At 41.3% G+C, this 288358-nt stretch overlaps 1 protein-coding gene across 5 annotated transcripts; it reads left to right on the plus strand.

Annotated features, from left to right (window-relative positions):
* The first annotated feature begins 1706 nt into the window (after window positions 1-1706).
* On the plus strand, window positions 1707-178115 carry C5H8orf34 (chromosome 5 C8orf34 homolog). 5 transcript variants are annotated; one of them, XR_011855689.1, is made up of 16 exons: window positions 1710-1994; window positions 39568-39709; window positions 44968-45099; window positions 50194-50322; window positions 50520-50548; window positions 54036-54208; window positions 61064-61230; window positions 84711-84846; window positions 95217-95302; window positions 100681-100754; window positions 138469-138589; window positions 148452-148951; window positions 157038-157131; window positions 157343-157402; window positions 159270-159365; window positions 175076-178112. XR_011855689.1 is itself a non-coding variant. In XM_072151746.1 (15 exons), exons 1-14 carry the CDS (start codon window positions 1926-1928, stop codon window positions 157378-157380), a joined length of 1881 nt encoding a protein of 626 aa, XP_072007847.1. In that variant the 5' UTR covers window positions 1710-1925; the 3' UTR covers window positions 157381-157402; window positions 175076-178111. The 5 variants fall into 5 exon arrangements, 4 of the variants coding, with proteins under 4 accessions (XP_072007850.1, XP_072007847.1, XP_072007848.1 ...); XM_072151746.1 differs by lacking the exon at window positions 159270-159365 and having other exon boundaries at window positions 84711-84837; window positions 175076-178111; XM_072151748.1 differs by lacking the exon at window positions 159270-159365 and having other exon boundaries at window positions 1723-1994; window positions 175076-178111.
* Window positions 178116-288358: the final 110243 nt, after the last annotated feature.

Genomic DNA, 288358 nt, shown 5'->3' on the forward strand with positions numbered 1-288358 from the left:
TGAGAACCCGAAAACAGACGTATAATAATGACCCCCACAGAGCAGATGTATAATACTGGAGACCCCCGTAGAAGACCTAAAATAATGGAGATCCCCAGAGCAAATGTGTAATACTGAAGACCCTCAGAGCATCTGTACAATACTGAAGAACCCAGAGCAGACACTTATACTGGAAAACCCCAATGTAGATGTATAATACTGAAGACCCCAGAGCAGACATATAATAGTGGAGACCCCCCAATGTAGATGTATAATACTGGAGACCCCAGAGCAGACATATAATAGTGGAGACCCCAGAGCAGATGTATATATACTGGAGGCCCCCAGACGTATATTAGTGGAGACCCCCAGAGCAGACATGTAATAGTGGAGACCCCCAGAGCAGATGTATAATACTGGAGAACCCAGAGCAGACATATAATAGTGGAGACCCCAGAGCAGATGTATATATACTGGAGGCCCCCAGACGTATATTAGTGGAGACCCCCAGAACAGATGTATAATACTGGAGGCCCCCAGACATATATTAGTAGAGATCCCAAGAGTCAGACAAAAATTTTTTAAAAAACAAATACTTACCTCTCCAAACTCCTCTTCTCCTTCCTGCAGCTCTGGCTTCTGACATTGGCTGTATGTGGTGGGGTTATGATCCAGGTCAGTGTAGCCTCCGGAGCAGGAGAGGAGCAGAGCGGTGAGGACATGTCACCTGTTCTGTACTCACCACTCGGGTCCGCTCTTGCTCCGGTTCTGCACTACCTTGGACCCTGACTCTGGCACATACAATGGGGCTCATTTACTAAGGGTTCGCGAACCACACTTTCGTAGGGTTTCCCGACGATTTCCGTGTTGTGCTGCATTTAATTGGGGTTTTTGGTGCACATGGTCGGATTTTGGCGCATCGGCGCCGGCTTTCATTCGACACAAATTGGGGGGGATTCGGACAACGCTCGATTTAACATTGCAAATTGTGTCGCAGGACATGCACACACATACACCTGGAAGAAGAAGGTGAACTGCGGTGGACCTCAGCGGGGAAGCGACACATGCACTATCTTGGGTGTACGATGTTGGTGAATCGCGCCGGACTTCATCTTCGTCGGACCGTCCGGGGATCACGACAGGACCAGGTAAGTAAATGTGTTGCATTGTGTGCCAGAGCGGTTATCAGTCATACTCACCACTACCGAGCCTCCTGCAATAATAACCCATCAATGATTGAGTGTCTACTCTAAGGCTTTATTCACACGAACGTATGGGGGATGTATATACGGCGTATATACGTCCCCCATAACCCCATAAATGGCAATGGACGCACGGCGCGGTATGGGAATGGTACACGTGCGGCACTGTACTGCTCCCTAGCCGGGAGAAAGTTAGGACATGTCCTATCTATACGTGGAATATGGCGCCGTACGCCATATATCACTATCCTCTCCTCAGCTCCGCCGTGCTACGGTACAGAGGGCACACATGGTGTGAATGTAGCCAAAGGCTGTGCTCACGCGCAGTGTTTGTTTGCGCATCGTTAATGCAATCCAACTGCATTTACATTAACGTAATGTCGGAGCAATGTAAACGCCATGTGTGAACACCTCCTGACTCTGCACTGCTCTGCGATACCTGCAGGTGCCATTACACTCCTGTGTCACCCATGCCAGGGAGGATGGCACCCCGCAGCACCCTGCTGTGTGAGGTGAAGTTGTGCCTCAGGGAGGGGCAGGAGCTGCTGTTGTTCTTGTAGCCAGGCACCTCCATACAATGAGGAGAGGCGGGAAGGAGGAGGCGGCTGTCTCCATGCACTTTCCCTCATCCTCCCGGCACTGACACTACTACTCCTCCATTCACCCGCTCAGGACACAGCACACAGGGGGGGACACCCTGCACCCCTCCAGCTGGAGATTTGGATATATAAGGGGGGGATTCTCATGGCGTCTCGACAGCAAAATCGGATCCAGATCTACCTGGAGACTAATAAGATCGGTCCTCTGTTTGAGGTGAGTGGCAGCAGTGGAGGGGTTAATGCATGTGCCCCCTGTGCAGGGCTCTGTGCCAGGCGGGTGTATAGTGCATGATACGTGTGTGCCCGGGCACAGGCAGCTATTGTCAGGCACAGCCATTGTGTGCAGCAAAATGCTGACTCTGAAGCGTCCTGTGTGTTACCATAGCGAGCAGCCAGGTGTGTGCAGCGCCCCTAGCGGCCATGTGTCCTCACTACAGCCTCAGCTCCTGTGCTTTCTGTTATCAGCCAATTCAACAGTCCATAAGGAATTCATTACCCCACCATGATCACCACTTTATTCCTCATTCACCAGCAACAGATTAGAGATCACTCCCTCCACTCATTGTACCACCTCCGCAATATATTTCTACACTGTGACCACAGATTTATGAAAAAAACTTTAAAAATTGTTTTATTTTTCTTGTCATTCCAATGACTCTTATGTTAAATTTGTCAGACATTAGCTTAAAAGGTGGATAAACCAGTCATTGGTCTAATCAGACTATAGATCATATAGATTTAACCGTATGTCCCTGTTCTATAAGCAAATACATTTTTTCCCAAATTGCTAAGTGTTCCTTTAAATGTCTCCGTACTGATTGCCTTCTACTCAGCTGCTGGAAATACCGTACAGAATCATTAAGCTGAAACAATGTATAAATAATTCTTATTATACATCAGGTTATATACACAGTTCATGGGGGACATTGCTGGAGGTCCAGAAGCTTATTCCCTAACGGCTCATAGATTGTAAGCTCTTGTGAGCCATTGTCTCGTCTGACCATGTTATTACTCTGTAATGTCTTATGTTGTCTGTATGTTTCCCCCATGATCTGTACAGCGCTGCGGAATATGTTGCTGATCTATCTATCTATCTATCTATCAATGTATATGTAGATTTACTTCTTTATTTAAGACAAGAGCTGTGATGATGCCACGTGGAGATTTCTAGCAGTGTATCTGGATTTTATTGGTGTGTATAGGGTCGTAGAGCTTTTACTATCTACAGCGATATATGTTATGTACTGAGAAGAAACAATTAATTTAGTGTCTCTGATTTCCATCATGTTCTATACTAAGAACACTAATAAATGGGTATCACTAATGATACACCCTTCTATACATAACTGTGTTTTATGACTATATATATTATATATATATATATATATATATATATATATATGTATATATATTCTTAGAAGATGACATATATCACTATAGATAGTAAAAGACCCTATCCTCACCAATAAAATCCAGATACACTGCTAGAAATCTCCACGTGGTACCTAAAGAATTCAGGGGCTCTACATCATCACAGCTCGTGTCTTAAATAAAGAAGTAAATCTGCATATACATCTATAGATAGATGGATACATAATACCAGGCTGTATACATATATATGATTAAACAGGACTGTATATATATATATATATATATATATAGATTATACCAGACTGTATGTAATATATATATACATTATACAGCCTGATATAATACCTGCCACGCACATGGGGATGGATATTGCCTTGAGGCCTACACCCTGGTGTGATCTACATCAATTGTGCATAGGATTCTAATTTCTTCTTACAGAACATAACTTGATACATTTGTTACATTTGGTAAAGTTCTAGTCATAACATTGAGTGGATAACAATATGATACCTATCCCTTGTATACACCTCAATTCTTATACATTGCTTACCACTAACCTGGATCATGTGTCACAATGTTGAAGATTAGACTTTATTTGCAGGAAATGGAATTATCCATCTGCTTTGCGATTATTAACAAGCTCCAGGTTTCTACTAAACTGACTTTTACAATTGAAGTCCTGAACAGTAGACCCCCGGGTTAGACCTCTTTTATGTTCTGTGAGCGGGACGCTGATGGGGTTAATTTATAAAGCTGAGGACATTTTTCTATAAGACAAATATGTCGTATAAGAAGAGTTACAAGGGAATGTTCTTGTTGGTGTTGATCCACCAGACAACACCATTGTATGAATGTTACCACAAGTGTTCTTTTAAAGGACATCTGCCACCAGGATGAAGGATTGTAAACCAAGCACACTGCCATACTGGTTTGTGTCTCCTATGGCAAGATCCACTCTTCTTTTAGATTCTAATATCCTTGTTTTCACCAAAAAAAGTCTTTAAAAATTATGCAAATGCACCCAAGCGGCTTCGGGCTCCATAGCTGTTAAAGTACATCTACCACCAGGATGACGTATTGTAAAGCAAGCACACTGACATACTGGTGTGTGCCCCCTCTGGTAGGATCCGCTCTTCTTTTAGATTTTTATTCCCTGTTTGTTGCATAAAAAGGATTTTAAAATTATGCAGATGAACCTGAGGGGCTCCAGGCTCCATTGGTTTTAATGGAGCCTGGAGCCCCTCAGGCTCATTTGTATAATTTTCCAAGCCTTTTATTCTTAAAGAGGGGGTACACGCCTGTAGGTCAGTGTGCTTGATTTACAATCCTTCATCCTGGTGGTAGATGTCCTTTAATTGTCCCTGGAGCCCCTCTGGCTCATGGGCATAATTTTTCAAACCTTTTTTTTGGTAAAATCGAGGGCATAGGTAGCTAAAAGAAAAGCAGAACCTGCCAGAGGATGAGGATGCCAGCATGTGACTGTGCTTAGTTTACAATCCTTCATCCTGGTGGTAGATGTCCTTTAACAAAGGGATCTACTTTCTGGAAGCTCCTGTCATTGTTTCAGCCTCCATAACTCTTGAATTAGTAAAAAGTGAGTTAATTTAAAGGTGAGATACTGTAGGATGAAACTGCTGCTGAATCTTTACATCATTTGCTTTCAAGGAACAAAGCAAATCATACTGAGAAGGGACCTAAAAAAAGATTTATATTACTGGGCAACAGCCTTGTCTCGTCTCCTGACATGTCTATTTTATTAAATGCTTGTATTCACAATCTAATAATAATTCTTATGCACCTTTTCTTATAAATGTGTCTTATGTAGTTCTGTTATTCCTCTAGAAATTTAGGAATACATCGACAATATACTGTTAGCATTCTTCGTGTCAAAGGGGTGGGACTGGACTAGCGGCACTGATTGTACAGAGTTAGAAATTCAGGGACACCCCCTCCTCCAATGGGTAACACCCAGCTGTCAATTTATTCATATGTTTCTAGAAAGAATATCAGAGGAGCCACATGATGTAAGGATGTTCCAGACCAGTAAAGTATCAGAAATAGAATTATTTCATAAAACATACGTGTTATAGGGGAGACAGATATTTCTTACTGTTATAGTCCTATTTGTTCACCACTGCAGTTCCCTTTCTTATGGAGGATTTGCTTTATTACTATAAGAAGACCGGATAGGGATTCTGCCCAATAGTCTTGGAGATCTTGAAAGACATCTTATGTGAGATCTGAGCTAGGGGAGATTTATCAGAGGTGCCTGATGTATTTGTAGTTGTTGTGGGGCAGATTTATCATTAGGCAGGATCTACTCTAGTGGCTTATGGGGGGGGGGGGCAGGGAATGTACTTGCACCACAAACACTGTCAAAAATTCCTAAGTGGGTGTGGCTGTTTGAAAGTGGGTGTGGTTTATGGGAAATCATCCCTGATCCCAAAATTCTGCCGCAAAGTTTAGACCAACTAAAAGTAGTTATAAAGTAGGAACCGACAGTCTTGTACTGCACCAGAATTCATGATCACAGTGATAAATCTGGAGCAGCAAAAGACAAGTGGTTTCCAGCTAGAAACTGGCAGCACCTGAGACACATTGTTAAATCCTTCCCCCTTCGGGCTCTTTAGAGGTCTTCTGAATTTTGTCAGATTTATCATAGTGGCTTAGACAACATGATAATGGAGCAGACATGAACACCTCATGTGCCGAAAAGTGAATAATTGCTCAAAAGTTGCAAATTTTGGCACAACCAGTTCCTTCGTTTTCACTTCACCACAGAGGGACTGCAGTGGATTATAACACCTGCAGTGCAAAAATGCCTCTCTGCCTTTTCTAAGCATTTGCATTACAATATAATTGTGTGTTATAACTTAGCTTGCACCTTGACAAAATCCTGGGGTCACAGGGGTTGGGCTTTGGTTTGGATGCATTTCAAAAAATAACATGTGACTTGTCTGTGTTACTCACTCCTCAGCTCTTGGCCCCCACATTTGTGCTCCCGTACAGCTCCTCCTCTTGCTCCTTCATAGAGGTCACAGCCTGGTCAGATGACATCAGTGGGGGGGGGAGCTGTACAGGAGCACAAAGATGGGGGCTAAGATCTGAGGAGTGAGTAGCACAGACAAGTCACATGTTGTTTTTTGAAATGCATCCGAACCAAAGCCCAGCCCCTGTGACTACTCCATGATTTTGTCAGGCTGCATGGTAACTTATAACACACAATTATATTGTAATGCAAATGCATATAAAAGGCAGAGATACATATTTGCACTGCAGGTGTAATACGCTTCTGCAGCCTTTGTTTAGTGAAAATGAGGTCCCTGGTGATAGGTTCCCTTTAAATTACTGTAAAACAGACATTTTTTTAGTGATCAAGCTTCTTAAAGGAAATCTACCATCAAAATCTACCATGATAAAGCAGAGACACTTACTCATAGATCCATGCATGGTGACTGTGGTAATCCTCTTATATTTGTTATACTTCTCAAATATAATGTTAAAATTATGCTCATAAGGGCTCTGGGGGTGTTACCAGAGCCCCTCTATGCTGCAAATTCACAGGCTGTTACACTGTACTAGAGCACTGCCCTTCTCCCACTGTGTGAGATTATAGCAGGCAGTGGGAGGGAGAAGTGCTGAGGGAGCAGGGGTGAGGTGGAGACAGAATAACTGGTAACAGTTCTGGTAACAGCCTCAGAGCCTTTCAGGCTCATCAGTTTAATTTTAACAGTTGATTTTAGAAGATTAAGAAGATTACCACAGTCACGGTGCCTGAGTAAGTGTCCCTTAATCATAGTAAATGGGATAAATGTCTTAATGTGGGGTTGGGGGGGGGGGGCTGTGACCACTAAACCTGGCCCGTACTCCATTGATTCCTATGGGGCTTCTGAAAGTCCTATTTTGTATAGGGCGATCAGGGGAACTTGTGCACCCCCAATCTGCCAAATATAGAAGTCTCAGCTGTTTTACCTGCAGCCCTACGCCTGCAATTACACATTTATATCCTATTCCCCCATTTTAATTTATCATGCACATAAGATAGTAAGATAGTGGTATTGTAAGTCAGCTATCTCCTCCTACTTCTCTATAATCATGCTCATCTACCCCACCCAAAATCTAGGAGCCCCTACATACACGTTAGATCTCTACATTACTGTAACAGCTATACAAGAAGTAACAATTGTATTCGGCATAAATGTTGTTTGTAGACTCTGTGATTCTGTTTTGCTCTATTGTCCTTCGCTATTGTCCTGTGTATTGGTAAGATGCATCATATTAGTTGCAGTATATTACTGCAGAATTTTTTCCCCTCATTAAATTATCTTTTCAGGAGCAAACTTCATTCCGCCTTCCTTATTGATTTGGCTTTGGAAAATAATTACAGTTTGGTATTCTACAAATTAAATCACCGGGTATTTTGGCTGGGACTTACCTCAATCAAACTTCATTATGAATTTCATTGGGATTCATTTGCCTTTTGAATATTAAGCAGGGAGTGTTGGCAGCGGATACTGACAGAACATAGGAGTTAATGGGCGCAGCGTTCAGGTTAGTTAATGAATGATACATTTGTTTGCTCGGTGATATTGATACTTGTACTGCATATTGTATGAATGCAAATGAGAAAATCCAGATGTAACAGAAGTTACAACTTATCCAGATGCCAAGGAACAGATAAGTTGCCAAGCAAGGAATGATGGAAGCCACAACCCCCTTACGCTGTGGATACATACAGAGGATTAGTTCTTCTGATTAGAGATTCCTTTTTAAGTTTGGGTGCTTCCCGCAGGACCTGGACATATTGCTGAATTGGTGGCCATGCAGCCAATTCGGCAAATTGACACCCCTAGCTACTAACCATAGCTGTGATTGACCAGAGGTACCCTCTGGAAGCAGCTGAGCCTCGGATCTGAACTCAAGGGGCATATTTATCAGGACCTGAAATAACCGCAAATGTTAGCACTTGTGATTATTTTCCAAAATCCACCACCTTCACACCAGTGAAAACGGGCCAGAGCGGGGCGTAACTATCCCCACGCGACTTTTCACATGTCCAGATCCACTTATCTCTACTGCTGACGTATCTGGCAGGTGGCCAGCCAACACTATGCCAGGCCCAGCTTGGTGTAGTTCTGTGTGAAAAACCTTCAGAGAATGGACAGGGGCAGGGCAGGAATACCCTTTACCTGCCCACTATGCTGTCGGCCATGCCTGCCATTTTAATGGTAATCAGGACTTGTAGGCCAAAAAAATGGTAAATTTCCCACATAGAGTTTTACTTCTACTTTTGGAGAGGATCTTAAATGGACTACAATTCCTCAGACCAAATGATTTTGGTCCTATCTTGTACATTATATGGACTCACCTATGTCTTACCTAGGTTCATAAATGTGATGTGGTGGACCCTGTGCTGCTACCTCCTGGAGTCTTCTTTAATATAAGTTCTGGCACAGCGGAATAGGTAAAAGGGATCACATTTGGTCACTAGTGGCCCAATAAATACCACCAATAGCTCCACTTTCCATCATCATAGTCATCTGGTCCGCCAGGATTTTTCCCTGTTGAGTCACCTTGGATAAATATGCGGATGGAAGGATGCAAATTAAACAACCATTGTAATAGTTACTTATAGAAAGGAGAAATAATAATTTGTGTCTTGTACTTCGCATGTTGTGTGATGGGGCTCTCCATTAGGTCTCATGCACACAAACATCTTTTAGGACTGTGTTCTAGCCATTTTTTCAGTGGCGAGTACCCGACCCTATTACTTTTTATTGGCTGAAGCCTTGGATTCTACGGCCTTGTGTGTGAGCGAACTGACCGGGTCACAAAAGATTTAGAAGGTCCTATTACTGCTCGTCTTTACGGCCAATGCAATGTTTGTCCTGATGACAAATGTGCTATAAATAAGGGCTGAAGTCTCAATGGATTAAGCCTAATTCTGGTCCATGGAGGACTGGATAGCAGTTTTGACTTACAGACTTGAATAGGATCAATGATGATCTAAGTTGGATTTTGTAGACTTGTTTAGGACCCAGTTATAGTGAAATGGATGAGGATCTTTGGGCATTAGAGCAAATGCTATGACTCCGGCAATGAATAATATAGTCTTTATATGTTTCCTCTGCTGGCACAGGTTTTCTGAAATGGAAATGCTCACAGAGATTGAGGAGTTTGTGAGCAGCACGTGCCATGGCCTCCTGCCGTCCTCCTAGTCTTCACTAATTCCTGTGTCACCCACCATGCACTTAGGTTTGGGCACACGGCCAGACACATCTCTGTTGTCACAGCGGTGATAGAGGCATTTTGAATAATTCCACCATCATTTCATTCCATGTTCTCCTCTTCAGCACTAAAGATATTATGTGTCTGTTCACATTCTTTGCTCAGAGACCTAAAGTGATTAATCTGTACAAGAACATTAGGGAAAAGGTCTCCCTTTATAGAATATGTAAGGGAAATGCGTATCAAATGCCGTGTACTTGCCTGGAGTCTGGACTACAATTGACTCAGGGGCAAATAGGGTTTTATAGATAAGCAAGGAGTCATAAAGGGAACCTGTCAGGGGGATTTGGGGCACTAAACCAACTATAGTGCCTGTGACTTAGCGTCCCAAATCACTGTGTTACATTCCTGGCTGTGGACACATTAAAAAAACAAACCAAAAACTATTACATTTCTCTTTAGATGAGTCAGTTAAGCCAAATTTGACTCATCTCTGTGATACATAGATATACGTAGATGCATTTTTTTATACTGTGGGCATGGAGGGAAAAATACAGGGAAATTAGGGACAATCAAACACTGGTCCGTAAGGATCTCTGGGGGGTTTAGTGTCCCAAATTTCAATCACAGGTTCCCTTTAAGTCTGTATATGGCAGCCTGTATTCTGTAGGGGTAGGTTCACATATAACAGGCTGCAGGTTCGTGCCATGGCTGGACAAAACGAAAGACCTTATGGTGAAACGGATGCGCCCAAAGGGATTGTATAACAAGAGCCACAAACGCTGCATTTATCCAATGCAGAGGGGAAACTAATGCCTCCTCAGGGTATTAAATATCCTTTCTACAATTCCTTCTCTTATGTTAAAAACTCACCCCTTTACCTATAAAAAAAGATAATCAAAGTCCTATGCAAGTCTGGAAGAGTCTGACATGAGTCACTTTTGGAGGCTGCAAGAGGCCTGTCTGAAGAAGGAGGAACCTCCTCCAAAACATCACGCGCGGCTTGGGCGTTCGCGGTCTCTGTGAAACCACTGTGGCTGTGTGGACACTGCTTGTAACTATGCTGCTGCGTGCAATACAAGAGAAGATTGCTGATGTACCAAACATGTTTCTTATGGCTACACAGTATATTTATATATAAGAAAAGAGTTTTTGGCTTAAGAAGGTCTCAGTGATTGTGTGTAGGTAAAGTAAGAGCAGGGGCGTAACTTGAGGGGATGCAGAGGGTGCGGTCGCAACAGGACCCAAGAGGCTTAGGGGGCCCACAAGCTGTTACTTTCCCATATGAGGAGACCAGTATTATAAACAATGGGGGTCATTTACGAAGGGCCCGAATTGCGTTTTTCCGTCGCATTACCCGAATATTTCCAATTTGCGCCAATTTTCCCTTAATTGCCTCAGGGAATTTGGTGCACGCGATCGGATTGTGCCGTATCAGGGGACGTGGCCATAAGAAAACCCGACGGATTCGGAAAAAACGCCGTATTTAAAAAAAAAAAAGTGTCACCTGACACGCGCTTACCTGCACCCAGGGTAGGACGGTGAACTTCAGTGAACTCCGACGGAATTCAGCGCAGCAGCGACACCTGGTGGACATCGGGCACACTACCTTAGTGAATCGCCGGAAGACCCGAATCCTTCACTGAGAACGCGCCGCTGGATCGCGACTGTTAAGTAAATTTGCCCCATTAGATAATCTTAGGGGGCCTGGTACAGACTTTGCACTGGGGCCTGTCAACTTCAAGTTACATCACTGAGTAAGAGACTAATACCAGGCAATGGCACCTTACAACAGGACACCAGGGGGCTGAGTTTAGCACCTGCTGGGGGGCTCAAGAAACTTGTGGTTAACCAGTATCCTATAAATTACTGTATAGAAGAAATAAACATTACTCTGTTTGATCCCTCTACTGTGACATCACTGTATGTAAGATTTCTATATTGTGACTTCGCTGTGTGTATTTTATTTGTACTGTGACATTGCAGGTTTTTATGTCACATATTATAGGTTTGACTGGTGGACCTATACCTTTTTCCAACCTTATCTACTATATACTATGATGTGCTCATTATCTAAATGATGTGCTGCCATAGGTCATATTGTAGTGTGGGGCTGGTTCTAGACTTTGCTATGCAGCGGTGCACCGGCCATCCTTTTATGTGGATGGGGGGGGGGGGGGCGGCGCGTTCTTCCACAATGACAAATGTTGAGAGAAATAGGGATCGAGATGTTGTAATTCAACTTTTACTTCAGGGAGATGAGAGACTGCCAGACACGTCATTTGGGATATGTGTAATATATATATATATATATATATATATACATACATACATACATACATACATACATACATAGAGCTCAGTATTAAAAGGTCCCAAATTTAGGGAGGGGTGCAAAGCCTTACACTACAGACAGGGAGTGGTAGTAATATATAGGTGGCCCCCTACTTAAGGACACCTGACTTACAGACGACCCCTAGTTACAGATGGACCTTTCTGCCCCCTGTGAGCTCTTGTGAGGCTCTCTGGATGCTTTATTTTAGTCTCAGGCTGCAATGATCAGCTGTAAGATTTCTCTAATGAATTTTTATTGATAATCTTTGGTCCTTTACAGCTAACATTTTTAATTTTGAAACTATACAGTTCCTACTTGCATACAAATCCAACTTAAGAAGAAACCTAAAGAACCTATCCTGTACATAACCCGATGGCTGACTGTATGTAGAAAAAATGAGACCGCATATACCAATCCATAAAATTCCATGCCCGATGTTTCGGTGGATAAGGTGGGACAGGTGGTTTTCCACCGAAACGTCGTGCATGGAGTAAACTCATCACTTTTTGGGTAAGATATTTGTCACTCCAATTAACCTTCCACCAACGGCCATGTAATGTGCATGGTCAGACATCATCACGTTGGTAGCGGGTTTACATTTCTCCTCTATTACTATGTATTATAAAAGTAGAGATAAGGAAGTTTATAAAACTCCTTGGTATTGCTAAGTGGTTAAATCTGTCTGTATGCAATTTGTAGACAAGGATGTTCCTTGCAAGGATCAGGCATTTCTACCTCCTACTCCTAGTGAAATATTGGCCCTAATGTATTTGGAGGCCTAGAGGGGATCATTTGTTTTCCGTTCTTCTGAAAGAGATGGAAAAACTGCAAACATGTGCTATAATGTGACTTGTGATGAAGGTGAATTCATCACATACGTGTCATTACATCTAAATAAATTAAACAAACGTCTTGTGGCAATTTCCGGATCGTTGTGCCTCTATGACCAAGAAAGTAAAAGTGAAAATTAAAAACTTACTTACGGAACAACTCATAATTGGAGTATATGCCAAAAAACTGATTTTCTAGGAAATAACTGTGCCAGCTATTGTGTAAAATAAAAGTAATAAGAATGACGGTATAGTTTTGTTTTTGCAAGATGTGGAGCACCTATCAGTTGTAGGGATCAGTATATAATGACATTTTCTGATAATGAGCTTAGAAATTCTCAATGTATCCTTACAACGGAGGGCTAGCATGTATCCCACTGTATGCTTATAACCCCTGTAAGTGGGTGATTGGCTGCTCCCGATATACAGGGTGCCTCCCCCAGTGATGTCACTGTCCTTATATAGATAATAACATCACTGGGAACCTTCCAGAGTGTACACTCAGTGGAGGCCACAGATGGTTGCAATACTTTGGCATTTGTATACATCGCTCAGCAAGAGAAAGCAGGATGTAAAGGTGAAGCTAGCTATGTCTTTCCAAATTGTGTTTCCTGCAAGACCCAATGTACCATATATACTTGTGTATAAGCCGAGTTTTTCAGAACAAAAAATGGGCTTATACACGAGTCAATAAAAAAAATAAACTTACATACTCGCCTTCCGGCGCCCCTGATGCTTGGCACGGCTCCTCTTCTGTCTTCTCCGCGATGCTCCAGTCCCCGCGGCTCCTCTTCTTTCTTCTCTGCGATGCTCCAGTCTCCACGGCTCCTCTTCTGTCTTCTCCGCAATGCTCCAGTCCCCGCGGCTCCTCTTCTGTCTTCTCCGCGATGCTCCACTCCCCACGGCTCCTCTTCTGTCTTCTCCGTGATGCTCCAGTCCCCGCGGCTCCTCTTCTGTCTTCTCCGCGATGCTCCAGTCCCCGCGGCTCCTCTTCTTTCTTCTCTGCAATGCTCCAGTCTCCACGGCTCCTCTTCTGTCTTCTCCGCAATGCTCCAGTCCCCGCGGCTCCTCTTCTGTCTTCTCCGCGATGCTCCAGTCCCCACGGCTCCTCTTCTGTCTTCTCCGTGATGCTCCAGTCCCCACGGCTCCTCTTCTGTCTTCTCCGTGATGCTCCAGTCCCCACGGCTCCTCTTCTGTCTTCTCCGTGATGCCCCAGTCCCCACGGATCCACTTCGAACTTCTCCGCGATGCTCCAGTCTCCGCGGCTCCTCTTCTGTCTTCTCCGCGATGCTCTAGTCCCCGCGGCTCCTCTTCTGTCTTCTCCGTGATGCTCTAGTCCCCGCGGCTCCTCTTCTGTCTTCTCCGTGATGCTCCAGTCCCCGCGGCTCCTCTTCTGTCTTCTCTGTGATGCTCCAGTCCCCACGGCTCCTCTTCTGTCTTCTCTGTGATGCTCCAGTCCCCACGGCTCCTCTTCTGTCTTCTCCGTGATGCTCCAGTCCCCACGGCTCCTCTTCTGTCTTCTCCATGATGCTCCAGTCCCCACGGCTCTATTTTTGACCTTATAAATCTGTAAAGAAAGTGTAATGTTGCAGCCCTGGAGATGTGTGTGTATGTGTGTTGTTAGTAGTGGCAGGAGATTGATGCAGCAGGGGGAGAAGGTGTGCAGCAGTACAATAAAGCAGTACAACTATAAACCTGGAATATAAATGGGTTTTTCACGCTCCTGCTGCTACTAACAACACATACACATAGCTCTCAACCGTCCCGGATTTGGCAGGACAGTCCCGGTTTCTCACCTCTGTCCCACCGTCATGAGCAGCTGGAAGATTGTCCCACATATTCCCTCTAGGTCCCGGACTGGCTGGGGATGTCCCGGCTCTGTATTCCGCCAAGTATATACTTTCCAAGCCAGAACTCGCTGTGCTGAATGACTTCTACAGCCATCTGGTAGGGAATCTTTTTGAGAGATGTGTCGGGTTAGCGTTGAGCAGACACATCACCATCTGTCCATACATGGTCTCTACATCTCCCAGGGCTTCTCCAGACACAAGGGGGGAGATTTATCATTAGTCCTATGTAGCTTCTTGGCGTATAATTGTTGCAAATTTTAGTAAGAAAAAAATGCAACACTAAAGTCACACAATGGCGGAAAAAATACAGCACAGAGTGTGCAACACCACATTTATCGACTGAGAATTTTCAAAACAACGCAAAACTACACAACATAGGAGGTGGTGTATGTGGGTCCATTGCTACTACAGGCGGGATATCTCAAACTTGCACACTTTTAACATTTTTGCTCAATTGTATGTTTGAGGTTTCGGAGAATTTCCTGTGCAAAAACATAGCAAAAAGGCAGAGATTGATGTTAAACATACGTGTGACTGGTGCAGTCTATTCTCATGGAGCACACACAGCTGATGGTCACATCAGAAGGCATTTAAAGGAAACCTACCACTTCCAATAGGGCTTCTAAACAGCAAATACCGTGCACCAGCTCAGGATGAGCTGGTGCTGGAGCATATCCTCGTTATGTTCTTAAACAGTTTTAAAGCGTTTAAACGCTTTAGTAAACTTTATATACGAAGTAGGGTCACCGCACGGTGGTACGCGCTTGGCGCACCATGCGCGCGACCACTTCATATTCAGGTGCACACACGGTTATGGTAACCGTGCATGGTGCACCGAGCGCGTACCCAGCGCGTAGACAACTGCTCAAAATCCTGCCTAATGATAAATCTCCCCCAAGGTCTATTCTTAATTAAATAAAATTTTTGCGCAGCCTGGGATCTGAACCCAAAACCTCTTCACTCCACCTGCCTTAGAGACACAGAGCCTCTATCCACTAGGCTATGGGCTTGGTGGTTGTCTATAAATGGATTTTCTGTAACTAAGAGCTTTATAGAGAGGGATCTTCTCAGAGATCATTATTGTAATTATTGAGACAATTATTAATATTATTATTTTTATTATTAATAATCGTCTCAATAATTACAATAATAATCTCTGAGAAGATGTTTCTCTATGTACCAGTGCAAGGAGCCTGTGTCACAGTGTAACAGTAAAGCTCTAAGTTACATAAAATCCTCCCATAAACAATCACTAAGCCTATAGCCCTGTGTATAGAGGCTCTCTATCTCCATTGCAGGTGGATTGTGGAGGTTCTGGGTTCAATCCCAGCTTGGGCATAACTTTATTTATCATTATTGAGATGATGATGATGATTATTATGATATTATGGTAAAAAATTGAGGCAGTGCCAGGGTGTGATTGGGGATGTGGCTTAGGGGCGTGCCGCCATTTTGTCCCTCTTTCTCTTACAGAAATGTTGGTAGGTATTCATACACAAAGCTATAGTTACACAGATTTCCAAGTCTGCCACCGAACACTATCTGCAGCTTTGTATGGTCAAAACTGCCGACAAAAAAAATACTTTGCCTCAAGTTACACTGTCCCAACTTACATACAAATTAAACATAAGTACAAACAAAAAGAGCCCAGGGGACTACCTGTATAGTGAAGAAAGAGGATTGTGCAGCTAATGTGAGTCTTCACAGCACTCTCTATGAACATATTCAGTACTCGATCATTAAAGTGTTGTGATTTGTGCTTTTTACAACATTTACTGAACTATAAAGGGGAAGTTCCATATTTCTGCCTGAGATATGGCAGGAACTGGAAATTTCCATGTTTGTGGTATGTGAACTGCATGTAACCGGTGATGGGTGTTGTGTATATGTACATTGTATGCATTATATTGCACCACTTGTTGGTAAATTACATGTACCGTACATATTAGTATAATTGTTCTTCATGCCTTGGCATTTGATCTCTCGCAGTCTCACTATTCTGCTAGGGCTCAGCGAGGGATGTTCCATGCGGTTTTCTCATGAGGCTCAGCATCCAGCCTCTATTACCATGTTTATTACTGTGCTTGGCGCTGGCAGTTAATTAAAGTTTTCGTCTTGCATGCAGAAATGTCAGATTCACTCTCGCTGGGACTGACTTGAAAATATCCTCACGTCTATGAGTCAAGACCCAAAAAGTACAACATGGGTTTATTTTTAAGATGTCTATAATCAATTACATATTTCTAAAACTACAGTGTATGACTAGTATGCTGTCACTTTTCTTCTATTATAGTTTGATTACATTATTGTTACTATAAGAGTACAATTTATAGGTTATTTTATAAGTGTAATGTATCTCACTGGATGTCAAAGTCAAAATTCTGACATAAAAGCTACTTTTTTATTGTGAGAACGAGTGCTACCATACAGTACAGTACATGGATGACCACCAAGGGATACAACACCTGAAGCTTTCTACTGAGCTCATGTGAGTTATATAACCAAGGCTCTTGTTTGGCTTTCATCTTGTTATTTTGTAGGGACTGTCAGTGGGTCGGCTATTAAAGCTAAAGAGGATTAATAATGTTCATATAATTCTTCCCTGGAAGCAATTCTGTCCAATAGAGGCGGTCCCTGGGTTACATGCAAATAGGTTCTTAAAGGAATCCTGCCACTTCAAAATGGTCATTTCGACCTAAACATACCTTTACCTTGGGGTATGTAAGCTGATGCTGGAGGTGGTCTTGTTAAGGCAGATAAATGCGCACTTTCGCCAGAAAATCTATTTTTCCACTATTCAAATGACCCCCATTCGGCGCACCAGGACGCTCGGCGCTTCTAGGGGCACTTACTCATAGACCCAAGCACCGTGACTGTGGTAATCTTCTTATATTTATTATCCATGGCCTCCTTCCTTCTAACTTTTAAAATTATGCTAATGAACGACAAGGGCTCGCCGAACCCCATTCCGGTTCACAGGCTGTCAGCACCCCCCTCCCTCTGCCTGATATAATCCCACATTGGGAGGGGAAGTGCTCCTGCACATTGTTACAGCCTATGAAGCTACAACATGGAGGGGCTCCATAGCACTTCTGGTTGTTTGCATCATTTTAAAAGTTGATTTTAGAAGGAAGTAGGCCATGGATACTACATTAAAAAAAGATTACCACAGTCACAGTGCCTGAGTCTATAAGTAAGTGCCCTCGTTTATCATGATGGATTGTGATGGTAGATTTCCTTTAACATCCCCTTTTTTGTTTGTGTTTTCGACATGACTGTTCTACAAACCAGACAAGATTTTGGGATATTCCTATTCAAATGGGATGTTTAAAGTTTTGTACAATTTAATATAAAGATATTGGGATGAATGGGATTTGCAGGGAAGACTAACATTCGCCTCTGTTCAGGGCAAATTTTTTCAAAAAAGTGACTTGAATGCAATATATGAAAAAAACCTTCATAAAATACCTTCAAATAAATGCAAAAACAGTTAAGCAGAATAATATGGTTGTATTTCAGCTCATCTCTTTGTCCCTTCACTCTAGATGTACAGTCTGGGAGTGACAAGCTACTAGGCGGTGATTATTCATTTGTTACTCTATAGAACTTCATTATAAGCAGGAAGGCGAGTCTGACCTCATGTGGTTGTGGTTCTTGACAGCTGAATTAGTGCACTTTACCAGAAAACTGATGTGTATGTCATGTTTTCTAGAGATGTAAAAGAGTCACTTTCTTCCCTGGAAACTAAGAGCAGAGAATAATAGTATATAATAGAGATGGACTTCATCATTGTGATGGGCGAGAGATAAAATTACTATGATAAAACCCTTTCTACGCGATTAGTAAATCAATTTAGCAAGAAACCGCTGCTGCCCCTTGTTTTGTGAATTATAGAGGAGCGTTCAATGACCCAGTATCATGGCCACTGAGCCTGAAAATAACAAGTTCATAGAGTACAACATTAGCAGATATCCTGTCATCTGAAAACATTTTATGTAGCATTAGAGGCATGGAAAACCTGGCAAGCTACAGTATACAGCTACAGTATACAGCTACAGTATACAGCTACAGTTCAGCGCATGCTATGTGTGATCATAGCATTATCTCACTACATTCTGCTATGTATTGAATAGCATAGAGAGAGCCGGAGCTATGTCTATTACATGCCCCCAGTAGCCCTACGGAAACACCCCCTTGTGCGTTGTCTCAGAAGCGGGGGGCACTGCCTAGGCATACCTCCCTTAGGCATGCCATGGGAACACATCTTTCCTGCCAGGGGTGCAACAGGAGTCGCTGCACAAAGGGGCATATCTACGGGGATACTGAGTTGTGTAATAGTTACAGACCCCACAACAGAGTATCTCAGAGACTGCCATCATTAGAGGGCAGTCTGCGGTAAAAACCAAAGTCACAACTAGAAGGCAATGCAGGACAAATTTAGGAGACAAAAATCAAGGCATGGTGAAAAAAAGTAGAAGTTGGGCAACAGCCGAACAAATACAAAGGTATGGAAACAAATCACTGGCAGGGAATCCCAGCCCCACGAAGGCTTCATCTTTTGCAAATGAGGGATGGAGGGATAGGTCAGTAAAACTACTTAAGATTTTTACCCCAGTACTGCCAACAGAAGACATGACACGCAAGGGACATTTGATTTTGGCTTTAAAGACTACACAAATATAATTGAACATCTTTACTCCTACAGTGATTTTAGGGAGCATACTGTTAGCCTATAGAATTAAATTATAAGCTCCTTTGCTCTAAACAATCAACACTTCCCTGGGCTTCAATCTTTGTGATTCCTATTCCAGTGAAGACATGTCATATTTCTGCTCTTGCCATCATTAACCTCAGTCACGTCAACAGGTCATCACTTGATTCATCACATTAATCAGGTGAGAATTACTCCTTGTATATTATATTGTAAGTTGGGAAAGATTATTCATGGGGTTTAGAAACCCTAAGCTGATATGACTATGGGGAAATCTAATCTAATTTTATATGAAAATCCTGAATAATAATAATATGAAATATTTATTCACATGGATGTGTGCGCCTTTAAATCTGGAAAGAAATACATTATTCTGCATTACAACACATTCACATTTACTGCGGAAATAGCTTATTTCTATCAGCGCTTTGTTCCTGGGATTGTGATTATATCTTGCACCTTTTGTATCTTATTTGTGCAGCTTGTGAATTCAGGATCGGCATGGTCGGAATAGCTTACCTTCTTTTGTTCCTTGATGATTTGTTGCATAACAATCTTTTTATATGATCGGGCTGTGCAAAAACCAGCCTGCTAGATAACAGTCTGGGCACATCAATTTACTTTTCTATCTAGTGTATTGTGTTAGATTTCCATAAAAATACAAGTAAGAGATAGTAAGGGAAGCAGATTTATACCTGTGTTCAGGAATAGAGCGACATTCTACATAGATCCAAAGACAAAGGGATTTACACATAATACATTGCATGTTACTTTGTGAGGTCTTGGGGGCACGGGGGTTTCTACACAGTTGTGAAATGAAAGTCCAATCAAGAGCCGGTTCTGGGAACTAAGCAGAAGGGACACAACTCTCTTCCCCCTTTCAGCTATGCTTCTTTCCCCTTCGGCTACTGCTGAGATTTCTATTGGTGGCTGGAGGGGAAGAAACTAGACCAAGCGGTGCCGGGCACAACCCCTTGACACTACAGGGTAGAGTTTAGCATTAGGGAGGCCCCAGGACACAACTTTTTGCTTTTTCCCCAAAAAAAGACAAATTAGCATGTCTATGTACAGTATTCTATCATTTCTTTAAGGCTATATTCACATGACAGTATGGGGGACGTATATATGGCGGACGTATATACGGCGTATACACATCCCCCATTGACGGCAATTGGTTCATGGCGCCGTATGGGAGCGGTACACATGCGGCACCATAACGCTCCGTAGCCGGGAGAAAGAGAGCAAATGTCCTATCTTTCCACCTAATTTGGCATTGTGTACCATATATCGCTATGGAGAGGGGCGGGGAGAACAGCTCTCACCCCCTCCTCCTCCCCAGGCACCGACGTGTGCCTGCCGTGCTACGGTACGTCATGCACACATTGTGCGAATGTAGCCTAACTCTGATTCCTTCATGGGTCTAAAGAACAGAAATATTGCTAAAATATCTCTTGGAACTGATGAAGAGATTCTGCCCTATAACACGCAGGCCCAAAATGCAGGAACTGTGTGCACCAGATTTTTTCTGGTGCACTCTGTTTAAGAGGCGTAAACCACATTTCTGTTGGACTCGGCGACATAAATCTTGGGGGGGGGGGGCGACTACGCACCGAAATGCCCCTTTCTGTGCATAGTGGCATAGTATAGCCCCGACACAATACTAGCGCAAACACTTCATAATGTGGATCAAACTAGTTGCACACGTATTTACGAACTATTCCTGATGGATTCCTGGTGGAAATTCTCATTTATGAATGGTGGGATAATTTGCTCTGCAGAATCCAGTGAAAAATGTTTTTTTTTGGCTTTCTTCGGGCAGATAATTTTGTGGCACAGTTACACACAAGTTGTAGTTCAAAGGGACAGAAATTGGTAACCTCAGTTTAAATGTAAGATTTGGTTTGTGGCATCTGATCATGAAAATCCACTTGTTATTTTACTGCTTCTGCAGGATCTTGAGCGTTGCTTCTGTTGTATTCATGTTAATTAATTGGAGTGAATGTGCGTTAGGAAATGTCACATGAGATGGTTGATACACACTTTGTAGTCTTCAGATTCTTTTTTACTCTTTTCTATACCATAAACATGCGATACTCATATAGGTGTCAAATGAGTGTTTGGCTGCTAGTTTTCACTCTTAAAGGGCATCTACCACCAGAATGAAGGATTGTAAACCAATCACACTTGCATACTAATGTGTGCCATTTGTGGCAGGATCTGCTCTTCTTTTAGCTACTTATATCCTGTTTTTTTTTAAAAAAACTTTTAAAACTATGCAAACAAGTCTGAAGGGCTCCATAGCTGTTAATGGAGCCTGGAGCCCCTCGGGCTCATTTGCATAGTCTTTAAAGCCTTTTTTTCTTAAAAACCAGGGCATATCAAGCTAAAAGAAGAGCAGATCCTGCCAGACAGGGTACACACCAGTATGTCAGTGTGCTTGGTTTACAATCCTTCATCCTGATGGTAGATGTCCTTTAATCTGTTCTAGAATTATGACCATGAGTAGATCTACAAGTACTGGAGTTCAATACCAAGGACACAGCCAAGGTGAGAATCGGGATCAATGCTAAAGACAACAGTAAGGCCACATTCATACGACCGCAATGGGGGCCATATCTCACGCAACTGTGACTCAGCTGGGCGTCTATGCTGCAAAATATAGGACGTGTTTTATATTTGGGCGGATTTGAGGCATGGCAGTTCCTCTTTTAATTGAGAGGGGAGGGGTGAGAAGCGCTGTGAATGTAACCTATTACACATGCATAAGAGTCAGAAAAGAATGATACACTAGGCAATGCACGGTAGGATGATCCCCTTCTATACAGGCATCCGATGTACCGCAATTGGACCCCTGTTTGCACTCAGAGATGACTGGAGCAGCCAGTCGAGCATGGTTGGACTATCCCATTGATCTCTATGGTGTGGCGCTCTTTGTCAGCTAGAGATGAACAGGAGAGTCCAGTCTGCTCCAGTCATCTGGGGGAGCGACAAGGTAGGTCCTTTACTCAGGATAGGGTACATATTGCTGATTGGAGGGGTCTCAGTAGAGGGATTCCCACAGATCACGAGAAAGAGGGTCCCTTTACTGCGACCCCTCCAATCAGCAATGTATACCCTATCCCAGTGATAGCAAACCTTTTAGACACCGAGTGCCCAAACTACAACCAAAACCCACGTATTTTTCGCAAAGTGCCAATGTGACAATTTAAGTAACTTATTACCCCTGCTCTTTCACAGGTTTAAATTATATAGGCACCTGAGGACTTCAATACAGTAGAAAGAAGGAGAAGAAGTTTGTATTATCATTGTAGCTTCCTTCTAGGGTCCTGGGTTGCCTGCGACTGCAAGAGGCCTTGTGTCCTGTTTGGCAAACTCTACCCTGGGGTGATGGCAAGGGTGCCCATATAGAGGGCTCTGAGTGCCACCTCTGGTACCCGTGCCATAGGTTCGCCACCACTGCCCGATCATGTGTAAAGGACCTAACTTGTTTTGTAGGAAAACGCGTTTAAAGACACAAACGGTGTCGGGGTGTTTCTGAGCGATGGCTTGGAAGCTAAAGTAATGTCCTGAGGGAACCTACTTCTTCTGAGTCAATTGACTACAAAATTAGAGGTAGGAATCTGTGTAAGAGGGGCTAAGTAATGCTCTGACATTGGTTATCGGTGGAGGTGGTGGTAGAGCTTTCAGATGTCCATAAATTACAGAGCACCAGTTTACCCACAGTCCTGTGATGGTCTATTGCTCACTTACGACGGGGCTGGATGACATTTATGTAATCCATTAACATAACCTGCTCAACTACTGTAATGGATATCAGAAAAGTGTCAATAATGAATTAGTCTTAATCAATGTACTGTTGCTGTGAGAGCACCAGACTGATAATAAACCCTTGGTGTGGGGGAACGTGGTAAGGTCTACATCCAATTAATAAAAACCTATCATTTATCTTAAAAGCGACAGGTTTACCACACTCTGTTTAGTCTAGTATATCAATTTTCTGCAATGGGAGAACACTACCCTACTGGAAACATCAATATTTCATGGTCCTCAAGTGCTTTTTTATGCTCCACGTAATATGAATTTAAATTGCGGACCTTAGGGAGCATCGCGGATGGGCTGATGAGCGGCTCACCAAGGTTTTCTTCTCTCCTTTTGTTTATGGCCACAACAATTCAACTCCCAATTTCTCGGCTTTTAGTTAGTAGCTCTCAATTTCTTCAGTTTTTATTGTAAGTCATGTAATTATGCTTAAATATCATCTGTACGATCTTCGATAGTCAGCAGGTTTGTGTTTCTAATCCATCATATGCAGGTTGACTCGCCACATGTCTACTCAGCGGAAATAGACTGGGCAGGTACTCTCTCTTTATATGTTTCTGATACTAGCAGCGGCAAGTCTATTGTTCTCCATTTAACATCAAAGGATGAGTTTATCCTATTTTCATTGACTGAAGCATAAATAAAGTGTCTAAAACGCAAGCCAAATGTGGTGTGAACCAAGTTCTCTAGTGTTTGTAGCCCATTAGGCCAGAATTCTGGCACATTTAACTGAGAAAATTTAGCAGAATTATATATATAATGGTCAGAGGTATAATCACTTACCATCAATTATGAGCTAACTGCGCCCTGTAATATATAAAGTGTCTGTGATCAAAATGTTTCCATATTCGCTCTAATTTATTATAAGAATCTTGCCTACTAAGATTATAAACTATTCCATCTAGATGTGCCTGTGCCTATATCCTCGCTACTAACCTGGATGAGCTATTACTGTTTTGGTTTATGATCCGGTTATTTAATAACATTTCATCTGCTCTCAGATTCAGTCCATTACATATATTGTTTTTTGGAAGCATCTGATGACCATCCAGGCGTCTAATAAAATGTGCAGCTTAGTCGCAGGCCATTAATCACAAGTTCAATTACAAGGAAGCTTTAATTAGCTGTGTCTAAGTGTACCTTTAAGGTGTAATAGTAATTAATGGCTACTCCATTCTCTTCATAATTGATAAACATGACGAAACATGCATTCAGCAGTCGGTGAAGCTCTATCTTTAGACTGCAGGTTTTTATTGAGGCAACAGCTTATTTACATGGAAGATTTCAAGCAATAAGCAATTGTATGAGAAGTCAATAGGTGATAGTTTAATCCCTTTTTGAAGAACGATTTACATTTGTAATTGTGGAGTTCCCTGTAAATTCTGGGGCACCGGGGAATGACAATGATGCCTCATGCACACAAGGACAAGGCTGGACACATGTAGGAGAAAGTGTTCCCCTGCTTGTAGCCCATCTGACATGGGTGGGTGAGCACCCTACACCCTGCCGATGTCAATAGGTAAAGACCAACCTGAAGCGAATCCGGGCAGGAATAGGACCTGTTCTATAATCTGCAGTCAGTTGGCCCGGTCAGGATGTGGTGAGGCACGGTGGATACATGACTGGCTCACGGCACTCGTATACGGTCTATAATTTGCAACTGGTTGGATCGGTCACGATGTGGTGAGGCACGGTGGATACATGGCTAGCTCACGGCACTTGTATATGGTCTAGAATTTCCAGCCGGTCTGCTCGGTCAGGATGTGGTGAGGCATTGTGGCTACGTGACTAGCTCCTGGCACTCCTATACAGTCTATAATTTGCAGCCGGTCTTCTCGGTCAGGATGTGGTGAGGCACTGTGGATACATGGCTAGCTCATGGCACTCATATAGGGTCTATAATTTCCAGCCAGTCCACTCGGTCAGGATGTGGTGAGGCACTGTGGCTACGTGTCTAGCTCATGGCACTCGTATACAGTCTATAATTTGCAGCCGATCTGCTCGGTCAGGATGTGGTGAGGCACTGTGGATAGGTGGCTAGCTCACAAAAAACATATAAGGTTGTTTTGCGTGAAGCCTCACTTGCAACCTCCAGTGTATGAGCTGGAATCTGAACCTACTTGGATAAAGGAGTTGTCAAGATTTATGATTAAAAACAGCATAGGTTATCAAAATCAGATGGGATCCAACTGTCCATCACTGATCAGTATATTCTGCCTGTATCCAGTGTTGGAATTAAGACTGGGAATGGAACCGGAAGTGTAGTATAGAAGTGTCCTTGTGATGGCTGATCCCAGAAACTTTAGCTCAATTTCTAATCACTTAGAATAACGTGGACCCCATTAATCTTGTACTGATGACCTATCCTAATCTGATTTGAGGATTATGAACAACGATAGAGAATACTGTCATATAACCTAAACCTAACCTAAATCATTTGTAATGTTCATCAAAGCGATTCTTAGATGATCTGCCCATCTCTAACCATAATTAGTAACTTCTGCTTGTTTCACAGATGGATATTCTGGATCCAAATATGTATATTAATTGTATACTATATTACTGCATGGCTATACCCAAAGTTAACTTCTAAAGTTCTTCTTTCTCCTCAATAATGAAGATGAAAACTTCTTGTAAACAGTGGTCATTATCTCCCGCACAAGGTTAGAGATGAATTTGAGCATCTGTATCAATATCATTTCTGTTTATGGCGTTCTTGAAAACAATTTTCTTTCAAATCGACAAATAAAATGACTTTATTCACTGTGGCGGAAACAATCTGCAGCTTCCAGACGTGTTGGTGGATTTTTAGGAAACGGTGTTACATTATCTACACTTAGAAGTAATTTATACTCTTATGGCTTGTTTTGTGTGAAGGTAAAATATTCTTGTGTGATGATTTTTTTTTATGACTTGAAAGTTATTTTTTATAGTATTTGAAGAAAATAAATTGTGTTCTGTGATGGAATGACATAGCTGGAATGGTAGTAATAATGTCAAGGGAGAGAAAAGGATGCCCTGAACTCACCCACAACCGTAATTCCCTACCTAATAACCTTGTAAACCCTAGTTGTATGTGCTCAAGACAGATGTAAGATGAACAGAGAGACAGACAGATAAATATAGAAACAAGAGAGAATCAGGGAACAGGGTTCAGGGTACATTTAGGCTGAAGTATGGTTCAGGGTTCATACTAGACTCAGACTCTGGATTTCGATTGGGGTTCCAAGATGAGGCTGAAATTTGGGTTACCGGATCAGACAGGATTCAGGCTTATGTACAGGTTCAGGGTTTCAGATCAGGATGTGGTTCAGAGTACTGGATCAGGCAGGATTCAGTACAGATTCTGATTCCTGATCAGGCTGGGGTTCAGACTCTGTTACAGATACGGGTTTCTTGATCAGGATAGGATTCAGAGTATCGGATCAGACATCATTCAGGCACAGGTGAAGGGTTCCAGATGCAGTTTTCAGGAAACAGGTCCAGCAAAGCACAGACAAACAGACAGTAATACTGCAAATCACAGGAGAAAGTATAACCAGCCCTGATGGAACTAAGGATTGGATATTTAAGGAGTCTCTGGACTCTGCCCTCGCATCTGACTAGGTTTATCAGTCATCACTCATTCATCACAGAAGCAAAGTGAAACCACAAAACTTTCCACAAAACAAACCCTCCACTCCCATGTAATAAACTCTGCAAGGTAGCTGTAAATTACAGCTTCAGCAGAGAAGTCCTGAATGTGGTTAACAAGCTCAGAACACTACAGGGGGATTAAGACAAATAACTTGTAAATATGTATGGATGGATAATTCTTGTGTTATTTAACCCCTTATCACCGACACTAGTTTTCAGCTCAATGACCAGACTCGATTTTTCAAATCTGACATGTCTCACGATAATTGGTTATAACTTCGGAACGCTTTAACATATCCTGGTGATTTTGAGAATGTTTTCTCGTGATACATTATACTTCATGTTAGTTATAAAATTTAAGTGATACGTTTTGCGATTTGTTCTGAAAAAAAGTGAAAATTTGGCAAAAGTTTGTAAAAATTCTTCATTTTCCTAGTTTGAAATGTTCTGGTTCCCAGACAGGAAGTAAAACTACCCAAAAAGCTTGATAAATTACATTTACGGAATGTCTGTTTTATGTTGGGATGATATTTTATGCATCCTCTCACTTTTCTAGGATGTTATGAGGCGCAGAACTTTAGGTGCGATTTTTCTCATTTTCATGAAAATTGCCAAAACTCACATTTTGAGGGAAAACTCAGCTTCCAAGTGACTTTGTAAGGCCTAAATAATAGTAAAACCCCATAAATTACCCCACTATAGAAACTTCACCCCTCAACGTATGTAAAACAACTTCTATTAAGTCCATTAACCCTTTAAGTGTTTCACATGGGTTAAAACAATATGGACCTGCGATTTAGAAACTATGGAATTTTTTTGGAACATACATTCATTTAGGCCAAACTGACATTTTCAGAATAAATTAAATGATGAAACGCACTGCAACGTTTGATGCCCAATTCCTCCCGAGTGTACTGATACCCCATATGTGGTGGTAAACTTCTGTACGGGCGCACGGCCGAGTATAGAATGAATGGAGGCGCCATTCACAGCACATTTGTATTGTCACATTGTACGACCTATACATTTTTATTTTTTTTTGGTAATGCAAACATATGAGGGCTTAATTTTTACGGGATGAGATACAATCTATAGATAATTCATTTTGGGAGTCTAAAGCTTATTCATGAGATTTTATTAACTATTTCAAGGGGGACACAAACAAAATCATCAATTTTTATTTTGGATTTTTAGCATTTTTTTCCCCCCGTTCACCGTAATGTAAAAATAATATTTTATCTTTATTCTCTGGTTCACTACGATTGCGGTGATACCTCATTTATATAGATTTTCTTATCTTTGCTCAATTTTCCTGAGCAAAACCAATATTGGAGAATATCGCATTGTTTTTACTATTGACAACTTTTTAGGGCCATAACTTCTGTATTTTTCTGTTGTCAGATCTGGTTGAGGGCTTATTTTTTGCGAAAAGAGTTGTTCTTTTCAGTCATATCATATTAGGGAATGTAGCTTTTTTTGATCATTTTTTAGAACATTTTTTGTGATAGTGTTTGATGAAAAATTGTATATTACGGGAAGTTTTTTGTGGTTATTTTTTTCATCGTTCCCCGAGCGGGTTCAATATTGATTTAGATTTATTGTACAGATTAATACGGACGCGGTGATACCAAATATGTACATTTTTTGTGTGTTTTTGTGTTTTATATACTGTATTTGCATTATATGTGTAACTGGGGAGATTATGGGACTTTATTTTATTTATTTAATTATTATTATAAAACAATTTAATCTTTTTTTTTTTTACTTTCACTTATTTTCAACCTTTTGGCTTGAATAAGCGATCATCCGATCGCTTATTCAAGCCTCTACACTGCAATACACTTTTATTGCAGTGTATAGTGTAAGTAACTGAGCATGCCGCGCATGCTCAGTTACTTACAGCCGGGTCCTGCCAGGAAGGCAGAACCCGGCGAGGAGAGGAGCCGACAGCCCCGGGTCACTCGTCGGGACCCGGGGCAGCGGCAGGAGGGATCGGATCCCCCGGTAAGCACACCGGAGGGGTCCGATCCACGGGGGACACACTTGCACGCCGCGGTCATGCTTGACCGCGGCGTGTAAGGGGTTAAACACCCGGGATCAGAGTTTTTCCGATCCCGGGTGTTAGTGCCGGGTCTGGGCTGTGATATCACAGCCCGACACCGGCATTATAATAACCCGATGTCCCGAAATCTTCTTCTGATGCGGCGCCGTAGAAAGGCGTCGCATCAGAAGAAGTACCCTTAATGACCGACGTAGATTCCCGATAGGGCGGTCATTAAGGGGTTAAAGGACATCTACCACCAGGATTACGTTTTGTAAACCAAGCACGCTTACATGCTGGGGTGCGCCCCCTCCGGCAGGATCTGCTCTTCTTTTAGTTTTTGAAACCCTTGTTTTTACAAAAAAAAGATTTGGAAATTATTCAAATGGAGCTCCTCTGGCTCATTTGCATAATTAGAATTTTTCCATAAAAGGGCTAAGAAGCTAAAAGAAAAGCAGATCCTGACAGAGGGGGCGCACACCAGCATGTTAGTGTTCTTGGTTTACAAACCTTATTCCTGGTGGTACATGTCCTTTAACTGTAACATTTTATTATTTATGATTAAGTTCATGTACTCTGCTTGTAGGACATGTTATGGGGATATGCATTTTTGTATGATGTGATATGGTGTTGCACCATGCAGGTGCACTGATCTACTGGAGCTGTCATACAGGAGGGAGCCAATATGTACAGCACAGATGCACTCAACAGAAGGAGAACCAAGAGATGATATTTGTTCCCTACTGGTGACCAAGTAAAGTATCATTTACTTAACTTAATTAAATACATATTGTAGCACATTTAGAAAAATTGTCACTCTGACTGCAAATCCCATATGGCATCAGTTTCATAGATTGTGACCATTGTCATAAAACATGGTATACAAGGTAGACAATGTGCTACAACTTTGTTTCCGGTCAGGTTGTCTTATTTACTTTTGGAAGTTCTTCTTCCCCAACTTATAGAAACCCTAATTTGCTTTTGTGGTAAGATAACTGGTACTTATAGTATCTTATTCTTAAGACCTTTAAAAAATGAATAGGCATTTCCCTTGCATGCCAACAGCGTAGAATATTAGAATTAATTAAATAGGTTTTCCAGAGTGGGAAACTATGTCTAAATGCTACCTTAAATAAGCTGCCTTATTAAAAGGGTATTCCCATGAAGACACGATTATTAAATATACTCAGGATAACAAGATAACACATTATCTAATAAACTATTTACAAATATACAGCATTTCACAGATGTAATTCCAACATCTCTCTAACAATACTGGTGGTTACAATTTTGGTTGACCCTGGATCCCACCGTTAATCTTCTGACAATGGTCAGATTCTTCTCATGCATAGCTTCTCTTGTCTGTACACTGCTGTGATCTCTGCCACCTACCCCTCCCACTGCATTTCAAGACCAGCTCAGACACAGGCACTTCCTGACAGCAAACAGAAATGTGCAGAGACTTACACTACTAGCTACAGACAAATAAAGTCTTTATCTGAGAGGTAGATATATAGCAGGGCTGACTGTGTGTAAGTTATAGGTGAGTTAGCAGAGCTGAGAGTGTCATTGAGTTTTGTATCCATCTCAGAAATCTCATCATCTCTCATCTGTCTCATCTCTCCTTTTCTATGTGTCAGATACTAGTAGAATGTTCAAAAGTTAAAAGTGTAGGTAAACCATGTAACCTGATAATCTAAGCACATTTACAGCACACAGTACAGTTGAATCATGAAGTGTCTGCTTAGAGAGTCCTCGTCCACACTCTGGAATATTACACTGACCATCACTGAGTTATAGGAGCTAAAACAGCAAAAAAAAAAACCCTGAGTAACATTGTAAAGTAAGTGGGTTAAAAATATCACTTACCCGAATCCTCAGTGGAGCATACACAGCCTTTAAAACCCTATACGTCTGAAAAGTAGGCCTGCAAAGGCATTCTTTATGAGGAGAATTAATTCCTTCCTGGAAGGAATATGTAGATAGAAACAGTTCTGTCTACAGTTGGGAGTCCATTCCTTTTGGAAAATATTTAATGGTTTGGCTATTAACCCACATCATGTCACTGGGCTTTTTGAAAGTCAAACATTGGAGGAAGGATAGTTTTTCATTTCCCATACCTAGAATACCTAGATTGGTAATAATTACTAGTGGACTAGTGCTATGGGGGCTGCTTTTGTACCCTTTTATAGTAGAAAATGTACATTATGTGTAAATAATATTAAAATGTAGCTAGAACTAACCAGACTTTGACCATGACACATGGCCTTATTATAGAGCGGGCACATCATCACATTCTGATTTTGATGCTTTGTGATTTGGGATGCAGCTAAGATTACTTGCTCTACATGTGGAGCACACAGGGTGTTATTCGGCTGTACTACCTCCTATATCTGAGGCTGATATAGTCATGTATTCCTAGTCTAATTAATTAGGTTTGAAGGTTTTGGTCTCTTTATTACACAAACCTCAAGATAGGCCATCAATATCTGATCAGTTGGGGAAGGGGTCCATCCAATGAGCTGTTCAATTGGGTTTCAACATAGATCTCAGAACCAGAAGGGATTAGGCTCTGTGAAGTATCCTTAAGGGTACATTCATACAACGTATGTTCACCCCAGCCGTAGCCCAGGCGAACATACAGCCACGTGCTGGAGAGGAAGAAAAATGTGCGCGGCTCACCCCTCTCTGTAGAGAAGCCAGCGGTTGGTGCCGTAACACGGCGAAATATAGGACATGTCCTATATTCCACTGTGCACTGTCACCGTGCGTTAAGATGACTGCACGGTGACCGGACGCCAAAGACGTCAGTGGGGACCATTTGCGGCCCCATGTACGTCCGTCCCCATTACCTTCGTGTGAATGAGGCTTTAACTTGGTGGAGTACATGAAATAAACAAATTCCTATCACTTGCCTATGAATTCCAAATTTTCTCATAAATGAATTTTAGTGATGTAGAATTTTAATACAATAAGTAGGTCCGTATTGTAGAATGACAGTCGTGTGATGAGTAATGATGTGTGAAGAAGTGATGGCCTCCAGCAATTACAGACCGTTACCTCCATGTTCTACACAATTAAGCTGTCATTATGGTTGATGTGGGGTGCACGGCTCCGTCACCTGGGCGCATAGTAAAAAGCTCTTCTTTCCTCTCCGTCCATATTCTTTACTTCTGCATGGATGCAGTAACATTTATAATGTATAATCTGCCGTAGTTAAGGCTTTAGGGAAATATTTTATCTATTGTCAGATAGAAGGCGTGTGCCATTTTTTTCTGCTAATAATAGGCCTGCACAAGAGGATTATAATATTTAATGTATGAGGAAGTGAGCTCATTTTCTGGCAATAGCTAATGAAATGTACTCTTGAATATTGCTTTAGAAATATATTAAAATTCCAAAATATAGAATGAATATGTGGAGAAACCTGAGCTTACATATAGAAAAAGGTTACTGGGGTGCTCCAATGTGAGGTTTGAATGTGTTCTGTTATATTTTAGAACCCCTTTCTAAATGGGCAGTAAATTTCTTAAGTAACATGGGTCACTTAAAGCCTCGCTCTGTATACCTCCTGTAACTAAGGTGTCAGAAGAAGGGCCTTGCCAATTGTCGCTCTTGTGGTGCATCAGAGATCCTGCAAATCCATGACTGTGACGCTCCTCTAATCTGGGCTTTATTGCTTGTGTAACACTCATGAACCCCTCCTCGAGTTAGCAAGAAAAGCACCTAAAGGACTTTAAGATTGTGATGAACATGATTATATGATTGGATAAATCCAAGGTTGAACTTTTTGCCCTGAATCACCTCTTTGGTTTCCGCCCTTTTCTGGGATGACCACTGCTTGTGCCCATCCAACCTTAAAGAGCTTGAGATGAGAAATTACAAGATCCATGACAAGACAGGGAAAAAGTTAAATCCATTAACTTCTAGCTAACTCTGTCCCTGACTACTTGCCAGCCCTGCTCTAAAGTGCTGACAACTGGGCAAAATTCCCTTCTTTGGCTGTGTGCACAGAACAGTAGAAGGACTACTAGGCAAAGTCAGGGTCTAATTTTCTGTCTTCACTTTGTTATAATGGAGTATTGAGTGCAGAATGATGAGGGGAGACAACTTATTTTTTTTATATTTTAGCATAAAATGTTACACAAGTTGAAAAGGTTTAAAGACTTTCTGAGCATATGAATGAGTTGAACTATGTTTTAGTTCCTTAAAGGGACTCCCTCTTTTTATATTAAAATTCATCTGCTTAGCTATCACAAAAAAACTTCTCTAAAGATATATTAAAACTGAACTGAGAATAGTCAATTTTGCCTGAGATGAAGTTAAAGACATGATGGAAATGTGGAAGTTAAAGGAAGTCAACCATCAAAATCAAGCATGATAAACTAGGGATACTTACTCATATTATACATGTTATCCATGGCCTCCTTCCTTTTAAAATCAAATTTTAAAATTATGTTAATGAGTCTGAAAGCCTCTGAGGGGTGTTACCAGAGCCCCTCCGTGGTCTAGCTTCACAGGGATTTACACTGTGCAGTTGCATGTCTCACCCTGCCCCCTCAGCACCCCCTCCTTGCTCTTCCTGCTGTAATGTCACACACTGGGAGCAGATAAGTGCTCCTGCACAGTGTAACAGCATGTGAATTTATACCATGATGGACTCGGAAATCATAATTTTAAAAGTTTAGAAGGAAGGAGGTGATGAATAACGAATGTAAGAGGATTACCACAGTCACAGTGCCTGCATCTATGAGTAAGTGTCACTGTCTTTTTAGACTCCCTAGGGTACTTGAACCATAGGGGTCTTATCATTGCTACCATAGATTGCAATATTACTGTATTGCAGTATATGGCAGACTGCTGGTGAATTTGAATGCTCTGTCAAGGACAGACTGTTAAATATTTGTCAGAATGACAGGCCCTGGAGTCTTGGAGACTCAGACTATCATGGGGATGGGTCATTGACCCAATGCTGTCATTGGGGGGAAGGGCGATCCCATGCTTGATGGCGACACCCACGCTCCCGGACTAATTTAAATGGTCAACACCTGTGATTGGTGCCGATCTTGGGAGTAAGTGATGGATGTGGCACAGATGAGAAACTAGCCGAAAGGTGTTCACAGGCAGTAAAATATTAGGAAATTGGAAAGTTGCACAAGGAACTAAAAATCAGTGCTGTGGTGTCCAAAAGCTGCACAGTCATATTGTAGTACGGCTGATGTCGTCTCAGTATCGGGTAATGATTCTTAGCCACTTGACCACTGCTTGTTTTTTCATTTGCACACTTAAACATTCATTGCATCTATGTCAGCTTTAATCCGAAAATGTCTAAGTTTTGCTGTGAAAAGCGGTGAAATGTTATTCAGCACATCCCACCTCTGTACACATTGTGCTACAGCCAGGTTTGATTTTGTTGTATAGGAATGAAAGTGTTTTTCTAACCTATAGACTGTGGAATGTTATTCCATTAGTTTCCATACTCAAGGACATGTGACGGCCACACATTCATAACCTGAGATAATGGATGAGACTGCTGAAAATGCAATAACTTAATAATATATATCATATATTTTATTTCTACTAGTTTAAATGGAAGCATATGACAAAATAGTGTAGTATTGCTTCATACCGTAACAGGACTGGGCTGCCCTCATTCTATGTTGAGATTAAAGACTGCTGAATGCAGCTCTGCTCCGGCGGCCATGTTTGTTTACATGGCGCCCGGACCGGAGCGACAGCAGCGCTGTATATCAGATGGGCACCAGAAGGTAAGTACAGCTTTATTGTTTTAGGCAGCCCGCTCCCGGCCACATATATTTTTTTTTCAAAACTCGGACAACCCCTTTAATTATTTTTTATGCTTCCCCACACCATTAATTATTTACTATGCTGCCCCTCATAATTATTTCCTAAGCTGCCCCTCATAATTATTTCCTAAGCTGCCCCTCATAATTAATTATTCCCTATACTGGCCCTCATAATTCATTATTTCCTATCCTGCCCCTCATAACTAATTATTTCCTATACTGCCCCTCATAATTAATTATTTCCTATGCTGCCCCTTATAATTAATTATTTCCTATACTGCCCCTCATAATTCATTATTTCCTATGCTGCCCCTCATAATTCATTATTTCCTATGCTGCCCCTAATAAGTATTTCCTATGCTGCCCCTTATAATTAATTATTTCCTATACTGCCCCTCATAATTAATTATTTCCTATGCTGCCCCTAATAATTATTTCCTAAGCTGCCCCTCATAATTAATTATTCCCTATACTGGCCCTCATAATTCATTATTTCCTATCCTGCCCCTCATGACTAATTATTTCCTATACTGCCCCTCATAACTAATTATTTCCTAAGCTGCCCCTCATAATTAATTATTTCCTATGCTGCCCCTTATAATTAATTATTTCCTATACTGCCCCTCATAATTCATTATTTCCTATGCTGCCCCTCATAATTAATTATTTCCTATGCTGCCCCTAATAATTATTTCCTATGCTGCCCCTTATAATTCATTATTTCCTATACTGCCCCTCATAATTATTTCCTATGCTGCCCCTTATAATTAATTATTTCCTATACTGCCCCTCATAATTATTTCCTATGCTGCCCCTTATAATTAATTATTTCCTATACTGCCCCTCATAATTAATTATTTCCTATGCTGCCCCTAATAATTATTTCCTATGCTGCCCCTCATAATTAATTATTTCCTATACTGGCCCTAATAATTAATTATTTCCTATGCTGCCCCTCATAATTCATTATTTCCTATGCTGCCCCTAATAATTATTTCCTATGCTGCCCCTTATAATTAATTATTTCCTATGCTGCCCCTCATAATTAATTATTTCCTATGCTGCTCCTAATAATTAATTACTTCCTATACCTCCCCCATAATTAATTATTTCCTAAGCTGCCCCTAATAATTAATTATTTCCTAAGCTGCCCCTTATAATTAATTATTTCCTATACTGCCCTTCATAATTAATTATTTACTATACCCCCACCATTAATTATTTCCTATGCTGCCCCCCACCATTAATTATTTACTATGCTTCCCCCTCATAATTATTTCCTAAGCTGCCCCTCATAATTAATTATTCCCTATACTGGCCCTCATAATTATTTACTATGCTTCCCCCCACCATCAATTATTTCCTATCCTGCTCCTCATAATGGGACACATTTATCAAAAGTAGTGCAAACTCCACTGCAGTTTGCCTGTGACTGTGCAGATTGCACCAGATTCATCAATAGTGCCGCACCAACTTTTCTAATGAAGAGCGTGCGGCACTGTAATAAATGTGGCGCACTGTCTGACTCTGCACCATAATGCCCCTTTATGTGCAGAATTTTGTGGCGCAGCACTTGTCGCACAAAACTGGCGCTGGCACATCATCAATACATGTACTAGAAGTTTTCACATTCTTTTCAGTGCAAAGTGAGACAGAAAACTGGTGCAAGCACTTTTATAAATGTGGCCCAATGTGGTCTCTCCCTGACCGCTCAGATGTAGTTTTGTGTAATTTTACCTTACAATGAAGGTAGATTACAGAATTTCACTTTAGCAAATCCAGCATTCAGTCTTGTCATTCACGATTGATTGAATATATATGCAGATCTGTAGGATCAGGGTCTCGTTTTCCTGCTGCACCTTAAGCCTTTTAATGGTCTGTTCTTATTATGTAACGGTCAGTAATGAGGGATTTAGCCTAAAGATTTCTCTGCAGTTTGATTTAATACACAGTTATATAGAGACAATTTATAATGCTTTAATTGGTCTTCTCACTAAACAAATATAATGAAAATAATATGTAGGCTGCCATTTTAGTGCCTCTTACATTGGGACAAATTCACAGTACTAATTAAAGGGCCAGTAGCATTGTAATTCTTCATTATAGTCCACTTCATTTTTCAGCCTAAGGGAGAAATTTAAAATAAGAATTAATTACATATTATCTTAATTACAATAATAATATTCATTTATATAGCACCATCATATCCCATAGCGCTTTACAAATCAAAGGGGACATATACAAATATGATATTACATTACATAGTACAAACAGTCGTATGGAATAATCGGAGTGAGCCCCTGATCACAAGAGCTTACAGTCTATGAGGATGAGGGGGTGACACAAGAGCTTACAGTCTATGAGGATGAGGGGGTGACACAAGAGCTTACAGTCTATGAGGATGAGGGGGTGACACAAGAGCTTACAGTCTATGAGGGGTGACACAAGAGCTTACAGTCTTTGAGGATGAAGGGGGACACATGAGCTTACAGTCCATGAGGATGAGGGGGTGACACAAGAGCTTACAGTCTATGAGGATGAGGGGGTGACACAAGAGCTTACAGTCTATGAGGATGAGCGGGTGACACAAGAGCTTACAGTCTATGAGGATGAGGGGTGACACAAGAGCTTACAGTCTATGAGGATGAGGCGGTGACACAAGAGCTTACAGTCTATGAGGATGAGGCGGTGACACAAGGGCTTACAGTCTATGAGGATGAGGGGGTGACACAAGAGCTTACAGTCTATGAGGATGAGGGGTGACACAAGAGCTTACAGTCTATGAGGATGAGGGGGTGACACAAGAGCTTACAGTCTATGAGGATGAGGGGGTGACACAAGAGCTTACAGTCTATGAGGGGTGACACAAGAGCTTACAGTCTATGAGGGGTGACACAAGAGCTTACAGTCTATGAGGATGAGGGGGACACAAGAGCTTACAGTCCATGAGGATGAGGGGGTGACACAAGAGCTTACAGTCTATGAGGATGAGGGGGTGACACAAGAGCATACAGTCTATGAGGATGAGGGGGTGACACAAGAGCTTATAGTCTATGAGGCTGAGGGTTGACACAAGAGCTTACAGTCTATGAGGATGAAGGGGGTGACACAAGAGCTTACAGTCTATGAGGATGAGCGGGTGACACAAGAGCTTACAGTCTATGAGGATGAGGGGTGACACAAGAGCTTACAGTCTATGAGGATGAGGCGGTGACACAAGAGCTCACAGTCTATGAGGATGAGGGGGTGACACAAGAGCTTACAGTCTATGAGGATGAGGGGTGACACAAGAGCTTACAGTCTATGAGGATGAGGGGGTGACACAAGAGCTTACAGTCTATGAGGATGAGCGGGTGACACAAGAGCTTACAGTCTATGAGGATGAGGGGTGACACAAGAGCTTACAGTCTATGAGGATGAGGCGGTGACACAAGAGCTTACAGTCTATGAGCGGTGACACAAGAGCTTACAGTCTATGAGGATGAGGGGGTGACACAAGAGCTTACAGTCTATGAGGATGAGGGGGTGACACAAGAGCTTACAGTCTATGAGGATGAGGGGATGACACAAGAGCTTACAGTCTATGAGGATGAGGGGGTGACACAAGAGCTTACAGTCTATGAGGGGTGACACAAGAGCTTACAGTCTATGAGGGGTGACACAAGAGCTTACAGTCTATGAGGGGTGACACAAGAGCTTACAGTCTATGAGGATGAGGGGGACACAAGAGCTTACAGTCTATGAGGATGAGGGGGTGACACAAGAGCTTACAGTCTATGAGGATGAGGGGGTGACACAAGAGCTTACAGTCTATGAGGATGAGGGGGTGACACAAGAGCTTACAGTCTATGAGGATGAAGGGGGTGACACAAGAGCTTACAGTCTATGAGGATGAGCGGGTGACACAAGAGCTTATAGTCTATGAGGCTGAGGGGTGACACAAGATCTTACAGTCTATGAGGGGTGACACAAGAGCTTACAGTCTATGAGGATGAGGGGGACACAAGAGCTTACAGTCCATGAGGCTGAGGGGTGACACAAGAGCTTACAGTCTATGAGGATGAAGGGGGTGACACAAGAGCTTACAGTCTATGAGGATGAGCGGGTGACACAAGAGCTTACAGTCTATGAGGATGAGGGGTGACACAAGAGCTTACAGTCTATGAGGATGAGGCGGTGACACAAGAGCTCACAGTCTATGAGGATGAGGGGGTGACACAAGAGCTTACAGTCTATGAGGATGAGGGGGGTGACACAAGAGCTTACAGTCTATGAGGATGAGGGGTGACACAAGAGCTTACAGTCTATGAGGATGAGCGGGTGACACAAGAGCTTACAGTCTATGAGGATGAGGGGTGACACAAGAGCTTACAGTCTATGAGGATGAGGCGGTGACACAAGAGCTTACAGTCTATGAGCGGTGACACAAGAGCTTACAGTCTATGAGGATGAGGGGGTGACACAAGAGCCTGGAAAGCCTGGTGTTTGGTATCTGGAGTTTGCCAGATAACAGACGGGAGGAGGACACAGGATCGGTTAGTACAGAGAGGGTTGACATTTCATGCGGTTAGTGAGTGTGATCGGATGCCTAAAGAGATGGGTTTTAAGAGCCTGTTTGAAACTTTGGAGGTTGGGTATTAATCTGATAGACCGGGGTAGAGCATTCCAGAGAATTGGTACAGCCTGGGAGAATAGGTTACGCGCAGATGTATATAGTTGGGTATTATCGGTATAGAGATGATACTTGAAACCAAGTCTGCTGATGGATTGTCCAATAGGGGCAATATAGAGGGGATAAAGAAGAGGACATAAGACTGAGCTCTGATGATATTTAATGACACATCTGAATATTAATTATGCTTATTCTTGGAAGCTTTAAGCAATAGGAACAGTGGAGCAGTTTAATGCAGAGAGCTTAGTGCATTGGATGGTTGTGATGGTTTATGCTGTATATCTGTATGATACTGTTGAATGCATCTCTCTTGCAGGGGCAAGGGGTCCACCTAGCTCAAGTGCCAATGGGTGGATCAAACTGCTCATTGCAGGATGGTTCAATAGTGATTGTGTATTACTACGGAACATCTTCCATAGAAATTCAGATCTTATATAATTCTTACATAGCTTTTCCATTCTAATTTTGGTTCTTCTTTTGCCTCTAGGAATTAATGACTAAGCTGATCACAGAGACACCAGACCAGCCAATTCCATTTTTAATTAATCATCTCCAATCAAAACTGGGAAATGTTGGCCCGCTTCCTAGGACATTGTCTGGATCAGCTGCTCTGTGGGCAGAGAGTGAAGGTGAGTTACTGGCTCTTATTCTAACAATTAGCACAAACAATTAAATTGTTTTAATACTTTTAAGAACTTTCATTTCATAGACATACAACAGAGATGGCATGTGGGTTTTATTAAGAATGTACACGGTGAAGATGGGGAAATGACCAAAAAGGATCGATTTTTTTTTTTCTTAATTAACATCTGTTCAGTACGCAATTTAAATGGATTCTGGAAGATCCCTTGTCACATATGAACTATACATAAGGCCTTAGTAAATTTAAAGGGGTTTTCTCACCAAAAAAAGTAAGACCCTATCGATGGGACAGATCACGAAAATGAGAGGTCAGATGGGGTCCCACGTACATCCGTCGGACTCTTTGTCGCTCCGTCAGACTAATGGAGCAGATGGCCGAGCATGACCTTTCTGTTCCACTAATCTCTATGGGGCTGACGGAAATTGGTGCTCACCGATCTCCGTCATAGAGGTTAGTGGAGCAAAACGGTCTTGCGTGGCCGTCTGCTCCATCTGATGGATCAACAGAGGTACGTGGGACCCCATCGGACCACTCATTTTTGTGATCTTTGGGGTATCATCCCATGGATAGGGCCTAACTTTTGTTTGTGGGAAAATCCCTTTAACCTAAATCATAAGCATGGGGTATAACTTTATTTGTCCCAAATAGTCAACTTTATTTAAAGTCAACCTACAGCTTTAGTAATACAGACATAAAAAGATAAAGATTTTGTCTTCAAAAGGAGACCACTGTGGATTGTGTAGGTGGCTGCTGGAGCAGCACTCATTGCTGGAAACGTAAATTTCCCACTCAGGAAATGCTGGGTAGTTTCCGCTAGAACTCAGGTAGTGAGGAGAAATTACTACATAAGTAACTGGTGGAGACTGTCTCCACCCTGGGGAAGAGAGAGGTCATGCCAAAGGCATGTGGAGCTGTGGCAGTGAACTGATATACTGTGAGGTTTTTGTGGTGCCTGGCAGTAGGCTTGCGCATTCATGGGCAACTCTTCATTAAACCGGGTCAAAGCTGACCCATATTATAAATATAGAGTTAATGCTTCAATTTAAACTTCTAGCAGTCACCAGCAGAGGGAGCTATGAAATTTAGTGAATCCTCTTCTGAGCATCCATTTGTTGTGATTGGCAAGTGCAGCTGCTGGACCTCTGTGATAACCAGTTACCCAAATGTTACATCCTTATATCCACCGACATCAGCTTTTTGTGCAGAACCAGGAGTTCCCCATATACAGCTGGTCTAGTCTGCATATGTGAATGGTAAAACAATGATGCAGCAAATCAATCAGTTTCTTGGGTACCAGTGACTGAATTCCTCTATTGGCCAGGCTCTGAATTGCTCTTAAAAGGGTTGGCCAAGGTTCTGGCAGGGCAATTGCTCACAGAAAGTTAGAGATCACATGACCCTCCATCTGTGGCCTTTTGAGGACAGGAATGTCTGGCTGATGAGGTAAAAGACGGGGGGCTTCACTTATATCAAGAAAGCAGAGCAGAACTTTTAATAGATGTATATTGGTAAATTACCTGATATCCTGTCCCCACCCATCACAAACATTACAAAATACATGAGGCAATGTGGCCCGTTAAATGGTTGAGCACCGGTAATTGAATTGCCCTTTATTGGTCATGTATTGGACGGAATTGCCCTCTAATGGTCAGGTATCAGTGATTGAAGTGTCCTCTATTGGTTTGGCATTAGTGATTGAATTTCCCTCTATTGGTCGGACACTGATGACTGAATTGCCTACTATTTGTTGGGCATAAGTGATTGAATTTACCTCTAATGGTTGATCCCTGGTTACTGACTTGCCTCTATCGGTCAGGGGCCAGTGACTGACTTGCCCTCTATCGGTCAGGGGCCAGTGACTGACTTGCCCTCTATCGGTCAGGGGCCAGTGACTGACTTGCCCTCTATTGGTCAAGGGCCAGTGACTGACTTGCCCTCTATTGGTCAAGGGCCAGTGACTGACTTGCCCTCTATTGGTCAGGGGCCAGTTACTGACTTGCCCTCTATTGGTCAGGGGCCAGTGACTGAATTGCCGTCTATTGGTCAGGGGCCAGTGACTGAATTGCCCTTTAATGGTGGGGCCCTGGTTACTGAATTTCCCTCTATTGGTCGGGGGCCAGTGACTGAATTGCGCTCTAATGGTTGGGCCCTGGTTACTGAATTTCCCTCTATTGGTCGGGGGCCAGTGACTGAATTGCCCTCTAATGGTTGGGCCCTGGTTACTGAATTGCCCTCTATTGGTCGGGGGCCAGTGACTGAATTGCCCTCTATTGGTCGGGGGCCAGTGACTGAATTGCCCTCTAATGGTTGGGCCCTGGTTACTGAATTGCCCTCTATTGGTCGGGGGCCAGTGACTGAATTGCCCTCTATCGGTCGGGGGCCGGTGACTTAATTGCCCTCTATTGGTTGGGCACTGGTGACTGAATTGCCCTCTATTGGTCGGGGGCCAGTAACTGAATTGCCCTCTATTGGTCGGGGGCCAGTGACTGAATTGCCCTCTATTGGTTGGGCACTGGTGACTGAATTGCCCTCTATTGGTCGGGGGCCAGTAACTGAATTGCCCTCTATTGGTTGGGGTCCGGTGACTGAACTGCCCTCCATTGTTGTTCCTGAGGGGTCATACATTGTAATAAATCCGCAGTTCTCCCATCCAGGTGCACTGTAAATGTTCACTTTAGAAAATCAATTAAGTAGAAGCAGAGAATCAATGACGGCAGTGGTACATGGTCATGGTCAGTTTACATCTATTCATGCTGCATTGCCGGCATTCACTATGCAAATTGAATTTTGTAAATTAAATAACCTGAATGTGCTTACATAGCCGGCTGAAGACTGTGGGTTAAGCAATTACACAAACTGAATTTCCTTACATGAGAAAATGATGTTTATAAGAAACGTACATTGTCCATAGTAACACGAGTGCAGTAATGACCCATTTCATGTATATTTAATGCAAAGCTCAGCCTCTGATTCCTACTGTACTTACAGGAGATGTATTCAGCCTGTGGATATTAGAATAAAATCATCATTTATTGTATGTTCTTTAGGCATTAGGCCATTTCCAAGACTTGTGCATAGCAGGTTACATCCATAGAATCACATGGAAGAAAAAGGGAAATTGAGTGTAATACTGTATGTGTATGTGATAGTAAAGTGTAATACTGTGTGTGTATGTGATAGTAAAGTGTAATACTGTGTGTGTATGTGATAGTAAAGTGTACACCATATTCACATCCACAAGATGTATCTTCTGTAATATGCAGATACTGAACTGCTGAAGAAGGCATTGAAGATTACAGTCCAGTTATGCTGTTCAGCCTCTTGAGCTGTGGTGACAGATCAACAACTTTTATTGAAAAAAAACATGATTTTGCAGCAATCCCATATATCTTATAATTCACCTATGGCAGTGGTGGCGAACCTATGGCACGGGTGCCAGACGTGGCACTCGAAGCCCTCTTTATGGGCACCTGCACAATCACCCCATGGTAGAGTTTGCCAAACAGGACTTGCAGGCTCTTGCAGTCCCAGGCAGCCCAGGACCCTGGACGGAAGCTACAATGATAATCCAAACTTCTTCTCCTTTTATACTGGGAGTAATAAGTTACTGCTTAAATTGTCGCATTGGCACTTTGAGAAAAATATGCAGGTTTTGGTTGTAGTTTGGGCACTCTGTGGCTAAAAGGTTTGCCATCACTGACCTATGGCATTTGCTACATATAAAGTAGGAGATTTCCTATGCTGGTTCTGATATTCTCTATGCTGATGGCGAATGAGCTGGACTGAATGTAGTGTCACACCCTTTGTCCTGCCCTTAACCCCTCCCCCTAGCACTCCCACACAGTATAATACTTTAGTGGCTCCCATACTGTATAATCCCCCTCTAAGTGGCCCCAACATAGTATAATTCCACCTTCCTGTGAACCCCCAACCTGTATAATCTGCCCTTCCTGTAGACCATTCACATGGTATAATGCCTCTTGTCCTGTGGCCCCTTCCCAAATCTTATAATGCCCCTCTAATCAGCCCTACCAACATTTTAGTAGCCCTCTCACAAACAACCCCCCTTCATTTTAGCCCGTGATTCCCATTGCGATTACCAGCCTGAGCCTCACACAGTAGAGGCCTAATGGTGGTGCTGGGAGCAGGAAGCTGCCTGTTTCACCATTAAAGGTGTTGTCCAACCACTTGAAGTTTTCCCCCATGAACAGTGTTAGCTTGCTGATCAATGGGGTCACAAAAACAGGTGGTATGCTGTACCCCTAGTTGCACAGCCCCCTGCTGCCCTATTTATCTCTACAGTACTGATGGAGATCCTCAGTACTCAGCTACTTCTTACAGCAGCAGCGGGAATGCTGGACTGGCCACTCCATTCTTTGTGTTACGAAGCTCACATATTTGTGATCTGTGGGGGTCCAAAGATCAGCAAGTTGTATTCAACTTATTGTGAATGGACACCCCCTTTAAATTCAATTCATTCTACAGATTCAGGGATCTTAAGTGATCTTCAAAGAAATTCGAACTAATTCTGTTGCAGCACCTCCACAGGGGAGAGAAAGTATTACACCATTCCCATCTATCTCAGATTTTTGTTTCAGCTAATAGTAGGGGGTCCTCAATAGAACATGAATTGTATTCACTGATAGCAATATTAAAAGTGGATATTCTTTTTACCCTAAAAGGATCATTTACTTAAATCTGGCTAATTAAACTGTTTAATTCAATCATAAAATATGCTCTCTTAATGCAAAATTAAAGAATAGGTCATCAATATCAGAACAGTGGGGGTCTAAGAGCCTGTTTCCCCAATTATCAACTGTTCTTGGCTGCCTAACATAGAGAACAGGACCAGGACCACAGCGTCATCCTCTGTGTAGTGGCTGAGTAGGGTTACTACACAGGTTACAAGTGCTTCCAGGTCCATTTGCTGCGTTAGTCCCATTGTGGAAAGAACAGAGGGGTTGGTGGTGCCAAGTGTGGAGCCCCTGGGTCCGATGGGTCATCAAGAATAGTACAGAACAAGGTGTGAACATACTATGAAATGTTGCATTGTACAGTATGTCACATTTAAGCACTTGTTTTAGCCATCAGTGGATCTCTATCCCCTCATTATTTATAGAAAAATGACTACATCTTACGAGAATATCGATTCTGATGACAAATACTGTAAAGATCTTCTCTTCTTCTTTCTACTACTTCCACTTCTATCACTATCTCTGACACAGATGTGCTTTATCCCCACAGAATACAAAGGGATGAGGAGGGATTTCAGAAGCTACGACAAACCCTGGCAAGTGAACGCCAAAAAGCCCAAAAAGTCAAAGAGCGATCTTGCAGTTTGCAATATTTCCCCGCCGTCTCCTGAATCCAAATCATGTAAGTCTAAACTAAACTAAAATGAATGATGCTAGGACTGTTGTTTGTTTTATTACTGTCATTAACTTTACTATTATCGTTTTTAGAATTCCGTCTTTTATGTTAAATCTCCTCCAAAGTAATATATAAAGATGATAAAAAATTATTATTGTTATTAATATGCAATAGCAAGAGAAGAGTCACTTTTTGCTAGAGACAAGTCACCTACATAGACTTGAAGAGGAGCTTCAATTCAGACTCTTCTATCTCTGACTCATTAGCACCTAGAATATCTAAGTGAAGAATATCATCTTTGAAATTCAAGCTGCACTATAGAACAGGAGATACAGACAGGATCTAGACAATAATGTTTAACTGCCATGTCCCTGGTTCTGTAGCACACAGAACCACAAGCGAGCCATACACAAATTTAGATTCAAAGAGATTCTTCGCTTTTTATATCAAAAGTAAGACCCTTGGTCCCATGGAGCCCGAGATAGAGGCATCTCAAGAGACCTCCCCTTTAGTCTCTAAAAGTGACTCTTTTCAGATAATTTGCATATGAATGTGGAGATTTTTTTATAGGTAAAAGGTAGAACTCTAGAAAGTATATTTTATACCCTACCTGAGGGTTCATAATTCAAAACACATCAAAAGACCTTACAATTACATTTCATATACAGGCTGTTCCCTACTTAAGGGCACCTGACTTACAGAAGGACCTGTGTCCACTGTAACCTCTGGTGAAGCTCTCTGGATGCTTTACTTTTGTCCCTGGCAATAATCAGCTTTAAGGTGTCTGTTTTATTTATAATCCTTTTTCTCATTACAGCAAAAAATTTTGAAAATCACTGTCACTGAGACAAAATTTTTTTTTAACTGTAGCTACAATTATTAAGTATATGGTTCCGACTTACGTACAAATTTAACCTAAGAACAAACCTACTGAGCCTACCCTGTATGTAACCCGGGGACTGCCTGTATATACACACATATAAACACGTATGAGGACATTTACGGAGTATGGTTTGCTTTTTTTTTGGTATACAAGCCCTAATATAATTGTGCACTTCCTAGAATTGTGATTATTCCCACTTTACACCATCTCCATTTCAAGTAGGTGTAGAGGGATGTATGGGGATGAATGTAGAGGGATGAATGGGTCCTGCCTGGTGGGGGGAATGGGTGAGCGCAGGTTATAGCACAATTCTACGTCAGAAAACTCTATATTGTGTTATTCCCTTGTCGTTCTTCCTGGAAATGTAAAGGAATAACATCTATGCAGAATTCTAAGAAAATATCTGCCTTTTACTTTATAAAGAATACAAGTATTTTCTAAAAATGGAGTTGTCGCATAATAATGCTATTTATACACCGGTAATATTAGCAACGCTACAGTGTAATATATATATATATTCCAGGCAGTCCCCGGGTTACATACAAAATAGGTTTTTTTGGTCTCTGTAACAATTGGATTTTAAAAATGTTGGATTGTCGTAAGAACCAGGATTAACACTAAAGCTTCATTGCAGACACCTGTGATAACTGCTGGTTATAGCTGGTTATTGTAGCCTAGGGCTAAAGTACAGTAAATTACCAACATCCAGAGGTCCGTTTGTAACTAGGGGTCGTCTGTAAGTCAGGTGTTCTTAAGTAGGGGCCCGCCTGTATATGTATTTCATAATTTTATAGAATTTTCACCTACAGAGAATTTTTTTCTTCTTCCACTTAATGAATAATTTATGTGGGGTCTGTACTAATGAAAGAATAATGACATAAACTTATACAGTGATAATTCATGTGGGAGAACAATAGGGTTTCTTAGCGGAGCCCTGTAATAATAGTCGCTATCATGTTCTCATCACTTATTATGTCATGAAATATCCTGGCGGTGATCATTACTTCTCTGTACATTGTGGAAAGTGAGACATGATGGCACTTGACACTTGTAATCTAGGTGACTGCTGTTCCTTTTGACTCTGGATACGGCCCTAAATATGACAACCCAATAAAGGAAGCTGTCAGTTTCAGATGGAGGAGATGGGCGCTGTGATTGCTTGTGAAGAAATGAGCCGTGCTCTGTGTTATTACTATTATTGTGCCATACTTTCTACTCGGAACAGAGATCTGGATTAACTGCTCATACAGATACTGTATACGGGGGTATAGCAATAATAACATGAAGTTCTGGGGTGTAAAGAACAAGATGACGGATATTAATCCATATGACCAGTCGTGGTGATGTATTGGGTCACCTAGGGCTGATGCGTGTCACATAAGGGACCAGCGGTCCTCAGGAATAATGAGTTATCTTACTGTGTGGATCAGTAGATAAGTGATCATATGTTTATAGTTGATACACGTCACTCTTTGTTTTGTTGTCTTGTCCGGGTGCTCAAGTAGGTTACAAAACCATCAATAGATATTTAAGAAGACTTGGCACTCCTATTGGTTGCGTTTGAAAATTAGTGAGTTTTATTTCACAAGTGTATAAGCGTGGCAATCCAAAAACTTTTTATACAACGTTTCGGTCTGCTCCTTTATATACCACAGCGATCGCCCCAGAACGCCAGCGCTTTTCTCCACAGCGGACCTCCGCTACCTCCTCTCCAGCGCTGCAGCGGCCACAGTGCCGCAAGCCTAGCCTATCTACTTTCTTCCTAAACGTATACCATGCAATCCGGTAAGTATAGAGAGCCTGAGCCTTATTGTCCTAGTGAGTATAGAGTACCTGAGCCTAATTGTTCTAGTGAGTATAGAGTACCTGAGCCTAATTGTTCTAGTGAAATGCATATATATCACTGCATACCATTATATACCGCTGTACCCGTTGTAACCTGTATCTTCCAGTATACTGTTCTGTGTATATATCACATGATGTGCATACCTCCCTAACCACCTATGCACATACTACGACTGCCCGCATACCCCTAGGTCTTTACTCGTAGTCTTATGAGGATTATTTCATATATCCAGGAGCTGTGATTCAAGCTCGCTGATCTTGGCAACAAAACTCCAGGAGACCACAATTTTGATGAGATCCACTTCGACCACGTGCCAGGTGGCAACAACGCATCATTATCGTCCTATACGTGTCTTCTACTTTCGTGTACATTCATGTATATTATGTATATACTATTACTTCACCATTATTGATTTGTATTCACTTTTTTTTCTGTATATAGTGCCTGACGAAGGTCCGTATGTAGACCAAAACGTTGTATAAAAAGTTTTTGGATTGCCACGCTTATACACATGTGAAATAAAACTCACTAATTTTCAAACGCAAGCAATAGGAGTGCCAAGTCTTCTTAAATATCGATAAGTGATCATATGACTGGGAGCTGAGCTGCAGTCATCTCCTTAGATCAATGGTGGCGAACCTATGGCACGGGTGCCAGAGGTGGCACTCAGAGCCCTCTCTATGGGCACCCACGCCATCACCCGAGCACAGAGTTCGCCAGACAGGACTCAAGGCTTCTTGCAGTCCCAGGACCCTGGAAGCAAGCTACAATGATAATTGGAAACTTCTTCTCCTTCTTTCTACTGTATTGGTGTCCTCAGGTGCCAATACAATTTTAACCTGTGAAAGAGCAGGGAGCTATAAGTTACTGCTTAAATTTTCGCATTGGCACTTTGTGAGAAAAATGTGGGTTTATGTTGTTGTTTGGGCACTCGGTGTCTAAAAGGTTTGCCATCACTGCCTTAGATGATCATTGCCTACAGTGTATAAAATGCTGTGAATTTTCTGGTTCATGCATAACATCATGTCTGACAAAGAGATCTAGTATTTTCCAAAGCTCACCATCAAATATACTCTGCCTCAAAAAGGTATCACCCGATTTCTTCACTCTTCTTCTGCTCTCAATGGCTAACACGGTATAAAGCTACACTACTAGTGACTCCTCTCAGGCAGGCTACATTCACATGTCTGCTTAAGGTGGCTGTGAGCTACCCGCAAAAGCGCCAGCTAGCTCGTGGATGCCATATAGGTGTATTATCCACGTCGCGGTGAGCATACCAGGTCTCACCGTACCGTGTTTGAGCCATGTGGCCGGGCCACAAAAGATCGAGCAGGTCCCTATGTGGTTTGCGGTATCACACACGGAGCCTCACTACCTGTCCTGTTCCACTCCTATGTATGTTCCCTATTCCGTTCTTTATATATTAACACAACCAGCGGCTCTCACAGATCAGCTTATAAGACCCCCACATATCTGAAATTGATTTACATCCTTATGATAGGTCATAGATATTTTCAGCCTGGAAATGCCCTCTAAGCTTTGTCGTGACCACATGTAATGTTCTCCCAGTTGGTACATGCTGGCAGCTTCCAGTATATGAATTAGCTGAGATTATCATGTTCCTGGTGATGCCATTAATATATTTATACCAGAGAACTGTTTGTTGTGTAACTGAATGCGCCGACTGATAGGAGCACCGATGTGTATTTTGGAAGATGTTCCACCAAAAACCAACATTTTTTTTTATCCACAGAATAGGGGATAAAACGATTCATTAAGGGTTCCACTGCTGGAACCCCAACAGATCCAGGAATAGGACCCCGGAAATCTACATAAAGGGGGTTCTATTTACAGTAGTTGATGAAGTGGCAGGTTGAGCATGTATCAATACTATGGGGTTGTCAGAAAGTGCTGAGCATAGCGCTCATGTTTCTCCCGCACTCCATTAGACAGCTAGTATAGGTATATTCTAATGAGCCATATAAAGCTTTTCTGCTGTATTCTGTACAGATCCATCTAAAATTGCAAGCCATATATATGGAGTGATATTCTCTAGACACAGCATTTCCAGAGGATAAAATCTCCTGCCATGTGGATAGGCCTGAGGCTGTGTTCACATTTCATGGTTTGTTAAGCAAAATTGACTTCACTTTTTAAAACTGCTGCTGATTTTACAAAAGTCTCTGTAAACTAATGCGAAAATCCCAGATAAATCTCTAAAAATGAAAAGTTATATATGAACATTTTCTAAGATATCATAGTTGTAGAGTATTAAATAATGTGTATGATTTACATTTATTGTCACATTGATTTTTATGATTTTTGGATCTAGCACTCTTCCTTTTAATGGGATTTTTTTTTTTATTTTCAGTGCCCAGATCTATTGAACACCCTAAATGGGACTGGCGGACAAAGCCAGAAAGTCGAGATTTTGATGAGTTAAACCACATCCTTCAAGAAAGCAAAAAACTGGGGAAAGCGCTGGAGAATCTGTCGCGAAGTAAGTTCAGAAACAGCCATTGATTTGTGACCAAGTTTTTAACCCCTATCCCCAGAAATTAAGGATAAAGACCATACACTTGATTATCAGACATTAACATGAAAATGATCAACCTGTGTATATTTATTCTAGAACAATTGGTTTTAATTTTCCAAATTTTAGAATGTTTGAGTTCATGATTATTATTTTTTTTACAGGTATTGCGGTTTCAGAGGAATTGGAACAGGTAATGTTGGATTATATAAGTATTTTTGAAATTTCTTTTTGTTTTGTAAAAAGCTTAGAAATAAAGGTGTTCTCTATGCGCATAATAGTCTTGGGGTATGTGCATAGGTGTCCTCTGCTACATCCAAATTTCAGTCACTTTGCTTATGGTTTCAATAAGAAGATTTCTCATGCAGAAGGAATAAAGGTGCCTCCCTAGGGCCACCTATTGAAGGTAGCTGAAGTATAAGTCATAGTCCAAACCTCCATCCAGCCTTGCAATACAACGTAGATCATAACCCAAACGGCAGTCTTATCCATGTAAAAAACCATCAGCAGACAGCAGTACAGGAAATCATTTACTGATTTGCAGAAAAACCCGAATGGAGGCAGGAGTGATGGCGCTTAGAAAATCCTCGATAGGTAAGTATAAATGGCTCAAAAAGAGTACTTTTTTATTTTACAAAATAAAAGATATTTCTTTTAAAAGATTGTTAAAACAATAAAATGCTACGCGTTTCTGCTCCGTACCGGAGCCTTCGTCAGGCATGGCCTGTACCAGTGGAGAGCTTCTTTATATAGTGGAGTCTTTGCAGGCATGCCTGGTGTGACCCAGGAAGCTAAAGGATTCCATTCATTGTTAAAAAGAGTATTTTTCACTAAAACTTAAAAATTAATTATAATAATCTTAGTACATAGTAAATACAACATTCTAAATATTGGCAACCTGGTTAATAGATATATGAGCAGAATTAGTAAATAGAGGATGTGGAAGCCGGGACCCGGGGGACCCGGAAGTGAATAGATGTTTCATAACGGGAGGATTTTTGTGAATGGCTGGCGGGGGCCGGCTTTCGGTGTTTGCATAACAGCATAGTAGGTGTAAGTTTGCTAGGAGATGGAATGATGCTTGTTAGACTACGGAAGCCTGGAAGGGACACATTTAAGGCAAAGCTGCTTAGCTAGCGGGCTTTCGGTGTTTGCATAACAGCATAGTCAGTGTAAGGTTGCTAGGAGATGGAATGACGCTTGTTGGACTACGGAAGCATCCTCTATTTACTAATTCTGCTCATATATCTATTAACCAGGTTGCCAATATTTAGAATGTTGTATTTACTATGTACTAAGATTATTATAATAAATTTTTAAATTTAGTGAAAAATACTCTTTTTAACAATGAATGGAATCCTTTAGCTTCCTGGGTCACACCAGGCATGCCTGCAAAGACACCACTATATAAAGAAGCTCTCCACTGGTACAGGCAATGCCTGACGAAGGCTCCGGTGCGGAGCAGAAACGCGTAGCATTTTATTGTTTTAACAATCTTTTAAAAGAAATATCTTTTATTTTGTAAAATAAAAAAGTACTCTTTTTGAGCCATTTATACTTACCTATCGAGGATTTTCTAAGCGCCAACACTCCTGCCTTCATTCAGGTTTTTCTACAATGATCCTCTTCAGCCTCGGAGCCTGGTCCGAGTGCTGCTGATCTACAGGAGACCACCGGCTGCTGGTATTACACTTTACATATGCATTATGCCTATGTAAATAGGTGAGTGACCAATTTACCCATCCATCCTTCCCCTTGTGCATTACTGTCTTCACGAGATTGCGCTTTCTCTTTTTCTTCTTTCCTCTATTACACACCGATTGGATATCTTCTGACGAGGTGTATATAGAAATCCCAGTCTCTAGCAATTTACTGATTTGCGTAATGATAATTATGATGTTTTTAAACTTTAAAGAAAAAAGAAAAACAGTTTCCTTTATCTTCTAGTTTGGGCTGGCCGGTTTAAGGTTTAAGGTCATATGGTTTGTTTGAATGATTAGACTTGAAACCGATCAGTCTCTTTCTGACCAAAGGCTTTTCATTTTGCCAGCCGTTATTCTACTCTGCACTGACTATCGAAAAAACTCCAAAACTGCTGTGTACAGAAGCTTTTTCTTATGCATAATTAATTAGGTCATAACATAAGTCATGCTGCAAGGCCAGATAGTAGATCAGACATTGACTAATAGGGTAGCAACCTCCAATAGGTGGCCCTTTTGGATGAATGTTTTATAACCTGTCATGAGGATCACACATTTTAACACATTTTACAACCCACAGACTATAAAAGTAATTCCCTAATTATAATATTAATTATAAATCTGCTTTTGTAATTTACATTGACGTTCCACTGACCTTTTTGAACAATATATAAGTATACCTGGCTCCCTGCCAGCAAACTGCAAAGTGCAGGGGGGAAGGGGCCTCTGTTACATTGCTGTATCATCATCATAATCTGCTCTCTGCTCTTCCTCCTTCATCCCTCCCTTCTCTCTCCTGCTCCTTTCCCCTCCCTAATATAGCTGTGCTCCAAGCAAATCTCTGCCAGCTGATGTCTGCAGGAGGGGGAGAGAGAGAGAAGAGGAAGATTTAGCAGAGCAGAGAGGAGATGATGATGATGAAACAGAGACCCTATAGCCCCCCATGACTTGATGTAGTTTGCTGGCAGTGAGCCAGGTGTATGTTTATCAACTTTTAAAAGTCAGTGAAACCAGTAATGTTAATTATAAAAGCAGAAATAGTAATAAAAAAGCTATGGGAACCTGTCATTAGGTTAAAGTGTGTGTCCTGACGACAGGTTCCCTTTAAAGGGGTATTCTCATCTGGGCATTCACATTCTGTTTCATTAATCTGCCATATTTAAACATTTCTTCAATAAGTTGTTATTAAAAAAATGTTGCTGAGTAAAGATAATTTCTCATTAATGTAGTGATTTTGTCCCTTAGAAACGAGATAGCTTCCTTGGATACGGCCACCTCTGCTGGAGTGATTGCACAAAGAAACAAAAGGTTTTTGTATATGACATGTCCTGGAGTTACTGAATTGTCCTACAGCCGTCCTGTGGTAATGAACACTGAATCCAGGAGGTCAGGCAGAGCTCAGTAGCGCATGTCTGGCCACCGCTGCCAAAATCTGAGGTGGTCGTATCCGAGGAAGCTATCTTGTTTCTAAGGGACAAAAGTACTACATTTATGAGAAATTATCTTCACACAGGAACATTTTTGTAAATAACATCCAATTGAAGAAATGTTTACATATGGCAAATGAATTCAATTAAATGTACATGTCCAGATGAGAATATCCCATTAATCCCTTATGGATTTCATTTAATATGGAATGATTTGGTGATTTTATTTTTGTCGCCTTCAGTTGATAGCTCTCATTTAATATTGATAAGACCATCCTGAAAATCTAATACTTATTGACCTAATGTCTTTTCATGTGCTTGATAAAGGGCCCACCTGACTTACCATAGATCTCAGAAGTGTATTGATGTTTATCAATGATCTGTAACCTCCGTCACATGCTACTATGAATGGTGTGAGGACCGGGTAGTCTTCTGAGATTGTGTTTTCTATAGAATCCCCTCTGCCATATAGATTTGTGGACCTCAGTTTTGTGGTATTGAAAAGATATCTCTCCTTTTTTACATTTCACTTTTTCATTTATGGTAACTTCAGGACACAAGAGCATTTAACTCTTCACTTCTGAGACCCTGCGTGATTGGAGAATGGGTGGGACGTGAAGACAATGACATCGACCCTTTAGCTTCAGAAATGATACAACCTCCTGTACCAAGAAATAAAAATGAACAACGTGAAGAGGATGAAGGAAGCGGCAGTCCTGTAGGGAGGTAAGGATCGGAGCAAAAAGCTTATAGCTAGAACGTTTTGTCTGACACTTTTACCAGATATTGAAGACAATGGGGGAGATGCATCAAACAAGCATAAGCAACTTACACGGGCTATTGGGCGGTTCCCAGAGCCCCTCCATGCTGCAGATTCACAGGTTGTTACAGTGTGCTGGAACTTCCTCTGTTGTAGTGAGATTACATTAGGCAGAGAGAGTCGAAAGTGCTGAAGGATCAGAGAGACAGTCTAACATCCTGTGAATTGTCAGCATGTAGGGGCTCAGGAAACCGCCTCAGTAGCCCTTCAGACTCATTAGCAAAATTTTAAAAGTTGATTTTAGAAGGAAGGAGGCCATGGATAAAAAATATAAGAAGAGTAGCACAGTCACAGTGCCTGGGTCTATGAGTAAGTGTCCCTGGTTTATCATGATGGATTATGATAGTAGATTTCCTTTAATGTGCGGCACATTAGATAAGTGAAGAGCTGACAGTTCTCTCTTGCGGCAGATTAATCATTGTGTCAGATGCTGGATGTTTTATCTTTTATAAGAGTCGTACTTTGTACCTCCTTTCAGTTGGTCTAGTTTGTTACACAACATTATTTCATTTTTTTTTTTTTTTGCCCCAGCTAAATTTTCAAGCGCCCATACTTTTTTACGAGAAGCTATGCCCTCTCTTTCTGGGACCATGCCCCTTTCTGTATAAATTTGTAAAGTGTCTAAAAATGGTCTAAAACCATTCATAAATGTGGCACAAAGGCAATTCAGAAAGTTTTTTAAAACAGAATTCTGGCTTAGACTGCTTGATACATCTCGTAAGAAATGGGGGTTACTTTTTGTAGTGGATTATACTTGAATATGTTAAAGGGGTATTCCCACAAAGGCAAAATGCTTAAAAAGACTCATTATGACTAAATAACATGTTTCATAATTTGATGTAATTAACAAAAATGCAGCCCAGTGACGATCCACTGGTCACACAGTCAATGTCCTCTCCTTCACTCTGCCCGCTGTGCCTAGGATCTGTCTCTTGTTCTCACTCACATTGTCCAGATCTGTCCAGGCCTTGATCCCCTACTGCACTGATGGTGAACCTTTTAGAGACAGGATGCCCAAACTATAACCAAAATCCACTTATTTACTGTGAAGTTCCAACATTGCATTTTAAGCAGTAACTAATTGCTCCCTGTTCTTCAACATCTTTCAATCGTATTGGGCGCCTGAGGCCATCAATACAGTTAAAAGAAGGAGGGCAAATTCAGATTATTATTGTAGCTTCTCACCAGGGTTTCTCTGTACAATTAGAATGGTGGGCCCAGTAGAACGATGAATAGCACTGAGAGCAGCATATCTTAAATTGCCTGTGCCATAGGTACGCCACCAATGCCCTACTGGGAGCTTGTGTTGTGTTGCAGCACAAGCTCTGTGTGCCCTGCTTCCTGTACACTCTGATCTGCACGATGCTCTCAGTGAGCTTGGGGAACCAACTCCCGTCATTCACACAGAAGAGCCGGCTCTTCCTGCCGGCTCGTTCACGAATGACCCATCCCTACGATACACCTCTAGGCTGGCCAGCTGAAGATGAGACCAAACTCATCCAGCAATGTGCTGGTGAGATGCTCTGCAGTGTGTATTCTGGTGGTGATGTGTGGGTGAGATGCTCTGCAGTGTGCATGCTTCAGCTGGAATTGATGTGTGGGTGAGATGCTCTGCATAGAGTATGTTGTAGTAGTGGTGGTGGTGATGTGTGGGTGAGATGCTCTGCAGAGCGGTGGCGGCGATTTGCTGATGTGTCAGCAGGAACAGGTGATATCAGGAGGATGAATTGGACTTGCAATTGACATAGCTTTATCATGACATAATGGCCATGGGGTGTCAAGCAGAAAGACTTATCGGTGTACACAGAAACAATATAGATGATGTTGTGCGTAGGATCAAGCTCACACATCACAGCCAATGCAGGTACAGGAGCAGAAGCAGGCAGTAGAGAGAAACCGGTAGTGCAGGGGAACCTCCATTTTTTGTGTTAAAGGAAACCTACCACTTGTAGTGGCAGGTTTCAGATGGAAATACCGGGCACCAGCTCAGGGTGAGCTGGTGCCGGAGCTTATTTTTGTTAGTGTTTTAAACCGCGGTATCGCGGTTTAAAACACTTTTTAAACTTTATAGCCGGCGCAGGGAGGTACGGGCTCGGCACTTACCATGCACGCGACCGTGCGCGCGGCTACATAGGAAATGAAGGAGAGCCATGCGCATGGTAAGCGCCGAGCGCGTACCTCCCGGCGCCGGCTATAAAGTCTAAAAAGTGTTTTAAACCGCGATACCGCGGTTTAAAACACTAACAAAAATAAGCTCCGGCACCAGCTCACCCTGAGCTGGTGCCCGGTATTTCCATCTGAAACCTGCCACTTCAAGCGGTAGGTTTCCTTTAAAGGGAATCTTTCCCTACAAGACCCAACCAGACTGAGAATAACTGTTTGCAGATCATAAATTCACTAAAGTAGTTTATATTCCTGGCTTTGCCAGGGAAAAAAAAATTCAACACCTTCCAAAGCACTCTAGATCCACCCATCGATTCATCCACCCTGCCTATTCTTTTTCCATTCAGATGCTGGGCCATCGCAGTCCACCTATGACACTGGCAAAGCAACTCTGAAGATGCCGGGATCGTAGTTGAACTGTGCACTGTGAACTTTTTGGAAGAACAGGCAGGCCACTGTATGAGATGGGCAGATCTGAAGTGCTTTGGGGGGCGTTGACTTTGTCCTAGAGGATCTCTGTTATCGTCTCACCCAAAGCACTTTGGATACATTTGCATATTTTTAAATCACTTTTTTACCCTGGTCAAACCTGCAAAAAGGTCATCTCAGTTCGGTCGCATGTGTTTTAGTGATAGATTTCCTTTAAGTAGATAATTTAAGTCATGAAACAGTATTACATCTATATACCCAACACATATTTGTAGTCCCTGATACTAGTGCCGGGCTCATTCGTTTGTGTAGAAAACAATAAAATGAAATTGGTATCTGGACTTGTCTTTGTTGGAATATTTAATAATGTATCTAAGCTTCTTGAGACACAACACAAATATTGTAGTCTGGCTTTAATGGAAGGATCGGTAGACACAATTTAAAATGAATATTTTCTGAAGCTTATTAATACAAGTAGATGGCGGAGTAAGCACATAACAAACAACAACAAATGACTTCATTTCATGAAATATTCATATATTTACGCTGTAAATGATAATTCTGAAGAATTGTACATATGCTTACTGTCCTCATAGCTCTAAGTCCATTGCACACACAGTTCATTATCTCATGGAGTTTATTTTCCTGTAAAGATAAATGAGAATCTTTTCAGCAGTGACAGGATGCACAATGTTATGCTACACAGGCAGCGGGGAGAAAGGGATTTTACATAACCACTTCGGGATCATCCTGCTTTAGTGATGTCTTTTTTATTTTTCTGCCAATGTACAGTAATTGAATATAGACTATACAAAAATGTGTTTTATTTACAAGAAAAATTGTAGTGTAGTGGAGATAAGCTGTGACATCATTTATTGTCAAAAGTGATGTAATAACAGTGTTTTCTATTGAGGGGTTATCTTCTTCTAATCCTATGGGGACATTTACTAAGGGTCCGCAGTCCGCATTTCCTTCAGGGTTCCTGACTATTTCCGATTTGCGCCGCATTTAACAGGGGATTTTGGTGCACATGATCGGATTTTGGCGCAATCGCGCCGACTTTCATGTGACACAAATCAGGGGCCGTGGCCGTCGGACGACCCGACTGATTCGGACTGAGCGTGGGATTTAAAATTCAAATTGTGTCACAAGCCATGCAGTTACATACAACGGGAAGAAGATGGTGAACTCCGGCGGACCTCAGTGGGGAAGCGACACATGCAGGATATCGGGAGCACGATCTTGGTGAATCGCGCGGACAGCGCACCTCGGGGATCGCGACAGGACCGGGTAAGTAAATGTGCCCCTATGTGTCTTTCCTTTGATGTAAAAGAAGTGACTGCTGCAAAAATATCCCTACGGTTTAATCAATTGTCAGTCAATTATTAGGGTGATTTGCCCAGAGGAAAATTGTAGGCTCTAAAATATTTGTATAAAATATAGATTGTTACTTGAAAATATTTTTATACATGATAAAATTTTACTTTAACATAATAGCTTAGGTCAAAAGTATAGATGTTTTTCTGTTAACAAACGCCCATTAACAACATCCTACATGTGCTCCTGATGGTAAGTCTTCCCTCTTTTGTTGGCTCATATGGACAATGAGCTGCATGATGGGAAATCTGCATAATAAATATCAAGGAAAATCTGGAAAATGTAACAAGTTTTCCAACAAAATGGGGCACATTTACTTACCCATCCCGTTGCGATCCCCGCCGTGCGTTGTCCAACGAGGATTCCGGTCTGCCGCGATTCACCTTCTTCTTCCTAGTGCATGTGAGTGCTGATCTTGGGACACAATTAGCTTTTTAAATTCTGCGGTTTGTCCGAATCAGTCGGGTTGTCCGACCTCCACGCCCCCTGATTTGCCGGTGCCGATGCGCCAAAAACCCAAGGCAATTGAGGGCAAAGCGGAAAAAAATAGCGAAAATGCGGCGTTCGGACCCTTAGTAAATGTGCCCCATTGTGTTAGTTGGTCATACAGATATGTTTATAATCCCATGAACATCTCTTCTTTCTTATCCTTCTTTCTGGCATCTCATCATGGAATAAACCCTGATTGTCGTGAAAATACTGATTATTTGAAACCTTATACACCTTAAAAGACTTTTATTCGGCATAGCATTGCTCTCTAAGATGTGTAACATGCAGAATGTTATTTAGGTCCTTCTTCAGATTCGCCATCGTTGAATATTTATACTGGAAGCAGATGGCTTGTCTTCACACATCTTGCAAGATTTTATGAGATTTAGTGCATGAGCCCATCTGTTCAGACTATGTACAAGGTAGAAGAGAGGCCCCTACAGCACAGAAGACATAGGTGTCTTCTAAGAATGACAAAATGTGTGTTAAAAATATATCTGCCGATAAAACAAATGAATAATATATGAGATAAGATAACAGCTTCAGCAACAGGTTCAGTAGTTGTAGAAATGCATACACATCACAAAGCTGTAGGATAAATTCTCAGATTCCTAGAAGTGAGACATTATCTTAGCTATTGCATCCTTTTAAAGAGTAAAACTAGTATCACGCAAAGTCAAAAATAAAGTATAACCAACTGTGGGACATCTAGTATGTGCCACCTAACCGACTGGGCTTCAGACTACATCCAAGAGCATTTTCCCAATGACCCTATTGGTTTTTATCTGTACAGGGATCGGGACAAGGCCCAGCGCCAGCATCTGGATTACCCGGGCAAGTGCCGGGGCCCTGGGGTACTGGATGGGACCACTCGGGCCCCCAGATCAATTGTACCAGTGTCGCTTTAGGACACTGGTACAAATGATCCCTTCCCGGCTGGTGTTGGTTTCTGCCTCTATGATGCGCTCGTTGGGAGCACAGCATAGAAGCAGAATCCGAAACTCACCTGTCCACGTTTCCCTGAAGCAGCGCTCCCCACTGTATGTGATGGTGGAGCACATGATGACATCATCGGATCACGTGTACTGGCTTCAGAGCCCGAGCGAACAGCGGGCGCATGCTGAAGTAAGGTGGCGGCTGTTCCTGCGCTGCTTCAGGGGAATGAGGAAAGGTGAGGTTTTTTTCTTTCCCGGAGGTGGATGGGGGGGGGGGCAATGTAGCTGGATGGGGAAAGGGGTAGTGTGTTTACAGGGGGTGGGGAAGCAGTGTAGATAGAGGGGGGCAGTATAGCTGGAGGGGGGATACAGTGTGTGTGTGTACAGGGGGTGGGGGGGCAGTGTAGATGGCGTTGGGGGGCAGTGTAGCTGGAATGGGGGGATACAGTGTGTGTACAGGGGAGGGGGGCAGTGTAGCTGGAGGGGGGATACAGTGTGTTACAGGGGTGGGGGGCAGTGTAGCTGGCGGGGGGATACAGTGTGTGTACAGGGGTGGGGGGCAGTGTATCTGGAGTGGGGGGCAGTGTAGCTGGAGTGGGGGGATACAGTGTCTGTACAGGGGAAGGAGGAGCAGTGTAGCTGGAGGGGGCATACAGTGTGTCTACAGGGGGAGAGGGGCAGTGTGGCTACTTCTTGGGGGCGGCCCATGAAGGGGCCCACTGAGGCTCTATCGTCTATCGTCGCTCTATTGACCTCTTGAAGTTGCCCTGGTTTAGGTGGCAGATGATCAAGTGATTTAAGAGTAATAAATAAACAGTAAAAATCATAAATATTTTAGATATTACTGCATCCCAAAATGTCCAAACGGTCAAATTTTAATAACACCACTTTTCGCCATTTTGCAACATAGAAAAAATGAAATACAGTAAAAAGTGATGGAAAGGTCTTAAAAAAAGTCCCCAATATAGTAGCAAAAAAAAAGTCAGCTCACCCTGGAAAATATAACTCCTCACGCAGCTACGTAGGTGGATGAATGAAAAAGTTATAAGCGCTAGAAGATGGCGAAACAAAGAATTTTTTGTACAGAAGGTTTTTATTTTTTAAACTTATTAAAACATAATAAAACCTATATAAATTTAGTATTCCCTTGATCTTACCAAACCAAAAAATAAATTAGAGGTGTTATTTGGAGTGTACAGTTAAAGGCGTAAAAACCAAGCCCACAAGAAAATGGCAAGTTACACCCCTAAGCCGTTTGAGCCCCAAGTAGCTTTTTGGTGTACGTTCCATTATGAAATTCTGAAAACATCTAAAACAATCTTGGTCTGTAAATTGTCTGTTAATCACTAATACTAAATCTCTTTCTAGTCTTAAGATGGAGCCAAAGAACAAGGGTCTGAAGCAGCAACAGCAGCAACACAAGAAGCTACTAGCGGCCATGCTTTCCCAAGACTCCTTTGACTCGGTCCACAGCACTCCTGCGTCTGTCACAGAGGAAGATATTGATAATGAGGATGATGCAATGGAACTTCTAGGTATGTTACAGCCTCACTCATTTATTTATAACCTGCTAAGATCGGGGAGGGATTGATTCTCATGTTAAGTGACTTAAGTCCAGGTTAGGGTCACGGTTTGCAGCCTGATCCCTTCTCTCTGATTTGTGTAGGTGTATATTGCACTCACTGCAGGCCCTATACACGAGATTTTTTTTAAAAATCTTTTGTATATATATATATATTTTAATTGTACTATTGCTACAAACTGCATGCTGACCTAAGAGGTGTACAATCTATGTGGTTGTAATGGCCAATTTAATTGTCAAAACAGAAGGAGCACAAGTTTCCATGAAGGTCTGGGCACCTGGAGTTTGTATCCCAATCTCCAACTTTGTGGTAACGGATGCCAAACAAACATACTAATACCAGCCATTGTCTGTCCTCTGCCTTTAATATCTTACTCAAGTTTGTGGACCAAGCAAAAACTTGGTCTCACGAGGTAGAAGAGATCTCAATGCTTACAGGACAGTACCTGGTATCCAGGGTTGGATTAAGTAAACCTTTTTTATAGAGTTTACTTCTCATGCTTGACAAAGACTTTATAGCTGAAGCATTACTATGTGGTGAATAAATCACTCCGCGGAAATTCACTGCATCTTCTTCTGGGCTCTAGTCCTTTTTACTGGATATTGGATTACATTTGGACCATCACCAAGGTCAACTCTGAAGAGTATGCCGTCTACATTTTCCTTCTCTTGACATTTACTGCTTAAATTCCAAGCTTTGATCTCTTCTTTCGTCTTTCAGTTTAAGGACCATTCAAAGACCTACAAAGGTCCTGGAAAGTCTCTTGTATACATGTGTGTAGAGAGCCAGCACACTTGTACAGTATGAGGGTTTAGGGCTTGAGGTCCCTCTCCTTTTTATCTCTACAAGGCGTTATCAAACATGGTGGGCAATTTTGGTGGCCCCTCGAAGGCCAAAGCGGCCTATAATATAAATCGCTACTGCTAGTAACAGGTACACAACCCACATGTTTCATATCTACCCATACCCTAAATAATTCCTTTCTTATATCACCCATTACAAACTGAAAGATCATATGATGCCTTATTGTAGCCTCATGTCACAAAATAGTTTTTGTTCAGAAGTTTAATCATAGACAGCGGGGGGATTTATCATAAGTGTCTGAGGTAAAACTATTGAAGTTGCCCATGGACAGCAAAGAGCTCAGCTTAAATAAACAACTGTGGAAAAATGAAATCTGACCTCTGATTGGTTGCTGGGTTGCTGGGTTTTTACTCAGTTCCTATGGGTTTCAGTGGTTCTGTCCAGCCCCTTAGTCTGTGCTATTTACCATAAGCACCTACTCCAGTCCTTCATACATCACACGAGTAACATACAACCCTCACATATACTTTTATATATAAAGACTTTACTAACAACATACATGTGACAAAGTAACTACATAAAATACAATACAAAATACATAGAGAACACAACTACACACAAACCTCCTTTCCTGCCCCTTCCTGGACCCCAGTAATGTGTATGTATATACAATATATTCTAACACTACAGCAGCTCCTGGATATATCCTGAAGCAGGAGTTACATCCAGTGCCTGACCGTATACATGTACATATAGAGACTCATGCACAATAATTACTAGAACCGTTCTGCTCTCAGACACTTTTGACAAATCTCCCCGAAAGTCTTTATGGTAAGAGCAATAAGACTGTAGAGCTGGTCCTATGACATGTAGTGATGATTGATACATCACATTAGGGGGACCTTTTATTAAGTGGGGCTGAGTGGCCAGCACTTCTGCCTTGCAGCGCTGGGGTCCTGGTTTCAAATCCCACCCAGGTAAAAATCTGCAAAGAGTTTGTATGTTTGCGTGGGTTTCCTCTGGGTCCTCGGGTTTCCTCCCACACTCCAAAACATACTGGTAGGTTGATTAGATTGTGAGCCCCATTGGAGAAAGGGACCAATTTGTCATACTTTCTGCAGCTCTGCGTAATCTGTGTGCACTATATAAATAAAGAATTATTATTATCATATCAAACTTTAACAGCATAAGTATAAGACCCAAATAAGGTCACCCATGTTTTACTTATCGTGTTAAAGTTTGCTTGGAGCCGTCTTGTGACCCCTGGGCAGCAGGACTCAAGACTTCCTGTGACGTCCTGTGTCCTGCTGGATTCTGGCAGAAGGAGAGGGGGCCCTCAGTCATAACCACTACCATATCAGTGGCTATAGGGGTGCGCCTAATCGATGACCCTATTAGGGTCTTCTACTCATCCTGTTTAAGTTTATGTAAGTCGTCTTTAAGGAAACTAGAATTTTGAGACGTGACAGAATTTAAAATCCTTGGAGTTAAAATTAATTGAATAGGGGACAGTAGACATCTGAGCATAGGTCGTTGCCTTCTTTAGGATGAGCCCTGTAGGATCTACTATAGATCTAATTTGAAACTAAGGGCCATATTTATTAGGGCTAGAAGCCCTGAAATAATCGCAAATGCTATCTTATTGATGGCAGGACCTAGCGTAGAAATAAACACTGCCAAGACCCCACCGGATACATCAAGATGTATCACTCAGCGCAAGAGCACGAGCGCCAGCATGTGATAAATATTCCCCTATGAGTCCATGTTAATTCTAGAAAAATACAATCATTTAGACTTCAATCCCTCCACTTGGATACATTAATTGTCTCTATTTTCATTTGATGCCCTGTTCTCACATCGTGGTGCTGTGTCTGGGGTCTCCCCTTCTGGGGGGTTTGACTGAACTGATTTTCTTTGGAAATAAATGACTGAGATTTGCTGCACAGATGGCAGTGAGCTGTGGTATCCTGGTTCTGGTATTGTCTGTAGCTGAGTTGTAAGGTGATGTATATGATGTATATCTGGTACCTGTCTATCTATAGGCTCTACGTTGTTGTGATACTGCTAAATGAGCTTTTCTTTTTCTTGTATCCTATTGTGAATATATCACCACAATATGTATGTATACATGTATGTAGTATTGTATTATCTATAGACATATAACTGGTGTAACATCAAATTACTATGAATTGGTGCATATTTGTAGATTGTGTATGGAACCCAGCAATACCGATTTTGCTGGATGAACGCTCCTTCTGATGAAGGAACTTCCAGCTCCAACACGAGGCTCCCGTATTTAAACTATTGTAAAATTAATTACTACGTACAGGAGGTCCCCTACTTAAGGACACTCGACTTACAGACAACCCATAGTTACAGACAGTCCCCTCTGACCTCTGGTGAAGCTTTCTGATTGCTTTACTATAGTCCCAGATTGCAATAATCAGCTGTAAGGTGTCTGTAATGAAGCTTCATTGATAATTCTTGGTCCCATTACAGCAAAAAATGTTTAAACTCCAATTGTCACTGGGGACCAAATTTTTTTTGTCTGGATCTACAATTATAAAATATACAGTTTCGACTTACATACAAATTCAACTTAAGAACAAACCTCCGGACCCTATCTTGTACGTAACCCAGGGACTGCCTGTATTAGGGCTTGGAAAACTCAAATAGTACGTTTACTACAATAAATATTTCAATATGAATCTTTTTGTCCGATCTTTGTCCGATCTTAAGGTTTCCTCCTTAGAAGTAGCAATCCTCCAGCGATGTCCTTATTTGTGTGGTTTTATCCACATTGTTTTCTTTGATACCAGACAGTGTGGCGTTTTATGTATTACTGACAGAGCTAGAGATTCGCAGCTTCCCCCTTGGTTCCACCACAGATTTATGTATTTATGTTGTTACTCACACACAACACAACCTTACAAGGTGAGAACCTCCATTGCTGCAATCCCCATATCTACTAGACAAGGAGATTGCACAGGGGCATGTGTCTGTGGGTTGGCAAGCTCTGTGTGCACTATATGAATAAAGGAATTATTATTATTACATGTTGTATGTGTTTATGTATATGCTGTGTTTGTGGTTTTGGTGTGTATATTATGTATATACTGTATGTATGCATGTAATAATGTATGTATGTGCTGTATGTGTGTATATGGTGTATTTATTCTGCATGTATGTGTGTTTATAGTAAGTATATATTTCATGTCTAACCATATGATGTATTTATACTATATGTATGTATATAATGTGTATGTACTATAGGATACAGTATGTGTGCAGATTTAATGTGTATATATTGTATGTGTTTATGCTCTGTATGAGTTTGTATACACTGTATGTATGAGTTTGTATACACTGTATGTATGACTATATAAATGTACATATGAGTACATAAATAAGTGCGTATGCATGTGTGAACGAGTACATAAAAGTTTGTGCATGAGTGTAGAACTTTATGAGTATATATATATATATATATATATATATATATATATATATATATGTGTGTGTTTATAAGTATATAAATGTATGCATATGTGAGTGTATAGATGTGTGTGATCGTATGAACATATGTGTGCAAATTTTTTTTTTTAAGGGGCAGAAATCTTCTATGGGGCCCGGCCTCTCCTAGTTAGGCCCTGAGATTGCGTCTTCTCTATTCTTTCCCCTCGGCCTGAGCTCGCTCCCTTCTGTGGAGCTTGTGTTACCTATAATAAAGTAGACTGTGTGCATTTATGGATGAGCTCTGTTATAATGATATAATAGTTAGTGTGTGTTTATAGGCTACGCTCCCTGGTGATATTGTGTGATGTTATAATAATCTACTAAGAGTTATAGGGTTTATAAGATCATGTTACAGTCACATCCATCTGTGTAATAAATCTTCAGTGACCTAATAATATTTTAGGTGATGCTATGTTATGATCATGTCACAATATTTGTGTGGAAAAATTGTGCCAAAGGTTACTTAGCATTAGTTGGATAATCATCATTTGTGACTTTTTCATCTTGTGTTTTCTTTTGTCAGTGATTCTGGGGCTCTAGTAGTTGGCCGCTGTTCTTTATCAAAAAGTTGCAAACTCCAAAAAATTTTTAGGAAAATCATATGAAAAAGCACAAAGTGAAATTGAACACATTTTTGTTGACTTTTTTTTTTTTTTACTACAGAGTGAAGCACTTTTGCTGTAGTGAAATGTGGTTATTCTTAAAGGGTTTGTCCAGTTTTAGCAAATACATCGTTTGTGTAATGAAGTTATGCAATCCTCACAGTTTTTTAGATCTCTGCTTGCTGTCATTCAAAAGGAAACTACGGTACATTGTTTATTTGCTTCTCTGTGACATCACATGGCCATAAAGTAAAAAAGTAAAAAACAAAGCTTTGTATAGAACTAAAGAAATCAGTGAGGAATAGATACAGAAAGTACAGTATATTGGAAAATTGTTTAACATCACTATACAAACAATATCCTTTATTTACAGAAGCTGAGCAATCCCTTTAATGCTCATGTAATGTGGCGGGCAGCAGGCAGACTGCAAATGAATGTATTTCTACTGACTTTCTGGCTGCCAATAAAGCCAATACACTACTGTCCTCTAGTGGACAAGTAGTATATCGCATCACAGGACACGATTGGCTACTGTATGATTATGTACTTTCCTGAAACAAATATATTTGTATATACTGTGATTAGTGTAGCAATTGCAGGGAAGTCCAGGTTTATTCTCTCTTTCTGTGTTCACATTAAATTATTTGTAAAATTTGTAATATTGTATTTAATTTCTGATCTTCTGTCGTCAAAACTACTATTTTGAATTCCTTTCTCTATACATAAATTCCTTTTCAGCAAGTATATGTATATTCTGTTCAGTTCCAGCATTGCTGATCTGTTCCCCTTCAGCCTGGAAGTCAGGACATCCATCACTTGTTTTACCAGACTCTAGTCTGAGATGAAATGACATGGCCTGGTATTGGCTTACATGTCACATAAACAATGGCTGTGACATGGACACTAATGTTCTGATGGGCCCAGACTGGCAGCACTGGAATTGTATAACATTTAGAGCAGTAGTTCTCAACCTGTGTTTCGTGACCCCAGCAGGGGTCGAATGACCAAAACACAGGGGTCGCCTAAAGCCTTTGGAGCCGCAATTTTATTGTGTTTTTACTGTAAATCGCATGGTTTGGGGTCACCACAACATGAGTAACTGTATTGAGGGGGGGGGGGGGGGGGGGGAAGAGGGTCACAGCATTACAAAGGTTGAGAACTACTGATTTAGAGCATTGGATTTGCGATTATTTCAGTACTTCTACACCGAAGGGACTGGCAGAGTAGCACTGATATATCTCCCCCGTAGTGTGAAATGCATATTACAGATAAAGATCCAGTTTTTGCCTTTTTCCTTCACAGCCTGTATCACCAGTTCGGTAGATCAAAGATGATCTTCTTGTCTTTCATATGAAACCAAACGTATGTTTCTAGGTACTATGAGGCCCAAGACCTGGGCATCTGAAAAATTACCCCTGCAGCCTCTTAGAGTGACTCATCTGTAGCAAAAAGTTTATTTTTTCAGCTCATCTGCATATTACTCTGAAGGAGATTTTTTTGTGTTAAAATGGTGACATCTCACAAAAGAGAGACTTCTAGAAAGGATATATCATATCCTATATGAGGGAGTAGGTTTTGAGCAGTAAAAGCTGGTGATAGGCTCCCTTTAAAGATATCTACACTGAACACTCTTTACTTTAGTATCCTATTGCTTGTAGAACTAATACTACACAGCTGTGGTCTGGGCTGCAAATATTAATATGTGACATTAGTTATTTGTAAACTATATGCTCAGGTCCACCCCCCACATTTGCCACTCACATAGCATCCTCAAGGGCCGAGGGAGGCCCCTTCCACACTAGCGTTGCATTTCACGTCAGGGTGCAATGCGTGAAAAACTGGCATTTTTGGCTGCGTTTTTGTTCCATTTTTCCTTGGAGTCATTAGCGTTTTTGCGTTTTTCACATGCGTGTTGTTCGCGTTTTTTGCGTTTTCGGTGCGTTTTTCACGAGCGTTTTTTAAGTCAATGGGACTTTTTCAAAGGGACCATGGTTCGGGAATAAAATGTTTTATTCCGCGCGTATCTCCCGACAAGTAAGCAGATGTGCCGAACATCTGTAATCTATTCTTCACTGTGTTCTATACTGTGTTTTTCACTTAAATGATCCTGTGTTCACTGTGTTCACTGTTATTATTCTATTCTTCACTGTTCTTCACTGTGTTTTTTTAATTAAATGCTCGATCTCGAGCAGGGGAATTATTCATGTCACCTAGCAACCCATCCATTTAAAACGCATTGCACTCGCATTGCACTTGCATTGCTTGCGAGTGCAAGGCATTTTTGATGCGTCTCCATAGACTTGAATGGGGCGGGAAAAACGCGCGTCAAACGCAAAAGTAGAGCATGCTGCGATTTTGACGCGCGTCAAAGCAAACGCAAGGACGCACGTGAAAAGCAACGCAAATGAGGAAAGACCCATTGGAAACAATGGGACAGAGTGCAATGCAAGTTCTGCGCGTCAAAAGCACGCACAGAACTCGCGCGTGAAAAACGCTAGTGTGGAAGGGGCCGAAGTGGAAGGAACAGACTCTATCACCAATGTGAACAAAACTTTACAAGCTTATGGTCACTTAGAATTATTATAATTGAAGTTCACAGGATACATACTGTAACTCAGTTTTATATATCATTTACATGTGCCACCATTTAGGCCACATTCACATTGCCATATGGGGGACGTGTATACGTCCCCTATAGACGGCAATGGGCACACGGTGCCATATGGGAGCGGTGCGGTGCAGCACACACGTGTGGCACCGTACCGTGCCATAGCCGGGAGAAAGATAGGACATGTCCTATCTTTCCCTAGAATATGTTACCGTGCACCATGTTTCTCTATAGAGAGGGCGGCAACGTGTACTACGGTAAGGCGGGCATACTTCATGTGAATGTAGCCTTACACTGTAAAATAGACTGACACTTCGGCAGAATCTAGTGGGCCCCATTATGCAATGGATCCAGCAGAGCGTCAAACTTTCTTCAGGAATGTTTTCAGCTCATTAAAACAAAGATCCGTGTTCATACATAGTAAATACTTCTCTTCTGCTGTAACTGACTGCTAATTCACTTCATATAATCTGCAACTTAAAGGTGAAGTAGTTAGATCTGAAAAATATATTCGTTTTCCTCTATGGATGATTCTTTTAATTTAGAAGGGTCTAAAATAACTCTCTACAAGGACCCCTTAGCTGTATTTGGTGATATATACGATACAATTTAACTTAATTGATCCCCTGGGGGAAATTATTTTGTACATATGCGGACCCCAACCATAGTATACGGGTCCATGCAGAATATTGCGAGTTCGGGTCATCATCAAAAAGTTTGTGTTTGAGTTCAACGTTTGGCCGATGAATATCCCCGTAAATGATCGCCGGTGTTCCGATTGTGGTCCAGGTACACAGAGGCGTAACTACAGCGGTAGTAACCATAGAAGCTGCTATGAGGCCCGCTGTGTCAGGGGGCCCCGTCATCTGACCTGACAAACTAAAGAGTGGAATATGTGCACTTTTATATACATATTATGCTGCACATTGTACAGCATAATATGTATATAACATATACATTGCAGTTTCCGACAACCATAGTTAATGTGCCCCAGTGTCTATTCAGCTCTGTGAGTTTTCATGGCTGCCTTGGCAGGGCCATTACATATGCTGAACATATCCATAGACATATACTGAAAAACAGAAACTACATGTGATTAGCTGTCTTGAAATTATTTTGAAAAGGTGGACTTCTTGGCTCCCGGTAAAAAAAGAAAGAGTCCACATTGAAGGAAATCTACCTAAAAATCAAGCATGAAAAACAGAGATCACTTACACACATATACTGGGAGTACCCCAGGGGGAACTACTTTCACCACACTGCGGCTTCTCCCTTATATTGCCATCGCCTGCCGGATCTGCCCAGCGAGGACAAGGCCTGTTTCACCTCAAAAAGCGGTCGTAATAAAGTCAGCACTAGGCCACGCTAAAGTAAGCCACTCGGGTACCAGGGGAAACTCTTTGCCCCCAACATATATTTTTTTTCTTTCCAAAAGGGCACTACTGACCCTCTGATACCTACTACATTTCAGTCAATCTGAATTGCTCTCCTTCTTTGTGGGTGAGTATACAGCCTGACCCTCGGAGGAGAACTTGCATTATTGTAAGATAAGGATCTAGATATGTATATTAATTTGATAACTTTCACCAAAATTTTATAAATCAATAGTGCAGAACAAAGTAAACTTTGTAGTATACTTTATTAACCAAATCTAATGAAATTCTTCTTTCCATTCAGGGTCAGAGAGTAAGAGTTCTCCTTACAGAGAGTTTGCTAACTAAGGCTGTTTAAGAAGTTTGTGTAAATCAACTTTCTGTCCTGTATAATTTAACTCTTCATAGGCTGTCACTTGTCTAATCACCTTAGAGCTAAATCATTCAAGGAATATTCCCAAGCAGTTTCTTAAATGTAATCAGAATAACAAAATAACACATTCTCTAATTAACTGTTATTAAATATAGCATTTCACAGATATAATTCCAACCTGTCTCTATAAGTCCAGGTGTACGCAATTTTGGTTGCCCCTAGACCCAACCCTGGATCTTCTGAGTTTAGGGTCAGCAGCCATCTTGCTCTTGCCTCTCTGCCTCTAGCCCCTACCCCTGCATTTCAAGGCGAGCTCACACACACTGACTTCCTATATAAATTAAAGTAAAGCTATGCAACACCCCCGTCAATGCATGGGCAGGATGGTAGTTGCGAATAGCACCCTCTCCAGGTCGGGAGATGATAGGGAGATTGATAACCTCTCAAGGAAGGTTCTAGAATCTGGGATGTAGTGTAATTGCTGCTGTAGCTACTGCTTGGCAAGACAAGACTTAACAATGTGAATGTTGTTAGCCAATTATATGCTTAGTAATTGCTGTAAGGAAGGAGTAAGCTGGTTGGATGATCCACCTGAGCTGGACACACCCTAAGGTTATATAAAAGCTCCCTCGAGGGAGAGCTCTGAGAGTGCCGAGGCACAGCACTCCTCCGCACATTGCCTGCCGACCTTCATTACCAGATATCTGACTCAACCTTGCTGCTAACACAGCCCACCATCCTCCAGCCCGAAGCCACCATGTTAGGCTGTGAGCCCATCATCCTGAGGAATCATATCCCACCAGCTATCTCCTGCCAGCTGAATTTGCTGATATTAGGCCGTTTCCTGCTGTTTGAAGTACAATAAAGAACTGTAATTTGATTTGCACTACGTTGCCTCCATCTGATCCCTGGATACGGCTGCTTACCACCATGGGCTTCCCCATCCATCACCCAGGGTTTCATTCTACAGACATCTTAGGGGTTGCCCCTGGGAGATACCACTGCATCAGCCTCTCCCTCCTTATTTCTGGCACACACCACCTGCTGGAGACCTGCCAGACTGTAGTTCAGCCCTCTGGTCAGCATACCAAGCACCGTGACCACAGTGTGCCCTAGGCCGCAAAAGCCAGCCACTCCGGTATTCTGGGCCTTGGCTGCCTCCAGGCCCCCAAGAAAGGGTTAGGCCCTAGTGAAGGATGTTGCAAGTGGCGTCACAAACAGGATATTTACTTCTGTGCCTTATACTGCCACTTTGAACTGTCGATCTATAAAGCCTGTGCTGCCTAACCCTGGTGCCATACAGGTGAAGGCCCAATCAAAGATACAAGCTCGCATGGAAATTCTCAAGACTGCCGGGTGACATCACTGGCAGTGTAAACAATATCGGGGTGGGATTGGCTATAAATCAATTCATTTACATCCTATCACATTTTATCGGCCCTCAGAGCCATGAGGTGCTAAGGTGACATGAGCCTGAGTGCCTCTGGCTTATTAGCATGTAGAATATAAGTTTGTATTTCAGCAATAAGAATACTCTCTAAAGTTTTGTAAAGGGGAGAAAATGGCAGACTAGTGAGTATAGGAGTCTTCCATCAGTATACCTCTTAGCGACGCACGCCGGTGCATGGAGATGGCTCACGGGTGGAGCCCTCTCATTAGCGGGCAGGTCTTTGCTGCCCGCTTTTGCTCTTTTTATGCCCGCAGGTCTTTTGCTCATATTGCAGCAAAGACTTACCGGTAACACCCGCTATTGGTGCTAGCACTGATCGCGGGTGTTATGTGTCTTAAAAAAGACAGCGGCGAGGATTGTGACGTCATCGGGGAGCGGCGATGTATCACCATAATAGCCTTGGGCAGTATTTGATAGGACCGATCAGAAAACCAAGGTTAAAGTACCCTAGGGAGTCTGAAAAATACTAAAAATAAAAATTTAAAAAAAGTTTAAAAAAATTCTAAATAAAAAACCCCTAAAAATTCTAATCACCCCCCTTTCCCTAGGACTGATATAAATATAAATAAACAGTAAAAATCATAAACTCTGCGTCCAAAAATGCCCGATCTGTCAAAATATAATAACTGTTTTTCACTGCGTTTAACCCTGTAATGGAAAATAGTGGCCAAATTCGAAAATGGCACTTTTTTGCCAGTTTAAAAAATATAAAAAATTCTATAAAAAGTGATCGAAAGTATGTAAAAGTTATTAGCGCCAGAAGATTGCGAAATAAAAAAAAATTGTGTACAGGAGGTTTTAATTTTTATAAATGTATGAAAACATTATAAAACCTGTACAAATGTGGTATCCCTGTGATCATACTGTCCCAAAGAATAAAGTAGACATGTCATTTGGGGCGCACATTGAAAGCTGTAAAATCCAAGCCCACAAGAAAACGACGCGAATGCGTTTTTTTCATCATTTTCACTGAGTTTGGAATTTTTTCCCCGCTTCCCAGTTCATGGCTCGGAATATTCAATACCATCACTATGAAGTGCAATTTGTTACACAGTAAACAAGCCATCACACAGCTCTGTGTAAAAATAGAAAAGTTATAGATTTTTGAAAGTGGGGAGTGAAAAATGGAAAAGAAAAAAAGAAAAGGGCCGGGTCGTTAAGGGGTTAAGGTATGGAAAGAGTTCACAATTGGCCTCCTTTTCTTTTTGAAGTGGTAGAAAGCTTTCAGATGCACTAATATCCATAGGAAAAAGAGCAAAAGAAGGCACAGAGAAGCTGCTTTGCCCAACAAAGTATATTACAACGTTTACTATCATCACCTGCTCCATTCATTCTTGTGATACAAAATTGCTTCAAGTTAAACTTTAAACCTCCACCTCTGGTTTTTGGGTAACCTGAGCACAAGTGAACACTCCTAATGACTCTAGTGACTCTTGCTGAACTTTCTATATGTGCAAGTGAAGTCCCTGTGCTGTTTGGAAGCATGTAATGTACATCAGTGTTACTTCCCACTAGGGACCTGATCTGTGACGTGTCCCTTTTAATACACATAAAACGGACAAAACCAAGATTTCTGTTTGTGTTGGAAACCTCACCCGGCTCATCATGTTTGATAGTGTTTCAAAGTAAAATTGCCCATTTTACAAGCCCCTTAGTACTGGAAGTGGTTCACATAAGCTGCAGTTGGCATGTCCTCCCCTTTCAGAGGATTTTTTGGCTTTTGTGGGATTGGTAGTAAAATTAGTGTCATTGTGTGTTCCTGCCAGGGTTCCTTAATGGATAAAACACATTTTGGCAGATTTAACTTGGACAGAAAGAAAGTCTCTGGATACTCGCCTTTAATCTGATATTCAGTAAAAGTGTTAATTAAATTTATAGAAAAAGCTTCATCTGAAAGGGTGTTTTATGACATTGTAATGAGCGCTATACAATGGCGGGATGTTTGGCAGGCTACATATAAGATACATTTACAGCGCAGAGATTGTGCCTATTGTGCCTTCATCAGGCTGGGTGTCCTATGTCGAAATGTAGGAGGTAACGGAGGCAAGCAAGAATTTATAGATTTGTTCCTCTGATTTTCTGTTATGTATCTGCCTGCAAAAGTTAAACAATGGGGCAGATTTACTTACCCGGTCCATTCGCGATCCAGCCGCAGGTTCTCCGACGCTGATTCGGGTCTTCCGGCGATTCACTAAGGTAGTGCACCTGATGTCCACCAGGTGTCGCTGCTGCGCTGAAGTCCGTCGGAGTTCACTGGAGTTCACCAAGCTATCCTGGGTGCAGGTAAGTGCGTGTTGAGCGACACATTTTTTTTTTTTAAAATACGGCAGTTTTTCGTCGATTTCGTCAATTTCCGTCGCATGCATGCCGGCACCAATGTGCCACAATCCGATTGCGTGCGGGAAACCCGACGAAAAAACGTGATTCAGGCCCTTAGTAAATGACCCCCACTGTGTTCTTTTCCATCACTTCTACATGGATATACAGTATTCCCAAATTCAGTTATCTACATGGGATGGCAAACCTTTTAGGGACTGAGTGCCGAAACTACAAGCAAAAGCCACATATTTTTAGTAGTGGCAAATGCTAATTTACAGTAACTAAGTAACTCACAGGTTTCAAACTTATTGGCGTCCTGAGGACACCAATATAGTAGAAAGAAGGAGAAATTTGAATCACCATTGTAGTTTCTTTCTAACAGGATGATTCACAGGTCCGGAGAAGGGTCTACAATGATAATCCAGCTCTGTCCACACCTCCTTGCTCCTCCTGCACTTCTAGTCACTTTAATTGCGCAAATACGCATCAAATACTAGGCTGCCTGTAACTGCAGGAGAAGGCATTGAGTCCTAAATGGTAACCTTTGTGCTGGGTAATGGCCTGGGTGCCCACAGAAAGGGCTCCAAGTGCCACCATTGGCACCCGTGCCATAGTTTATCCACCACTGTCCTAGGGAGACACATCTACTAATCTTTGGTAGATGTGCATATCCTATAGGTAGAAAGGTGAGGACTTCAAATTGTAAGGTACTAAATCCTATAGTAGTTATATAAGGAGGCTCTGGTCTCCTGATATATCCGGCAGCTGGCTGTGCTTCTGCACAATTCTGTGTCAGGTTCTGCCTGGCGAAGAATTGCACCATAACCTGCGCCTGAACAAGTGGTGTGAAGGGAAAAATACCTGAAATTCCTGGCAGTGTGTAAGGAATTGCAATTATTTCAACAATTTTAAGCCAGAAACCTGGGGTACATGCATTGATATGTGTGTATTTTGAGTGTGTAGTTCGTAGGTGGTATGCAGGGCCCCAACTACTAATTTTAAACACGTTTTGCTTTTCTTATGCTGTATAAAAGAGCAACAATTTTTTTTTCCCCAGAAATGATTGAGTAGGTGATAATAGTAAACTTTTATTATAATATACTTCATTTAGAAAAAAGGCTTCTCCGTGCTGTGTTTCTGCTATTTCTCCTGTAGTGAACAATGTATTTGGAAACCTTGTGATAAGGCTAAGGCTTAACTCTTTTCATATATTAGAAACTTTGTACTATTGATTTATACATTTTTGTCCAAAGTTTAGCTATGTTTTAGATATGTACCCCTATTTTCAATGTTATGAGATCATATGGATAATAGGAAATTGTAATTAGTAAATATACTTTTAGAAGGCACCTTGTAGACATAATGAGCAAAACCTGATACACCACATTCTATGGAAGGCTTTAGTGGACTATAATATAGGTGATATGGGCAGTAGCCTGGGGCCCAAGCCTTCTAGGGATCTCATGGGCACCCAAACCACCCACCAAAGGTCCTAAAACCGCAGATTGAAAGCAGGTAGAAGGGACACTTCCTTTGTTCCCCAAGAAGCTGATTCTAGTACCATATGTAGGAGGTGAATTCCAGACTTGGCAGTCTTAATCCTCCCCTGCTGGAAGATCTCCTCTGTAATTCATTCCAGAAGCAATGGTAAGTATATTCTAAGACTATGTGCACATATGTATGATTTGCCATAGATAAATCTGATGTGGATTGGTACAGAATGGGCTGAAATCTTAAATTCTTAAAGCATATCTAGTTTTTAATTAGCCTATATATTTAGTAGTATTTCTATAGGGTAAACCTGCTGTATGTTTTTAGTTCAGAATCCATCCCAATAATGAACATGTTGGGATTTTAGAAACTAAGATTTTATTTTTCAATGCAGATGTTTACCAGCTGCATTTGTGAAATTACTACCATTAGCTGCAGAATAATAATAATCTTTATTTTTATGACGCCATCATATTCCGTAGCGCTTTACAAATCATGGGGGACATACAGTATACAAATAAAATAAGACATTACAGATTGAAAATATAGTTGTGTGAAGCAATAGGAGTGAGGGTCCGGCTCACAAGAGCTTACAGTCTACTGGGTCAGACTTGGTCAGAATTTTAGCATTGTGTGAACATGGCCTACGCCGCTTCCCCAGACAAATCCATATTACCCCTTATGCCCATACTATTAATGGCAATGATGTATTTCAACTATGCATTGGCTCATGTATGGGTCCTGCCTCAGGGATTGTTACATATCGTTATTCACAGTCCTACCACAAGGGGGCACTGGTGCATTTAAAAGAGGGGGCCTTTAAATATTTTGAGGTTTTCTCATGTAAAAGATCTATTTAATGCTAGAGAATTAGAAATGCTTGGTCTATATGTGGGGTGAGTCTTAAAGGAATACAGCTGCTTCTGCCGCAGTTACCTTATTGTGCTGTGTGTGTGTGGGCTGCATAGGGCTGAAAAGAAATTAGGATGGTTCAATAATCCAATAGTATCAGGGCGCCTCCTCTCGTTTTAATGTGTGCGGTTCACTAGACAGCAAATAGAATAACAATCGCAATGAATCACCCCTATTTTGCCTGTGATCTGTGCTGCACAAAGCAGAACGCATGTCATTGATCAACCTCCATTGTGCTAAGGAGCGCGGCGCTATCACCGGCCTCTAATTGGATTTCAATGGAAAGTGATATTGGATGACCCAGTGTACATGGGCAGAATACAAACAGCTTCACTTCTGTGGGGTTATGCTGGCAAAAGTAATGGACCCCCTTCTTTACTATGACTTTCATCTGAAATTACATCACTTTTTTATTGTAATGTTCTTTATGCGTGAAAATACTAAAGGGCTTATCTTAATGGAAGTGACTCTAATATGTATATGTAGGTAATTGGGTTTATACTATGATATACTCAGATTCCAAAACTGTAAATTACAGTATATCATGTGGATATTTGTTTTAGATATAAGAACATTAGAAATTGTAGGAAAGTTTGAGACCGTAAAGGAAATCTACCACCAGTATGAAGGATTGTAAGCCAAGCACACCTACATACTGGAGTGTGCCCCCTCTGGCAGGATCTGCTCTTCTTTTAGCTTCATATGTCCTTGTTTTTAAAAAAACAAAGCTTTAAAATATATGTAAATGAGCCTTAGGGGCTCCAGGCTCCAATAACAGCTATAGAGCCTGGAGCCTCTAAGGCTCATTTGCATAATTTCTAAAGCCTTTTTTTGGTAAAAACATGGGCATAAAAAGCTAAAAGAACAGCAGATCCTGCCAGAGGGGTGCAAACTCCAGCATGTAAGTCTGCTGCGTTTAAATCCTTAATCCTAATGGTAGATTTCCTTTTAAAGCTCAGACAACTTTTGAGAGTTATCCCTCTGAAAACATAATCACCTTTTGATAGGTGTCACTGAAAGGGGGTCTCAGGCTCGGTGTCCTCTGGGAGTCACACATGTGCCATTTGGCTTCTTTCATAGTCTATGGGGCTCTTCACATCACCTGACTCTATCTGTCAGGCTTTTGGATTTGCTTTCATGCGACACAAATCAGGGGCGGGCTGTTGGTGATACGACTGATTCGGACAAACCGCGGGATTTAACTTTAAAATTGTGTCGCATACAATACACTTACATGCAACGGGAGGAAGAAGGTGAACTCTGTATTGAATCACGGCACAGTGCATTGTCGTCGGAGAATACACTTTCGGGAAAACCTCCGGACCGGGGAAGTAAATGTGCCCCAATGTGTTATCTTTATTTTATGGGTCATCACGATTACGGCGATACCCCATTTATATAGCTTTTTTATGGTTAACTTGTTTTGCAGAATATAGAACTCATTTTGTGAGAAATTTGCTTGCTTTTGTATCTCCATGTAACAATGGGCAGAACATTTATATTTTTTTGGTTTCCAGAGCTGTTTTAGAGCTTATATTTTGTGGGATAAGCTGTACTTTTTTGGGGGATCATGTCGGGGTGAATGTTAATTTTTGATCACTTTGAGGTCAGATGTGAAAATTTATTTTGGTGTTTTTTTTATGGCATTCAGTATACGGGTTCAGTGACAATTTTATTTTATTGTACGGGGTGTTACAGACCTTGTGATACCCAATATGTTTTTTTAGGATGATTTTCACTTTTTTATGTTTTATTTGATTACTGCATAGGATGGGACTTCCGGTTACTTTTATACTTTTTATAATAATTTTTTTAATTGCACTTTTTTACTCTTTTATTTTGTCATTTGATCACTTGTTCATTGCAATATACTGCAATACTAATGTATTGCGGTATATTACAGTCAGCCTATGCATTCTGCATAGGCTGACAGCTGCAATGTTAGCTCGTGCTGTAAGCACGATCCTAACCGACTGCTACTATAGGCAGCCCTGGGGTCCTTATCGGACCTCAGGGGTGCCATGGCAACGATCGGCACCTCCGCTAGTTCTGGAAAGCAGGGGTTTAGGTCTAAATGCATCTGTGTTCAGGAGTACTCCCTGGTGCACTGAAATTGCATTTCATGATATGGTCTCTGTGCCATAGAAACTTAAAGGCGTTGGATACTCTTTACATAAGTAGCCTATGTGCCTTTACTGCCTTGTGGATAATCCTTAAGTGTTCATCAATTGACTCAGCAGACCTGCTACTTACCTTTGTGCTGTGTGAAGACTCTCTGTGATTCTCTGTGATTCTTTTTTTACATCTTAGCGCTGATGAATAGGAGGAGCTGGAGCAGGAGATTATGATTAGTACTGCCCCCCTACTCTTCCAGTCTCTGTCAGAAAGAGAGACGCAGTGGATGACACCATAAGGACAGGCATCAAACATTGTTTTTGTTCAATTCAATTGCAGACTGACTAATATGAAAATATTATATTTTATTAAATATTCTAATTCAAATCCTAAAACGTAACAAAAATGTGATTATTAGTGTATGATATTCTTCTATTTTTCTTATTTTTCTATTTTGCTGCAATTTATTCACAATGTAGAGTCTTAAAACTTACGCTTTTTTTATGAGTCCAACTTTAAGTGTTGGGCTTTTTTGGGATCTATTAAAGAGAACTTGTCACATTTGGCTTCACACCTGTTTTCCTAGCACTTTTGCATGGGTAGAGCTCACACATTCTAAAGTTCTAGGGATCTTAATGAAAATAAGTGTTTTGAATGAAAAATCCATTCCTACTCGTACAGACTATATAAAGTAAGAAGGGCCACTATAGAGATGCTTGTTGTTCACAGGACCGTAGAATCATAAAATGGGTAAATGCACATTATTGTGGCTTCTATCAAAATATCCATCTAAAATTTAAAGGTACTGCATATTCCTTCTGCTTGTACATTTTTGTGCCAGTTCTTTCTTGGATAGGCAGATGATATGGCAAAACTAGAAATTGACAAAGAAAGTTCCTTGCCTAAGCGGAGGGAAGAGCATTTAGGATGATAGGAATTGTGGCTTACAACACCTATATACCAAGTGTGAGTGACAGGACGGGGGCATGTCAACGCAGGTAATAGCAGAATTCTGCACCTGACAGGCCGATGCGCCCAATCTTCATAAATTAAAAGAAATCGAACATCAAAATCAAGCATGCTCAACTTTTAAACTTATGCTTATTAGCCAGAAGGAACCTGGGGGGCATTACCAAAGACCCTCTGTGCTGGTACACTGTGCATGAGGACTTCCTCCCTCTAATTCTGTGAGAATACAGCAGGAAAAGGGAGTGGAGAAGAGCCAAGGAAGCAGGGGTGGGTAAGACATGCTCATGCACAGTATAACAGCCTGAAAAGCTACATCACAGAGGGGTTCTGGTAATGCATTCCAGGGTTCTTCTGGCCCTTCATTAGCACAATTTTAAAAGTTGATTCTAGAAGGAAGGAGGCCATGGATAACAAATATGAGAAGATTGCCACAGTCACGGTGCCTGGGACTATGAGTAAATGTCCCTGGTTCATCATGATGGATGTTGATGGTAGATTTCCATTAATAAGTAAAGCTAGGGACATGCACCCAGTGTATCAGTATATTCATACTGAGAAATAAATATGTAAAAAAATTACTCTACAATTTTCAATTTTTGCATACAAGTATTTAGAAGGAGAGCTGACAGGTCCTTGTAAACACATTTTTAATTAAAATTTACTGAAGGATTGCGGCTCATCCGCATCAGATTGGTGGTGGCCTGCCCCGACACCCACAGCTCCCTCTGATGAGCTAGGATGCTCAGGTTAGTCAGGCATACTGTTCATTCTATATCAAATATGTGAGTAAGATGTCAAACCGTAGATGAATGCCACCAGCGGTTGTGGTGCATGCCTGAGGTTAGTATTGCCTTACATTGTACAGTGGCCACTCTTGGTATTGCAGCTCAGACCAATTTCCTAGAATGGAATTTCATTTATCAGTCTTGAGTTTTGCACCCGGATTTGTTAAGAGGTTGGAACCTCTTAGTAGAAACAGTCGCCGGACCACTAGAGGGGGGGACTTTAAGACTGGAGCTGAAAAGCCTAGAACTCCCCCAATGGGGCACATTTACTTTCCCGGTGCGTGGAGTTCACCAAAAGTGCATTATCTGACGATAATGCACATCTGCCGCGATTCACTAAGATTGTGCGCCTGATACCATGCATGTGTCGCTTCCCCGCTCAGGTCCGCCGGAGTAGAGAAGTAGTAGTACAGAAGCGACACAATAGTAGAGAAGCAGCCAGAGCGAAAATGCAACTTCACTTTGGGTGAATAAACCGCTATATCATCCAGGAGTGTTGTTTCTCTACTATTTCTCTGAAGTTTTATCTACTTACCTTTGAGTTGGTTTTGTTGAGAGTTACACTCTACATCAGGGTAATAACCCTTACACCGCTGTGCCACTCCACAACCTTCTTGTGTATTTTTAGATGTTTATAAGACTGTACTTTGTTACAATCTTCCCACCCCAGTTCTAGATTCTCCATTCTTCCGCTGTCAGCCTCACCATACACCAGCGGGATTTGTATGTTCACAACGTACACTGCAACCTTTCTCAGCTAACCGGGAGCCTCCGACGTGACCCTGTTTCCTATTTGGGCTACGGAAAGAAGGGAACTTTGTCATTTAATATTTACCAATCCAACAAATAACACAAAATAAATTGCCTGAGAACAAATAAATATAGATGAAATGTGCATCATTGTTTTTTTAATTTTTTTTTTATTCCTTTTGGTGCAAGTGGAAGGTAATGGGATTGTCAAGTCTTAAAGAAGTCTCAGGCCTATTCATAATTAAACAGTGTCTGTCAAAAAGCCAGGTCATTTCAATTGATAAAGAAGCATGGGAAACTGGTATTGCCAAAAGATTCCTTGTTCAGTAGTGTTGAGAAGAGGGCACTCACGATGCATGGCGATAGGTTACCAAGGTGACGTGGTTTGGAGACATTCATATAGCCGCAGAGGGCACAGGTCCAGAGGATATCTTATATAGCTGTGAAAAGAGGAACTCACAATCCCTTTCAGGAGCTTCACAATCCCTTAAAGGAGAGTTGTGATTTAGATTGTTTATGTCTATAGAATGTTGAGTTTTGTTTTTTTTTTCATTATTTTAGTTAATTAGCTGCTTCTTTTTTTCTGTTTTAGTCCTTCTACCTGTCCAGATTTGTGTACTTGCTTAGAAAGGACTTAGAAACTGAAGAATGTGGAGGTCTGGCAATGTTCTGCCATATCTGAAGAGCGGTTGTGTAAGGATCAACAAATTATCAAGTAATCCATCAAGAGCTGTCCACATTCTGCAACTAAAGTATTTGTCATCAATGACAAAATCTTTGCACATAATTAAACAGGAGATTAAAATATGGCTCTAACATTCCTATTGGGATATTTGTAATAAAAAATCAAAGCTTGGTTCTGTATGTAAAATGAAAGACATGTTACATCAGGAAAGAGATTTTTATTGGTCCCGATAATTGCAATTTGCAATTCTGTTGTGTCCATCGCTAGAATGAACAAGTACCATCCTACTTGTAATATGCACAAACTGGGAAGGATGGAAGAGGGCAGATAAATCACTCACATGGTGAGCATGAGCAAAAATCATGTCAGCTTTGTCCTGTACCTGCTCACAACATGAACTACATGCAGCTGCGAGGGGAAAGGAGTAATTGGGGGAGATGGATCACAACTGTTCTGGTTACTTACGCCAATCAATCAGAGCTCAGTTTGCCTCTCAGACAGTTATGATAAATCTCTCCCCATGTGGGAGTGAGTTCTTGATCTGCACAGAACTGTGCTTTGCAAGGTAAAAGATCTGGCATGGAGTAGGTTGTAGACAGAAGAGGGAATTCATTACCTTGTCCGGTGGATCTATCAGGAGGTTCAGACTGCCGGGCAATTCTACTAGCAAGTGTGGAGGTGTGGGGCAGCAACGTTCCATTGGAGCCCACTCTTCCACCTGCCACGCCCCCCTTACGCACCCTCCAGGCCCTCTTGGTGTGGAGGTGGTGTAAAGGCAAAATAAACACAATTACTGGTGGTTCGCAAGTAATTGTGAATTTTTTTGGGGGGGTTTGCACACCAAAAAGCTGGCATACAAGTGCTTATAAATTTCCTCCAATGTGTATATTCTTTATTGACTTCACTGCAATGCAATGTCTGAAATGGAGGAGGAAAAGAAGTTCACTACAAATAGCCTGCTGTGCAAGCCATGATTGGAATTGTAGTCTTGGCATATAAATGAACACTTCAAGAAATAAACAGTTTATTCCAGGGTAACAGTTAAGATAATGGACTGAACATATTTACTGGAGTGTGGTGGTGTGATTTCCCAACTACTGCAATTGATAGGTTTTATCAATTTATCAATCAGCACTTGGACAGTGTTCACATAGATACCAAGGAAACATTGTGCTATTCTTTTAAATTTACACAACATCAGTGTCCAGAATAATATAGTCTCTACTATATATAGTTAAAGAACAATATTAAAAAAGTTTAAAAAAAAAAACAGGAACTGCAGGAAAATCATTGTAAGAAAATGGGGTCTGTTAAGATCCCTTACATCTGTCATGGATCTCATAAAAATGGAAGTGATGTGATAGATAGATATCATTCTATCTTAGTTTTTTTTTTAGGAACATTTAAAAGGAACCTGTCATCAGGAACACACATGTTCACCTAAGGACAGGTTCATATTGACGTTGTAATACTAATTCCCAATCTGCTTTCATCGTTAACATTAATAATAGTAATCTTTATTTCTATAGCAGCCTCAAATTGGGCAGCGCTTTCCAAATCATTAGGGACATATACAGATATAATATTACATTACAGAGGACAAACAGTCATATGAAGCAATTGGAGTGATAGGAGGCCCTGCTCACAAGAGCTTACAGTCTATGAAATACATTACTGGGTCCCTCACTTTAAAAGTATATAAAGGTATACCTGGAGTTCTCAGTGTCATTATCATCTCCTCTTTGCTCTTCCTCTTCCTTCCTCTCCCCTTCTTCATGAAAAACGTGAGCTGACAAAGATTTTCCTGAGCATGCGGTCAGTAAACGGCTGCATGAGGGAGGGGAGAGGCAGAGGGCTAAGAAAGCAGAGAGGAGATAATGAGGATGATGATGACGACAGAGACAACTTTACATTTACTGTACATATAAGCACAATAAAATGGCTGAAAAACCCCACCTCGGTTTATACAGTGTATAAAAAATTTAAAAATAAACTCACATACTCATCTTCCGATGTTTTGTGCGGCTCCCCGGTGCTCCCCGCGACTTCTCTTCTTTCTTCTCTCTGCTGTAACAGCAGGGAGAGGCGCATCCAGGCTGATGGCATCATAGTGTACAACGACAAAGCGCATCTCCCTGCTGTTACATCATAGAGAAGAAAGAAGAAAAGCCATCAGAAAGTGAGTATGCAAGTTTATGTTTTTTATAGCCGAGGGGTTGCAGGGGGGGGGGGGCTTGCTGCATGGGGCATTTCATAACTGGGGGGGCTGGCTGCATGGGGCATTTCATTAACCAATTCATTTCCCACCCTAGGCTTGAGACAATAAGTTTTCACAGTTATTTGTGGCAAAATTGGGGACCTCAACTTATACTCGAGTATATACGGTATAATACTGTGATTGCACGTGTCACATGTCTGTAATATAGTGAGATAACATGTAAAGCCTAGGATTCTTGCCCCACATCTATTGCCATGACTGATATTGTGATGCCACATAGGACTCTCAGAGCATGATTCATTGTGTGATTCAATGGTTGGAATTGGTTTGTGTGTTTATGTTTTATGTACAGATATGTTGCTATTTTAGATTTTGTGTAAACACAAATAATGATTACTCATGGATATGATTATATTATAATGGGCTCTAATAATAATGTATCATTGGTTGTTTATGTTCCAGAAGACCTTGATGATCTTCGTATGGAAGGTGTTACCAGCCTCATGCCATCTGGAAGTAAATTTAGCCAAGGTCGTAGCACTTACACCACTGAACCTCAAGCAAAAGTCACTCTAAACATCTGCTCAAGGTGTGCAAGGTAAACATAGTAGATAGCATCTGGCAGAACAGCAATGCTTGTACCTTGAAAAACAAATGATTTCACCCCAGTACATTAAGACCTCTCGTTCTGGTTACATTTGTAATAAGAATCTACTGATTCATGAGATTGTAAGGTTGTTTTCAGATAATGATTTGGATCTTAAATTGACCATTCACCTTAAATAGCTTTCACATGAATGCTTGATTGTCAGACAACTCTCCTTCCCAAACCCCTATTCCACACATACACAAATGCATACGTATTGGACGTTTGTTTAATCTATTTATGTTAAACTGTTATAGCCATAAGTTATGCAATATTGATGATATTACCATTTGACCATGTAGTAGCCCTGGAGATCCGTGTACTCATACCTTTGTGTGGGTTGTTATCAGGGCCGGATTAAAGAAGGGGCTCCTGGGGCTTGAGCCCCGGGGCCCCCACCACTTTCAGTTTCCGACAGTCAGCGACTAAACTCAGCCCATGGCCGCCTACAACGCACATAGGGGTCTAGGATGTCAGCTGTGTCAGTGAGACACAACTTCCTTCGCTAGGGGAGATCGCCGAGATTACCATTTTCTACAGGGGACTGACCACAAAACATAGAGCTGGTGCTATCTTTTGGCCGAGTTGCGGCACGGATGCTTAGCTCCCTACGAAGTGGGGAAGGGTGAGGAGCACTCATCCCTTCTCAAGCCGGCTCTGTTCTTCAGCCAAGGTTACGGCCCACACAAGGGCTGTGAAGCACCTAGTTATGCGCATGAACCCTAACTCCACGGCCGATATCATGTGAGATGCAAGATCAGAATTATATATCGTACATATGTGCGTATGTATGTTAGATGGTCCAGTGGTAAAGACAACAACATTGCGCAGCATCTGCTTAGATCTATACCCAGTGTCAGACAAGAGGTTACATACTCCATGTAGCACTTTCCTACTATGGTAGTTCTGTAGTCCTCATAATATATATATAGCAGGAAGTCCTTTATAAACATAGTTATATGTTGCTATAAAATAAGGTCGGCAATGCATAGTGGGGGGACACCCAAGCAGAAAATAAAATCACCTTCAATGAACATAAAAATAATACAAAAAAACTGTCCATACGTAACTATGAGCTTCTCAGTCCGTCTTGTATCTGCATCCATTTTTTTCACATCTATATGGCATCTTCAAAACAAAAAAACAGATGTTCGATGAAAAATAAACCTCAATTAAGCTTGTGCCGTGCCGTCTAATTTTTTTTTTTTGCAGACCCATTGACTTGGACTTTTCTATGCATGCCTATGGGAACAGATAGAAATCAATACCCTCAAAATGGCAGCACCCAGCGCTGGGGCATGGCCACAGCCATTTAAAAGCCACTGGCAACTTTGCCAGCAACTTTTAAAGAGTTAACACCTGTGATTTGGGCCAGTACTGATTGCAGGCATTAACTCTGGGGATTGAACTCGTCCCTGTCCAAGGAGACCCATACCTTCAGAGTTTGGTACAAACCTAAGCTTTGCGGTCCAGATTTGCTAAACACCACCCATGATCAGTGGCAGAGGATTGGTAAAGTGTAGAGATTTTCCTGGTATCAGGGAACTGAATTGGGAGTCATTTATCTTTGTTTTTACTTATTTTTTTGTTTGCTTTTTTTGGAACTTTTTTCTTTTTATGACTTAAAGAGTAAAGGTTTTTTTTCAATAACTTTTGGGATGTAAAACAACTTTGCCTATTATCTTTGTTACCTATATTCAGTAGTTTCTTTGCTATAACCCTCAGATTATCTCAGTGCTGCCATGGCTGCCTCCTCTCCATGTGCTGATAAGCCCTATAAGCCCATATCTTGTTTACACTATGTTTCTGGTCAGATTCATGGGAGGGGATGCTGCTCCCTGCTCACTGAGGAGGCGGTCATGTGACAGTGAATGTAGCAGAGCTGGAAGTGTACAGAACAGTGAATGAAGATCTCCTACACAGAACAGTGAGGTACAAGATCTCCCTGTTCCCTATCAGTCCCTCCATCCCAGTCTGTGGTTCTACAGAACTTTCTCTGTCTGTTTCTGGGCCTCATGCTGCTCACTTCCCCCACCTTGTCATCGGCAGGATCAGCTCTGTCCAGACCGTTAGCACTCACACTGCACAGGCTACATGTGTAGTGCATTGTTACATGTGGGAAACTAAATGGATTTAATGCTAAAATTACTTTGAGAGAACACAAGGCATCATGGGATCTGTGGGCAAGCTAACTGGCCTCAGCTTGAGGACAGAGACAGGCAGATAATAGTCGTCCCCCACTTTCAGAACAGAAAATGCCATAACTTTGGAAAGAAAAGGATGAGTAGCACAAAGTAGGCAGCGTTCTGTTTGTTTTCAAAGGGGGAATCACATACAATAATTTGGTAAAATCACTATAACTTTACAGTTACGCTTTAATTAGTAAAATACACTCACCGGCCACTTTATTAGGTACACCTGTCCAACTGCTCGTTAACACTTATTTTCTAATCAGCCAATCACATGGCGGCAACTCAGTGCATTTAGGCATGTAGACATGGTCAAGACAATCTCCTGCAGTTCAAACCGAGCATCAGTATGGGGAAGAAAGGTGATTTGAGTGCCTTTGAACGTGGCATGGTTGTTGGTGCCAGAAGGGCTGGTCTGAGTATTTCAGAAACTGCTGATCTACTGGGATTTTCACGCACAACCATCTCTAGGGTTTACAGAGAATGGTCCGAAAAAGAAAAAACATCTGTGGCCGAAAAAACAATTCTGTGGCCGGAAATGCCTTGTTGATGCCAGAGGTCAGAGGAGAATGGGCAGACTGGTTCGAGCTGATAGAAAGGCAACAGTGACTCAAATTGCCACCCGTTACAACCAAGGTAGGCAGAAGAGCATCTCTGAACGCACAGTACGTCCAACTTTGAGGCAGATGGGCTACAGCAGCAGAAGACCACACCAGGTGCCACTCCTTTCAGCTAAGAACAGGAAACTGAGGCTACAATTTGCACAAGCTCATCGAAATTGGACAGTAGAAGATTGGAAAAACGTTGCCTGGTCTGATGAGTCTCGATTTCTGCTGCGACATTCGGATGGTAGGGTCAGAATTTGGCGTCAACAACATGAAAGCATGGATCCATCCTGCCTTGTATCAACGGTTCAGGCTGGTGGTGGTGGTGTTATGGTGTGGGGAATATTTTCTTGGCACTCTTTGGGCCCCTTGGTACCAATTGAGCATCGTTGCAACGCCACAGCCTACCTGAGTATTGTTGCTGACCATGTCCATCCCTTTATGACCACAATGTACCCAACATCTAATGGCTACTTTCAGCAGGATAATGCGCCATGTCATAAAGCTGGAGTCATCTCAGACTGGTTTCTTGAACATGACAATGAGTTCACTGTACTCAAATGGCCTCCACAGTTACCAGATCTCAATCCAATAGAGCATCTTTGGGATGTGGTGGAACGGGAGATTCGCATCATGGATTCGCAACTGTGTGATGCCATCATATCAATATGGACCAAAATCTCTGAGGAATGCTTCCAGCACCTTGTTGAATCTATGCCACGAAGAATTGAGGCAGTTCTGAAGGCAAAAGGGTGTCCAACCCGTTACTAGCATGGTGTACCTAATAAAGTGGCCGGTGAGTGTATGCCTTTTCCCACCAGCTTTCTAGTGTTGCACCTTATTTATATTTGGAAACCAGATGTTGATGGTTAAAAAAAAAAAAGTGCAATTTTTATGCGCAGCAGCCGCAAAAAGTCAAACGTTTGCACAAAAACGCAAAAATGTGATTGTGTTATCACCCTCTGGCATTCACACGGCCAGCTGCTCCCCCAGGCCAGATCCCGGATGAGCACAGGGCCGGAAAGAGCAGTAGGGAGGGATGAGCTCTCCAAGAGCAGAAGAGCGGGCTACCCCCTCATAGTGCAGTGAAGCACCATGTGTTTATCACACCATGACCAGGAGCCATTGAAGTCTATGGGGGCATGATTTGCGCTCATTATGCCCATCTGAATGAGGCTTAAAACAAATCAAACAAGCTCAACCCCCCTCCCCACGAAAAAAAATAAAACAAAAAGGACTGGAACAAATTTCCAGGCTAAAGATAAATGAACCCCAATATCTATTGAAACAGATATGTAAGGAGAGGTGATAGCCTGGTTCTATTTAGGGAATAAACTAAATATTTACAAAAGAAAAATGTATATATTTTTAAATGTGGGTAAAATATCCAAAAATAAAACAAATAAAAAAAAATAGTAAAAAACAATGACACCTAGCTCAGTACGGAGTACTCTCCCTAGTGCTAGAGATAACATGATGTATGGGGATGACAAGACACGTATTGATTGATTCCTCTTTATTGATGGATTATACACATTCGTCAAGCCTTCCCCATGGCACTGTTCTTAGGATTTTTTTTTCATCTCACTTTTCTTTTTGCTAATCAGAGGATTTCAAGGACTGGCTAGACGATGGCTCTGCTAAGCTGGAGGAGCAATCATTCTGGTTATCATTGTTCCCTTGTTCTTGTAAGGACACTTATGTGTAAGGACTCCTGCCTATGAGTGTAAAGGAGGGAACCGGAGAACATATTGAATGGGACATTCCGCACCCCGTGCTATACTGCTCCCATGTCTGACATGTCAGTATATTGTATTCCTAGCAACACCTAAGGCCATGTTATATGTATAACTTCACAACTCCAGACACATTCCTTCTGCTCTGTAATGGCTGGGAAGATAGATCAGACATTGAACTATTTGTTGTCTGATAATTGCTGCAGGCTTACTGCAGGATCAAGAATAAAAGGCTAGTATGTGTGTGTATGTATATATATATATATATATATATATATATATATATATATATATATATATGATATTTATAGACACTACTGGGCTACTACTTGATATTTGGCTTGTGGGTGAAATTTCATGATGCACCTACCATGGAACCAACTTACTTAGGTCCCTTCCACACTAGCGTTGCATTTCACATCAGGGTGCAATGCGTGAAAAACTGACGTTTTTGGCTGCATTTTTGTTCCATTTTTCCTTGGAGTCATTAGCGTTTTGCCTTTTTCACGCGCGTGTTGTTCGCGTCTTTTCGCGTTTTCGGTGCGTTTTTCACGAGCGTTTTTTAAGTCAATGGGACTTTTTCAAAGGGACCATGGTTCGGGAATAAAATGTTTTATTTAATTGAAAAAGAATGTCTTCAGATAAGTTAGCAGATGTATGCAAACATCTACGATCTTTTCTTCACTGTTCCGCGCGTATATTATCTCCCGACAAGTTAGCAGATGTGAAGAACAGTGAAGAATAGAATAAAAACAGTGAACACAGGATCATTTAAGTGAAAAACACAGTAAAGAACACAGGGAAGAATAGATTACAGATGTTCGGCACATCTGCTTACCTGTCGGGAGATACGCGCGGAACGGTGCGAACAAAATAGTATGTGAAGAACAATATATATGTGTGAAGAAGACATTGCAGATGTATGGAAACATCTGCAATGTGTTCTTTACACACATATACAGGCGGTCCCCTACTTAAGGACATCCGACTTACAGACAACCCATAGTTACAGACAGACCCCTCCGCCCACTGTGACCTCTGGTGAAGCTCTCTGAATGCTTTACTATAGTCCCAGACTGCAATGATCAGCTGTAAGGTGTCTGTAATGAAGCTTTATTGATAATCCTTGGTCCAATTACAGCAAAAATTTGGAAACTCCAATTGTCACTGGGACAAAAGAAAAAAATTTGTCTAGAACTGCAATTATAAAATATACAGTTTTGACTTACATACAAATTCAACTTAAGAACAAACCTCCGGACCCTATCTTGTATGTAACCCGGGGACTGCCTGTATATTGATCTTCACATGCTATTTTGTTTGCACCGTTCCGCGAGTATCTCCCGACAAGTAAGCAGATGTGCCGAACATCTGTAATCTATTCTTCACTGTGTTCTTTACTGTGTTTTTCACTTAAATGATCCTGTGTTCACTGTGTTCACTGTTTTTATTCTATTCTTCACTATTCTTCACTGTGTTTTTTTTAATTAAATGCTCGATCTCGAGCAGGGGAATTATTCATGTCACCTAGCAACCCATCCATTTAATACGCATTGCACTCGCATTGCACTTGCAATGCTTGCGAGTGCAATGCATTTTTGATGCGTCTCCATAGACTTGAATGGTCCGGGAAAAACGGGCGTGAAACACAAAAGTAGAGCATGCTGCGATGTCAAAACAAAGCAAGCATGCGCGTGAAAAACAACGCAAATGAGGAAAGGCCCATTGGAAACAATGAGACAGAGTGCAATGCAAGTTCTACGCGTCAAAAGCACGCGCAGAACTCGCGCGTGAAAAACGCTAGTGTGGAAGGGGCCTTACTCATAGATCCAGGCACCATGACTGTGGTAATCTTCTTATATCCATGGCCTCCTTCCTTTAAAAATTATGCAAATGAGTCTAAAGGGCTCCTGAAGTTGGTACCAGAGTGCTTACATGCTGCAATGCTGCAGGTACACAAGCTGTTACAGTGTACACAGAACACTTCCCCCCCATTGTAAAAGGATGAAGTTGCTGTAGTAAAGCCTTCATTGCCCTTCTGGCTCATTAACATAATTGTAAAAGTTTAAGTTTTTGAAGTTAGGAGGCCACGGATAACTGATATAAGAAGATTACCATAGTCACTGTATGAGTAAGTGCCCTTGCTTGATTCTGGTGGTAGATTTACTTTAAAGGGGTTGGCCACTTAACTTTACAGTAGTCACAATGATGCCAACAGTAGTCACAGTATCTGCCCCAATAGACTTTAGTCACAGTGGTCTCTCACAGTAGCCAACAGTGACAGTGTTTCCCCACAGTAGCCAGCAGTTACAGTGTTCCCCCACAGTAGCCAGCAGTTACAGTGATCCCCCACAGTACCCAGCAGTTACAGTGATGCCCCACAGTAGCCAGCAGTTACAGTGATGCCCCACAGTAGCCAGCAGTTACAGTGATGCCCCACAGTAGCCAGCAGTTACAGTGATGCCCCACAGTAGCCAGCAGACACAATGATCACCCACAGTAGCCAACAGACACAGTGATGACCCACAATAGCCTGCAGTCACAGTGATGAGCCACAGTAGCTAGCAGTCACAGTGATGCCCCATATTAGCCAGCAGTCTGAAAGCTCTACTGGCACACTTGTTGGGTGAAAGCCAGTACTCTGCCCTGAAGTGCCTTGGAAACCGCATATTCTTGATGGTCTTGGGCTATCCCTGTGAAAGGGTCCTTCGACCCCTAAAGGGGCCCCGACCCACAGGTTTGAGGAACTGCTAGATTACAGTGTCACAGAAGTGAAACTAATAAAGCCTCAAAAACCATTTAGAGACAGGGCCACTTCTACTATCTGGGAGAGCATAATGATTATCTTCTTCATCTGTATTCCCCATACCATAAGTATACCGTCAGGGAGGCCGAGCCGTGTTCACCTGTGTGACCGGAACTTCTCTGATATGTAACTGTGATGGGAGTTCCTGCCCCCATCAGGAGAACCTGTGTAGTACATAAAGGAAGATTTGATGCCTTTGATGGGCAACATATAGCTCTTCCAAAACTCAACTTGTATCATGTCGCTGGAGGTAGATTCATTCACCTAGCAGTAATGCAATATAAAATCCCTTTATTATTCATATCCTATAATTCATATCACATGTAAGCCTCATAAGATTAGTATGCATGTGAGGTATCATACAGCCAACAATCATTGCATTACTTGTCATTGCTTATTGGACACATAAAAACAAAACTGAAAAAAAAATTCTTAGTTTTACTGATTGATATATCCAGCTACTGGTATATGTCTTCTAATCATCAAGGCTGACAATGCCCAGGTCAGTAGGGAGTTAACCAGGTCAGTGACAACACTACAGGATCACTATTTAATTTGTATAAAAGTCTGAATGGTTGTAGGAAATTATTAGAAAATGACTTATTCTCAGAAAAGCCGCTTACAGTTTTTATTTTTTATCCAAATGATTATAAATGACAACAATCTCTGCCAAAGTGATATTGTCACATGCACTACATTAATATCGATAAGATCTTTTTCCGGAATTATTTTTTCCTTGTAGAGATTGTATTTTCTAGTACATGCTTTTTAAAGCCTGACTCTACTTGGAACCTTAAAATCCAGGGGTGATTACAGTTAACCCCAAATTGTATTCTCCTCTGTGTCTGTGTTGCTCTACAGTTGGGTTCTTAGAGTAAAGACGTGGGGGCTCATTTACTAAGGGTCCGAACGCCGCACTTTCGTCGGGTTTCCCGAATATTTCCATTTTGCTCCGAATTGTCCCAGGATTTTGCCGCACGCAATCGGTTTTTGGCGCATCGGCAGCCAACCCGATGGATTCGGACAAACCGCGGAATTTAAAAAAGGATTTGTGTCGCAAGATCAAGGACTCACATGCACCGGGAAAAAGCAGGTGAACTCTGGCGGACCATGCAGGAACTCCGGCGCACGATGTTAGTGAATCGCACCGGTCCAGAATCCTCGTTGGACTACGCACCGCGGGATCGCGACGGAATCGGGTAAGTAAAGGTGCCCCCATGGTGTGGAATCCCCTCCTCCTCTTATTTATCTTACTTTGACTTCGATGTAGGGAACCGACAGATCTACTTATATAAATTCTTGCTTTCCCATGAAGGAACACGGTCACCAGCTTTAACACCACTACGTGAACAATCTCCCAGTGTTAAAGGATTTGAGCTCTATTACAATACTTTACCAAGTAAAGTTTCCATAAAGCCACCGGGACCTGCCAGCAGCAGGAGTTTCTGTGCCCTATGAGACTTTCCTGCTGCCTTCTGGTGGATGGAGGATGGAGTGCAGGCATTACATAGCAGTGGTTGGGGGGCAGTGCCAAGGACTGGCGGATGGAGGGTGGAGTATAGGCATTGCATAGCAGTGGTTGGGGGGCATGCCCAGGACTGGCGGATGGAGGGTGGAGTATAGGCTTAACATAGCAATGCTTGGGGGCATGCAAAGAACTGGCGAATGGAGGGTGGAGTGTAGGCATCACATAGCAGTGGTTGGGGCGCATGCCAAGGACTGGCGGTTGGAGGATGGAGTGTAGGCATTATATAGCAGTGGTTGGGGGGCATAACAAGGACTGGCAGATGGAGGGTAGAGTGTAGGTTTTACATGGAAGTGGTTGGGGGGCATGACAAGGACTGGCAGATGGAGGGTGGAGTGTAGGCATTACATAGCAGTGGGTGGGGGGCATGCCACGGACTGGCGGATGGAGGGTGTAGTTGTAGGTATTACATAGCAGTGGTTGGGGGGGGCATGTCTCCTTCCTCCGATCATTGCTATGGGAGTTGTTATGACGGAGGGGTATGTAGACAATAATATCTGTATGTTCCCCATCCTCCAGGCAGCAGGACACATAGGGGCAGATTTACTTACCCGGTCCATTCGCGATCCAGCAGCGCGTTCTCTGCGGTGGATTCGGGTCTTCCACCGATTCACTAAGACAGTTCCTCCGAAGTCCACCAGGTGTCACTGCTGCGCTGAAGTCTGCCGAGGCCCGCCAGGGTTCACGATCCTATTCTTGGTGAAGGTAAGCGCGTGTCCAACGACACTTTTTTTTTTTTTAAATGCGGCGGTTTTTCCGAATCCGTCGGGTTTTCGTTGGGCCATGCCCCCCGATTTCCGTCTCGTGCATGCCGGCGCCGTTGCGCCACAATCCGATCGTGTGCGCCAAAAACCCGGGGCAATTCAGGAAACATCGGCGCAAATCGGAAATATTCGGGTAACACGACGGGAAAACGCGAATCGGGCCCTTAGTGAATGACCCCCATAATGTCACTGAAAGTCTGCAGTACTGCTGGTCAGCTTATCACATGACCTGCCATGGTGGCCTTATGGAAACTTTACCATGTTAAGTACTATATGGGTAACCCTATTAGGGTATTGTACTTACCCTGTCAAAGATAAGTGAGAGAGAACAACCCCTTTAATTTTGAGGCATACCCTATAGATTAAGAGAATGGTAGCACCTAGATGTATTCATATTTTTCCATGAGGAATAAAATAGAAATTGAATAATGCAGTTATTTTTCAAATCATCACCTACAGGTCTTCTTGACGGGGAAAAAGTGAATTATACAAAATGTTTTATACAAGATTCAACACTATTAGTTGGCTGTTCTGTCATGATGTTTTTTGGAAAAAAAAAACAAATAACTTCAACAAAGTGTAAATGTTACCAACAATTTATGGATCTACAATAAGTGCTGATAGCGAGACCTATAAAATATAAATACATTATTTGTGGGTCCCAGGGCTCCCCTGTAACATGCATTCTATTTTTTAGATTGCAAGGGGATAATCTAGCTCAGGGAGAAGAGGTGGTGCCAAAGGATTGCTCCTCTGCTGTGAAAGCTGCAGTGCATGCAGACGGTGAGTACTCATCTTCCTTTAGTGTCCCTTGGTTTACCTTGCCAGTTGTAAGGTTTACTTATCTAATAAAGTTTAATAATATTTTTATTAACTATTAATATGGTTTTTAAAGTCATTTTTGTGAAAAAAAAAAATCATAAAACCAGAGTGTGGCTATTTTTTACTCATCAATTAAAAGACACATCAAATATGTATAGAAACTAGCTGTAGCTTCCAGCATTGCCCGGGATAGTAAATAATTGCTCTTAGCTGCTCTTAACAAAACAGAATCGGTTAACAAAAAATAATTTATATGTATCTCTCTCTCTTTCTGTCTCGCTCTCTCTCAGAATGTCTCTTTGTCTCTGACTGTCTCTGTCTCAGACTGTCTCTGAACATCTCTGTCAGTGATGGTCTCTGACTCTTTCTGATGTCTCTGTCTCTGACCATTTCTCCCTCTGTCTCTGTCTGTCCGTCTCTCACTGTCTCCATTTCCGACTGTTTCTGTCTCTGACTGTCTCTGACTATCACTGTCTGTCTCTGACTTTCTCTGACTCTGGTTTTCTCTGACTGTCTCTGATTGTCTGTGACTGTGTTTGTCCCCAACTGTCTCTGTCTTTTACTGTCTCTGACCATTTCTGTCTCTGTGAGTCTTTGACTTTGTCTGTCTCCGACTATCTCTGTCTGTCTCTGACTATCTCTCTATCAAAGTGCAGAGCTCAAATTAATGACCTGTGGCAAAATAGCAACCAACTGCCACAGCAGCAACAGTAGACAATGGCTCCTGTATATGGTGGTTAATAAGTGTATTTTGGAAAGTGTGGGGTGAAAATTTCTGTTCTAAACTGAAGTCACAGAGAGTGGCTGTGCAAAACTTGATTTTAAACGTGATGGTGCAGATTGCTTTAGTGGACATACATACACTCAGCTTTATATATTAGATAAATACAATTTTTTGTAAAACATTTTATTTGATTTTCAAAAAGCACCTTACACAATAAGGAACACGTAGCAAAAGCAGTGTTCTGTACATGTTTACATGACAGGTCAGAAATTGTGTCAAAAGTATGTTGCACAGTAATATTTTTATTTCTCCAAAGTCAACAACACTTTAAAATGTGTAGTTTGAAAACATTGCTCTGATAAGTAAAAGAGGGGGGGTCAGAGATTTCCTATGTCCAGTATCTCTACTGGGGTGTTTGGCTTCTCAAGCTGGTAAGGGGAGTCAGGGGGATTCCTGTTAAATTACAATTGTAGGGCTCCTAAGGTGCCCTTTAGGAATTCATTATTATACCATTGAGTCAGGTGGAAGGCTTGTACCAGGTCTGCTATGTCTGCTCTGTCCATGTGTGATGTGGATAAATACATATTTAAACAAAGTAAATATAAAGCTTTGATGGAATGTCACTATTACATAAAAATTGCATAAATTTAACATTAAGGCAACATTAAAGGGAACCTACCACCACGAATCTACCTATAAAGGTAGATCGGGCTAATCCTCACATCCCCGCAATGTTTTGAAAAGTTGTATTGCCCCAATATTCAAATTTCCTTATGCGGCTACTGGGGCGTGGAGTAGCCGCATCTACTCCATGCCCCGCTAGCCTCTTTTCTCCTCCTACCGAAAATCCTTGTCCGACGAATCTGCTGTCTGCGCATGCGCAGAACAGCAGGCCCGTGCCTGTGCAGCTCTGGCTTTGGAGCAGTGACCACGCAGGTGTGGGCCTACTGTTCTGCGCATGCACAGACAGCAGATTCGTCGGACGAGGGTGTGCAGCTCCTCGTAGCTGCGCACCAAAGATTTTCGGTAGGAGGAGAAAAGAGGCTACCGGGCGTGGAGTAGCCGCCCCGTGTAACCTCAGATGCGGCTACTCCACGCCCCAGTAGCCGCATAAGGAAATTTGAATATTGGGGCAATAAAACTTTTTAAAACATTGCGGGGAAGTGAGGATTAGCCCTTAAAAGGGCTAATCCTCACGTCCTATTGATCCACCTACCACCCGATCTACCTTTATAGGTAGATTCGTGGTGGTAGGTTCCCTTTAAGGCTAGGTTAACACGTTCGTCCTCCATTCACTTTCTGTTTTCAGTTTCCATTACCCTCTTGGAGACCCCAATCACCAGTGTGAACTAATGCTAACTAATACAGTATACACCCCAAAATAACTAAAAATCTGCTTTTTATCCAGGACCTCAAACTGCAATGTAGACATAAAGAGTTATTGGTCAAAAAGTTTTGGAAGCAAAAGTCAGGTCAAAAGTCTCCATTCACTTGTATGGAAACATTACTGCAACATTTTTAAATGCCAAAAACTCGTAAAAAATGCCAAATATCGTAAAGAAAGTCATCTTCATGATTTGTTGACACATTCCAGGAACAATGCATTGCATTTTTAGTAACTGAACACAAAGCAGAACCTACACATCAAACAAACCGTTACCCTTTATCAGTGCCTCCTTATCCTCTCTGGACCATCACCTTCAGTGATAAGACTATCAGCTGCCTTCTGCTCATGTACAGGACACTTGGATAGCTGTAGATGGAGGACAGGAGCTGTAGTAAAGCTGCCTAGTAGATGGATAGTTTGCACTCATGACTAGACGTAGATGACTGGAGTAGATGAAAGCAAAGGCTACTACTGTCTACAATAACTGCGCTCTATAAATCTCATCTCTACATTCAGTGATCCACAAGTGATGATAAAGGACTTTCCTGGCTTAAAAAATCTAGTCATTTATCCTGTTTCCATTCAAAATATATGACTGAAAGAACTTATTAGACTATATTCCACAGTACTTTTTTTCGTCTTGATCAGTTTTTGAGACAATATGGGACAATGCATTAAAGGGAATCTGTCATCAGAAATTGGCCTAATAAACCACTTTCTTTCATGGTCCAATGTGGTGGCATCATCCAGAAAATAAACTTTGAAGGGACATGTAGATTGGTTTTATGAAGTCATGGAGGAGGAGAGTTTAACACTGATGTCAAGGTGGGGAGCTCTGGACGCCTCCTCCTCTGTGATTGACTTAATACATTGGACTTCCGGAGGTTCTGGTTAGTGATGTCTCTTGATGAAGGACCATCAATTACAGTGAAGGGGCTTTCTAAGGAGGAGAGAGCTTGATTCCAGTGTTAAACTCTCTGCCTCCTTGACTTTATACAACCAATTTACAGCTCACTTCAAAGTGGATTTTCTGGATGATGCCACCACACTGAAACATGGACTGGAAGGTGTTCGGCTGCTTGGCAAAATGCTGGTAGTGGTTTATTAGGTCAATTTCTGATGTCAGGTTCCCTTTAAGGCTTTTACCGATGGATTCTGGTACCAAAATTATAATAAAAGATGATAGCCAAAAGTTTAGCATCATTCCCTGTATGGTGTCTGGCACCAGGAACTGCAGCTGAGCTTCTATTCAAAGGATTCTGACACAGTCCGATATATGGGAATGGAGCTGGACTTACGGCTTCATTCTCTGCTTTATACCAGTGGTAGAAGGCTGTTGTTACCCGCTGATCAGCAGGATCGGAGTGTTGGTCCCTAAATAAAAGGTGGAAAGGTTATCAAAATAGTTATCACAGGAAAACCCCTTCATTTAATGTCCTAGAAAAGCAAATATCTCTTTCAATACAAGATGTACAGTAGGTTGCTGTTTGTATAAATCGTTACCCACTTACTGCATTTTTACTTGTTTGATCCTTGGCATCATAAGATTGATTGGTAGAGATGGTCACACAGGGCAATGATCAGGAATATATGTCCCTATGAACATTTGGATATAAAAGGCCCTGTGGGACTAATTAAGATGTTCCCTTAGTAGTTTAGTGAAACACAGTTTTCAGGATGGCTACATTTCCCACACCTACAGGAGTTCTTGGAAAGTGTACTTACTGCATCATCACTAATTAGTGTCTAATTATACTTTGGGTTCCTGCTTGAACATCGCTCTACTGTCATGTTGTGATACCATATATACAGTATTTGAGGCTGTAGAATCGTTTAATTTTAGTGAGCCACAATCGGTCAAGGAAAGTTTATTTCCCACATAATATGCCTCCTCTACCACTCATGCTTGTATGGGTGTCCATTGGTACAATACTACCAGGTATCTCTGCCAGGGTTTGAACTCCAACTTATTCAGTCCTTATATTTGACACATGGGGAGAGCCGGTAGAAAACCAGGAGACCCCATACAACACCAGACTGTCAGCTAAATCCACCAAAATGGGTGGACTTGGCCATTATAGTCTAATGTGTATGAGGGGCTTTACTCTAATATGTTATTGTACTATATCCTCTATATATTTGGCTAAAACAGTAGTATACACAAGTCTTTGCCCAAGCATTTTGCATGTTGACTACATAAAAGGCATCAAGCATCAGAGTGGCTGATGGTAGACTAGTCCTCCTCATGTGCCCCTTAGGTCAGCGTCCGCAACAAACTTCTTTTATTCTAATCCAGAACGGCACATATTTGCAGAAAAAGCGTTTTAAGAATCATGCAAATTAGTCCGAGAAGTTTCGTCTCTGGAGCGCCTGGTGTTATCTTTTATTCATTCCCCTCGCCCGTCCCACCTGGTCTCTCCTGCTCTTGCACATTCAGATTGCAGGGAGCCATTGATGTCAGGGACCCGGTGGGACTGGGCAAGTTAGGGGGAGTGAATAAATTGTAAGCTGAGTGCTCTGGTGACATAAGCTGGTGCTTTTCAGATTAATTTGCATCATTTTTTAAACTCTTTTTCTGCAAAATCCTGCCGTTTTGGATTTAAAAAAAATTGTTCCAGACGTCGTCTTGAATAGCACGTGGGAAGAACCTGTCTACCAGTCAACCAGTAGATCTACCAGTAGATGTCCTTTTAATGTCCACATAATAGATGAGTTTTTCTTGGTTCATCAATTCCTTTATAGTAGGTAAACACGATGATTACATTACAGGCGTGTTTAGATCTGTGTTATGTAGTGATTAAATAAATGGGATACATTGAGCCTCTATTTGTAGACGGAATACTTGTACTCATCATACAAGAAGACGATGATAGGCTGTCATTAAAAGTGAAGGCTGCTCTTCTGCTACCTTAAATATCCTGCAGGCATCAATTATTGTATCACAATATTTGGGCTTAACCACGGGTACTTCTTGGCGCTGCAGCCTTTTTGTTTTCATCATGATCAAATAAAATAGACTTCTTCAATCCATTAAGACATCACTCATCGAAATATGCACTGCGGCAGGCAAGATATAAAACATATCACCCGTGTAATTCTAAACCTACTCTTAAACCTATTTATATAGTCTTGGCATGAAACCTAGAGGTTTACATATTTCAAGAGATTAATTATTCCAAAGTAATTACATGAACATGAAGCAATTTTTTTTTTGTCTCGCTGGAACAGATTCATTGCCCGGAGCAGAAACATTAATGGAGGATGATGAAGAATTTGAAAGTGCATCTCAAGTGACAGGACCTGTAAGTGAACGACATTGTTATGGACAAGTATAAGGCTAAGACAATGGCATTGAAAATGTGGTTGATATTGACAACTATAATGCTGCTAATGACTGTAAAATAGTAGTAAAAATGTAATTTCTGTAATATACTGGCACCAGACTGTTCTTACTAGTAGACCGTGGTATGTTTTTGGAAAAGGAGAGAATGCTTAAGTCAAAGAACTAACTATACCTACCCTATATCTATCGTGACTAAGACACAAGAGCGTCAAAACGCACAGATCTTTTAAAGGCTTAGGTTGTTATTTCCTTCCGCAGATGTGAATAAAGAGGAAAAGTTTTTTCATAGTTACCCTGGTGGCTTTTTACGAGTGCTGAAATATCCTGTGTGTTTTCCTACCCTATATCTGTTACAGTAAATCAATCCCACATTCCTAGTTGTGGCAGATAGGGGTGCAAATATTGGTTTAATTCTTAATAACATTTCTTATTAGGGCTGAGCGGACAAGAATTGCCAACTTTGTGTCCTTACCGTCATCAATAAGATTGTTAATAGAAACACGTAGGTTTTGCTTGCCCTTGTCTGTCTTTCTCTTTCTATGCTAGATATATGCTTAGGATGGATTTAAAATTTTTTGAATAAAGAATTCAGCATTTTTTTTTTTTTAAAGATTTGCCCTTGGAGCTGCATTTTGTACATTACAAATACTGAACATTGTGGGTTTGGGTCCGTAAACCCGGACTTCATCCACACGTTCAGGTTTGGCATTTGGGCTCAACACCCACTGGGTCTGACAGCCCAAATATCAGCTTTTCTCTATACAGTGGAGAGACCAGGATACTGCAGTTAACTTTGACTGAATAGGAAATAAATTGTGGTGTCGTGGTTCAGCCTCTACATTCACACTTAATTCAATTCATATGCCATGTAGAAACATTTCTTCTATTGGTTGTTATTAAAAAATGTTCCTGTGTGAAGAGAATTTTCCATGTTTTTAGCCAAACGGTCCTTTAAAAATTAGCTTGTTGTCCTTGGATACAACCATCACTGCTGGAGTTATTGAACAAAGAAACTAATTATTTTTGCATAGAAATATCCAGATGGTACTGTATGTCCCACAGCTATCCTGTAATAATGATTGCTGAATCCAGATGATTGGTCTGTTCCCAATAAAGATATGTGACCTCCACTGGAAGAATCCTGTGGTGGTTGTATGACATTATCTTTACATAGGGACATTTTATTTAACAACATCCAATTGAGGAAATGTATGTATATGGCAGATTAATTAACCCCTTACCGACATGTGACGTAATACTACGTCACTTGCCGGGTGTGGGTGCATGGAGAGGGCTCAGTGCTGAGCATATTGCAGCAAAGGCTTACTGGTAACACCTGCAATCGGTGCCAGCATTGATCGCAGATGTTTTCCCGCTGATTGGCGCCGGCCAATGTGATTGGGGATGGCCAATGTGATTGGTGCCAGCCAATGTGTGTTTTCCGCTGATTGGCGCCAGTGGCTTCAAAAAGATGGTGGCGCATGGACGCCCCCATCTTGCCAAGGATCGTGGCCCCCCCTCCCCGGGACGTCACCGGGGAGTGGCGATCCGTCGCCATGACAGCCTCGGGTCTTCCGAAGACCCGAGGCTGCTTCGTGTTAACCCATTTATTACAAAGTGCTATCAGCACATTGTAATGAATAAGGAGGAAAATCACCATATACTGCCATACAGTAGTATGACAGTATATGGTAGGATCGTACAAACAACCTAGGGAGTTAACCTAGGGAGTCTAAAAAATAGTAAAAATATAAATTAAAAAAAGTTTTAAAAAAATTCAAATCACCCCCATTTCCCTAGAACTGATATAAATATAAATAAACAGTAAAAATCATAAACACATTAGGTATCGCCGCATCCGAAAATGCCTGATCTATCAAAATATAATAGCGGTTTTTCACTGCATTTAACCCTGTAACAGAAAATAGCGCCCAAAGTCGAAAATGGCACTTTTTTGCCATTTTAAAAAATATAAAAAATTCTATAAAAAGTGATCAAAAGAATGCACAGTCCTAAAAATGATAACATTAAAATGTCATCAAAAGTAGCAAAAAACAACACCTCCCAAAGCTCCGTACACCAAAGTATAAAAAAGTTATTAGCGGCAGAAGATGGCAAAATCCAAAAAAAAATTTGTACAGGAGGTTATAATTTTTGTAAATGTATGAAAACATTATAAAACCTATACAAAATAGGTATTCCCCTAATTGTACCGAACCAAAGAATAAAGCACACATGTCATTTGGGGCGCACAGTGAAATCCGTAAAATCCAAGCCCACAAGAATACGCCGCAATTGTGTTTTTTCACCAATTTCACTTCATTTGGATTATTTTTCCTGCTTCCCAGTACACGGCATGAAATATTTAATACCACCATTTTGAAGTGTAATTTGTTACGCAGAAAATAAGCCATCACACAGCTCTGTACATGGAAAACTAAAAAAGTTATAGATTTTTGAAGGTGAGGAGTAAAAAATGAGAATGCCACTTTAATTTCTGTGAACAGCTGTCGTGTGGGGTACTGGGTGTTGGATCCCCACCAATCTGATCTTAGGGACCTATGAAAAATTATAACCATAATATTGTAATGTTGGATAACTTCAGGTTCACTTTAAATTAACATCAATTTACATTTGGAACTCAGGATGGCAGATCAGTGCAGTGCTTATTGTGTTAATCGGGATTTATTCTTGGATACATTTTACACATGTAGTTAATAAATAAATCAATCAATCAAATTGTTAAAACATCATCTGCTGGGTGTGTGGCATAACTGCAAAGCTGTCTGTGCCAACTACATACTTTAATGGACAAATGAGAAGTCATAATAATTCCCAATTGAATAAATTGTCTATAAAGACAAAACAGAGGATGCAGTAAATAGCTAAAAGCGCTTTGTAATCTCTACAAAAAATAATAAAACTTTATTAATCAATACACTAAAAAACAAAGCGCACACAAGAAACAGGTACAGAACTCCACTGAATGCACATAATGGGGCACATTTACATACCAGTCCCTGGCGCGCTCTCTGATCCGGAATTTCCCGACTAGAATGCACTCTGCCGCGATTCACTTAGATTGTGCGCCCCGATATCCTGCATGTGGCGCTTCCCCGCTCAGGTCCACCGGAGTTCACCTTCTTCTTTCTGATGCATGTAAGTGCATTGCCTTGCAACATCATTTTAAAGTTAAATCCCGCGCTCAGTCCGAATCCGTCGTATCATCCAATGGCCCAAATCGATCACGTGCGTCACAATCCCATTCTAAATAGCTGTCACAGCAGCTCAAATCCCGAAAATTTCCAAAATCTGACAAAAGTGCGTTAGTAAATAAGCCCCAATGTACACATAAAGTGCAGAGCAGAATCCCAAAGTGTCCCCTTTGTCCTGTCCAATCTAATTAGAGTATGATGTGAGTAACAAAACTTAATACAAGGTACATATACATAAAACCATGCGCAAAATATTCAAGCAAAAATCAACCAAGAAAAGCCTACCATACGATGCCAGCATAAACAATTGGTTGTAGGTAGATGAGGGCAGAATGGGGAAAGGCTGATCCCACGTGTTTCATCACTCAGGGGGTGATATCCTCAGAGGAACTTTTATGAGAAAGTCACCCCAGAATGACCAAATGCTCAATCTGCTGCTTTATGAATAAGTGGGAATGTAGCCTTCATCCATGTGATCCGCAGGAGTCCGTTCTCGTGGTCCGTTGGGGTCGCAGCAGTCGCACCATCACTGATTAGATTGTTATCCCATATCCAGTGCATAGGGGAAAATAATCAAACTTAGTATAACTCGTTAAAAACGCAACATCAGTAAATTCTGGGTCCATTTGACCTTTTTTCAGTAGTTTTGATCGGTCGGGAAGGGATTTTTTTTTCTTCTCTTGCACTAAACGTGATCAATGTGAAAGTCCTTATTATTGGAAAACTGATGTACAATTATCTCTGTGTAATTATTGTCATCAATCTTCTTTAAGCTTCTGATACCTTTTGATGTGCGTAAAAGAAATCTGAGCTCATGTAGCATTAGATGACAAGTGACCTGGTATAATGTGCTAATCATATCCCTCATAGGGGCCTACACTATGTAATTGGATGGAGACATTTGTCTTGTGCTGGACATGGATTTTACGTAAAGAAGACACTTGATTGTGGGAACGACCACTTATAAGAAAGTGTTTAGTTGAATAGTTCAGCGGGGTGAGCAGGTTAATGCCAGAACAAGAATCGGTGATTAGATCTCTGGGGATTTTCTCATGGCACTTTGTGACCTTCAACAACTCACTTTCCTTCCGTTGTGCCTCCTGCAATTAAACATTGTCCTAGAACCTGCATAAGCAAGTAGAACATCCAGCGCCTTGATGTTATTGTTATACATTATTATAGCTTATTTCTGTAATTATCCAATTAGAAGCGTGCACAATGCATTGACTACTTGATACATCACTGCGTTTCAAGTGTATTCAGATTAGAACCAATTGGTAGGTAACATTCCATCGAGGGGATCTTTTATGGACCTATTCCACATTGTTTGTTTTGGCAATACTTTCCCAAAAGGTTTAATGTTAAGAGAAGCTTTAAAACTCCCCCTGTATTAGAAGTAGTGTTTGTTGATGGTCTTCTCCTAAATTTAAAGGGTGTCTCCAAAGTAATAAAACGCTCTACAAGTAAAAACCTACATTCGGTACATTTTGTTACACATTCCGTTATTATTAGTGAAATAACTATTGCAGTAGCCCACACAATTTTTTTTCTGCTATTAATAAGAGTTGCATAATGGAAGTTCCATTTAAAGTGAACCACTCATCACCTCATACATGTGGATATTAACATACACAGATTCAGAGGCAATTTGGCTTTTTTTCTAGCCCCACAGTTGCTGAAATATCAGTCCCAATATCTGACTATTGTAATCCTCTACATTGTCTGTGAGACAGTGCTGAAGCAGAGTAGGTGGAGTGTGTTTTGAAAATCTTCTTAGTGTCTCAGTTTAAGAGAAGGTTATTATAACACACACTGCCTCCTCTGCTCCATCCCCTCCTCACTGACAGTGGAGAGGATTACAATTGTCAGATACCGGGACTAATAACTCAGTAACTTTGAGGGCTAGAAAAAATGTTAAAAGTGGCCCTGAATTTGTGTAAGAGCAGCTACAGTATGGTATATACTGAATGAGGTGGTGAAATGTACTCTTTAAGTCTATGGGGAACCGAAGATGAACAGACAACACCTTCTTTTTTTAGTTTCTGTTACCATTTCCTTAAAAGGGGAAAAGGAAAGCAGTAAATTACATTTGTTCTCCAGGGGCATTGACACCAAAAATTGACACCTAGTGCACCAATTTTCTTAATTCGATATTAACCAGTCCCAGCAACACTCCCTTACAAAAGATTGACATTCCCTTTAAAAAAAAAGTGTAGAAAGAAGAAACCTGGTGCAATTAGAAGCTCATTTGCATGAATGTTAAGAAAAAAGAATTTGCTCTAAAGGAAACCTCCCACTTTATCTTGCAGCAAATGAAATTTAGTTTTAATTAAGATTATCTTATAGTTTATCATTGTACCATGTGTCAATGCACCTTGTATATCTGAGGTATAAGATCACCATCCCCTGGATATGGTATAACAAGGTGATCTGTGAGGGTCCAGCTGGTAAATACCCCACAATCCGGAGTGTGGGGTCCCATTCTCACTAATAAGTATAGGGGGACGTGGAGAATGTATCCTACTGGTCCATTCAATATTATGGGAGCGGTCAGAGATTGTGTAGTAAATCAATCAGCATGCAGTGTGAATTTTGGACACACTATACTATACTATTCTATACTATTGAACGATGTGGCAGGACACATGCCCAGCTCACGCTCCTCCCGACCCTGTTCTAAAAATTGCTGGTCCTTTTCTAATGATTGTGGAGTTAGACCCTCACAGATCACCTTGTTATACCATATCCAGTGTATTGTGCAAAACAGAGTTTTGTCATATTTTCTCAACTTTCAATTTGGTGTTACGATTATTATTATTATTGTTATTATTATTATCATTATTATCATCAAAGGGCTCCCTATATACTGTGACACTGTCCGCACTGATTGGCCAGTGTCACACTGTTTAGATAGCAGTAGTGGTCACGCCCAGTTGTCAATGTTTTGAAAAACCTCTAGGAGGAATAACCGAGGAATAACACAATCCATAGTAGGAATAGATGTTCCAGAACTATACGTTCAAGTGGAATGCGACCAAAACAGACACGGCAGGAGAGATTGTCCATCCCCTTTAAATAGTTAAATAGTAAGAAAGTTATTTATTTGTTTACTTGACCCACATTTGAGTTTTGTCAACTACATTAGACTTTCAGTGAACTATCTAATGTATATTACTGCTGTGATAGTCCTGTATACTACTAATGAGAAATGCTAGTACGTGATTTGCATAGTAAAGAACCGCATTCAAGCTCTGTAATGGTTTGTGCATTAAATACTGACTTTGAAGTGACTGCGGGATGACATTTCATCTTGTGTTGCTTTTGCAGTCTGTAGGTTAAGATATAATGCTGCTGGTTGACATAATGAAATGTGACATTTTAATCTCAGGAATGTAGATGCATGAGGTGTGACATACGAGCCCACTTAAGTGTCACAGCCCAAGCCTGGGAATACAGAAAGTACAATCTACCAGCTCTTAGAAATATGGCTTTTTAACCAAATTTTTATGTTGGTATAATATGTCTATGTTTTGTCCCAGGATATGTAACTATATTAAAATAACATTTGTGGATTCATTTTTATTTTGACCAAAACAGAGTACAACATTTATTTTAATTAGAAGATTTGTTCATTCGGAAGTGCCCTTTTCTCGTAATTGTTTGTGCTCCCAGTGGTTGGATCCCCAGAGAGCAGATATTTTTCCTCTGTGCCTAAATTTTTTAAAGGGTTGTGACAAGTTTGACTGTTATCTCCTATCAATAGGATAGAGGAGGACAATGTGATTGGTAGGGGTCAGACTGCTGGAACCCTACCGATCACAAGAATGGGGTTCCCATTCTCACTTACTGATAGAGTGGCAGGAATGTTGAATTTATGTCATCCTACTCCATTCAGTACTATGGGAGTGTCTGAAATCAGCATAGAACGGGGCTTGACAATTTCTAAAACCCCCTTATTATGAAATAGAGCGACAAGGCATATACTCTACCTTCCACTCCATCAATTAGTGGGACCTTCTCTCTCATGATGAATGGTACCCGCTCACATCGTGGTTGTTACTGATGGGTGTTTAAAAAAGAAATAAGACCACAAGTGCTCTTCTAACATCCTCAACTTAAAGGGAACCTGTCATCAAGAACATGCACAATAAACCGAACTCATTGCCCCCTACTGTACTATAAAGTCCAGCGAAGTCCACCACCACTTGGCTCCACATAGCATATGGATGCATGTAATCTTGATAAGATTTGCAGTTTACAAAACAGTGCTGACTGCTAAGTTCACCATGCAAGTGAAAGGGACAGAATTCTGGTAAGGACAAGAAGTGGACAGGAAAAAGGACTTCCTGTCTACTCAGGTCACAATTTGCAGAGACACTCAGCTGTCAATCAAAAAAGCAGATATGGTTTCCTGTCAGCCTGGGAGAAAACTTGATTCTGTAATTAAGATACAGTTCCTCAGTGGTAGATAATTTTAGGTCATATGGGGACAAACTTTAACCCTTTACCAACAGGTATTACTGGAATAAAATTCTGGTTACACATCCTCTTCCAGTTTATAAGATGGATAGGCTTATCAGCCGATTAACCAGCTTTTCCAAGTGAGCCCAAACTCAAACATCTGGTTGAAGTTTGGGTTCGGGGACATGACCTGCAATGTTCAGTGCGGACCCAACATTGCGGTTCAGATCCACTCATCACTAATCATAACAACTGAGTTCATACAATCAAATATAACAAATAGCAATAACACAGTATCCTAAGATTTATACAAAATAGGTCCGCTGGATATGGCAAGCTAACCATCAAGGTAAGGACACGTGTGAATTCTTCTAACGACAGCCATAAAACATGTTGAAGTGGTTAAAAGCATACAAATCTATGAGAAAGATTTCATAGAGGAAAGAGATAAATCCACTCTGTCCCCCATCAGCTGTAGTGCACTACTTGTATTATGTAGTGCTCTCTACTAGTGCTAAGGTCCTGAGTGTTTTGGGTGGGGGTCTCATTATTCAGCCCTAACTACAAGCTCAATGGAAAATGATGCCCTTCTCATGATAAAATGATAGTTACAGTCAGATAAAGCTGGCAGCACCTCACAGCAAAGCAGCTGCAGGAGCAGGTGGCCATCAGATGACTTTTATGTCCGACCAAGATATTGTGCGTTCCCCTAATATGTCAGGAAGTTACTGTTGCATGCTCCTACATTACATTAATGACCTTGCTATTTAATTAATCTGCAGTTACTCTAAGGAGGAGACATTTATAGTCCCTGAGCAGCCTCACAAAGTCATCCTGTGTCTATTATAATTCAGGTTTTAAGGACAGTACTGGTAAATGCCGCCTTTTATAACACCTTAAAAAAGGACAGTGTTGACCGTGCATGACCACTAATTAGGCTACATTGTAATTGTATGCATTGCGATATTCCGTCAGACGTAACTTTTCAATATTTGGGTGTGCACAGCTGGGTTAGGTCTCATCTCTCACAAAGTGTAATGACCTTTTCATTGGTAAAATTTTGACTACTCTTTGACAACCTTTTGATCACATTTTAAAAAACTTTAGCGATTGGCACATTGTTGAAAGGTGTCAGAACTCACTGAATTGCTCTGAAATGGGATCAGGTTTCAGGCTTCCAGGGCTGCCTTAATTTACAGATCCCCTTAAGGATCTTTTCCTTAGGGAAAGCTGCGTGTGAGTTTTAAATTTTTTTTTGTGTGCAGCCGTGGCTTCAGTGATGGACAGCTGAACCAGTCAGTTGCTGGGGGCGGCGACCATTATTCACTTTATATTCTCCCCAGTTCTATCAGAGGTTGCTGGCTTTCCCTACTCTTTGGGTCTCATTTACTAAGGGTCCGAACACCACACTTTTGTCGGGTTGCCCAAATATTTCCGATTTGCGCAGAATTGCCCCAGGATTTTGGCGCATGCGACCGGATTGTGTCGCATCGGCGCCGGCTTTCATGTGACAGAAATCGGGGGCGTGGCCGTCGCAAGATCAGGCACTCACATGCACGAGGAAGAAGAAGGTGAACTCTGGCAGACTTTGGCGCAGCAGAAACACCTGCTGGATATTGGGCACACGACCTTAGTGAATCCCGGCAGACCCGAATCAGTCGGACAACGTGCCACGGGATCGCGACTGGACCGGGTATGTAAATGTGCCCCTTTTGCTATTGCTTGCTATTCTGTGTATCCGAGTTCAGCTACATTCATATGACCTTTCTCTCGTGATTCAATCTTGGATTTAACTAGTGATGAGCGAGTATACTCGTCCGAGCTTGATGCTCGGTCGAGTATTAGCATACTCGGACCGGCTCGTTGCTCGGACGAGTATTTGCCCTGCTCGATAACGAGCATTTAGTTAAAAAATGTGAAAGAACAGTAAAAAAAAGTGAAGAACAGTAAAAAAAATACAATTAAAACATTTAATTTAATCGTTTAATTGAAGAAATTAGTGAAAGAACACAGTGCAGAATAGATTGCAGATGTTCGGAACATCTGCGATCTGTTCCGGAGACACGCGTGCAGAACGGTGTTCTCCGCAATAGTATTTGAAGAACAATATGTGTGAAGAACAACTTGCAGATGTTTGGCAACATCTGCAAGTTGTTCTCTACACATATTGTTCTTCAAATACTATTGCGGAGAACACCGTTCTGCACAGGTGTCTCCGGAGCAGATCGCAGATGTCCCGGAGACACGCGTACAGAACGGTGTTCTCCGCAATAGTATTTGAAGAACAATATGTGTGAAGAACAACTTGCAGATGTTGCCAAACATCTGCAAGTTGTTCTTCACACATATTGTTCTTCAAATACTATTGCGGAGAACACCGTTCTGCGCGCGTGTCTCCGGAACAGATCGCAGATGTTCCCGAACATCTGCAATCTGTTCTGCACTTTGTTCTTTCACTGTGCTCGTTCAGTTTGTAATTTTACCGAAAAATGCTCGGGTCTCCCATTGATTTCAATGGGGCTCGTTACTCGAAACGAGCACTCGAGCATCTGGAAATGTTCGGCTCGAGTAACGAGCACCCGAGCATTTTAGTGCTCGCTCATCTCTAGATTTAACCCAATTCTTCCTGGTTTTGCTTGTAAGTCTATTATCTGCTGTTTGTCCTTCTATGTCTCTCCTGGTGTGAACCTGCTTTCCCTGACTGAGACTTGTGTTTGTTTATTGGCATGACGTATTTTGTGTCCTTGTGTGAACACTGGGCTTTCTCTGACTTCCTGTTACCTGTCCGCTCCACCATCTAGCAGCTGCCAAACAAACTAACTCCCCCCTCTTACCTTGCAGGGTCTCTCCGGGTCTGTTAGCAGGTTTCTGATAGGGGGTTTGCCTTTATCAGGGTGGTTTATGTGCTGTAGGCAGGGCCTGAGCCCACAGGGACGTTGCAGGGTTAGTTCGCCACCACTTTCCCAGTCTGGTTGTGGTTGTGCTGTTTGCGGGACAGGTTTGTGACACAAGGTGCATGTTTGGTGTTTTTATTCTTTAAGACTTTTAACCTATGGAGTAGTAATTTTAATATTTTGATAGGTTAGACGTTTTGGGACACAGGGATACCCAACAAGTTTATAATTTTATTTGTTTATTTATTTATATATGCTTTTTAGGGAAAGGGGATGATTTGAATTTTTCCTTTTTTTTCACTTCAACTCAGAAAAGGAATGTGATGGCTTCCAGCTTTAAAAAATAATAATACATATTCACTTAAATAGCGCCATAAAATTTCACATCATTTAGCTAAAATAACATCAAAACAAATAATGCTACATAAACCAATCACTAGCCAATATGTTTTTGCTTGGCGTGGAGAGGGCATCTGAGGAAAAATAATTGCAATTCCTTGCAGTGCGCTAGAAATTGCCATTATTTCAGATCTTGTATGTCAGTTATGACCTGATAAATCTCCCTCATAGTCTGCATCTTTTCATAATCGTAGCCAGTATCTTTTTATACACCTAGGGGGAGATTTATCAGAAGTGTCTGAGGTAAAACTGTTGTAGTTGCCCATGGAAACCAATCAGAGCGCCGCTTTAAATTTATAAACAGCTGTGGGAAAATGAAAGTTGAGCTCTGACTGGTTGTCATGGGCAACTAGAACAGTTCTCCTCTCAAGCACTTCTAAAAAAAAATCTCCCCCATGCTTGTATCTTTTCAAAATCATACATAGCTTTTAATAGTTATAGGAGGAGCACATTTATCATACACTGGTGCTAAGTGCCCCCCTTGCATCCGATGGATGTCTCAGAAGGCTCCAGCCCACCTGAAATATCTTGTCGGGCAGCCCCTCCACACCAAGTGGCATAAGGGAGGAAATAAGGGCAGTTTCTGTCCATATGCTGGGAATTGCATCTATTTCAGGGTTTGTACTCTAGAATTCTAGCACACAAGCCTTGATAAATGTGGCCCATTGTCTGTATCGATTTTTACTCATAGGGGGTATGTCAGCATATGATTTAACCCATCCCACTGCATTGTATATCAGAGGGCTCCGGGTGCAGGGTATAACTAGTTCACAGTGCCCAGCATGGCCCCAGCTAGAGTGCCATCCGGCACAGCCCCTTGGTGTAAGGGGGAAAACTGGCATAAAAGACCCTATAAATCTCCCCCATAGTCTGTATATATTCACAGGCAATATCTTTGCATGCTCATAGTTGCTATCTTTTCATGCTTGCAGAAAGTATTATTTCATAATCATAAGGGGCAAGTTTTCTGGCATACACACCATGGGATTTAGCAATTCCTGGTGCACCAGCAGGAATTTTGACTTTTTCTCTGACATTTTCTCCCCCTACCCCCTGGCTGCCTCACTCCTATTGTCCCAAAGGAATGTTTGTACTCAGTAATGTAATATTATATTTGTAAATGTATATGTTCTCTATGATTTGTAAAGCGCTACAGAATTTGATGGCGATATAAATAAAGATTATTATTATTATTATTACTACCTCACCTGTGTGTGTGTTGCTGTGTATGTAGCAGTGTTAGGTGTGTTGCTGTGCGTATAGCAGTGCTGGGTGTGTTTCTATGTGTGTATAGTAGCACTAGGTGTGTTGCGGTGAGTATATAGCAGTGCTGGGTGTGTTTCTGTGTATGTATAGCAGCACTGGGTGTGTTGCTGTATGTATAGACGTGCTGGGTGTGTTGCTGTGTGTATATAGCAGTACTGGGTGTGTTGCTGTGTGTATATAGCTGTGCTGGGTGTGTTTCTCTGTGTGTGTATGGCAGCGCCGGGCGTGTTGCTGTGTGTATAGTAGTGCTGGGTGTGTTGCTGTGTTTATAGCAGTGCTAGGTAAGATGCTGTGTGTATAGCAGTGTTGGGTGTGTTTCTGTGTATAGTAGCACTGATTGTGTTGCTGTGTGTATATAGCAGTGCTGGGTGTGTTGCTGTGTGTATATAGCAGTGCTAAGTGTGTTTGTATGTGTGTGTATGTTTAGCAGTGCGGAGTGTTTTCATGTGAGTAATGCATTTAGCAGATCATTATGTAAATGGCTGTAGCAGAGCTGCGTGGAGGTCAGTTCCCTATTACACAATGCAAACCTTTGGTCCTAGTCTCTAAGAAACACCAGTTTCTCACTGCTAAGAATTTAGGTGAATTTAGACATTTTGGAAAAATGATATGGAACCTAATTAACACTTCATCTATCATAATAATGGAACTGTACTTTTCAAGTACAGACATTCCCCGGGTTACGTACAAGATAGGTTCTGTAAGTTTGTTCCTAAGTTGAATTTGTATGTAGGTCAGAACTGTATATTTTATAATTGTAACCACTGACAAAATGTTTTTGGTCTTTGTGACAATTGGATTTTAAAAATGTTGGGTTGTCATCAGAACCAGGATTAGCAATAAAGCTTAATTGCAGACACCTTTAATAACTGTTATATCTGTTTATTTTAGCCTTGGGCTGAAATAAAGTAAATTACCAACATTCAGGGGGCCGTTTGTAACTAGGGGGCTAGGGGGCTGTCTGTAAGTCAGGTGTTCTGCCTGTACTGCAAATCTTACCCAATCATTGAAACTGAATGGCAAAATTAATGAAAACCAAAAATAATCATCTCAATGACTGACTCATGGCTGACCTTAGAAGTTGGCATATTTCGAGTAAGAAAATGAATAAATTGACCTGACACTGTATAGACAGGGGCATTGGATTGGATACGTTTTAAGGTTGAGGTGGAAAATGCCAGTTCTTAAATGGAAAGAAATATGAAGCGCAGGTGTTCATTTGAATCTAAATGCCGATCAAAACGTGAAATAAACTCGGAACGTTCAGATTTAAGTGTAGAATTGAATAAAGCAGAGTTGGCATTTGTCACAGTTCATTAAAGACTCAGCTAAAGGAAACAGCAGTATTTAGATAAGGACAATATTTTTACAAGCTGACCTGGAACGTAATGTCGGTATCGTAATTTTATGACTTTTTGAAACTTGATCTTATTCTGGAAATAAATCAGGTTTGTTTTTAGGTGACCTCTCTAAAAGTGGAAATACTGATGACACTCCGCACTGACTCGCAGTGTTGCTTAAATGTTATAAAAAATCTTATTTTACTACATTTTCTTTAACAATTTGGGTTTTAAGAATGATTTTTCAAATTACAAATGAAATTTAAGACATAAAGCAGTACAGAAAGGTCACATTTACCTCTATTTCTTCTTAATATGACTCATGTAAAACAGAGCCCAAAATGTAGGCATGTGAGATAGTTGTAAGTTAAATGTTTCATTAAGAAGGACTATAAAGTATGTGGATTAAAGAAAATAATCTACCACATATAGTCAAGTATAAGCCGAGGCACCTAATTTTACCACCAAAAACTGGGAAAACATATTGACTTGAGTATAAGCCTAGGGTTGGAAATACACATTGTTCACAGCCTCCAGCCAGTAAAGCCACCCGGTAATATACCAAACAGACTATTGGGGCGAGCACAGCTCTAGTGTTAACTGGTCCACACACTGGCAATTAAGCAACTGAAAATTGGAAGAAAAGAAGTGTGCTATAATGGACCGAAAATGAGGTACAAAATAATCTTTATTAATTCATAAATTTACAACTAGACAAGGGTTAAAATCAATTAAAAGTACATAAGTACACAAAAAACACACTGGATGGACGAAGCACAGTGGCTCCAATCCACCCACCACCCCTAACAATAGGTGTAAAGGCGTATACAAGGTGCAAGAGAGAAATTCCTATTCTGTATCAATATTGTTGACCACAAAAACACAATACAAATAAATACACATGTACGCAATAAATAAATGCCTGTCTGCCAAAAAAACCCCACAGCTGTCAATGTAACGAGGCAAAAATGGACACAACAATTAAAGTGCAAGTGCAAAACCACCCGGTAATATATAGCCAGCAAGCCGCATGTGGTATAAAGCTAGAAAGCCACCTATAATTTATAGCTAGTCCCCTGTAGTATATAGCTAGCCACCTGTAGTATATAGCCAGCTAGCCCCCTGTAGTATTTAGCCAGCCTCCTGTAGCATATAGCTATCCCCCTGTAGTATATAGCTAGCCCCCTGTAGTATATAGCCAGCCCCCAGTAGTATAAAGCTATCCCCTGTAGTATATAGCCAGAAAGCCCCATGTAGTTTATAGCTAGCCCCCTGTGGTATATAGCTAGGCCCATGTAGTTTATAGCCAGCCCCCTGTAGTATAAATGTATCCCCATGTAGTATATAGCCAGAAAGCCCCCTGTAGTTTATAGCTAGCCCCCTGTAGTTTATAGCTAGCACGCTGTAGATTATAGCTAGCCCCTGTAGTATATACCCAGCCAGCCTTCTGTAGTATATAGCTAGCCCCCTGTAGTATATAGCTAGCCCCCAGTAATATATAGCTAGCACCCCATAGTATATTGCAAGCCCCCTGTAGTATAAAGCTATCCCCATGTAGTATATAGTCAGCAAGCTCCCTGTAGTTTATAGCTAGCACCCTGTACTATATAGCCTACCAGCCCCTGTAGTATATAGCTAGCCACCTGTAGTATATAGCCAGCTAGCCCCCTGTAGTATTTAGCCAGCCTCCTGTAGCATATAGCTATCCCCCTGTAGTATATAGCTAGCCCCCTGTAGTATATAGCCAGCCCCCAGTAGTATAAAGCTATCCCCTGTAGTATATAGTCAGAAAGCCCCATGTAGTTTATAGCTAGCCCCCTGTGGTATATAGCTAGGCCCATGTAGTTTATAGCCAGCCCCCTGTAGTATAAATGTATCCCCATGTAGTATATAGCCAGAAAGCCCCCTGTAGTTTATAGCTAGCCCCCTGTAGTTTATAGCTAGCACGCTGTAGATTATAGCTAGCCCCTGTAGTATATACCCAGCCAGCCTTCTGTAGTATATAGCTAGCCCCCTGTAGTATATAGCTAGCCCCCAGTAATATATAGCTAGCACCCCATAGTATATTGCAAGCCCCCTGTAGTATAAAGCTATCCCCATGTAGTATATAGTCAGCAAGCTCCCTGTAGTTTATAGCTAGCACCCTGTACTATATAGCCTACCAGCCCCTGTAGTATATAGCTAGCCACCTGTAGTATATAGCCAGCTAGCCCCCTGTAGTATTTAGCCAGCCTCCTGTAGCATATAGCTATCCCCCTGTAGTATATAGCTAGCCCCCTGTAGTATATAGCCAGCCCCCAGTAGTATAAAGCTATCCCCTGTAGTATATAGCCAGAAAGCCCCATGTAGTTTATAGCTAGCCCCCTGTGGTATATAGCTAGGCCCATGTAGTTTATAGCCAGCCCCCTGTAGTATAAATGTATCCCCATGTAGTATATAGCCAGAAAGCCCCCTGTAGTTTATAGCTAGCCCCCTGTAGTTTATAGCTAGCACGCTGTAGATTATAGCTAGCCCCTGTAGTATATACCCAGCCAGCCTTCTGTAGTATATAGCTAGCCCCCTGTAGTATATAGCTAGCCCCCAGTAATATATAGCTAGCACCCCATAGTATATTGCAAGCCCCCTGTAGTATAAAGCTATCCCCATGTAGTATATAGTCAGCAAGCTCCCTGTAGTTTATAGCTAGCACCCTGTACTATATAGCCTACCAGCCCCTGTAGTATATTGCCAGCCCCCTGTAGTATATAGTCAGCCAGCTCCCTGTAGTATATAGCCAGCCCCCTATACTACTAGCCAGCCATCCCCCTGTAGTATATAGCAGGCATTCCCCCTGTAGTTTATAGCTAGCCCCCTGTAGTATATAGCCAGCTATCCCCCTGTAGTATATAGCCAGCTAGTCTCATGTAGTATATAGCTAGCCCCCTGTTGTATATAGCTAGCCCCCTGTAGTATATTGCCAGCCCCCTGTAGTATTAAGCTATCCCCATGTAGTATATAGCCAGCAAGCCCCCTGTAGTTTATAGCTGGGTAGGGGGGGAAATACACATTGTTCACAGCCTCCAGCCAGTAAAGCCACCCGGCAATATATAGCCAGCAAGCCGCATGTGGTATAAAGCTAGAAAGCCGCCTATAATTTATAGCTAGTCCCCTGTAGTATATAGCTAGCCACCTGTAGTATATAGCCAGCTAGCCCCCTGTAGTATTTAGCCAGCCAGCCTCCTGTAGCATATAGCTAGTCCCCTGTAGTATATAGCTAGCCCCTTGTAGTATATAGCTAGCCCCTTGTAGTATATAGCTAGCCTCCTGTAGTATATAGCCAGCCCCCAGTAGTATAAAGCTATCCCCCTGTAGTATATAGCCAGCCCCATTTAGTTTATAGCTAGCCCCCTGTAGTATATAGCTAGGCCCATGTAGTATATAGCCAGCCCCCTGTAGTATAAATGTATCCCCATGTAGTATATAGCCAGAAATCCCCCTGTAGTTTATAGCTAGCCCCCTGTAGTTTATAGTTAGCACCCTGTAGATTATAGCTAGCCCCTGTAGTATATAGCCAGCCCCTGTAATATATAGATAGCCCCCCATAGTATATTGCCAGCCCCCTGTAGTATAAAGCTATCCCCATGTAGTATATAGCCAGCAAGCCCCCTGTAGTTTATAGCTAGCACCCTGTACTATATATCCTACCAGCCCCTGTAGTATATTGCCAGCCCCTGTAGTATATAGTCAGCCAGCTCCCTGTAGTATATAGCCAGCCCCCTATAGTACTAGCCAGCCATCCCCCTGTAGTATATAGCAAGCATTCCCCCCGTAGTTTATAGCTAGCCCCCTGTAGTATATAGCCAGCTAGCCTTCTATTGTATATAGCTAGCCCCCTGTTGTATATAGCTAGCCCCCTGTTGTATATAGCTAGCCCCCTGTAGTATATTGCCAGCCCCCTGTAGTATTAAGCTATCCCCATGTAGTATATAGCCAGCAAGCCCCCTGTAGTTTATAGCTAGCACCCTGTACTATATAGCCTGCCAGCCCCTGTAGTATATTGCCAGCACCCTGTAGTATATAGCCAGCCAGCTCCCTGTAGTATATAGCCAGCTCCCTGTAGTATATAGCCAGCTCCCTGTAGTATATAGCCAGCTCCCTGTAGTATATATCCAGCCCCTGTAGTATTTAGCCAGCCCTTATAGTATATACCCTGCCAGCCCCTGTAGTATATAGCCTACCAACCCCTGTAGTATATAGCCAGCAAGCCCCATGTAGTATATAGCCAGCCCCCTGTAATATATAGCCAGCCAGCCGTATCAGCTCTACGGAAGGAAGGAGGTGGGGTTTACATGACAAAGCGACTTTGAGGGTGGGTGAGCGCTTGACTCCTGTACCCTGATTCTCACACCCCGACTGGTACCTCACCGTGCAGATAACTTTATTTTTTAGTATATAGCTTTGGACCGCCTAGAGAATAAGCCCCTATAAGCTTAGTTGCCGTTTTTTGTGTGTTGAGGAGGACCCAAAATGAGAGAAACCAGCGTAAAACCTGGACAGTATTAGGGTAATTCCCATTCTAATTCTTAGGAAAGAAAAAAAGACTTTACTCGTGAACTTGACAGCCCCCTTACATCACTTATAGTCTCCTCATACCGATTTTTCTTGCTTGTTTTGTTTTTTTTTTTCACTTTGAAATCCCTTTTTGTAATTTGATTTATCGAAGCAAGCCAATAAATGTGGGTATAAAACAACAAAACGGGACTTAAAGAAACTCACTTTCCACTGACTGCATGTAATAGTTGTCTAGAGGGTTGTATATGCTTTATCTTCAAATTGGTGGTTTGGAGAGAGCACAAAGCACATTGAAATGGTGTTCAAAAGCAATAGAAAATAAGACGTGTCATCTGCGCTCCAGCTGTACTAATACATTCTTCTAATATGGAATCAAAGAGGGTTGTAAATTCCTGAACTTTCCCCTTTATGATTGGCAGAGCTTACAGACAATTGGCTGGCACGGTTTATAGAAATGTGTTTTCTTTATTTTTGAATATGTCGGCAAGTAGCTCATTAAATCCCGGCGCCAATTAAAAAGTAACGGTCATATATGTTACATGTAGCTGTTTTCACTAGCAGTCTCACGTCTTCACACCACCAGTGTCGTTCAAAGCCTCTGCCATAATTTAGAGGAGTCTCTGTTAGTGTTTTAATGCATGTGAAGTGTTTTGGTTGTACCACTTTTATTAGCTGCCTGTCGTCTTTACTGGCCGAATCTCAGAAATCGCAACTTCAGGGCATGTTTTGGCAGCTGCATATTACTTGCAATATACTTTATTTTTCTTTCACCGTAAGAGAAAATAGAAAAAATAATTCACAATGAAAAACGAGTGGGTGTGAATACTACAGTAAGTAGTTTTAATGGGAAACTTTGAAAAGATAGCACCAACTCTTTTCGGTCAAATAATAGAGTTTTGCTGAGACTCTGCTCATAGTGGTGGTGCTGTTGAGGATTCCATTATGGAAGTCATCACTACTGATGGTACAGCAGAATTCTTCCTGTCAAAATTCCAAAAAGGTTTGTTAGAACCCATTATCTAGTAGAATGTCATGGGTTCCATTATAAGCAGATGCTATGAGACTAATGTAGACTGATTGTCAGATGGTTCTAATGATATAATAAGTTAAGAAAAGCTCTCTGTGACCTGGTAAGATTATAGGGCTCATTTACTAAAGGTCCAAACACCGCATTTTTGTCAGGTTTCGCGATTATTTCCGGCTTGCATGTGACATAAATCAGGGGGCGTGGCCGACGGATTCGGACAAACCACAGAATTTAAAAAAGGAATTGTGTCGCAAGATCAAGCACTTACATGCATCGGGAAGAAGCAGGTGAACTCCGGCGGACCTCTGCGCAGAAGCAACGTATGCAGTAACTCGGGCGCACGATCTTAGTGAATCACACCAGACCCAAATCCTCATCGGACAACGCACCGCGGGATCGCAACAGGACCGGTTAAGTAAATCTGCCCTATATGTGTCACCGCTTCTTATTAAAACACCTTAAAAGGGGTTGCCCAATCATAAACATCGTAAAAGTCATGCCTTATTCTGTGGTACTTGTTTATTGGTGGGGGTTCCAGTGTACAGGCCCCCACGAATCACGATAACAGGGTTTGGATGTTAATGGAGTGGCAGGATGATGACCATTCTTTGTCTTAGGCACTGATGGAAGTAATCAGTGCCATAGAGGTATAGCAGAGAATAGAGCAATTGGTCATATGTGCTACCTGCTGTTCTGTTCAGTTGGGGCTACAATAAACCGGGTTCTCATGATCCATGTGGGTCCCAACCACTCTTGTGACAAGCGACTGGAATACATCTTAACTTCATGCAGTTGAGGAATCTTCAGAAGACCACATTTAACACCTTAGTGCTCCGCGCTGTACTAGTACTAACGCTCAGCGCCATAGCCGATTCAGCTCTGCATTGGAGCTGAGCCGACATCGGAAAACGCGGGGTGTCAGCAGTAATCTACCGCTGACATCCCCGAGTAACATCCGCGGCCGTAGTGGGCACTGATTGCGGGTGTTTAGCTTTTAAAAGCCGCAGTTAGCACAACCGCGGCATTTAAATGGCTGCAGGGATATTCCCTGCTCGATCAGAACCTCTTCAACGCCGATCATTCCTATTACAACCCCGGGGTCTGAGGGCTCCAGGGCTGTCCATAGTAAATGCCTGTAAGGTCTTGTTCCATACAGTACCTTACAGGCATAGTGTCAGCCTATGCATCAGTATTGCAGAGTATTGTAATGAACAAGCAATGAAACGAATTGCTTGTTCATGTCCCATAGTAGGACAAGTCAATAAGTTAAAAATAAAAAGGTAGAAATAAATTAATAATAAATAGAGATGAGCGAGCACTAAAATGCTCGGGTACTCGTTATTCGAGACGAACTTTTCCCGATGCTCGAGTGCTCGTCTCGAATAACGAGCCCCATTGAAGTCAATGGGAGACTCGAGCAAGGGGACCAAGGCTCTGCACAGGGAAGCTTGGCCAAACACCTGGGAACCTCAGAAAAGGATGGAAACACCACGGAAATGGACAGGAAACAGCAGGGGCAGCATGCATGGATGCCTCTGAGGCTGCTTAAATGCACCATTATGCCAAAATTATGGGCAACAGCATGGCCATGACAGAGTGACAGAATGAAGCTAGATAGCATCTAAAACATCCAATAATTGACCCTGACACTATAGGGGACTTCATGCAGAGGCAGCGGCAGCAGCGGCAGGCTAGAGAGTGGCATGGCGACATACCCTAAATGGACTCAGGCTTCAAACCAATGGGTGGCAGAGAGGAACCAAAGGAGGTGAGCAAGAAGCGCTCAAATAATATCGGTACATGATAAAAGTTTGCCAGTATATTTTGTGGATTACACAGCAGGGTGGCGACAAAGTTAACATGGAAGCCATGAAAACAACCCAAAATTCTGCCTGACACAGCTCGTTTGATAAGGGGACCATGTATGGAGGCAGTGAACTAGTAGTAGATTAAAGGTGCTGCAGTTAAAACTATGTTAGTTGGATCTTGGCATGGAGCTGGCGCTCCGCTGCCAGGCGAGCTTTCGCCAATCCAAGCCCCTGTCTCTAGGCTACTCCCCAAACAGCACTTCTAAGAACCTTTTGTATAAGATCAAGTGGAATAGCGTTCTTATAAGTTTAGGATATGGCGGGTGAGGGGAATGGAAACAGATGCGCAAGAAGCGCTGAAATAATATTGGTAAATGATAAAAGTTTGCCAGTATATTTTGTGGATTACACAGCAGGGTGGCGACAAAGTTAACAAGTTTGTTGTGGAAGCCATGAAAACAACCCAAAATTCTGCCTGACAAAGCTCGTTTGATAAGGGGACCATGTATGGAGGCAGTGAACTAGTAGTAGATTAAAGGTGCTGCAGTTAAAACTATGTTAGTTGGATCTTGGCATGGAGCTGGCGCTCCGCTGCCAGGAGAGCTTTCGCCAATCCAAGCCCGTGTCTCTAGGCTACTCCCCAAACAGCACTTCTAAGAACCTTTTGTATAAGATCAAGTGTAGTAGCGTTCTTATAAGTTTAGGATATGGCGGGTGAGGGGAATGTAAACAGAAGCGCAAGAAGCGCTGAAATAATATTGGTAAATGATAAAAGTTTGCCAGTATATTTTGTGGATAACACAGCTGGGTGGCGACAAAGTTAACAACTTTGATGTGGAATCCATGAAAACAACCCAAATTTCTGCCTGACACACCTCGTTTGATAAAGGGACGATGTATGGAGGCAGCTATATGGACGACTTTTGGAGGTAGCAATGGAGACAACGTGTGGAGGCTGCTATGGAGACAATTTAATTTGGATAGTGCCTGTATGTGGCAGTCCAAAAAAGTTTTCAAACCAGAGGAGCAGGTAGGTGGCCCTCCAGAAAAATGGAATAGATTGAGTGCCTGTATGTGGCAGTCCAAAAAAGTTTTCAAACCAGAGGAGCAGGTAGGTGGCCCTCCAGAAAAATGGAATAGATTGAGTGCCTGTATGTGGCAGTCCAAAAAAGTTTTCAAACCAGAGGAGCAGGTAGGTGGCCCTCCAGAAAAATGGAATAGATTGAGTGCCTGTATGTGGCAGTCCAAAAAAGTTTTCAAACCAGAGGAGCAGGTAGGTGGCCCTCCAGAAAAATGGAATAGATTGAGTTCCTGTATGTGGCAGTCCAAAAAAGTTTTCAAACCAGAGGAGCAGGTAGGTGGCCCTCCAGAAAAATGGAATAGATTGAGTGCCTGTATGTGGCAGTCCAAAAAAGTTTTCAAACCAGAGGAGCAGGTAGGTGGCCCTCCAGAAAAATGGAATAGATTGAGTGCCTGTATGTGGCAGTCCAAAAAAGTTTTCAAACCAGAGGAGCAGGTAGGTGGCCCTCCAGAAAAATGGAATAGATTGAGTGCCTGTATGTGGCAGTCCAAAAAAGTTTTCAAACCAGAGGAGCAGGTAGGTGGCCCTCCAGAAAAATGGAATAGATTGAGTGCCTGTATGTGGCAGTCCAAAAAAGTTTTCAAACCAGAGGAGCAGGTAGGTGGCCCTCCAGAAAAATGGAATAGATTGAGTGCCTGTATGTGGCAGTCCAAAAAAGTTTTCAAACCAGAGGAGCAGGTAGGTGGCCCTCCAGAAAAATGGAATAGATTGAGTGCCTGTATGTGGCAGTCCAAAAAAGTTTTCAAACAAGAGGAGCAGGTAGGTGGCCCTCCAGAAAAATGGAATAGATTGAGTGCCTGTATGTGGCAGTCCAAAAAAGTTTTCAAACCAGAGGAGCAGGTAGGTGGCCCTCCAGAAAAATGGAATAGATTGAGTGCCTGTATGTGGCACTCCCAAAAATTGTTTAAAACAGAGGACCGGGTCGGTGGCCCTCCATAAAAATTAAATGCATAAAGTACTATAGCTAGAGCCAGTGGGCCCTGTGAAAAAATAGCCAGTTTCCTCTGCTTTACTGTACAAAGAGGAGGACAAGGAGGAAAATGAGGAGGAGGAGGAGTGGATAAATTATTCAGGTTGAGCTTCCTTCACCTGGTGGAGATTGGAAATTATGAGAAATCCAGGCTTTATTCATCTTAATAAGCGTCAGCCTGTCAGCGCTGTCAGTCGACAGGCGTGTACGCTTATCGGTGATGATGCCACCAGCTGCACTGAAAACCCGCTCGGACAAGACGCTAGCGGCAGGGCAGGCAAGAACCTCCAAGGCGTACAGCGCCAGTTCGTGCCACATGTCCAGCTTTGAAACCCAGTAGTTGTAGGGAGCTGTGTGATCATTTAGGACGATGGTATGGTCAGCTACGTACTCCCTCACCATCTTTCTGTAAAGATCAGCCCTACTCTGCCGAGACTGGGGACAGGTGACAGTGTCTTGCTGGGGTGACATAAAGCTGGCAAAAGCCTTGTAAAGCGTACCCTTGCCAGTGCTGGACAAGCTGCCTGCTCGCCTACTCTCCCTCGCTACTTGTCCCGCAGAACTACGCACTCTGCCGCTAGCACTGTCAGAAGGGAAATACTGTTTCAGCTTGTGCACCAGGGCCTGCTGGTATTCATGCATTCTCACACTCCTTTCCTCTCCAGGGATGAGAGTGGAAAGATTTTGCTTGTACCGTGGGTCCAGGAGAGTGAACACCCAGTAATCCGTGCTGGAATAAATTCTTTGAACGCGAGGGTCACGGGATAGGCAGCCTAGCATGAAATCTGCCATATGCGCCAGAGTACCAACGCGTAAGAATTCACTCCCCTCACTGGCCTGACTGTCCATTTCCTCCTCCTCCAACTCCTCCAACTCCTCTTCTTCTGCCCATACACGCTGAACAGTGAAGGACTCAACAATGGTCCCCTCTTGTGTCTCGCCAACATTCTCCTCCTCTTCCTCCTCATCCTCCTCCACCTCCACCTCCTCCGATATGCGCTGAGAAACAGACCTAAGGGTGCTTTGGCTATCAACAAGGGAATCTTCTTCCTCCGTCTCTTGTGACGAGCGCAAAGCTTCCGACTTCATGCTGATCAGAGATTTTTTCAACAGGCCAAGCAGCGGGATGGTGAGGCTGATGATGGCGGCATCGCCACTGACCATCTGTGTTGACTCCTCAAAGTTACTCAGCACCTGACAGATATCAGACATCCACATCCACTCCTCATTGTAGACTTGAGGAAGCTGACTGACCTGACTACCAGTTCTGGTGGAAGTTGACATCTGGCAGTCTACAATAGCTCGGCGCTGCTGGTAAACTCTGGATAACATGGTCAGTGTTGAATTCCACCTCGTGGGCACGTCGCACAACAGTCGGTGAGCGGGCAGTTGGAGGCGGCGCTGCGCTGCCCTGAGAGTGGCAGCATCTGTGCTGGACTTCCTGAAATGCGCACAGATGCGGCGCACCTTCGTGAGCAAATCAGACAGATTGGGGTATGTCTTGAGGAAACGCTGAACTATCAGATTTAACACATGGGCCAGGCATGGCACATGTGTCAGTCTGCCGAGTTGCAGAGCCGCCACCAGGTTACGGCCGTTGTCACACACAACCATGCCTGGCTTCAGGTTCAGCGGTGCCAGCCACAGATCAGTCTGCGCCGTGATGCCCTGTAATAGTTCTTGGGCGGTGTGCCTTTTATCGCCTAGGCTCAGCAGTTTGAGCACCGCCTGCTGTCGCTTAGCGACGGCACTGCTGCTGTGCCTAGAGCTACCGACTGATGGCGCCATGCCCACGGATGGTAGTTCGGAGGAGGAGGTGGAGGAGGGGTGGGAGGAGGAGGAGGCATAGTAGGCCTGAAACACCTGGACCGAGGTAGGCCCCGCAATCCTTGGCGTCGGCAGTATATGACCAGCCGCAGGGTCAGACTCTGTCCCAGCCTCCACCAAGTTAACCCAATGTGCCGTCAGCGACATATAGTGGCCCTGCCCGGCAGCACTCGTCCACGTGTCCGTGGTCAGGTGGACCTTGTCAGAAACGGCGTTGGTCAGGGCACGGATGATGTTGTCTGACACGTGCTGGTGCAGGGCTGGGACGGCACATCGGGAAAAGTAGTGGCGGCTGGGGACCGAATACCGAGGGGCGGCCGCCGCCATGAGGTTGCGAAAGGCCTCGGTCTCTACTAGCCTATAGGGCAGCATCTCCAGGCTGAGCAATCTGGAGATGTGGACATTAAGGGCTTGGGCGTGCGGGTGGGTTGCACTATATTTGCGTTTCCGCTCCAGCGTCTGGGGTATGGAGAGCTGAACGCTGGTGGATGCTGTGGAGGATCGTGGAGGCGAAGATGGGGTTTTTGTGGCAGGGTCCTGGGCAGGGGGCTGACTATCAGCTGACACAGGGGAAGGAGCAGTGGTGTGCACGGCCGGAGGTGAACGGGCTTGTTGCCACTGAGTGGGGTGTTTAGCATTCATATGCCTGCGAATACTGGTGGTAGTTAAGCTATTAGTGGTGGAACCCCTGCTGATCCTGGTTTGGCAAATGTTGCACACCACAGTCCGTCGGTCATCCGGTGTTTCCTTAAAGAACCTCCAGACTTCTGAAAATCTAGCCCTCGCCGCAGGAGCCCTCGCCACGGGAGCTTCACTAGTTGACACATTTGGCGCTGATGCACCAGGTCTGGCCCTGCCTCTCCGTCTGGCCCCACCACTGCCTCTTCCAACCTGTTCTGGTCGAGGACTCTCCTCCGTCTCAGAAGCACTGTGTTCACCCGGCCTATCAACCCAGCTTGGGTCTGTCACCTCATCATCCTCCGATCCCTCAGTCTGCTCCCCCCTCGGACTTCCTGCCCTGACAACAACTTCCCCACTGTCTGACAACCGTGTCTCCTCATCGTCGGACACCTCTTTACACACTTCTTCCACTACGTCAAGAAGGTCATCATCACCCACAGACTGCGACTGGTGGAAAACCTGGGCATCGGAAAATTGCTCAGCAGCAACCGGACAAGTGGTTTGTGACTGTGGGAAGGGTCCAGAAAACAGTTCCTCAGAGTATGCCGGTTCAAATGCCAAATTTTCCTGGGAGGGCGCAGACTGGGGGGGAGGAGGCTGAGGTGCAGGAGTTGGAGGAGTGCCGATTTCGGTGACATGGGTGGACTGCGTGGAAGACTGACTGGTGGACAAATTGCTCGAAGCATTGTCGGCAATCCACGACATCACCTGTTCGCACTGTTCTGGCCTCAACAGTGCTCTACCACGAGTCCCAGTAACTTCAGACATGAACCTAGGGAGTGTAGCTCTGCGGCGTTCCCCTGCTCCCTCATAAGCAGGTGGTGTCTCACCCCACCCAGGACCACGGCCTCTGACCCCTGCAGTAGTTGGACGCCCACGTCCCCGCCCTCGTCCTCTACCCCTAGCCCTCGGGTTAAACATTTTGAAAATGAGAGTTATAACTTTAATTTTTTTTTAACTTTTTTTTTGTGTTTTTTGTTTTTTTTTGTGTTTTTTAGTTTTTAAAACCAAACGATGCTATCCTATTGCTATGGCTATTTTCTAGCCAAGTATGAAAGCACACTGCTATGCCAGATGAGATGACGCTGAGTTATTAAAAAAATAAACGTAAAATAAAAAAGGAAATGGCAGACTGTGCCTAATTGAAATCCAACCCCTAATAAATTTTCCCACTTCGGTCTTTGCGATGGATATGTGCGTCACTAAGCGCAAAACACAGCGGTCGCTAGTCTCACTACAAATTGCTCACAATTTGCTAGTAGATGCACTGCAGCAAGTACAGCCACCAGCAGATCAACCAGAAATCAAATATATATAACGCTACTGTAGGCGTAAGTAAGCCGTTTGGATTCTCCTATGGCTATTTTCTAGCCAAGTATGAAAGCACACTGCCATGCCAGATGAGATGACGCTGAGTTATTAAAAAAATAAACGTAAAATAAAAAAGGAAATGGCAGACTGTGCCTAATTGAAATTCAACCCCTAATAAATTTTCCCACTTCGGTCTTTGCGATGGATATGTGCGTCACTAAGCGCAAAACACAGCGGTCGCTAGTCTCACTACAAATTGCTCACAATTTGCTAGTAGATGCACTGCAGCAAGTACAGCCACCAGCAGATCAACCAGAAATCAAATATATATAACGCTACTGTAGGCGTAAGTAAGCCGTTTGGATTCTCCTATGGCTATTTTCTAGCCAAGTATGAAAGCACACTGCTATGCCAGATGAGATGACGCTGAGTTATTAAAAAAATAAACGTAAAATAAAAAAGGAAATGGCAGACTGTGCCTAATTGAAATCCAACCCCTAATAAATTTTCCCACTTCGGTCTTTGCGATGGATATGTGCGTCACTAAGCGCAAAACACAGCGGTCGCAAGTCTCACTACAAATTGCTCACAATTTGCTAGTAGATGCACTGCAGCAAGGACAGCCACCAGCAGATCAACCAGAAATCAAATATATATAACGCTACTGTAGGCGTAAGTAAGCCGTTTGGATTCTCCTATGGCTATTTTCTAGCCAAGTATGAAAGCACACTGATGAGATGACGCTGAGTTATGAAAAAATAAACGTAAAATAAAAAGTAAATGGCAGACTGTGCCTAATTGAAATCAAACCCCTAATAAATTTTCCCACTTTGGTGTTTGAGGTGGATATGTGTGTCACTAAGAGCTAAACACAACGGTAGCAAGTCCCCCTGCAAATTCCTCACAATATGGTACTAGCTGCACTACTAGTGCCAGCAAGCCCAGCCACAAGCAAACAAAAAAAAAAAGTATAACGTTATTGTAGCCCTAAGAAGGGCTGTTGGGTTCTTGTTGAATCACTCCTGCCTAACACTATTCTAATAGAACACCCTAACGCTTTCCCTGACCAGCAGCAGCTCTCTCCCTAGCGGCATCCAGACACAGAATGATCCGAGCAGCGCGGGCAGCGGCTAGTCTATCCCAGGGTCACCTGATCTGGCCAGCCAACCACTGCTATCGACGTGTAAGGGTACCACGTCATGCTGGGTGGAGTGCAGAGTCTCCTGGCTTGTGATTGGCTCTGTTTCTGGCCGCCAAAAAGCAAAACGGCGGGAGCTGCCATTTTCTCGAGCGGGCGAAGTATTCGTCCGAGCAACGAGCAGTTTCGAGTACGCTAATGCTCGAACGAGCATCAAGCTCGGACGAGTATGTTCGCTCATCTCTAATAATAAATTAACACACTTACATATACAATAGTGAAAAATCTACAATTAAAATCAAGCATGCTAAACAAGGGATATTAACTCATAGATCCAGGCACTGTGACTGTGGTAATTTTCTTATATTTGTTACCCATGGCCTCCTTCCATCTAAAATCAACTTTTAAATTTATGTTAATGAGCTTGAAGGGCTCTGGGGGCATTACCAGAGCCCTTTAGTACTGCACATTCATAGACTGTTACAATGAGCTCCCTCTGCCTGTGTAATCTAGCAGCAGTAGCAATAGCACTGAGGGGTTTCCGAAACACCTCCAGAGTCATTAAAACTCATTAGCACAATTTTAAACATTGATTTTAAAAGGAAAGGAGACCATGGATAACAATTATAAGATGATTACCAGAGTCACGGTGCCTGGATCTATAAGTAAGTGCCCCTGGTTTATTATGATGGATTTTAAACTCCATCTCTTTCTAACCTTTAAAAGGAATATGTATCAATAAAATGATTTTAAGACCAGAAAAAAGGTTTGTCTACAGTGTCATCCCATTGAAAAAAATTCCTGTAGCTTTTAGGAGGCCAAATAAAATAATTTTACATTCAGGCTTTTGAGACTGCTAAGGTCCCTTCATCAGTAATGATGTAACAAAATATCTAAAGTAACACTTATTGTATGCACAAAGGAACAAAGATGGTACAATTTATTTAGGAATAAAGGAACTTGTAGAGCACATAACCACCCCTCAGTGCAAGGTTTTTACAGATTGAGATCCTGTGTGGGCGAGTGGCATTGTCTTCATTTCACTTTACAAAAATGTAAAATCAAAAAGGTTTTTGTTCTGGGTGGTGTTTCCCACATTTCTAGTCCTCCATGTGGAAACCTTGTGCTTTGTAAAGATGGTTGCTAGTACGGACAGTGCAAATCTAGGGAGGGAATGTGAGCTCCAAGCCAGATTGGAGAGAATCCAACGAGTGTGGGAGATGAAAAGTTACTTATACTGCAGAAAATGTTCAAAATGAAATTTAAGAAATAACGAAAATGTCAGAGGGCATTTATATTTCATAGTGGATTTCTGAATCTAAAGTTAAATTTAGAGAAGCGTAACCTGACAACTGATAGAAATGTCAAAAGCGCTGGCGTAATGTTAGGAATCAATACATGACATTTACCTTAATGATAAGTTTATCACAGGTCTGCACCTTTAAACTTGTCCATGCTTTAATGTTTCCATCTCAATACTTTCATCTAAAATATTATCATTCAATTTGGAATCTAGTGTTTTAGTGTCTCAAAATATATTGGGTTACAAATTATAGTTGAATAGATAAGAGACAATAGACATCATTTACCCAGTAAATACCCAGCACATTTTCCCCCTTCCTCCCTTTACTTTATTTTCCTCTACTTTTCCAAATAATAGGGAAAGAACAAAGCTTGCATCCTACCCCTGTCATCTCCTTTCCTACCCTTTTAGTTTCATGTTTTAGTTAGTTTCAATGTGGTTTGTATGTTTTCATGGACTGCCGTGAAAGATCCATATTTTGCATTGGGGGAGATTTATCATGTGAGCCGCGGAGTATTATAGCGGCCACACCACCCCGTGATCAAGTGGATGTATCCAGTGGGTGGCACAACCGCTGGAGAAAATTATGCCAGGTCCAACCTGTCGTAATTTTGCGTAAAAACCTGTAAATGAAAGTTCCAAAATTACGCAGTCATGTGGCAGGAACGCTCCAGCAATTGTGACTATTTACTATCTCCCACCATCTCCATGTGAAGTGGATATATACGGCATGTGCAGGGGCATTGGGGATTACATTATACACTGGGGCACCATGAGCCAACGTATCCGTGGTTCAGTGATTTTCACAGATGCTTTACTGAGCTATTGTTTTCTATGGATGTTGCCTTTTTTTCACTGATCCATTGTCTGTGGAAAAAAAATTTGAGACCTGTCCTATTTTTTCACGGATGCAGATCATGGATGGCAATAGAAGTCTATGGATCCGCAAAAAAAATTAACGATAGATTAATTTTTTTAAGGATGACGCTGGCAAACCAGGAGCTCTATTGCCGTGGCCGCACGGCTTGCTCACGGTGCGGTGAGACAACTTGTGCTCACCAGACCATGACTGGGTGCCATAGACCTGCAAGGGGGCTGTGATGCTGCTGCACCACCGGTGCACATATCTTCGTGTGCATGGGGCCTTAAACCTACAGGGTTTTTTTGCAGACACAGAGACAAAATACAATTGACGCGCTGCAGACATGCAACACATACACCAATGTGAATATCCCTTCGGGATATTTTTTTGTGGGGCAAGTTGCCTAGTTGCTGCATTCACATCCTGTTTTTGAATTACTTAATGATGTGCCCATCTCCTGTAGCAGCTAGCTAAGTCGAGACATACTATATCTGGGAAAATCTCCCTACCGTCTGAGATGTAGGGACAGAGGTAAAAAAAAACCTGGATGGTCCTGCTGATTCCGGGACAGTTGGTAGATATGTGATTGTGCCACACAATCATCTTTGTGCCCTATTTTTACATTTGTATATATGTTATGCATTGTTCAATGTCATGTTTAAAACCAGTAATGTCAGGTTCATTATCACCTAGGGTCACATCCATGAATACATCTAAACTCTCTGCTGTCTGAGGCGTGCTATAGAATGGTTCCCCGGCACCCATGCTGACATCTGATGTGAAGAGGCTATATTTTATTTGTCAGGTCCTGCACACCTGATGCTGACCTCCATCTTGCTGCAGTCGCTGCTTGAGGCAAGAGGCTAAACTCGCCTCTGGGATGGTGCGCCTGGGTAACATCAGCTTTATGTTTTCCTTCATAAGGCTAAGGTCTTGAATGGACATACTCCTTATCACAATGCCGTATCCCCAGTAGAGACCCTCTCCTTATTGCACCATATCCCTTTAGATTTAATAACATTCTCGTGACACTGTAAGGCAGCGATCATCCCCTTATTGTACATCCCCTTCGCTGGAAACTTCTTAGTGCACCACCACCAACCCAAACCCTCAAGGACAATCACCTTATCTACTACCACCACAAATAATCTATCCCAACCCATATCTATCACCACATCCTCCAGGTTGAGGAGGCACATACTGTACATCATCTCCCTTTTACACCCCTAATATGCAACATTGTGTTGAGGTACCCAAAAGGAAAGATGCCACCAGCAAGCACATGAGCTAGCTGTGAGCATCCCAGGTGGGCAAGAGAGGGCCAATATGATGAAGCCTTTCATGTGGGCCACGTAACCTGAGGCCACAGGCTGAACTATTGGCTTATTTGTAACTTAACAAGCCAGAAGCCCCCATATTAACCAAGAAACAATATAAAATAAATACCTGAGGTTAGCTTAAACTATGATGTTGCTTATGTCATTGTCAGTGATGCGTTAAAGTATCTTTCCTTCCCAAGAAACTTTTCTAGGCTGATACATTTTCCAGAGAGTTTCTGAAAGTTTAGGTATTTTTTTTATTTAAAGATAATAAAATCCCTACAAAAACAGAGCTGTTGTAACAAATTGATTCACAAATTGACTTTTTTGTTTGAGCAGTCAGTCCAAGCGTATCTTCCAATGTTAAATTCTCTCGCTATGAAATTGGCCTCTAGTGTTGAAACACTACAGGATTCTAGTTTTCCATCTGTAGCAGGTAGAGTATACTTTTAGATACAGTGTTATAGAGAGTTCATCAATCTAAAGGTGATTGTTTCCACCATAAATAAGAAAGGAAAAAAGAAGAAAAATCCTTATCATAAGAAAATGTATAAAAAGGTCCAAAATAAATTGTTTAAATGGGGTTTCCCATGAAAGAAAATTCTCAAACTCCCTGGGCTGCTCAGTTTAAAATTCCAGAGTGTAGGCGGGGACTCTAAGGAGACACATTATGATCCATCTAGTTCTGTGAGCCGAAAATGTGCTAAGATTATCATGGTACATGTTTATATAGACTTTCATTTAGCTTCTGAACATTCACTAGTATCTGACACATAGAAAGAAAGAAAGATATGACGGATCCAAAGATGAGACCCATGAGATGCTTTAACACACAATGACTGTCAGCTCTCCTACATCTCTGATATTCCACAACACACTGCTAAGTCTGTTGTGCCTTCCTCCCCCTCCCCAGATAAAGAACTTATCTTTCTGTAGCTTTACACTCCTCACGCTGTTGCCGGCAGGAAGTCAGTGTCTGTGAGTTCCGTCCTAGACTGCAGGGGGGAGGGGCTAGACTGCAGGGAGTAGAGAAAAAAAAAAGACAGAAATCTCAGCTCCACGGCTGTCACACAGAAATACAAGATGGCTTCTCCGACCCTAAGTCAGAAGTAACAGAGTCGTGTCTAGAGGCAAGTGAAATTGTATGCACCAGGACTGATAGAGACAGGTTGGACTTATATCTGTGAAATGCTGCATTTTTGTTAATAACAGTGAATTAGAGAATGAGTTATTTTGTTATCCTGAGTACATTAACGAAACTTGTTTTCATGGGAAAAAATAGACAACACTGAGTGAATTCTTGTATGTGTCCATGTATAACCACATATGCCTTTGTGGTAAATTGTAGCCAAGGATTTCCTTAGTTTGCTATCATTTTGTATTTTATGGGTTTCATGAGTAATTTGAGTCCTTGGGGAGCAGGTGTTGCACTGAGTTTGTAAATTATCCCCTATCTTAAGGGGTAGGTTCTCACTAACGGATGAAGCAGCTTGTGTCCCTCTGCTTTCCACAATTAGTATGGAAGTGTCAGAGATTGCAGAGCAAGTTTCTTAGATATCTCCAGCTCTCACTTAGACAGTGAGTAGAAATGCTGGAGCAGAGTGCTGCCACTCCACCTATTAGTGAGAATGGGATCCCATTCTCTAGGAGTGTAGGTCCCAACAGTATGTGGTATAATTGTGGTAGAACCCCCTTAAGGTTCTTAATTTGCACAAAGAAAACCACATTTAAAAAGGGGTTTAGACATTTTTTTAGGCACTTTTACAACTACAACGGGGTATGGTCTATGAAAGGGGGTGTGGCTTCACACTAAAAAGTCAGTGCGCCAAAAATAATGGTGAGCCAACAGAATTCTCTCCCAGTTTTCTGCAATAAAATAATCCAATTAACTAAACAACTATACAGTGTTATAATGCACCAAATTTATAATCCGGCATCAGAGTCTTATGTGAATCTTGTGCAGCATAAAACTGTCTAGTCTTACACGTTTCATAAATCTACCACAACTTATAGATTTGACTCTGTATGAAGGAATCTACCACTATCAGGCATGTATTTATCACTTGTTTATAGTTACATCTTGATACATTGGTATAAAGCTTTTTCTACACTTGTTGCAATAGGAACAAAACAACGAAAAATATTAAATGTTGTCAAACGTCTGTCTCTCCTGTCTGCTCCCATGAGAACGCTCTACGGGAAGATTTGCCAGTGTTTTATCTCATGATAAGCTTTAGCCAGACTTTAGAGAAAATGCAATTATACGACTCGAAAATAAATACAGAGACTATCATTACATTCCCTCTACAATTCCAGTGACTCCATTACCAAAGACTTGTGTTTACCACATTATGTGATACATGGTGTTACACGACTAAACGCCCCAAATCTGTGGGATTCATAATAAAAGAAAACATTGTTCTTTCCGAGAATCCAAATGCTGTGAATCACACTAGTTTATTCTACTAACCAGCAATAATATGGTATGATGGGGTGGTCCTAGTAATTGCTGCTGGTATATTATCAAAATACTCTATAACAGTGATGGCTAACCTATGGCACTGGTGCCAGAGGTGGCACTCGGAGCCCTTTCTGTGGGCACTCAGGCCATCACCAGAGATGACTCCAGGTATCTTCCTGCAGTCCCAGACATCCCAGGACTTGCTGTGCACAGAGGTATTTTAAAGTGACAGCGCTACCTGGGACTATTTTCTGCTATATTGGTGTCCCCAGGGGCTGGTATCAATGAAAACTGTGACAGAGAAGGGAGTATAAATCACAAATTAAATTTCTGTGTTGGCACTTTGCGATAAATAAGCGGGTCTTTGTTGTAGTTTGGGCACTCGGCCTCTAAAAGGTTCGCCATCACTGCTCTATAATATACCACTGATTTATTAATGTTCAATACAAGGGTGAACAAGTTGAGCCTCCTGCCACAGACAGCACTATTTGAAGCAAGATGGGGGCAGCATCAGGGACACAATTATCTACTACAAAGCAGGACCCGACACTTTAAAATAGCGTCTCCTCATACCTGATGTCAGCATTGGTGTAAGACATTGCGTGGAGAACAAAGTTATTAAAAAATAACTCAATATATTACTACTGGAAGAGGCAGAGGGGGCAGCATTCTATAGCTCGCCAAAGGCTGCAGAATTTAGGGTCATTCCTCGTTCAATAATATGAACTGCGCTTCCCTTAACTGTATGCACTCACCCTGTGTGGTTTTTGTTGGTTTCACAGAAAGATTAATCTATTGAATTGTTTTGAAAGTTAATTTACACATACCGTATATATATGTAAATGCAGTATCCGACTTAAGGACACCCAACATACAGACAAACCCTAGTTACAGACGGACCTCCAGAAGCTGATAATTTACTGCACTATACCCCCAGGCTGCTATGATCAACTTTAAGAGCTATTAGAGGTGCCTGCTATTGCATTCTATTATTAATCCTTGTTCATATGACAACCCAAAATTTTAAGAATTAAATTGTCACAGGGGCAAGGAAATTCTTCATATGCCGTCATTATCTTTATTAACAGTATACATTTATAAAAACACCTGTCCAGACACTCAATCACTCCTACTCTAACCTCTCCACCATGGCCAAGACCAAAGAGCTGTCTGACGCTGCATGTACATGTTCCAGTTGAATCGCAAATCGGCAATCACAGGAAAGTAGATGTTAAACTATTAAATGATGCTGTCTGCATGACCACAGTATTTAAACTGCCTATGGGGCAGTTCGCCCCCCACGTTTCCTACCCCGCTCCACACCATTCTTGACAGATTCCAAACTTTGCTATGGCCCCCAAGGCTGTGCATAGTGAGTGTACAGGTTAACAGTGATAATACCCTGCAATTAGAGATGAGTGGACTTGATGTCTGTTTCAAGTTCGGGTTCAGCCACCTGACCCTGACATATTGCAGGCCGAACAGGCAATCCAGCAAATACATTGGAAAGTGGACAGCCCCTTTAAGCTACAAAGTGGTAGATTTTGCTCTGCTATTGGATGTCAGGATAGCACTTGTCTATCTCTGGAACTCTCATAGACATTGAATGGAACTGCAGGAGCCATTTTTTATGATCGGGGCAGTAAAGCTTAATATTCTTTCCTAAAATGTTAATGGGAAATAGGGGATAACCATTGAGTCAGGGACATCCTATTAATATTGATTTCTCCCTCTTGTGTTATAGACAAAACTGAAGCAGGATATGTTTGTTTTGTATTTCTTTAAAATTTTGAACATATATTATATAATATATTTGATATAATATATATATATATATATATATATATATATACACACATGTAAATTATATATATATATATATATATATATATATATATATATATATATATATGATGCAAAAAAATGTAAGCAGCACTCCAGGACGTCAGGTGTCAAAGGTGAAGTAGATGAAGTTTATTCCATGTTTAAAGGTACAACATAGTACAGCAGCGACGTTTCGGCTCAGAAGAGCCTTTATCAAGCTAAGTGACATAGGTGAATGGCGGTATATATATATATCAAACACAGGTGATCACATGATCAAATCGTTCCCACCCCCTTGCATCAACATATTGCATCACATTGCATAAATTAGTGTTTAAACATTGAAAAATACATAATAATACATGAAAATACTGAAATACATACATAGGTATCTAAAGTGCTAGTGCAGCAATCCTTTTCACTAGTACTTTAGATACCGTATATTCCGGCGTATAAGACGACCTGGTGTATAAGACGACCCCCCTACTTTCCTGTTTAAAATATAGAGTTTAAGATATATTCGCCGTATAAGACTACCCCTTTTCCAACGCATACAAAACACCGGTAAAAATTTAAAAAAAAACAGATTTGAATTTAACATGGTCCTTTTTTTAATGTAAATTCTTATGACATGCAGGTACATAGCAGAAAAACTGTCGCTCATAAACATAAGGAATACAACAACAACATTACCATTACAGCACAGCCCCCAGTAGTATACAGCACAGCCCCCAGTAGTATACAGCACTGCCCCCAGTAGTATACAGCACTGCCCCCAGTAGTATACAGCACAGCCCCCAGTAGTATACAGCACAGCCCAGCATTAAAAAAAAAATAAACTTATATACTCACCCTCCGGTGGCCCCAATGTGCTGCGCTGCTCCCCCGATGTCCGCGCCGTCTTCTTTCTTCTGCTGGGTGCCGCCATTGATCTTCCCCGGCAGGTGCCTAGTATGACGCGCCGCTGCTGACGTCATACTAGGCGCCGCCCCGGGGAAAGACATGGCGGCGCCCAGCAGAAAAAAGAAGACGGCGCGGAAGACTGACGGGGGGCGGGCGGGATTACCGGCGTATAAGACGACCCCAGACTAGACAGAAGATTTTTCTGTCTTCAAAAGTCGTCTTATACGCCGGTATATACGGTACCTATGTATGTATTTCAGTATTTTCATGTATTATTATGTATTTTTCAATGTTTAAACACTAATTTATGCAATGTGATGCAATATGTTGATGCAAGGGGGTGGGAACGATTTGATCATGTGATCACCTGTGTTTGATATATATATACCGCCATTCACCTATGTCACTTAGCTTGATAAAGGCTCTTCTGAGCCGAAACGTCGCTGCTGTACTATGTTTTACCTTTAAACGTGGAATAAACTTCATCTACTTCACCTTTGACACCTGACGTCCTGGAGTGCTGCTTACATTTTTTTGCATCATTTGTATCTGGAGGATCTGTTGCCCGATCTCAGTGAGCCTGCACCCACCTTCTTCTCTTCTTTTTTATCTCCAAAGTGTGCTGTTTGTAATTTCTACAAGTATCTATATATATAAATATATATCATTTTTATGCAAAGATACTAGATGAAAGATTTGCCAGACTGAACTCTGCATTGATAGGTTTAATATAAAATCTATTCCGGTGTACGGCATGGTGATGGAGATCATCTGTCATGGATGTTGTGTAACTTATTCCTGGCTCTTGATGTGTGATAAATCTACATAGAAGCTGGATGAAGATGTATTTTTGATGCTGTACAGAGTTAACATCCTATTCCTGAAAGTGCTCAGGACACCAGACACTTCTAATAGGAAACAACTTGTTTCCAAAAATCTCAGTGTGCAAGGAACATATAATTATTGCTTTTCCTATTTCCATTTTCAACTTGTTTGTAAAAGTACATTCTCTCACTTTTTGAACTTCTTTAGCGTCAACCAGTCTGGGACTTGGATGTCTTGTCTGCCAGAAGTGGGGGTTCACCGAACCAAAAACTCTTGAAAGAAGCTTTAACCGCAAAGGAACTGCAGAGCATGGAAAAGCATCTCGCTGGTATGTGCTGAAAACTGCTCTTTACTGTGTGCGAGGTGGATGGGAGCGATCACCCATCTGGAATTGTGGTGGGCACTCAGCAACACCACCAGCTACTTTTTATCAGGGATCCGTAATAGATTCATTACATAAGTTGTGATACCTGTAAATCTTACAGCAGGATCCAGAATCCTTCTCACTGACTGTGCCGAGATCATTATAAAATCTCTTGCACTTTCTTAGCCACCATTTGTCTGTGGAGCAATCACATACAGTAAAATGCCGACACTGTTTCGGTGTGTTCCAAGACATCCTCACACTGTCAGATCAGTGTTGAAATAGTACAGACACACCCCTTTGACAGGGAAAAGGGTGACGCCCAGTTGTCAACTTATTCAAAAATATTTTAAATTTGAATGGGAAATTGGACATTGAAAATAGCCTTACGAATTATTATGGTTAATATTTACAATAACAGACAAGTCTAGATAGTAACAATAAGGCTGATATTAATCAAATTCTATTGAAAACATAGAAATAATTGATGTAATTTCCAGGAAATGTGAGTGACCATAGTAAAAAAAAAAGTAAAATTGTATGAACAATCATGATCAAGTCTCTGTACCCGATTAACGGTTGCTACAGCTATGTTACTTTGTTGGGAATAGTCCCTGGGCTTTGTCTACCAATCGTAATCTTCACCTAATGGCTGTTTCACACACAGCAAGATCGTCCCATGATAACGGACCATGCATGGGCTGACCCCACTGCTGGAACGGGATTCCTTGCATCATAGATTGATATGACCCTGCACAGTTCTGATCACGCTGTGTGTGAAACAGCCCAATGTGTCTGTGCAAACGGACAGTACCTTTAGGGTCAAATGGAGCTATTTACAAATAGAAAACAAAATTTCTTTTTGCTTAAAATTTGAAGATGAAAAACAAAAACATGAGACAATAGGCTTTGTATATTAAGTTTCTTGCATTTATATTATAATTAGTAGAAAATACAATAAAAAATATATTATCAGTCTACTTTACATCTCATTACCCCTTTATGTAAAAAAAAAAGAAATATACAATAAAAAATCATTTGTAAAGCTTGGTGCCCTCAAAAAGACTCATTTCCATCCTCAAAGGCTTTTTATGTATAACTACACTCACCGGCCTCTTTATTAGGTACACCTGTCCAACTGCTCGTTAACACTTAATTTCTAATCAGCCAATCACATGGCGGCAACTCAGTGCATTTAGGCATGTAGACATGGTCAAGACAATCTCCTGCAGTTCAAACCGAGCATCAGTATGGGGAAGAAAGGTGATTTGAGTGCCTTTGAACGTGGCATGGTTGTTGGTGCCAGAAGGGCTGGTCTGAGTATTTGTGTCCCTTCATATACTAAATCTCCACTGAGTGCCATCCCATGTGCCCGGTGACCATTCCACCTGCGGATGATCTTCTGGTATGTCATATGTCAAAGACACAGAAGATAGATCTGTGAACCTGGTCGTCCACTAAATTCTAGTGTGTGAGGGAGAGGCTGAGGTACTGGTTCTCCCTGGGGCAACCCCTAAGAGTAATATATGTCCCTGGGTAATGGATGGGAAGCCCGTGGTGGTGATACAGCCGTATGCTGATCTACTGGGATTTTCACGCACAACCATCTCTAGGGTTTACAGAGAATGGTCCGGAAAAAAAAAACATCCAGTGAGCGGCAGTTCTGTGGGCGGAAATGCCTTGTTGATGCCAGAGGAGAATGGGCAGACTGGTTTGAGCTGATAGAAAGGCAACAGTGACTCAAATCGACACCCATTACAACCAAGGTAGGCAGAAGAGCATCTCTGAACGCACAGTACGTCGAACTTTGAGGCAGATGGGCTACAGCAGCAGAAGACCACACCGGGTGCCACTCCTTTCAGCTAAGAACAGGAAACTGAGGCTACAATTTGCACAAGCTCATCGAAATTGGACAGTAGAAGATTGGAAAAACGTTGCCTGGTCTGATGAGTCTCGATTTCTGCTGCGACATTCGATGGTAGGGTCAGAATTTGGTGTCAACAACATGAAAGCATAGATCCATCCTGCCTTGTATCAACGGTTCAGGCTGGTGGTGGTGGTGTCATGGTGTGGGGAATATTTTCTTGGCACTCTTTGGGCCCCTTGGTACCAATTGAGCATCGTTGCAACGCCACAGCCTACCTGAGTATTGTTGCTGACCATGTCCATCCCTTTATGACCACAATGTACCCAACATCTGATGGCTACTTTTAGCAGGATAATGTGCCATGTCATAAAGCTGGAATCATCTCAGACTGGTTTTTTGAACATGACAATGAGTTCACTGTACTCAAATGGCCTCCGCAGTCACCAGATCTCAATCCAATAGAGCATCTTTGGGATGTGGTGGAACGGGAGATTCGCATCATGGATGTGCAGCCGTCAAATCTGCGGCAATTGTTTGATGCCATCATGTCAATATGGACCAAAATCTCTGAGGAATGCTTCCAGCACCTTGTTGAATCTATGCCACAAAGAATTGAGGCAGTTCTGAAGGCAAAAGGGGGTCCAACCCGTTACTAGCATGGTGTACCTAATAAAGTGGCCGGTGAGTGTATAAACAACTGGTTCATCAGAAAGTCATTGTAGGACTGCATTTGCCTATTTCAGTTACTGTGCATTTTTTTTGGATGACGGCGGCGTCATGCTTGTTTGTGTTCTGCTTGCGGGGGGCAGTGTATGAGGGGCAGTTGGTTACTAAGAGTGGAGTGGTCAGCTTGATGACATCTGGGCTGCAGGTGCCATAGTAGCCTTGTCCTAGGCTAAGCCTCACCAACACCCATCAAAGCAGATAAGATGAAGCAAGGAGAGGGGGAGCCGCCAAACAGGGAAAGTTCCCCATGGGGCACTTTTGGTGTAAGTGAGAAAATCCTTGAAAGATGGTAAAAGGGAGACCAGGGACGCACACTGTTGCAACACCCCTGCCAATATAATGGCAAGGGAGTACTTGCGAACAGCGCCCTCTCTAGGTTAGGAGCTGTCTGAGGGAGTCATGAACCCTCTAGAAGGTTCTCTGACTGGACATTAGGTAAAAGCAGTGGTAGATACTGCCTGATCAGGTAAGGGTTAAGTATATGTGAATTGTCATTCCCCTATGTAAGCTGGAGTGTGATTGGAGAGTAGCCACCACCTGACAGGGAGGGGCTAGTCCTCTTAGGCCCAAGGCCCTTGCTCAGAGCAGAGAGTCTGTCTTAGCTCTTAGGTCGAAGCTTTACCACAAGAGCACATGCTCTTAGGATCTAGCTCTCTTGCAGAGCACACCTTCCAGAACACACTGAGTGACACTGACACTCCGCTAAACCCAGGACACGAGCTGCAGATTCCAAAGCCTGCATCTACTACCAGGCTGGTGAACTACTCCTGAGGATCACTCTCCATGACCACTCCAGTAATCCGGAATATCCTGTAATCCGGAATCTGTTACAAGATCGTTTGGCCCGTTGCCTGCAGTTGTTCCAGTAAAGAACCGTGAGTTATTTTTGCACTACGTTGCCTCCAACTGTTCCCTGGATAAGGCTGTTCCACCAAGGGCCGTTCCACCAAGGGCAATCTATCACCCAGGGACATATATTATGGACACTCAGGGGTTGCCTCAGGGAGAACCAGTACATCAGACTCTCCCTCCATATTTCTTGCACACACCACCCGCTAGAGACCAGCCAGGCTGTAGGACAGCCCTCTAGTCCCCATACCAAGCACCGTGACCACAGTGTGCCTAGGCCACAACCACCAGCCACTCAGGTATTCTGGGACCCGGCTGTCTCCAGGCCCCAAGAAAAGGCTAGGCCCTGGTGGGGGATGTTGCACAGTAAATAGAGATATTGTATCCCCACAGTTCCTTTATTAGGGGAACTTCAACAGAAGCTGATAACAAGCTGGTAACAAATGCCTTCCTCAGAGGGCTGGCAGGGCTGTTAGTTGGGTGGTGTGGCAAGATAGTAGTCCTCTGCTTGTAGGAAGAGGAATCCGTACCTCAGCCTGGACTAGTGTTCAGCTAAGCTAGCAATAATCTCCAGGGAGCCTGGTCAGCTCTGCTACATCAGCAGCATAATATCAGATGTCTTTCCATGAGAAATCTCTAGCAATAGACACAGAACCCAGGGCTAAGGCTAGGTTCACATCACGCTGTTTGCATAAGCTAAGCGCATACGTGGCGAAAGCACCCAATGTATACGCTGAAGTTATACATTGACAAATAGTGGCAGACTGAGACATAGTTCCTCCCTCCGTCTAGACACTAAACATCCTTTACCTCCAAAAATGCAGGATGAAAAGAAGTAGCAAGTTATGCCTTTTCACCTTGTAGCCTTTGCCTGATTGACGTATGCGCTCAGCAGAGGCAATGGACTGCTCTGGGGAGCGGATGCAGCACATAGCATCTCTCCCCACAGCCCCGCCAAGCATACATAGCTTGGCTGGAGTGCGGACCCAGTGATGTCACTGTCCATATTAGGACAGTGACAACACTTGGGGAACACCCTATTCATTGGCGGCAGCCAATCAGCCACTCCTCCCCCCGCAATCAGGTTGAAGAGGGGTCCCTGGGCGACATATCCCACTCAATAGGCATATAGTGCGATACATCTGCGCCATACATTGTAAGGAAAAGTTGGAATACCCTTGACATGTCCTTACAACGTATGGCAAAAAATGAGGTGTGAACCTAGCCTAAGCCTCTGGATTGTTCTAGGAAAACCAGCCAATCAGTAATCTGCATTACCTCAGGCAAAATCACAAGATATACATTAATGTCAGTAAAAACATTAACCCTGTGTGAGAAACACGTGGAGAGATTTTTTTCCCACTCAGGACAGTAGGGGGCAGCCTATGACTCATCAGGATGGCTGAGCACATCAATAAAGGGGATGTAGGCTCCTAAAAGGGCACTAAAGTATTTGTAAGGACCCACCTGTAAGTCATAACATATGCATCAGGTACTGTGAAGAAAACAGGATGGAAAGATGCAGCAAGATGTGTTTTTCCATCCTGTACCTTTCTGCTTAGGAACATATATGCTCAGCGGAGGTCATCGAAGTCTATAGGGATCGGATTCAGCAGTAATGCATTCTCCTCCAGCCTCCACTGAGCGTACACTGTGGGTGTTTCCCCAGTGATGTATCTGTCCATATAAGGATAATGAACATTTGGAACCAGCTGACATCGGCAATCAAGGCTGAGGAGGAGGGATCAGGGCTGAGGAGGAGGGATCAGGGCACGGATCCCACTGTTCCAGCAATGTATCACCAGACATCCTTACAATGTATGATAAAAACTCCATGTGAACCCAGCCTAATGTGTCTCAATATCTTAATGCATTATATCATATATTCCTTGTGAATATTTCGCCCCAAATAATGAAAATGATTTTTTTTTATTCTTATTGCGTCAAATAAGTAATAATTTAATAATAGTTTTGAAAGGAAATATAACATTTCTTAACAACTAAATGTAATAATAATAATCTTAATATAGCGCCATCAAATTCCCTAAATATCATCAATCATTTTTCACCCCTTTAATTACTTCCTGAATGATTGTGCTGAGGGACGAGACTAAACAGTTTGTCGGTTTCATGAATAGCTGATGGTTTTCTAAGGGTTACATCAAATGAATCATCATTCTCTCCATGGACAGAACACTGTGTACTCCTTTCCATTTGACTTGACTGCTATAACTTCCTGCTAGAGATTTATGTCTAGTCCTGTGCCCTAGAGAACCATAACGCTACAAGAAATGAGCGCACATAAAGACTTGGGAGTTTTAGCTATGCCCCTCGGTTCAGTATAGAAATGTCCCGAATTTTTCACAGTTTTTTGTTCACATTGGGGGTCATTTACTAACGGCCCAATACGCGGTTTCCCGACGTGTTACCCAAATATTTCCGATTTGCGCCGATTTTCCCTGTATTGCCCCGAGATTTTGGCGCATCGGTGCCGGCATGCACACGACAAAATTGGGGGGCGTGGCCGAACGAAAACCCGACGGATTCGGAAAAACCGCCGCATTTAAAAAAAAAATCTGTTGCGAAACTTGCACTTACCTTCACCAGGTATAGGCCGGTGAATTTCAGGGCGTTCCAGCGGGCCTCGGGGAACTTCAGCGCAGCAGCGACATCTGGTGGATGGCGGAGGAACTGCCTCAGTGAATCCCGGCCGGACCCGAATCCACCGCAGAGAACGCGCCGCTGGATCGCGAATGGGCCGGGTAAGTAAATCTGCCCCATTGTTTTCAGGAATAATTCCTTGTGAGATATTCAATAGCACCAACTGATCACAATGCATTGGTTCGTTTTTACTAAAAATGTTAAGAATTAAAGCAAGTACTATCAGCAAGTAACTGATACTTTTTGTGTAGTGAAAAGTTACACATTTTTGCAATATACTTTCGGTATTAATTCCTCACGGTTTTCTCGGTCTCTGCTTGCTCTCAATCTATGGGAATCATCATTGTTTTTTTTCTATGGATAAAACCAGACCATGGTCATGTGATGTCACACAGGTGCATGGCTCTGTATATCACAAAGGGTAATCATAATTGTGTGTTATAATAAGCCATGAACCTGTGTGACATCACATGACCGGGGATCAGTTTTATCCATAGTCAGTACACAATTAAACTTTCTGTAGAATGACAGCAAGCAGAGATCTAGAAAGCCATGAGGGATTGTAAACATTTTCATTACATAAAATATATATATTATCAGCTAAAAGGGGACAGACCCTTTATTACATAACACAATTTCTATAAAAGGAGACACCTTTTGCTACCAACTATACAAAAGCACTGATAATACCTGGAAACGGTGGCTCAGCCAATGACTGGATGAATTTTTTAATTTCTTTTGAGATGAGACCAGAAAACACTCCCTGTAACGGCCACATGGGATTGGTGAAATGGATCATTCTCATTGTGACCAGGTGATATACCAAAAGTGGAAGAGTTCCACCAAGTTTTTATATTTTAGTTTGTCATTAGTTTGTTGCATAGTATAAAAGAACTAACTGTAGAATTTTCCAAATACAAGAAAAGTAAGCTAAATATTGCCACATTTTCTGGATCTGTGATGCATCCTTATCGGATATTAGATACCTGAAACCCATATTTTCCCATAACTCTTACATACTGTATCATATGAAGTAATAAGATACCATTGGAACACAATTGTGATTACATTTAGTGCATTCTTTTCTGCATTTCCCGTCCTTCATGCCTTATTATAGATGCCGTTCTATAGTCCATGCATTTGAAGTTAGATTAACCTATCTAACCACAAGTAGAACAGATTAGCAGTAATCTTTGTTTCTACAGTAATTGCTTTGGACTATTGGAAATCTGTTTCATCTGTCTGCAAATTCATCACACAAGCTTGAAAATCATTTTGGGGATTCCTTATCTCTATAATTGTAGCGTTCGTCAAAAACGTATTGAACACAGTTGGGCTGGGATGAGGAAGAACATTTGAGGCAATTCGGTAATCTCTGTTTATAGCACACAAAGTATGAAATGTTCTACATATACAAGGTCATGGACATGCCATACTACACAATACAGTGTTTCTCACCACTCCCATTCTACAAAATTTCACATTTATAAGTAACCAATCCATGTCGCCTACATCAGTGGTGAGATACTACTTGACCCTGTTGGCCCATTGGAGCCTGCATTTCTCCCTACTGTACTCTGGAGTATTTCTCAAACTGCTGCTCAGTACTGACCTTCTACTACTTTGGTTAATGCTTATGGTTTCCCTGTTGATATGATGTTCACCCCATTCATTCATAGCTTAGGTGTTAATGGACAATCCATTCCAGGTGGATTTACTTGTTTTGGTTTCCTCCCACACTCCAAAACATTCTGGTAGGGTGATTGTGAGCCCCATTGGGGACAGGGACTTATTTGGTAAACTCTGTCCAGCACTGCGTAATCTGTGTGCACTATATAAATAAAGGAATTATTACTTGTGGACTCCAGGATCTGCCTTGGATTATCCTGGATCAGACTTTTTTTATTTTGGCCCTTGAGGTTTAAAAATCACAATAACCTATACCTGCCTCTCTCACCGGGCCTCTAATCCACCTATCATCACTACTCGCATATGTTTGTATACAGACGCAGTGGTGATGCTGTGTCAACAGTGTGTACTTACTACAGCTCCATACAGGCAGGGTGTACAAGGTGTGCGCTGTTGACATGACATAACTGCTGAGCCTCTCTATAGAAACAGAGATTGGCATTGATGGAGCCTGGAAGTGGAGCTAAGGTAGCAATAGTATAGTTGTCTTCATCAGAAAAGCCTTTTGGGGCACATTTACTTACCCGTCCCGTTGACGCCGCCGATCCAGAATGTCCGACGAGGAATCGGAGCTGCAGCGATTCACTAAGATCATGCGTCCAATTTCCTGCATGCGTCGCTTCCCCACTGTAGTTTACCTTCTTTTTCCCTGTGCGTGTGAGTGCTGGTCTTGCGGCACAATTTGGTTTTTTAAATTCCGCGGTTTGTCTGAATCAGTCGGGTTGTCCGACGGTCTTGCCCCCTGATTTGTGTCACGTGCATGCCGGCGCCAATGCACCACAATCCGATTGCGTACGCCAAAAATAAGGGGCAATTCAGCGCAAAACTGAAAACTTAGCAAAACCCGACGTAAATGCGTCTGACGGACCCTTCGTAAATGTGCCCTTTTGTGTTGCATTATTTTGATGTTAGGTTAGGGTCTTCCGCTCCATTTGTAATCTCCATGGCAGGTATAGGCAAGCTGGATTAACATGATTTAGGATCAGGCATCTACTCACTGAAAGTGGAGAATGACCAAAATTAGTCTAAGAAGGAACCAACAAAACCCTTTTATGTTCTTGTCTGCTATATTTTTTTAACCGTACCACAGTGAAAAAAATGAAGAGAGAAATTGTTCTTAAATCGGCAATAACCCTTGACCGGTCACTTCAGGGGCATACTACAGTATGTGCAGTTTGCCAGTGTAGTGTGCAGAGGGCGCCAGATTCTTAATTTGTGGTGCTTAAACTTTTTTTGGTGCACCTTTTACATAGAGCATGCAACACACTTCTGTCGGACTCTGTATAAATGTCCATTTATAACACTCGGTTTTGTAAAATTCTAGCAACACTTCCATGTGACTCGCCATGCCAAGGGTGGGTTCTCTACCTGAAACGTGTTGGTTTCAAGGATGTTATATTGGAACTGCACGAATCTGACATAAAATCACCGCCGCTTGATTTATTTATTTTTTTAATGGACCCACTATACCATGTAAATCAGCTTTTTTACAACTGTTCCCCATCCTTGTTACTAGCATGGATGCAATGTGTTTGTTATCTTAATTCCAAACCCATATGAAAAAAAACCCTGATCCCGGACAAATAAAAGATTGTTTCATGATTGGTCATATTTAACCTGTTATATTCTCCTGCCACAATGTATTATTAAAAAAACTACTCTCTGTCACGGTTCTAGATACAATAACTTCTGGTCTAATGTAGTCTAATGGTTTGGCAACATTTTATCTGGTGCATATTTTTCAATTCGGAAACTGGGATTGTAGACTTCTATCCAAATGTGGCATCGTATAACATAATGTGCTGTCTATTATATTATTGACTGCTTTTATAGACTGAATTTCTGCATGTAGTATATTTTAAATACAACAACCACCAGAATGTTCATATTTAACCACACCTCAGAGGTTTGTGGCACAGACAACAAAGACAAGTTCTATGGAAAATGCAAAGTTTAAGTGTAAAAAAAGGAAGTCGAAATAAAAATGGTCATTTCCAACCGTTTTCACTGTTCATATTCCTTTTGATGTTGCAGATATTGAAAAAGACTTGGCACTAATGGCTGAAGCAAGTATGTCACGGAGCCCAGCTAACCAACAAGGAGCTGGCACAGTAGTAAGTGACCATCAAGGAAGTTATCATGCTTCAAATGTGCAAAACTCCAAACCACAAGTGCCAAACCAAACAGCAAAAAATCTACAGCTTCATCTTCAAGGGAATAAGTCACCTCCTCTAAGTAACAGCAGAACTCATGGCTCTAATCCACCAAATAGTAGACCACAGACTCCTAATTCACAGTCCAGTAGACTTCATACACCTGTCACTCCTTTGGCCAGACCAGGAACTCCGAACAGCATGTTGAACCGACCCCTTACTCCAAGTAATCAGGGAAACAAAGAAGGAATATCTCCAATACATAGGAGTAGATCTGTAACTGTTAAAAGTCAAGTTGGGTGGACTTCTAGTACGCTATCAGGAGCTCCAGCACCTGGAGACACTTCAGGGATTGCTTCTCATCGAAACAGTGTTGGAGAGGTACAACTTCTTTTATATGATTCTATATTCTGTTCCAAGATTGTGGTTGTTTAAATTATTGTAAGAATGGAATCAAAATACATAATGAAATGACAATGTATTCTATATACTTGCCACTTTGTTGACATCCTTTAGGCATGCTAGGTGGACAACTTCGAAATATATGAACTGAAAGTCTTTTCTTGACCCAAGCACAAAACATATACAAAAGGGTGAGACAGATTCTATTTGTTGTGCATTTTATAGTTTCAGTATTTCTTTATTGAGATTTTTTAAAAACTTTTAATCAACATCAAAACAATATGTATATCAAACCTGAAATTCATGCTCAAATGTAATTGAAAGCCCAAAAAATGTACTCTCATGATCCCGTTTTATGAATCCGTAGATCTATTAACATTTGCAAACATTTATTAATGGAATATTGAGAGCAAATTTTCAAAACCACATGGGGGCACATGTATCATAAATCCGGCTTATTCTGTCTGGTTTTTTTTTAGACTTTTTTTGGCTTTGCTGCTGGTCAGGTGAATTTTAGGATTTTTTTCCTTTTTGGTACATGTGGAGTTTGGTCTGCAGTGAATTTGCGACTTTTTAAAACAAAAGTCTTAAACAGTCTGCAGCTAATTTCTACGCCTGGTCAGGGGCAGCCATAGATTTCCGCAAACATTAGTGACTTTTTTGCGACTTTTTAAAAAAGTATCACCCGGATTCAGGTGATAACTCAGGGAACCCTGCAGAAAACTAGACAATGGCGAACTTTGAAAGGAGCCTGTTTAGGCGTAAAAATAGTCACAAAAAGCACCATGAAACCTCTCAGAAATTAAAGTTGTCTGTACGAGTTGTCTGTACGAATTAAAGGCTCTACACCATCTCAGAAATACTTTAGTACTGTAATCAACGCAGAGGCTCTGGGCAGGGCAGAGCACCCGGTATATCTGGACAAATACCAGGGCCCTGAGCTGCTGGAGCGGCCCACATGACCCAATCTCATTCCACTGCAGCTAATGTGGGGGTTTTATATAAAATATCCCATGTGGAGGCTCTATGGGATGATAAACTGGGGAATATTTTATGTAACAGGAGACTATTTTAATTTCCACTACCCATGGGCCTATTGAAACCTGGAGGAGGGCCTGAAGATTTTGATTTTATTTTAAATAATATTCAATAATAATATTGACTCCTTTTTACACATTCAGACTAGAAGGTCTTCAAAGAATCCAGTACATGATGCATAAAAAAATGTTTTTTTCTGCTATTAAACCATTTTCTAGTTCTAGATCCATTAGAAATAGCTTTGGAAATAAACAGAAGATGAAAGCATAATGGACCGCTTCACCTTGGGGCTGCTCTCTAACAACTAGGAGATGTCAACCCCGATAGGATTCACTCTGCGCTGACACATACAGCTTTGGGCTGTAGGGTTTTGTATTTGCCTGTACATAGTGAATGATGACCACACTGGCATGTCATCACAGCTGGATAGCTACACTTGTCTTATTGATAGTGAGTGCATTGCTGAAGCATTTCCACCTGGACATCCAGCTAGGAGTAAAATGATGTTTGTCATTCGTTTAAAGGGTAACTTATTGGATGTGACAAATCTGGTAGCTGCGAGTGTCTCAGTTACCAAATGGAAATACAATGAGATTACAGCTATAGTATATGTATCCCTTATATTTTAATTACGTTTCTTGTAATAGTAAAAATACATCAAAACATCTGAAGAGGTGATGAGAAATAATAATGCTGAAAAAAATCTGGTATTTCTACTGTATAAATAGAATAAAGGGTGTTTGTAAATTTGGCATTTACTTACCTTAAGGGGACTTTCAGGTTAAAAATATTAATGCCCAATATTTTATAGAAGAATTCATCAGTATCAGGTTGATGGATCTTCCGCCACTTGCAACCCTCAACCTCTCAGCGATTAATGGAAAAGCACAGCACAATTCTATTTGTAGTGGCCAAATCTGGTTACTGCAGATCAGTTCCCATCCATTTGCTCAGTTTGGCCAAACTGAGTTGTCTGCTTCTTTCTGTTCAGTTATGTGTTTATGAAATGCTGAGCACAGGGGGGCTGATTGTAGTACCTCCCGAAAACCTTATAACGATGAGCTATCCTAAGATTACATCATGAGCATTATGCGCTGAAAACTCCTTTAAAACAGTAAAACTTGCTTAGTACTTTAGGTTCAAGGATTTTACTCATGAATGATCAATGTACCAGGCAGGTCCTGAGCTGTAACTCAAAGCTCCTCTGCTATGCTTCAAAATCTGTGTCAGGGCCCCCAACTAATATGTGTAGTTCAGAATAATGGTAACCACAATGTAAACAATGTTTATGCTGTCCCAAGGGTTTGATTGGTCGAGATATCTTCAAGTGTGTGGACATTTTTAAGGCTTTTTATAAAAGCAAAGGTAACCAGAAATTTTATATGCAGCTGTCATGTTGTAAAATTATTTAGACATTGCATAGAACATTTGTTATTTTCAGGATTATGTATGTACTAGAATTTCTGTATATTGATCAGCACTCTCTGCCTGCTACAATGCTACAAATATGACTTTACATAGAGACACTCATTGTACACAAAATAGAAACGTGGGAGCATTGTCCATTAACCACCTATTTTTTACCCTTTTAGAGAAGAGAAGACAGTAGTAAGTGATAAGGCTGAGATACTCAGCCTGCAGAAATTAAGGTTCATTCGAATTGCCTAGTGGTAGATAGAAAAAATGCCATGCACTTTTTTTTAACTATTAAAAAAACGAAGCAGTCGAATCCTTAGAGGACTAAGAATGTTCAAAGCAAGCTATATACTGGGGGCAGGCATGGAGCTGGCAGACTATATACTGGGGACATAGGCTGGTGGGCTATATACTGGGTGTTGCCAGACTATACACTGGAAGTTGGCTGGCTACATACTGGGGAAAGGGGCAGCTGGCTATATACTAGGTGGCAGGGGCTGTTGGCTATATACTGGGGGCAGGGGCTGGCAGGCTATGTACTAATGAACATTGGCTGCCAGGCTATACACTAGGGGGCCATGGGCTGGCTATATACAGAGGGGTATGGGCTGACTAGCTATATGCTAGAGGGCATGGGCTGGCTGCCTAGTGGAGGCAGTGACCAATGCATTTCCCACCCTAGGTTTATACTCGAGTCAATTCTACCAGCTGTGTAAGGCATCATAGTTTGTGTGTTGGGAAGACGTTTGACAACAATACAACCTTTCCATTATTTTTTATTAAAATTTGGCAAAATGGTGATTCAGGCAGTGATACCATATCTAACATGTTTATTATATTACTTGTTTATTTTTATATGTATTCTATGGAAAGTGGGTGATTTGAATTTTTTTGTGTTTTTTAAATTTCTTTTTAATTTTTCAAAAACTTTTTTTTACTGTTATTTCAGACCCTTGGGGTACTTAAATCCTAGGGAGTCTGAGGACTTCATCAATATACAATATTGCTGTATATTGTGAATATACTGCTCAGATAGACTGTAATTCATATTGAAAATAACAGCTATGGGAGCCTTTCATAGACCCCCAGCTGTCATGGTAACCGTACATAACCCTCCAATGACATCACAGGAGGACGCCGATTTGACCATCCAATAACGCAACACCTATATGGAGCAACAGGTTAACTGCTGTGATCAGTGCAAGCACCAGTCCTTTCCATTCACGGTCAACCGATGTATATTTACGTTGGTCAGTCATGGAAGGGTTGAGTTAAATTAATTTAACGTTTTTTGAAGGACACATATGTACACTGAAACATTCCAGAATTCAAAGTGTCATGCAACCAAAATAATGAATATTATAAATAACAAGAAATACTACCATATAGGGTTTACTGTGCTTGGTACCTTGGGTTTAGTGATCTAATTGTTTAGACCTTTAGTGATCTAATTGTTGACCTTTTCATACACATGACAGTAACTAAGTAACTACAGCGATGTCTAGGAGAAGGTCTTGACTCCAACATAGAATAGCAATGACACTTCTAGCTTTTCCAGTGGGTGTCCTGTACACCAAGTCAAAGGCCAGTGTCCGCCCAAGGAATCAAAAGTCAAAAGAGACCAAAGCACCAACGGTATGACTGATTCCTGTTTCATTGTGTAGCACATTTAGCAAGCACAGCAACATTTTGACAGACCTTTGAGCTTTGATTGCTTTTGAGAAAGGCCATTGTGTAGAAATGTTACTGTTTTTGCAGATTTGATCCACAATAAAGCACAAATGAAAAACCTGGTGCTGCCTTTAACTCTTTTGCACTTTTGACTTTGGAATTATTTACCACAAGATTTTTCATGGTTGACTCACTAAATACTTCAAAAAAGAGGCCAACTTGCCTTTCTGGAGACCTCTCGCGTTTCATGCTATCTGTACCAGATTGCTTGAAGTGTGTCCACGGATTTGTTCCATTAAAGGTTTTGGTCGGAAAGGAGTTTGTTTTGTTGTAACTTGAGAACCATTGGTAGTCACCTCATATGGTTTCATTTTGCCGTCCTTTGGGCCAATATTGAATAATTATAGGTTTCAACATTATTTTCCAACCTTACTGTGCAGCTATTACGTTACATCTTTCCTATAATAGTTAAGGCTTATCTAAAGCATGAACTTGGTGCACCTGACCACCGACCCCTGTGTAGATTTAGACATTGTGATAACTTTTTGCTTTACTAGAGTTTTCTTTTTAATGTTAACTTTATCCATTATACAGATAATTTTCCAAGTATATTGAAATTCCATTGTTAATAGAAAAGGCAAAAAAGCAGGTAAAATAACTAAAATTTCCTGAATTTGCTTAGTTACTGACCTGTCGTTGAACCAGAACCTATTGATAAACCACAGTCGTAGGTTTTGTCATACTTTCTTATTCCATACTTTGGTTACAGTTTATCTTCATGACCATCCTAAAACACTTAGGAGCTGATTGCATTCAGCTACAGGAAGCAGTAACATTTATATTTATAATTTGATTTGCATAAAAATGCAGATATCATGTTAGCTTGGGATTTGAGAAGTGGAATTTCTGGATCAACTCCTCCGCGCCTTCCAGCTGAGATAAAATAAATGTAATTCTTTTTTAAAGCATATGCCAAGATCTCATTTAAAGATTAGGTAGAACACACACAGGCAAATGTTTCAAGGCCCTAAAATATGCAAATTGTCGTCTGTGAGATGTTACCTGGCTCAGAATCCTGTCCTGTTAAACCTCCAAATTGGGATATTTGGTGGATTGCCACAGGAACATTCATGTGATATATGAGGTTAATCTTTTTAGCAGTGTACTTTTTCTTTATGACTTACTTCAGTTCTTGGTTTTGGATGTGCCTGGACATGATATTGTATTTAATTGGGTCCATCAGAAGTTGTAGTTGCTCTCTTTGGTAAAACTGTACTTGTATCTCCAATTCTAAAATGTTTAATTATTGGAATCTACATATGTTGTACCTATACGCATACACACTCATATACATACCCTACCGGCAACTACATTCATAATCATATAACTCTATTGTGATATCTAATATCTCCATTGCATACGGATTTGCAAACATAGATCAACTTCTTAGGTCCTCACATGGGGGCACAGTTACAATGGGGGCACATTCTGTTAGGTGCAAACTGCTTGCACAGGTATTTAAGAAGTGCCTACGCCAGATTTGTGTGGGACTCAACCGTTTTTGTGGCATGGCTGCACTATTTTTGAGCCAGATTTAATGGGATTATCCAAGAGTAGCAATAAATTAGTAAAAGTTCTTTGGTGCACCTTTTAACATGTACTTGTGTACTCACCTCCTCTCTCGCTCCGGAGGTCCCTTGCCGCAGTCCATCTCATCCGTGGCCCTGTTTGCAAACAGGGGCACGGAAGCTGCGCTCGGGTAGCTGCCAGTCAGCCGGTCACTCTCATCCTTCACCATATGTCAGCGCCTACAATGCTGAGAGATAGGGACGGATGTGAGTGGCCAGCCACTTCTGCCGGACAGAAGCTCCCTTAGCACAGCAACAGGACCAGGTAAGTAAATGTGCCCCTGTATGTCTAATATTCCCTTGGTAGAGCTTTGAAAGTGGAAACAATGGGGCACATTTACTCAGAACAGTGCAGTCTGTACTATGTGCAGTTTGCCTGTGTAGTGAGCAGGGGGCGCCAGATTCAGGATTTCCTCATGATTTAATTTGTTCTTCATGAATATGGCACCCCTTGCACTGCTCTGACAGACTGCACCACCTTGGCCCAAGATGGGCCATGCGATACACTGTTGCCGGACGTGTACTCACCTCCTCCATTGCTACCAATGTCTCACAGCATGGTCTGTCTGATCCGTGCCCCTGATTGGTTGCCATGGGCAACTAGAAATATTCTGACTTTCGAACACTTGATAAATCTGCCACGATATCTCCATTACATCACTAGGTTGTGTGTATAGTATAAGGGAGATATCTTAGATCTTATCTATTTTCCACAATAAAGTGAACTGAATTGGTTTATAACATAATTTGGACCAGTAATATAAGGTCCAATGATCATATAAGGTTACATAGGTAACACAAAGATTCAAATTAGCTGAACTAACAACCACAATAGGTTCCCTTAAGTGACTTCATTGTAGATTCTGGTCAGGAAAGAAACAATTCTTCTTTTGGAGAGTTTTCCATTATAGCCACCATTGAAGTTGTATGCGGACTGAAATGAATTGCATGCTCCACTGGTGATTCTAGGAAATATGCAAATATGTTTTCCGCAGTTGGATAAAAAAGACTTTGCCACAAAGGTACCTTGAAAGCCCCTTATCATCTAGCATGACTTTCTCAGGAAGCCTAGTGACACCATGGTGATAATAGCCAAACTAGTTGATGGTACACCAAAATTTGATCATTGTAATTATTATTTATTATTATTTACTTATAGAGCACCATTAATTCCATGGTGCTGTATCTGTAAGGGGTTCATATAAATTACGACAAATGGGAGGAGGACCCTGGCCGTGATGGCTCACAATCTATATGGGGGGAAGATGGAGACATGAGAGAGAGGGAGCAGACCAGTGCAGTTAATGTGCATTGTAAGCAAATCTAACAAAGAAAATTGTCCTATTGGGACACGTGAACCCATTGGTCACTAAAATGTAACTTTTAATAGTATTTGTTAAAAGATGGATAAGGCTTCATCCAATATTATGTTTTAAAATTTTACAGAGTGCAAGGGCAGCAATTTACATCATAACTGGGTGATCAAATTTATCAGGCAGCATACATCAACTACGACCAGTTAAGGGGGACTGGTAGTGTGCACAAACACCAAACATGGGGTTTCAGAACTGTAACTGTGCTTTACACTGTGGAAGAGGTCTGTATTTCTTTATTAGGTTCAGTTCACACTGGGTTATTACACCCACTTCTGTGTTGTACTGCCCCTGGGATTATAGGTGTAATCCTCCAGGGTTACTAATATAAAGACCCCCCGGTGCTAAGCACCTCTTGCCAGTATCCTCTATGTAGCGGTCTGGATGATCTACGCTGCAGCTAGCTAGCTGTTTTTCTGATGTATTTTACTTGCACCCTAGGTATCTAGCTGTCCACTGCCTCTGAATTAAAACCTAGCAAATTAGCCCCCCCGACATGTTTCGCCACATGCTGTGGCGTCCTCTTGGCCCCGATCCCCCTGAGGACGCCACGACATGTGGCAAAACATGTCGGGGGGGCTAATTTGCTAGGTTTTAATTCAGAGGCAGTGGACAGCTAGATACCTAGGGTGCAAGTAAAATACATCAGAAATACAGCTAGCTAGCCGCAGCGTAGATCATCCAGACCGCTACATAGAGGATACTGGCAAGAGGTGCTTAGCACCGGGGGGTCTTTATAACCCTGGAGGATTAGACCTGTAATCCCAGGGGCAGTACAACACAGAAGTGGGTGTAATAACCCAGTGTGAACTGAACCTAATAAAGAAATACAGACCTCTTCCACATTATACTAATGTGATAGTATCTGAGAATTTAGATTATTACTTTTCCCAACAATGAAGCATAGTCATGTGATTTTCTCGTTCCTTCTTTTCAAAGGAGGAATCTTATGAACAACTTCAAGGGTCTCGTCAGCCATGGACTCTTCCAAGTGACACAGACAGTGAAGGTGTGGAGACAGAAAAGGAAAAACGTAAGGCTTTCGATATTTGCATGTTTGAAACCTCATCTTTCATATTGAGATTGATAATCTCATGGCCCATCCTCTCCGCAATATATTCCATGATCCTGGATATTGAAAAGGAATTTAGAAACTATGAGGATTATAATCAGGAAATAACATGTCATCTACTTTTCTAAATCTTTTCAATTTTAACCAGTTATATTGGGACTTTTTTGCACAGATGTTGGACGATCGGAAATGACTGAACATTGGATGTAAGACTAATGGAAATGTACTATAGGTAGGTGTGAGACTAATGGGGCACAGGACAGATACAGTAATGTGTTCCTCTAGCAGGGGAGGAATACAATAGGTTTATATTATGGCTACTTTTTGCTTTATCTTTGAAAAGCAAAGATATTTTAACTTCATAAAGAAAAATATTTGCAAGTACACCTAAATATGTATCTGTTCATACATAGCCTTCTGCCTTTACTACTAGATTCAGAAGCATTTAACAGCAAAAATTGAAATCTCCATCAATGTTCTTTTTTTTTTCAAATTAATTCTCTAACCTCCCAGAAGTATTGGAGGTCAGTGAGATTTGTCACGATTCAGCACAGATACATCCAGCACAGTTGTCAAAGCTCCATCGTGAGCTTTGTTATCTATTGCCTCTGTCCCTCTAAAATCAACTTTTAAAATATGCTAATGAGTCAGAGGGACTCTGGGGGTTGTAACCAGAGCTTCCTCCATCTTGCAGCTTTATGGGCTGTTCCACTGTCCGTTCTTCCCCTCTGTTCCCTCAACACTTCTCCCTCTTTCTGCTTAATCTCACAGCAGCAGAGGAAGTTTCTGCACACAGTGGAAGGGTGGAAGTTCTCCTGAACTTGAAGCACCGCCTTTGAACCTGCAGCACAGAGGGGCTATGGGGACTACCCCCAGAGCTCTTCTGGCTCATTGGCATAATTTTAGCAAAAGTTGATTTTAGAAGGAAGGTGGCCATGGATAATAAATATCAATCAAAGAAGATTACCATGGTGCCTGGATCTAAAAGGAATATCTGCATCCAATACACATGTTTTTCATGCAGATTACTTGTGGATTTATCTGTGAAAAGTAATATTATTTTATTTTCCACACTTAGCAACAATTTCAGTTTGGGGGAAAAAAGAATTGTATACATTACTTTTTCCAAATTACATTTACTTTAATGATACTGTATTATTTTGCGGATTTTCGGCAGCAAAATTAACAAGTAAAATCTACACGGTATCTGCAATGTGACCTAGTTTGATTTTGATGGTAGATTTATCTTAAAATCGCAAATGGATTTAATTATTTAATATGTCCTATAAAAGAATCTTATTTAGTTGGATCATGGTGGGAGGTCAGAGCTCTGTTTTTATTGTATCCATCTTGATTACCCCTATTCTCGTTCTCTTGTAATTACTAAAATTTTAGATGTTGCAAAATGTACTTGGACACCTCAAGATTTTGTGTTGATCCCCGAGGCCTGGCATTTAGGGAATAATACAGTGTGTGCGTGTGGGGGGATAAACTCTAATGCCGGTGGCCCACTAGCGAGTAAAGTCCGAGAAACACGCTCCGTATGTTGGTGGGATTTCTCAGACTTAACCTAAAACCACTGGTCTGATCTGACATGCTACTTTCAGTTTGGGAAATCCTGCCGATGCACAAAGCTGGTTTCTCAAACCAAACTTGGTAGTGGGAAATCGGCATAAATGTTGTGCAAAGTTAGACGCTCTTCAACTGCACCAGTCTATGTTACGCCTCCTGCTAGTTGACTTAGTTTACACCAAAGTTTGGGCATATATTTTTCTACATCTTACATTATGTACTTAAAATGATCACCCCTAACTTTTTTTTACCTAATATTGTGGAATAAAGCATTTAAGACAGTTTTTAGCACAAGTTAATACTAGGAATTCTGTTTCATGTTAGTTTATCTCCCCACACTAATTTTTTACCAATTGAAGCCCATTTATTAAAATTGCTTTCGACACCTTAGTAATTCTGGCGTGGGACTTGTGCACCGGAATTAAAATCTACGTTAGTTCCTTCGCTCGTGGTACAAAAGGGACTGAAAATCGCAAAATCCATGGTCTGTGCTGGGAATAAACAAATTTTCTTGCCTTATACTCCAGAAAACAACAAGGCATAATACATCGAGGCCATTGAGATTGACAGATCTTCTACTACCCATCTACCTTCCATTTGCGGCCCTATTAGCTCTGCACAAGGTAAAAGGACTTATCCTTGTAGGATCCTCTGTAGAGGCGAGTAGGAAATCTCCTGTCATTACACAGTCCCACAGATATGGTTGTAAATATTTCTGATAGATCATCTTTTGTACTGAGGCTTGAGAGGGGGAACATGATTCAGTTCTGTTGCAGGTGGCATGTAAATACAGGGAATTACTCTGCATCAAATGTAATTATTTGGTAATAGGATCCACCTGGAATTAGAATGTGTGTATTGTGGCCAGAGCAAGAGTTCAAAGATGCCCATCCAGCGTCTGTCCAGTCATGCTCGCTGATAAATATGTCACCTGGCATACATTATAGGCTCGTATTTGGAGTTGCCATACAACACTCTTTTTGTTATCTGGTATTCTGGGTGCCAGGCCTTGACAATTTATGAGCTCAGAAGAAAATAAACATTACCCAACACCTGTTTTCTGACTCAGCGCACCATAGATTTCTGTGGAAATAATACAGACTTCATAACGTTCAATAATAACCACAAAATCTAAACCTCCAGCTGGAAAAATGTCATCATCCTATAAAGTGTATATTTTAAATAAGTGCCGTAATGGGATTGCTTATAGAAAGCTAACAAGATCCACCTTCCGAGGTTTAACTTCAGCATCTTATACCGTTTATCAGAGTATCTGTTCCAGGAACTGCCCAGTCACGAAGATGTCTCTGAGACGTGCTTTGCAATGGAAAAATTAGCCTTATATTCTTTGTATTGTTATAAGAGGGATACTGCATCTCCCTTTATGACAGCTAGTTAAAGGGAAAGCGGCTAGGATGCAAGGCGTAACATCTTATATAGGCTAGATGTGTGGCCATCCAAGACAGGACTTCTTCCGGAGGGAAAAGTGACTTTAGTATATCTCCGATCTCCATTGCCTCTGCTTATTCAGCAGAGAGGAGCGCTACAGGGTATTTTGAATATATTTGTAGAGCGATAGTGTTAGACTCTGGGGATATACAGTAGATGGAGCAGGACAATTATAAAGGGCTTTATAGTAGTCAGTGAATGCCAAAGCTATGGCTTCATAGTGCATCTGAATAAACAAAAACATAAAGAGGCGGCACTCACCGATGCGTGGATCTTTTATTAGAGAAATGGCGCAGTTAAGGGATAGAGCGGGGCCTGGTGACTGGCCATTTTGGACCACCTAATGTATTCTCAAGCCGTTGACTAAAGCTTCATAGTGGTGAGCTTGCTGATCTGTTTGGGTTTTAACAATGGGAAATGCTGCAATTTTTTCACTTTTTACTCCATGACATTTCCTCAGAGCCTTTGACTCATGTGGACCTACCTTCCCAGAATAAATTTATGCATTTCATAAAACAGTACGTTACTCTGCTTCTATTACATATGGAAAATCAAAAATAATAACTCTTCTACCAACATTTTGCTAAACAACTTAAAGCAGAAATTCATTCACATTCTTCTGCTTATAAATGAGCATAGCGTGAGTAATACGGGGCCAGGGTCCTTTAGCTTTTCTCTTGCTTCTGGAGAGTCTGTTTTTTTAAGGGAATCAGTCACCAGGTTTTACCCCACTAAACTTCTAGTCCCACAGGCAGAGCGGACACATTCATGCACCTGAATCTGAGCTTCAAAAGGGAATGTACAGGCAAAGATGCAGTAATTTGGGGTAGTATTATCAATAAAGATGATTTTAAAGCTATACTATTTTTCATTTTTAGATTGGGTCAAGGCTGTTAACAATCTATGCAATGAAGTTTTCATTTTGAGGCATAAATTATGGTACGGCCTATAGTGAGAAGGACCTTCACCCATGAAATCCTTATATATCTGTTCCTGCTCTCAATACACATGTACACAAGAGCCATTTCAGGGCCTTTGAAGGTCCTGAAACCACAGGTAGTAGTAGGCAGAAGGGACACATTCTCCATTTCCCAAATAAGAAGTGAATTCCATTCCTGTTGGGGCTATAATATTCATACAGCCCAGGGCTCATAGTAGTATTAATCCGCCCCTGGGTATGGCCACCTCCGAGACCAGCACATATATGGAGGTATGTTATGGGATGCCATAAATGTCCAAGGTAGAACTACCTTATAAAAGGGAACTGTAAATTTTGTCCTTTTGTTTTAATGTGATGTATGTGAACCCCTGATTGACTCGTGGCATTAATGCTCTATAAATAATAATAACAAGCTGTCACCAGGTTTATCCTCACTGCTAGGCCCCTCATCTAATTTATAAATAATAGGCAGGAACTCGATCTTTATCTTATGGTACGTTTGTAGCTGCCTGGTTCTGTAACTCACAAAGTGATAAACGTGATGTGACCTGAAAGATGAGATTCTTATCTTTAATATGACACAAAACCGTTTCAGGGTATTATAGGATAGAACAGAAGATAGGGGCTTCTGAAGTGACACTACTCTTGCTACCACTAAACTTGACACTTGTGAAAATGAAGTGAAAATGAGATGTTAGGAGTCATATTTGCCTGACTTTGGATGAGATTTGTTTTCGAGGTAAAGAGGTGAGATTTCACATAAATGAGGGAATTCTAGAAATGACATTTCATCCTCTACCTGAGGTGGCTAGTAGTCTGGTGAGGTAAAACCGCTTTTTAATATAGTATTGTGACACTTATGGCATATCCCATAACATACCTTATATACCATATATGTGCAGGTCTCTGAGGTGGCCATACCATAATGTATGCCTATTACCAACAACATGGAAACTTCATTGCATGGATTGTTAGGGGTCCCAGCAGCCTTGACCTCATTTAAAAATGTTAAATGGTGTATTTTAAAATAAAAAAATAACCTCTTCGATGCCACTGTTCCAGGTCCATGGCTTGACAGTCTTTATTGATTATACTACCCTAAATTACTTTAGTTTTCAGCTTCGAAAGTGAATGTTCAGGCAGATCCAGTGTCTTGAATGTACCTGCTGTACCACCTACTCTTTTTAGAATGTAGGGGGCAGCACAACACCCTGATTTTTACAAATTGCCCCTTTGGGTGAGATTAGTAAACATGACTTACTGCAATCCTCTTGTATATAGGAGATCTATTACAAATATTGGTTGAAATATACATTTTTACATTCCAAAAACCGCATGTTCTTAAATTTTATGTGAAGTTTAATATAAAATAAGAAGTTAGGTACCGTAATAAAGTTAACAATATAATTTTTTTCATCTCCACAGTTGTACGACGAAGTAAATATTTATGTTACTTATGGGCATTAGTAATGGAAATCACCAATTTCATCCATGTCGGTGATGGTTAAGGTGATAATTATAGGAGACTCCTGAATTCCTGATAGGGATAAGAACATCAACCACTAAGACTCATTGTGATTTTTTTGTTTAATAGGTTTTTCACTCATTGACAATCTGTGAAGCAGAGTAATCCCATAGATGGATAGATATCAAGTTTTTGTGTAGGAGGATTCTGGGTCAACTGATCAGACAGTAGTTATATACAGACAACATTTTAGCTTAATGACAACACAATGGAAGCGAATGCAATTTATATGACAGCACCTCGAGTCACTTCTTTGGTATTCAAAGCATGATAATGTCTAATTATGGAGGCAGAAATAAATCCACCAGACAGTTCCACTTTGTATCGAGACAAAGATTATAGTTTAGAGAGCTGCTTAGAATATCAATTACTTTGGATATAACTTGACTGTTACGGATAAAGCAGTTTCTAACCTTCTTCATGCAGTACAGTAGATATAAGTTAAATACACTGAAATTAGTGAAAAAATTGGGCTCCAAACCATAGGTATTTATTGATATTCAACCGTGTATGATATAAACCGCACAGGTGCTATGTGGCACTTGGAGAATGGGGGATTGAGAACTGCCCACAGGGACTGCATACACCCCAAACCTTCCCCCTGAAGAGAGGGTACCGCCTCCTGCAGCTATAATAATTATAATAATATTTATTTATTTATATAGCACACACAGATTACACAGCGCTGCACGGAAAATCATTCCCAGTCCCCATGGGCCTCACAATCTAATCAACCTATCAGTATGTTTTTTGGAGGAAACTGGAAGACCTGGAGGAAACCCACACAAACACGGAGAGAACATACAATCTCTATGCAGATGTTGACCTGGATGGGACTTGAACCCAGGGCCCAGCGCGGCAAGGCTGTAGTGCTAACCACTGAGCTACCGTGCTGCAGTTTGCCTGTAGATCTGCTCTGACACTCTGAAGTGCACTAACTTTTTTTGGTGCACCTTTAACATGAGGTGTGCAACAAAATTCTGATGGATTTGCATGTTGAATATGGTGCATGCTCCGACTGTGCATTGGAACTCCCATTTCAGTGACAAAATGTGTGTTGCATGAAGAATAGTTCAGCCACCACACAAATGTCATGCAGGCACTTCTTAAATACATGTGCAAGCAGTTTGCACATTAAAGAGCTTGCAAAGTCAGCCAAAAAAATTGTGCAAGGACTTTAGTAAATGTGCCCCAATGCGTTGGATTTCTTAGGCATACACCCTCCATGACTATCTCTCCATGTATATTTATTCTGCTCTCTCTGTTATCTATAAAGGACTGGCGGCTGATTTGAGAGTAACATCTAGTTAAAAATCAACATAAAAACATGAGATACTATAGTTGACCCTAAATTTGCCATTGCAAGGGTAAGACCTTTTATTGTACATTCAGGTTTGCTCAAATAATTCATACCGTGAAATAATAGGAAACTCCCTTGCAGGGACCATCGTAAATGATGAGACCATTAGAGATCATAAAAGTGAAAAACATCAAAGAGGTTATCCAATGGGATACATTTTTTAGCTAAAAAATGTAAAACATTATTACCTTACTTAGTGTCCCAATGCTGCCACTTTGAACCTTCCCTGATGCTTTGCTGTTTTCGATGTACAGAAAATCACCATTTAACCAATTGCGGGTGCTGGGAAGCCCAACCTCAGCCAGTGTTTGTGTAAGTAGTAGTATTTTATGTAAGGTGACAGGGGCCTGGGAGTAGGGACATACAACATCAGAACTGCAGAGGGACTGAAAAAGTCTTTCATCTTGCTTTTTAAAAAAAAACTTACCAAACTTTAACCAAAACCTGTAATAAACCAGGGTCTTAAAGTGACCTTTGAATTTTTCCATCTAACCTATGTTGTTCTTAGGGCAGCCTAAGAGATATTGGCCAAATGCATTATACCACCACGCCGGTACAGATTTACTAAGAGCCTTTGACCTCTTGACAAATATGGCTGTAGACGGTTAGGGCAGACATGGCAGAGATCTCAGCTATAACTTCTGGCAGTTTTCTGGCAGTAGCTATAGTAAATGCAGTGCGCCAGGGCGTCCTGACCTGCCCTTCTCTCTTCTCCCCGTCACATCTACTCAAAAAGTTGCAATTCTTGGCCGATGGCACAAAACATTTGCCCCATAATGTTTTTGCCCTGGACGCTTTGTGAGACATGAGGCATGTGAAATAGTTTTTCTCATATAAATAACCATCTGCCTTTTATTGTCAGTTTTTTCAATGGATTTACAAATACGAAAATAAGAAATTAAAATAATTCCTTGTATAGATTTCCTTTAATATATGCCAGGATATTTTTGACATCATTAGAAAATTTCTTTACAGGGTGGAATGTTCTTCTCATTCCGGGTGGGTATCTGTTCCAAAAATTTCGTCATAACAAAGATTTAAGTTTCAGACTAATCCTAAAGGAAATTCAGATTACAAATCAGATTAAAATGATCTAATGACTTGCCAAGGAAATCTTTCAACGAAGTGTTGGAAAAATATAACATAATGTCATGTTCTCTGTCACTGTTGATAAAGGAAAGTTAGATACGTGGGTCACATTCTCTTCCTTCTTATTGCTTTTTGGATTTTTTTCTATGCATTTAAACATTTTTAGAAAATTTTATCAGAAAAGATGCAATTGAGAACTATTCAAGAACAAGAGAGAACTTTACAACAAGTGTACATATTTTTTCATTAAAGGAAATCAACAAGTATGAAAAAGTAAAAAAAAAATACTCACCTACACTCCTCATCGTCTTGATCCCGGAACTTAATAATAATAATAATAATAGAACTTTATTTGTCCCCAGAGGGAAATAAAAGTATCACATCCACTACATTTAAATACACTTATTTACATACACAACGGATAATAGCACACACAGGTTTAAAAAGACATAAAAACATCCGATACATTCATCTTACATAGTAGGATAGCCTTATTGAGCTGCTCGTGTTCATTAAATTCCATAAGTCATAACGAGAGAGGAGGGAATAAGTGTGACATCTCATGAATTAAACCTTGTTCTAAAACCACTTTAATGGGTCCAAATTAACTCATGTAGTGGGTGATCTTAATTAACAATAATTTTGTACACTCTCTCTGGGATTTTAAGATGTAGTATACCATCCCACTCCTCTAAAGTCATACGTCCCTTCTCGAGATACAATTTCCCCAGCTATGGTGAATAATATTGCAGTCATTGTATATACCATGAGTAAGGCTTAGAATGCAGCTAAACCGCATAGGGTTTGTTACCTACATGTAACACAGTTGTACATTTTAATAAATTAAAAATAAAGGATCATAAATTTTACTTGGATGTGCTACAACAAACTTTTTTGAATAATTTCTAATTCTTTCAGAAGCAGACCTTATAGGCACACCAGCTAGTGAATTCCTCTACGCCATCCTTTATGCACTAAATATTCTAAATATTTTTGTAAAAAATATTCTGATTCATTGGTGTAGATAATAAAGAAACGGGCACCAAAACTGTCCCCTGCTGGGCACCTATTCAACACACAAGCAGTTCATCAGCCAGTTAACCAGACCTTTCTCCACCTGTATAGGCCATAGTTTTTATTTTAGCCATGCAGAAATAATAGTATTGAATGCACTACTGAACTCAAAGAAGGTCAGTCGTACCGTGGGGTTTTCAGGTGAGAATATACTGTTACCTGTTCAACAAGTGTATTAGAGCGTCTTCTATTATAGGTTCCTTTGTTTTCCCTTGAAACACTCGTAATGCACCTGTCCCACTTGGTGTTAACTGTGGTGCTGATTCTGTGTAAAAAGACCATAAGATATAAGTGTCTCAGTGGATTTGATTGAATTAGCAAGACTACTTATTTTAACATTGTTGGGCGACATTAACAACTCCTTTTTTGGGGATACGTTCAGCATATATACAGAAAAACTGGAAAACAGAGACATCCAGTAATGGGGAGTTAACGGGGGATGGATGTAAATGTTTTGTATACACCCCGACCCCCAATGAACGTACACTCTGGGAGATCCCCAGTGATGTAACTGAACATATAAGGGAAATGACATCACTGGAGAAAAAGCCTGAAAATCAGCAGCCAATGACTACTCCTCCTCCCACTTTCAGGGGAAAGGGAAGGAACAGGACAATGTATCCGTTGTAAGGACACGTTGGGGATCCTCCTGACTTTATACTTACAACGGAGAGCTAAAACTAGGTGTGAATGTATCCTAATGAGTCTTCCTCAGGCTTGATCATCTTTAGACAGTGTCATTACAATTGAGTCTGTATAGTTTTCATCATCATAGAGGAGAAGGGAGGATCTTTTTCAGTTCCCTGGTACATTGCATGGCTTATCAATTGGAATGACAATTTGTATTACAAAAATCCCTTTCTACAACTATTAAGTGCTACAGAATTTTTGGTAAAACTGACTTTGAGTCAGTAATATGTGCTGAACCTGTGCTAACTCGTCCGATAGGTGACACCCATCTGGTTGCCCCCCCCCTAACCAGCTCACTATGATGGGTCAGGTGTCTAACATTACACAAAAATGGAAAGACCTGTCAATCATGTTAAGAGCTACAGGAAGAATCCAGAGGGGAGCTGGGAGAAGATGTAATACAGTAGTGTTTTACAATTTGTCACTTATCAGATTTATTAAAATTTCATGTTATTTTCATAGTTTAATATGACTTGTTGAAATAAGACACTTTGTAGTATATTTTATTAAGGGTGAGTTTTATCTATACACAGAGCTGGAATTTTGGTTGATCTAACTGCCTTTTTAAGAATTAGTTTATTAAGTTGCATAATAAGTTTATAAGAAAAAAAAGGAGAGTGACAGCAGAACTCAAGGGAGGGGATCCGCCCCCATTAAAAAAAAATCCTCTGACTAGTATCCAAGTAAATAAAGGGTTACAGTACAGTGTATATTGGCAACTTGAAGAAAATCTATCATCGAAATCCATCATGATAAACCAGGGACACTTACTCAACTTATATTTGTTATCCACAATAATAATAATAATTCCTTTATTTATATAGCGCATAAAGATTACGCAGCGCTGCACAGAACTTGCCAAATCACCCCCTGTCCCCAATGGGGCTCACAATCTAATCAACCTACCTGTATGTTTTGGAGTGTGGGAGGAATCTAGAGGACCCGGAGGAAACCCACACACAACCTCCTTCCTTCTAAAATCAACCTTTAAAATTATGCTAATAACCCAGAAGAGCTACTGGGATGATTTCAAGAGCCCCTTGCAATCCCATAGATACACAGGCTGTTAGAATGTCTCTACCTCTCCCTGATCCTTCAGCACTTCCCCCTTCCTCTGCCTGATGTAATCTCACTGCAGCACATGAAGTTTCAGCATAAAGTAGGAGTGGGAAATGCTCATTTTGTACTGTAACTGCCTGGGAATCTGCATTACAGAGGGGCTCTGGGAACCACCCCAGTAGCCCTTTAGGCTCATTAGCATGTTTTTAAAAGTTGATTTTAGAAGGAAGGAGATCATGGATAACATATACAGTATAAGGAGATTACCAAAGTCAAGGTGCCTGGATCTATAAGTTAGTCTTCTTGCTTTATCATTCTGGATTTTGATGTTAAATTCCCCTTAACTTGTATTTGCTGAAAAAGCAGCACCCTTTTATATATATCGTCTGATTCGTGCCTTATAGAGCAGGGTCAGTGACTGAATCCACTTTGCACCCTGATGCAGGATCTGGAATTGTAATAATTCTTATGGTCTTCTTTACCCAAAAATTTGCTGATAAGCTGTAAGTGCTCCATGGGGCATCACCAGACCCCCTCTAGGCTCCTGTTGCATGCGCAATAACAAGGCCAAAAACACTTTCACAAACTCTGAGAATATTTTTAAAATATAATTTTTAGGAAAAGGGATGCACAAAAAAACGATTACAAGGCCTGATCATGCACCAGAGTGCAAAGTGGATTCAGTCAGTGATGCTACTTTATAAGGTAAGAATCAAATGGTAGATTTCCCTTAAGATGTATTGCAAGAATTTCTCCTTGGTCGTATAGTCAGATATTTACTGCTTAATGGAACGTCTGTTTATAAACCTGAGTTTGATTTATCATGTATGTACTACTGTATATGTCTAAGATCTCTCTATGATCCATTACTAAAGCACAATTACACAAAGACTTCCTTTTAATGGAACAGTGGTTTATATATTTATTCTATTCCATACCCCGTTTCATGAAGCAACATCCTTTAATCCCTTCATGATCCATAGGAAGTCTTTACGTCCTGAAAATGTCACAGTCCTGAAACTGAAGGCCTCAATCGCACATCAGTTTTCTTCTCAGATGATTCTGGGGGACCAGTTTTTTTGGAGAGATGGAAAAAAAATCTATGTTTGTCATACAGACAAGAAATAAAATGGATTCACATACAATACTGACAACGGACACATCTTGGTGAATGAGCCCTAATTAGTAGTAAGTAGCAGCATCAGGTCAGATGAATTGTCTTGTGCCTGTTAAGCTAAGACCTAATGCCAGATGTTGCGGGTTTTTTGATCACTTTGCTTCCCAGCAAAAAAAATAAATATAAAAGTGGTCAAAATGTAGTATATATATCTAAAAACAATTGATGTCATGATGGCACAAAGCATTTAATAAAAACTTGCAATGTTTTAAGTGTTTATATTCATTGTATGGTTCAATAGATAACATTAATACCGTATATACTCGTGTATAAGCCGAGTTTTTCAGCACAAAAAATGTGCTGAAAAACGTCCCCTCGGCTTATACACGAGTCTATTACGAGCACTTTAAAAAAAAAACCTTATATACTCACCCTCCGGAGGCCCGATGCCAATGTCGGTGCGTCCCGTCTTCTTTCTGCCCCGCAGCCCTTCTTCTTTCTTCTGTCTTCTGTCATGGAAGCAGCCATGTTTTCTTCCAGCAGACGTATACCATGACGTCAGCAGCGGCCCTGTCATAGTATGCGCCTGCAGGAAGAAAACATGGCCGCGTCCATGACAGAAGAAAGAAGAAGAGCCGCGGGGAAGAAAGAAGACGGGGCGCGCCGACATCGGGGACATCAGGGAGCCACGCCGACTTTGAAGGGTGAGTATATACTTTTCTTTAAGCGCTGAGGGGGTAGGATGTATATTACTAGGGGCTGGCTGAATACTACTAGGGGCAGGCTGGCTGTAAACTACTGGGGGAAGACTGGCTGTATACTTCTGGGAGCAGGCTGGCTGTATACTACTAGGGGCTGGCTGGCTGTATGCTACTAGGGGCTGGCTGCCTGTATGCTACTAGGGGCTGGCGGCTGTATACTACTAGGGGCTGGCTGACTGTATACTACTAGGGGGTGGCTGGCTGGCTGTAAACTACTGGGGGCTGGCAGGCTGTATACTACTGGGCACAGGCTGGCTTTATACTACTGGGGGCAGGCTGGCTGTATACTACTGGGGGCAGGCTGGCTGTATACTACTGAGGACTGGCTGGCTGTATACAACTGGGGGCGGGCTGGCTGTATGCTACTAGGGGCTGGCTGGCTGTATACTACAGGAGGCTGGTGGCTGTATAATACTAGGGGATGGCTGGCTGAATACTACTAGGGGCAGGCTGGCTGTAAACTACTGGGGGAAGACTGGCTGTATACTTCTGGGAGCAGGCTGGCTGTATACTACTAGGGGCTGGCTGGCTGTATGCTACTAGGGGCTGGCTGCCTGTATGCTACTAGGGGCTGGCGGCTGTATACTACTAGGGGCTGGCTGACTGTATACTACTAGGGGGTGGCTGGCTGGCTGTAAACTACTGGGGGCTGGCAGGCTGTATACTACTGGGCACAGGCTGGCTTTATACTACTGGGGGCAGGCTGGCTGTATACTACTGGGGGCAGGCTGGCTGTATACTACTGAGGACTGGCTGGCTGTATACAACTGGGGGCGGGCTGGCTGTATGCTACTAGGGGCTGGCTGGCTGTATACTACAGGAGGCTGGTGGCTGTATAATACTAGGGGATGGCTGGCTGTATACTACTAGGGGGTGGCTGGCTGTATACTACTGGGGGCTGGCTGGCTATATACTACATGGAGCTGGCTGGCTGTATACTACTAGGGATTGGCTGGCTGTATACTACTGGGGGCTGGCTGGTTGTATACTACAGGGGCTGGCTGTATACTACTGGGAGCTGGCTGACTATATACTACTAGGGGCTTGCTGGCTATATACTGGGGGGGGGCTGTGACCAATGCATTTCCCACCCTCGAGTCAATAGTTTTTCCCAGTTTTTGGTGGTAAAATTAGGGGTCTCGGCTTATACTCGGGTCGGCTTATACTCGAGTATATACGGAAGTACTTTTTAAAAAAAATACCCTAAAAATCAAGCCCTCATTCTTCTAATGGGATGATATACTAATAAACTACCCAGAGGTCCTTCTAGATCAGTGGTTCAGTAACTCAAATCTCACCTTATACTAATATACAATTGAGTATAAGCTGACCCAAATATAAGTGTAGGCACATTTTTTTACCACAGAAAACTCTGAAAATGTATTCACTTGATTATAAGCCTGTGGTGGGAAGTGCCTTGGTCACAGCCTCCCCTCACTAATAAAATTCCCAACAGCCTCCCCGCACTAATGAAATACCCAGCAGCCTCCCCACACTGATGGAATGTCTAGCAGCCTCTCCTCACTGATGGAATGTCCAGCGGCCTCCCCTCACTGATGGAATGTCCAGCAGCCTCCCCTCACTGATGCAATGTCCAGCAGCCACCTCTCACTAATAAACTGCACAGCAGCCTCCCCTCACTGATGGAATGTCCAGCAGCCACCCATCACTAATGGAATGTCCAGCAGCCACCTCTCACTAATAAACTGCACAGCAGCCTCCCCTCACTCTGACGGAAGGTCCCGCAGCCTCCCCTCATTAATAAAATGCCCAGTAGCCTACCATCACTGTTGGAATGTCCAGCAGCCTCCCCAAGTAATGAAGTGCCCAGCATCCTCTCCATGTTATATAAAAATATATATAAACTTAAAACTTACCTCCGGAGCTCCCCTTCTCTCTCAGCTTCCTGTGTAAGTACGCGGGTCCTTGGCCTCTGCCATTGCACACACTATGATGTCATCAGACTACAAGACCACAAAGTCTTTGTGTGTGTGTGGGCAGAACACATGGACCCATGCTCTCACACATTGCTCTTGAAAGGTGAGGAATGAAAAGATAATAAAAAGCTTGAGTAGGAGATGAGCTGCAGTTCCTACTGCACCCAACATCTGATAATTCCTTTAGTCATATAGCGCACACAGATCACGCAGCGCTGCACAGAGATTGCCAAATCAGTCCCTGTCCCCAATGGTGCTCACAATCTAATTACCCTACTAGTATGTTCCGGAGGAAACCTATGCAAACACAGAGAGAACATACAAACTCTTTACAGATGTTGACCATGGGTCTTGAACCCAGGTCCCCATTGCTGCAAGGCTGTAATGCTAACCACTAAGCCACCATGCTGCCCTAGAGGCTATTGTGTTATACAATGCAATACATAGACAACGTTTTGGTTATTTTTATTTCATTTTCTTTTATATTACTCATCACAAATTCCCCTAAACATGACTAACTATTGCCCACTGGTAGATCCTATAGTCCAGTGATGGCGAACCTTTTAGAGGCCGAGTGCCCAAACTACAACAAAGACCCACTTATTTATCGCAAAGTGCCAACACAATAATGTAATTTGTGATTTATACTTCCTTCTCTGTCACAGTTTAATTGATACCAGCACCTGAGGACACCAATAAAGCAGAAAATAGTCCCAGGTAGAGCTGTCACTTTAAAATAGCTCAGTGCTCAGCAAGTCTGGGACTGCAGGAAGTTACCTGGAGTCATCTCTGGTGATGGCCTGAGTGCCCACAGAAAGGGCTCTGAGTGCCACCTCTGGCACCAGTGCCATAGGTTAGCCATCACTGCTATAGTCCCTTAGGGCCAGCCTCAGCTTATACTAGATTTTTATATGTAATTTTGCACGATGCTTCTTGACTGTCCAAGTGACTGTCTGATTTTCCCTTTATGTAAGAAGAATGAGTCTGTGCTTGGCTCTCCTAGAGCTCCTTTATGGGAAAGGAAAACCTACTAAGTAAACATGTCATTTGTTTCAGATACGTAATGTTCCCCCTTCAGTTGTGGTCAGGAATCCTGGAGGACTTTCTTTCCCACACACTTTTCACATGGAAGTGGTTACAGCTACTGTGCTTCATATTCTCTCATTTCATAGCAAAGTGTGAAGTACAAAGTATGTTTTTACATGTTAATCCCGTTACAGACACTCTGCAAATTTTCTGAAATCTGAAAAACACTAAGAAAATATTAGAAACAGCCTCTGTTTTTACAATAGGGTGAACATCATGATGCGGGGGAGCAAAAGAATTTGTACAGGTGTAGCAGAGCTGAATATTGGTGCAGCAGTAGCTTAAAGGAAATCTACCATCAACATCCATCATGATAAACCAGGGGCACTTACTCATAGATCCAGGCACCGTGACTGTGGTAATCTTATTATATTTGTTATCCAAGGTCTCCTTCCTTCTAAAATCAACGATAAAAATTATGTTAATTAGCCTTAGGGGTTCTCTAGCTCTACAGACTGTTATACTGTCTCGGCCTCCCTCGGCTCCCTCAGCACTGAAAATACTGTAGGAATTGCTCACTGCTAAGGAAGCAGGAAGGAGGGTAAGACAGTTTCACCTTCTGTAAAGCCAGATTTCAGAGCGGATAAGGTAGCCTCTCAGGTACAGTCATGGTGCCGGAATCTATGAGTAAGTGTCACTGGTTTATCATGCTTGATTTTTATTGTACATGTCCCGTGGATCACAATCTAATCATTGAAGGTTCCCCCTCCTAGTCCCTAGTTCAAAGTAACAACTTGTAAACCTTCGAGAGGAAACCTGTTGCATTAAACACATTGATTATTCTACAACATGTTATGGAGTAGGAGGAGCTGAGCAATTTATAGCGGTATTTGTATATTTGTAGGTTATTATTTAAAATTCTGTTCAATTTGGACGTTGGGGTGCATTAGGTGGTTCTATGCAATGATTGACGGTGCACACACTAGTTTAAAGTGTCAATCACCACTAAAATCTTGTTCCCATGAAATGAATAAAAGTTCCATCTGTAATCTAGAGGCCACTTACGCAATTCATGACCAAGGAGGGCTGTTGAGGTTGAGAGATCCTTTTTGAAGCTACTGTCTGCTTTGTCCATTTTATAAAGCTAAAAGATTCTTTGAACCGTCTGTCAGTTAAAAAGATGAACGTTGAGATTCCTCAGTTGATGATACCTTTTATTGGCTAACTAAAAAAAGATGATGACAATTGCAAGTTTCTAACACTACTCAGGCCTCTTCTTCAGGCATGGTACAACATGGCCGCCATTTGAAACTCTTTTTCCCTGCATTGACCTCCAATGGATACAACAGAAATCCTACCAAAAAATGCTTTGCCAGGTGCTTATTGTGGCGACAAAATCATGGGTAGACTAAAAAGATTTAGAAATAGATATCTCTTCAGAACACTAGAAGAAAACAACATATGTATACGACTGATATTTGCATACTATTTTTACATATTAAAGTTGTCGAACCTATTACCATATAATATGAAACAAAAATACACCCTAGCCAATTTTTTTTTCCAGAAAGGCATTGAAAAATAAAGTGATCCCCGTGCCAACTTACCGTCAGAGCTTTATGGGTTCCTATTATGGTTCCTACTTCCTGTTTCCTTTGTCATGATTGGCTATATAGTCATTTCCTATTTGTTAAAAAAGGATAAGGATGTAACTATTTATTTTGGTCAGATTTTTTTGGAAGTGTTAGCCTACTTTATCATAGGCAGAAAACTATCATTGGCCTTATATGGGGTTGTATCACTATAGACTTGTATGTAGTGTTGGAAAAATTAATGAGCTAATCCGTATTCAGCCGGGCCCTCTGGCGAAGTCAGGTTAATAGAGTGAAGTCATCTTAGAAAAGAACTTACTACCAAAAGGAAAGGGAGGAAAGATCTAATTTTTCAGAAATGGCTAAATTGTTCACCCTCCCCAGTTGGAGTGTTAGACAGATTTGTGGTAAATTGGTGGGGGGGGGGGGGGATCTCCCATTTTTTTACCCTTTTTAGGAGGGAGAGGTATCTAATCACTTGATTATGTTGCTTTGTAAGTCCCTATTATCTTGTTATCTTTGAAAGTAGTATGATTTTTTTTATTTTTTTTATTTAATTCTACCCAATTGGAATAAGAACATGCCAGGCCACCCCTGTCCATACACACATAAAATGTAGTGACCCCGTTATACTGTCACGACCTTGTTGAATCTATGGTTCTGAGGGTGAGAATAGGTCCTGTAACAACTGTAACCTCCTCTGTTTTCTTTTAGGTTTGTGATGCCAGAAGAGAAATTGTGAACCAATGAACAATGTCTACTAAGACGGAAGATGATTTTTTTCTCCGATGTCTTTGATTGCAATAAATTGCAAGAATGATTATTTTTGTAGCGTGTTTAATAATAAAATTAATGTATTATCATGATAAAAACTAACTTTCCTATTCCACAATCTGCAGTTACGGTGAACTTTTCCTCTGCTGTAACTGGACACAATTATGCACCTTCCAAGTTTCTTTGTTACCTTAGACATGAATTTTCAATGTTTTATTGTAAGAAAATTGACACTTTAATGTGTATTCTTTAAAAAGTTCACTCCTTGAGGTATTTGGGATGCTATGTATAGTAATTGCATACAAATACAAATTCTGTCTTTTTAGGGCGGGTGGGGGAACCTTTTGAAAGTTTTTGGAAAACAATTATAGAGATACAAAAATTGTTCACTGCATGTTGCACTTATATGACTTATAGAATTGTAATCTAATCAACTGGTAGTAGGCCTTAAAAAATTGAGTGAAAGATTTCTTGTACACTGATTCCTTAAATGCATTGTTTGTCCGTATATTAATTGCATTAATTGCCAGAGTAAGGTTCACCGCTTGCTTGACCATGTGAATGACAGTTTGTCAATGAAAAAAATTGTTATATATCTTTGTAATGGTTGTTCCTCCATTTTCTATAAACAGTATCACACCCTCCGTAAAATTTAAATAGTACAATTTTGGCTGCATGAAGTCACCACTAGGGGGAAACTGGAAGACATAAGCATAAATGAGACATCATATATGGCCCAATGTGTTGTGAACTTGGGCCTAATCTTTTCTCTGTACAACTCTTTTTTGGATACCGATGTGTCTTTTCTTCTGTGTGCCATGAATTGAGTTGCTTTTCTGAACATTATATTTCTGATATTTACATGATAGTGAAATATATATGTGTCAACAGGGTGGCTGTATTTGTAAATGGCAGTCTATCAATGGTTTTTTAAGTTTGTTGCAATTCTGTAATGAATTGGTTTCAGGAGTAATGATCGTTCTTCCCCAGTGAGGGTGGTCACATCTGTTTGGGAAATATACACTGACCTGCTACTACACTTCCGTATATAGAGTAATGGTTGGATTGACTTAGCAGTTGACAGTGAATTAACTGGATTTTCTGAATCTCAATACAGATAGTCCAATCTTAAAGCACTTTGAAAATGCTAAGTAATCTGCAGGTAACATGATATAAAGCAAGAGGAGCTTAACCTTTCCCCTCCACAAACAGTATATTTTAGATGTCACATGTTCCACTGATGGCTTTAACCATGGGATTAGAACCACCATTCTTCTTCTTATTAACCCCATTAATCAGCTACCGTCTACATGTACTCTGTCACTGAATGGGATGAAGCAACAATTCTGTGACAAAGTAGATACTTTCATAGAACAATTTAGCAATATTCTGCACCATAGTTACTGTAAATATGGTGAACTGGATAGCCTCCAGTAAGAAGAGGCTGCGGAGCTCCCATGGGTGTTGTGGCCTTCTCCCATAATAGATTATTAGTGTTTCTAAAAGTTCAACCCCTACAAATCTGATATTGAAGGCTACGACAGTGATAGAGGGAAACCCCTTTAAGCACCATCTACTAGTTTTGAGTCCCGAGAAGCCCTGCATGGTGGAAGAGCCATTATGCCGGTGCTTGCGGCTTCTTTTGCAGGATGCATGCTCACCAATGTTATATGTAAGTGTTACACACAAAGGTCATCAATCTAGAATTAACTGTTCTAATAAACATGTCACACAAAGCATGTACCAAGATCAACCGAAAAATTATGACTGTAAACAATGCCTTTGCTTGCCTTCTACAGGAATGTGGAGAATATTCCTTTCGTGCAAAATGTTGTAGCTCTCTCTTACTTGCACAAGACCAGATTACAGCTTTTTATTAGTTTGTGGTTAATTGCAAATAGTTCAAGACTTGTAATGTATAACATGAGATGTAATGTCGCCTGTATCTTCCATGCATCTTTATAGGCACCACCGGTATCGCCTATGATAAATGACAGTATTTTATGTCCTCCTTCCCTCAATGCTTCATACTTATTTTATAGATCCAAGTGCAAGGCTATTTCTTATCTATTGTCCGGTATAAGAACAGCAAAACAAATATTAGATAAAGTACAGTCAGGGGGGGTGACTTGAGAGGTGCCTTGTAGGGAACTTTACATGTTTCTTCCCACACATAAGGACCAGTACTATAAACCATGGACCAGAACCTGAAAAACAATCCCGTTCATTTCTACAAATGAAGTTTATTGAACATATACAACTGGGCACATTTATCAGAAATCCTACGCTATTTACCTGAACCTTTTCTGAAAAGTCTTGTGCCACATTTTATTAGGGATTAAAAAAAAAAAATTAAGGCACCTGTATGATTGGAACAACAATGGGGGGCTTGTAAAGGAAATTATCAGAGCTATTTTTCACTTATAGATAGACTATATTTTTCACTGGTAGAAAAGTATTAAGCCCCTTCCACACTGGCGTTTTTCACGCGCGAGTTCTGCACGTGCATTTGACGCGCAGAACTTGCATTGCACTCTGTCCCATTGTATTCAATGGGTCTTTCTTCATTAGCGTTGGTTTTCACGCGCGTGCTTGCGTTCGTTTTCACGCGTGTCAAAATCGCAGCATGCTCTACTTTTGCGTGTCACGCGCGTTTTTCACGCCCCATTCAAGTCTATGGAGATGCATCAAGAACGCATTGCACTCGCAATCATTGCAAGTGCAATGTGAGTGCAATGCGTTTTACACGTAAGGGTTGCTAGGTGACCAGAATAACAGTATTTCCCCTGCTCGCGATCGAGCATTTAATTAAAAAAACACAATGAAGAACAGTGAAGAATAGAATAAAAACATTGAACACAGTGAACACAGTGACCACAGGATCATTTAAGAGAAAAACACAGTGCAGAACACAGTGCAGAATAGATTACAGATGTTCGGCACATCTGCTTACTTGTCGGGAGATACGCGCGGAACGGTGCGCCCAAAATAGCATGTGAAGAACAATATATATGTGTGTGAAGAACACATTGCAGATGTTTAAATACATCTGCAATGTGTTCTTCACACATATATAGTGCACAATGTAAAATACATGTATATGTATGTGATAGACGTTAAAATTGTGTTATATATAACAAACAGCTTTGTTAGTGACACAGATTAGTCCAGCCATTGGTCTTGTCTGTGTAAAGGTGCTCAAGTGCTTCTGTGTTGACAGCAATGCTTCCCAGTTGTTTCCACGTGTCGACCTTCCCTGATCAGCAACAATGTTCTCCGATACATATAGAAAAAATTTTTTTGAAAAAAAAATTTTTTGAAAAAATTTTTTTGAAAAAAGAAAAAAAATTTTTTTTTTTTTAAAAAAAGGAAGAAAAAAAATTTTTTGGAAAAAAGGAAGAAAAAAGGAAGAAAAATGCTCCATGGAACGCAAGCTGAGCGCCAAATTGTGCGCATAAAAAATATGTCGCACGGTGGAACGCACACTATGCGCCTGGTTCTGCGCATGTGTATTATGCCCCAGCAAGAACGTCTGGTGCTATGGAAACCAAAAATGAAAAATTATCAGATAAAACATAGATGATTCTGGAATGCAATATTCATGCAATTTACATAAAGGAAAAGTCCACGATGTGTCAGCCATAAATCAGGACCAATTGGCTGTGATAACAACCATGTTGGATGCACGTTGATATTGATTCACCAACGATTGTATAACTCGCAAATATAAGGGACGACCTTGCTGAATATACCCCTAATAATAAACGGGGCAGACGGCATCATCAATCCCCTAGGTTTTTGACTGTACTTGTATAAAAGACAGTGTGGTCCCTGGCTAGACACACCAACCGTAACCTATGAAAGAACAACAATGTACAAAATATAGGGAAATGGATGGAAATACGTTTACCATAGCACTTGACAATTGCATAAACGGCGCATCGATTTGCGCTCTTGAAGCACCAAATAACAAAAGAATGTTTTGGGAGTTGTGTAGGGAGGCTTCCACGAGGAGACATCTGGGATAGGCTCATATTCTAAAAGAAGAAAAAAAAGACATATAATGTCAAAATTGTTATATCACAGAAAGTTACTCATTGCTACTCTGATGATGGACTATAGAAAAGGAACTACAGCTGGATCAACAGGATCATAGGGACCAAAGTTTAAAATCCACATTGAGACCCTGTGGTCTCAGTGTGTCAAGGGTATAGATCCAATGTAACTCACGCTTTTTTAGAATAGCTACTCTATCACCACCACGTCTAGGAAGGGAGGAAGATGTCGTCTATGCCTCCCCACTTTTTCGGTTTTGCCTAAGGTGGTGGAGGTACATAGACGACATCTTCCTCCTGTGGACAGGCACTAAACAACAACTAGAATTGTTTCATGATTTTGTGAACACCATTGATGAGTCAATTAAATTCACGGTAGTTTCCTCTGAAACGCAACTACAGTTCTTGGATGTTACAGTATCCATCAGTAATAACACACTCGAGACTGATATATTCACGAAGCCAACGGACAGGAATACTCTGGTCCGCTACGAGAGTAGCCATCCCCGCAAAACTATCAACTCGTTGCCCTATAGTCAATTGTTAAGAGTAATAAGAATTACCAGTGAACCACAAAAACTTCAGACAAACTTACAGACAATGACTGACAAATTCAGGAAACGAGGTTACCCTAAGCACATCATTGAGATGAACCTACATAAAGCAAACACCAAGAATAGGGGGGAGCTACTTTCTACAAATAGCACACAAAAACGACAAGACAGAATACCTTTTGTCACCACCTATAATGCCCAGAGCCATAACATCGCTAGAATAATCAACAAACATTGGTCTAAACTAACAGGTTGCAATAAAATTGCGCCTGAATTTCAAGTTCCACCATTAATGTCCTACAGGAATGCTCAAAAGGTCAAGGATAGAATAGTTAGAGCAGACATTGGTCCACGCAGAAGCAGCATACAACCAGGCATACTGGGCAAACTCAAGAAGGGTTGTTTTCCATGTTGCAAGTGTATTAATTGCAAATATATGACTAAAGGTTCCTTTTTCGAACATAAAGGCAAACGTTATGACATTAAACATTACCTGACATGTGATAGCTCTTTTGTGATCTATATTTTAAGTTGCCCATGTGGGCTATTATATGTGGGAGAAACGACACTTGAATTTAAGACGCGCCTCAACCAACACAGATACACGATACGATCCAACCGCAAAGATCTCCCGGTACCGAAACACTTTTCAGAAGCTGGACATCTAGAGAAACATCTCAGTTTCCGTCTCATTGATCACGTGCCACTTCCTAGACGTGGTGGTGATAGAGTAGCTATTCTAAAAAAGCGTGAGTTACATTGGATCTATACCCTTGACACACTGAGACCACAGGGTCTCAATGTGGATTTTAAACTTTGGTCCCTATGATCCTGTTGATCCAGCTGTAGTTCCTTTTCTATAGTCCATCATCAGAGTAGCAATGAGTAACTTTCTGTGATATAACAATTTTGACATTATATGTCTTTTTTTTCTTCTTTTAGAATATGAGCCTATCCCAGATGTCTCCTCGTGGAAGCCTCCCTACACAACTCCCAAAACATTCTTTTGTTATTTGGTGCTTCAAGAGCGCAAATCGATGCGCCGTTTATGCAATTGTCAAGTGCTATGGTAAACGTATTTCCATCCATTTCCCTATATTTTGTACATTGTTGTTCTTTCATAAGTTACGGTTGGTGTGTCTAGCCAGGGACCACACTGTCTTTTATACAAGTACAGTCAAAAACCTAGGGGATTGATGATGCCGTCTGCCCCGTTTATTATTAGGGGTATATTCAGCAAGGTCGTCCCTTATATTTGCGAGTTATACAATCGTTGGTGAATCAATATCAACGTGCATCCAACATGGTTGTTATCACAGCCAATTGGTCCTGATTTATGGCTGACACATCGTGGACTTTTCCTTTATGTAAATTGCATGAATATTGCATTCCAGAATCATCTATGTTTTATCTGATAATTTTTCATTTTTGGTTTCCATAGCACCAGACGCTCTTGCTGGGGCATAATACACATGCGCAGAACCAGGCGCATAGTGTGCGTTCCACCGTGCGACATATTTTTTATGCGCACAATTTGGTGCTCAGCTTGCGTTCCATGGAGCATTTTTCTTCCTTTTTTCAAAAAATTTTTTTTTCTTCCTTTTTTTAAAAAAAAAAAAAAAAAAAATTTTTTTTTCTTTTTTCAAAAAAATTTTTTCAAAAAAATTTTTTTTCAAAAAAATTTTTTCTATATGTATCGGAGAACATTGTTGCTGATCAGGGAAGGTCGACACGTGGAAACAACTGGGAAGCATTGCTGTCAACACAGAAGCGCTTGAGCACCTTTACACAGACAAGACCAATGGCTGGACTAATCTGTGTCACTAACAAAGCTGTTTGTTATATATAACACAATTTTAACGTCTATCACATACATATACATGTATTTTACATTGTGCACTATGTTTAATGTTCACGATATGTAATTTGACTATGTAATAAGCATTATATCACAGTTATACAAAAATGGTGGGAGTATCCCAATTTGTCATGTGATCACCTGTTGTATTTAAATATGGCCACCATTTCACTGTTTGAATGGCTTGAGAAAGGCTCTTGCAGAGCCGAAACGTCGCTGTCACAGTTGCTCACTATGGAATAAAGACACTTTTTTACTTTTATCTACAACGGAGTGCTGCCCGCTTTCTTTATACTATTACTGGAGGACCTGAGGCCCGGTCCTGGGTTGCCTGCACCCAATTCTCTTTTTCTCTGAAGGTTTGTGCTGCTTGGACTTTCTTTTTGTAGATAGATAGATAGATAGATAGATAGATAGATAGATGAAATTATCGTGTCACTACAGCCTAACAGTACAATACAATGAAAAATGTAAAACAATCGCCTATCTACAAATCAACTGCAGAAAAATAGACAAATACAATATAAAATACAAATATCTAAAACACTCTCACAACTGCACAAATGAGTTCTATGTTCAGCAAAACAAGTCAACAATAAAAAAAAAATATATATATATATATATATATATATATATATATATATATACAATAAATATAAATGGGGTATCGCTGTAATCGGAGGGTGACCTATTCAAATAAATATTATTTTTATGGTATGGTGAACTACTAGCAGAAAAAAAACTAAAAACCCTAAACATGAATAATAATTTTCTTATATCCCACCAAGAAATAATTAATAAAATCTCATCAATTATTGAACCCCCTAAATGGGGATAAGGAGGTTGTATTAAATTGAAGGGTTATTTCCTATTTACAGGATAAGAACTGACCATCTGATCAGTCGGGGTTTCATTAATAATAATAATTCCTTTATTTATATAGTGCATACACATTACGCAGCGCTGCACAGAGCTTGCCAAATCAGTCTATTCTCACTAATTCCATTCCATACTATGATGGTGTCAAAAATTGCTAAGCACGGCGCTCAGGCAGTCTCATAGGCAGTGAATGAGAGTGGCAGAGATACCTGAGCACTGTGCTTGGCAATTTCCAATACTCCCTTGGCATTAAATGTAGCCTGAGGACGTATGCTTGACCTACCGCTCCAATGATCAGATTAGTATCCCCTATCCTATGGATAACAATCAAACCTTGTATTATCCCTTTAATTAAATATTTATGCATTCAGTTTTAAGCTTTTATAGACCTATAACGTGTATTGTGAAGGTAAAATCGATAAAATCAACACATTTTTTCAAAACCTGGATGTGGATTATGTGCATTAGATCCCAGAAAATGGCTATAGGGCCAGTTTGACACCACAGTCAGTACTCTAGAGCAGTATTTGTAAACCAGCGGTGAAAATAATAATAATGGAAACATTTGTATCTTTCTTTGGTCTAAGTTTCACTTTTTGAGACAGAAACGCGTTGGTATTTTTTTTTTCATTCTTTTTGCTTTTGATCTAACTAAAATACTCTTTTTGGGACTGAAAACATGTAGGAAGTGTTGTCCTCCGGAAGGTTTTGCCTGATTTAAATATTACTATTTAATAAGGAAATTTTACTGGATTTAGGATTTTCAATCTTCTGTGATTTGGACCCATTTTGACTTTGAAATACTGACATATGAAATTGTCCCAAAACCTACAGTAGATATATTTTAGAGTTTGATTTGATATCAAAATAAATTCCTGAATTATGATAAAATGGTCACTTTGATATTAACAAGCTTTGTTATAGAATGTACAACTCAATGTGCAATACATTGGAAGCCTTGGTAAAAAATACTCGAGTGAAGTTGATTGGAGAATATGTTCTACCTGCAGCACTCTGAGGTTTAGTGACTTTGTACTCAAGTATTACAATTATTTTCTTGTGTATTGTGAAGCATGATTTGTGCTTACTACGTTTTTCAACCGATGAATGCTTTTTCACATATTGATTGTATGATATTATAAATGAATGTACTTGATTCTGCTACCACAATAAAAACAAAAAGTTTGTAAAAAAAAAAAAAATTTTGGCAAATTGTATCAGTTTTTATTTAATATTTTTATGTAGGTACAAAAAGCAGAGAATTAAAAAAAATAATATCTGGGACTTTTTGTACGTATAATTATGGAACCCCCCAAAAAAAGATATATGTAACTATATCTTATGTATAAAATATATTTTAAAAAGTATTGAAATATATAAAAATAATGTATATATACAATGTTTGTGCTGAAAAAGCCCCACTCGACTTAAACAGCAGTACTTACCCCCAGCGTTCACCTCCGGTGTCTTCCCACGCACACACTATGATATGGCACGACGATATCAGGCGGTGACACACCGCTTCATAGTGTGTGCATGCAGGCAGAAAGCATAGACAAGTTTCTTCAACCATTCCATGGAAGCCAAAAAATACATGGAAAACACAAGCCGCGGGAAGAAGGGGACACTGGCGGTGAGCTCTGGAGGGAAGTACAAATTTATTATTTTATTATGCAGTGGGGCTGTGCTGGACATTTTATTTTAAAGGGGGCTCTTCTAAACATTTTTTCATGAGGGGGGCTCTGCTAGACATTTTATTTTAAAGGGGGCTTTGCTGGTGTCATCTGTATTGCGCTATAAAAATTTGTAATATAACCAAGAAGTACAATTTATTTTACAAAAAACAAGCCCTTAACCAGCAAAAATAAAAAAAAGTTACAGCACCTGGAAGACCAAAACTGGCTGTGTCCTCTATGGGTTCATGAGTTTCTGCCAGTAACAATTGGTGTTATACTTGAGGTGCTACTAACACTGTGCTGTCAATGAACATTGTCATGACTTAGCTGTCCCAAATTCCAATGCCACCAACTTGAAGCTTAACATGCATTTCTGTCCTAACTGAGAAATTTGCCTTTGTTGCCCTTTTTTTAATTTTTTTTTCAATTTCAAATATATTGGAGCCATAAAATGAACTTTTCTGGTAATGTGGTAAATAAAAGGATAACTGAGGAAAACCTGGAGCTTACGCAAATTCTTTTATTAACCCACATAGGGACCATTAGACATATAGAATTCATTATTGAGGCTTCAGGTTACGTGTTCTATTTCATAATTCATTGGCCTATACACTCACCGGCCACTTTATTAGGTACACCATGCTAGTAACGGGTTGGACCCCCTTTTGCCTTCAGAACTGCCTCAATTCTTCGTGGCATAGATTCAACAAGGTGCTGGAAGCATTCCTCAGAGATTTTGGTCCATATTGACATGATGGCATCACACAGTTGCCGCAGATTTGTCAGCTGCACATCCATGATGCGAATCTCCCGTTCCACCACATCCCAAAGATGCTCTATTGGATTGAGATCTGGTGACTGTGGAGGCCATTTGAGTACAGTGAACTCATTGTCATGTTCAAGAAACCAGTCTGAGATGATTCCAGCTTTATGACATGGCGCATTATCCTGCTGAAAGTGGCCATCAGATGTTGTTTACATTGTGGTCATAAAGGGATGGACATGGTCAGCAACAATACTCAGGTAGGCTGTGGCATTGCAACGATGCTCAATTGGTACCAAGGGGCCCAAAGAGTGCCAAGAAAATATTCCCCACACCATGACACCACCACCACCAGCCTGAACCGTTGATACAAGGCAGGATGGATCCATGCTTTCATATTGTTGACGCCAAATTCTGACCCTACCATCCGTATGTCGCAGCAGAAATCGAGACTCATCAGACCAGGCAGCGTTTTTCCAATCTTCTACTGTCCAATTTCGATGAGCTTGTGCAAATTGTAGCCTCAGTTTCCTGTTCTTAGCTCAAAGGAGTGGCACCCGGTGTGGTCTTCTGCTGCTGTAGCCCATCTGCCTCAAAGTTCGACGTACTGTGCGTTTAGAGATGCTCTTCTGCCCACCTTGGTTGTAACGGGTGGCGATTTGAGTCACTGTTGCCTTTCTATCAGCCAGAACCAGTCTGCCCATTCTCCTCTGACCTCTGGCATCAACAAGGCATTTCTGCCCACAGAACTGCCGCTCACTGGATGTTTTTTCTTTTTCGGACCATTCTCTGTAAACCCTAGAGATGGTTGTGCGTGAAAATCCCAGTAGATCAGCAGTTTCTGAAATACTCAGCCAGCCCTTCTGGCACCAACAACCATGCCACGTTCAAAGGCACTCAAATCACCTTTCTTCCCCATACTGATGCTCGGTTTGAACTGCAGGAGATTGTCTTGACCATGTCTACATGCCTAAATGCACTGAGTTGCCGCCATGTGATTGGCTGATTAGAAATTAAGTGTTAACTAACAGTTGGACAGGTGTACCTAATAAAGTGGCCGGTGAGTGTATGTGGTCTTCACTGATCTCATAATACTATATTAAATATCTAACAAAAAAACTCACCTTCCTTTAACATCTATGGATGATACGTGCATTAAATGGAGCTGACATTTCAAAGTGCTCGCATATACTTCATCCTACCCATCCAGAGCAGATGTTGATATTTCGAGAGCAATGAACCAAGTCCTGATTTATTTTAATGAGGTATAATACAGCTTCAGTGTATTTCTTGGCTTTGCTCATAGATTTAAACATTTAGACTTGTGTCTCCATGGAATGGGAATACACTGCTCTAATTCTATGCCTTTTATGCAGCACATTTGACTGAACTGTATTGGGAATGTTCTATATGTCAGTGAACTCCTTACGGATAGACAAACATGCCAGAAATTGTAAAGGAAATTTAACAAACATAAATGGTTCTTCTAGACCAAAAAGGGACGAAACCTCCCCCCGAGCATATTCAGGATTTGTCTGGGATACATCGACCACATTTTTCAATGACAAGTTATCAGCTATCTATTTAGGATAGGTTATAAATCATATTCATAAAGTGAACCTGTCAGGGAGAATTGCGGCAAAAAAATTATCCACGGGTCCTTATGGTCCACCAGTTTAGAGTTCTAAATAACCCTATATAAATACTTGTACTTAAATTATGATCCTGTAATCTGTGTGGTTCAGAGTAGTCTAATTTGGCCCCCAGAGATTGGTCTGGACATCTCTAGGTAAGTATAACCAGTAATGGATTATAGTATGGATTATAATATAGACAGTTTTGCAAGACAGTATACACAGTGTAGACAAACCTTTTAGGCATCATGGCCACCCAAACCACCCACCAAATTTTATACTGATTTTATACCCATGAAGTCCTTGTACATCTGTTGCTGCTCACAATACACTCGTGCACAAGAGCCATTTCAGAACCTTTAAAGGTTCTCCAGACTGCATAATGAAAGCAGCAGAAGGGACACATCCTCCATTCTTCAAGAAGCTTGATTCTAGTACCATATGTAGGAAGTGAATTCCAAACTTCTAGGGGCTATAAAAATCATACAGCCCAGGACCTATGGCAGTCTTAATCCACCCCTGAGTATAATTGTTTGTTTTTTTGTCCATCCCAAGCAACACCCATATAGTGTGTTTTGGGGACACTAAACCATGGCCCATTACAACCTGTGGGTGGTTTAGTGTTCCAAATCGCAGAGTTCCCTTTAAAGTGTATAAACTTTTCAACAAACATTACAAAAATCATGACCATGAAGATTTACAGTTTCTGGTCATTTTGCAACTTGTAGTCTTTGTTTTCTGGAAGCTTCTCTATGTAGCCTCTCTCTGTGGATTTGCAATCCTCTCTGAGCCGATGGGTGGAGATCTTCCTACTGTGACTCCCTCTCCCATCACCCTGCAGGACAGAAATAGGCAGAAATTTCAGAATTACAGACAGATTAAAGGCCGATTTAAAGAGAGACTTTGCTATGAAAATATATATAAAACACCTTATTCATTGCTACAGGAGATTGTTTGGAACTGTTATCTTAGAAATTGACATTTTTAGACACGCTCACAGAACTTAACAATTTAAAAAACATTTTGACCCATATGTAATAGACAGATTTATGAAGTGGAATTTTTCAAAAGGTTGCTAATTTTGTTGCAAATGAACTTCAGTCCCCCAGTAGTGCAAATAACTTTAGAACTATTTACACCAAATTTGCAACTTTTTGGTCAAAAGTCATTGATAGTATAGTATCAATGAAATGTGTGCTAGAAAGTCACTTTTAAAGGAGCTGTTGAAAAGGAATTCATTGCCAGGGCCCAATATATACAATAATTAAAAACATAAGACAGCTGCTCTACTCTATATAGAACCCCATTGGGTGTAGTCGTAGTCACGTTCACCCCATTGAAGATTGAAGAAAAAAGAGAAATGTTCAGAATTAGACTAATTCCAGATGTGCTCGGAGAAGCTAAATGAAAAGACAAATGCCCCGAAAGAAGCCGACATTGGCGAATCCTGGGTTTGGCATTTTGATACTTTTATATATGTATATGCATGCCTTTAAAAGCTTGTTTATGAGTATGGAGAAATAAATTATATAATTTGGAATCCGAATGGTCTGCCCTATTTGATTGTGTCTTTCCATCTGCTCCACTTCTAATTAAAAATCATATCAACATAACTGCCACCTGACAAGGCCACTAAGTCAGGCTTATGATACAGAACTCCAAGGTAAAACATCAAAGAACAGGTAAGTTAATATGTTGTATTTTGTAATATTCATTAATAAGATTACAGAAGTATAACCACAAAAAATATGAAGAATTGTAACAAATGTATTTAAAGGAAACCTACCATAAGGAATAATTATCGGTAGTAGATCTGATGGTAGATTCCTCCTGCTGCCTCTGCCCTAATCTGTAATTGATTAATTCTGGAACATAACCTAACTTGTTGAAAACTTTATTTTAGTAATATGTAAATTAACTGCAGAGGCTCCTGGAGCGTGGAGTAGCCTTAGCTCCCAGTGCTGGGCCAGGATAGTACACGCCCCAGTAGCCTCTGCATTTAATTTACATATTACTAAAATAAAGTTTTCAACAAGTTAGGTTCCAGGATTATTAAATTATAGATTAGGGGAGAGGCAGGAGGAATCTTCCACCACATCTACTTATGATGGCAGATTCCTCATGGTAGGTTTCCTTTAAAGATCAAACTAATTTGTACCCCAGACTGAAGTTTTCCTTGGGATAGCTTCATAAAACATTCTTATATTTTCTTATGGGTCAGTCTCACTGGGCTATACTGTTTTTTCACCCATTGCACAACATAAACTTTGTCTTTTTCCCATATCTGAATCGAGGTGTTGGAAACACAAGCCAGCAGCAACAAGTCTTAATGTTAATCCTCACATGCTATATTAATGCAGAATATTGCCAAGTAAAAGTGTTACAAATGTTCTGTAACCTTAAGAAAATAAAAGATACATTACATTGAAGTTTTTCTTATTTCAGTGTCTGGTGGCGATTCTTCCCGATCCCTGCTCTACATACGGTCATTGCACTTATGACTTATCTATATTTCCAGGCAGGGAAGGTGACGGAAACTTTTTTTTTTCTTTCCCACACCTCCCTCTATGCAGCTGCAAGACACATATTGAGATTTACAATGTGGAGGAAAGTCACCAGTCCAATTAAAGGTGCAATGCTTTTTATCACTGATGTGAAAAAATGAACTTGCCAAAATGTTTCATGCTGATTCGGCACTCAGCGGCTCAAGACAAGCAAAGCAATCTATGTTCTCCCATGCATTAATAGCCGCGCTATTATCATTTCATTTTCCATAAATCCAAGTAAATGACTCCTTACAATAGACCTTTGCGGGGTTATAATTATCCCATGCGATTAATTAATCTCAATTAAATAGTTATTTTTCTTCCTGCGGTATCACAAAAGGATTAATTATGTTGTGTTTCCTAGAATCCGAGTAATAACACGGCCACGTAGAAATTCTTAACATAAAGCAGATAGAAGATGCACTATAAAGTATTCTGTCTGACTTCTGGTCACTATGTAGAAATAACTTAGCTGAGAAATCACCTATACATGACATCTGATGCATTTTGTATCTTCTATTGGAAAAATCTCTATTTAAAATCGGGGGCAATATATATTTAAGTCGGGGTCCTACAGGCAATTTTGCTCTGTTATGGCTCTATAAAAGGGGTAATATTTCCTTCTGCCCAATATGGCCCAGTAGAATGCCATCTCTAATAATATAAAATCTGAAGCGATACACATATTTGTTTTATGCAGGACAAAACTGAAGAACTCAAGACTAAGGCCAATTGATCCCAATCAATTTATGAGAGTTGAAATTCTCTAGGGAGAACTTGACCACATTGTCTAGCTCTCTGCCTTTTTGACTTTATAAAAATATTAGCGTATAACCTTGAAGATTATTTTTTAGCTGATGACATCTAAGGCCTTGTCCATGAGTGAGTTTGATGCTTCAAACTTGTATCAAACTCTGGGTTTTCTGGATGGTCCTGTCTGATGCTCAGAAACCATAACTGAATTGGCATGCCGAGTTCAGTTCCGGTTTTTGAGTGTCAGGCCAGACGTTCCAGAAAACCTGCTCGAGGGCAAGGGGCCTTACAGGAAGAACTTGACCTGATAGGCCTAAGCCAACTATGAGGGTTGTGAACCTGAGGATGTGGGACAGATTCCTCATTCTTCTTTAGCTATCATGGTTCATCAAACTTTTAGCACTAGTAATTTTGCCCAATTGAACATTAGTGTCCACTAGACAAAATTAACCTCAAAACCTCTTAGATCCTTCAACTAGCTATGTACCATGTGGCTATTGGATTTTATAATTTGGCATTGGTTTCAAAGAACTGATCTCACTGTCACTTTGTTGCTCTGATACATTTATGAAGGGAACATGATAGTAATTTAGCTAACATTACAAGGTGTGTGAGGGAGAGGTACCTATTAGGGATGAGCATATGAACGGCAATGTTCGGGAACATGCTGAACATCACGGGTTGGATGTTTGGTAACACCCACGATCGGTGCATTTAAATGCCAGACACCATTTTCTCCAGGATTGTCGGTGCCTGGCAGTATTTAAAGAGTTAAAAAGTGACCCATAACTTTAAATGCTGCCAGAGGCATATGAAGGGTTTACACCCACGATCGATGCCAGAACTGTTCACAAGTGTTGCAGAATCCAACTGTTTGAGCTTCAGTCGGATTCAGCGAACCCCAACCCAAACAGGCTTGCTCATGAATATTACTTAGTCTTAGTATATTGTGATGAACATAACTTTTTGTCACAACACAGGGACATGCAGTATGAGTTTGGCAGCCATAAGATTTCATAAAGGACAATATCTACATTAGCTAGTAAGAGTTGTTACTGATGTATCCTACATTACGATTGATGTATCTTCAAAATAGTTTTTATTACCATGAAGAATCATTTTTAACCATGAATGTAACATGAACCACCCTACTGTAACATGTACACAGTGTGAACCTAAAGACCCTGTCACAAAGCATCTCTTAGTATCATGCAATCAAAAGACCTTGGACCAACATGAGTAAGCTTGCAGTCATGTTTTAGAATATTTAACCCAATTCCAAATTTTCTGATTTTTTAATTTGTTCTTCAGTGTCTGCTGATCAATATTTATCACATTTTGAATGTTCTCCTAAAATGTAAAATCTAGAAATTTCTCGTCTTGTCCTTCTATGGCCTTTTTGGTGCATCTACTGCCGGGCTGCACACAGGCATTAGCTGTGCAGGTGCAGAAATTTAAAGGATTAAAACTTCTATCCACATTCAATTACGGTAGTTGAACTTCCTTTAAAGTTCCTCAGGGATAGTGCAGCCTTATGGGGTGACAGGTGTTTTCCTGTCCGGCTTCCTGTTGGGTCCTTTCCATTTATTGGATTATTGTTCTGTAGAGATCCTTAAACTTAGAACTAAGTTTACACGTGCTAGCAGTAACACTAGGAATAGAGGATATGATTCTATGTCACATAATATAGAAAATTATTGGTATTTTGAGAATTGTTGTGCTGCTACAGTTGTGTGAGCTTTTCACAGTTTATTATCATTGCGTTATAATAAAGCCCCAAGAATATATTAAAATTGTAGATGCTATGTCGTGTGATCACCACAAAGCCCGATGATGCAAGCAGTTGAACATAAATCACATATCATAAAAGACAACATTTCAGATACATCGATCTTAATTAATCATCAGAAAGTGTGACCACTTCTATAAAAGTAGATCTTTTGGCAATTTGCTGGTCTGGAATTTTCAGATGTGGCAGTAATACTGGCAGTCCCTGATTTAGGAACACCTGACTTACAGATGACTCCTAGATACAAACAGATCTACCTTCCCACTGGACCTTTGCTGGTAATTTACTGAACTTTAGCCCCAGATTGCAAAGATCAACTGCAATAGTTATGAAAGGCTTCTGCAATGAAGCTATACTGCTAATCCTTGGTCACTTCACAATTAGAGATGAGCGAATATACTCGTCCGAGCTTGATGCTCGTTCGAGCATTAGCGTACCCGAAACTGTTCGTTGCTCGGACGAGTATTTCGCCAGCTCGAGAAAATGGCATCTCCCGCCGTTTTGCTTTTTGGCGGCCAGAAACAGAGCCAATCACAAGCCAGGAGACTCTGCACTCCACACAGCATGACGTGGTACCCTTACACGTCGATAGCAGTGGTTGGCTGGCCAGATCAGGTGACCCTGGAATAGACTAGCCCCTGCCCACGCTGCTCGCGTCATTCTCTGTCTGGATGCCGCTAGGGAGAGAGCTGCTGCTGCTGCAGGGATAGCGTTAGGGTGTTATATTAGCTTACTGTTAGGCAGGAGTGAATCTACAAGAACCAAACAGCCCTTCTTAGGGCTACAATGACGTTTTATTTTCCTTTTTTTTGGTTTGCTTGTGGCTGGGCTTGCTGCTATTAGTAGTGCAGCTAGTACCATATTGTGAGGAATTTGCAGGGAGACTTGTGTTTAGCTCTTAGTGACACACATATCCACCTCAAACACCGAAGTGGGACAATTTATTAGGGGTTTGATTTGAATTAGGCAGAGTCTGCTGATTTTTTTTTTTTTTTACGTTTATTTCTTTTTAGAACTCACAGTAATCTGCCAAAGCAGTGTGCTTTGAGTGTGGGCTAGAAAATAGCCATAGGAGAACCCCAACGGCTTATTTAGGCTTACAATAGAGTTATATTTTCCTTTTTTTTTGGTTTGCTTGTGGCTGGGCTTGCTGGCATTAGTAGTGCAGCTAGTACCATATTGTGAGTAATTTGCAAGGAGACTTGTGTTTAGCTCTTAGTGACACACATATCCACCTCAAACACCAAAGTGGGACAATTTATTAGGGGTTTGATTTGAATTACGCCGAGTCTGCTGATTTATTTTTTTTTACGTTTATTTCTTTTTAGAACTCACAGTAATCTGCCAAAGCAGTGTGCTTTGAGTGTGGGCTAGAAAATAGCCATAGGAGAACCCCAATGGCTTATTTAGACCTACAATAGCGTTATATTTTCCTTTTTTTTTTGGTTTACTTGTGGCTGGGCTTGCTGGCATTAGTAGTGCAGCTAGTACCAGTAATTTGCAGGGGGACTTGCGACCGTTGTGTTTAGCTCTTAGTGACACACATATCCACCTCAAACACAGAAGTGGGACAATTTATTAGGGGTTTGATTTGAATTAGGCACAGTCTGCTGATTTATTTATTTTTTATGTTTATTTATCTTATAACTCAAAGTCATCTGGCACAGCACAAAATCCAGTTGTGTGCTGTCAGTGTAGGTTAGAAACTAGCCATAGCAGTAGGATAGCATCGTTTTGTTTAAAAACAAAACACAAAAAACACACAAAAAAAAAAATTTTAAGTTTACACTTTAATTTTGAAAATGTTTAACCCGAGGGCTAGGGGTAGAGGACGAGGGCGTGGGCGTGGGCGTCCAACTACTGCAGGGGTCAGAGGCTGTGGTCCTGGGCGGGGTGACACACCACCTGCTGATGAGGGAGCAGGGGAACGCAGCAGAGCTACACTCCCTAGGTTCATCATGTCTCAAGTTACTGGGACTCGTGGTAGAGCACTGTTGAGGCCAGAACAGTGCGAAGAGGTGATGTCGTGGATTGCGGACAATGCTTCTAGCCATTTGTCCACCAGTCAGTCTTCCACGCAGTCCACCCATGTCACCAAAATCAGCACTCCTCCAGCTCCTCCACCTCAGCCTCCTTCCCCCCAGTCTGCCCCCTCCCAGCAAAATTTGGCATTTGAACCGGCATACTCTGAGGAACTGTTTTCTGGACCCTTCCCACCATCACAAACCACTTGTCCGGTTGCTGCTGAGCAATTTTCCGACGCCCAGGTTTTCCACCGGTCGCAGTCTGTGGGTGATGATGACATTATTGACGTAGTGGAAGAAGTGTGTAAAGAGGTGTCGGACGATGAGGAGACACGGTTGTCAGACAGTGGTGAAGTTGGAGGATGATGAGGTGACAGACCCAAGCTGGGTTGATAAGCCGGGTGAACACAGTGCTTCTGAGACGGAGGCGAGTCCTATAGCAGAACAGGTTGGAAGAGGCAGTGGTGGGTCCAGACGGAGAGGCAGGGCAAGAGCTGGTGCATCAGCGCCAAATGTTGCCCGTAGTCAAGCTCCCGTGGCGAGGGCTAGATTTTCAGAAGTCTGGAGGTTCTTTAAAGAAACACCGGATGACCGACGGACTGTGGTGTGCAACCTTTGCCAAACCAGGATCAGCAGGGGTTCCACCACTACTAGCTTAACTACCACCAGTATGCGCAGGCATATGAATGCTAAACACCCCACTCAATGGCACCAAGCCCGTTCACCTCCGGCCAGGCACACCACTGCTCCTTCCCCTGTGTCATCTGCTAGTCAGCCCCCTGCCCGGGACCACAGCCCAAACACCTCCCGTGCGAAAACCCCATCTTCGCCTCCACAATCCTCCACAGCATCCACCAGCGTTCAGCTCTCCATACCCCAGACGCTGGAGCGCAAAAGGAAGTATAGCGCAACCCACCCACACGCCCAAGCCCTCAACGTCCACATCTCCAAGTTGCTTAGCCTGGAGATGCTGCCCTATAGGCTGGTAGAGACCGAGGCCTTTCGAAACCTCATGGCGGCGGCCGCCCCTCGGTATTCGGTCCCCAGCCGCCACTACTTTTTCCGATGTGCCGTCCCAGCCCTGCACAAGCACGTGTCAGAGAACATCATCCGTGCCCTGACCAACGCCGTTTCTGACAAGGTCCACCTGACCACGGACATGTGGACGAGTGCTGCCGGGCAGGGCCCCTATATATCGCTGACGGCACATTGGGTTAACTTGGTGGAGGCTGGGACGAGTCTGACCCTGGGGCTGCTCATATACTGCCGACGCCGAGGATTGCGGGGCCAACTTCGGTCCAGGTCTCAAAGGCCTACTATGCCTCCTCTTCCTCCCACCCCTCCTCCACCTCCTCCTCCGAATTACCATCAGTGGGCATGGCGCCATCAGACGGTAGCTCTAGGCACAGCAGCAGTGCCGTCGCTAAGCGACAGCAGGCGGTGCTCAAACTGCTGAGCCTAGGCGATAAAAGGCACACAGCCCAAGAGCTATTACAGGGCATCACGGCGCAGACTGATCTGTGGCTGGCACCGCTGAACCTGAAGCCAGGCATGGTTGCGTGTGACAACAGCCATAACCTGGTGGCGGCTCTGCAACTCGGTAGACTGACACATGTGCCATGCCTGGCCCATGTGTTAAATCTCATAGTTCAGCGTTTCCTCAAGACATACCCCAATCTGTCTGATTTGCTCACGAAGGTGCGCCGCATCTCTGAGCATTTCAGGAAGTCCAGCACAGATGCTGCCACTCTCAGGGCAGCGCAGCGCCGCCTCCAACTGCCCGCTCACCGACTGTTGTGGGACGTGCCCACGAGGTGGAATTCAACATTAACCATGTTATCCAGAGTTTACCAGCAGCGCAGAGCGATTGTAGACTGCCAGATGTCAACTTCCACCAGAACTGGTAGTCAGGTCAGTCAGCTTCCTCAAGTCTACAATGAGGAGTGGACGTGGATGTCTGATATCTGTCAGGTGCTGAGTAACTTTGAGGAGTCAACACAGATGGTCAGTGGCGATGCCGCCATCATCAGCCTCACCATCCTGCTGCTTGGCCTGTTGAAAAACTCTCTGGTCAGCATGAAGTCGGAATCTTTGCGCTCGTCACAAGAGACAAGGGAAGAAGATTCCCTTGTTGATAGCCAAAGCACCCTTAGGTCTGTTTCTCAGCGCATATCGGAGGAGGTGGAGGAGGATGAGGAGGAAGAGGAGGAGAATGTTGGCGAGACACAAGAGGGGACCATTGTTCAGTCCTTCACTGTTCAGCGTGTATGGGCAGATGAAGAGGAGTTGGAGGAGTTGGAGGAGGAGGAAATGGGCAGTCAGGCCAGTGAGGGGAGTGAATTCTTGCGCTTTGGGACTCTGGGGCATATGGCAGATTTCTTGCTATGCTGCCTATCCCGTGAGAAAGAATTTATTCCAGCACCGATTACTGGGTATTCATTCTCCTGGACCCATGGTACAAGCAAAATCTTTCCACTCACATCCCTGGAGAGGAAAGGAGTGTGAGAATGCATGAATACCAGCAGGCCCTGGTGTCAGGCAGAATTTTGGGTTGTTTTCATGGATTCCACATCAAACTTGTTAACTTTGTCACTGCCCTGCTGTGTTGTCCACAAAATATACTGGCAAACTTTTATCATTTACCGATATTATTTCAGCGCTTCTTGCGCATCTGTTTACATTCCCCTCACCCGCCATATCCCAAACTTATAAGAACGCTACTACACTTGATCTTATACAAAATGTTCTTAGAAGTGCTGTTTAGCCTAGAGACAGGGGCTTGGATTGGCGAAAGCTCGCCTGGCAGCTGAGCGCCAGCTCCATCTCAAGATCCAACTAACATAGTTTTAACTGGAGCACCTTTAATCTACTACTAGTTCACTGCCTCCATACATGGTCCCCTTATCAAACGAGCTGTGTCAGTCAGAATTTTCAGGTGTTTCACCAGATACATAGTGGAACTCGGCCCATCTGTCGCCGCCATGCTGGAGACCTGAAGTTGCAATCATAGCAGCGCAATGTGGATGCCCCATACTGTCGCTCTTAATCATGGAACCATTTCCGTAAAAACAATTAAAAATAGAACCACTATGCTATTCCATTATTCCTAGGTAAAATATTCAAATGACCCGGCCTGCTTTGAAAATTATAATTTTTTCAAAGTAAACGCTTCTGGCCCCCATGCCCATTTTGGGTGGGGAGGAGCCGAGAGACAGGGGCTTGGACAGGCGAAATCTCACCTGGCAGTGGACCGCCAGCTCCATCCCAAGATTAGGCAGCCTCAGAGGCATCCATGCATGCTGCCCCTGCTGTTTCCTGTCCATTTTGCCTTCAGGATCCTCCACAGCGTCCACCAATGTCTCATTTCAACTCTCTATACCCCAGACGCTGGAGCACGAGAGGATATGCAGCACATCATCCCCTTATCAAACGAGCTGTGTCAGGCAGAATTTTCAGGTGTTTCACCAGATACATAGTGGAACTCGGCCCATCTGTCGCCGCCATGCTGGAGACCTGAAGTTGCAATCATAGCAGCGCAATATGAATGCCCCATACTGTCGCTCTTAATCATGGAAGTCGTCTCCATGGCTGCCTCCACATGTCGTCCCCTTATCAAAAGAGCTGTGTCAGGCTCATTTTTCGGGTGTTTCACCAGATACGTTATGGAACTTGGTCACTATGTCGCCACCATGCTGTGTTATCGACTAAATATACCGTCAACCTTTTGTTCACATAGGAAATCATTTCACCTCCTTTGGTGAAACCTGAGTCCATTTAGGGTATGTCGCCATGAGACTCTCTAGCCTGCCACTGCTGCTGCTGCCTCTGCATGCTGTCCCCTATAGTGTCAGGGTCAATTATTGCATGTTTTAGATGCTATCTAGCCTCATTCGGTCATTCTGTCATGGCCATGCTGTTGCCCATAATTTTTGCATAATGGTGCGATTAAGCAGCCTCAGAGGCATCCATGCATGCTGCCCCTGCTGTTTCCTGTCCATTTCCGTGGTGTTTCCATCCTTTTCTGAGGTTCCCAGGTGTTTGGCCTGGCTTCCCTGTGCAGAGCCTTGGTCCCCTTGAAGCATCGGGAAAAGTTCGTCTCGAATAACGAGTACCCGAGCATTTTAGTGCTCGCTCATCTCTATTCACAATCCTATCTTGTTCTTAACTCAGGGACTTCCTCTACCAGTAAGTAAGATTTATAATCATCTTACAGAAGCAATTGTTGCTAACCATCATTTTGTGATTGATCATATGGCTATTTTAAAAGTTCACCTGTAATGTCTGTGTCTGTGCCTTCCTAGAGTTAAGCTAATAGGGTGAGGAAACATTGACTGTTCCTGTGGGTCGCGCAGTATGAACTATTTTCTAGTGGCTGTGAATTGTATTTACCACACCCTTCTCTCTGCAGCCAGGCTGTGGACAAGCAAGAGTTAACATCATGTGACTGTGAGTGCCTGCTCCTACCACCTGGGGCAGAGTTCCTCCTCTAAAGCCTTCAGCTTTGCTAACTTATTTTCTGCTCTGCTGTATTTGCTACTTGTAAATTCTTGGTATTTGATTATTGGCTTTGTTTAGTTACTACTCTTCTCATTGCGATTCTGGTCCTTGTATTCTCACTCAGGAATAACCCGGACCTTTTACTATCCCTTGTTGTGTTTTTTAATCTGTTTGTCTTGTTATATGTCTGCACAGTAGCCTAGGGAGGGATTGATGAGTCTTGAGTCCCATTACACCACCATTCTACAATGAGAAAATGTATTAACTATTGAAAAACATTGATAATCTTTTTAGGATTTGAGGACTTAAAAATTCACCCCTAAGGTCAGACTTTGTAATATATATTGAAATATATTTCCTATGGACAATGATAACATTAAAATATTGTGTACTACATCTTTTTCTAACAAAAAAATTACCATACCATAAATGCCGCCAATCTTTTAGGAAATTTCCAAACTCAATCTAGTTCTAATTATGAGTCTTTTCTTCCTATACATGTCACTGATAAAGAGACAATGTTGAGAGAGAGGCGACCATGGTGTGTTTCCTTTCGGCTCTCTGATCTTACGGTATAATAAAGTCGGATAAGCCCAGGCCTACGTGGTTTAACTTTTCATTCAGCCTGTGATGATATATTAATTATAATCAAAGCATACTTCTGAAATAGGATTTAATTGTGCTTGTGATCTGGCATCCGGACAAGAAACCTTCCCTGTAATACCACTTTATTAGGGATTAGTGGAAGTTCAGTGCTGCATATTTTAGGTCAAATTTAAGGGCGGAAACAATTTTATAAAATCATTTTTGGCCTTTGTAAATTTACATATCTGGCATAGATTTGCTGGCACTTTCTTCAGGTGGTTACTGTTTTTTGCTCAGAAATTCTGAGCGTTTAACTCTGCTTGGCAAATTATTTTGGAAACCAAAGTTTATTGTGTATTTTTCCCTAATTCACAAGGTGTTAGCTCATTTACTGTCTAGAAGTGTGTGTGATTTGGCTGATGCCCTTCATGACATTAGAAATATCCAGAGGAAGCCCTGCTTTACTACATTTAGCAGTATTATAGTGCAATGAGGTATTTGTAGTTAGGTTTATTCAATTACTCAATACAATTACGGTGAAAAAAGCCAAAGCCACTTATGGGTATCACAGATCTTGAAAGATAGCAACATCCTACTCAACGTCGGCCATAGACATTAGTAAAAATAGGTGATTTTCTAATCTGATGAAATTTGACAACAACTAATGATTGAATTATTAGAGCTTCTTTTTTGGGAGACAGTTTTTTTAGTTTTTATTGGCACCATTTTCAAGTACTGCATAAAAGTATAAAAAAAAATTAGTACTCACCTGTAGTGTTGACCCAAGGCATCTTCTTGTCCTTCTGCTCGTCTTCTCCTCGCAGCTCCGGCTTCCGGAGCAGAGGCAAGTCCAAACTCTCTTCCTACATGAACACACACAGCATGACATCACAAAGTGGCGACTCGGGCAGAGAGAGCATAGAGGTGCCGCTGTCTGCATTACCGGGAAGACGTAGCTGAGCAGGGACGATGAGCCAAGGGAGTGCCAGAGGTGAGTACTGAGCTTATTATTTTAGCAAGAAAGGGGCAGTGCTGGACATTTCTATAAAGGGGGACACTGCTGGATATTTTTTAAAGGGGGTCTCTGGTGGACATTTATTTTAAAGGGGGCACCGCTAGACAATTTTTTGTAAAGGGGTTTCTCTTTGGACATTTTTTTTTTTAACGGGGGCCCTGCTGGTCATTTCTTATTAAAGGGGGACTCTGCTGTACATTTTAGTGATGAGAGGAGGCTGCTAGTGGATATTTTATTAAAGAGTAGTTGCTGCATTTCCCAAATCAATAAGTTTTCTGTTTTTGTGTCAAAAATAGGTACCTTGGCTTATCGTGGGTCGGCTTATACTCGCGTATTTGATAAAATTTTATCCATACTGTTATTGTTTCACATGATAAATGTTGCAGTTTTCATCATGTGGAATAATTAACAAGAACATCTTTATTTTTGTAAATATGATTACGGCAATGTCGAATATTAATGTTTCTTTCACAATTTTTCATGTTTTTCAGGAATATTTGTTTCTCTCAATCCTTTTCCAAGACCCATAACATTTTTAGTTTTCCACTGATGGAGTTGTGTGAGGGCTTGTTTTCTGTGGAAAGAGATGTTGTTTTTATTGGTTCCTTTTTATATATACAACTTTTTGATTAGCTTTCTATTTAGCTATTTTGGAGGTGAATGGCAAATCATGCATCTTTTGTTTACAGTTTTTACATCATTCACATTATCGGACACATAACACAATGGCTGATTTGGTCAGGTTGCTGTGGAGATACTGGTAATATTTGTTTTATGCTCTTTCATTTAATTTTATACATTAAAAAATGCATTTGTGTGGGTAAACTGGGTTTTTTTTTAGACTTAATTGACATTTTTTTATGTGAGCATTGCTTGCTTGTATAACACACTTCTATATTGTGGTGTATTATATCCCGACAGTCAGTCTATTAAACACTTCATGTGAGCTGAGACCATAGTAATGTGGGAGCTCAAGAGGCTGAGATGGTGATTCTCCCATAGAAAGCATTCATAACATTATCTGATCTAAGTGGTCAAACAGCCTGATCTGCCTCCCATCCAGGGTGTTAGAGCCTCGTGCCTCGTGGTCCCATGAAAAGCATACAACAGAGTAGCCTAGCCTTTGACCCCACCATAGAAACATGTATTGGAGGTCACTAAGGGATTTATTATTGCAAATGGTGCTAAGTCATTTTTATTGATTGATATAGTGTTTTCCTCTGATCTTAACTTCCTGCTTCACTCTGTTAAGACATAGCTAGTACCAGCAGTGCACCATAGCTCAAAGGTCTGGTGCCAGTTACACAACTAGAACAAGGAACCCAATATCCACTGGATAGACCAGTGATGGCTAACCTATGGCACTGGTGCCAGAGGTGGCACTCGGAGCCCTTTCTGTGGGCACTCAGGCCATCACCAGAGATGACTCCAGGTATCTTCCTGCAGTCCCAGACAGCCCAGGACTTGCTGTGCACAAAGGTATTTTAAAGTGACAGCGCTACCTGGGACTATTTTCTGCTTTATTGGTGTCCTCAGGGTGCTGGTATCAATGAAATCTGTGACAGAGAAGGGAGTATAAAGCACAAATTAAATTTCTGTGTTGGCACTTTGCGATAAATAAGCGGGTCTTTGTTGTAGTTTGGGCACTCAGCCTCTAAAAGGTTTGCCATCACTGGGATAGACTATGTGTTCTCAGGTGTTATAAGAAGTAATGGACCGACCTGAACTGCAGTGTTCGGATTTGTACAAAACATTGCAGGTTTGGGTCCGGATGACTTTAGTCAGAAGTCCGGGTTCAGTTCACCCCTCCGTTCACTGGTAACTAGTACAAGCTAGTGTACAGTATACTGGTAGCTAGCACCAGCAGTGTGCAACAGTTCAAAGAGCCGATGCCATTAAACCAACTAGAACATCAAACCCAACATTTACTGGAAGGACTATGTGTTCCCTAGTGTTATAAGTAGCGATGGGCTGACCTGAGCCACAATGTTAGGGTTCATACCAAACATTGCAGATTTGGATCCAGAGGACTTCAGTCAGAAGTTGGGGTTTAGTTCACCCCATCCTCTCACTGGTAACACCCTCAATTAGCATGACATGGAAAGAATAACAGCCGCAATTGGTGCCAGCAGGTGTTACCGGTGGGTTAGTGGACCCATTTAAAGGGTAAACACTAATAATCAGTGTTAACACTGACCGCAGGTGTTTGGATTTAGGTCCGATTTCGGTTGAAACCACCGGATCCAAATACTGATGGATCTGCTATCTTTTAAGCAGTTGGGGGAGTAAACTGCTAACAATAAAAATAAATCGGACTGAGCGCAGGATTTAACTTTCAAATTTAGTTGCAAGACCAAGCACTTACATGCACCACTAAAAAGACGGTGAACTCTGTCGGACCTGAGCGGGGAAGCGACACATGCAGGATATCGGGTGCATGATCTTAGTGAATTGTGGCAGAGTGAATTATCGTCAGACAATGCAATTTCTGTGAACTCCTCCGGACTGGTAAGTATATGTGCCCCAATGTGTGCCTAAAACATGTACCTTTTGTACTTTTTTTGGAAATGGCATAATGATAAATAGGCATGGAATCGTGGGAAGGGGACCTGACTTGATGTAATGTAACATGCACTACAATTGCCTGATAATTTTAGACAAAAGTAAGGTAACCAAAGTTACCAGTTGCGTCATACTTGTCATCTTGGAAAATTTGATGCATCTTTAGACTGCTTAAGATAAGGATAAGTAAATCTTTCCCAATATGTCTGTCTGGATCAGGGGTAGTGGACCCACTGAACCACCGCGAGCAATGACGTAAGCCGACACCTGGGAACGGAGTCTGTGTGGCACCCGGTTTTCACTAGAGCCCGCCAAGGCAAGGTGCAGAATCATAAGGCAGAGACAGAATCATGGTCAGCCGGACGGTCTGGACAGGTGACATGGGATCAGAGTCAAGGACAAGGCAGAAGGTCAAGGCAGGCGGCAGCACAAGTCCTGAACCAAAACTAATTGTACATCTCAAATAAATCTGTTATATTTTTTAATACCATCGTGTTCTTGTTTCCTTTTACTATTAATGAAATATTTGCTTTCTTTCCACACCAGGATGATACAAGCTGTTTAGCAAAGACCTAAGAAACTTAATGTGGACAAAGATTCTTCTAACAAATCATATAAGTGTAACGTTTAAAAAGTCAATTATTAAAATGGGAAAAAATAAAAGCGTGAAAATATTAAAATTTGGTAGAAATTTCTTTCAAAGGGGGCAACGCTATTATACTTAATTTAAGGTATAAGTAAACAAACCACACATCCAGCTGTAGCGTCGTCTTATAAACCTCGCATCTCTGCACTTACAAGAAATGCTTGGAGTAAAGTCAAAGTAACTCTGTTAAATAGCAATAAAATTAGGCAAGGTAGGTGGCAAATCATCACTTAGGTAATGCAACCTCACAGGCGGCTGGCTCGGCTGCCTTCATCCAACAAAAGTTTGAAACTTTTCATCTTGAACTGTAATAAGAATGCTCCTAGTACTTGTCCCTTTCATGATTTTGGGATAATATTGTTTCAACACATAAGGCGGTGGGGGGGTACCCAAATTTCTGCTCCCCTTCTCCAGACACTTGTGCTGAGCTACGTGTTTGGATTCTTGCACAATGTTATTCCATACATTAGACTGGACACACAAGGATGATTTCCATTTATTTTCATATCATTACCACATTTTTACTAGAGGCAAGTTACTTCTTTGCTGTCATTTTGTGATGTTTTAATGAATATTCTCTCGTGAATTGTGCACTTCTAGTGGAATTTGTGTATTTGACCAAATAAAGTCCCAGGCATTTAAGTGCAGATATATTTTGATAGGTGTTGGCTCATGTAACCTTCTCCCTTTGTGGAATCACTTTAACATATAAATTAAATCAAGGTGAAGAACGTAACTGTACAGCTATTTCTCTCAGGCCAAGCAAAGTTCAGCTGAAATCGTATGCAGTGGTTTGACGAAGCTTTTGATTAATTAAACATGAAAATAAACGTTGCTTCTTCCAACATTGACATTTTTCTAACACATTATTTGCCTTAAGGCAACTCCAAGAGCAAGTGTTGGAATGTTGATGATGAGAGATATATGGAAATTGGGCCGTTCTGATCTTCATATTGTTTTTACCAACGTAGAGGAACTATGCCGAGCTCTATATTTATAACTGAGAGCAGACTGTATTAACAGTCGCAGAAAAGGTCGCACATTATATCAATGCTACGTTGCCTAATGATCTATGAGGACAGTGAGGACGTAGACCTGGATTACCAATGATGGTGACCTAGAAGAGACCAGAGAATATGCTAGCAGCATGGGATTAATAATAATAATAATAATTCTTTATTTATATAGCGCACACAGATTACGCAGCGCTGCACAAGCATATCAAATTGGTCCCTGTCCCCATGGGGCTCACAATCTAAACAACCTAACAGTATGTTTTGGAGTGTGGGAGGAAACCGGAGTACCCGGAGGAAACCCACGCAAACACGGAGAGAACATACAAACTCTTTGCAGATGTTGACCTGGGTGGGATTCGAACCCAGGACCCCAGTGCTGCAAGGCAGAAGTGCTACTCACTCAGCCACCGTGCCGCCCCTGGGATTGACCCGAGGCTTATATAAAAGGATATGGGGAATTCAATTTAGACCTACTATATGAAAGATTGAAAATTGATGACCTGTCCTAAATATAGGTCATCAATATCAGACTTCTGGTGGTCTAATACTCTATTTTCAGCCATTGGAATATAACAGGAAGCAGGCAGTTCTGCTTGGTGTATAGTGGCTAAATTGGGTCGCTGCAGATTAGGTCCCATTCAAATTAATAGGACATGATCTGCAGTAACCGGGTCTGGCCTCTACACAGAGAATGGTGCCTGCCTTAGGAGTTTTCCTTCACCACTCACCTCTCATCTTTTCTACTTGTTGTACCAAGGTCACACTAGGAAGCCTTGTATCAGAAATACATAAATAATGCACACAGTGATGCCACAGTATAGGAATATTGCATGCAGTGTCACAATATAGAAATAATGTACACAGTGATATCACAATAGAGAGGTCATCCATAAGATGATGTGACACAACATGGATGAAGCAAAGAGTGGTGTCACAATATTGTGATAGTGTTCACTTTGAAGTAATAGCTATCACAGGGAAAATGCGACAATAAAGAAATAATTTACTGGATTAATTATAATAATTCATTATTAAAATGTCCAGCGGGACCCCCCGCCCACTTAATAAGATGTCCCCCTAATTAATGAAATTGTGATAGCAGAGGCTCCCCTTATTAATGAAATGTCAAAAGTAGAGGCTTCCTAATTAATACTCACCCTCTGGCGCTCACCCCCAGCTCCCTCTTATCCCGGCAGTAAGTCTTCAGGTCTATTCGCCCGCGCACCCACTATGATGAAAAAGTGTTGCCATCTGCTGGCGTCATTGTTTGTGTGCGGGCATAGAAATGCATCTGCCAAAGCTGATGGGGACCTGAAGACTGTTTTGAGAAGAGGATGACCGATGTGAGTATTAGGCTTATTTTTTTTTTAAATATACTTGAGTGTAACCCGAGTGTGGCTTTTTCAGCATAAAAATTGTGCTTATACCCATGTATATATGGTATATAGTATTAAAGAAGAACATAAATGTAGCACAATGTAAAATGCAACCATGCTTGAAGTGATCTCATGTGCACTAAACAGTTAATACATCACACAACATTTCATCTATTATAGAGCTTTTAAATTAAAGCAGGGTTATATGCTTGGAGATCATCCAAAACATGAGACGGCTCATGCACCTCTCAGCTGTTTTCCATGCTTGTCATTAATTTAATGGCCCCTTCTGTTTTATTTCGGAGTATCTATCACATATAGTTACTGTAACCTTCAGAAAACAGGAATCTAAGAGCACAATTAAAGTTTTATTTTTATACCGAAGCTCAAATAAAAAGGAATCTCCTTACATCAATAACCAGCTGTATTCTCTCTACCATTAGGCTATGGTGAACACTGATTCACTGTACGCTCCAATCCATACGAGTAATGGACCATTAGAGTCCTCAGTCTGAAAAATGAGGCAATGAGAACCTGTTTGTGATCTCATACTAACCAGAGCAAAGAAATAATGTTGACCATTGGGTTGTCCCACTACAAAGTTTCTAGTAGGTCTGCGAAGAATTTGCTCCAGTCTAAGCTCTCATGGATGGTGCTTCACAGTGCTTAGTTGTAAAAGGGTGCTAAGTGTGTTCACACATGCCTGGTCCTAGATTCAGTTTTTCTCTGCCATGGCTGACAATTGTTGAAGAGAAACTTTTGCTTGATTAGATTCAATTGTTTTTGAGTTAAAAGACTGCAAAGCGATGCAGGTGCTGGATCATATAATTCCACATACAGCATTTTATGATTGTTTTATGATACCCCATGGGTGGTGGATGGTTGCATTTGGCACAGCAAAGGATCACCTGTTGTGTCCGGCTACAGAATGAAACTGCTGGCTGAACACAATTGATACATGAACCCAGGCTCAGACTGGCCCACTGGTGGGCCGTGATGCCTATTGGTTTTGTCCCAATACTGCCCTCAGGCAAACTGCACATAGAACAGACTGCACTAGTTTTGATAAATTTGGGTTATTGCTTCTTCTGTATTTCCCAGGCTCAGACTGGCCCACTGGTGGGCCGTGATGCCTATTGGTTCTGTCCCAATACTGCCCTCAGGCATACTGCACATAGAACAGACTGCACTAGTTTTGATAAATTTGGGTTATTGCTTCTTCTGTATTTCCCCTTCACCGGTGATCATCTACACCCCCCATGATCAGCAGATATCGCATCATGATGCCTTCACATGTGAAGATTTCTCCTCAATAAGGCCAATGTAAATCTACATTATCTTCATCTGACTGAAAGCTGTCTCATGAGCTACTAAACTGACTAGACTTACCAATGACTTTTCCAATCCCTATTATCACCAAAAGTCCCGCTTTTGAAGACAGCTGCATGAGGATCCACAAATTTTTGGTTACAATGTTTGATATGTTTTTGTAGCTGTAATGTGTTATCATGGCACAAGTAGGTAACACACAGCAAATACATCCAAGTAATTCTAATCATCTCTAAACTGCTGGACATATAGAACTCTGTTGTAATAACCCTAACCCTAAAACCATCATGGGATCCCCTTTTACTCAGGTGGACAAGTCTGTGCTGCGACTTCAACTCTATCTGTGTCCCCTATGACAGATAGAGTTGAATAACATGATAATGCAGAGTGCTAGGAGGCAAGGGCTACGAAGCAAGTGACTACTGAAAGCTGTGAGCTATAGACAGTTAAATACATAGTTGGAAATGTGAGATGCAGATAAAAAATCCATTCTATATCTCCAATACTTTAGCTCCCAAAAACACAATTATGATATAATCTAAAAGATGAGATTCTTATCTTTCATATGATACCAATAGCGAGTTTCTAGGTGATATGTTCTGCTCATCATAACAGCCTTTGAATCTTCAGCACTGAGGGGCTCTGGTTATGGCCACAGAGCCTTTCAGGCTCATTAGTTTCTTGTAAAAGTTGATTTTAGAGGGAAGGAGGCCATGAATAACAAATATAAGAAGATTTCCAGAGACATGGTGATCTGTATTGATTTTGATGGTAGATTTTCTTTGAAGGTCTTTAATTAGAGAAAGATCTAGTTTTAGGTTTAGTGATTCCTTCATTGTTGTGTTGTTTTATGTTCCAGAACAGCCTGACATTTTGTTGTCTGGCCGTGTGCATGAGGCTGTATTTATGACTACAGAAAAGTAACACAACACAAAGGGAACGCTCATGTTATGCAGTCAGATTTCCATGTGTTAGCAGGATTTTTCTATAAAACTATCTGTGGCAGTTTCTAGGTAAATCAACCAACTGGCCAAACCATAGAAGATACCCCCTTGAATAAAACAATTCTAACATAATATTCTACATAGCTGAATCCATGTCAATAACTTGGTGTTTTTCCGGTATGGGCTGTCCACTACTTCCATGCTCCTAATCCTGCAACCAATGAGTGTCTACATGAGCAGAAGGAAGTATGGTTAAAAACCAAAGTGAAAACGAAAAAAAGGAGAGGGGGCTGGCATGGCGCTACTCATTTTCAACAGATGCAGAATAGTGTAGTACAATAATTTATTTTCCAATAAAGGTACCAAACCTGTTCGGTTTTTATCCATACTTCCTACTCGATCCACCAGGGATGAGCTTATCCTAGGTGATCCCGCCGCCTAGCTGAAGGGCGGCTACTTTAATACTCCTTTTTTATGCTCTCTCTGAGCTTACCAAGGTGATTGTGTTTTTTAGGCGGGGGGGGGGGGGGTGTCTTTTTTTATGTCCTTTTGATATCTTATTGAAAGCCCGCCCTACACGAGGCGCCATCCTCTTTTTTGTCCTCTTGGTTTTTTACTTGTTTTTTAGCATACATGAACAGAAAGGAAGGGACACGAGCAGGAGGGTCGGGTTCTAGACATACGGCATAACCGGCTGGTGCTGTGTGTGGTTATGTTGCACTATGGCCCCGACAGCAACATGGGCAATTACATCCCCTGCCTTCATCATGGCCTTCAGATTTTCCGACTATAGTGTGCTGGGTAAACATTATAGACTTATAACATCAGAATATTAGCACTATAAAAATATTATACATTAATACTTACTCATGTGACAGGAATGAGCTTTATTTAGATAGTATTTCATGTGTAGACAATGTTCCAGTAACCCTCGCAATTCTTTAACTTGAACTAACACTACAAATAATGCATGTAAATTTTACCTACAATATACCATAGGTATCCCACATGTAACCATTAGGCTGAACTCTGCTGGAGAATTCTCTGTAATTTATCCTTTCTGCTTGGTCTACAAGTAGAGTTTGCTCCCTTATTCTTCCATAAAATGGTGACAAGCTGCGGTAATGTAAAGCATTCTAATAAGCAAGACCTCCCTGTGGGAACCTGTGATAGATGACTGTTTCACATTGAGAAGCAGACAGAACTGTTGACATTGGCTGTCAAAAAGGCTTCACGTCTTTGAAAGAAAATCTTAATCTTCTTTATTCATGTGTGAACAGGTCCCGGCCTTCATCCCGCAGATCATATGCATTGACTGCTGAAGCTGGGGGTTGCTAGGCTTTTAGTCCGGTTTGTTTGCCTTTGTCCGCATTATACAAATGGATGAGGATGGAAAATTAAAATCTGTCTGACACAGAGGGCCGTCTTTTCTGTCTCTGTTTGAAAAGACATGGCAACCCGACTCGAAATGAAAAGGAATTTTACTGAGTCCAGGAAAGCGCTAAGTGTTTGAATGTTGGGCAGCCGAGCTGAATGGTCAGTTTAGAAGGCACGGGAGCTGTTTGGAGAAAACCGAATGGCTGTCAAGGAAGAGACAATGGGGAAATTTGTGTCAGTAAAATAGTCTTTCTTTCTAAAATAAAACTCGCCTTGTGTTAACGTATTTAGCAAACAAATACTGTTTTTGTAATAAGGATAACAAATATGTTCTTAATTGGGCACCGTAGAAAAAGTGCAGGATAATGAGATTAACCGTTAGGAACCCAACGAAGCTGAGGGGCTGTTTCTCTGCAATACCTACTTGACATTGATCTGCAAATGCAGGTTATTAGTAGACACATAGTAGAAGGCGATAGAAACGTTCCACTTACAGAATATTGGTAAAAACATCACATTTTGATGTCAGATCCTGAAGACCCTAAGATGAGGGTAAGAGTTATGTAAATATGACGTTAAGTGCTCTTTGCTTCCATTACTACAAAAAGGCCTAGAATTCAAGATGACCAAATATATCAGTTGTTTTGTAGATTCAGAACAAATCTGATGATCTTCAGGTAAGGATCGAATCAGAAAATGTTGTTGTTCGCTTCCGGTGAATCTTGTCTATACGATAATAATTGAAGTCTAATGGATACATTAAAATGTTTTTAGTTTTTCATCCATTTCCAGTATTGTCCGTTTGCACCACATCCGTTATTATTATTGTTTTAGCAAAAACTGAAATTTTAAAAATCGTTAAAGGAAAAAAAATATGTGTTTCATAGCACCCCGTGGGCTTATTAAAAGAATTCAAACTGAATAGATTTGGACCCTAATCAAATCTTATGAAAAATTTGGCAAAGCTTCAGCAAAGCAAAACCTGAATGATCCACTCATCTTTAATCACTATGTAAATCCTCCTTAAGTATTGAAGTTTTTTTTTTTGCAGACTACCAAACCGTAGCGGCTCCCTAAAATTTGGTGTCAATTCTCAGCTTTGAACATCGGAGGCAGGGGCCAGGATTGCAATAAAAGCACAATAATACAAGAAAACATCACGAAAAAATATACTTGATTATACGACACCTACCATGTGTATGCATGAATTTTTCTTCTATTCATTTGTCCTTTATTTGCAGTCTATATCAGGCTTGAACGTCAATCACTGCAAAAGAAGTTGCAAATAGTGGGACAAATTTGTAGCTATTAGCAGCCATAAATCACTGCAGACAGTTGGACTGGAAAGCAGAGGGAAGATGGATTGTGTTGACCTCTGAGTGTTAGACTCATACTTTCTATTCTCTCTAAGAGGTATAACCAAAACTCCCCCAATGCAAAAACTCTACCATTTCCAGAAAATGTCTTTGCATTGGCCAAAGCCACCTTATAGGCCCCCTAGGTTCCACCGGCATTCGTCATATCTTCAGTGCCCACGTCCTCACCTTTACTTATTTGCCAAGTTATACAGTTGCACTATAGTTTTGGTATTGTTAGAGCAAATACTGGATAGATTACCTGTTCTTGTAGTTTGACAGATTTCCCCAAAACTGCTCCTGTAGCTTTCCTTATTGATTTATATCTAGTGTCCCATTAAGAATTTTTATATATTATTATTTATTTCTAGAGCACTGTAAATTCTATTGTTTTATACATTCGGTAAGAGATTCACATACATTACATTATGACGAGAACAATGGACGTACAAAATATAGAAAAGTATATTAAAATGGACAAGTGAAGGAAGACCCTCCCCGTAAGAGCTGACAATCTATACAGCAGGGGACATGGAGACTATAGGTGAAGGAGCATTGTCGTGGGGTTATTGGGAACTGTAGGCAATTCTAAATAGGTAAATTTTCAGGTTAGGTTTAAAGTTTGGAAGGTCTTGTTATTGGAAATTACAGGAAGGGCAGTATTTGCTGAGTCAGAAATAAATGGAGGAGACAGGTTGTGGATGACTTTCAAAGTCATGGTTAGTAATAATTAGTTATAATATTGTAGTGCATCATATATAATGAATGATAGGTAGAGTAGTTCCCTCCCACTATGAACCATTACAGTATATATATTGCCACCTTAGTAAACAAAGACCACCTCAAATCAATTATGTATATTGACCTCAGACATTAATAACATACTAGTTATTAAGTAATGGGAGAGGGGTGATGTTTCATTATCATAAATATGGTCATATTGTCTCAGAAATCGATTGCCACAATCAAATTTGCAATATCTCTTGTGGTTAAAAGATTATCAACACAGTGGGAGGAATTGATGAAGCCACTTTGACCAGAATTATGGCGTAATTTGCACCAAAAACACACCTTGAGACCTATTTATCAAGTCTTATAGACAAGAAAAGGGGCTTGGTCTCCAGAAAAGGGGTATAGCTTTGTGGACAATAGTCTGAGCACCAAAAAAAAGAAAGTGCTACACATTGGGGCACATAATGACATTATGCGGTTTAAAACACAAACCAGCATATCTATGTATTCCAGAAGGAACAGATTCCCAACTCTAGCTAGCACTGTTTCAATGTGGTTATGTCTCTTCAGTACACCGTAGGGAACTGGCCCAGATCTCCTCTGCTTCACATCCTGAGGGCAGTTTGCTCTTCAAGCCCAAAGGCCAAGGCAGCCACTAGGCAAAGCTCATGTATGTAAATTTATAATCCACACCTTCCTTAAATGTTAAATGCGACATAACCAATTCAGATTGAATAAATTAGGGGGGGGGGGGAGAATTAATTATTGGAGCTCTGCCAAAAAATTTATGGATTTGCGGCAAGAAATGTTTTTGGACCATTTTTATTTATGACTTGTCCCCCAAGGCAGTGTGGGCCTGGTCAAATTAAAATTAGTCGGAAGTAGGAAAATAAAAGTAGGAATTGACACAATTGGCTGAGGAGTATGATGCTAAATCAGAATTATGGTCTACACAGGGGCGTAACTTGAGGGTGTGCAGAGGATACGGTCGCAACCGGGCCCAAGAGGCTTTGCAGCCCATAAGGTCTCACTTTCCCATATGAGAAGACTAGTACTATGAACCAGACATTATAGTTGGGGGGGCCTGGCACAGACTTTGCACTGGGGCCCACCAGTTTCAAGTTAGACCACTGGGTCTACAGCACAATAAGATATCCAACACCCCTTCCACCTACTGGCATTTCCAGTATTTAAGATACATTGGGATACCAAAAGAGTTTGGAACTTTGTAGGGAAAGGATGGGGCTTCTCAGAAAGAGGGCTATGTTGTGTCACAAATTGCAATCCATTATGAGCATCAGCCATTGGTGTATTTTTAGACAATTTTCCCAAGCAAAATGTTACAGAATTTTGGCCTGGTTTATGGCAAAAAACTTTTATATCTGACATTTTGTAGATACTTTTTAAACAATTTTTCAATTTGTATGAAAAAGGTGAATGGTTTACAGAAGTTGTGAAACCTTCGGAAAAATGTGCCTAAGTTGACAAAAAAGCAATTAGAATGTAATATTTAGGTGTAAACTAAGCCAACTATTAGGAGGTATAAAGCCAGACTGTTAAAGCTAGACAGTCTAATAGCATCAGACAGTGTGATCAATCTGGAGCAGTATTAGAAGGTCTAGTCCAATTTTAAGAAATCTGCCCCAGTATCTTACATGTGGACATGGAGTCACTTCCTGTATTTGTTGAGAGGCGAGGAAATCTAGAAAAACTGACTTCCTTTCCACACATAACATGTTGTCCAGGGGCGTAACTAGAGAGGCAGGGCTCCATAGCAGATTTCTGCATGGGGCCCCCCTCCCCCATAAAAAATATTCATACAGACACACACATTTATACACTTAAATACACACACATAACATTCTACACTCACTTTTATATACTTGTACACACACATACATATACACTCATATGCACACATTTATGTACTCATATATACATTTATATATTAATACATACAGTATATACAAACTCAGGGTTCATTCACACGCTGTGCTGGGGAGGAGGAGGAGGTGACACCTCCTCCCTCCATAGAGAACAGTGGCTCGCGGCCGGACACTCACACATGTGTGGCACTGTACCGCCGCCGGACTGTCATTGCCGTCTATTGGGACGTATCGTCAGCCACATATACGTCACCATAGATGGGCTTGTTAATGTACCCTCATACTGTATATACATACAGTATATATGCATCAAAGTTGCATACATGCTGTTTATATACATACTTAGCATATATAGCATAGCATATATACATCATATTCTTTTACATACGGTATATACCCACTGTGTATACACATACATGCAGGCAGTATAAAAACACCATATACACATCCTGAATCTATATACAGCATATACACACATACATACAGTATATACAGTGTATACACACATAATGCATATACATACATACAGTATATATACACATATACACATAAATACAGTATTTACAGCAGATACACACATACACCATATGCATATATATATGTATATATACACATCCTGAATCTATATACAGCATATACACACATACATACGGTATATACAGCATATACACCCACATACAGCAAATACACACATACATACGGTATATACAGCATATACACCCACATACAGCAAATACACACATACATACGGTATATAAAGCATATACACCCACATACAGCAAATACACACATACATACTGCACATACACAGCATAGATACATCTAACTATACATACACATATAGGAACTTACATTTCTTGAAGACCTGCCGCAGGAGAAGTGAGCCAGCCAGGCGGACGTAGGAGTAGTGAGCCAAACAGGCGCCCACAGGGGAAGCAGGCGGCCGCAGAAGAAGTGAGTGGGCAACATGCGGGGGACTGGGTGAGTGGGCAACATGAATATCTCAGCTGTTCATCCCGGGCCCCTGTGCCAACCGGGCCCCGGAGCTGTCGCTACGGCTGCTATGGCTGTTGTTACGCCACTGGTGGAGTCTGATTGCTGGTCAATAAACATCATCAACCTTCTAAATAGAAGAACATAACATTTTTTTAATTTTGAGAGTGAATCTAGACCTTTTGTTTTCGTGGGATCCAGTAAATCGATACAATATTTCCTAGAATTTATAAATGACTTAGGCAGAAAGCATGGATGGATAAAGCAAGAGAAAAAATAAAGAAAATTCTGTTCTGGTTCCTTCCTGTCATTTGCAGCTGCTCGTTGGCTGTTTCTCCAAGTCGGACCATCTGCACATCAGCTGACTCCGGAATAAATAGGTAGTGAGAAAGTTGACAAAGTCTGCAACAGATGTACAGCAGAAGTCCTACATTCTTCCTGTGCACCATGGAAATAGTGGTCCATCTGAGACATGAAGATCAATGACTTCACACAGGATTAACTGCTGTAATTTAATCACACATCACCCCTCTGCAATGCTCATCATAACAGCCTATTCTTCTAGGAGCACTAAAAAGTTTCATATGAGGAACGCTTTATTTACTGATTTCTATCATGACTTTCTCCTAAGTCCTCTTCTCAATCACTGACTACAAGAAGGTGGGAGTGTAAAGTGACCGTCCTCACCTGTGCTTTTTCCTGCTGGAAATGTGTTTTATGGGTTTCCTGTTGTGATTTAGTCACACTCAGTCTCACTTAGTCTAAGAGACCACCATCAGACATGAAGATGGAGGGTTACACATATGACCTATACTTCAGGTGTTATAGACCACTGTTAGTAATATCGGTCAGCAGTGCACAGCACCATAACTCATCCATCTGCATGGGTGTGAGATGCCCCTTCTCAACCTCTTAACACTTTTTTTTACTTAGATAACATGAGAATTACATTTTCCAAGACTTACCTCATAAAAAAATGCCAGCCACACTGTGTCATACTAGAGTGACATCCAGGGAACCCACAGTGTACCCTCCACGGATCCCCTTGAAAAGTGTATCATCTTTAGGTCCCAGCCTAGCAGATAAAGTTCACCCTCAACCAGGGGGGATATTCAGGTATATGGGCAGTACCCAGGTTACGTACGGGAGAGGTTCTTTAGGTTTTTACTCAAGTTGAATTAGTATGAAGTCGGAAAAGGTATATTTTATACCTGTAGCTCCAGAAAAAAATATATTTTTGCCCCTGTGACAATTGGATTTTCATAATTTTGTGCTCTCATGGAAGCAAGGATTCTCAATAAAACTTCATTACAGACACCTTACAGCTGATAATGAAAAGCATCAAGAGAACTTAATTAGAAGTCACATCTGGCAGAGGGGTCCCTCTGTAACTAGGGGTCGTAAATCGGGGACTGCCTGTACTGAATGTCTTATCAACATTATCTATATTGTCTGATTATCTATAGTTAACACATATGGACACATTTATGATTTGGGTCTGCTTTTTTGGCAAATATTCTTGTGTGTTTTTTTAGAGTGTGATTTTAGATTGTGTTGCAAGGGCTTAATAATTTGGAGCAAGGCAGAAAGTATGTGAAATCACCATTAAATAGAAATGAAAACCGGCACTACCCCCTCTTGTATCAAACCATTAGGATGGTATATGCGAGGGGCATCAGTAATGTGCGTTGGTACCTCTGGGGTGCTCAGCGCGAGCGTAGATCCAGATCACTATACAAGCAGTTGCAGAGAAGAAGGTGCGGCACTCTCCAGTACGGTACATCAAATACTTTCTTTATTCGGTGCAGGTGCAGGTACAGGACGCGGACATACGGCAAGGCAAGGGGCCGTTTCGCGCTACAAAGCGCTTTCTCAAGCCTCTGACGTCACTTCCTCGGGGCGTGCTAAATTTATGCATGGCCCGGGGGAAGTTGCCATGGTAATTGACAACAAAGTTACAATATGTGAACTGGTGTGTCTGGATACACATCAAAGCCATAAAAATACCCAGACTAAAAGTGACAATTAAAAAGGATACTAATACAAAAGAGGAGAAGCTTATAAGAGAATACACTCATAAGAAAAGAAACATGAAAAGCAATAACGAAACCAATTGGTTGATTGTCACGAGAAACACAAGCTTAGGATATTACAAGAACACACTAAGATCGTTGCGGTCATTTAACCCTAATGCACCCAATGCGTTACATTTAAGGATACATCTGGCTTCGCGCCGTAATAGATCTTTCTGACGATCTCCCCCTCTGGGGTTTACCTGTACCCTTTCGATACCGGAAAAATATAAGGGGGAGGGGTCGTTCGCATGATATTTTCTCATGTGTTCAATAAACCTGGGACAGCCATTCCCTAATGATATAGAGTTCAAATGTTCTCTAACTCTAATAAAGAGGCTTCGGATTGTTTTACCAATGTAAAACCTGTTACACGAGCAAAATAGCACATAAACCACAAAGGAGGTTCTACATGTGATGAAGTCTTTAACATCTATTTGGATACCCCCAAGTTGTAGGGTCTTGGCTTGAGTGTTAAGTCTGCAGAAATTACAATGCCCACATTTAAAGTTCCCTTTCGGGATTCCTTTACTTCCCCCGGGCCATGCATAAATTTAGCACGCCCCGAGGAAGTGACGTCAGAGGCTTTAGAAAGCGCTTTGTAGCGCGAAACAGCCCCTTGCCTTGCCGTATGTCGGCGTCCTGTACCTGCACCTGCACCGAATAAAGAAAGTATTTGATGTACCGTACTGGAGAGTGCCGCACCTTCTTCTCTGCAACTGCAAGTATCTGAAATGACTCTCCACATTTGAGAATGTACTGTAGAACTTGGTAGACTTGCTTTATGTAGGTCTAAATGTGCCAAACCGAAAAAGGTTTTGGCAACCTAGAAGTGCAGGAAAAGTGTTGGGATGCGTTGACATATACTAAATATGGAACTTATTGGGCAGCAATAAAAAAAAACGTTGTCGCAAATCCAATAATAAATACACCCATACACTGAGTTTCTAGCCAAGAAGTTCTGTTTATCCATGCATCAACCATTGCGACGCAGCTCTGCTGAACTGACCGGATATGCAGCATGTCAGTAAACCTATATTGCAATCATGCCAATAAATGTGGGTCATACACCATTTTTCCCAGGCAAAACTTGTCGTTGTAAACTCAGCTATTGGCTTGCATCACACTTGCAGTATTTGATAGCCGTGATTCCATCAGCTTTTCACAAATATTTCCGTTTTGCGCTGAATTGCCCTGGGTTTTGGCGCACACAATCAGATTGTGGCACATCGGCGCTGCGACAGAAATGGGGGGGGGGGGTGTGGCCGGCGGACAACCCAACGGATTTGGACAAACCGTGGAATTTAAAAAAAGAATTGTGTTGCACAATCAGCACTCACATGCATTGGGAAAAAGAAGGTGAACTCCGGCAGACTTCGGTGCAGCAGTGACACCTGCTGGATATCAGATGCATGACCTTAGTGAATCCCGGCAGACCCGAATCCTCGTCGGACAACGTGCCGCAGGACCGAGTAAGTAAACGTGCCCCAGTATCTTGAGCCTAAACCAGAAGTCAATCCAAAAAGGTTGACAAGTGTAAAGGACTATTCTTTCTTCCCTGGTGTGGCCTAAAACTGCTTTAAAAACTTCAGATGTGATTCAAGTCTAATAATGAACACCCTCTACATAAATTGGGGGTTGATGTTTATAAAATAATGAACACTGCAGTAGAGATTATGAATCATTTCTCTCTTTCTATACATCATGAACTTCTGTTTTGAGAGCAAGAATTACGGGACTTCTGGAGAATTTGGGGGCAGATTTATCAGGGATTGTACAACTGAAATCTGGTGTACTTGCCCTAAAATAGGCACAATTCCTGGCACACAGCCACTTGCGCCATCTCCACATAAAGTGGGCATGGAGGAACATGCCTGGCATCTAAGTAGGCCAGCGTGGTGGGTTCCTGGGATTTATCAGGAATAAATCCAACAGGTGCTGGGGGTGGAGATTACATCATATGCTGGTGCATATATCTCCCCCATTGTCTACATCTTGGTTGGTATCATTTAAAAAAAAAAATTTTTTTTTAAACCTGTTCAAAGTTTTAGTTTGAGCAAACCTTGTGTAACCCTAACCCATCCATATAGCAGCAGGGAATGGGGTGCAATGTGATACGTGTTACCTACTTGTTACTTGTTGCAGGTGGTTTTGTAGTACTGGCAGTCCAGTTGACCAGTGCTGGTCTTCTTCTCCTCTGTCTCCCTCCTCCATTTTCACCTAAGGATCTGTATGCCTCATGATATTTAGTGCCCTGGTTTTAGATCCACAGGAGTGTTCAAGATTAGGAACGACCACAATCAGGAAGAGATATTAATAGCATCTGACAATTAGGCATCTTAGAACTAGATGAGATTTATTACAGTTGCCCAAGCTGATTGGTGCATTTGGCTCATCATAAGACATTGGGGGGGATTTACTAATTGTGTCGCAAAGGACGACTATCGGCATCGGAGATCAGTCTCCGGAAAGCACAGCCCGCTGTATTAAAGTGGAGACAGTAATGAAGTGTGTGCCCAAATCTTACATACACTGCGCCTTAATTTTGCTCTCTGACCATTTTTTTCCTGGTCTATTGTGCGCCTAAATTTGCGCCTAAAAATGCCGGCAAAATACACATAAATGTGGAGGATAATGTGGAAATGTTAGGCCACGCCCACTTGCACACAAAAAAGACGGAGGTGTCAGGATAGTCGAAAACATCTGTTCTTTCTGGTGCAAACTCATTATAAATGATCCGCAACAATTCTGCGCCCAAAAAAACTTAAAATTCCGGCATTTTTTGGGCGCAGATACGATAATACATGTCCCCCATTGTTGTATTCCTGGCTGGCTTGGTCGAACAAACATCTTCTTGGCTTAATACATGTGTTAACACATCATCAACCACTCTGCTTCCCCACAAAGCCCCGCCCTTCACTTTAGGCCACACCCCCTCATTGAGCACAATGACTGATACCAGAATTTTTTCATGTTAGGTTTCAGAAATCTTCTGCACCGTTTCGCACATTTTCCCCGACACGTAGCGGTGAGTTATGGGGTTGGTCACAGTTGTAATTGCTGTGACCTCTACAGCTATGTGGATGCTATAGATAAGATTGAGGTCTCCCTGTCCTAGTGCAAGATCTGGTAAAGGTATGTACCTACCATATGTAATTACAACACTGAAGTCTTCTTGTTTAGGAGAGGAGCAGGGTCCAGCACCAGAGAGCAGGTAGCATTAAGTTCTTGTAACCTTGTATATATAGGCAGGCACCTGTATAGGGATATGGAGTTGGATGAACCCTTCCATGTCCTCTGTTGGTTGCTTATTTCATGCTAATGGATCCTATTCTATGTTCATTTGTTGCCAGTGAGAACATGTGCACTTTTGTTCTTGTCTGCACATTCTGCCTATAGACAGAAGGGGAACATACTTGAAGTGACGTGGGAAAAAACGACTGAAAAACAAACCACAATGGACGGTACATTCCGGCACTCCTATGAAACACAGAATGTGTAATCTGAAGTATTGCCAGACTTGTCTTATTTATTAATTTCTCATTTGTATCTCTGAAAACCATGTCTGGAATTTCTTTCCCCTATAATTAAAGATGTCCTGTGGTTTGTACAATAATGCAATAGAAGGAAAAGGGTAAATGTGGAACACGTTTAAAAATAACACAAAATTCTGTGGTTCCTGGCACAAGACGCCTCTCTCGGATACATCCTGTGGAGAACGTCATTATCTGGATTTTACATAAATGACATAAGTAATGAAAGTGATTAAATGTATGAGTAGCATGGGCAGGGCCGCCTAACAAATAGAAAGTGACACAGAACAGTCTTCCGAAAAACTGATTGAGAACCATCAACTCTCCTTAGTCCAAATTTTTCCAGTACTTCTTCTTCCTAAGAGGAGAGCAGGTGTCCAGTGCGAATGTTCCAGCCCTAAAGTTCACAGAAAGAAATCCCTGTAAAGGGCTGTATGATGTTAGAGATGGGAACAATACTGAAGACATTTTCAGCCCATAATCTGCGCCACTAAGCTGACCCAATGATGTAAATGTTACCAACAATAAAAGTTACACCCAACTGTCACTTCAGTGAGCCTCCTTGTATTTTGGCGCTGTTATGAACTTTACAGCATATCTCCTCCCCTCCCTTTACAATGACCTCTATATAGATAACACAGATCCATCATTACATCACTACTGACAATAGATGATGTCACAGCTTATCTCCTCCCCTCCCTTTACAATGACCTCTATATAGATAATACTGACCCATCATTACATCACTACTGACAATAGATGATGTCACAGCTTATCTCCTCCTCCTCCCTGTACAATGTCCTCTATATAGATAACACTGACCCATCATTACATCACTACTGACAATAGATGATGTCACAGCTTATCTCCTCCCCTCCCTGTACAATGACCTCTATATAGATAACACTGACACATCATTACATCACTACTGACAATAGATGATGTCACAGCTTATCTCCTTCTCCCTGCACAATGTCCTCTATATAGATAACACTGACCCATCATTACATCACTACTGACAATAGATGATGTCACAGCTTATCTCCTCCCCCTCCCTGTACAATGACCTCTATATAGATAACACTGACCCATCATTACATCACTACTGACAATAGATGATGTCACAGCTTATCTCCTCCCCCTCCCTGTACAATGACCTCTGTATATATAACAGTGACCCATCATTATATCACTACTGACAATAGATGATGTCACAGCTTATCTCCTCCTCCCTGTACAATGACCTCTATATAGATAACACTGACCCATCATTACAACACTACTGACAATAGATGATGTCACAGCTTATCTCCTCCCCCTCCCTGTACAATGACCTCTATATAGATAACACAGATCCATCATTACATCACTACTGACAATAGAAGATGTCACAGCTTATCTCCTCCACCTTCCTGTACAATGACCTCTCTATAGATAACACTGACCCATCATTACATCACTACTGACAATAGATGATGTCACAGCTTATCTCTTCCCCCTCCCTGTACAATGACCTCTATATAGATAACACTAACCCATCATTACATCACTACTGACAATAGATGATGTCACAGCTTATCTCCTCCCCTCCCTTTACAATGACCTCTATATAGATAACACTGACCCATCATTACATTATTACTGACAATAGATGATGTCACAGCTTATCTCCTCCCCCTCCCTGTACAATGACCTCTATATAGATAACACTGACCCATCATTACATCACTACTGACAATAGATGATGTCGCAGCTTATCGCCTCTCCCTCCCTGTACACTGACTTCTATATAGATAACACTGACAAATCATTACATCACTACTGACAATAGATGATGTCACAGCTTATCTCCTTCTCCCTGTACAATGTCCTCCATACAGATAACACTGACCCATCATTACATCACTACTGACAATAGATGATGTCACAGCTTATCTCCTCCTCCTCACTGTACAATGACCTCTATATAGATAACACTGACCCATTATTACATCACTACTGACAAAAGATGATGTCACAGCTTATCTCCTCCCCCTCCTTGTACAATGACCTCTATATAGATAACACTGATCCATCATTACATTATTACTGACAATAGATGATGTCACAGCTTATCTCCTCCCCCTCCCTGTACAATGACCTCTATATAGATAACACTGACCCATCATTACATCACTACTGACAATAGATGATGTCGCAGCTTATCGCCTCTCCCTCCCTGTACACTGACTTCTATATAGATAACACTGACAAATCATTACATCACTACTGACAATAGATGATGTCACAGCTTATCTCCTTCTCCCTGTACAATGTCCTCCATACAGATAACACTGACCCATCATTACATCACTACTGACAATAGATGATGTCACAGCTTATCTCCTCCTCCTCACTGTACAATGACCTCTATATAGATAACACTGACCCATTATTACATCACTACTGACAAAAGATGATGTCACAGCTTATCTCCTCCCCCTCCTTGTACAATGACCTCTATATAGATAACACTGATCCATCATTAAATCACTTCTGACAATAGATGATGTCACAGCTTATCTCCTCCACCTTCCTGTACAATGACCTCTCTATAGATAACACTGACCATCATAACATCACTACTGACAATAGATGATGTCACAGCTTATCTCTTCCCCCTCCCTGTACAATGACCTCTATATAGATAACATTAACCCATCATTACATCACTACTGACAATAAATGATGTCACAGCTTATCTCCTCCCCTCCTTTTACAATGACCTCTATATAGATAACACTGACCCATCATTACATTACTACTGACAATAGATGATGTCACAGCTTATCTCCTCCCCTCCCTTTACAATGACCTCTATATAGATAACACTGACCCATCATTACATTACTACTGACAATAGATGATGTCACAGCTTATCTCCTCCCCCTCCCTGTACAATGACCTCTATATAGATAACATTAACCCATCATTACATCACTACTGACAATAAATGATGTCACAGCTTATCTCCTCCCCTCCTTTTACAATGACCTCTATATAGATAACACTGACCCATCATTACATTACTACTGACAATAGATGATGTCACAGCTTATCTCCTCCCCTCCCTTTACAATGACCTCTATATAGATAACACTGACCCATCATTACATTACTACTGACAATAGATGATGTCACAGCTTATCTCCTCCCCCTCCCTATACAATGACCTCTATATAGATAACACTGACCCATCATTACATCACTACTGACAATAGATGATGTCACAGCTTATCTCCTCCCCCTCCCTGTACCATGACCTCTATATAGATAACACTAACCCATCATTACATCACTACTGACAATAGATGATGTCACAGCTTATCTCCTCCCCTCCCTTTACAATGACCTCTATATAGATAACACTGACCCATCATTACATTACTACTGACAATAGATGATGTCACAGCTTATCTCCTCCCCCTCCCTATACAATGACCTCTATATAGATAACACTGACCCATCATTACATCACTACTGACAATAGATGATGTCGCAGCTTATCGCCTCTCCCTCCCTGTACACTGACTTCTTTATAGATAACACTGACAAATCATTACATCACTACTGACAATAGATGATGTCACAGCTTATCTCCTTCTCCCTGTACAATGTCCTCTATATAGATAACACTGACCCATCATTACATCACTACTGACAATAGATGATGTCACAGCTTATCTCCTCCCCCTCCCTGTACAATGACCTCTATATAGATACCACTGACCCATCATTACATCACTACTGACAATAGATGATGTCACAGATTATCTCCTCCCCCTCCTTGTACAATGACCTCTATATAGATAACACTGATCTATCATTACATCAATCCTGACAATAGATGATGTCACAGCTTATCTCCTCCACCTTCCTGTACAATGACCTCTCTATAGATAACACTGACCCATCATTACATCACTACTGACAATAGATGATGTCACAGCTTATCTCTTCCCCCTCCCTGTACAATGACCTCTATATAGATAACACTGACCCATCATTACATCACTCCTGACAATAAATGATGTCACAGCTTATCTCCTCCCCTCCTTTTACAATGACCTCTATATAGATAACACTGACCCATCATTACATTACTACTGACAATAGATGATGTCACAGCTTATCTCCTACCCCTCCCTGTACAATGACCTCTATATAGATAACACTGACCTATCATTACATCACTACTGACAATAGATGATGTCGCAGCTAGAGATGAGCGAACATACTCGTCCGAGCTTGATGCTCGGTCGAGCATTAGCGTACTCGAAACTGCTCGTTGCTCGGACGTATACTTCGCCCGCTCGAGAAAATGGCAGCTCCCGCCGTTTTGCTTTTTGGCGGCCAGAAACAGAGCCAATCACAAGCCAGGAGACTCTGCACTCCACCCAGCATGACGTGGTACCCTTACACGTCGATAGCAGTGGTTGGCTGGCCAGATCAGGTGACCCTGGGATAGACTAGCCGCTGCCCGCGCTGCTCGGATCATTCTGTGTCTGGATGCCGCTAGGGAGAGAGCTGCTGCTGGTCAGGGAAAGCGTTAGGGTGTTCTATTAGCTTACTGTTAGGCAGGAGTGATTCTCCAAGAACCCAACAGCCCTTCTTAGGGCTACAATAACGTTATACTTTTTTTTTTTAATTTGCAGCTAGTACCATATTGTGAGGAATTTGCAGGGGGACTTGCTACCGTTGTGTTTAGCTCTTAGTGACACACATATCCACCTCAAACACCAAAGTGGGAAAATTTATTAGGGGTTTGATTTCAATTAGGCACAGTCTGCCATTTACTTTTTATTTTACGTTTATTTTTTTAATAACTCAGTGTCATCTCATCTTGCATAGTAGTGTGCTTTCATACTTGGCTAGAAAATAGCCATAGGAGAATCCAAACGGCTTACTTACGCCTACAGTAGCGTTATATATATTTGATTTCTGGTTGATCTGCTGGTGGCTGTACTTGCTGCAGTGCATCTACTAGCAAATTGTGAGCAATTTGTAGTGAGACTTGCGACCGCTGTGCTTTGCGCTTAGTGACGCACATATCCATCGCAAAGACCGAAGTGGGAAAATTTATTAGGGGTTGGATTTCAATTAGGCACAGTCTGCCATTTCCTTTTTTATTTTATGTTTATTTTGTTTAATAACTCAGCGTCATCTCATCTGGCATAGTAGTGTGCTTTCATACTTGGCTAGAAAATAGCCATAGGAGAATCCAAACGGCTTACTTACGCCTACAGTAGCGTTATATATATTTGATTTCTGGTTGATCTGCTGGTGGCTGTACTTGCTGCAGTGCATCTACTAGCAAATTGTGAGCAATTTGTAGTGAGACTTGCGACCGCTGTGTTTTGCGCTTAGTGACGCACATATCCATCGCAAAGACCGAAGTGGGAAAATTTATTAGGGGTTGGATTTCAATTAGGCACAGTCTGCCATTTCCTTTTTTATTTTACGTTTATTTTTTTAATAACTCAGCGTCATCTCATCTGGCATAGTAGTGTGCTTTCATACTTGGCTAGAAAATAGCCATAGCAATAGGATAGCATTGTTTGGTTTTAAAAACTAGAAAACACAAAAAAAAAAAAAAACACAAAAAAAAGTTTAAAAAAAATTAAAGTTATAACCCTCATTTTCAAAATGTTTAACCCGAGGGCTAGGGGTAGAGGACAAGGGCGGGGACGTGGGCATCCAACTACTGCAGGGGTCAGAGGCCGTGGTCCTTGGCGGGGTGAGACACCACCTGCTTATGAGGGAGCAGGGGAACGCCGCAGAGCTACACTCCCTAGGTTCATGTCTGAAGTTACTGGGACTCGTGGTAGAGCACTGTTGAGGCCAGAACAGTGCGAACAGGTGATGTCGTGGATTGCCGACAATGCTTCGAGCAATTTGTCCACCAGTCAGTCTTCCACGCAGTCCACCCATGTCACCGAAATCGCCACTCCTCCAGCTCCTGCACCTCAGCCTCCTCCCACCCAGTCTGCCCCCTTCCAGGAAAATTTGGCCTTTGAACCGGCATACTCTGAGGAACTGTTTTCTGGACCCTTCCCACACTCACAAACCACTTGTCCGGTTGCTGCTGAGCAATTTTCCAATGCCCAGGTTTTCCACCAGTCACAGTCTGTGGGTGATGATGACCTTCTTGACGTAGTGGAAGAAGTGTGTAAAGAGGTGTCCGACGATGAGGAGACACGGTTGTCAGACAGTGGGGAAGTTGTTGTCAGGGCACGAAGTCCGAGGGGGGAGCAGACTGAGGGATCGGAGGATGATGAGGTGACAGACCCAAGCTGGGTTGATAGGCCGGGTGAACACAGTGCTTCTGAGACGGAGGAGAGTCCTCGACCAGAACAGGTTGGAAGAGGCAGTGGTGGGGCCAGACGGAGAGGCAGGGCCAGAGCTGGTGCATCAGCGCCAAATGTGTCAACTAGTGAAGCTCCCGTGGCGAGGGCTCTTGTGGTGAGGGCTAGATTTTCAGAAGTCTGGAGGTTCTTTAAGGAAACACCGATTGACCGACGGACTGTGGTGTGCAACATTTGCCAAACCAGGCTCAGCAGGGATTCCACCACTACTAGCTTAACTACCACCAGTATGCGCAGGCATATGAAGGCTAAACACCCCACTCAGTGGCAACAAGCCCGTTCACCTCCGGCCGTGCACACCACTGCTCCTTCCACTGTGTCAGCTGATAGTCAGCCCCCTGCCCAGGACCCTGCCACAAAAACCCCATCGTCGCCTCCACGATCCTCCACAGCATCCACCAGCGTTCAGCTCTCCATACCCCAGACGCTGGAGCGGAAACGCAAATATAGTGCAACCCACCCGCACGCCCAAGCCCTTAATGTCCACATCTCCAGATTGCTTAGCCTGGAGATGCTGCCCTATAGGCTAGTAGAGACCGAGGCCTTTCGCAACCTCATGGCGGCGGCCGCCCCTCGGTATTCGGTCCCCAGCCGCCACTACTTTTTCCAATGTGCCGTCCCAGCCCTGCACCAGCACGTGTCAGACAACATCATCCGTGCCCTGACCAACGCCGTTTCTGACAAGGTCCACCTGACCACGGACACGTGGACGAGTGCTGCCGGGCAGGGCCACTATATATCGCTGACGGCACATTGGGTTATCTTGGTGGAGGCTGGGACCGAGTCTGACCCTGCGGCTGGTCATATACTGCCGACGCCGAGGATTGCGGGGCCTACCTCGGTCCAGGTGTTTCAGGCCTACTATGCCTCCTCCTCCTCCCACCCCTCCTCCACCTCCTCCTCCGAACTACCATCCGTGGGCATGGCGCCATCAGTCGCTAGCTCTAGGCACAGCAGCAGTGCCGTCGCTAAGCGACAGCAGGCGGTGCTCAAACTGCTGAGCCTAGGCGATAAAAGGCACACCGCCCAAGAGCTATTACAGGGCATCACGGCGCAGACTGATCTGTGGCTGGCACCGCTGAACCTGAAGCCAGGCATGGTTGTGTGTGACAACGGCCGTAACCTGGTGGCGGCTCTGCAACTCGGCAGACTGACACATGCCATGCCTGGCCCATGTGTTAAATCTGATAGTTCAGCGTTTCCTCAAGACATACCCCAATCTGTCTGATTTGCTCACGAAGGTGCGCCGCATCTGTGCGCATTTCAGGAAGTCCAGCACAGATGCTGCCACTATCAGGGCAGCGCAGCGCCGCCTCCAACTGCCCGCTCACCGACTGTTGTGCGACGTGCCCACGAGGTGGAATTCAACACTGACCATGTTATCCAGAGTTTACCAGCAGCGCAGAGCGATTGTAGACTGCCAGATGTCAACTTCCACCAGAACTGGTAGTCAGGTCAGTCAGCTTCCTCAAGTCTACAATGAGGAGTGGACGTGGATGTCTGATATCTGTCAGGTGCTGAGTAACTTTGAGGAGTCAACACAGATGGTCAGTGGCGATGCCGCCATCATCAGCCTCACCATCCCGCTGCTTGGCCTGTTGAAAAACTCTCTGATCAGCATGAAGTCGGAAGCTTTGCGCTCGTCACAAGAGACGGGGGAAGAAGATTCCCTTGTTGATAGCCAAAGCACCCTTAGGTCTGTTTCTCAGCGCATATCGGAGGAGGTGGAGGAGGATGAGGAGGAAGAGGAGGAGAATGTTGGCGAGACACAAGAGGGGACCATTGTTGAGTCCTTCACTGTTCAGCGTGTATGGGCAGAAGAAGAGGAGTTGGAGGAGTTGGAGGAGGAGGAAATGGACAGTCAGGCCAGTGAGGGGAGTGAATTCTTACGCGTTGGTACTCTGGCGCATATGGCAGATTTCATGCTAGGCTGCCTATCCCGTGACCCTCGCGTTCAAAGAATTTATTCCAGCACCGATTACTGGGTGTTCACTCTCCTGGACCCACGGTACAAGCAAAATCTTTCCACTCTCATCCCTGGAGAGGAAAGGAGTGTGAGAATGCATGAATACCAGCAGGCCCTGGTGCACAAGCTGAAACAGTATTTCCCTTCTGACAGCGCTAGTTGCAGAGTGCGTAGTTTTGCGGGACAAGTAGCGAGGGAGAGTAGGCGAGCAGGCAGCTTGTCCAGCACTGGCAAGGGTACGCTTTACAAGGCTTTTGCCAGCTTTATGTCACCCCAGCAAGACACTGTCACCTGTCCCCAGTCTCGGCAGAGTAGGGCTGATCTTTACAGAAAGATGGTGAGGGAGTACGTAGCTGACCATACCATCGTCCTAAATGATCACACAGCTCCCTACAACTACTGGGTTTCAAAGCTGGACATGTGGCACGAACTGGCGCTGTACGCCTTGGAGGTTCTTGCCTGCCCTGCCGCTAGCGTCTTGTCCGAGCGGGTTTTCAGTGCAGCTGGTGGCATCATCACCGATAAGCGTACACGCCTGTCGACTGACAGCGCTGACAGGCTGACGCTTATTAAGATGAATAAAGCCTGGATTTCTCATAATTTCCAATCTCCACCAGGTGAAGGAAGCTCAACCTGAATAATTTATGCACTCCTCCTCCTCATTTTCCTCCTTCTCCTCCTCTTTGTACAGTAAAGCAGAGGAAACTGGCTATTTTTTGACAGGGCCCACTAGCTCTAGCTATGGTGCTTTATGCATTTAATTTTTCTGGAGGGCCACCGACCCGGTCCTCTGTTTTAAACAATTTTTGGGAGTGCCACATACAGGCACTCAATCTATTCAATTTTTCTGGAGGGCCACCTACCCGCTCCTCTGGTTTGAAAACTTTTTTGGACTGCCACATACAGGCACTCAATCGATTCCATTTTTCTGGAGGGCCACCTACCTGCTCCTCTGGTTTGAAAAGTTTTTTGGACTGCCACATACAGGCACTCAATCTATTCCATTTTCTGGAGGGCCACCTACCTGCTCCTCTGGTTTGAAAACTTTTTGGGACTGCCACATACAGGCACTCAATCTATTTCATTTTTCTGGAGGGCCACCTACCTGCTCCTCTGGTTTGAAAACTTTTTTGGACTGCCACATACAGGCACTCAATCTATTTCATTTTTCTGGAGGGCCACCTACCTGCTGCTCTGGTTTGAAAACTTTTTGGGACTGCCACATACAGGCACTCAATCTATTTCATTTTTCTGGAGGGCCACCTACCTGCTCCTCTGGTTTGAAAAGTTTTTTGGACTGCCACATACAGGCACTATCCAAATTAAATTGTCTCCATAGCAGCCTCCACACGTTGTCTCCATTGCTACCTCCAAAAGTCGTCCATATAGCTGCCTCCATACATCGTCCCTTTATCAAACGAGGTGTGTCAGGCAGAAATTTGGGTTGTTTTCATGGATTCCACATCAAAGTTGTTAACTTTGTCGCCACCCAGCTGTGTTATCCACAAAATATACTGGCAAACTTTTATCATTTACCAATATTATTTCAGCGCTTCTTGCGCTTCTGTTTACATTCCCCTCACCCGCCATATCCTAAACTTATAAGAACGCTACTACACTTGATCTTATACAAAAGGTTCTTAGAAGTGCTGTTTGGGGAGTAGCCTAGAGACAGGGGCTTGGATTGGCGAAAGCTCGCCTGGCAGCGGAGCGCCAGCTCCATGCCAAGATCCAACTAACATAGTTTTAACTGCAGCACCTTTAATCTACTACTAGTTCACTGCCTCCATACATGGTCCCCATATCAAACGAGCTGTGTCAGGCAGAATTTTGGGTTGTTTTCATGGCTTCCATGTTAACTTTGTCGCCACCCTGCTGTGTAATCCACAAAATATACTGGCAAACTTTTATCATGTACCGATATTATTTGAGCGCTTCTTGCTCACCTCCTTTGGTTCCTCTCTGCCACCCATTGGTTTGAAGCCTGAGTCCATTTAGGGTATGTCGCCATGCCACTCTCTAGCCTGCCGCTGCTGCCGCTGCCTCTGCATGCCGTCCCCTATAGTGTCAGGGTCAATTATTGGATGTTTTACATGCTATCTAGCTTCATTCTGTCACTCTGTCATGGCCATGCTGTTGCCCATAATTTTGGCATAATGGTGCGATTAAGCAGCCTCAGAGGCATCCATGCATGCTGCCCCTGCTGTTTCCTGTCCATTTCCGTGGTGTTTCCATCCTTTTCTGAGGTTCCCAGGTGTTTAGCCAAGCTTCCCTGTGCAGATCCTTGGTCCCCTTGAAAAATGATCGAGTCTCCCATTGACTTCAATGGGGCTCGTTATTCGAGACGAGCACTCGAGCATCGGGAAAAGTTCGTCTCGAATAAGGAGTACCCGAGCATTTTAGTGCTCGCTCATCTCTAGTCACAGCTTATCTCCTTCTCCCTGCACAATGTCCTCTATATAGATAACACTGACCCATCATTACATCACTACTGACAATAGATGATGTCACAGCTTATCTCCTCCCCCTCCCTGTACAATGACCTCTATATAGATAACACTGACCCATCATTACATCACTACTGACAATAGATGATGTCACAGCTTATCTCTTCCCCCTCCCTGTACAATGACCTCTGTATATATAACACTGACCCATCATTACATCACTACTGACAATAGATGATGTCACAGCTTATCTCCTCCCCCTCCCTGTACAATGACCTCTATATGGATAACACTGACCCATCATTACATCACTACTGACAATATATGATGTCACAGCTTATCTCCTCCCCCTCCCTGTACAATGACCTCTATATAGATAACACTGATCCATCATTACATCACTACTGACAATAGAGGATGTCACAGCTCATCCACTCAATGTATAGCAATCTTGGATGGAGAACAGTGCTAGGTGTGTTTTTCTTCCCTTAGTATCAATCAATCTATATATATTTGATTTGGTCATGTGAATAAGATATTTCCATCCTTTATCAATAAAATACTACCCAAGCTTCTTGATGCTCATATATTATATATATATATATATATATATATATATATATATATATATATATATATATATTTATATTCATAAAACCTTAAAACTTCACATTTTCCCTCCATTCATCTACTCTTTACTTAATATCCACATTCAGGCCTCCTATGCCATGACCATAGTATATATTTACAGTACATTTCTCAGCAATTAATTTTTTTTACAGTTTCTCCTCTTTTTTATTTATTAGTCACCAATTCTTTTCCTTGAATTGTTATCCCTTTCAGTGATCAGCGATGGCCATTGGGATATGAACAAAGACACCTGGTATAAAGACTAGAGATGAGCGAGCACTAAAATGCTCGGGTGCTCGTTATTCGAGACAAACTTTTCCAGATGCTCGAGTGCTCGTCTCGAATAACGAGCCCCATTGAAGTCAATGGGAGACCCGAGCATTTTTCAAAGGGACCATGGTTCGGGAATAAAATGTGTTATTTAATTGAAAAAGAATGTCTTCTGATAAGTTAGCAGATGTATGCAAACATCTGCAATCTATTCTTCACTGTTCCGCGCGTATATTATCCCCCGACAAGTTAACAGATGTGAAGAACAGTGAAGAATAGAATAAAAACAGTGAACATAGGATCATTTAAGTGAAAAACACAGTGAAGAATTGATTACAGATGTTCGGCACATCTGCTTACTTGTCGGGAGAGGAGATACGCTGTCCCGGGATCCGCTCATCTTCTTCCACTGAAGTCTCCCCGATGTCTCCCTGGTGCCCGATGTCTCCCTGGTGCCGGATGTCTTCCTGCTGCGCGCGATGTCTCCCTGCTGCGCGCGATGTCTCCCTGCTGCGCGCGATATCTCCCTGTTGCGCACGATGTCTCCCTGCTGCGCGCGATGTCTCCCTGCTGCGTGCGATGTCTTCCTGCTGCGCCCGATGTCTTCCTGCTGCGCCCGATGTCTTCCTGCTGCGCCCGATGTCTCCCTGCTGCGCCCGATGTGTCTCTGTTGCGCCCGATGTGTCTCTGCTGCGCCCGATGTGTCTCTGCTGTGCCCGATGTGTCTCTGCTGCGCCCGATGTCTCCCTGGTGCGCGATGTCTCCCCGTTCCGCGTGTATCTCCCGACAAGTAAGCAGATGTGCCGAACATCTGTAATCTATTCTTCACTGTGTTCTTCACTGTGTTTTTCACTTAAATGATCCTGTGTTCACTGTTTTTATTCTATTCTTCATTGTTCTTCACTGTGTTTGTTTAATTAAATGCTCGATCTCGAGCAGGGGAAATATTCGTCCGAGCAACGAGACGTTTCGAGTACCTTAATACTCGAACGAGCATCAAGCTCGGAAGAGTATACTCGCTCATCTCTAATAAAGACCCAATATTTTATATACTGTATATTTGTTGTTTAATTATGATTGTGATCATGTGCAAGGTCCTAGCCACTCACTAGGGACCATGAGTCAATCTCATATATTGCTGTTGAGCTAACAAGGTTCTGAATGTTGGATTCATCATCGATGGAGCTGGACTTCAAAGTTCACGCATTAGTGGGTTACTATTCATTTCATAACTATTAAAGGGAATACAACACCCACACTAAATGAAGCTTCCTATGTTAATATATTTTTCAGCTTTTAAACAAATCTTGATGACTTTTTTTTTCATATTCTTACATTTTTATATATAAATTGCAGCTGTATTATTGCCTAATTATATTTATTGCCTAGAGGTACGTTCACATGAGTTTCCCAACGCAATCCTCATATGTCAGCTGGACACTGCTTTATTATGGGGCAATGTGCCACATAACAGATGTGACCACTCTACATGCAACCATGTCATTAGTAGCATAAAAAATATAATTAAAAATATAAATTGTTTTCAATTATTTCCTTTACTATGGGCCCTAGGATGTATAAAGACAACAAACAGGGTATACTCACCTTGCCCTGGTGCTCTGTTGCAGCATAGTCCTATTGGCTCAGCGGTGATGTTATGTCTATAGCCACTCGCCTGCTCTAAACAGAGGTCGATGTGTTGATGTTTTTGGTGTTTCCCTGAACATTCTCTCAGCGGAGGTCGGGGGAGGGATGCAATACTTATCATCCGCCCCCCATTATCTTCAACGGCCTCCGCTGTTCTTATACATTGCACAGTAGGAGGAAGCAGGATGGAAAGATGTAGCTTACCACAGTATACGACATATAAATAGATGCCATCACCAGTCAGTATATGTCTATGTATTCGCTCAGCAAATATGTCTGGATCTTTCCCCCTAAAAATCTAGGTTAACATTTTTAACATTTTATTAGCATGTTGTAACTCCACCTTTGGCTTCTCTATCAGTTTCAATTCTGATCCCAGGTCTTTTCTATACTTACCCAATCTTGGCGCATACAGCTTGGCTCACTTGGGTATGAATACAGTGATCGATTAGGTTAATCGATTCGGACATCCATAACGTAATAGGCTTTAAGAGATGTATTGTTGTCATGGTGGAAGTTATTTATTAAATGACCATGGTATAGGGGGAGAACAAGTTTTAAACTTATGAGAAAGGGCAATATTTCTATTCAATTACATGTTCCTAAAATTGGAATTTATTTTATATTTGTGGTACAAACTGATGTCTGTATGAGTACAGGCAGTCCCCGCGTTAAGTACAAGATAGGTTCCATAGGTTTGTTCTTAAGTTGAATTCGTATGTAAGTCGAAACTGTATATTTTATAATTGTAGTTTCAGGCAAGATTTTTTTTTGTCCCAGTGACAAACGGAGTTTGTTATTTGCTGTAATGGGACCAAGGATTATCAATAAAGCTTCATTACAGACACCTTACAGCCGATCATTGCAGTCTGGGACTATAGTAAAGCATCCAGAGAGCTTCACCAGAGGTCACAGTGGTCTTTAACCAGGGATTGTCTGTGAGTTGGGTCTCCTTATCTAGGGGACCTCCTGTATATAGATACCAATATTTTCTGGTATTATACGTCAGAAAAAATAACAATAAAGAATATTCTAGATGAAAGGGCGGCACGGTGGCTGAGTGAGTAGCACTTCTGCCTTGCAGCACTGGGGTCCTGGGTTCGAATCCCACCCAGGTCAACATCTGCAAAGAGTTTGTATGTTCTCTCTGTGTTTGCGTGGGTTTCCTCCGGGTACTCCGGTTTCCTCCCACACTCCAAAACATACTGTTAGGTTGTTTAGATTGTGAGCCCCATGGGGACAGGGACCAATTTGTCATGCTTGTGCAGCGCTGCGTAATCTGTGTGCGCTATATAAAGAATTATTATTATTATTATAAGTCTATAGGTCTACACAAGCAGCATGTGTATTGCATTGCTCTAAGCCAGGATATATCTATAAATCTTGGGGGAAAGCAATTAAAATGGCTTCATGCTTTGGCTGGCTTTTTAAATGGATAAACATTATTATTGCATATTAGGGGAGATGCAGGTGCACATGTGTCCTGCAGTCTGTGGTCTATGACTATAAACACATATGTTGCAGGATGGACTTGGCTTGTGAATACATTACTTCAAAACAGACAGACAAGAATCCGAATTGCTGTAAACCATTCATTCCTCTGCTTGAGTGGATTAACCCGTCTCCCTTCAGGAAACAAAAGGCAGGGTTATTAAAAGCGGATTATGCACAATGTGAGTTTTATCTGGTAATAAAATGTATCATTAACAAGGGTTTAAATGGTAATATGTTATAGAGAACCTTTATCACATAATACGTGGTATGTACAGTGATATGGACACACATACACTGCCTTGCTAAAAAACTGAGGGGAAAGACTGGCCAATCGTGTCTCCAGACCTAAACAATATTAAGCCTCTGTAGGGGGGCATTCTCATTACTCCCAAAGTGCAGCATTTCTACTCTCCACTACCAGGCCCACCCAGCCGGATTACCACAGGGGGGCATCATATTAGGCACCAGGGTCCGTGAGTTATAAATCTGTCTGGATTGTACCATATTGGGATTCAGCCAAGGATGGGGGGCACTTTACAAACTATTATCACAGGTACTGCTTATAATTACACAGGCTCTTGCCACACAGTTGTAATAAAGATGGATGCTGAACAACCCTGACTGTATACTTATTTTTCCTTAGCTTTTTATTGTCTAGACTATATTAATATGGGTAAATACAATGTCCTATTAGAAAGAATTAGGCAATCACTGGGATATTAACAATATCCACTTGGAATCCCAGGGGTTCCAAAAACAGCTTTATGCTCTGCTATATGTCTACCTCTGTCTGTAGCTAGGAGAGTAACTCTCTTCACGTTGCTACTTGCTGGCAGGAAGTGCCGGTGTCTGAGTTGGTCAAGTAATCCAGAGTGGAGGAGCAGAAGGCAGAGAGCACTGCAGTCTGCAGACAAGAGAAGCTATTCATGAGCAGAATCCAACCATAGTCGGAAGATTTATGGTCATATCCAGTGACAACAAAAATGTAATAATAGTGAATTAACAAATGTGTTATTTTGTTATACTGTGTATATTTAAGAATCTTGTCTTTGTGGTAATACCCTTTTAATTAGAAGTGATTAAATAAAAACTGAAGTGTTTCAGATGCTACATAAATATCATGTAAAAAAAAAATGAACCAAAGTAAAACAAAATAATGAAACACAACATGCCTCACATCATTTTATTGGGTGAGCAGAGCTCATTCAACCTAAATAATATAACGTACAGACTCGATGATAAGCAGAGTTTTTCAGCAAAAACTCATATCTATAAAAAAAGTGTACTCACCTTCTGACACCACCTTCCTCCTCCCCCCCCCCCTCCCGGGCAGGTCCTCTTTTACTCTATACTTGAGTCAATAGGTTTTCCCAGTTTTTTTGTGTTAAAATTAGTTACCTCGGCTTATGCTCGGGTCGGCATTTACTCGAGTAAATATGGTAGATCTTTAGTAAGTTAAAGGGAACCTACCACATGAAATAGTAGTTGTAAGCTGCAAATACCGAGCACCAGCACATGGTGAGCTGGTGCCGGAGATAAATTTCGTTAGTGTCATAAACCACTGTATCGCGGTTTAAACACTTTTTAATCTTTTATCTGAAGCAGCCTCGGCACACCAAGCAAACGACCGTGCGCGTGTGACGTCACCGTCTCTCCGGCATTTCCTATGTAGGCGTAGGCGCTGGTGCTCGATATTTGCAGCTTACACCTACTATTTCATGTGGTAGGTTTCCTTTAAAGGTAACCTACCATCTCGGATCTACCTATTAAGGTAGATCCGGTAGCAGGTTCAACTAATAAATGACATGGGAGCCCTTTTTAGGGCTAATCCTTGAGTGGCCTGTAACTTTATACGTCTTTTAATCACCTAATACGCAAATATCTGAAATAGGCTACTGGGGCGTGGAATAGCCGGAGCTGATGCTACACAGCATGGCTACTCCACGCCCTACTAGCCTCTTTGGATTCTCCTACTACGAGATCTTCAGCGTAAGATCTGCACGTAATCGGCTGCGAAGCCGGAAGATCTCGAAGCCCGAAGATCACATAGTAGGAGGATCCAAAGAGGCTACTAGGGAGTGGAGTAGCCGCGCTGTTTAGCTTCAGCTCTGGCTACTCCATGCCCCAGTAGCCTCTTTCAGATGTTTGCATATTAGGTGATTAAAAGATTTATAAAGTAACAGGCAACTCAAGGATTAGTCATTCAGTTTAACCTGCCACCGGATATACCTTAATAGGTAGATCCGAGATGGAAGGTTTCCTTCAAACATATATATTTTACTAAATTATTTTTAATTATTTATATTCATACAATTTAAACACTATATCAGAATTTAGGGAGATTTCATTGCAAAAACATTATAAATGTACACTCAACTCTAAAACATCAAAAAGTACAGCATCAAAATACAAATGTTATTTGTACTTTGGTTGGTTTTGGATTGGTAAAGTTTTAATTAATATTGAAGAGCATTAGTAATTTTATTCACAACATTGGGGGTCATTTACTAAGGGCCCGATTCGCGTTTTCCCGACGTGTTACCCGAATTTTTCCGGTTTGCGCCGATTTTCCCTGTATTGCCCAGGGATTTTGGCGCATGCGATCGGATTTTGGCGCATCAGCGCTGGCATGAAAAACCGCCGCATTTAAAAAAAAAATGTGTCGCGAAACTTGCACTTACCTTCACCAGGTATAGGCCGGTGAATTTCAGGGCATTCCAGCGGGCCTCGGGGAACTTCAGCACAGTAGCGACATCTGGTGGACGGCGGAGGAACTACCTTAGTGAATCGCCGGAAGACCCGAATCCACCGCAGAGAACGCGCCGCTGGATCGCGAATGGCCCGGGTAAGTAAATCTGCCCCATTGTATTGATGCAGCATAAAATCCTGATATATTACCAATATTATTCAGGCAATTTACTTTTTTTTTTTTTACAATTCTCTTTCACAGCCCAATGTAAATGACTCATGTTCATTCCTTCACTCTGATCCTTTACAAGGGCTACTGCTTACTTTATGCATGGGTAATTTCTCAAACACAGTACTTATTTTTCCTTCACAGATAAACGCTATGTCAGCATAATCCCCTGGCTCTGTGCAATGACCTACTTCTTTATAGATCATTGCAAAACTAAATGGCTGCTTCAGAATAAACATGGCCTCTACAGTATCGGGAATGTTTACTTTTACTATACATCACACCCAAACTTACTGTATTTTAGTAATAGTTTATATTATTTCACTGACACATTCCTTCCAAATAGATTTCAATGGAAAGTCCAGGAAATATCTAAATTTATGTTGTAAAAATCTGCTGATCAACCATTATGTTAAAGCTTAAAATCACGACAAATGGCAATTATTTATGTATATTATTATTTATAATTTAAAATGAAAGGTTCTTGTGCAGGTCATGATGGGCCTTAATTTTGTATCCATCCTAGCTATTTTAGTTGTACTTTTTATTCTGTTTATAAAATATTTTCACTTATTTGATAATCCAATCAGTTTTTAGCAGCAGAAGCATCATCCTTGTACCTTAACTCTGGGTTTTCTTATTTAAAAACACCTGCAGTACCATATTAGAATATAGTTGAAATTAGTAATAACAACAACACAATGTACTATTGTATAAGGATATAAATAAAATTAGTACTATGAATTACACCGTAGTAATGTATGATGCAAATAGTATGAAGACTGGTAGTGTAACAGAACACTACATGATACCGTAAATGCAAATAGTATGAGAAATGGCTTTGTAAGGTAACACTAATGCAAATAGTACTAAGACTGGTAGTGTAAGATAACACTGATGCAATTAGTATTAAGATTGGTACATTAAGGACAATTGATTCAAATGCTACTAAGGCTGTATGATGCTGTAAATGCAAACAGTAGTAGAATGATATCGTAAGGTAACACTGATGCAAATAGTACTAAGACTTGTTCTGTAAGGTAACAAATACAATTACTACTATGACTGGTAGTGTTACAGAATACTGTATGATAGTATAAATGCAAAAGCTAACACTTGTACTCAAAGATGAAACTGATGCAAATACTACTAAGACTGCTAGTGAAATGGAACACTGTACGATGCTGTAAATGCAAATAGTAATAAATCTTGTAATGTTAAGTAACACTAATGCAAAAAGCACTAAAACTGGTTTTGTAATGTAACACTCATGCAAATAGTACTATATATATTGGTCATGTAAGGTAAAATTGATGCAAAAATACTAAGACTCAATGTATGATGCTGTAAATAAAAATAAATTAGTTTTATGAATGCTACTGTAATGTAAAACTGATGCAAATAGTACTGGCACTGGTAAAACCGATGCAAATAGTACTGACACTGGTAAAACTGATGCAAATACTACTGAGACTGTTAGTGTAATGGAACACTGTTTAATGCTTTAAATGCAAATAGTACTAACACTGCTTCTGTGGGGTATTGTTGTATGATGCTGTAAATGCAAATAGTACTAAGACTGGCCATTTAAGGTATTTCTGTATAATGTTGAAAATGAAAATAGTGCTTACAGATATTGCTGGATGATGCTGTAAATATTCACAGTATTAAGTTTGGTCCTGCACTATAGCAACCTCTGACTGTTAACATGCAGTTCTTTGGAGTGCCCTGAAAATGGCAGTATTTTCAGATTTCCAACTATTTCTAATCACAGCAGTCTCCTCTCCCTTCCTAACTGCCCTGAAAAGGGCAATCAATTGTTTTTGCTAAGTGGATCCCAATTCTCTGGATCATAGGTGTCCCTCTCTTATTATCAGTGGGGATCCCAGCAGTTAGACATTGCTATTCCCTAGCCCAGTGATGGCAAACCTTTTAGGCACTGAGTGCCAAAACTACAAGCAAAAGCCAGATATTTTTTACAAAGTGCCAAATTCCAATTTAAAGTAATTCACAGGTTTCAAACATATTGGCGCCCTGATGACACCAAAACAAGGGAAAGAAGGAGAAATTTGGATTGTTATTGTAGTTTCCCTCTAAAGTCCCCTTAACAGGATGAATCATCGGTCCGGAGAAGAGGCTACAATGATAATCAAGCTCTGTACACACCTCATTGATTCAGGTTTTGAGTCCTGAATGTTGACCTTTGTGCTGGGCGATGGGTGCCCAAAGAGAGGGTTCCGAGTGCCACCTCTGGCACCCGTGCCATAGGTTCGCCACCACTGCCCTAGCCTATTGATAGCTTGGGACAACCCCCTTTAAGTAGTTATACTTCATGATTTTTAACATAAACTTTGAGATGTAAATTTGTTTCAGTTTTTAATGTTTAAAGGGAAAGCGTATTTGCCATTCTGTCATTATGTGGCTCTGAGTGTGATTATACATGGGGGCCCCACTAACGTACATTCCTTCTCTGAATTTTGAAAACAGGGAACCTGCCACAGTTTCAAAACAAAGCTGCTGACTGCCCTCTATAATTATACCTTGTGTGTTAGTAGCAGCAGGACTGTGAAATATTCATTTATATTATAGGAATATATTTGGTAGACTCCCTTTAACTGAAGTGGAGACCGGTGGGTGACAGATTACAGCACATTGAAAAAAAACTGTAAGAATCCCACTTATTTTAACAACTGATGTGGAAAAACATGGTTCCTACAGTTCACACTCATATGTGCAATTTGCAAAGCTACTCCAGCTTTATAGCATGCAGCCTGAAGATAGGACACTACTTAAAATCTTCTCAGCTCATTCTGCTTTTATTACACACTAGACAGAACACTAGGTAAGTCTCCTTGTTCTTTTGCTATGTAAAATACTGCCTGCAGATAGGACACTATGTACAGACTATTCAACTCTTCCTGTTCTATAACATGCTGCCTAAAGATAGGACTCTGTGTACAATCTGTGTGGCAGAATCCTCTGAATGGGCTGAGATGGTTGTCAGTACTGTGAAAAGCTGACTGCTGTCATCTTGGAGCTAGTGTGCGTTTCAGATGTGTGTTGAATGATGGGTGGGTTGCTGATTTGCTGGGGCGGTATGCTGTATTTCTGTATTATGACCTTTTAGTGTGTTTGTACTCACTATTCAGTACTTCTCCGCCATTTTGGTTTTAGACTTGGATATCCTGATTAAATTGTGTCTGTATATCTATCTATCAGTCTCTCTCTCTGTTTCTCTTCTGTTCTGAAAACTCAGTGCAGGGACTGTCAACTAGTTGTACCTTGAAAGCTAGCGCAATGTGGGTAAACAGGCAGGACAGGGGTTGTCTGTAGTTCTGGGTCTCCACTTCTTTCTTTGCCTTGACAATCTGCTCAGCATCTCCTGCTCTATAACATTCTGCCTACAGATAAAGTCATTTCTATGGATAAAAATTAATGTAATTTGAATAAATGAAAGTAAGCTACTCAACATTCATGTGCAGGTGAAATACACTGGACATTCTCAGGCACAGGTGTAGTATACACTCCTTTATATGGGCATCACTTGCTAACCTCAGCCTGGTGTTACGTGAAGTTTGCTGAGGTCACCGGTAGTACAGAAACCTGATCCTGTGCATTTTATTTCCCAATAAACCTAGAACCTTTGAAGACAAATTTTGCTGCGGTACGCAAAGACTGGCGGGAAAATTGGAACGGATGTAGATTATTTATTAACATAGAAACATTTGTTTCTGGTTTGCACAGTGTCTGAGAAAACAACCACAAAAAGTTATATACATGATCTGCAGGCAATTAATAAAAGCTTTTCATTTCTGACCTCAAATACTTATAGAGAAAGTTACACTTGTATCATGTCACCTCAGATAACTCAGGATGGCATCATTTCCGTCTCAGTATCTCAGCATATTAATAACAAATCAGTGGAAATTATGGATTCCAAATGTCAGAGCAAACAAATGTGAAATAGCCCCAAAGTCACTATAACCTCAGTGGTTCTGGAAAACATTACGGGCCAGTGTATTCATTTATAAGCTGAATGGGGGATTTTATCAATGCGTTGCAGGGTCCACCACTCATCTTTTTCTGTACCAGATTTATCACTGTAATGATAAATTCTGGTAAAAAGTTCTACTTTAGACCTAGATTTAGTTGGTCTAAACTATGTGGCACAATGTAGCCTCTTATTTTTTTTTGGCACGACGACAAATTTTTTGGCTTGTCATGCCCCTTTCTGGTGACCCAACCTCCTAAGTTTGACGAGTTGTAAAAGTGTAAAAAAAAGTCTAATTGCCTTGATAAATCTGTTATAGCTTTAAGAATAACTGGTAAATCACTTCATCAACTTCTTCCTTGTTGTGTAACTAATTTTTAATGTATGGTTTACTTTTTATGGGATAAACTGTACTTCCTTGTTTCATATTCTATGCAATAGAGTGAAAAACCTACCAAAAAAAATCTAAATAGGATGAAATTAGTTGTGCCATTTTCGTACACAATTTATTTTTATGGTGTTTATTGTGTGTTAAAAATGCCTTGTTACCTATAATCTATGGGTCAATATAGCATCAAAGACAAAATTTAATGTAGTTTTTCTGCTCTAATACCGAACAAAAAGTAAAAAAGGTTGTTTAAAAAAACAAACTATATTTAGACTATCTCTATCAGCATAACTTTATAAAGAGTCAATTCTAGGACTAATTGTACTGTTTACTGGTAGCATTTTAAGAAATATATGCTTTATTTTGTTATGTGATTGTGATGGTATTTTTAGTTTTTTCATTCCTGCAACAATCTGTGAAACGCCTCAGAATGGGATCAGGTCTCAGGCTTTTAACCATTGCCAGGGCTGCTTTTGATTGAAAGCTGGCATTCAGGAAACCTGGGAAATGTGGTATGGTTGTGTTCAGTTTGAGCGTGATTGGGTTCAGTTTGTGTTCAGCTGTGGGTTGAGTAATGGACAGCTGATCCAGTCAGCTGCTGGGGGCCACATCTAAAACTCCTTTATATATCTACCCAGTTCTGATGACTGGCTTCTGACACTTGTTGTCTGCTTCTTTTGCTTTTTTCTATTGCTTTGCTTAATGTGTATCTGTCCCTTTCTACTTTATTTGACTATTCTATTCTGTGCCTTGCTGCCTTCTTGGATTTGAACTGGTTTGTTCTGACAACTTGGACAAGAGCACGGTCAGCTTTTGCACTTTAGGATGGCTAAATGCATACAGTTGTCTCTTTGTAATCGCCTCACTCAACGACTACTGGCCCCAGGCGTAGCGAGGAGCAGGAGCATCTGGACTGGGAGATTATGTCAAAGACAAACAGCTCCCTTTGGCAGAGGTGCTGGAGCCTTGACATGCTGAAATGGCATGTGTGCCACTAGGTGCTGCTGCTGTTGCTGCGGCGGCAGGATGGACCTCCACATCTGTTCCACTTTTCTCCCAGGCCATTGGATGGTGACGCTGCATGTGTTGACGCAGGGCAGTGGTACCAACGTTAGCTCCCTGGCCCCGCTTCACTTTCTTCCCGCAGATTCTACATATACACATGCTCTGCGTCTCTGGTGTCTTAACAATAAACTCCCACACCGCCGAGGTGGTGATTTTACTGCCAACACTCTGCACTGAGTGACTACTAATGCCACTGCCTTCCTGACCCCCTGTACCACTGCTTACTTGGACCTCTGAAGCGGCGTTTGTACCCCACAGCCGTTTGGCTCCTGTCCTCGCACTGCTGCCACCCTGCTGACTCACGGCCACAGTAGTGACTTGCTGCCTGCTCCGCTGCCTGGCAGGCAAGCTGACACTCTCTTCGCCCGACAATGATGAATCCCTTGCTACACCCGGCTCCCAAGTGCAATCGGCTACATCATCGTCAATTTGCGTTTCCCTGTAACTGCTACTCTTCTCAACGGTGTCAGTATGCACAGCCTGCCTGCTGCAGGAAGCAGCGGAAGTCTGCCCCACCTCTTCACTGCCAAGCAGCTGCTGACTGTCCTAAAACACTTCGTCCTCTGGCCTCACAGAGTCACCCCTGCTGCGACGTCCCCTTACTGTGCTGCAACCACTGCCTGCTCCACCTGCCACCTTTGTGTCTGACATAGTGATTAATCAACTATGTGGATTCGATGCGTATTTCTTGCTTTCAACTTTAGCAACTTTATACAGATACCCCACAACCGACACCCTGTAATTGGAGTGAAAATCACTCTGCAAACGACGTGGATTTGACACGTATTTCTTGCTCTCAACTTGAGCAACACAAAAGTATGGGAATTTGCGTTATACAGATCCACCTAAACGCACACTCTGGGAGAGGGGCAGAAATCACTATAGCAGCTGTGTGGATATGAAACAGATTTCTTCCTAGTGGCTACAGTAACAAAAAAGAACTCGCTGATTGGCTTACAGGTCTGCACATGTGATTGAGGTTGTTCCTTTCTCTTTCCCAGAGTTCTCTGCCCCATGTAACAACTTGTGCTCATGGCAATTTAGCTAAAAAAACGGGAAAAAAACTTTGTTCCCACGAATCAGCATAAACTTCGGATTTGTGACAAATTGAATTTTCCATGAAATTCATATCGAATTCCACTTCGTTCTAATAGATTTGCCCATCTCTAATAGTAAAATAAAGTAAAATCTCATGCAATGTCAATCATATACCACCACAACATCTACAGCTGTCCATATACACCCAGCTTGCACCTCCCAGTCGAACACAGACAAAGGCCCACCCGGCCAGAAACAGTCCAAAGAGACCATCCAGACAAGTGTGTTCCCTGCGTCCGGGAACAATGCGCGCATGAGTAACAAAAACAACTGTCTAAGGTTAATATGGTTCATACCTTTGGGGAACCTTGTATAAAGTCGGAAGGACCTTGGATCTATCACCACCCCTCTAAAATTTGAACTATGATGCTTGTTTTTAATTTATGAATGTTCATCATGTATATGGTCATGGTCGGGGTAAAGGTTTTTTTTGGTTTTAAACAATTTTAAAGTCTTTTGTGCGGTCTGCATGAATAGAAACTATTTTCCGTACACAGGCTGTGCTGGTGAGAGTGACGGACATGCACTCATTTTTTCCTTGACAACAAATACACTGTACAGCTATGTTCTTGTCGATTTAAACGTGGGTCATAAGTGCAATGCCCCTGTGTCTACATTTAGCGCTGACCTTCTGTAAAAGGTTCTTTATTTCCATTCAGGTCTCCTGTATTTGCCTGTCATTCAGTTAAGCACATTCGAGGGTCAGCATTCTGGGAGTTGCCAAGACAACTCAATGATATGTGAAATATGCGAGTGCACTACCAACCTAAAACCCGCGCACTTCTAGGTTAATGGACATAGTGTAAAGGATCAAATTGGTTTAATGGAAGAGCACATCTCCAGCAAAAGCAATACGAAATGCATCTGCAACATCATACAAAGATGCTGAACACCTGTACAAGTGCTTCTAGATGGTTAAAAGCTCATTATTGAGGAGGCAAGAATTTTAGTAGCAGTGTTAGTCTTAAGATATGTGTTTACGAAAAATTGGCCAAAATGCACTGTGAATAATGGACATTTTCTTCATTTTTTTCCCACGCATTAGTTTGGCAACCATTTTTCACAGATCTTCATAAACTGTATATGTGATTGGTTCAGACTAGGACATGCTGTGGTTTTTTTTAACGGATCTGTCACATGGTCTGTTAAAGAAATGGCCGTAGGGATTGCTTCATGTTCACCTGACTTTATACCATCCATCCATATTGATTATAATTATTGAAGATAATTAGGCTAGTAAAGTAATTGTGACCCTGCGATTGTCGCGGGTGCACCCGTGTTTCGCTCAGTTGTGCAGCCACGGCCCGGGCCTATGTTACGGGTGTCCCCGCGATCCATGTTGCAGATCGCGGGAACACCCGTGCCCCGAAACGTGCTGCCCGTCCCAGGAAATCGGGCGCACGATCATCTTGAATCGCGGCAGATGTGCATTCCAGTCGGACATTCTGGATCAGGGAACATGCATGGACGGGTAAGTAAATGTGCCCCACAGTGTCACTTTTTCCTGAATTTTAAAGACAAAAATGTTGGAAAAGAATAAGAAATGAAAGGTGCAAATATATTACATAGATTAAGAAAATTATTTGGCCTTGTGAGACAACAAAAATCGAACCCCGATCTATCTTAACCGGCAAAACACAAAGATGTTAATGAACAGATGGAATCAATTCAGCCTCAATCACATAAGACATTTTTTAATTAAATTCACTTATTTGACTTTTTGATGGTTGTAATTTTCAGCGGGATATGTTAAAGAGCTAAGTATTTGCTGGTCCACCTGTCCCAATATATGGTTTAATGTATGGTTTCCAGACAAGTTCTTGGCTTACACTGTGGTTAGCTCACTGTTTGCCGTAAGGGCAACTCTGTAAAAACAAGTGGCTAGCTTTTTTTTTTATATTTGATTTTTTTTTTTCACTTTCTGATTTTTGGTCTACTCATTTATATTTTATTACGTACCTGAATGACTAAAAAAAATCTATAACTCAGTTTTACAGACACTTTCCCTTAAGCGTGCAGCCCAGCACCTATGATTAACTTACCACGGATTATTTGTTTAAGGTGTGTGTAATGTGTTTATAGAGCATGGCAGCTGACATAATGTATTTTTTGGCCAGAATGACACTTTTCCACCCTCCCCTTCAGTATTCTTTAAAAAAAAAAGGAAAAAAAAGAATAGGTGTATAATTTACAGACCAGGAAAAAATCATTAAGTACATATTTGTTTTCAATAAAAACATTCTAAAATAATTTGTTAAAAAATTAGAGCATTTCACGAGAAAATGTGTAATTTAGGGATATATAGTAACTCTGTAGGATCTAAAATAGCTCTAAAGGCAGCCCTATCTGCCCTACAAGGTGTCACAAGGTTGCAAATTTTAGGTTGCATATTTTTTAGGTCTATATTTTTTAGGCATCAGCAAGGTGGGCCAGAGGACACCTTGAAAAGCAAAAATTACTATTTACTGCACCAACCTACTACAGGTGTACTGATCATTCGGTGCAGAGTTAGACTAGACCAGATTTTTGCTGTATCAATCACGTATTTTACCCCAAAGGAAGAATGGGGAAATGAAGACAAAGATATATACAATAAAAAATAGTATAAAAATACAATAATAATTAATACAATAGTCAAAATGTATACATACCCCAGGTGGTGGTAATCCAGTTATGATAAAAGGAGGTACACTCAAAAGTATTTAGCCGAAGCCATATGATTCTTACAATGAATAGAATTATATGCAAACCTAAGTAACTATAGGATATTATAATGTACAGCTTGACTTCAGCAGTGGCGCCACTGCGTCATATTGTGTCCATGGACGCGTCTCTGCCCACTCTATTAGGAGTAAAGAGAAGATGGAAGAGGAGCTGCAGGGAGTATTGAAGGGGGGGGGATTTAAGTTTATTGTCTTTATACACTCGTGTATAAACCAAGGTGAGGTTTTTCAGCACATTTTTTTGTGCTGAAAAACTTGGCTTATATACAGAAGGTAAACTTTGGTAAAGTATGAGTATTACATAGGAAAACTAACTTATTACTGAGGGGTATATACTGTATATCATTATTAATAGGTGAATCATGTTGTGCCCCCAAATTATCAGCACAGAATTTTTTCTTTTCAGGGGATATATGTTGAAATATATTTAGGAGATGCAGTCTAATATTGGATATATGCAGGAGCACAACATGGTTTTGTTATTCGGGTGTGTGTTTGATATATGTGGGGGGCACAGTGTATCCAGTTGTTTGTTGGGAGTAGATATTATTTAGGAGCACATTTTGGTACATTGTTATTCAGGTGACATTATACTGTAAGTGACTGTGGTTTTGCTTAGTTAAGGAGAAGTCATCAGCACTTCTGGACCTAAAGGATAAGACATGTCACCTGTGAGGTACCATATTCCTTTGGAGCTGACACTTGACCACAACCTGACCTCCAGCAAGAAGCCCACAAAACCAGGGGTAACTCTTAGAACATCCCTCGACACTAATGTCCTGATATTCGTCACTGCAACCTCAGTTTACAAACAGTAAGTAAGTAACAGAGAGCCATACACTAGAAGAGAAGGAAGGAGAATTTATGTACTAGTTATTTAACTGCCCCCCCCCACCTCCACCAGTACCTAAAAATTCCCTTATCTCAAACTCTTGCAATGCAGGTAATTGTTCTTTGCAGCAGTATAGTGGCGACGCCTGAATCAATTTTTCTGTTGGGTACCCCGGCACCCCTTTCCAAACATGCACTGCATGGTACAGTGGCTGTGCTTTGTATTGCAGCTCAGCCTTATTACCTTAGCTGCCTACTGTGAGTCCACATAACATCACTGACCTATGAAATGGAAATACTTACAGGAGTGCTTGACCACTTCAGGAGGCCAATCACTGGTTGAGCCAGGTGTTGGACCTCTTCAACCTCAACATTTTTCAAGGGTAACTGCATAATGTATTACACACAGATTTGCCACACAGCATTTCCGTACACAAATCCGCAACGTAATCCAATATAACCATAGCACTGTTGACAATCTCTTACGCACATTTCAGAAAAAAATCTGCAATGGAAATGCCTATTTTGGATCCACGGCAAAAAAAAGTGACACGTCCCTTAGTACTGTGGATCCAAGTGCAGAAATCAACCTTTAAAATGCAAAGGTCTGATATTATACACACAAAAAACGTAGTAAAAAAGTACTTTTTTACTTTTCAGTTTACTTTTTATTAGCACATTTTAATATTCCTTGCAATGAACTTGGAAAGTTGTTAAAGAATTCCAAATACAGTGAAATTGTATCCTGATACCATTTTCTCACACTTATAACTTTAGCTGATATATCCATTGATACTTTTGGATATATACAAACTTACCATCAATTTTTATTAAAATTTTTATTGGTGGCAAAATGATGAAAAAGAAGTACGTAGAATTTTTAGAATTTATTTGGCCCTAATAAATCTGTATCATAATGTATAGTTTGTCGCTCTGTATCAAAATGTAGAGTGTGTGGTATTGTACCATAGTGTATATAATATGTTGTATTTTATGATAGTGTATAGTGTGTGGATCTGTATCATAGTGTATAGTGTGTGGATCTGTATCATAGTGTATAGTGTGTGGATCTGTATCATAGTGGAAGAGAACATGGTATTGTATCATAGTGTATAGTATGTTGTATTGTATGATAGTGTATAGTGTGTGGATCTGTATCATAGTGTATAGTGTGTGGATCTGTATCATAGTGTATAGTGTGTGGATCTGTATCATAGTGGAAGAGTACATGGTATTGTATCATAGTGTATAGTATGTTGTATTGTATGATAGTGTATAGTGTGTGGATCTGTATCATAGTGTATAGTGTGTGGATCTGTATCATAGTGTATAGTGTGTAGATCTGTATCATAGTGGAAGAGTACATGGTATTGTATCATAGTGTATAGTATGTTGTATTGTATCATAGTGTATAGTGTGTGGATCTGTATCATAGTGTATAGTGTGTGGATCTGTATCATAGTGTATAGTGTGTTGATCTGTATCATAGTGTATAGTGTGTTGATCTGTATCATAGTGTATAGTGTGTGGATCTGTATCATAGTGGAAGAGTACATGGTATTGTATCATAGTGTATAGTGTGTTGATCTGTATCATAGTGTATAGTGTGTTGATCTGTATCATAGTGTATAGTGTGTTGATCTGTATCATAGTGTATAGTGTGTGGATCTGTATCATAGTGGAAGAGTACATGGTATTGTATCATAGTGTATAGTGTGTTGATCTGTATCATAGTGTATAGTGTGTTGATCTGTATCATAGTGTATAGTGTGTTGATCTGTATCATAGTGTATAGTGTGTGGATCTGTATCATAGTGGAAGAGTACATGGTATCATTGAATGAAGAACTAGGGAAAGTTAATCAGCCCTTTGGAACAATTTTTTATTGTCGGACTGAAATGTTGTGCTGATTTGGGCTACTAAACTTTCACTTTTTTATTGGATTTTCCCTGAAAGCTTCAACCCCTTTTCATTGATTTGAGGTATCTGTAACCCAACATCTGGCTGCAGTTACTGGCACGTCTACATCTTCATATAGTGTTGCTCCCTAGATCTTTATGCACTTTATCTGGGCATGTAACTTTTCGGAAATTGAGTGGCGTTTGCTTGGATCTGCACTTTCCTCTTTGCACTATTTGGGATCTATATGGCACCGTATAGTTATGGAAAGCACATTTATGGTTGCATTTGGTAGGGGGGGGGGGGGAGTTGTTGGCGTGGATTGTAAGCTCTAGTAAACTGTGTCCTTTCTCCAATTGATTGAACTTTGGATTCCGTATCACTCTTTGCACATTCCAGTGTCTTATTAAGTGATTTGTAAAATGATATGGATTATGTTGTGTCTATATAAATCAGATTAACATTATTATCTAATTTTCCTTTTATTGATCACAAAAAAAGAAAATAGCAGTCTGTATAGACCATAATGTGTGAAGTGAGGTATGAGTAGTATATAACAGAATAAAATGAGTTGTCGCCCCCAACCCAGGAAAAACAGCTTACACTGGGCTATCAAGGTGTCTCCTCAACCCTGGATTCAAGCAAAATCACTTGGGAAAGTATTGAAAAGTGATTGCCGACTCAGGCAGGTCTTTGAAGGGAATCTGTTATTGATTTTTTACCATAATAAACTGCAGACAGTTTACCTAAGTACCCAACACTGTTTGCAGCTAGGTATGGTCAAAACTGAAGAAATATTTCCTTTTAAGGACAGTGTCGTGTCCTTGTAAGGAGTGTCGTTAATAGGATACTTGTTATGTCAAGGTGATGGGGAGACCATGTTTAACATGTATTTCAGCATTTTTATTGCTGAAATAATAACTTTGTAAAAGTGCTGGAGGCGCTCAGGCAGACGGTGTCCGAGCGCCTCTCGGCTTCCCCAGGACTTTAATTTATGTATGTCCCGCTGGAAGCCTCGTCCTGTCACCGTCTAGGAAACTAGGATCTGGCAGGTGATGTTAGAAATCCGGATAGTGGAGAGAGCGGGGCTAGCAGGAGGTGGCTTGTAGCGGGGACGTGAATATAGATTAAAGTCTCGGGAAGCTGAGAGGCGCTCGGCCACCGCGAGCCTCAGCATCTCCGGCACTTTTATAGAGTTATTATTTTGGCAAAAAAAATGCTGAAATACATGTAATACATGGTCCCCGCTATCCAGTAATCTGATGGTAGATGTCCTTTAAGCAGAGAGAGAGTATTCTAAGAATACAATGTAAGAGCAGGCTTACAACTGCCTTCCCATATTTTGCCAAATTTCTCAGGACAGTTTCAAAGTTTGGATATTATTATTTCCAATGGGATAATGGAACTCACTAGTTTTCCATTGCAATCACCTAGGGGCAGATTTACTTACCCGGTCCGTTCGCGATTCATCAAGGTAGTTCCTCCGCCGTCCACCAGGTGGCGCTGCTGCGCTGAAAAGCATCTGAACGCACTTGAGTTCACCGGGCCGGACCAAGTGAAGGTAAGCGCGTCCCAAGCGACACATTTCTTTTTTTAAATGCGGCGGTTTTTCCGAATCCGTCGGATTTTCGCTCGGCCACGTCCCCCGATTTCCGTTGCGTGCATGCCGGCGCTGATGCGCCACAATTCGATCGCGTGCGCCAAAATCCCGGGGCAATACAGGGGAAATCGGCGCAAATCGGAAATATTCGGGTAACACGTCAGGAAAACGCGAATCGGGCCCTTAGTAAATGACCCCCCTAGAGTTCATCCAGCGAATAGCAATGGCCTTCTTTGGCATGAAGGGTGAGGTGTCCAAAATTCCTCATCAATAAACAGGAGGGACAAATCTGCGGGGGACAAGTTTAATGGTCTCTCAAAAACAGGACAGTGTCTGCATCACCTCCACAAAACTGTCCTACAGGGCAGTATTATTAGTATTATAGCTGTGACATGTGGACGTGTCTGTCTCGTCATGGGAGCATGTGGATGTCAATATTTTGTTGCATGATGATATCAATGTGTTCTACAAGGGACGGGGTTGGTACTGTGTTGTGGTACTTTTGTCAATTTTAAGGGGGCACTAAATGTGACCGATGAGTATTGTTTGCATGCTTTTGATCATTATTTATTTCTGATAAAAGTATCTCGCTATCTCTTTGCATCACTATAAGTCTTATTTACAATGTATTATTTTACCTATATTGCATAATATTTATTGGTTATTTATTCTTTCATGTTGCGTCGTACATTCTCCGATATAGAAAAGAACTCTTTTCATAGGCGTGATATATTTACAACCTGCAGCACACAATGTAACACAAGACATGTACAAAGCCAAAGTCTATAATAACCTAACGACTGGATAGACCTCTGTTCGCTATTTATTTATGCAATTCCTTCGAGACCTGGCACTTAAAATATATTCCAATGAAGCGTTTTGTGTGAGTCAGGTTTCTGTCACTACCCTTACTATGTGATTTTAAATATTCTGAACGTCTCTGGAAAAAAGAAATTTGATGCATGGCGTCATGGCATCAATGTGATGGGAAGCACTGTGTTTTCTTGAGAAATTACAACACAGATATTACTTGTGTAAAAAAATAATTCAGATATTAATAAAGGGGTATTACCACTCACTTGTCTGGCTTGTATACATTTTATGGCATATAACAGTAAAATGTTTTACTAAAGTTAATATAATATTATATTTGTCTTTCTGTGACCTAGGAAAGAACAAGTAATATACAGCAAAGCCTGGGCGTTTACTAGAACGGCTCATTAAAATAGCTATTCTGTATGTATCCTTCTCATAACTTGAGGGTAGTGATGATGACATGTCCATAAAGTAGAACTTTTATTGGCAGATTGGTAGTCATTTACTGTATGAGAGTCACCGGTGCCACATGATGCAACTTCATAATGTATTGCATACAAATGTGTGGTGGTAACAGAAAAACATGCCAAGGCAATATGGTTACTTAGTATAAGCCTGATTCTGTTATACTTTTACATTTGCTATAGTCATTGTGGTCCCATTGTCAATCCAACTTTGTTTCTATTTTATATGATAGCTCAGAACTGGAAGACATATATGGCCCATGCCACTCTATTCATGAATGAAGCTTTCTTGCTTTGTTCTCCAATAAGTTCCCATTATCCAAAAGTATGGGTGACCCAAAATATACTGTCATATAGGTTGGTACATAAAATGAGACTGCTAGGACTACGGAAAAATCTATGTATTTGAGTAAGCAATTGGCTTAGTGATGCTGATTGGCACATTGTCAGACAGGGGTCACTTTTTTATATTTTTTATTAATGACTTCATAGAGAGTTTACAAGGTAGAGTTTCAATATTTGCAGATGATACTACACTCTGTGAAGTAATTAATACAGAGGGGAATAGCATAGATTTTGTGGAAACTGAAGGCCTGGGCTAACAAATGACAGATGAGGTTTAATGTAGACAAATGTCAGGTTATGCACATGGGTTGAGGAAATGAAAACTATAATTACCGTATATACTCGAGTATAAGCCGACCCGAGTATAAGCCGAGGCCCCTAATTTTACCACAAAATACTGGGAAAACCTATTGACTCGAGTATAAGCCGAGGGTGGGAAATGCATTGGTCACAGCCTCCCCAGTATATAGCCAGCCAGCCCCTGCCCCAGTGTATATAGCCAGCCAGCCCCTGCCCCAGTGTATATAGCCAGCCAGCCCCTGCCCCAGTGTATATAGCCAGCCAGCCCCTGCCCCAGTGTATATAGCCTGCCAGCCCCTGCCCCAGTGTATATAGCCTGCCAGCCCCTGCCCCAGTGTATATAGCCTACCAGCCCCTGCCCCAGTGTATATAGCCTGCCGCCACTGCCAGACAGATCGCACAGAAGATATACAGGGGTCGCCGGAAAGGTGAGTTTAGATATATTTATTTTTTTGACTCGAGTATAAGCCGAGTTTGGGTTTTTCAGCACATTTTTTGTGCTGAAAAACTAGGCTTATACTCGAGTATATAAGTTATGTGTTAAATGATAAATTTCTTGATAAAACTGATGGAGAAAAAGATGTGGGGTATTGGTGGATAGTAAACTCAATTTTAGTGACCAGAGCTGGGCATCTGCTCCTAAAGTAAATAAAAGGAATAGATTCTCATGATAAGGACATAGTTTTGTCCTAATACAAATCCCTGGTCAGACCACACATGGAATATTGTGTACAGTTTTGGGCACCAGCATTTAAAATGGACATAGTTGAACTGGATCGGGTGCAGATGAGAGCAACCAAGATAATAAGGAGAATGGGGGGACTAGATTACAATGACAGATTATTAAACTTGGGGTTATTCATCTTATTAAAAAGAAGACTGAGGAAAGACCTCATTACAATGTACAAATACCTGAACGGACAGTACAAGGATCTCTCAAAAGATGTTTTCATAACTAGATGTGTGACCAAGACAAGGGGGCATCCTCTACACCTAGAGAAGAGGCGATGCTACCATAGCCATAGACAAAGGTTCTTTACTGTAAGAGCAGTGAGACTGTGGAACTCTCTGCCGCAGGAGGTTGTTATGGCCGACTCTATGTACATGTTCAAGAGAGGCCTGGATGACTTTCTGGAGAGCAATAATATCACATCGTATGAAATTAAACATTTGCGTTATTAGTTTCTGTTGATCCAGGGAGTTATTCTGACTGCCATATTAGAGGTCGGGAAATAATTTTTCACTGCTTTGGGCCACTTGGCATCAGCCTTGCAGGTTTTTTTCCTCATTCTGGATCAACGCAATATAATGTATAGGTTGGACTTGATGGACTGATGTCTTTTATTAACCTTTTTACTATGATACCATTCAATAGTTCTTACAGAGCTTGTATAGAAGGCTGAATACTGAATACTAAATTTCTAATATTACTGATTGGTAGGTATTATTTGGGCACATTGGGGAAAATTAAACATCACTGGGATCATCAGCACTTGTTGGGATACTTCCCTCACTGGTGCAAAATGTGTCTGATGTACTAAAATCGTTCTTCATCCCCCACTGCCATAGAGAGATTCAAAAGTTGCAATTCCTGGCCATGCACCAGGAATTGCAACTTTTTTCATGACTTGTACCCGAGATTTCTCCCATGATAAATACATCACTGTTATGTGAATGTTGATTTGCTAAATGTAGTAGATGAGTTTTTGGGAAAGTACCGCACGGGGCACCATCTGGTCTATGTCCATTCGTGGTCTGAGTGTTACATAATTATTTCATAGCATAGTTCAAGCAGCATAGCCCAGGACTCAAAGTTATATTTGATACCCATTTTCATGGGAAAAACCCAATTGTCTTGTTCTTTACCAGGTCCTTTATATATAAAATAGTGTGTGACTTAATGTATGTTGTCTAAAACCCCTAATGAGACCCTGAATAATTGTATAGCAGGAAATTATTATAAACCTTCTACATTTATGTAAATTTGATAAATTTTATGTGGGGACATTGTTGCACTGTTATTTGTATGGGGAGGACTAGCTTTTAGGGAAAGTACTGCACAGGGTATTATGCAACTCATGGCCATGCCTTGTCCAAAGGCTATTTGCAGTTGAGCTACATATTCATCACATAGGTCATATACGGTATATTTTTTTTATAACTGACCTAAGGATTTAATTCTCAGTCTATAGATCTGACCTAGTTGGCGTTAGAAATCACTTACAGTAATTAATGTTTCTTTGCTATATTACATTCTGTTGTCATTGATCGTGGCTATTGTTGTCCATTGTTTGTCCACTGTCTAAGTGAATCCAATGAGCAGGATTGTAAGAATTTGTAAGCAAACTCATAGGAATTAGTAGATGGTATCTAGAGCTACGCCCCTTCATTTTGGTCACCCGCAGTGTGGCTTCTTGATCGTACATCAGATCTTTTATATGAATTATCCAACCATCAATATGAAGAACCAAAAAGCCATGAAGGGGGTGAAATTAATTTGTGGTAAATGATAAAGTGAATGCCTAAATCATGCCATACAAGGGTTGTTTTAAATGACAATGGAAAAGAAAATTCAACTTTACAGGTGATTTGCTGAAGGGGTCAAAATTGACCTTTTTTGAGCTGTTCCATTTGGATCACTTTCGACTTTGGTACACAGGGGTGTGACTGGAAACATTGACCACATGACAAAAATATATAGGATACTTTATCAGTTCTTCTGACAATATCTACAATATTAATGGAAATCTACCACCAAAATCCATCATGATAAACCACAGATCCAGGCACTGTGACTGTGGTAATCTTTTTATATTTCTTATTCATGGCCTCCATCCTTCTAAAATCAAATTTTAAAGTCATTCTAAATTCTAAGTTTCCTTTAAGCAATGATTGCAATATGTTTCTCATATTGGTAATGATTTTCCTTGTGTGCAATTGATTATGAAATTGTAAATAGCTTTCCCGATTCAGCACAAGAACAGGTCCGCCCGCTGCTATAAAAAAAAAAAAAACCTTTTTCAAGGACAACATATTTTTTCTCTATGGTTGGCTTCAAAAACATCAATCTGGGCTGGGACAAGACCAGTCATCAGGTGCAACCTGCCAAACACCTCACAAAGGAATATTGTATATTGAAGTAAATACTTTTCAATTTGCATCGAACAATGCAGGTCTGTGAGCTATAGAGGTGCAAAGACTCAGAGGCAGCAATGGCAACCTAGCAAAATGAAATTATATTCAGATGAGTCATTCTTTCCTGTGTTGACAACAAGTCAATAAGTAAACGCTTGGTACATGCCAAAAGAAGCTTATGAAATACTAAGCAGTGGTGTCTTACAGTAATGTATTATTCTAAAAATACTATTAAATGACACTATGAGCCATAAACCATCATCTAGCTAAACTGATTAACACTTTAGTTGGCTCTAAACTTTGTTCCATGCTAGTTCACATTTTTTTTTTTTTTTTTTAAAGGGGGCCAATTTTTAATTAATTGATTTTGAGAATTGATGTTAGAAAAGAGATTCTGTAGTAGGTCAGTACAGGGTAGATTTGTGTTTTTAAAAAGATAAAGAGCAAGGGTTAGTCAATAAGTGATTGACAATCAAATACGAACCCTCATAAAGAGAGATAGAAATACCATTGTGAAACTTTGTAACATATCATACTAAAAAAAAGACTTCTTTCCACACCTACCAGGCTTTTTTCCTTCCCATCCCCTGCATCCTAAACTATTCACTAGCTCTGAAATCAGTGTTAAATATCTCTTGGAAATTGCTCTTGGTTCTTCTAAATTCCTTATATAGTATATAATGAGCACTTCCCAAAGATTGTAATATATACAGTGCACCCCTAAATTAATGATAAAAATAGTGCCCCTTGAGTTAATTATAATATATACAAAACTCCTCTATGCAACGGTAAAAACCCCAAATTATCATTTATATACACCCCCTCACTCAACCAAATTCATTATCATTAAAAATTATCTCATTAATCTGAATAGTGAATTCATAAGGATTTAGGGCCCACAAAAATTCATTATGTCATAGTTTCTTACTCCCTGAATTTGTTCAAATATATTGTGCCTCCACCTGAATGTATTAAAGTTGATATGCTGCCTTCCTAATTTAAATTGGTCATGGGTGCTCCCGCGATCCATGTCTCGGATCGTGGGTACACCCGTGCTCCGCTTGCTGCCTGTCCCCGTCCCGCGGGCGCGCACTTACCTCTCCTGGCTGTGCTCTGGGTCCCGTCGTGCAGGCTGCATGCCTCCAGGCCGCGCACTCCCACTGCTAGGGTGCGCAGGCTCACTTCCCTGAACTTAAAGGGCCAGCGTCCTTCCCATTGGCACTGGTCACTTCCGGGTTTCCTATATAACCTATATAAGCTCCCTTCACTCCCCGCCGGATCTTCAAGTCTTCCCACTGAAGTGAAAGCCTTCTGTGTGTTTCCCGAGGTCCTGTTTCCTGCGCATTTACAGACGCCTCCGTGTTCCTGTGCGTTTCCAGGCTCATTGCGTGGTTCGTGTCTGGTGGTCCATATACTGTGGTCCGTGTCCAGTGGTCCATATCCTGTGGTCCGTATGCGGTGGTCCATATCCTGTGGTCCGTGTCCTATGGTCCATATCCTGTGGTCCATGTCCGGTGCCCCGTATCCTGTGGTCTGTCTCCTGTGGTCCGTATTCTGTGGTCTGTTCCCGTACAACTGTGCTCCTGCTGTGCCGTCCAGGGTTCCATCCCAGTGGTGACCTCCTGCCTTTCTGTGCTTCTGCCGTGCCTTCCAGGGTTCCAGCCCAGCAGTGTCTTCACTCCGTACCAGCGTTACCAGTGCTCCTCTGCATTCCTTCTGTCATCTCAAATTGTGACTGTTTACTGCATTTGTTGCCTTGGCTGCCACCATAGGTCTCATACCAACCCCCGCGGTGGTCCAGAGGGTCCACAGACTCTTCCCTCAGAGACTCTTCCCGCACCCCTGTGCGTGACAGTAAGATACAGCCATGGACCCCGCCAAGGCCAAGGTTGTGTATCCTGCTAAAGCCATGGACTATGCTAAGGATCCACATTTGCGTCTGGCCGATTTTTCCAGAATAGTTGCCCAGCAGTCCCAGCAGCTGTTTTTTTGGGAAAAACAATTAAGCAGGGTCGCCTCTGTGCTTCTACAGCTGCTTGACTCCCAGCAAATGCAGTCTCCGCTTTCCCTAAAGCCTTCCCAGCCTGCCGTCTTGCTTCAACAGCTGCCTGACTCCCAGCACTCTCAAGTCCGGCTTCCATGTCGGCCTCGCTTGGCTCCAGTGTTCCAATAGCGACTTGAGTCCCCGGCTCTCCCAGAAACCGCTCCAGAGCCACCGGCTCTCCCAGAAGCCGCTCCAGACTTTCTGGCTCTCCCAAAAGCCGCTTTAGAGATTCTGACTCTCCCATAAGCTGCTCCAGAGTCTCTGGCTCTCCCAGAAGCTGCTCCAGAGTCTTCGGCTCTCTCAGAAGCCGCTCCAGAGTCTCCTGCTCTCCCAGAAGCCGCTCCAGAGTCTCTGGCTCTCCCAGAAGCCGCTTCAGAGTCTTCGGCTCTCCCAGAAGCCGCTTCAGAGTCTTCAGCTCTCCCAGAAGCCGCTCCAGAGTCTCCGGCTCTCCCAGAAGCCGCTCCAGAGTTTCTGGCTCTCCTAGAAGCCGCTCCAGAGATTCTGGCTCTCCCATAAGCTTTTCCATAGTTTCTGGCCCCCCTAGAAGCCGCTCCAGAGTCTTCCGCTCTCCCAGAAGCCGCTCCAGAGTCTCCGGCTCTCCAAGAAGCCGCTCCAGAGTCTCCGGCTCTACCAGAAGGTGCTCCTGAGTCTCTGGCTCTCCCAGAAGCCTCCTAGAACCTTGTATCAAATACAAGGTTGCCCTATTGGTTTGTGCATTTCTCTATCATATGCTAATTTACATGTTTCTTGGTGGGAAGAACTTTCCATGTACAATGTGAACAACCCTTTCCATGACCACATTTTATGGTATGGAAGATACATAGACGATACTCTTATCATCTGGAGGGGGTTCACACTGTACATTGAAGCATTTTAAGATTTTCTCCTGAGGGGTTCAGTTCACTCGGGGAATATATCTGGGCAAGATGTAGTTGCAGTGATAATGCATCCTTTGGTTAGGAGTGTGATGCTATTAGTAAACAATTATCTTTTAGAGGTACGTATGACAAGCATGCTCTTAATGGTTCTTCATGGGCCCATTAATTATCTTAATGCTTATTCATTATGTCGAAAGAAGTCAAGCAATCCACATGAAAAAATTTGTCTTCCCTACTGTATAGTCAGGACTATTATGTAATAATGCGTGTTATCAAGAGATATTTAACTATTCTCATAGTGGATGATGCAGTACATAGTATTTTGCGCGATGGATGTCTTTTCGTTCAGACGATTGGTAATGTGGTATCCCCTTCACTGTTTTTGAGTACGAATGATATGCAGAAATCAACTTGGTTAAATGTTAAGGGTCTCGTACCCCTGTGGTGGGACCAGATCTACAGTGTGCAAATATATGCATAGCTCTAGGACTTTTTCGTCCTGCAGTAATAATCACAATTACAGGAATGATCAATTGCAATAGCCAATGTGTGGTATATTTGGCCACTGTGTGTCAATTGCAGTATGTGGGCAGCACGATCAGAACACTTAAGAAGTGTGTATCTGAGCATATCAGCGATGCATCTAAGACTGATAGACTAACCATGGGAATTTATTAAGCTTACAAGTTATGACTATAGAGAGGGTAAGTTAAGCAATCATGAAATTTATTGGAAATTGCAGCTGGACACAAGGGGGCAGATTTACTTACCCGGTCCATTTGCGATCCAGCGGCGCGTTCTCTGCGGTGGATTCGGGTCTGGCCGGGATTCACTAAGGCAGTTCCTCCGACGTCCACCAGGTGGCGCTGCTGCGCTGAAGAGCATCGGAACGCACTGTAGTTCACCGAGCCATCCTGGATGAAGGTAAGCGCGTGTCGAGCGACACTTTTTTTTTTTAAATGCGGCGGTTTTTCCAAATCCGTCGAGTTTTTTTACGGCCACGCCCCCGATTTCCGTCGCCAAAGTCCTGGGGCAATACTGGGAAAATTGGTGCAAAACTGAAAAATTCGGGTAACCCGTTGCAAAAACTCGAATCGGGCCCTTAGTAAATGACCCCCAAGGTGTTCAAAGGGATTGAATAATCGTACTGACACCATGTAACTGTATTAATAATTTGTCTACATAATTGGTCAACATAGGTGATCTAGGATACATTATGAGGCACAATGTAAAACATAAATGCGCATTTAGGTCCTTTCTAACAGGTGACAGTTGTTATTTATATGACCTCCAGTATAGTGAATGTTAGGCCACAAGTAAGGACACAAATGTCCTGAAACACGTAGGTCATTCTACTATTTTTAATGAATGCAAGCTTGTATTGTGCACTTTAAATCTTATGCCTTGATTTTTAAAAAAATATTATGAAATAAGGGACCAATTTTTTTATCTCACGAGTGCTGGATCATCTATGAAATATTTTTCTATTCATCTACTGGAGTCGGCATGTCTATAATGAGTTCTCGGACATCGTTCACACTGAAGGAGGATTTGTCCATTACGGGTAACGGTTGTATTCCTTTTTCCTTTTTTTGAATTACAATTTCTATAATTCCCCATCACATTTTGATATAGTGCCTTATAGTGCCATAAAGTCTTAAAGATATAAGAATAAAATATGGTGCCCCTGAAATCCTGCAGCCATTAGCAGCTCTTAAAAGGACTAGATGCTTGCCCTGAAGTTATAAAATTATCAAGAACCTTTATTAGGATTGCTATGCGTTTCGGTCCCAAACAATGACCTTCATCAGGCATCTACCATAGCCAATAATTAATTCTTTTAGCTCTCTCAGTAGCATTGACCACATTCCATTTCTTGGATTTCCTGGTAGACTATGCAGCCCAGTAAATGTGTTTGTATTACAAGAACTAAATTTCATAGTAGCCAAAAGTTTTTTTCTCTGATGGCTATGGTCACCAATACCTAGATCAAAGTGTTTTACCATGGTAGGCACTTACCAACAATCCACCCAACAGTTGAGAAATTTCTGAACAATGGAGACCCTGGTTGCTAAATCTGTGGTCTGAAATCCTCTTGTTCCCTCTATATTTATGTGTACTGTGTTTTGAATTGGAGAGTTTTGTGTTTTGCTGATTGTTTGTGATAGTTTTTTTACTCTTCCAACCATTACCAGTAACTATCATGCAGAATTTGTAAATGACGTCACCTCTGTATGGAATACTTGTCTTTGACTCATGTTTTGGTAAATGTATTTGGAAACACTATTGAAATTTGATAAAACAAAAGTTGGCTGACATTTTCCAGGGAAAGTGTCCCAAGGGAAATCACGTGTAAATTGTTTGCTCTATGAAATAAACTATTATACACAAAACTGCTTTTTTCCAGAGAATGTTTGACTCAGAACCATTACTAAGTGCCATTTCAGGGAATCACATTGGGCGAATTATAATTGTACCTCTCCTCTATAATTATACTGGAAATATGCTTTATACATTTAACCATTAGCCCCAATTTCCAACCTACTCTGCAGCAAAAATGTTGGCCTTTTTTTCCAAAAATGTCTAAATGATAATCTTCAACTGCAGCAGATGTTTCAATGTTTTTGATGTCGAATGATAACTCTGCCTTAGTTTAACCCCTTAACGATCTGGTCCTTTTTATAGTTTCTTCACTTCCATTTTTCACTCCCCATCTTCAAAAATCTATAACTTTTTATTTTTCCACGTAAAGAGCTCTGTGATGACTTGTTTTCTGCGTGACAAATTGCACTTCATAGTGATGGTATTAAATATCCCATGCCGTGTACGGGGATGGGGGAAAAATCCAAATAAAGTAAAAATGGTTAAAAAAACGCATTTGGGCCGTTTTCTTGTGGGCTTGGATTTTACGGCTTTCACTGTACACCCCAAATGACATGTCTACTTTATTCTTTAGGTCGGTACGATTACGGGGATACCAAATTTGTATAGGTTTTATAATGTTTTCATACACTTACAAAAATTTAAACCTCTGTACAAAAAATTTGGGGGGATTTTGCCATCTTCTGGCGCTAATAACTTTTTCATACTTCAGTATATGGAGCTGTGGGTGGTGTCATTATTTGCGAATTTTGATGACATTTTGAATGCTGCCATTTTTAGGACTGTATGACCTAGGCGATCAACGACATAGCACCCGCGATGGGTGCCAGCGCCCGAGATCGGTGTTACCAGTAAGTCTTTGCTGCAATATGCACCAAAGACTTACCAGCTATGGAGAGGGCTCAGCGCGTGAGCCCTCTTCATGCACTGGGACCCGACGGTAAGGGGTTAAGACCTTTTGTCACATTTCAGGCTTCAAACATAAATATAAAAAACTGTACATTTTTGGTGAAGAATCAACAACAAGTGGGACACAATTGTGAAGTGGAACAAAATGTTAACATATTTGAAACTTTTGTAAAAAATAATAAACTGAAAAGTGGGGGGTGCAATATTATTCAGCCCCTTTACTTTAAGTGCAGCAAACTTCTCTCCAGAAGTTCAGTGAGGATCTGTGATTTATCCAATATTGTCTTAACCCTTTTAGGACCTCGCCCTTTTTTGTTTTTTCATTTTCATTTTTCACTCCCCATGATCAAAAATCTATAACTTTTTTATTTTTACACGTACAGAGCTGTGCGAGGGCTTGTTTTCTGCGTAACAAATTGCACTTCATAGTGATGGTATTTATTATTCCATGCCGTGTACTGGGAAGCAGAAAAAAAATTCCAAATGCAGTGAAATTAGTAAAAAAAACGCATTTGTGACGTTTTCTTGTGGGCTTGGATCTTACGGCTTTCACTGTGCACCCCAAATTACATGTCTACTTCATTCTTTGGGGCGATACGATTACGGAGATAACAAATTTATATAGGTTTTATAATGTTTTCATACATTTAAAAAAATTAAAACCCCTTTTTTGGGGATTTTGCCATCTTCGGGCTCTAATAACTTTTTTATACATTTACAATTTTATCATTTTTAGGACTGTAGTACCTTTTGATCACTTTTTAAAGAATTTTTAATTTTTTTTAAACGGCAAAAAAGTGCCATTTTTGACTTTGGGCTCGATTTTCCATTACGGGGTTAAACGCATTGAAAAACCGTTAGTATATTTTGATACATTGGGCATTTTCGGATGCGGCGATACCTAATGTGTTTATGATTTTTACTATTTATTTATATTTATATCAGTTCTATGGAAATTGGGGTGATTTGAGTTTTTAGGTTTTTTATTATAACTTTTTTTTTAAACTTTTTTTTATTTTTATTTTTACTATTTTTCAGACTCCCTAGGGTACTCTAACCCTAGGTTCTCTGTACAATCCTATCATATACTGCCATACTACAGTATGGCAGTATATGGGGATTTTACTCCTCATACATTACAATGTGCACCCGTGAGCCCTCTCCAATCACCCGCGGCCGACCCGTGATGTGCTATTACGTCACGGGTCGTGAAAGGGTTAAATGACTGATGATAAATATAATCCACCGGTGTGTAATCAAGTCTCCGTATAAATACACCTGCTCTATAATAGTCTCAGGGTTCTATGAGCTAGACATCTGCCGTGTCCCTAATGGATTCACTTTGGAAATTTGTAGGTGAATCAATGATAGTAAATACTAAGGTGGAGAAAGACATGGGTCCAATTTATCTCCATATGAGATCATTTTGTACCTTTCTCCTTCATTTTTGTATACTTAACTTGCAGTGAAGTTGAACATTAAAGAGTTAGATTTTAAATCTGTGCATTTGTAATTGTTTTACTTAAGACCTGGAATGAACTTCTAATACTTGGAGGAAGATGAGAAAGCAAGTTATAGTAAGAATTTTAAGAATCGGAGAGAATATACTTTAAAATAGTTTCTGGCAGGAACAACTCACTAGGTTCTGCATGAAAACATTTACAGATATATGCCGATAATTTGTAACATGTTGATTCAACTAAGTCATATGGCAGTACACGCTGCAGGGGAGTGTTCTGCCCCGACCTTATAAATTAAAGTAAAAGTGACAGCAACAATAGCGTTCCAGCTCATAGATCAATTGCATTTTATAGTTTATCAAAGATGTGGAACAACCATTATATAATTTATAAAGCAGTTTATAAAAGGTTGGATAAATAGTATAAAATCAACAAAATACCCAGGAAGAAACTTTACAGGTAGTTTGGGGATTTTTAAGATGTTTGGCGTCAGCCACATTAGCTATGTTTTTCTAGAGATAAAAAAACACTTAAACTATATTGTATGATTGGAGGGGAAAACTTTATGCTTCCAAAATGGTGCAATATGGCATAGCACAATGTTAAGGGAGAAAGTCAAAGATATTCCTAATTTCACCATGTAATATTTTGCACAATGTACGGGGAAGCAAAAAAATAGTGGTAGAATTGGAGAAAACTTGTGCCGTAAAGTTATGCAGGAGGTCCCCTAACTAAGGACACCCAATTTACAGATGTCCCCTAGTTAGAAATGGCCCACTGTGACCTATGCTGATGCTTTACTTTACTTTAGTCCAAGGCTGCAATGATCAGCTGTAAGGTGTCTGTAATTAAGCTTTATTGATAATCCTTGTTCCCAATTGAAAATCCAATTGTCACAGGGCCAAAAAACATTTTTTGCTAGAGTTACAATTATAAAAAATACCAGCTCCGACTTACATACACATTTTACTAAAGAACAAACCTAAAGAACCTATCTTGTAGGTAACACAGGGACAGCCTGGCGGTATTGTTTTTATGCCAATCAATATGTGGTAAAATACACTCCACTAATGGATATTTAGAAGGAGTCGTATACTTAGGAATACATTTTAAACTTAATCACCCTCATCCCTAAAGCTCTGCACAGTGTTGCATCTCCCTACCTCTCTTCACTCATGTCAATCCAACCCTTGCTCATCAATCTTACAGTGATCTAAGATTATTATCCAGTCTGTCAGATTAATATCTAACTACCAAAGTTTCAAACATGAACTTATTTTTCCAGGTAGACCTATTACACTCTTTAACTACATGCAACTTCAGTTCGTTCTTTACTAACTAACTAACTAACATGTGCACTCCTCCCGTCTATGTTATCCTGCAAGCACTAGATACAAATATACAGTCTCCTCTGCAGTCCTGTTCATCTTCGACTCTGTATAATGACTGTTGACTGGTTCATAAATCAACATTTATTTATTGAGATTGTTTTATCTATTTATTCTGATCCCCTTTAAGAATAGCTGGACCATTGTTCAACCAAATACCTCCTGTGTCTTAACTTCCTCCTCATAGATTGCAGATTTTTTCATGGTTGTTAGCTCTTTTAATGCTCCTGACAGAGCTGCTGGGGTCATTAAAATTAATGTGGCACGCGTTATTGTCAGCAGTTAAAGGTATCTCCATTTTGGAGAGGATTTCGCGGACTGATGACCACACACAGAGCGACAATACTCCCCAAAATATATGCCGAGAACCAATCGTAAGTGCTTACTGGTGGGGCTTCGGGTCCGTTTCAAGAACCGTGACTTGAACTTCATTTTTAAATTTCGGTTCGGCCAAACTCAACTGAACCCAGATTTAATTGGGTATGCTCATCACTAACCAGGACTGCTTCCTTATTGTTGGGGGTCTCATTGGCTGAAACTACACCGGACAGATTGTTATTGACTAACACCACTAGGAAGTACAATTCATAAAGCAGAAAACAAGCCCACATAAAGCTCAGTACAGGGAAAAATAAAACATTGATGTCGATCTTTAAAGGAGGGGAGCAAAAATTGGAATTGCAAAAGCAAAAAAGGGCATGGGCTCGAACGGGTAAAGTTACATCTTGTTATCACAAGTCAAGTCTATATTTCTATACACACTATTATATCTGCTGCATGTGCTGCGAGCCATCTATGCTACAACTACTTGTATAGTAAGAATAATGAAGTATTGAAGTCTACATTGTACAATAAAACCCCAGTAATATTAAGTTTGGTAATGTGCCGGTATTTGCCAAATTAGAATAAGCTTTACTATGGTGACTGTTTATACGAAATGTAATACACAGTAATTGGCAGCTAGAAATATTACACTATTACAGTTTATGTCTCGTAACATTTTGTCCAGACTGAAACGGTCCGTCCCTTTTTTGGAAAGAAATGTTATAAATCCAGCACTCTTAAGGTAATACCATGAATCTTTTATGTTCACAGTGTTTCTGCCAATAAACCCCTTCTTAGACATCTGGGACTAGTAACAGGATTAACCCCCAGATGCTCATACAGAGCATGGCAGCAAATCATGGAAGCAAATGATTTAAATCTATGAGAAAAAAGACAAATATTGAAATTCATGAAATGATTCATGATTGCAGGTTCTCACCATAGATGGATGTACTCCATGAATTCTAATGCTGTGGAATATGGCATATAGATAAATAAAGGTTTTTTAATATTGTTTTTATTACCAGGCTTAAAGGGGTTGTTTAACATTAATAAAAACTTTACCGGTGGGTTGGACTGAGGGTTATAAAAAATATATATATACTTACCCCACTCGGCGCTCCTAGTGTCCCACACTACTTACCGTCGCTGCTGTGCCCCTGTTTGCCCCGTTTTAACAACTTTCAGCAACCTGGAATGCCCACCTGTCTTCTGTCTCATCGCCTGCTACATCGCTGGGACAGACGGGGTTGTCAGAGTGGAGGTGCAGCGGTGTAGGAAACGGGGAGTGCCGAGGGAGGTAAGAATAGGTTTATTTTTTTTTCACAGCCCACCCCCCACCAGTAAAGTATTTATTAATGTCAGACAACCCCTTTTGTAGAGTTATACATGTATATATCCTAAGAACAGTCCGTCCAAACAGTATTCTAATCACACATAGAAATGATGTCACCGTCGTACATTACTAGTTTGGACAGATTTGGTGGCAGCAGAACAGATCAAAAATCTGTATATCAAGTGATTGGAGTAGAAGGTAAATAGAGAGAAGATGGAGAAGAATTGGGATTTTACTGCTATATTAAAAGTTACGTTTTAACATATTAAGGCGTCTTGTTAGCACTTATCTTGATTTAATTTTTTGATCCCGTGGTCCCATGACTATAATCAATCATTGATGTGATTTAGTCTAGCTTCTGTGCTTCTTTGATGAGTAATGAAGGTCAATCAGCTTTCAGGGTTATTTGTGCTTTATATAACTATAGAGGTGTTAAACTTCCAAAGAATTGTTAGGTATTAAGAATAATTTGTATTCTGATCAAGTGTGTTTTGCAATAAATAAGACCTACCCCAAAAATAGCCCCTGCCATGATTATTAAGACTTTTCAGATTAGGGCTGAAATATAAGGCCTATCCGGAAAATAAGCTGTAGTTACAAACAGCCATATCTTCTGAAATGTGGCACCTATAAACACAGTTCTGTTGTCATTTTAAAGAGGAGGAGAGTTGAAGTCAGGAATCATTTTCACGTACAGCTCATAACCCAGCTGCAGCTTTAACTGTGCTTATCTCTGTGTCCGTGGCACCTAGAAACACAACCCTCATACAATATTAAAGAGGAGATTCTCCTTTTTAAAATGTAATGTATCATCTGTGTCATCCTCTGTGTGTACTGTGCAACTGAGGTAATGCTTATTTATTTTTCTGGTTTGCCATAGGTATTTTGATCACATTCACTGCAGTGCTGGATATAGTTTATCTTGGGTAGCTCCAGAAATCTCAAAAGACTCTGTTTTCTGCATTCCTGGAATTTTGTCCAGACTACTCTTCTGGATCTGTGATTTCCTGCTGCTGCATTGCTATCTCTATTGTGACCTGGCTAGCCGACTATTCTTTCCTGTTTGTGTTGTTTGTCCTGTTACATGTTTGCTTTGGAATAGGGAGGGACTGTCTTTTATTGATGCCATAAGGGCAAAAGGGGCAAGTAGGCAGGGCCTTTTGTGGGGCACGAGGTAAGGGCTTAAGGTCCTGTTTAAAGTCTGCCCCTCAAGCCAGTCAGTTGACGGCAGCTTGGAAAAGGGGATTGAGAGTCGCAATGGCTAAAAGCAGATTCTTGAACCAGAGGGGCTCATGTAAAGAATGCGACATTGCTAGACATGAGATATTGGTTCCATTGATTCCAAAGGCAATAGGGTTACAAGAAATTCACAATTAGATTCAGGGTTTGGGGAGTCCCGATGAGGTTCCAAAAGCTGAACATATTATATTATTATATATTATAAATATTTGAAAAAATGTAGAATGTTTTGCTGAAAAATAAATGTTTGTTTATGGAAAATAATGTTTTTGTTCATGCAACAAAAAAAAAAAGACCTCTCCCGAAAATGAGTCCTAACCCATTTTTTGGAACAAAACTTAATGTAACACCTTGTCTTATTTCAGAGACATATGGTATGTGTCCTTCTAATGGTTTTCAGGTGGATTTTGCTACCACAATGAAATAGTTTATTCACTTTATAGCTCAACTAAATTCATATAAAGTCTGATAGATCCGTACACACCACTTGTGGTGACACAGTACCGATATCTCAATGATACCTCGAATGCTGTTACTATTTCTGTTTGTATCTGTTTGCTCAATCTTCTCCAAGGTTTTCCGCATTTCCTGTTACTTCTCAGTTTGTACATCTGCACTCTTATATATAAAATGTTAGCCAATACCGCTTGACCCGAGGAAGAGGGTTCTTTCTAAAATATGTTGTGTTATTCCAGCAAACAAACACGGCTGACCACACTGAATGGTTTGTACTAAATCGAGCTCCTCGTAGTTACTGCCGTTTTAGTCGGGAGTTGAAATGTTGCAGAATACTTTGTACTCACTTTATGAGACTATTGCTCTGTTCAGTTGTTGACTATGCCAAAAAGCACTTTCATGGATCTACTAAATGGACTGTGTAACATTTAAAAGGATTTTTTCGAACAGTTTAACATATTGTTTCTTAGCAAAATAATTTCATAAGGTGTTACTGAATATTTGGACTAAAGTGCTCTAAACACTGGCAAAGAGTCTTATTTTAAGATACTTTGCCTAATCCAGAAAGCATAATCTGGAAGGAAATATATTTTTATGACCAGGGATTTTCACTACTATGGCAGTAAGATTATATAATCTGCTGCCAAAATAGATAGTTATGGAAAATTCATTAGTCAAATTTTAATGGATGACTTAAAGGGATACAAGTTTAATATTTGACAAATGAATGGGTCTCACTCACGTTTTCTATCCTTCATTACAAATCCTACTCTATGAGAGAAAGTCCAACTGGTGACAATATGGTTTAACATGTAAAAATGAAAAATTCATATCCACACCACCACCGTGTCCAGTTTAATGAAATAGCTACAACATATAATGTATAAGGCTAGGTGCTCAATGGGAATGATATGCAGGGAGAGAGATTGGGGCACATTTACGACAGTTGCTTAGATGTAACATTTGCTATTAAAACTTCATAACAAGGTCACAAACTGGTACTTTATATTTCCAAAAAGTTGGGACTAAAACACCACCATTGTTCTAATTCAGCTATTAGGGTTCTTTCAGATGGCAAAGCCCAGTGAACTGGACCTGTACAGAGACCTCTTTATTACGAAGCTTTCTTGCAATGTCTATTGCATATACTCTATAGTCATGAGAAAACATTACAAAAGAATACCTTCTTTCAATTCTATAGTTTTACCTATGAGGAGATAAATATCCAACCGCCCAACGTCTTTTAACGAATGGAGGTGCAGGACCCAACATTGCTGCAGTTTATATTGCGCTAGTCATCTTTTATGACCTGATGGGGTTATTTTCCAAAAAAATAAAATGCTACACTGAATAAAACATTGCTGTAGTCTCCCCTTGGCCTGAGACTATACATGTTACTTTTGCGTTAATTTTAAAACTAAATACAGGCGGTCCCCTACTCAAGGACACCCGACTTACAGACGACCCCTAGTTAAAGACGGACCTCTCTGCCCCCTATGACCTCTGGTAAAGCTCTCCGGATGCTTCACTATAGTCCCAGACTGCAATTAGCACCTGTAAAGTGTCTGTAATGAAGCTTTATTAATAATCCTTGGTCCCATTACAGCAAATAAATTTGAAACTACAATTGTCACAAAAAATTGTCTTGAACTATAAAAAATATATTGCAAAGAAAGTTATTTTTTCCCACCTTTTGTAACTATAACCCCCCCCCCCCCCAAAAAAAAAACTAAAAGTGTGGAGGTGACATTATTCGAGCAATCATTCAATTCAAATATTTTATGTGTCACAAAAAAAATACCAGAGAAATGTTTAAGATAGCATGCAAAATAAATAAGTTACGACCCTTAAAGCAATATGTATGAAAATTTGCTAAATTATCTTGGTCAACAATTTTCAGGCCTGGTCAATGAGGGGTTAAACGGTCTTACATTTAGGTAGAAGCCTCATGTAAACAACAACACATTTAAAGAAAATTGGGCATAAAAAATTAGTGTGTTAAAAATTAAGAGGATAAGTAGCAGCCAGGAGATACTGATCAAATTTTTTATATTAATTTATCTTTAGTAGGTGTGTCCACCTCTGTAACAGCAGGAATTGACACTTTACTGATCTAAAGCATCCAGATCCAGATCTAAACTGATTCCAAATCTCACTAGCTATATACCTTATATACTCGAGTATAAGCCTAGTTTTTCAGCACAAAATTTGTGCTCAAAAACCCTAACTCGGCTTATACTCGAGTCAACTAAAAACATAAAGACAAAACTCACCTTTCTGACGTAACCTATAGGTCCTCTTCTGTCTGAGACAGTCTGAGACAGAAATGGACCTATGGGGGACGTCGGAAATATGAGTACAGTGTTATTTTTTTTCCTTCTACAGGGGCTGGGTAGGCTGTATGCTACAGGGGTTGGGTAGGCTGTATGCTACAGGGGCTGGCAGACTATATACTGGGAGGCTGTAACCAATGCATTTCCCACCCTCGGCTTATACTCGAGTCAATAGGTTTTCCCAGTTTTTTGTGTTGAAATTAGGGGTCTCGGCTTATACTCGGGTCGGCTTATACTCAAGTATATACGGTATGTAAGATTCTACAGGCGCCACATTTATTGAGGGTTTTAGACCATTTTTAGGCAGTTTTCTGACTTTATCGAGAGGGAAAAGCACAAGCTTAAGATCTGCAGCCAGAGATTTTGTTGTAGAGCAAGTAGCAACTTATTTGGCATCAAAACATTTAAAAAACAAACAGAAAAACAAGTGTGGGAGCATTTGTAAGAGGACATTTGTCCCAAGTATGTTCAATGTCCAAAGTGTGATTTAGGGTTAAGGCATTTAAGATTCAGGGCCTTTTGGAGGTATTCCCCATTAGTGCAATGGACTTCATTGGTGCAAATGACAGGCAGTGTCCATCCTGTGCCATGTATGCTTTCCATGAGCAACCGTTTGAGCGGACATACAGCTTTGTTGGATGTGTGAAATTTGCTAACCTGGAAGTCCAAATTCTGGATCTGAATGAGCAAGTTTAAGGCCCCTTCCACACTCGCGTTGCATTTCACGTCAGAGTTTGATCAGGGAATCAGGGTTTGGTCAGTGAAAAACTCACATTTTGCATCAGAGTGCAATCAGTTTTCAGTCAGTGTTTGATCAGTGTCTCAGTTTTTCACGCGCGTTTTTGATGCAATTCCAATGCGTTTTTCACGCGCAGAAAATGCGCGTGAAATGGACTCAGGACTGAGCTCTATCTTTTCTATGGCAATTGATGCGTGAAAAACGCATTGCACTTGCGTGTGTCTCAGAGTGCAATGCGTTTTTGATGCATCTCCATAGACTTGTATGGTGCGTTTTTCACGCGCGTGACTTGCAAAAGTAGAGCATGTCGAGATTTAAACTCGCGTTAAAAAAAACGCGCATGTGTGCGTGAAAAAGAATGCAAGTCTGAAAAGCCCCATTGGTTACAATGGGTCAGAGTGCAATGCAAGTTCTGCCGTCAAAAGCACGCGCAGAAAACGCGCGTGAAAAAAGCAAGTGTGAAAGGGGCCTTAAGGCTGTGTGCAATTGACAATATGGAATGGAGTTTGCTGCTCCAAGTCCAACCCACTTTGCACGGTTGTCCAGTGAGTCCACTACCCCTGGTTCCTGACAGCTTGTTTTTTGTGTAACAAAGTGCAACTCATGGTGCCGGTATTTAATATTCCATGCCGTGTACTGGGAAGCTGGAAGAAATTCCAAATGAAGTCAAATTGGCAAAAAAATGCATTTGCACCATTTTCTTGTGGGGTTGGATTTTATTACTTTTACTGAGCGCCCCAAATGACATGTATCCTTTATTCTTTGGGTCGGTACGATCACGGGGATAGCAAATATAGGTTTTATAATGTTTTCATACATTTACAAAAATCTTAAAGTCTTCATTTTGCTATTTTTGGGCACTATTAACTTTTTCATAATTCAGTGTGCGGAGCTGTTTGCAGTATCATTTTTTGAAAGAAAAGATGACGTTTTCACCGTTACCATTTTGAGAACTGTAAGGCCTCTTGATCAATTTTTCTAAAAAATTTTATACGTTGTAAAATTGAAAGTTGAAAAGTGCCATTTTTTTTACTTTGTCCCTATTTTGGGTCCTTTTTTCTGTTAAACGCCCTGAATAACTGTTATTATATTTTGATAGGTTGGACATTCTAGGATGTGGAGATACCGAACATGTTTATGATTTTTACTGTTTATTTATATTTATATCAGTTCTAGGGAAAGGGGAGGTGATTAAAATTTTTTGTTTTTTAAATTTATTTGTTAACATTCTAAAAATTTTTTATAATTTTTCTAACCCCCTAGGGCACTTTAACCCTAGGTTGTCTGAATGATCCTACCATATACTGCCATACTACAGTATGGCAGTGTATATGGATTTTCCACATCATCTATTACAATGTTCAAATCTCACATAATGTAATAGATTGGCTAAAATAAGACAGCCTTGGGTCTTTATATGACCTGAGGCTGTAATGGTAACATGGGTACCCGAGACTGTCATGGTAACCAGATGACATCACAGGGAGCAATGATCTAAGCCAATATGGCGGCTAATCAATGCTAGCAGCAATCGGGGGTGTAATCGATGTGTGTTTGCTGCAATGTGAAACAAACACCCACCCTGTATGGAGAGGGCTCAGCCTTAGCCGACATGTGACATACTATTTCGCTACATGTCAGTAAGGGGATAATGGAGGCAGCAGAAAAACTGATAGTAAGGGCGCATTCACAGAAATGTATGTCTGCCGGGCCATAGCCAGGCGAACATATGTCCGGTGCCATGGAGAGGAGGATGGTTAACCCCACCCCTCTCCATAGAGATACATGGCACACGGCACCATAACATTCACCATACCACTCTTTGCGCCCATTGGCGGCCTTTGTATAAACGTCCCCCAATGGTTGTGTGAATGCACCCTAAGTGAAATAAAGACGGCCTTAAAACACGGTGAGCTATCATGGAGGACCCCTATATAGACTGGGGCAAAGAAACCTGCAGGTCCTTTAAAGGCAGCAGGTTTTGTCAAAGACACCTGTCACACATAGTCCAAGACTCATGGACCTTATCTTAACCAACGGATATGAAAGAATGTCAAAATTACAGGTTCAGGGCACCTGGGTAATAGTGACCACAATATTTTTGATATTAAGATATGCTCCACTAAGATAGCTAGTAGGAGGGCATCAAATTTTCAGAAGCTAAGGGAGGACCTTACTGGCATTGACTGGGACAATGGGGCTCATTTACTAAGGGTCCGCAGACCGCGATTCTGTCAGGTTTCCCGAATATTTCTTTTTTGCACCGAGTTACCCCGGGTTTTTTGCGCCCGCGATTGGATTGTGGCGCATCGGCGCCGACTTGCATGCGGCAGAAATCGGGGGGCGTGCTGCCGGACAACCAATTTAAAAACGAAATTGTGTTGCAAGATCAAGCACTTACATGCACCAGGAAGAAGAAGGTGAACTCCGGCGGATCTCAGCGGGGGAAGCAACACATGAAGGAAATTGGAGGCACGACCTTAGTGAATAGCTGCAGACCTGAATCCTCGTCGGACAACGCACAACAGGGATCGCGACAGGACCGGGTAAGTAAATCTGCCCCAATGTTTTTTAAAAAACAAAACCACCCCAAAAAATTGGACATTTGCAAAAACATTTCAAAAAGTTCCTATGAAAGAAAAGAAACTAAAAAGGGAGAGTGTGGATCCTCAGAGGATAACCTGGAGGTCATGGTGGAAGGACAATCCATTTAATGTTGCCTTCTCAACTGTTCTTACCAAGGAAATCCCTTATTGATGGACGGTAAACTTAATTTTAGTAACCAGAGCCCAGCAGCTGATAGTTTTGCCCTTATACAAATCACTGGTTAGATCACACATGAAATATTGGGGCAGATTTACTTACCCGGTCCATTCGCGATCCAGCGGCGCGTTCTCTGCGGTGGATTCGGGTCCGGCCGGGATTCATTAAGGCAGTTCCTCCGACGTTCACCAGGTGGCGCTGCTGCGCTGAAGAGTATCGGAACGCACTCAAGTTCACCGGCCTATTCCTAGTGAAGGTAAGTGCAAGCTCCGCGACACTTTTTTTTTTTTAAATGCGGCGTTTTTTCCGAATCCGTCGGGTTTTCGTTTGGCCACGCCCCCGATTTCCGTCACATGCATGCCAGCACCGATGCGCTACAATCCGATCGCGTGCGCCAAAATCACGGGGCAATTCAGGGGAAATTGGTGCAAATCGGAAATATGCGGGTAACACGTCGGGAAAACGCGAATCGGGCCCTTAGTAAATGACCCCCAATGTGTACAGTCTTAGACACCAGTGTAGAAAAGGACATACTCGTAGTAAAACAGGAAAGGATGCAATGGAGTACAACCAAGATTATTAGGCGAATGGGGGGAGTGGAATACAATGATAGATTACAAAACTTGGGGTTATTTATCTTAGTCAAAAATGACAACTAAGGGGAGACCTCATTACAGTGTATAAGTATCTAGGTTCTACCATCCCTTTGAGAGGGATTCTTTACAGTAAGAGCAGTTATACTATAGAACTCTCTTTTGGCAGATACTTTTTACATGTTTAAGAAGGGCCTGGATGCTTTTCTCGAGAACAAAAATATCACAGGTTAATGGAAAATAAAATTGGTTTAATTTTACACGTTGGACTTCAAGACCTCAACCAAACTAAAATGTTTACTTTTAAGACCTACTAAAGACCATATTTTTTATATGTCAAAGTATAGAATTCAAAGAAGGTGTACTTTATTTTTCCCATGATTAATGAGATAGTCGGGGGCGGGCATGGGCGTGAACCAGGTTGGGCCTTAACTGGTCTGACCGGTGGAGATTGCATTCAGATATACTAATAGGCTAGTCTTTTAGTAGATCCGGTGTACAGGGCCCTAGCACGAGGGGATATTAAGACTGGCATTCCAAATTCTTAATGGATTCCACCCATTGTGCTTTAAAGGTGCTGCTTTTCAATAATCTGTATATGGCATCCAGTAGGGTGTGCCATTTGTTTTCTGTTGGATCCATGGAGAATGAACTGGACAAAGGGAACAAACAGAAAAGAGCTAACATCTTGTTAATAAACTGTGATATACAAAGATAATGATCTTTTAGTCTGGTCCTTTATCACATCCAAAACTCATGCGCATTAAGATAATAAGATATTAGGTAATAGCGGAAATATCACAGAACATTAAGAGTTGTTTTAGTTTTGGTCAGAAATCTTGGCTGACACTCCAGCATGACAACATGTTGATGAATGAGCCAGAATACATTGCAACAATAGACTCTATCAGGACTGAGAAGCAAAATGCATTATACAACCCCAAAATGGGAGAAATAAGAGGTGACAGCCCAGATCTAAGCTAAGAAATGAAATCTGATGTTTAAGTCAACTGCAAATTAATAAATTGAACTTTCCACAATCTGTCATGTAATATTAAAGTGTTTTTTTTGTTGTTGACCGATTGGCTTCTAAATGAAGAAATTTGGATAAAAAACAGGAAAACAAACAAAACATAGAAGGCATAAAATAAATAATTTAATGGTCTGATTTATGTCGCAGAACCGCTATTGGCAGGAATTTTTATGTGACAAATATGGAAATAGTTCAAAGTAAGATAATATTTACTTGTTGTAAAGTGCATAAGAAAGATTGGCAAGGCAGCCGCCTTCTTGGCACATTTTTTCCGAAGGCAAGAACGAGAAACACATGCTGACTCGTTCCAAGACTTGGCTGGTTCTGATTGAGACATTTTACCTCGACTTGAAAAAGAAAAAAAAACCTTTTCAGTGGAGGAATATGTTTCCTGTTGGAAGCTTTCAATGTATGCATTGTTGTGGCTTTACTCACACCACAATTGGTTTGATTAATGATCTCCATTCTCTTTCTTTCTGATCTCATTTGATTATACAATACGACATTTTCAATTTTGACAGGTTGAATTTGCTTTCTATTGATGTCCAGGACCTTGGATCATTTTAATATAAATGTTAGAATCACCACAAAAGCACATAAAGCAGTTCCTGACATCATCAAGTAAATAATGGAGTCACTCCCACTGTCTATTTATGTATAGACACACTGCTGGATAAAGGTTGGTGGAGGCCCCTGGGCAATAAGGGTTCCAACATTATTTTCTATTATGGAAAATAAGTCCACATGATCCGTGGTGAACTTTATGAATGTAAAAATGAAATGAGATACTTTCAAAATGAATGCAGATCCCAACACTAGCCTCAAATTTATTTTAGAAACCAGATCCAATCCTAAATTGATACAGACCTTGACCTAAATAATTTAAGATACTAGAACTAGAGATGAGCGAGCACTAAAATGCTCGGGTGCTCGTTATTCGAGACGAACTTTTCCAGATGCTCGAGTGCTCGTCTCGAATAACGAGCCCCATTGAAGTCAATGGGAGACCCGAGCATTTTTTTAATAAAACTGAACAGTAAAAGAACAGTGCAAAAAAAAAAATTTTCAGATGTTTGCAGATGTTTTACTTGTAAGAACACATTGAAATAACACTATTCTTCACTTTGCAGGTGTTCGCGCGTGTCTCCCGCTAAGTTAGGAGATGTGCACGAACATCTGGAATGTGAAGAATAGTGTTCTTTCAATGTGTTCTGCCCTTAAATGGTCCTGTATTCACTGTTTTTAATGTTTTAATTCTATTCTTCCCATTGCAGGTGTGCGCGCGTATCTCCCGATAGGTTCGGAGATACGCGCGCACAGCTGCAAAGTGAAGAATAGTGTTATTTAAATGTGTTCTGCCCTTAAATGGTCCTGTATTCACTGTTTTTAATGTTTTAATTCTATTCTTCACTTTGCAGGTGTGCGCGCGTGTCTCCCGATAGGTTCGGAGATACGCGCGCACAGCTGCAAAGTGAAGAATAGAATTAAAACATTAAAAACAGTGAACACAGGACCATTTAAGTGCAGAACACATTGAAAGAACACTATTCTTCACATTCCAGATGTTCTGAACATCTCCTAACTTAGCGGGAGACACGCGCGCACACCTGGAAAGTGAAGAATAGTGTTATTTCAATGTGTTCTTACAAGTAAAACATCTGCAAACATGTGTAATATTTTTTTTTTACAATAAAAATACTTTTATTCAATTTATTTTATTAATTTACTGCTCGATATTGAGCCGGCGAGATACTCGTCCGAGTAACGAGCCGGTCCGAGTATGCTAATACTCGACCGAGCAGTATACTCGGACGAGTATACTCGCTCATCTCTAACTAGAACCTAAAAATTAATTCTAATGTCTAAAATCAACAAATAATGAATTTAAACCTGGACTGAAAATTTATCCAGACCATAACCCAAAATTAATTTAAACCTACCTAGGAATTAAAGGGGTTGTCCAGGCTTCACAAAACATTTATAACAGCTAAAAATCGGAACTGCCTGTAGCTGAATGGATGGAATGGGGCAAATTTACTTTCCTGTCGTGATCCCCGATCCGGACGGTCCAACAAAGATGAAGTCCAGAACGATTCATGTAGCTCTGTCGCTTCCCCTCTAAAGTCTGCCGGAGTTCACCTTCTTCTTCCCGATGCTTGTAAGTGCGTGTATTGCGACGCAATTTGAATTTGAAATCCTGCGCGTAGTACTAATCCATTGGGTTGTCTGACGGCATGCCCCCCGATTTGTGTCGCATCAAAGTCGGCGCCAAAATCCGATTTAGTACATCTACATCTTGATGAGATGTTATAAACTCTTTCTGGATACAGGAAAATGAAAACATCAATTCTTCTTTTTGATTTTATCAATTTTTGGCCTATGCACTATAACATAAAAGTAATGGGGGTTATTCATCATACGCCCACGCTTGTGCACCGGCATGTGATAGCACAGCTGCATACATCAAGAAGTTTAGGTCTCTTGATGCAGCCAATGATTGGATGCAGCACATTTTATTTGAATGCCAGGTCCAAGTGTGAAAAGTCATTAGGTGTAGCGAGTGCACCCGCAGGAGGAAAGGAAAGCCCCATTTCCTCGCCAGCCAGACAACCCTTTACTCCCCTACATGCTCCCTTGGCATGGAGCTGGCGTGAAGGGGAAAATAAACAATAATCTTTGTTTTATGGGTCACTGTGATTGTGGCGATACCTCAATTACTATGTATAGTATACATTAATGTGTATAGAATAAAATTCAAAATGGAGTTAACCTCATGTTGTTTTTGCATCGGCATGTTACTATTTAAGGGCTTGTCCTTTTTTTCACTTTTTCTAAAAAGTTTTATGAAGAGATCTGATGAAAAAAATCAAAATTTTTTGCAGTGTTTTGCAGCTTTTTTAGCTTTAATGTACATATTGTTATAGTTGCAGCAAATATGTGTTTTTTTGTGATTTTGCATTTCTCCTGTTTCATATGGAATTTTTTTTTTTTTTTTTTATTGGTGCCTAAATGTCAAAGTCATTTTTTGCAGTTCTGCTCTTCTTTAAACCAATCAACTTGATTACATATCATAACAATTTTTTTAATTAGTTTTTTTATTTCATGAGATGTGAGACTTTAACTTGATTAATTAATATTTTTATTAATAACATTTTTTCTAATAGAAGTAGCAGGCAAATAACTAAAAATGGGAAAACATGCTTTTTCTGTTTTTTCCCATTTAATTTTTCCATAAGTGGTAAATTTGCATAGTTGTGTAAACCTTTACCAAAATATGTTAGAAATATTCATATTGTCAATCCATCACCATTTTCCAGGTTTAGAGACAGAGGCAGGGGGTATGGGGTATCCGATTGTGGGGGGAACGACAAAGAAGCCAAGAGTGAATTCACACACAACATCACCACCCTCTCCCAGCATGGTCGTGCATAATTAGCAGCCCGGAGCGCAGGGAAAAGAAGTCCGGCGCTCTGTGCTGCTAATTGTTAGGTTTTTTTCTAGGTGATCCCTGCGTGTCAAGACTAGTGGAGGACAGTACCGGGCTGAAAATGAAGAGCAGTGGAGGTGAGTATTTCTAGGATTTTTGCATTTTTGGACTGCTTTATTTCCTTTAATCCCTTATGTTTAACAGCAGTTTTAGGTTAATGCAAAAATACAAAAGTTGTGACAACTCCTTCTTAATTCAATTGTTAATTTCAATAGTATTTACAAAACCAATATTGTGTTTGTGGATATTTGAGATCTTACCACAATAAATCTACTTCTTTTTATGAAGCCACTCCAAACTTGGCACAAGATTTGTCTGGCACATAATTCTATTTCCACATATTAACATCTTTTAGATATCTCCCCTATAGTCAGAACACTTTGAAACTTTGCAAACATTGCAGGGTCTGGTTTATGTTAAGAAGCTTTTTGAAGTCGATTCCAAACAACACAATGACAAATAAATAATAGACCTACAAATTACTTATATTAGTGATTTTTAAAGGGACAGAGTCAAGCCATGGGAAAATGAGCGCCTAAACCCATAAAACAAAACTGCAATTTATTTTTTGTAATGCTGTAGAGGGTATCTAATTCTCTTTTCATGCCTGCTGAATAGTGAGAGGATTCACAGAGAGGAAATATTAATTTGATAAGCTATTTTCCAGCAGCTTAGACAGCTTATTAAAATATACATTTGTGTTCTTAAATACTAAAAATAATCTTTAATTATGTAGCGCCATCATATTCCACAGTGCTTTACAAATCATGAGGGACATACACAAACAAAATAAGACAATACAGAATAAAAATGTGAAAACTCTTTGCCTATTATGACCTCTCTGGTCACTATTCCCTCTGGGAAGCTCTCTTGATACCAGTAATTTACAGAATTTTACTGTACGAGTTATCCAATGTCTACAATGAAGCTTAACTGTTAATTCTTGATGACAATAGTATATAGCCAGCCAGCCAGCCTCCCAGTAGTATATAGCCAGCCCCCCAGTAGTATCTAGTCAGCCCCCAGTAGTATATAGCCAGCCAGCCCCATGTAGTATACAGACAGCCAGACCCCAATAGCATAAAGCCATCCCCATGTAGTATACAGTCAGCCAGCCCAATGTAGTATACAGCCAGCCTGCAGTTTGCTAAGCACATAAAAAAAAAATAAAGTTACATTTTCACCCTCTGGCGCCCCAATTTTCGGCATGGCTCCTGGAGGCTCCTCTCCTCTGTAACAGCTGGCGCACACTATGATGTCATCAGCGGAGACACTGCCGCGTCATAGTGTGCGCCCGCCGGAAGATCACATGAGTGCGTCTCTGCCAGGTGTTACAGCGGAGAGGAGACAGAATAGATGCCGCCAGGAGCCATGCTGAACATCGGAGCACCAGAGGGTGAGTATGTACGTTTTTTTTTCTTGACTCGTGTATAAGCCAAGGTGAGGTTTTTCAGCACATTTTTTGTGCTGAAAAACTCGGCTTATACATGAGTATATACGGTAGGTTGAATGATCCTAGATGATGACAAGATATACTGTGCAGCATGATGTATCTGGTTAGGTTGTATACTCCTAGATGATGAGAAGATATACGTGTAGCATGCGGTATCTGGCAGTTAGGTTCTATACTCCTGGATGATGAAATTATATATTGTGTAGCATGCGGTATCTGATGATTAGGTTGTATACTCCTAGTTGATGAGAAGATATACGTGTAGCATGATGTATCTAGTGGTTAGGTTGTATACTCCTAGTTGATGAGAAGATATACGTGTAGCATGCGGTATCTGGCGATTAGGTTGTATACTCCTAGATGATGATATGATATACATGTAGCATGATGCAATTGGCAGTTAGGTTGTATACTCCTGGATGATGAAATTATATATTGTGTAGCATGATGTATCTGGTGATTAGGTTGTATACTCCTAGATGATGATATGATATACATGTAGCATGATGCAATTGGCAGTTAGGTTGTATACTCCTGGATGATGAAATTATATATTGTGTAGCATGATGTATCTGGCGATTAGGTTGTATACTCCTAGATGATGATATGATATACATGTAGCATGATGCAATTGGCAGTTAGGTTGTATACTCCTGGATGATGAAATTATATATTGTGTAGCATGATGTATCTGGTGATTAGGTTGTATACTCCTGGATGATGAGAAGATATACGTGTAGCATTCGGTATCTGGCGGTTAGGTTGTATACTCCTAGATGATGAGAAGATATATGTGTAGCATGATGTATTTGGTGGTTAGGTTGTATACTCCTGGATGATGAAATTATATATTGTGTAGCATGATGTATCTGGTGATTAGGTTGTATACTCCTAGATCAGTGATGGCGAACCTATGGCACGGGTGCCAGAGGTGGCACTCAGAGCCCTTTCTGTGGGCACTCAGGTCATCTGCCTAGGACAGTGTTCACCAAATAGAGCCAAGTCCACCAAATCTTCCGACTGCCCCAGGCAACTTAAGAGATGCTACTCTCAGTGCTATTTTAAAGCGACAATTCATTGGCTGTTTGGAACTGCAAGAAAAGTGAGAAGTTTCTAACAGACCTGCATCGTCTTTGGAGGTCCTCCTGCTGGACTCACCATTCTTCCTCTACAGAGAGACCCTGGAGAGAAGCTACAATGATTTGCCCTCTAAGTCTAAATTTGCCCTCCTTCTTTCAAGTGTATTTGCCCCACGTCTTTCAAGGTGGCCGATACAATTGAAAGACGTGGAAGAACAGGAAGCAATAAATTACTGTATAAAATTCCATGCTGGCACTTCACAGTAAATAAGTGGATTTTGATTGTAGTTCGGGCACTCGGTCTCTAAAAGGTTCGCCATCACTGTCCTAGATGATGAGAAGATATAAGTGTAGCATTCGGTATCTGGCGGTTAGGTTGTATACTCCTAGATGATGAGAAGATATACGTGTAGCATGATGTATCTAGTGGTTAGGTTGTATACTCCTGGATGATGATGTGATATACGTGTAACATGATGTATCTGGTGGTTAGGTTGTATACTCCTGGATGATGATGTGATATACTTTGTAGCATGATGTATCTGGTGGTTAGGTTGTATACTCCTAGATGATGAGAAGATATACGTGTAGCATGATGTATCTGATGATTAGGTTCTATACTCCTGGATGAGGAAATTATATATTGTGTAACTTGATGTATCTGGTGATTAGGTTGTATACTCCTAGTTGATGAGAAGATATACGTGTAGCATGATGTCAATCGAAAACAAACAAAAAGGAACAGTATAAAAGGGGGGAAAACAGAATGTGGTGTAGGTGTGGGTGTCCAAACACCCCACCTAAATGCCTAGTGGCACCCCTTGGGTATACGCAAATACGGTCAAAAACCTCATATGATTACTAAGAAGCCAAAGATATTCCCCAAAACGGGAAAAGAGAGGAAAGACACAAACAATAAATCATGGAAATGCAATAAATCTTTAATAAATAAAAATGTGTAAGAAACATACAAATGTATAATGAATATAAAACATGGGATGCAGACAACTATACAGGATGGTGAAACACAGACAGATTGCAATCGGAAGCAACAGCATGGGGAACACAGTAGAAAATTCTACTTGGTGTAGGTGTATACTAGGGCTGGATATGACATATGGTACTAAGGATGTCAATAAAAAGTGCTGAGGTACAGAAAAATGCCAAGTTGGTACATGGGAAACATAATAAGACATCCAGGATAGTGTAAATGCCAGTCCTTACCAATAGGTCAGATATGGTGTTACCAATGGCTGCGCCGACTGCAACGCCCCGACGCACGTTTCGGCTCCTGCTGAGCCTTCGTTTATTGACATCCTTAGTACCATATGTCATATCCAGCCCTAGTATACACCTACACCAAGTAGAATTTTCTACTGTGTTCCCCATGCTGTTGCTTCCGATTGCAATCTGTCTGTGTTTCACCATCCTGTATAGTTGTCTGCATCCCATGTTTTATATTCATTATACATTTGTATGTTTCTTACACATTTTTATTTATTAAAGATTTATTGCATTTCCATGATTTATTGTTTGTGTCTTTCCTCTCTTTTCCCGTTTTGGGGAATATCTTTGGCTTCTCTGTAGCATGATGTATCTAGTGGTTAGGTTGTATACTCCTAGTTGATGAGAAGATATACGTGTAGCATGCGGTATCTGGCGATTAGGTTGTATACTCCTAGATGATGATATGATATACATGTAGCATGAGGTATCTGGTGGTTAGGTTGTATACTCCTGGATGATGATGTGATATACTGTGTAGCATGATGTATCTGGTGGTTAGGTTGTATACTCCTAGATGATGTGAAGATATACATGTAGCATGAGGTATCTGGTGGTTAGGTTGTATACTCCTAGATGATGAGAAGATATACATGTAGCATGAGGTATCTGGTGGTTAGGTTGTATACTCCTAGATGATGAGAAGATATACGTGTAACATGATGTATCTGGTGGTTAGGTTGTATACTCCTGGATGATGATGTGATATACTGTGTAGCATGATGTATCTGGTGGTTAGGTTGTATACTCCTAGATGATGAGAAGATATACGTGTAACATGATGTATCTGGTGATTAGGTTCTATACTCCTGGATGATGATGTGATATACTGTGTAGCATGATGTATTTGGCGGTTAAGTTGTATACTCCTGGATGATGATATGATATACTGTGTAGCATGAGGTATCTGATGATTAGGTCGTATGCTCCTAGATGATGACAAGATGTACTGTGCAGCATGATGTATTTGGCAGCTAGCTAAAATATCTTTTTCATTAAGGAACACATGTCTTAAGCTAAGGCTCTAAACTGCGGTGACCGTAAAATGCATATATTAATGTTTGTTATATTTTAAAATTTAGGCAATTCTCACACTTAAAAGTAAATGAGAGGAATGAGTGTTTGCTTTGCACTTAAATAATCTGATGAAATTCCGAGCAAGTGTAAGAGGTCTGGTTTCTATCAGGTGTCATAAAATAAGCTGTGTAATTGAAATTATGTTTTTGTTCATTAAATTTACTACATCAATTTAGAAAGAACTCGTAATACTTAGACTATAACGAATATAAAAGTGGCTACTATTATATAACCTTATGTTATGTCTGCGTTTTCTAACATTTCGAATGTAAGCAGTTTTACACACTTCTTTTATAGAATAATTTTAACTAAAACATTTATAAAGTAATATTACATAGCAAGGTTTTATAGGAGTCACCTGCACTGAATAAGAGAGGCAACAGTAGAAGGCCTTGTGTTATAATGTCAGAGATAGGAAGGAGATCAGCATTGTGTATGTGCCGGGGCAGGATTTAGACTGATGCAGGGATCAGTAGTGGATTACAATATAGAAGGTTTGGCCAGTAGCCCGGGGCCCAAGCCTTCTAGGAGCCCATGGACACTCAAATCACCCACCAAATACTGAGAAGGACCTTCACCAATGGAATCCTCATACATCTGTTACTTCTCTAAATACACATGTACATAAGAGCCATTTTAGAACCTCCAAAGGTCCTGAAAACACAGTTTGAAAGTACCATATGTAGGAAGTGAGTTCCAGACTTGTAGGGGCAATAATATTCATACAGCTCAGAGCAGTCTTGGTAATGATCTCTAATAACACAGTAATCCTTAAGATTTATCATAATGTTATTCTAAAAATTCAACCAATGTTGGACTGACCCACCAGAGTATTAGAGGATCCTCTGGTAGACAGGGGCAGATTAAGCCTGGATTAAGATTAAGACCATGTGCCCTGGGCTGTATGAATATTATGGCACCTACAATTCTGGAAGTCACTTACTACATATGGGACTAGAATGAAGCTTCTTGGGGAATGAAGGATGCGTTCCTTCTGCCTCCTTTCAATCTGTGGTTTCATGACCTTTAGAGGACCTTCAAATGTTGTGAAATGCTCTTGTGTACATGTGTATTAAGAACAGGAAATTATGTAAGTAGATGTCATGGGTGAAGGTCCCACTGAGTATAAAATTGTGTGCTTAGGGTTGCCATTGGCCACCCTCGAAGACTTGGGTCCCGGACTACCGCTTAAACTGCCTATACTATCATCCGCTACTGCTGGTAGACCTGTTGGTCCAGAAGAAGACAAACTAATTTGGTATGTCCCTGTATGCAAGTCCTTCAAGGTCAATCTACACTTGTTTCTATTATACAAAAGTAATCAACTTATATTAAGGAAACTAATAATTCCCTGATAATTAACCTTAAAGTTGAAATTGTAAACCTCTGACTTTTAGATTTTACAATTACATTATATATTTTTTCTAGTTTTCTAAGATTGTTCTGAATATTTAATGATGTTTTACAAATATATTTATAAGACTAAAGTTCCAACTATCCTAAATTAAAAATTATAAAAACACAGTGCAGCACACTTCCATACCACAGGAGCTAACACCACAGTCCGAGACCGATCCAACAAGTCCCACTTTTTTTTTTTTTTTTTTTTTTTTTTTTATTTTCATCAAATATCCATAGTACATTGCATCATTACATGACATCTTTGTATATATCTTCATAAACCAGGCTCCCTAACATTGAGAGCCACCAACATGTTGCAAAAAATGTCATCATATCAGTATACATATTCCCCCACCCAGCCCCCCACCCTCCCCACCCTGTACCGATGCTGGAGATATTGAGTGGTCACAATGGGTGCTCAGTGGAGTACCCTACATAGAGAGTCTCTATAGTCTCCACGGATTCCAAATATCATTGAGTCTGCTGCCCTTCCTATAGCGTTTCTCGTATGCACATTCGTACGATTTTATACGTTTAACTAGATTACTCCATTCATTCACTGTTGGGGATTTTTCATCTAACCAATGTTTGACTAATACTAGTCTTGCAAGGAAGATAGTCTTCAAAGCCAAATCGCTTTTGGATCTATCGTCTAAGGGGATTGGGAGCAAGCCCAGAACCCCAAAAGTGGCCACTCGCGGGAAAGAACATTGAAGCTGGTCCTCTAATTTCATGAAGATCTCCTCCCAATAAGAGTTGATCTTCGGACAATCCCATAGAACATGTAGGATATCGGCTTGAGGACTTTTACACCTCCTGCAGTTAGAATTTTCACTTTCTATATAGTATATGAAGTTGTGTACATCTGTGATTTAAATTAATCGAAGATCTAACCACACCCTTATAAATATCTCGCCATTGTGCCGCAGTGATAAAAACCGACCTGATTTGTCCATTTCACTTGAGTTACATGACTAAAATTCTGGTCTATGCTGGACCTAAGCCGGCGATAAATAGTGGATAGATTAAGTCGTGACAAATCTAGCTCTAATAATTCCATAAGTTTACCCCCTAAGTGTGTCGTGAACCGATCGTGGTGTAATTCTTTCCTATATGCATGTGCAATTTGACAGTACCTAAAAAAATCCTTTTCCTCCAAAATACCCCTAAAACACCAGTCCTGAAAGGAGGGCAGTGCGCCATCTTCCTCCAACTGTTCCAAAGACTTAATCCCCTTTCTTTCCCAAAACCCGATATCTTTCATTTTAGATAGCTCCAAAAAGTTAAGATTACCCCACAGAGGAGTGAATTTAAATCCCCCCTTAATACCAAATAGCTTCCTAAGGTCTCTCCAGGTATACTCCAATAACCTCGCCAGCGGGATTCTTTTAGCATTAAGGCCCTTCAATTGACCAGACTCCAGTAAGACCAATATTGATTCGAATCTTCGCCCCAACCGAAAAGTAATCGCATGAAATATGTTGGACTGTCTGTTCTCCAGAATGAACTGTGTCTGTGCCGCCAGAAAATAATGGTAGAAGGAAGGGAGCGAAAGACCGCCCCTTTCCTTATCTATCATTAAAGTTTCTTGTTTAATGCGCACCCTTTTTCTCCCCCAAAGTAATTTGTTTATAATCGCACGAATGAACCCAAACCAACTCTTACCTATCCAGCAAGGAGAGTTGGTTAGTACATATAGGATTTGAGGTAGCAGTACACTCTTTATAAGTATAACTCTCTCTGCGCGATTTAGTGGCAGCGCATTCCATGTATTCACCTTATTTTTAAGTTTTGTTAATAAGGGGGCAAGATTCAAAGTAATATATTCGTCAACCTTGGCCGTAATCTTTAACCCCAGATAATCGCATGAGGAAGATACCTTCAGATCAAACTGCAGATAATTGGGATGTGGGGCACCGTCCAGCGGGACCAAAATCGACTTATGGGTATTAATATGGAAGCCTGAGAATCTACCAAATTCCTGAATGACCTTCAAGGCTTTTGGGACCGATATTTCGCAGTCCTTAAGAGATAGGAGGACATCATCAGCATATAACATAATCTTATCCTCAGGCCCAGCAAGTCCTCCCCCCTCTATCTCCCTGTCAGCCCTAAGTTTTATTGCCAGAGGTTCTATATAAAACGCAAATAGTAACAGGGACAGGGGGCATCCCTGCCTAGTACCACTAGACAGTGAAAAAAAGGGAGAAAAATCGCTGTTGACTCTGATGCAGACCCTCGGGGCCCTATAAAAAAGTCTAACCCACTCCACAAACGGGCCACCAAGCCCAAATCTATGCAGCACGTCCCATAGGAAGTCCCACTCCACCCTATCAAAGGCCTTAGAGGCATCCAGTGACAGAATGGAGCGGGACCCCCCCTGACCCAACTGTAGACCCGCAAACAGGCGTCTTATATTAGTTTTACTCTGGCGAGCGGCCACAAAGCCGCATTGGTCTTCGTGTATAAGTGTTGGCGCATACTGCTTTAATCTGTTTGACATTAATTTGGCCACCAGCTTGGCGTCTGCATTAATAAGCGAGATCGGTCGATAAGATTCCGCTTCCAGTGGGTCTTTGTTTTTTTTTTGAATCAGAACTATACTTGCCTCATACCACGAATCAGGCAGCTTACCCTTCCTTTGAGAGAATTCCCAGATCTCTACCATAAGTGGTAAAAGAATAGC

The sequence above is a fragment of the Engystomops pustulosus genome, chromosome 5 (genome assembly GCF_040894005.1).
Source record: "Engystomops pustulosus chromosome 5, aEngPut4.maternal, whole genome shotgun sequence".
NCBI lineage: Eukaryota > Metazoa > Chordata > Amphibia > Anura > Leptodactylidae > Engystomops > Engystomops pustulosus.

Excerpts from the sequence above, each read along its gene's own strand:
- C5H8orf34 (XM_072151748.1), top strand. The coding sequence starts at position 1,926 with ATGGCGTCTCGACAGCAAAATCGGATCCAGATCTACCTGGAGACTAAT. Across the intron at positions 1,995-39,567 it reads AGATCGGTCCTCTGTTTGAG|GAATTAATGACTAAGCTGAT; the intron begins GTGAGTGGCAGC and ends TTTTGCCTCTAG. Across the intron at positions 50,549-54,035 it reads TTTCAGAGGAATTGGAACAG|GACACAAGAGCATTTAACTC; the intron begins GTAATGTTGGAT and ends TGGTAACTTCAG.